The 287,126-nt window shown below is 49.0% G+C and overlaps 2 protein-coding genes across 4 annotated transcripts in view; both read right to left on the bottom strand.

Moving 5' to 3' along the window:
* Window positions 1-81,200: 81,200 nt before the first annotated feature.
* On the bottom strand, window positions 81,201-203,589 carry PLB1 (phospholipase B1). The gene is made up of 58 exons (XM_080814535.1): window positions 203,508-203,589; window positions 181,253-181,314; window positions 179,942-180,008; window positions 178,793-178,851; window positions 175,783-175,823; window positions 175,178-175,221; window positions 172,212-172,302; window positions 171,818-171,869; window positions 169,823-169,909; window positions 167,038-167,100; window positions 166,196-166,275; window positions 165,829-165,904; window positions 164,113-164,208; window positions 163,258-163,311; window positions 156,821-156,892; window positions 155,936-156,010; window positions 153,814-153,877; window positions 146,828-146,886; window positions 144,999-145,072; window positions 143,429-143,472; window positions 137,373-137,481; window positions 134,640-134,691; window positions 134,231-134,311; window positions 131,337-131,402; window positions 130,911-131,011; window positions 128,605-128,686; window positions 126,098-126,202; window positions 125,885-125,980; window positions 125,596-125,667; window positions 124,525-124,563; window positions 123,919-123,979; window positions 122,994-123,052; window positions 121,990-122,063; window positions 117,898-117,941; window positions 117,188-117,296; window positions 115,647-115,698; window positions 115,168-115,248; window positions 114,579-114,644; window positions 113,685-113,785; window positions 112,565-112,646; window positions 111,794-111,898; window positions 110,592-110,687; window positions 110,023-110,094; window positions 104,204-104,269; window positions 101,945-102,005; window positions 101,340-101,398; window positions 100,018-100,085; window positions 99,733-99,776; window positions 99,419-99,518; window positions 95,882-95,933; window positions 94,830-94,910; window positions 93,331-93,396; window positions 92,697-92,791; window positions 91,394-91,475; window positions 90,358-90,462; window positions 89,577-89,672; window positions 83,038-83,112; window positions 81,201-81,617 (listed from the first exon to the last, which is right to left on the bottom strand). The coding sequence occupies exons 1-58, from the start codon at window positions 203,560-203,562 to the stop codon at window positions 81,414-81,416; spliced, it is 4,374 nt and encodes a 1,457-aa protein (XP_080670661.1). The 5' UTR covers window positions 203,563-203,589; the 3' UTR covers window positions 81,201-81,413.
* Window positions 203,590-282,638: 79,049 nt separating this feature from the next.
* The window catches only part of FOSL2 (FOS like 2, AP-1 transcription factor subunit), a 19,814-nt gene continuing 15,326 nt past the window's right edge, over window positions 282,639-287,126 (bottom strand). For all 3 annotated transcript variants that reach the window (XM_080812741.1, XM_080812743.1, XM_080812742.1), the window contains exons 3-4: window positions 286,065-286,172; window positions 282,639-283,650 (exon numbers count right to left, since the gene is read on the bottom strand). In XM_080812741.1, coding sequence (XP_080668867.1) covers window positions 283,132-283,650; window positions 286,065-286,172 — 627 coding nt within the window. In that variant the 3' untranslated portion in view covers window positions 282,639-283,131. The remainder of the gene's footprint in view (window positions 283,651-286,064; window positions 286,173-287,126) is intronic.

Raw genomic sequence — 287,126 nt, forward strand, 5'->3', positions numbered from 1 at the left:
AGGCCAGGACTGCATTCCAGCTGGATGCAGCCTCAAGAACTACAAGTTCTCAGTGGAGGAGCCACAAGTACTCTAGTCCATGCGGTGACAAACTTCTGTAAAGGACCAGATAATGAACACATTAGGCTTTGCTCCTTGAGGAGACAGGTGTGCCCAGAAAAGGGAACACAGATTGGAGGGCCCCAACAAGACACGAGCTATTGCCTCCTAGAACACTTGGGAGAACTAGGGTTATCAGAGCTAAAGCTGGGGGTGGGGCAGGGCAAGATGAGGCTTTCTAGAGAACGCTGAAGAGAAAATACCCCCTGGCTGGGAATGAGATGAGCTCTGGTAGTTAATTGGTGGAAAGAACCAGATCCAAGGGGTCTCTGAAATGTCTTGTAAAGGTCTTCAAGCTGCATACTCACTCTTCCATGGATTTGTAACTGACTGGTTCTGTTAGGTTCTGTCAGTCCTCTACCATTTATCTGGGCAAAGGGGTCTTCCCCAAAAGCTTGGATAAAGCACCTAAACTGCAGCCCAATGAATGAACTGACATCATTTTGAAACAGGATCCTCCAGCTACAAATGACTATCTGTTTCCTTGAGGGGGGACCAAGACTTAATGAACCAGCTTTGCTGTTTGGGGTAAGTTTAGAGACAGTCTAAATATATTTTTTTCCATGATAGTTTTTTCATTATATGTTTTATTCTTTGGAATTTAAATCACTTTAAAAAAAATTCTCTATGCTGTACTTTTTATCCCTGTGACTTATTCATTCCATAACTGGAAGCCTGTACCTCCCACTCCCCTTCACCCATTTTGCCCATTTCCCTACCCACCTCCCCTCTGGAATCTATAAATAGATTCTGCATTTAGAACATGAAATGTGAGTAAGAAGAGGTAGGTAGATGATTGATCAAATTCAAAAATATGCAGATGAACATAAAAGTGTAATTGACCAGAGGGGAAATCAGGATCACAGAGCAGTTGGGGAGTTGGTGGCAGAAATGAAAATGGAACCTGGGTTCCGGGTTCTAATCTTCTCTTGTCACTCTGCTGCAGTGATTCTCAAATACTGCAATGGACAAGGATGGGTGGAATCAGCTTTTCAAGCTGTGTAGTTTGAAAAGCTCTTATCCCTCCTTACCCGCAGTTGACATTCACTTATCTACAATTCATCTTCTGTTGCTTTGGATCTTCTTGAAACCTCTTCAAATAAAATTTAAAAAGGCAAACCAAAACAAAACAAATATGAGTCTTATAACGCGAGCTAGAGAATGGTTCTCCTTATTTAGAAGCAGCCAACAGAAGAGCTATAAAGAACAGAATGATTCCTGAATCAGCAAACCCCACAAGTTTGGATGATGCAAAACCAAGAGACGGTGGCTGGGAGCAGTCTCATTCACTGGCAAGAAGCCGCCCAATAAATCACAAGATAGAACCATTTTAAGGCCTCTCTCTTCTAAAATAGAAGAGGGGAGTGTGTCAGACTTGTATTTATTCCGAAAGGAATAAAGACAAGTAACTTCTTTTAGAATTTCAATCTGTGGCAAGTAAGTAACTGGAGTAAAATGATGAAACCGTTCTCCACCAAATGAGGGTGAATCGAAGGTGTCCTGCACTTGGCAAAACCCACCTGTATTAACACCCCTCCCACCAAGCGTAAGAGGTAGCTGTTGGGCTTTAGGTAATGTTTCAGGAAAATATTAAGAGGAGCCTGGAATAGACAAGGGCTGATCCTGACATCAGCATTATAGAAGTATTGTGGCTACACCAGTCTAGCTATTAAGCATGTTACCTGAAATAATATGAAACTTAGAGTCATCAAGTAGAATCACGTACATTTTGAGTTTGAAAGGACCCTAGAGAAGTTATCTAGATGGAAAAACTGAGTCCCTCCTCTGAACTCAGAAGTCTTCCCCTTGAGTAGCCCCATTGTCTGAATGCTCTAGACTGGGCTCCTTGACCACAGGGACCGTATTTTTTATCTTTGAATTCCTAACACCTAGCTCCGTATCTAGCACTTCCCGAGCATCCAATAATGTTTGTCAAACCAATCAGAAGGAGCAAAAGTGTAAATCCTGGGGAAATAGGAAATAAAAATAAATTAAAATATAGGGGAAAAAATCCTTCTCTGATCTCCTGGGGCATGGCAGGGCAAAATCACCCCAAAAAGCAAAAGTAAGCTTGACCTCAGCATGTCTTTTTTTTTAGGTGAACACCCCAAGTCACATGAGCATTTGCTAGACTTCCCAGACCCATCACTTCTATCATTGCCACTAACAGAGCTTGCTTATTTTGTCTTATTTGAGTATCAGAATGAGTTCATTCACAATGAAGTGCCCTGCTTTAATTATAGCAGAAATAAAAATTGGGCAGACAAGTGATTCCCATTCAAGGATATCAGAAATGTTTCACTCTTGAAACCTGAGTTATTAAGGGAACATCAAAACAGCACTGTTGGAAGTTAAAAGTACAGGTTACTTCCTCATGGAAAAAAAGTCAATGTAATTCTATCCAATTTATAATTACAATCGTTTGTCAAATTTAGTAACTGTTGGGAAACAGTCATATCTTTTCTGTATCTAATTATTTGGTTCTTTTCTCTGAAAAGAGTGAAAATACTATGAGCCCTTAATTTCAATAGCGCAAAGAATTGTGCATTGCATATTTATAAGTTAACCACAGGACAAAGGGAAGCCATAAAGAATTAAACATCACATTCTCTTAAGAAATACTTTTTTTTTCAGGATTACATAAATATCTTTGCACTTTTCCATTTTCTTTTTGAAACCAAGTAACCCTATGACATTTCAAACTGAAATAACTACACATGCAATTTTTATATTGAGGCTAGGATGACTTTTTTTTAGAACCAAGTGTAATTAACCACACACGGCATATTATTCATTGTCCTATGACCTTTGTTATTTAATTTCATATTCTGAAAATGTTTGTTTCTAAATTTAGTCAGGAAAATGAAGAAATGTCATGGTTGCTTTGTCGGCTGTACATTACAGAGATTATACATAGAATTTTCAGATGTGGATGTTTAGAAAATATATATTGTTTGCCTGCTTTGACATGTGAAAGGTTTAATAAAGCCTGGTAATTTGGATTTATAGGGGAACTCCCCATCAAAGGTTCAAAAGAATTCTAAGTAACAGTAAAGGGAAGTGCCTGGTAAGGTCAAGGAGAGGAGGGGCAGGTCTATTGCCATAGGGACCAAGAGCCTGTGGCTGTTGTCCCCCCAAAGCCCCACTGCACCCCCTCACTCTCCCTCCTCTCCCATTGTCTCCAGAGACCATGATGGGGCAGGTCCAGATCTGGAGTTCAAAAAAAATTTTTTTTAAGCTGTACAATCCCATCTTTCAAACAAAAACAAAACCAAGAACATAGCCTACACTACACATCAGGAGACGGGGAGCTGCTGTGGCTGATGTGGGGTTTGGGGGTGGGTGTCCAATACACCACCAGAAGCCAGCTCACCTTCCCCACTCTATGCTGGCTGGCACTCCCCAGGCTGGAGCCATGAGAACAGTGGGACAGATCATGCCCTGTGCTTGGTGTCCAGACAAGGGGGCTCCTGAGGGCTACAATCCAGCCCTGGCTCCTCTTGCCATACCCAGCTCCTTGGTTCAGGGTGGCTTTGACAAGGAGGAGAAGGTACCTTTCATATTTCATTTGCCTGAAGAGGATATGGTTTTCTTCCTAGCACAGAAGTCTTAGGAGCTGGCAGGGCCCAGGCCCAAGGCTGTGGGTGTTTTTGTTTTTGTTTTTTTAAAGATTTTATTTATTTATTTGACAGAGAGATCACAAGTAGGCAGAGAGACAGACAGAGAGAGAGGAGGAAGCAGACTCCCCGCTGAGCAGAGAACCCGACGCAGGACTCGATCCAAGGACCCTGGGATCATGACCTGAGCCGAAGGCAGAGCCTTAACCCACTGAGCCACCCAGGCGCCAAGGCTGTGGGTGTTTTGGAGAGAACTTCTGACCCCACTCCTATCCTGGTATTTTTGGCCCGCCTCTCCTTGGGGTTGTGGTGCTCCCACTAGGGCGAGGAGTCCCCAGATCTGCACCAAAGAGCAGTATCTTCTTGGCTGTCAGGTCCTGAGTGGGAGGCTCTCAGCCCAGCAGCTTGGCCTCAGCGCTGCGCACCCCCAGCCTCACTGTGAAGTGGGATGGGAGGCTCTGAATAGGCCCTGCCACCAGCATTGGGAAGTCTGAGCGCCTGGAGTCCTTTTCTGCTTTGGGCTCATTCCTGCTTCTCCTCTCCCCCTTCTTCCCTTCTCTCCACATCTTCACCCCAAAGGAAAAGACTCTTATTATTTATTTTAAGTTTTTTTTTTTCCATTTATTAGACAGAGAGAGACACAGCAAGAAAGGGAACACAAGCAGGGGGAGTGGGAGGGGGCGTGGGAGGGGGAGTAGCAGGCTTCCCACCAAGCAGGGAGCCCTATGCGATGCTGGAGTCAATCCTAGGACCCTGGGATCAGGACCTCAGTCAAAGGCTTAACGACTGAGCCAACCAGGCGCCCCCAGGAAAAGACTCTTAAACCTTTCCCATCTCCAAGGGTGCGGGGGCATGGTTCATTTTCCCTTCAAGGTGAATTTTAAGTGTGCTCAGAGAATTATGACCACCCAAAGGAATTCCTGAAATTTTTATTTTTATTTTTGGAGAGAAAGACATAGATTTGGGCCATCCCTCAAATTCCCCAACACATCCATAATATTTGCCTGGATAACCTGGACCGCTCAGGAAGCAGTCCAGACAAGGGCACAGATGGAGGCCCACATACCCTATGTCTACACATTGACAATTTTAAAGAGAGCTAAAAGATGTTAGCTAAAATGTGTCATGTCCTTCTGTCTTGACAAATCAATGACGAAATCCCAAAAGCTTTACAAAACTATGGTCTTTATACGATGAAAGTTGGCAATATACCAAAGATGAGTACATTTAGTTATTTTGCACATGTTTGGATGAGCTAGAGACGTTTTGTATGAGTAACAAAAGACATAAATAATTCACAAATCATTTATTTATTCTACATCTATTTTATTTTCTTCATTTCAGCAAAACCACTAAATGTGTTGTTACATATTTCCATGTACTTTGTGTTCAACTGATAGTAATATAAGATTAAAGATAAAGTGTAATTGTTTTCAAAATGTTTAGAAATTGAGTGTATTTTTATCAAAATGTCAATAAAGGGAGTGGCCATTTTGAAATTATAATTACCTTGTGTATTTTCAAAAGTTTATTATTTGAAAATATTTATACTCTCTATTGACATTAAAAGGCAAAATAAAAAAAGAATACATGAATACACCAACGTCTTAAGTAAGAAATATTTAAATATGGCGGAACTTTTTTTTTTTTAACTTTTAAATTTAATTCTGTGAGGGGCACCTGGGTGGCTCAGTCAGTTAAGTGTCTGCCTTTGGCTCGGGTCATGATCCCAGGGTCCCGGGATCGAGCCCTGCATTGGGCTCCCTGCTCAGCGGGGAGCCTGCTTCTCCCTCGCCCTCTGCCTGCCGCTCTGCCTATTTGTGTTCTCTCTCTCTGTCAAATAGAGAAATAAAATCTTTAAAAAAATAAATTTAGGGGCGCCTGGGTGGCTCAGTGGTTTAAGCCGCTGCCTTCGGCTCAGGTCATGATCTCAGGGTCCTGGGATCAAGTCCCTCATCGGGCTCTCTGCTTGGCAGGGAGCCCGCTTCCCTCTCACTCTCTCTGCCTGCCTCTCTGCCTACTTGTGATCTCTCTCTGCCAAATAAATAAATAAAATCTTTTAAAAAAATAAAAAATAAATTTAACTCTGTGAATATTTGATGCAATCTTATTAAATACATTTAATATACAAATTAAATTATTGCTATCCTAGTGTTCAATATCCATCTGGTTTTCAATACAAAGAATCAGCCTTATGTTTCATGCATGCTACAGCTACATTTATATATTTAAATTTTAAGAGTAATAAGAATTGTTTGCTGTTGCAGAATATCCTCCATCACCTCTAACACCTGTTGCGAATACCATCTCATTGTCCAGTGCGTGCAGGAATGTGAGACAGGACACAAAAAGAAGCATGAACAGAGATACTCAGCACTCCCGGCTGATGCTACTGTGTTATGCAAGAGTGTATTACATTCACACTCTTTGAGAGAAAGGATTTGACAACTTAATTAATTTGTCTTCTCTTACCTAGGAGCTTCCCCTGCTCAAATCTTTCCAAAGCAGTTTTTATTTCTCATATCACCAGCAACAGAGCCCATGAACCTTCTCTTGTTTTGAAGGCATAGGGCAAGAGAGAGGTCCAGCGGTGTTTCTGTGAGTCCTGGTTGGTGTTATCTCAAGAAGACATGTTTAGGGTCCTGGGGAGCGCTGAGCCAACATGGCATGATGGGTCCCAAGGGCCAGAGGCACCCATGTGTCCCTCAATCCATCCAGTGCGGGGTGGTAAAATGCAGTGCAGAGCAGGGCTCTCTGTGGTCTGCTATCAGGGTGGTACTACCTGGAGGTTTGGGAGAAATCATCCTACAAAAATCCTCCAGGGTCAGCATTCAGAGGCAGATACGCTTGCACAGAGATCCTGCTCTCACAAGCAAATTGCAGGGGTCCCTGCATGGCTCAGTCAGTCAGACATTCAACTCTTGATTTTGGCTCAGGTCATGATCTCTGGGTCCTGAGATAGGGCTCCGGGCTGGGCATGGAGCCTGCTTAAAATCCTCTCTCTCCCTCTTCCTCTGCCCCTCCCCTCACCCCAATTGTGCACCTGCGTGCATGCACGCGTGCTCTATCTCTTTTGATTAAAAAAAAAGCAAATTACACGTAACAGTTATGCTAAAATTTTATTTCCCATTTTGCTGTGAGAGTAGTACTTTTTTTTTCTTTTTTCTTTCTTTTCTGTCTTTTCTTCCCTTCCTTTCCCTTTTGTTCTTTCCCTCTCTCTCCCCTCACCCCTTCCCCAACACATATTGCCAGCACAAATCTAAACTGCTCTGGGATCTACTAGTCAATTTGCTTTCTGACCTTGGTACCAGATTCCTTCCTTCCTCCCCTCCTCCCTCCCTCCCCTTCCTCCCTCCCTCCCACCTACCTGTCGGCTTGCCTGCCTTCCTTCCTTCCCTCATTCTTTCCTTTCTTTCTTTTTTCTTTTTGGTTAACAGTCTTATTAAGATATAATTCACATACCATGCACTTTATCTATTTCAAGTATACACATCATTTTTTTTGTATGTTCACCAAGTTGTACAACTGTCATCACAGTCAAGTTTACAACATTTTCATCATCCCAAAAGGATGATAGTCATAGTCATTCATAGACACTCTCTGTACCTCCCTGCTCTTTCCCTTCCCTTCCTTGACCCCAGACAATCACGAATCAAGTTTCTTCTCTATAAATTTGCCTATTATGGACATTTCATATGATTGGCGTCCTATAATATGTGGTCTTTTGTGACTTTTCCTTCACTTATAATGTTTTCAAGGTTCACCCATATTATAGCAGGTGTCAGGACTTCATTCCTTTTTGTTGCTGAATAATAATCCACTGTGTGGATAAACCACATTTTATTTATCCATTCTTCAGTTGATGGACCTCTGAATTGTTTCCACTTCTTGGCTGTTATGGATAATGCTACTATAAACATCCGTGTGCAAGTTTTGGGTGGACATATGTTTTCATTTCTCTTAGGTATATACCTAGGAGTAGAACTACTAGGTCATATGGTAACTCTATGGGTAACTTTTTTTTTTAAGATTTTATTTATTTGACAGACAGAGACCACAAGTAGGCAGAGAGGCAGGCAGAGAGAGAGAGAGATCACAAGTAGGCAGAGCAGCAGGCACAGGGAGGAGGAAGCAGGCTCCCCGCTGAGCAGAGACCCCAAGAGGGGCTGGATCCCAGGACCCTGAGATCACGACCTGAGCCGAAGGCAGAGGCTTTAACCCACTGAGCCACCCAGGCGCCCCATCTATGTGTAACTTTTGAGGACTGTTTTCTGGAGAGGTTGCACCATTTTATATTCCCACGGGCACTGCATGAAGGTTCCAATTTCTCTATATCCTTGCTAACACTTGTTGTCTGTCTTTTTTATTTTAGCCATCCTAGTCTGTGGAAAGTGGTATCTCACTGTGAGTTTGATTTATATTTCTCTAAGGGCTAATGACGTTGATAGTTCTTTTTAAGTGACTATTCCCGATGAGAAAGAACAAAAGTCTTTGTGAATGCCCTCACTCAGTGCCTTGCTTATGGTATTTAGAAATAAATCAGGGGTGCCTGAGTGGCTCAGTCATTAAGTGTCTGCCTTCAGCTCAGGTCCTGATCCCAGGGTCCTGGGATCGAGCCCCGCATTGGGCTCCCTGCTTGGCGGAAGCCAGCTTCTCCCTCTCCCACTCCCCCTTCTTGCATTCCCTCTCTCTCTGTCAAATAAATAAATAAAATCTTTAAAAAAAAAAAGGAAAAAATCAGCTCATAGGACAAACAACAGGGCAAGCTCCTGTTTACCACACAGCTCACCTGTGGTGCTGGGTGTCTGTTGCTTCCACTGTCAGAAAGTCCTGATCTTTAGTGAGAACTTTTTTTTTTTTAATCTAAAACATTTAGTCACTGGGTCTAGCTTTGCTGTCTCAATCCAGACAAGCTTTCTCTTCACCCTAGCATCCTTCTCCTTCACTTGACTCAATCCGTCCACATAGTTGTAAAGACCAGTGTTGGCCATCTACTAAGCTGTTCACTTTTCCTTTCCATTTGAGTTCCCGTAATGGGGCCGGAGGCTGGTACGCGGACCTGGCCTTGGCAACCTCCAGGCTGTGGCAACTCGGCAGGGCTTCTCAAGGGAAGTCCTGCAAGTCCGAGGGTACAGACCAAAGGGGAAGAAGGAGTGGAAGTAAGTTGAAGAAACATTCTGAAATCACCTTGCTTTGTTTCTCGTGACTAAACTGATTTTGAAATTCCCAAGAATTTGAAAAGAGGGTATGTGAATTTTATGTTTACTGGAAGGGAACCCATGTTAAGAAGGTGTTAGAATGCAGTCTATAAAAACAGAGGGTTGGCCATCCTGTTTCCTGCATTAAAAAAAGATGCAGTTAACTCATTTCCCTCAGCCTGCCACACTGAAAAGGTGGCTGCCGTGGCGGTGCTCGTGTGTGTGTGTGTGTGTGTGTGTGTGTGTGTGTGTGTGTGTGTGTGTGAGAGCCAGTTCACCCATCTCCCCCCACCCCCCGCCGCGCCTGCCCATGAACCCGATGTTCCCACTCCTCTTCCTGTACAGTTCTATGTTCTCCCTCCTCAGACCTCTGACGAGGATTCTCTCTCCTGCTTCTCCTCAAACTCTGAAACTCTGTGGGCAAAATGACCTAATTGCCCCTATTTCCCATTTCCGAATGTCCATACTTCCTTTGTTGAAGGCACTGTGTCCCATTCCCCCTGTCTTAGAGAGACCCCATCCTTCTTTTACTCTCTGCCACCACCTTCGGAGTCTGGACTGCTATATGGGCCTCTCTTCTCGTCTCCTCAAGTTCCAGTCTCTTTCTACCCTGTGCCATGGCTGCCATGTTGATTTTCTGGAACGACAGACCCTCCCTCCCTATGGAATTAGAAAGCTTTTAATATTCTGAACCTCTTACCTTTGGCGGGGGCACTTCTTGGCATGGTTCTAGCCCAGCAACCTAGTAGCTACAAGTGGCCTTTGTGTGTGGGTGACTAGACCCTAGGAATGGCTCACTGAATTCCTTCCTTTTCCCTGGAATGTACAGAGCCAGTGCTCCTCTCATAGCCTTTACCCTGGGTTGTTCCCTCTGGTTGGAGCACCCTTCCAGGTGTTTTCCTTGGGCTCACTCCTTGACTTCCATGACTCAGAGCTCAGATAGCATTCCTCTGAGCCCCTTCCCTGATGACCGTCAAATGTAGCTCAGGGATGGAGGGATTTCTGTCTGCTTTGCTCATTGTTATATTGTTAGCACCTAGAACAGGGCTGGTACATGGCAGGCACTTGAAAAATACCTGCGGAGTTATTAGAACAAAGCAGCTTCTACAAAAAGGACTGGGTTGCATAAGTTGTGGCATTCTGTGAGCAAGACAAGAACTGAGGAATGAACAAAGAAGGGAGGAGCAAAGAAGAGGAGAGAGGACACGAGCCCTTGCAGTGTGGAGGACAAACGTGGATAGCTGGAGACAAAACAGGGCACGGGGTTTGGGACCCTGTCTCCACCTTCTCCGATGTGGAAAATAATATGTGTTGTGATTAAAGCCAAATGCAGCTTTCACTCACAGACAAGGACATTCTTGAAGACATCAGAAAAGGAGACAATCTCTCCCCCATCCCTCCAGCCACTCTCCCTCAGTTTCCAGGTTTGATTACCAAAATAAAGAATGGGCAGATAAGTGTCGATTCTCCCTGCATTTTAGATGATCCCCTCGCTGAAACTATCAGCCAAAATAGGATCCAAATTCAAAGGACCCACATTAACTAAGTGGTCTGAAATTTTTAAAAGCAGCCTCTTCTAAAGTGCACATTATTTCCTAAGACTCTTGGGCTACTCACTAAAGTGCTTTTGTTCACGATGGAGCAAATTACCTGTCGTGGTAGAAACTGATCATTCATAAAGGACACTCCCAGCTCAGAACCCCATTGTGCAAACATGCTTGATCTTTTTTGCCAAACTGGATCTTCTGCTTCCTTTGCCAGCTAAAATCAAATGGATGCATTAGGTCACGGCATTAATATGAAAGTTTTCACGCTTGTTTTTCTTTCTCCTTTCTTACCCCCTTTGTATTACGTGGCACAAGTCAGATCCTAATTATGAAAGGGAGGAACTCCAGCAGCTTGTTAGCACACCGAGGCTGAGCAACATGGCCCATCTTGTTTCGGTCTCTCTCAGTGAGAGCCCAAGGGTGTTAGTCACATGACTGTTTAGGATGTGCAACCGTCTGAGGCTCAGATGACATCACCGGGGTGAATTACTCTGGGACTTTGGAAATCTACAATGTGGGATTTTCCAGAGAAAATGAAACCATCAGCTTTTTTTTTTTTTTTTTTTAAACTGCTCCCATCCTACTCCCCAGGAATGTAGTCTTCTTTTTCTAGTGGCTTTGCTTTTATGTCCAAGAGGAACTTGGTCTAATTTCTCTTTTTGGCATGTGAAAGTGTCACAGAAACTAAGGCTCGATAGATGGGCTATCATTACCCCTACTAATGTCTTAATTTTTGTTTCTCAGTATAGCTATCCAGCGCTTTAGATATCTGTACGTGCTATTTTCCCATATCTCTGGATTTTGGTGTATAATGTTTCCTCTGTCTGTCATGAGCTTCTCCTTGGCTTTCATTTCAAATGTCTCTTGCTACTTGAATTTTATTTATTCATTTATCTATTTATTTATTTAGATTTTATTTTTAAGTAATCTCTACAGCAAACGTGAGGCTTGAACTCACAACCCTGAGATCAAGAGTCCCATGCTCCACCAATTGAGCCCATCAGGTGCCCCTCCTCATAGGTGAATTTCATTTCATTTTATTTTTTATGTATTTATTTTTTAAAAGATTTTATTTATTTATTTGGGAGAGAGAGAGAGAGAGAGAGAGAGAGACATAGATAGGGAGAGAGAGCATGAGCAGGAGGGAGAGGGAGAAGCAGGTTCCCCACTGAGCAGGAAGCCCGATGAGGGGCTTGATCCCAGAACCCTGAGATCATGACCTGAGCCAAAGGCACATGCTTAATTGACTGAGGCACCCAGGCGCCCCTTCTATGTGAATTCTATTTTATTTATTTTTAAAGATTTTATTTATTTACTTGTCAGAGAGAGACCACAAGTAGGCAGAGAGGCAGGCAGAGAGAGAGAGAGAGGGAAGCAGGCTCCCTGTTGAGCAGAAAGCCTGATGTGGGACTCGATCCCAGGACCCTGAGATCATGACCTGAGCCGAAGGCAGGGGCTTAATTCACTGAGCCACCCAGGCGCCTGAATTTTAAATACATATGTTTAGAGTTCTTACATATCCCTGATGGGTTTAAACCATTATCAAAATGTAGTGACTCACTTTATTTCTAATAGTGCTTTTTTTGTCTTAAGCTCATTTGTTTGATATTAATAAGAGCCACATTAGGCTCTTGTTTTTTTGTTTTTGTTGTTGTTGTTTTGGTGTTTGCCAGCTCTGTCTTTTTGCATTACTTCTATTTTCTGTCCTTTTGCACCCTTAGAGTCCAACAAGTCTCTTATAAAAAGGATATCTGGATTTATAATGTTTTTCAATGTAATATTTTCTGTATTTTTAAGAGGTCAATTTTGTCCATTTACATTTATTGTGATTACTGATAATTGATTATTTGGATTTACTGCTATAATCTCATATCTTGTGTTTTCTATTTGTACTGCTTTTTCTCTGCTTCCTGCTGTCCCTCTTTTTCTAATGTTGTAATAACCTTCAATTTCACAATTCTTTCATTTTTGTAAACAAGCTGGACGTGCTACTCATATGGGAGGATTGAACTAGAAGGTTTCTGTCTTCTTGTTTCTTAGAATTTCTTCTTTTAAATAGACAGGTAAGAAAATTCTAGAGGATATGTATGACTACTCATTGTATTATCAAGAAAGAAGAATAGCTAAGAGAAGACCTGGAGAAAAACTGTTTCCTAACAATTCTCACTGGGTTCTAAAGAAGTTTAACAGCCAGGTAGCTGGTTCTCAAAATGATGAGTCAACATGTAGTGTAATGCTGGATACAGTAAGATGGAATCTATGTAATACGTCTGCTTCCAGTGTGAGGACAGTAGCTAAGGGCAATCCTTGAGAGTTTGCCATGCCTGTACTATCTGCTGTGTGACTGCATGAAGAAGCAATTCTCCCAAGATTTGTCTCTGTTGAATTTACTAAAAGACCTTCATTCATTCAACGTGCCATAATGGTATTTGGCCCTCTCTTGGCTAGAAATCTAACATAAACAAACAGAAAAGGGAGTCATTAAATTGTGTCAGGACTCAGTTATAATTGGACTGCTCAATGATCCAGGATATGCTTACATCCCTTTTTAAGATTATCATTTAAATACAAATACATATTTTTAACATATTTATTTTAAGCTTTCCTTTGTAGTATCTTTTCTTTTTAGATTTTTTTTCTGGAAAAAACAAGTATATTGTAACATTTTAATAGCCTAGAGTCTAGGGTTTGAATCCTGATTCTTCCACAGAGTACTGATGTGATCTAAGATAAGTGACTTGATCACACTGTCCTCATATTCTCTGTGAAGCTAATAAAAAATCTACACATAGGGGTGTTATGAGAATTTGATCAATTAAAACATAATAAATTATGAGGGTTTTGGCATAAAGTTAGTACTAAAAATAGTAGCTATTGTGATTTTTTTTTAAATAAATAAAGAATTTCTTGGAGTCACTCCTTCTTCAACCCCCTGCCCCCTAACATAGAATAATACATCCTGGGTTGGAGCTGGAACTAGGGAATAATTGATCTCTTTCCTTCAGAGATTTACTAGGCTGATATGGTAGAAATCCCTTTGAAGTTTAAGATACTCTAAAGGAGGTCAAAGTGTGATTTATGTGTGCTATCCTGAGCCAACAGATATCATGGATGTTGGTAAATTCTCTGTTTCAGCAAATGTGTCCTCCTTGATAAGGTTGTCATGACCTTATGCCCTCAGATCTTGATTTCCTCTCCAAACCCACTTAGAAAGCTATCAGGCACCATCTTGCCACTAACCTTCTCATTCTCAGGAATCTCTATTTCAAGGGCTAGAGGGAGTTCTGTCCTTGCATGCTGAGTTAGAATTGGGAAATCATTTTCCTATAGCATGTGACTATTTGCAGGTGATATGTACTATCAAACTCAGTGCTATTAAAAATGGGTAGAAAAAGACCTTTGGGACCTACCTGAGATTCTAACTTCTTTAAATAGCATGTTTCCCTATGGGAAATATGTTTTCAGTTCCAAATAACTGATTTACAAATAAAATATTGAAACATAAGCCATTAGGAAAGTGGGGCTGCAATCCTGCACCTCTCTCTCTTTTTAAAAGTTTTTTATTTATTTGGGAGAGAGAGAGCACAAGGGGAGGGAGGAGCAGAGGGAGAGGGAGAAGCAGACTCCTTTGCTGAGCAGGGAGCCCAATGTGGGGCTCCATCTCAGGACCCTGAGGTCATGACTTGAGCTGAAGGCAGATGCTTAACCCACTGAGCCACCCAGGTGCCCTAATCCTACACATCTTTTGTTCAATCACCTGAAGAGTATAAACAGTTGAGCACTCTGCATTTTTCTAAACTGGAATTTAGGGAGGACAGCAGATGAATGGTTTCTTGCCAAGAGCAACGCTGGCTCCTTAGTGGACACTGATGAGAGTTGAGTTAGGTTTGATCCCATAGCCAGTCCCGTGCTCTTCCATATCTGGATGCTGCATTATTCCTTGGAGAGTCTTCCTCAGAGGACAGAACACCCCTTCCCTCCCAAGCCTTTCTGGAAATTTCTGAGTATTGCCTAGAGAGGTCCTCTCTGTCTATACTCCTTTACCCAAAATTGCCTTGGCTCTAAGCAGCTCCTAAACTCTTTCCAAGATCATTCTTTGTCCTTCTGTCACTCTTATCTCTGATGTTTGACTGCCCTGGGCATGGATCTCTCACTGTTCTGTCAGTTAGCAGGTAGATGCCAAGAGTCCAATGTTGCTCAGAATTCCTCTAGGCTCTGTGGGAGTACAGAAAAGAAAAAGACAGGATCTCTGCTCTTAAGGAACTCACAAACTAATTCAGGAAGCAGAATATCCTAGATCTTAAAACACAGGATTCAAATTAGGCATCCCTGATCTGAGTCCCGGGTGCACCATTTCTTAGCTGTGTAATTAGGGTCTCAGTTTTTTCACCTGTACAATGAGGATGATAAAACTAGCTATCCCATAGTGTTGTCATGAGGATTGTGCTGTGAAATACAGCACTTAGCGACGCCTGCAGAGTAAGAATGCAATGAATGTCAGCTCTCATCATCGTTACCATTATTCAAAAATCTGAGATGGGGTATAGACTAGTCTGAGTTATGTAGGAACCTAATAACACTTTCCCCAGTGCCCTCTTTAGTCTTCCCAGACCTGGGGGAGGAAATGCTTCCTTGTGGTTCACAGAAGTGGACAGGGATAGATTAGTGGGAGAGGGCCCTTGGGGGCACAGTGAAGAATTGCTCTTGACTTCCTGGCGAAGGCAGTCTTCCTGTCTCGGCTCAGTTCTGCACCCAGCATCTTGTTGGGCTTGGAAACCAAACAGGTGACACTTCTTTTGAAGAACTTGCCAGCCAGGTGGGGATTCAAGATGTACATGCAAGATGCATATTTAACACAATAATGAAGGAGCATCTTAATTAACAAGATACGTTAACTCCGATAAATGTTTAAGCAAGAAATGCTTATTGGTGAGTCTAAACTCTGGACTTCTTGGTAAAAATTTCAGAATGAGTTAATAGCACCCATACCTCTGTGGCAAGCACCACAGAGACACCCTTTTTTCCCCCTATCCTCCCCCCACCAGAACCTTGCCTCTTGGTCCTCTTTGTGTGTATTGGTGTTTCTCTCCCCAGACTATGGTCTGTACCAGCCATGAAACACAATTCTGAATCTTGCCCACAGCTTTGGTGATTTTGGATCAAAGGCTGGAGTGATCTGCTCGGGGACCCCCATGTCTGTTTTCATTTTGAAAGCAGGGACTGGCAGAGTGATGAACCATGAAAGCTCTCCCTTTCAAGGAGTCCGGTTGACTTTAGGTGACGGCTAACTCCGGCCTTTGCAGGAAAGAATGTTTACTTTGCAGGTTTAAGGACAAGGCTGGCTTTCTGGGAGTGTTGCAATGAAGAAATTCAGACAGAGACCTCCTCGGACCTCCTCCCTAGCAAAGCTGCTCCAGCCGGCACTGTGAAGGTAGTACCATGGAGTTTAGGATTTGGGTGTGAGACAGAGCTCTTGTCTGAAGGTTTTTCACCAAATGTCTGTGTGGTTTTGCCTTCTGGAGAAACAGGTGTGTTCAGCAGCAACTCTATCTCCTGGACTCATTCTCTTAGTTGTTTCTGAGATTGTGAGAAGAAAAGCAAAAACAAAATTAAAAACAGGGTCATGAGGGGCGCCTGGGTGGCTCAGTTGGTTAAGCAACTGCCTTCAGCTCAGGTCACAATCCTGGAGTCTCGGGATCGAGTCCCGCATCGGGCTCCCAGCTCTTAGGGGAGTCTGCTTCTCTCTCTGACCTTCTCACCTCTCATACTCTCTCTCACTGTCTCTCTCTCAAATAAATAAATAAAAATAAAATCTTTAAACAAAAAAAACAGGGTCATGATTCTATAGTCATTAAAAATGTCCTTATGGAATTTGAAGGCACCATAGGAATTATCAGCAGACAGGAAAAACTGAAGCCCAGAGAAGGCAAGTGTCTTCTTCAAAGTCACACAGCAAACGAGTCAGGCGCAAACCCTGAAGCCCAGGTTTTTCGGCCCCTGGTCCTCTTCTATCATTATTCTACTTCCGTTGACAACAATGTCTTCCTTTTGTTGGACTCTTCTTTCTTCCCAAACCCCTTCAAAGAGCTGAGATGATCCAGGAAATCCTAACTGACTTCCAAAGGCACTTTGTTGTCTGTTGTCCATGCTGTATGGCTCGCTGTCTCAATTAAGTTTTTTGACATTTCATAGGAAAGTATGCAAATTACCACTGACTCTAAATAAATCAGAGTTTATTCAGGGTTTATAAATACGGACAATCTCGCTTTCCTCTCATTCTCTCTTTTTCCTTGGCTTTCTTCCCTCCACTCGCCTCCATGAAGACACTTTCTTTTTTTAAGGCTTTACTTGGGATACATGTTTAATTCTCATCCTTTACATTTTACTTCCATCCTGTCTTTATATTACCATCATTAATAATGACCTGTGTTGTCACAATTTATATTTTGCAGAATTTTTTAGTATATTAATTTTGTGATGTAATTCTCAGCTTTTCTAATGAGGAGGAGGGTGCCGATAGGACTAGGTAGAGAGACTTTTGAAAATGTGGGCAGGGTGTTTATGAATGTCTGGGCAGTGGAATATTTTTGTGGCATGGTGGGTGTTTTGAACTCTCTGGAAACTGACAAGCAAGCTCCACACATACGCCTGATGGAAGTCCTCCAGGCTTTGGATAACACAGGGGCCTTTCAGAGGTCTGAACCGAGTCCAAGTCAAATTACAGCCCAGTGTGCTTGTGCGAATGGAGGCAGAGCAGATCAGAGGGAAGGACAACGATCCGGGACCCCCAGGAGCCGGGTGCTGGGTCTATCACGAGCACTCACTTCCCTGTCTATACAAAGGGATAATAATAGCTCTTACCTCATGGAGTTCCTTTAACCATAAAAATATAATAATGTCTATAAAGTGCTGAGCACAATGCCTGGCACGTAATAAACATTTGTTATTTGTAGGAGGCATTAATAGGCTTCTGGGGGAACTGAGAGTCAACCAGAGAAGGCCTCCATTTAGGCAGTGAGGCACCAGGGCTACGGCTGGCCGTAGATCTCAGCTCTAGCATTTTCCAGCTGTGTTATCCTGGACAAGTTACCTAACTTCTTTGGGCCTCACTACCCATCTCCTAGTGCTGTTGCATGGATTAGCGACACAGCCCATGTGCAGCCCTTGGCTTAGTGCCAAGGTAGTAGATGCTGGATAAATGGGGGTTATTGTTCCAGGTCCTTCGAGAAAGGGGCCATGAGGAACTGAAGGCATGAGGCAAATAAGACAGTTGTTAAACTGGGAGGGGGAGGAGTTAAAAGAAACTAGGAGAGCAAGATCAACCTCTTTGGGGGCCTATATTAGTCTCCTGTGGGTGCTGTAAAAGATTAGCACTAACTTGTGACTTAAAACAACAGAAGTATGTGCGGGGATGGGTGAGCCTGGTGGTGGGTATTAAGGAGGGCATGTATTGCATGGAGCCCTGGGTGTAGTGCATAAACAGTGGATTTTGGAACACTGGAAAGAAATAAAATAAAATAAAATGGAAAAAAAAAAGAAGTTTAGTTTCTGAACAGCTATTATGTGTATTGAGTACAACAGAATTGGCAGAATAATGGGTTATTTTATTAAAAAATAATTTTAATGAAAACTTAATTTTAATAAATTTAATAAACTGATAAAACAAACAAAAAAACCAACAGAACCGTGTTCTCTCCCAGCTCTGGAGGCCGGAAGTCTGAAACGTGTCTCCCTGGGCTGAAATCAAGGTGTTGGCTACAGAGGCTTTAGGGGAGAATCCTTTCTTGCTTTTTCCAGTTTCTGGTATCTCTTGACATTCCCTCCTTTGCCTCTGGCTTCACATGGCTCTCTCTCTCCTCTCTCTCTCTCTCTCTGTGAAATCTCCCCCTGCTTCTCTCTCACAGGGACACTACAGTGGCATTTAAGGCTCACCTGCCGAATCCAAGATAATCTCTCCATCACCAGATCCTTAATTTAATCACACCCGCAAAGACCCTTATTGTTTCTTAGAAGGCAGCATGAGGTTCTAGGGAGTGGGACCTGATCTCTCCAGGGAGCCATCATTCTGCCTCCCCGGGGGTCTAAAGCCCCCATGGCTGGGCGAGGATTCCAGCTCGCCTTCCCCTGGAGTGATGCAGCAGGGACTGGAGTGTGATGAGGAGGGGAGGAGAGCTGTCACCAGGGCAGAGGCAAGATGAAACAGGGCAGAGCAGGGACCCGGGAGAGGCTGGCAGGGATCACGTGGCCTCAGGCAGGCTGACGTCAGCGGAGCCATGGGGCAGAGTGGAGCTCAGCACCAGGATCTGGGCTGGGGCACGTTCCTGGCCTCCAGGAAAAGGCCTGAGTCACTTGGACGCCAGCCAAGGGAAGGAGGAGGCCAAGGTCTGCCCGACTGTACTGGTGGGTTCAGAGCCATGGTGGGGCCTCAGGCAGAGGGCCCTTGCCCAACCTCCCTCAACAGGGGGCCCAGCTGGGCCACACTGACCAGGATGCAGTCCCTGTCCTTGATGAGCTCACATCCTGGTGAGGGACGCAGGCACATTAAAAGTAACCTATTAGTACCGCACACATACCTATGTGGGTCCGAGGGAACATATATAAAAAGAAGAGCTATTCTACTTGGGGCCGAAGAGGGGTGGATCTATAAAGTTTCAAAGAGATGAGACGGTGGGTCTTAAGGTTCCAGAAGGAATCTTCTAGGCAGAGGTGGACATAGTCGGGTGGGGGGATAAGGAGGCACATGGTGGTTGGGGAAACCAGTCATGAATTTCCGTGTTTCTTGATTTCACCTTGCTATAAGACAAGTGGCTCCTTCCCCATGTCTAACCAGGCAATCAAGCACCACAGGGTTTTCAAATCACCGTGAAGCCACAATATAAAGCAGAACTCTGAAACTGGAGTGAGAAGACATAAGCTCAAATTGTGGTTTTGCCCTTGACTCATCCAGTGACCTTGGACAAACCACAAACACCCTCTGAGGCCCACTGCATTATCTGTAAGATGAGGGCAGTAACATCTTCCTCAGGGGATCATTTCGGGATTAAGTACCACAAGGGAAATAGTCTGAAAATCCAATTAATGTTGGTTTCCGTCCCTCCTGGGAAGGAAGGCAGTTAAGCCCAATAGACCATCACCAGGGCAAACGTTCTTCTTGCTTGGCCTGGGAAAATGGGGTTACTTAATACCTTTATGGGCATCGAAGGCATCCCACCTTACCATAAACTTGGGCTTGTTTTCTCAATGGTATTTTCTTCCCTGTTCTTGCCTTTACTCATGCTCACACAAAAACACTGGGGAGGATCCACTTGGTGCTTTCACACATGCATCCTTCTCAGTTTTGCTGATCTGGGACTGCTCACGCCTAAAAAGAAGGGGGTCTCTCAGTCATGGTGGCATTAATAAATAAACACACACACTCTTGACCTCAAGGATCAACCATCACACTCCATCATCCTGACTTTCTGGAAGCAGGGCCAGTGTCCTCCACCATGGGTCCCTTGACCACCTCCATCATGCTCCCGACAGCCCAGGTCCAAGAGCAGCACCATGAAAAGACCTGCAGAAGCTCCTCAGGGGATTAGTTAAGATTATGGATTTGGAGCAAGAGACAGCCTGGCTTTAAGTCTTGGCTCAGCCATTGGACCTCAAAGCCTCAGTGTCTTCTTCCGTGAAATGCAATATAGATACTCAGGAACACACACACAGGGATTTTTTAAGGAGTAAGCAAGATATTTCTAAATTGGGGCACTTGGGTGGCTTGGTTAGTTAAGTGTCTGATTCCTGATTTCAGCTCAGGTCATGATCTCAGGGTCAGGAGACTGAGCCCTGCATCGGGCTCCATACTGAGTGTAGAGCCTGCTTAAGATTCTCTCTCTCCCTCTACCCCTGCTCTACCCACCCCATCCCCTAGCTTGTGCTCCCACACATACTCTCTCATAAGTAAAATTAGATAAATAAATAAGTAAGTAAATAAATAAATAAAGCCCCCAAAAAGATACTTGTAAATTACTCAGCACTGTGTAGGGCTACTATCAACTGGGCTGGAAGGGAAGGGTTGGGAACAGAGAGAAGCAAACGTTATTCAGACAGCCAGGAGGAGATGGGATGGTGAAATCCTGCTTCCCACTCTGCCATGACTTCCTGTGACTGGAGCACAGGGGCAAATCCAGGGTGTCGTGATCTCCTGGGAAGGTGGCGGGTACCAGAGGCTTTTCCCAGAGTCCTCTTTGTCAGGGGCTCCAGTGGGACCTGATGGTCCAGCTCCTAGAAAGCCATTCTCTTGACAAAGGTAGTACATCTCCAGGAGTTCTCCGATAAGGCAGAGAGGTAACGGATGGAGTCATTGGCATTGCTGCTCCGAATATTTAACATCTCTCTGGAACCTGAAGGGATGAAGCAGAGGGCAGGTAACTTCGGACAGCGGAAGTGGAGTGGATGGATTGACGACCTCCAAAAATACGCCCACATCCGGAAGCTGTGAATATGATGTCTTGGGAAAAAAGAGTCCCTGCAAATGTAATCAGGTCAAGGATCCAAAGATGAGATCATCCTGGATTATTCGAGAGGGTCCTAAATCCAAGAAGTGTCCATGGAAGAGATACATATGGAAGAGGAGAGAGAAGATACAGAGGGAAGCCCTGTGAAGCTCTGTGAAAAGGGAGATGTGCCTGCGTCCCCCACCAGGATGTGAGCTCATCAAGGACAGGGACTGCATCCTGGTCAGTGTGGCCCAGCTGGGCCCCCTGTTGAGGGAGGTTGGGCAAGGGCCCTCTGCCTGAGGCCCCACCATGGCTCTGAACCCACCAGTACAGTCGGGCAGACCTTGGCCTCCTCCTTCCCTTGGCTGGCGTCCAAGTGACTCAGGCCTTTTCCTGGAGGCCAGGAACGTGCCCCAGCCCAGATCCTGGTGCTGAGCTCCACTCTGCCCCATGGCTCCGCTGACATCAGCCTGCCTGAGGCCACGTGATCCCTGCCAGCCTCTCCCGGGTCCCTGCTCTGCCCTGTTTCATCTTGCCTCTGCCCTGGTGACAGCTCTCCTCCCCTCCTCATCACACTCCAGTCCCTGCTGCATCACTCCAGGGGAAGGCGAGCTGGAATCCTCGCCCAGCCATGGGGGCTTTAGACCCCCGGGGAGGCAGAATGATGGCTCCCTGGAGAGATCAGGTCCCACTCCCTAGAACCTCATGCTGCCTTCTAAGAAACAATAAGGGTCTTTGCGGGTGTGATTAAATTAAGGATCTGGTGATGGAGAGATTATCTTGGATTCGGCAGGTGAGCCTTAAATGCCACTGTAGTGTCCCTGTGAGAGAGAAGCAGGGGGAGATTTCACAGAGAGAGAGAGAGAGAGGAGAGAGAGAGCCATGTGAAGCCAGAGGCAAAGGAGGGAATGTCAAGAGATACCAGAAACTGGAAAAAGCAAGAAAGGATTCTCCCCTAAAGCCTCTGTAGCCAACACCCTGATTTCAGCCCAGGGAGACTTGTTTCAGACTTCCGGCCTCCAGAGCCGGGAGAGAATGCATTTCAACTGTTTGGGGCCTCCAAATATGTCGAAATTCATCATGACAATGGCAGGAAACCAAGCGAGTACGTGGAAAACCCAGGGCAGTGCAGAGGGAAGGTGTGAGGCGTGTCCGGCTGCAGGTGTGAGCACCAGCACCTGGAGACGGAGAGAGGCTTCTGGATAAAGGTCCACTTTCAGTGGCTCTGGCCTCAGTGTACTCCACCTCTGGGCTTTCTCACCTCGTTCACTCAGGAGCTTCTGCCAGTTTTGGCAATGGCAAGGAAGACTAGTATTTATGTAGCTCTTACTGTGGGCCTGCCAAAGGCTCTGAGTGCCAGGCCGTGAGCCAGGCAGGCGGGACCCCGGCTCTTGCAGGGTTCCCAGTCTGGTGGAAGTGCATGGGCCCTGGACCTGAGTCCTGGCTTCTGTTCCTGCTGTGGCTCACGCCTGGATTTGGCAGTGGGGTTGTAGACGTGCAGTTCTGACCTTCACCTGTTGCTCTACGTGTTTTTAGCTTCTGCTGTTTCCTGGGCCCTGCCCCTCTTCCTTCGGGTCCTTTCCCTTTCCAGGGTTGGCCCTGGGCTCCGCTGTATGGCTGGCCCGGCCTGGCCCTTCCGGATCAGGTGATGCTGAGTGCTCTATCCAGCCAGCACCCCGTCATGGCCCCATCCCAGCTTGTGAGTCTATTTTCTGGCCTTGGCTCCTAACTTCCTGCTTCGCCTCCAAAATGTAGCCTCACCTTTGGTCTTTGGATTCAGTCACTGCTTGTGCTCTCCTGATTTCTGACCCTGAATCAAAAAGGGGTTTTAGTAATTTGGAGTCGTTGGCCTGCCCCACCTCCCTGGGTGTAGGTTGATGGAGCACCCAGAGTAGGTTAAAGAAGGTCAAAACCAACCAAACAAGATTTTTATGTTGTTGTGATCTTGAGATGAATGCCAACTGCACCAACGGACATTGACATTGTCACGGTGCTTCCCAAGTGAGGGACGCTTGGCTGTTTCTTCCTTATGCATTACAGCTTAGCTCAGGTTAAAATAGCCACACTTTGTAGACAGTAAATGATCTCTTTGTTCAAGGCGATCTGATAATTTTGGTGTGTCTAACACAATGACCAGCACATACTGGTCTCCCCAACTTTCTCCTCAGTTCTCTTAGTCTCTCTCTCTCTCTCTCTTTTAAAAAAAGTTTTATTTAGGGGCACCTCGTTGGGTCAGCCAGTTAAGTGTCTGCCTTTGGCTCAGGTCATGATCCCAGGGTCCTGAGATCAAGCCCCACATCGGACTCCTTGCTCAGCAGGAAGCCTGCGTCTCCCTCTCCCTCCGCCTGCTTCTCCCCTGCTTGTGCTCTCTCTCTCTCTCTCTCTCTATCGAATAAATAAATAAATAATCTTAAAAAAAAAAAAGATTTATTTGAGAGAGAAAGCAGGAGGGAGGGGCCGAGAAAGAGAAAGAGAATTCCAAGCAGACTTTCCATACTGAGCACGGAGCCCAGTTGGGGCTCGATCTCACCACCCTGAGATCATGACCTTGAGATCATGACCCGAGTCATAACCAACAGTCGGAGGCTTAACCAGCTGTGCCACCCAGGCGCTCCTCCTTCTCTTTCTTGCCAAAGGGCAAGAAAAGGTGAAGGTGAACATTTGAAATCTTTAAACAAAAGGAGTGTGTGTCTGATGTTTTTAATAATCAAACTGTACCTCTTTTTAGAACACATCATTCTGAATGTATCTTTCTGTTTATTGTCCTGCAGCCTATGTGGCAAGGGAATGGGACTGTGGGCGGGGGGGCTGACTTTTACCCCGTGCCTGTAAGTACCAGACACCTAGGCAGGTATTTTGCAGATATTATCTGACCCAAGGCTCACAACTATCTCCAGAGATAGGCTATTATCTCACTTTATAGAGAAGGGAATTGAGGCAGAAAGTTCATAAGACTTGCCGAAGGTCATGCAGTTGGTATTGGGAGCTTGAACTTGAACCCATAAAGGGACATAGGTGCCCTAACACAAAAGGAGTCATAATAACAAAACGCTTTTTAGAAATCACCTGGGAACATAATTCAAACTGTAGCCCAAAACATTCGGGGCCTGTTATCTCTTTGCTGGAAGGAGGGCTGACATGGGTTTTCGAAACCTTGAATTTCTTTCTTAATGGAGGCTTGTAGGTTTAAAAGGAACTGTGGTTGTAGCTGGAGGTTGCCGCCTGCAAGTCTGCTTTTTTAGACTGTGTCTTGCATTAATTAACATTCCCAGAGCTCTTTAAGATATAAAGATAAGAGATGTCATAGACATGACAAGTATGACTACAAGTATGGAAACATTCCAGAGACATTTCCAGGGCCCGGCTGATGTGTAGGTGGGTCCCAATGGCCTGCATGGGAGGGGAAGGCCCGGTGCTTGGAATCAGACCTCTTCTCTTTGGAGATGCATGAAAATAAAATTCTGCAGGGAGCATTTCAGTGCTTGGGCAGAGGGTTCTGACCATCCTTAAAGGATAAATGCTCTTTGGGAAGTATTAGTGCTTATCTGTAACTTTTACCTGAGTGGGCAGGAATTTCAGATCAGGTCCAGACATCAGGTTAGGTTAGAAGGAGAGAAGAGCTGAGGACCTCATGCCAGCGGCTGGGAGGAGGAAGGCGGCCCTAGGTTGATCAGACAAAAAAGAAGTCGAAGACCAGCTCCACTCGATCCTGCATTTTGCTTTGGGTTGGTCCTTGGAAGCAGGCAGTTAAGGGCCTGGGCATCAGCCCACATTTACGTCCTAACTGCACATAAAGATTAGAACCTCAGAAGTAGTTGGAAACTTTGAGAGAAAGAAGATAAAAGCACAAAGAGTGAGTCAAGGGCAGAAGGGTATTTCAGAAATTGGGTTGAAATGATTTCCCCAGGGCAGGGCTGAAGACAGGGACCCAGACGAAGAAACAACAGATCCGCATGTAGTGGGAAGAAGATTTAGAACCATCCAACATGCCTCGATTATCTTTGACAAGACACAGAAAATGTTCTTGTTGCTGTGTTTGCTGGAATAGCTTTACCCTCCTGACAACACCCCTCGGAGACAGTACTGTTATCTATTTTGGGGAAGCCGAGATCCAGAGAGGAGAAGTCACGTGTCCCAGGTCACCCAGTTAGCAGGTACGACCCTGGATCCTGGTGTTCTGTCTCCACAGCTGTCCTCTTCCCACTGCTTCCTGCAAAGGTCATTAACACGGATGAGAGGAACCCAGAGGCATGAATGGACATGGCAGAGAGAACCCGAGCTGTGGAATCAGCACATCTGAGTTTGCACCCGGCTCCAACCCCCACTTGTGGCATTGCCTTAGCAAGCATTCGACCTCTGCCTTATGTTCCCTAGTTATTGAACGGGCTGGGAGCTCCCGCCTCTTAGATTTTTAGTGCCCTATTCACCTCACACCCAAAATAAAATGCAGGTGATGATGAAAAGCATCGTAGTCCACATGCATTGAGTAATGACCATGTGCCGGCCCCTATTGTAAGCACAATCCGTATATTAACTGCTTGAACCCTTTCCACAACTCTATGAGATGGAAATTACCTTGGTCCCCATTTTGCAGGTGAGGACACCCACACACACAGAGGTTATGTTGCAGAAGGCCCCTTGGGAATAAGTGTAAAAGTTCACTAAGAAAGGCACAGATAAACCCCTGGGACCGGGGCTAGGGAGATGTGTGAGGACCGGGGCGGTGGCCTTGTGCCCACTCTGTGTCCCTCTCGGGCTTTGCTCAGGTGGGAGCTCAGCAGGTAATGTCCTCAGGGATCCGTTTCTTCTTCCAGGTGCTCCCTGCCCATGTCATTTCCCCCAGTGGTGACTCTATCTCCAGCCTATTCCTCCATGCTGTCTGGTAGCTGCAGACCTTGTGACTCAGTTTACCTCTCCTGTTAGGATTTGTTCTCCATCGGGTCTTGACTCCATCACCCTCACAATCCCCACCCCTCCAGGACTCCCTGTTTCCTGTCTTTTCCTCTAGTTCCAGGCCACCCATCACTTCCCCACCTTCGCTTCTCAGAGTCTAATCCTGGGATGCAGATCATACTGGCTTCAGCTCCCTAAGCATTTACCTCCAGGAGCACCACCTTCCCACCATCCCACCATCCCCTCCCCTTCCCACGCCCCCCCCCCCCCCCCCCCCCCCCGCTCTAGGGAGTCTGCATGCCATCGTGGAAGAGGGAGGCTGGATGTGATTGAGCTTTCAGAGCACTCTGCTTCCAGGCAACTATTATTGTAAAGTAGCCCGGGTCTGGCACGTGCTGATCCTGACCCAGGGAAGCAGAGTCCAAAGCAGAGTCCAGGGAAGCAGCCGCCTGGAGCTCCTGGTCACTGGCTGCCCCCAGACCCAATAAGGCATGTGGCTTCAAGGTTGAATTCCAGGGGCAAAGCCGTCCATCCAAGGCCTTGCAAAGTAAACCGAGCCCTCATGGCTGGCCTTCCTGTTCCAGCGCAGCTCTCCCCACTCCACCACTACCCCTGGTGTGTTAAGAAGCTACAGGTGGTGGTAGTCAAGTCACTGGATGATGCAGTTTAAAAAAAAAAAGTCACTTCGGTTACACGGGGCAAACCTGGAAGGGCAGAGATACGGAAAGCCCACAGGCCACGCCCTTAGGACCGGTGAAAGAGTGACTGGAGCTCCGGGCAGTGCACCACGAAACCGCGCGACCCTTCGCGGTCTCGGAGCGCGGGCCCAGGCGCCCTGCGCGCAGCCGCGCTGAGTAACGACAGGTGCACTCCCAGCTCCGGCTCAGAAGTGGCGGAGCCGGGAAGCTTCCCTTCCGGCTTCGCCGCTGTCCCTGGGACTCCCGGGGGACTTCCCGGAGGCGGAGCTGCGCGCCTCCCCGTCCCTCCCTGCAGCGGCCGGGGAGGGCGAGCAAGGCTCCGCTTTCTGGGCGGGAGGAGGGAACGACCTGCCTGATCACACCCACCTCCCCCAAAGCTCCTTTTAGCGCGGGCTGTTCCACTTTCTCTGTAGCTTAGCAACCTGAGCCCCTGACAACTGATTTACTGAAAAACAGCTTTACTTTCTTGGAGCAGGTTTTCTCTTTTCTTTTCTCTTTCTCTCTCCTCCCCTCTCCTCTCTTTTCCTCCCTCCCTCCCTCTTCCTTCCTTCCTTGGTTCTTTTTTTCAAATCATCAAAACCTTGACTATAACAAGGTCCTTGTGAATTCCTCTCAGAGATTCAGAGATGCTAATTTCACTTTTTTTTTTTTTTTTTTTTTTGCATGCATGGACTTCTGTACGGACACCAGCTTTCTCCCTGAACTTCAAACCTCGCATCTCACCCCAGTCCTTTCTCCACACTGCATCCACATTGACATTTCTAAAGCTCCATTCTGACAAGCTTCCTCTCTTACTTAAAAGCCTTGGATAGCTCCCAGGAGATATATTCTCCCCTGGCACTCCAGCAGCCGGCCCTATCTATCTGATGTCACCCCATCACCTCACTGTCACACCCTCTCTACCCCACCAGATTATAATTCTCTTTCTTGCCTCCATTTCTTTGCATATGCTGTTCCCTCTGCCTGGAAAGCCTTATGTGGGCTTACTTAGCTGTGAGATGTTCTTTAAGATTCTGCCTAAACATGGGCTCCTCTGTGAGCCTTTCCCAACCATCCTCCAAGCAGCACTGACTATCCCTTCCTCTACTTTAATGGGTTATATATACGGACCTGAACTGAAAATGACCTTTTTTTGGTGGAATCGTCACTAGGCTGTGAGCTCCTGGAAGGCTGGGAGTATTTTTCATCCTCCAACATGTCCCCAGCGCCCAGCACAGGGCCTGAGAGGTAGCCAGTTATCCATACGTGAATGAGTGAGTGAGGAAGGAAGGATGGAAGGAAGGAGGGAGGGTAGGACGGAGGGAGGAAGGACTATACGTTGGAAACAAATGACTGAGAGTCCAGAAGCACCATCCAAGGGGCAGAGGAATGAAGCCCAGGTGGCATCTGGCCCCTAGAATAAAGAAGCCACTACATGACTTCTCTTTGATTCACAGGCTCCAACCTTGTGGATCAAAGGCAAAGCAAAGTGGGCTTCTGGAGGCCTGGCTCAGGTACCTGGTAGGAGAAAATGAAAAGCCAAACCAGCCCGTTTGCTCCCGGACCTATTTCTTGCCTGTCTCTTGCTCTGCTCTGAATCACTGGGGGCCTGACCATGGAGGCTTCATGTCAGTGGCTTCTGGCTGGGCTTGCCCACTGGACATGTTGGGGGGAAACTGGAGGGTAAGAGGAAGGGAAGTGACAGTATCTCAGCTTCGTGGCATTTCTTGCAGTGACTTTTTGAGTCTCTGGGTCCTGCCAGATAGGCGTGCAGCTATCAAGCTCTGGACAGGTGACCCTGGCCCCTGGGCTCAGGTAACTCTGCCTCTCCCTCTTTTTGTCCTTCTGGTCTTCAGGGATGAGAGTGGCTTCCAGCTGCTGGAGGAGGCTTGGAGATCCTTCAGCAGAGCCTCAGCTCCTCTGTCATTCATGTAACTAACTCCCCGAATTACACCCCTTGTAAATATCCAGAGTGCTTTCTCTTGTGTGGGCCCTAATATCCCAGTTTTGTTTGGTGACCACTCTAGGGGGTAAGATCACCAGTATTGCATTGGAGAAGGTGGTGTATTTATTTTTGTCTTTTTCTAGTTGATTATGAGTGGTAAGGTAGTATGGTGTATATGTTTAAACCAGGTGGGGAGAGTTGAGTACAATTGTTTGGTCAGCCAGACCGCACTGCTGCTCAGTTTGAGCTCTGGAGGCTTCTGTGTAAGTTCAGTATCGCTAACAGGCCCTTGGACTTCAGTGATGGTGCGGGAGCCCCCTCCCCAGCCCCCTGCTCCTGGGGAGACATGGGAGTGGGGCCTCAGCTCCTGAGTTCCCTTTGGGAAAGTGTCATAAAGGGGGACGTCAGGGGAAGGAATAAGAAGTGTGGAGAAGACCGGAAAGGAAAGAGCGAGGTAGGGAAGAGAGAGTACAAAGGTCTATTTGCGTTTAACGCAGTGTTTTATGTAGTAGGGCTCAACTGGTGTTTGCTGAATGAATGAAAGAATAGGGGAAGCGGAAGAACAGGTGGAGAGTGTGTGGGTAGTGCTGGCAGAGATCTCTGGCCCTCCGGCTCCATTCCCACTGCTGTCACCTTGCTTCCGGGCTTCCAAGTAGCTCCTCTCTGACAACGGCCTCCCAACTGGTTTCCTGACCTGCAGTCTTCCTGACCACTGCTTCGGGGGACTTTTCTGAAATCACAATCTCAGTGGCTTGAGCCAAATGCATTAGTGGCTCTTGGACAAGTAGTGATGAGATTCTGTCGACTACTTACAAGCCTCTAGTACCTACTTTTGGTCTGGACTCTTCATACCATTCCACGCTCCTACAACATGTGAGGGGGATAGTTTACCTCTAAGGGATGGTCCTTACCCTCAGTCCTGTTCCCTAAAATGTGCTTCCTTGGTTTCTATTTTTGTCCTTTAAAAAAAAATCTATTTATCCATTATAGAGAGAGAGAGAGTGGGGGAGAGAGGAGCCCAATGTGGGGCTCAGTCTCATGAGCCATGAGACCATGACCTGAGCTGAAACCAACTGAGCCACCCAGGTGCCCCATTATCTTTGTCCTTTTAAGGCCTGGGAGCCAACTGTGATTTGAGACAGGGTTAGAGAAATGCAAGTTGGGTACCTGAGCTCAGATCTGGACCTTGACACCACTAGCTGCTCTTCTTCCTCCTATAAATTCCTTTTGGCTCTTGAAAAGTCTAGAATGGTAGCCCCAAGCCAGGAGCCTGGAGTTCACTCACAGGGGTTCCTACTCTGGGCTCCTGAGAGAGAGAGAACGAGGAATCAGGCTCTTAAGGCACAAAAGGGCCAAGCGCCCCCCTCTTGCCCCTTGCCCTGGACAGGCTTTGTTCATGTTCAGTCTCAGGATGCCTGCTGCCAAGCTGTGTGGCTCTGGGCAAGGGAGGAGGATGAATGAGTGAATTCCATGTGCTTCCCCACTCCCAGGTGGTATAGCTTGTGACTGGATGGGAAGCCATGCTGGGACTTGAAGATCCTTTTGCTGGCTTTGCTGGGAGAGCTAGAATATGCCTAATTCAACCATACTGCTCAAATTCAATGCAATTAATGTTTTCAAGTGCACATAGTGTGGCATGGGGGTTTTGCTTTGCAGAGACCTGGGTATGAATCTCTGCTCTCCTAATTAGCAGCTATGCAGACAAATTACTTAATTCCTCATTTTCTTCGTCTGTGAAATAGATGATACCTTATAGAGTTCCGAGTATTTTGCATCTAATAGGACTTCAGTAAAAGGACACTGTTATTATAACTGCTATTTATTAGTTTATTAATTATTTGGGACCTCTTGGGGCTAGACTCTGAACTTAGATCTCAAGGCCACAAGTAAAGGCTCAGGGATAAAGAGGATCTTGCCAGTACCTTAGGAAGCTGACAGTATAGAGCAGGGATGGGCAAACTGGCCTGTGGGTCAATTCTGGCCTAGTGTCTGTTTTTATAAATAAAGTTTTATTAGAACACAGTCATGTCCATTGAGTTGCATACTTTCTATGACGGCTCTCATGCTACAAGAGCAGAATCAAGTAGTTGCAACAGAAACCATATGACCCCAAAAGGCCAAGAGAGTTATTTTTTTTATACATTTATTTGAGAGAGAGAGGGAGAGAGTGCATGTGCGTGAGGCGGGGAGGGGCTGAGGGAAAGGGAGAGAGAGAATCCCCAGCTGACTTAGCACTGAACATGGAGCCCAATGCAGGGCTCGATGTCATGAAAAGAGAAGGAAATTGATCCTCAGAGCCTTGGAGTGGGGAGGAGTGGGAAAGCATGTCAAGTTGGAGCTCAGACATTTTACAGGAAGTTCATGCAGTAGAGGATGGAAGAGACTGGAGATTAAATGGTTAGCCCAAAGTCATCCAACGTTGGAGTCAGAACTTGAACCTGGTTCAGGGCCTTGTTGAGTTTACATTACCTTATATTTAGATAGCATTTCATAAAATACAAAACATTTACACATATTGTCTTATTAATTCTCATCCCATTGAGAGTAGGTATGACAGGTTGGATTTTACAGATGAGGGACACTTAAAGGGATTAGGAATCACTCAGGCAAGAGGTGACATTGCTTGGCCTTGAATCCGGGGGGGGGAGGGTCTGTGACTGCAGCAAGGGTAAAAAGCTCGTGCAGGTTGGAACTCTGTCACAGGACAATGTCCTGGTTAGCTGGTGTATGATGTAAATGACAGACCTAAAAATCCAGACATGGTAACCTTCATCCGGCACACCCTGTAGGTTATTCATAATTCAGTGTCTTTAGTAAAGACCTCTTGTGTACATGTACAGAGCTGGATGCTGGGAGAGAAATCCAGAGAGGTAGGAGACAGGACCATATTGGCCTCCAGGGATTGTGGGGTTAGTTGAGGACACACCCTCAAAGTGCCACAATATTATGAGACCGTGTATGTCAAGTGACCAGTGGTGCAAACAAGGGCACGGGAATTAGAGGCTATACCAAGAAGGGTCGATAAAGGGTGTGGGGCTGATTCCATGCCATGGGTTTATTCGGGCGGCCGTCTTCTCACATCACAGAGTCATAAAACCTTAGAACTTCAGAGCTGGAAGGGACCCTAGTTCTATCAGTTTACAGATGGGAAAACTGAGTCAAGAAAGGATTGAGTTGCCTGAATCAGTACTGGGATAGAATTTAAACCCGCGTTTCCCTTGGAAGTCCAGGGCTCCCTCTCAGCATTGCTTCTCCCTTTGCTTCTGAATTAACTCCACAGACTTTGAGCTTCCTTTTCAAATCTATACTGTAGATTTGAAAACCAAACCTCTGATGTGTATGTGATGTCCTTTTTTCTCTTCTCTGTCTGGTCATTTTTAATATCTCCATGCTACCGTCAGGATAAAGACCAAGTCTTATCATCCGGAGAGGCTGTTGAGGATAAAGAAAAAGGAGTGAGATCTGGTGTCAAACTGTCTGGGTTTGAACTCCTGCTGTACCACTTAATCACTGTGTGACCCTGGCAAGTAATACAAACATTCTGTGCCTTTGTTTCCCCATCTATATAATGGGTCTCCTCACAGAAATTACCTCAGAATGCTGTAAGGAATAAACGAGATAATTTATGAACAAAACAGAGATTAGGATCTAGTATCTAGTAAATGCTCAATAAAAGTTAGCTAAATTATTGTTATTAGCCTGGTATTTATCTGCCCCTGCAGTTGAACTCCAGCCCATCATCTCTCTGTCCTGGCCTCCCTAAACAGGTCTACTTACTATCTTTTATTAGCCTTGTGCCATTTTGCCTCCTGAACTCTCCTCTCTGTTCCCCTTCTCTTCTTTGCATTAACCTCACCCTCTTTCTACTTACCTGTTTTACTGGATACCTTTGAAGGCCCAGGCTCTGTTCACCTCTTCTTTCTTTGAAGTCATACAGCGCTCAGTCTGAACTCTCCTGTGGAGTCCCGCGGCTGTGACCCATCTTGTGGGCCCATAGTCAGCCATTCCAGGAGGACAGGTGTTGTGGGTCCACCTGGTAATTCACTCCCAACTTTGCACATGGAGGGGGGCCGGCAGTCTTCATTAATCGAGTACCTGTGATATGAGGAGACCTTTACTGAAGACTTGGGACACAGGATTGATGAGTGCCCTCTCCAGCCTCACAGTGTGGAGGGAGACAGAGACTCAGAGTCAAGTGCTCAGCCCTGGAACCAAAGTGGGACCACAGCCCAGGGGAGTCTGTGGAGAGAGGAAGTCATGATGGGATGGGTGTTTGAGGGTGATGAGGAACAAGCGTGGTAGAATTGAAGAGGGTGATGCCAGAGTTGTTATGCTAGAAGGGAGCGTGGATCTGGGCCCTAAAGGACAGGGAGGGGTTAGAGCTGGCTCTGGGCTTTCCAGCCTTGAACACTGATGATCTCTGTCTGAGATGTAGCCGAGCTTGGCCAGGGCCGCCGTGAGTAGGGAACAGTGTGAGGACCCAGGACCCGGCTGAAGGGAGGTCTGTTTGTCCATCTTCAGCCTGCAGACACACTTGGTAAGGAGGGAACTCACGGCTGAGGCTGGGGCACGGCAAGCAGACTGACGGCCAGGGAAGAGGAGCATCTGTCCACATGCTGGAGGAGTGGCCCGAAGAAGAGGGATGGGAGGCAGCAACCAGGCCAGAGGGGCCACAGGCTCCTAGAAGGGTGGCTCAGGAATGGGCTTTGAGCATGGCCACTTCTGAGAGCGCTCTGGGCACTTGAGGATGGGGTGGGCTTTTGATGGCCCTGCTCGCACTGGGCAGTTTTATTGGCAGAAACGGGGAAGTACAGGAGGAGGAGCGGGGGTTCACTTTTGATTTGGGGTGTTTGGGGGCAACAGCACCCTGAGTCTGAGACGCCATCTGCAGGTGCGATCACCGGTGCCCAGAAGACTGCTGGGAGATAGGAACTTTGAAGAGGTGGCCAACGCTGAGGGGGTGGGTCCGTCCTCTGAGGGAGGGACTGTCAGGGAGGGAAGAGGGCTGAGGACCAAAGGGACTTGGGGGTTGGAGGAAGAGGCTCCCAGGGAGAAGTTAGAGTGGTAGGATGAGAACCAAAGGAGGTGTCTCGGAAGAAAAGCCAGAGTTAGAGAAAGCTTCCTTGGCTTAGGAGTGGGCCTACTTCCTGCGGCAGTTCTGGGCAAAAGGTCCATATTGGAGGAATGACCACACGGGCTCCCTAGTCTACTCACTTGGTACCAAGCGATAAACCAAGCTGCTCAAGGTAAGGAGAGGTGGGAGGGGCCCGCGAGGACTTCAGAGCAATTTAATTCTATGCAAATGTCGGAGCTGACCAACAGCAACATCACGGAGGAAGAAGCTCCAGGGGTATCTTCCCGTGGCCCTAACCCCTTGCCTTGTGAGAGGGAGCCGATGCGGATGGTGGAGGGGGAACACAGACAGTGAGAGACTCCGAGGGAATAACAGCACTGTGAGCTCCCTTAATGTGTGGGGGTCTGGGGACAGGAGATAGAGATAGGCCTCAGGGAGCTTCCAAGAGAGAGAATGCAGTTCGTAAGGGAGGCCCAACCCCACATGGAGTGGGACAGGTGACACCGGACAGGTATAAAATATCGGGTCATTCCAGGAGGCAGGGTGGGGTGGGAGGCTGTGGGTGGGCCAGGGAAGCCCCCAAGAGGGCAGGATTTCAACAGGTGCAGCCAAGGGAGGGTGTTGAAGGTGGGGGACCAGCACGAGGAGGGGTGACACCGGGAAGGTAGACTGCAGTCAGATCATAAAGGGTCCTGGATATGGGGCTGAGGAATTCAAACTGGAGCTTGGCAGTGGGAAGTAGCCACTCAGGGTTTGGGGCAGGGGACATACTGACAAGGACGTGATTCAAACTGGCTTTTAGAGCTCAGAATGGAAGTCCTACCTCCTATGGATTGAGGTAGGAAGTGCCTGACACCAGGGAGCCCTTCCAGAAGGCTGTCACTATAGTCTAGTGATCATTTTCCTGAAAAGGACCTGGAGCCGCCTTGCCACCCTCCTCGCTGTGCTGACCCTCACTTGCTGTGGCCGACAGGGCTCCTGATAAGAAGGCCAGGTTACATAGGCTGGTCGGGCGGACGTGTCACAGATAAGCAGGGTCCTCTCTCGTGCCCTGACCTTATCCAGACACTTCTCCAGGGGCCGGGGTGGGGGTGGGTGTGTGTGGATCAAATAGCTGCCCCTGGCTTGTCCCTTTCCAGTCAGCTCTCTGTTTCAAAACTGGGGCTTTTTATGCATGTCTGATGGTCAAGGGGGTCACCTTCCTAGCAGGTGACTTGTTTCTTTTTTCTAAAGCCCATGCTGTTTACAAAGTGACTTGTTCCTTATTATTCACCAGTATTTATTTACTTTCTTGGGTGAGGAACTACCTGGAAGTCAAGAATTTTGTCTTTGCCACAACCTTCCACAACCTCACACCTTGCTTTGTGCATAGCAGGTACGCAACAGTCTTGCCAACTGCAAACCCAAGGAAACAAACTCTCCTTGACTCCCCCGATTCTTCGGTCCTGTGCCAAGTGCTCAGACAATTCCCTGGCCTGGGTGCTACAGGATCTCAGCAAGAGGAGAAGGGATACTTATCAAAGAAAAACATCCTTTTGGCAGCAGCATTTTCTGAGGGTAGTGGAGGAGTTGTTCTCCCTTAGGGTGTTCTGTAAAGGTATGCAAAGAGTTAATGAAACCTCTGTCCACGGGACCTGGCCTTATAAAGGCATTCCACCCAGAAGGAATGTGAGAGTCGTGCTGGGAAGCAGGTTTCACTCTAGGCTGGAGAGTGCTTGAGCCAAGGTTAATGTCTGGGCCGTGGGGCTGCAGACACAGGGGGACTTCCGGCTCTTGGGGCCACTGAAAGTGATGGAGTGTATCTGGATCCCTCTGCCTGGCCTCTGGCTAGAGCAGAAGTGCCCATGTGAGCCCAAACAGTGAGCAGCTCCTGAGTGGGGAAGCCTCAAGACAGGGGTAATCGTGAGAACAGCTGTTGTTTGCCGGGTGTTGCCTGTGAGCGGGCACGGAGTGGGCACGCTGCCTGGAGCTCTTCCTATGGGACCTCACGGGCTCCCCTCGCCCTGGGAGGACAGGTGGCCAGGGCATCCACCTGGAGTGCTGGCCCTCTCGGCCTGTCACATGTCCTGGGCCTGCTGCTCATCTTCTGTGTCATTGTTGTTCTCAGCTGAATCCCCCGGGACCAGGCACAGAGTAGGTCCTCAGGAATGACTAATGTTGGGCTCTTACCTTTGCTGCGATTTGCGCATGCAGGGCACAACCGCTCAACTTCTCTGGCTCTGTGAGGACTGCTATCCCTCGGCTTGCCAGGAAGAACCAGTCCTCTTTCTTCTCCTCTCTGTTGACAGAAACTTCATTGCTCTAAGACTGTCCGCAGACATTTATTCTGTGAAGTCTTCCTAAATTCACTCTCTCAGATCTCCTTCAATATGGTTTTTTTTTTTGGCACGACTCAAAGTTTTTTGTTTTTGTTTTTCCCCTCTCCAACTATTTCCCTCACCTGCTATAACCACCTCCCTCCCCCTGCCAAGCAGCCTGGCCTTTCTGAACCTGTCACCACAGGGGGCGATGTGGCAGGAAGAAACAAAGGCATCTTCTTGTTTTGGGGACACCATAAACTTTAGGATCCCTGAGGGGGACTCTGGGCACAGACAGGGGGTTTGGGGGAAACACCTGAGGAAGTGCAAGAGAACTGAGGGGGGGAGGGGGCAAGAGAGGGGAGGCCAGGCAGGTGGCAGGGCCTTCTAAGGGGATGACTTCAGGGTGAACCTTGGCCAATGAGGCCTTGAATGGCCTCACAGAACTTCCTAGGCCCAGTGCAGCACAGAATAATAGGGGAATTTGTCCCCTGCCCTACGCATGGAACGACAGGAACAGAGAACAGCTAGGGCAACCTGCGTGGGGCATGTCGGCTGAGGTCTAGATGTGTCAGTGAACCCCAGACCAACCTGTGGATGAGACGCCCCCTTGGCGCTTTGCAAGGCCCCCAGAACTTCTGGCCATCTCAGAGAAAGGCAAGAAGAATCACGAAGTGACAGAACTTAGGTTTCTGCTTCCCTCGGGAGGGAGACTTGGTGTAGAAATTAAGTTCTTACAGGGAAGAGAGTCGTAGTTAAGCACTGAGCCTCTGGAACCAGACTCTGTGGGTTCAAATCCCAGCTAGCTGGGTGACCTCGGGCAAGCCATTCCATGTCATTTCTCTGTGCCTCGATGTTTAGTTTTTATTTTTTAATCTCTCATATGGCTGGGTCTAAATGGTGATTCCTATAATTTGTGAGACGGACGTGTGTTCGCATCCTGACTCAGCCACTGACTAGCTTGTGGGACTCGGGGACAGTCACTTAAATACTTTGTGACCACGTTGCCTCATGTAACCCCTTTTGAACTCACAGGCTTGTCAGAGATCACACAAGATGCGTGATAGTCCTTTGCTGGTGCTCTATTGTGGAGTTAATGTCTAACTCAGGTGCATTTTATAAAAGCTAATTATTATGATGATTCTTGTGACTTGTAAGTGGATTATGAAAAATGTGAGGGCAATCTTGTTTTTCAGCTGTGCTAAGAAATGGATGGGCCACTCCTCCGTCCTGTCCTGCCCCAGCCTGGCGCAGGGCCCTATCACAGAGCGGTTCAGTAAATGTTGGTTATTAATGGGGATTCTTAAGAAATAAATGTCATTTTGTTTGCAAAGAAGCTGAACCCAAGATTTGGTTCTGAGGGTCCAAAGAGGGGATCTGGGCAGGGATTGCTTGGTGGGGGCCAGTAGAACTTACAATTTTGACTTTGCTCCATGCTGGGGCTTAGTTTTCTAAGTGGGTCTGACCCCAGGCAGTGGTCCCAGGAACCCGCCGGGGTTGTGGGCATCTCTCCCCTTTCTTAGCTTCCGTATCCTGAGTGGCGTCGGCCGAAGCACGTGGATTTTAGAGGCGTTCTAAATCTCAGCTCCACGCTGGACAAATGTTGTGGGCTTGCTGGGGCTGCCTATCAGCCCCTTCTGCCTCAGGGCCCTCATCTATGAACTGTCGCCAGCACCGCCCACTTGATGGGGTTCCTGTGGGCATGGAATCTGATCACGCCTGCCTGGCCCTCTGTCTGGTGCTGGGCACAGAGGGGGTGTTGCCAACATTCCTTTTCATCTCCTCCTCCCTGCTTGGGGAACTGGGTTAGCAGGAAAAACCCAAAAGCAGACAGTGGAGTTTTCATCCTGCCAAGGAAGCGTTGGCCCACAGGATGTTGGCCCCTGACGATTTACTAGATGTGTAGCCACTTAGAAGAAGCCTCCTCAGGAGTCAGAGAAGGTCAGGCTTCTGTTTGCGAAGGGGCGTATCGTGTTCCGAAGACATGATACACAGCGTTAATATTTGATGAGGCCTTGGAACCTGCCGTGCACTGCCGTGCAGCTGGCTGCTTGCTGTGTGACTTACAAGCTGTCCTGGGCCTGATGTGACAGGCCCCAAGACCTCTCTCCTATGGGGAGGAGCGGCCCAGCTGTCCCTTCAGGGAAGACAGCAGGGCTGATCTGGCTCCCCGTTGGTCACTCTCCTTTTCTTGCTCCCATTTGAGAGGAAAATAATGATAATACGTACCAACTGCTGACCGCTTAGGTCAGGCACTAACGGGTCTTCTTTCCTTTGGTCCTCAGAAGGGCTCATTTTACAGCTGAGAAAACCAAGGCCTGGACAAGTAAGAGACTTGCTCAAGGCCCAATAGGAAGCTGGGATCTGAGGAGGGTCAGCTAACCGAGGAGAAGTGCCATGTGGGTCAACACGCCCTCAAGAACAGGGGACTTCCGTAGGGCTGGGGCTGTGAGGCACTGGGGAAGCTGAGGGAAACAAAAAGAGCTGAGAAGCCTGTTCCCAGACGCCTGGGGGCCGGCCTCAGTCTGCCCACAAGGATCGTGGCGTCCACCTTTATGCCTCCTTCCATTTTAGCTTTCCCTTCCCCGCTACTGCTCTTGGCCTGCTCCAGATCTTTCCCTTCGGGAGCAAATACAACCCAGGAATTTTCAGTAGCTTTTTGTGGGCTTGGAATAATGTCCGAACTGCAGGCCTGAACAGCTCCTCCCCACCTGTAGCCTAGACTGGAGGCACCCATTGTCCCCTGGGTCTTTCACGTAGTGTCCACCGCTCTGCCCTGCACCCCAGGACTGCTGCTGCAGGTGGCCTGTGTGTCTCCTCAGATCGTGGGTGCTCCCTCCTGGGTGCCCATGCACTTAGCACTGCATCACGTTCAGTCTGGCTGTCTGTGGGCTCTCCAATGTGGGTACAGCACATGTCTGTGTGCAGTGAGGGAATGATGGTCTAAACAAGATCTGGGTGCAGAAGCACTCACCGCAGGGTCTGGCCTATGGTAGGGACTCCATCCGTGTAATTAAAACTCACTTTAAAGAATTTTTTTTTTAAGATTTTATTTATTTATTTATTTATTTGTCAGAGAGAGAGAGAGAGAGCACAAGCATGCAAAGTGGCAAGGCAGAGGCAGAGAGAGAAGCAGGCTCCCCGCTGAGCAAGGAACCTGATGTGGGACTCGATCCTAGGACCCTGGGATCATGACCTGAGCTGAAGGCAGTGGTTTAACCAACTGAGCCACCCAGGTATCCCTAGAACTCACTTTAGAAGGGAAGCATGGATTTTTGTTCTATAAAGGAGCTTAACACGTCTTGACTCAAACCCCACGCTTTCCAGATGAAGAAACTGGGCCCCAGAGGGTTGAAGCAGCCTGCCCAGAGTCATATGGGGAGTGACCTGGGTGAACACCTCGAGTTCCTGGATTAAGGCTTTACGTAACATAACAATAACACCTTCCTTTTTCAATGGGGGTATAATCGACATACATTATCTTAGTTTCAGGTGTATAACGTAATGATGAGTTCTTCGCATATATTCCTAACGATCACTGCGATAACTCTAGTTATATCATCTGTTGCCATATGTAATTACAGAATTTTTTTCCTTGTGATGAGAACTTTTAAGATTTATTCTCTTGGTAACTTTCAGATATGCAACGTAGTGTTATTTAGGAGAGCCCCCGCGCTGTACGTCCCATCCCCATGACTTATTTATTTTATGACTGGAAGTTTCTAACCTTCTGACTCCCTTCACCCTTTCTACCACCTTGCTCCCCAGCATCAGTCTGTTCTTTGTGTCCATGAGCTTGCTTGCATTGTTGTCTTTTTTTAGATCCCACATATCCGTGAGATCACAGGGTACTTGTCTTTCTCTGTCTGACTTATCTCACTTAGCATAACACCCTCAAGGTCCATGCATGTCACAAATGGCAAGATTTCCTTTATCATTGCTGAGTAATATCCCATTGTATGTATGCGTCACATTGTGTGTGACGCATCTTCTTTATCCTTTCCTCTGTTAATAGACACTGAAGTTGTTTCCATATCTTAGCTATTGTAAATAATGCTGCAATGAACATGGAAATGCAGGTATCTTTTTGAGCAAATGTTTTCACTTTCTTCAGAAACATACCCGGAAGTGGGAGGGCTGGATCATATGGTAGTTCTATTTTTATATACTTGAGAAAACTCCCTACTGTTTTCTGTAGTGGCTGCGCCAATTTACCTTCCCACCAAAAGTGCACAAGGGTTCTCTTTCCTCCACATTCTTGCCAATGCTTATTATTTCTTGTCTTCTTGTTAATAGCCATTCTGACAGTTGCAAGGTGATATCTCATTGTGGCTTTGATTTGCATTTTTCTTTTTTCTTTCTTTTTCTTTCTTTTTTAAAAGATTTTATTTATTTATTTGACAGAGAGCGAGCGCGCACACGTTGGCTTGTGCAGCAGCAGGCAGAGAGAGAGGGGGAAGCAGGCTCCCCACTGAGCAGAAAGCCCAATGCAGGGCTTGATTCCAGGACCCTGAGATCATGACCGAAACCGAAGGGAGAGGCTTAACCCACTGAGCCACCCAAGCGCCCCAGATTTGCATTTTTCTGATGATTAGTGATGCTTTCATGTCCCTGTTGGCCATTTGAATGTCTTCTTTGGAAAAAGATCTATTCAGATCCTCTGCCCATTTCTCGACTGGATTATTATTTTTTTTTTTTGCTTTTGCTTTCTTTATATATTTTGAATACTAACCCCTTGTCTGATATATAATTTACAAATATTCTCCCAGTTAGGAGGTTGCCTTTTCATTTTCTTGATGGTTTCTTTTGCTATGTGGAATCTTTTTAGTTTGATGTGGTCCCACTTTTTGATTTTTGCTTTTGTTGCCTTTGCTTTTGGTGTCAAATACAAAAAATCATCACCAGGACCAATTTCAAGGAGCTTACTGCCTATGTTTTCTTCTAGGAGCTTTATGGTTTCAGGTCTTACATTCAAGTCTTTAATCCATTCTGAGTTATTTTTTATGTCTGGTGTAAGAAAGTGGTCCAGGTTCATTCTTTTGCATGTAGCTGTCTAGTTTGCCCAACACCATTTATTGAAGAGACTGTCCTTTCCCCATTGTGTATTCTTGGCTCCTTTGTCATAAAATAATTGACCATATATGGCAGGTTTACTTCTGGCCTCTCTCTTCTGTTCCATTTCTCTATGTGTCTGTTTTTATGCCAATATTGTACTTTTTTTCTTTTTTGAGGGAGAGAGAGAGAAAGGGAGAGAGCATGATTGGGGTGGGGGCGGGGGGAACAGCCCAGGGAGAAGGAGAGAGAGAATCTTACACAGGAGCCTTACATAAGGCTTGATCTCATGACCCTGAGATCATGACCTGAGCCAAAATCAAGAGTCAGATGCTTAACCTACTGAATCACCCAGGTGCCCCAATACCATACTGTTTTAATTACTATAGCTTTGTAATATAGTTTGAAATAAGGGAGCATGGTATCTCCAGCTTTGTTTTCTCTCAAGATTGCTTTGGCTCTTTGTTTTTGTGTGTGTATGTGTGTGTTTCCATACAAATTTTAGAATCGATTTTTCTATTTCTGTGAAAAATGCCATTGGAATTTTGATAGAGATTGCACTGAATCTGTAGATTGCCATTGGTAGTATGGGTATTTTAACAGTGCAGTAATACCCTGAGATGCCCTCTCCTACCCTTGGCTCTGGAATTTAGAACCCCCCCCTTACAACCCTCCTCCAGCCATGCCTCTCTTTATGAGTAGGGAGTCCACAGGGCCAGGAAGTTGTGACTAACTAGAGTCCATGCCCCTCTTTGAGAACATTCTCTAGATACCTAGGGAAATTTTAGGGAACCTAGAATTCCCAGACGAAATGGCCCCAAACCTGCTTCTAGTCTTCTTCAGGCCTCTTTTCTAGATCCATCCTACCAAAGACAGAGAGCCCCCCTTAAAATTGAAGGAACCCAGTATGACCAGTCTGTGCTCCCCTAGGATCAGAGAGTGGTAAGCTAGATTGCTGTTGATAGGAAGTGTGGTTAGAGGTTGGACATGTAGTTTGGGACATGGGCAGGGGGGAATGGGGTTAGGAAGAGGAGTCCATGAGCCCAGGGATGAGAATTTGGGGGCAGTCTCTCTCTGTACAGCAGAATTCCAAGGAGGATAAGAGTTCAACATTTGCATGTGGACTTCTGAGTCACTATGAATATGCATTCGACAGGATAGGATGGTATAACGTATTTTATTTGCTTGTTAGCTTGGTCTACAAGTTTTAAATATTAGACGTATGTGTATGGGCCTCCATTTGAACTCTTGTGCTGTGCCCCACAAATGTTAGAGGTGGCCTGCATCATGGTGATCTATTCTGAGAGCCTCTGGCTTAAAAAGCCAGAGAATCCCTCAATGAGGTGACTGGGAGAACATGGGTTAGTGTTTCTTTTTCCTAGTACCTTGTGGATGTTCAAAATATCAAAAAGCACAGATAATAGTGTGAGAATGTGAACAGGCTGTAAGTAGGACTGGAAGAATCATCGGCACTGTTGTGTTAACATAATATCTCCTCTTGAAAAAAAAGAGCTCTTTGGTCTTCAGATCAATTTTGCTTTAAATTAAAACAATTTTTTTTTTTCATTTTAGAGAGAGAGAGAGAGAAAGCCCATGAGTGGGGTGAGAGAGGCAGAGAGAAAGACAGAGAGAGAAAATCCCAATCAGGCTCTATACTCAGTGGGGAATACAGGGCTCCATCTCACGACCCTGAGATCATGACCTGAGCCGAAATCAAGAGTCAGATGCTTAACTGACTGAGCCACCCACGTGCCCCAAGATCAATTTTGCCTTAAAATTGAAGGAACCTGTGAAAATGCTGTAAAGCTTTCACTTCTAGGTCTTATCCACACTAACAAGGTCTTTTATTATAATAAACAGGCTTTTATTCCCTATTCCTCAAAATCAGGGGTCCAGGGAGGGTGTGCAGTTTGCCCTGTGCCTGTCTCCTTCCTTTGCCTTCTCTCCATGGATAAGTTTCTCAGACTCAAAGGTGAGGGGATGGACACCCGAGGGCAACGTGAGGTTAGAACCTTCATTCAACCAAAAGAAAGCCCTTTCCTGTGTCCTGTCAGCTTGTCTAGAAAGCTGGAGAAGCTGCCTGCCTGCAGACTCACCTTCTTGCTGTGAGGTGAGTGTGCCCTTGGCTGTGACGCTGCCCTGCCAAGGTTGATAGGAAACTACGCCCTGGGCTACTGTGCAGCCGTCCCTGCAGGAAAACCTCCTTCCCTCCCCTGGTGGCATGTTCGCTGTCTCTGTTTATTGCCCAGCCTCTTGTTCCCAGAACTCCCTGGAGGATTCACAAGTCTCAGACAATGAGGTGTCTCATCTGGAGAGAAAGGAGGGGTGCGGAAGTCACCAGAGTCCGCATGGACACGTTGACCTTGGAGTGGCTGTAGCTGCTTATTCCTGTTGACTGAAACTACCCAGCAGGGCTCAGGGTCTGACTGTGCTGCCAAAATGGGGGGTGGGGGAGCAGGAAGTGCTCTAACAAGCCATTTGGGGGCAAGCTGAGGGCTCATCTCTGAGGTCAGAAGTGGAGCCCTGTGACCCCTCAGGTAATATAGCACTGAGTTATTCCCCCATAGCCTGGGCCAGAGGGACTGACCTTCAGCAAGAGTATGAGGTCAGGTAAGTTTGGTGTTGGTCCAGCTCGCTTTCATTGCCTCTTCCCCCTAGAACCCTCTAGAACGAATGCTTGCTGCTCTGGTCCCTCACCAGCGTTTACCTATGCCTCTCAGCTCCCAGGGTGAATGCTGGGCTTCCTGCCTGGGTGCCATCATGCTACCTCCCTCCTGGATGACAGTTTCTATCCTTGAGAGCTAAGGTTTGCACAGACACACAGACCAAGTTCCCTGGTTGGCATTTTCTCTTCCCAGAGCTCTAGTTACTAGCGGGAGGCAGGGCAGGAGTGACCCTCCTGTTCCAGGGAAGCATTGTTCCTTTAGTCCCAGATCTCTTATTTCCTAACAGCCAGGTGAGGTATGTGCTAGTCCATAGGGCAGGCTGCCTATGAGAATTCGAGAATACTGCAGGCAGGCACAGGCCCCGCTCGGTGGACTTGAAGTGGGATTCCAGCCTTCCTTGCCCTTTGCCTGGATACCTTGGTGCTCTGAGGTATCTCTTATCTGAATGTATCCCACAGGAGTGATTCTAATGGGAAGGATTCCAAGCCCGGGAGGAGAGGAGAGTTTCAGACACAGATGAGACCCTCTCATGAGGGTGTCTATTTCACTGACTCTGGTGCTGAAGGCCAGATGTGTCTCACTGGCTCAGTCTCTGCTAAGTATCCAACCCTGGCAGAAGCACGGACGCCTGCATGTGTGCCTTCACAGTGGGCCACATTTTTAGGAACGTGACCTTATTTGATCCAGTGACAACTTTGGGTGGTAGGAAGGGTAAGAACATTACACCTGGGGGCACCTGGGTGGCTCAGTGGGTTAAGGCCTCCACCTTCGGCTCAGGTCATGATCCCGGAGTCCTGGGATCGAGCCCCGCGTCGGGCTCTCTGCTCGCAGGGGGGAGCCTGCTCGCCCCCCCCGACCCGGGCCTGCTTCTCTGCCTACTTGTGATCTCTGTCTGTCAAATAAATAAATAAAATCTTAAAAAAAAAAAGAATATTACACCTGTTTTACAGATGAGAAAACTGAGACTGAAGTGATGTATACAGATTCACTTGGCTAGAAAAATGGCAAAGTTGGAACTGCGGTCCTCCAGCATTACCTGTTCAACAACCACTCCATGTTGTCTCTTACCAGACAGACTCACAAAGACCAGCTTTCTTCTTAATTTTCTAGAAGGGGGCGCCTGGGTGGCTCAGTGGGTTAAAGCCTCTGCCTTCGGCTCAGGTCATGATCCCAGGGTCCTGGGATCGAGCCCCGCATCGGGCTCTCCGCTCCGCGGGGAGCCTGCTTCCTCCTCTCTCTCTCTGCCTGCCTCTCTGCCTACTTGTGATCTCTCTCTCTCTCTCTCTCTCTCTCTCTCTGTCAAATAAAATAAAATCTTAATTTTCTAGAAGGTACAAATGTTTCAGAAGTCGTTCGTGTGTCTCCAGACTATGGCCCATTTACCCCCACACTTTCTCATGTCCTACGGGCCATTTTGACTAGGGTGTCCTAACAGCGTTAATGTTCTGAAGAGGCTTTTTCCCAACAGTCTCAGGAGGCGGGCAGGGCAGGTCCTCGGTGAGGTACAGATGAGCAAACGGAGATGCCATGCTCATACGCCTGGCTTGGCACCAACAACCAGGTCTTCTCATTTTCAAGCCCAGTGAGCTTCCGGCCTCGTCATGCTGCCTCTTCCAGAGGGCCAAGGAAGCATAAGCAACTGCCTACAGGAAATATGCTTCCCTTCCTCCACGGACACAGTGTTCCAGGAGAACCAGACTCCATGGAAACAGAACAGAGAGGGTGTGTACCGGGCATGTCTTCTAGGCCCACTCCACTTCTCCTCAGAAGCTGGTGAGCCGCCGCCTATATTCCCAGGGAGTCGGTCCTCCTTTGTAGCCTCCTTTCCAACAGACCAGAATCACTGACTCACAGAATATCAGACAAGAAAGAGAACCACCGAATCTTCTTTCTAGTCTACTGCCTTCCTTCTACAGAAAAGTAGGTTGTTTTGTAGTTTTGTTTTGTTTTCCGGCTTTCTTGGCAATATAAAATTTGTAAGGTATCTAAAGGTACAGTGTGATGATTTGGTATATGGATACACTGCGAAAGACTTTTCCCTGGTGAGTTAATGAACACGTTCTTCACCTCATGAATTTATTTATTTATTTTTGTGAGAACATCGAAGTTCTACTCTCGCAGATTTTGGTCGTACAGTATAGTGTTATCAACGGTAGTCACCGTGTCATGCCTTAGAGCCTCAGACTTCATTCATCTGATACCTGAAAATTCTTTTTTTTTTTTTTTTAAGATTTTATTTATTTATTTGACAGACAGAGATCACAAGTAGGCAGAGACAGGCAGAGAGAGAGGGGGAAGCAGGCTCTCTGCTGAGCAGAGAGGCCGATGCGGGGCTTGATCCCAGGACCCTGAGATCATGACCTGAGCCGAAGGCAGAGGGTTAACCCACTGAGCCACCCAGGCGTCCCTGATAGCTGAAAATTCTTACCCTTTTACCAACCTCTCCTTCTCTCTCCCACCTCCAATCTCTGCCAACTGTTTCTCTACCCTCCCTTTCTAGGAGTTCAACCTTTAAAAAAAACTTTTTTTTCAATCGCATGGGTAAGTGGTACCATGCTGTATTTGTCTTTCTTCGCTTTATTTCACTTAACGTGATTTTCTCTAGGTGCATCCATGTTGATGCAAATGACAGAATTTCTTTCTTTTTTTTTAAGGCAGAATAATATTCTAGTGTACATATAACCCATATTTTCTTGATCCATTTATCCACTGACAGACACGTAGGTTATTTCCATAACTTGACTATTGTGAATAATGCTGCAGTGAGCATAGGAGTGCAGACATCCCTTCAAGATAATAGTTTTATTTCCTTTAGATATCCACCCAGAAGTGGGAATCCTGTGGTAGTTCTATTTTTAATTTCTTGAGGAACTTCCATACTGTTTTCCGTAGTGGTTGTTCCCATGTACGTTCCCATCAACAGTGGTCAAGTGTTCCCTTTTCTTCACATCCCTGTTAGTATTTGTTATCTGTTTTTTTTTGTTTTGTTTTGTTTTTTGTTTTGTTTTTTTTTTTTTGAGACTAGCCATTCTGACTGGTGTGAAATGCTATCTCACTGTGGTTTTGGTTTATTTGCATTTCCTTTATGATGAATGATGTCAAGCACCTTTTCATACACCTGTTGGCTATTTTCATATCTTCTTTGGAGAACCGTCTATTCAGATCCTTCCCTCATTTTTAAATTGGGTTGGTTTTTTGCTTTTGAGTTGTGTGAGTTCTTTGTATACTTTGGATATGAACCTCTTACTGGATATATGGTTTGCAAATATTTTCCCCTATGCTACAGGTTGCCTTTTCATATTGTTGATGGTTTTCTTTAGATATCCTATGTTCATGGACAGGAAGAATTAATACTGTTAAAATGTCTATGTGACCCAAAGCAATCTACGGAGTCAATGCAATCTTTATCAACGTTCCGATGGCATTTTTCACAGAAATAGAAAAAAAAATCCTAAAATTTGTATGAAATCACAAAAGTTTCCGAATACCCAAAGCGATCTTGAGGAAGAAGAACAAAATTGGAGGCCTCACACTTCCGGATTTCAAACTACATTTCAAATCCATAATTATTTAAACCATGTGGAACAGGTATAAAAACAGGCATATAGGCCAGTGGAATAGAACAGAGCTCAGAAATAAACCTATGTATATATGATCAATTAATTTTCAACACAGAAGCCAAGAATATACAATGGGGAAAGGATAGTTTTTTCAGTAAATAGTATGGGAAACCTGGACAGCCACATGCAAAAGAATGAAATTTATTTATTTTATGCTAAACACAGAACCCAACTCAAAATGGATTAAAACTTGAATGTAAGACTGTAACACTCCGAAGAAAACATTGGGGGTAAGCTCCTTGACATCTGTCTTGGCAATGACTTTTGGGATTTGACACCAAAAACAAAGGCAACAAAGGCAAAAGTCAACAAGTGGAACTACATCCAACTAAGACGCTTTTGCCCGGTACAGATGAGGAAACAATGTGAGGCTCTGAGAGAGACAGGTTAAGTGACTTGCTCAAGGCCACCCCCCTAGCTGGGGTAGAGGAAATATTTTACAGTCTCGTGTTGAAGTTGTTAGCTTGGGTTCTGCCTACACATATCCGTAATCTGGAGATCAGTCCTGGGAACGGTGCATGACTGCTGTCCTCTAAAGGAGACCCAGGAGACACAGGGTGAGAAACGTGGAATAGAAGGTTGGCAGCTCATTGCTTGCTCTCAATCTGAGGTCCGGGCTCAGCTGGCTTGCCCCGACTCCCTTTCACCTGGAAGAAAAATATTTCTACTTTTGTCCTTACCCATGCCTTTTGTGTCCTACACCCGTTCCTTTAGCCCTTGCAGATTCCCATTTTTATTTCTGGGAAAAGTGGATTCCTCAACACACATTTACAGAGTACTTCTGTCATAAAAGGCCTTGTGCTAGAACAGGGGCTACCCAATAAGCAAGGCAAGCCTGGATCCAGTCCTCAGTCTAGCAGAAGCAGAAAGGCTGCTTAAAATGATTAATCCTAGAGTTAGTTCATTCTATAATTAATCCTGAGAATGTCTTGGATAATCAGCATTCACAACTTGGTCGGGCTCGTGTTAGGTGGCCCCACCCCCCCAACCCCCCCCCGTTCTGGATCCTGAGCTGCTTTTCCCAACCTCAGGATCTGTACTATTCCGTGCTGGTTTCCTGATGCCCACCTCGGGCCCCAGATAGTGATTTATGGGTATCTATGTGGATGACCCACACCACTGTGTTCTCCTGCTTTTATCCCTGTGCTAGTTGCTGGGGATGGGATGATGAACAAGTCAGACATGGCTCCTGTTTTTAGAAATGCCTGCTGGTTCCTGGCCTCTATTCTCTGGCCAGGGATATTAATGTTTTTCCTGTTCATTTGGAGCCGTTGAGCATTAGCTTTGGCTCTATTACACAGAATCTAGCTTACGTGTGTCTTCCCTTTGATCTCACATCCATCTCCACCCTAAACTTTGATGTTTGGGTTCACGGTAACTGTACATCTCCTTCCCTGATGACCAGACCCCCAGCCGTAGTCTCACGCAAGACAGCTTCCTGCCACCACGCCCACCAGCTTGGCCTACTTTCTTTTTTTTTTTTTTAACTTTTTTTTTTAAAGATTTTATTTATTTATTTGACAGAGAGACAGAGAGAGAGAGTGAGAGAAGGAATACAAGCAGGGGAGGCTGGAGAGGGAGAAGCAGGCTTCCCGTGGAGCAGGGAGCCCGATGTGGGGCTCGATCCCAGGACGCTGGGATCATGATCTGAGCCAAAGGCAGATGCTTAACAACTGAGCCACCCAGGTGCCCCTGCTTGGCCTACTTTCTAGTTCTGTCCCTTTTGGGCCACTTCATCTGAGGCAACCCTGGAGCTGACCCATCCTAATAGACCCTTGATATAAACTTATGAATTAAATCAACTCCAGAGTGGTTCAGAAATTTCAAGAGCCTCTAGAACAATCTAGAAGAGTTGGCTGTCGTCCGATAGTATGTTCTGTGTTGAGATTACCTCTTTTATTCCAGGGCTTCTCTGTGCTCCAGAAGTTTAAAAGAAAGGAAAGAGAGTCTTGTGGTGGGTGTGCATCAGGGGGAGATGAGAAACTCGTCATACAGAACTTGAGTCTCTAGAGAAAGTTGGAAGCCTCAAGCCCAGCCACCTGGGGGGCCTTGACACCTCCAAATATTGGTGGAACACAGGTGCTGCCTGTTACTGGCTGATCCGGGGGAGTATTTTGTTCCCTCCAGGCTTCCTCAGAACAGGTCTGCCCACACAGAAAGCAGAAACAAAGCTGACCTGTGAGCTGCTTTGTTTTCTTTGAATGCCTTTTTAGATTTTTGCATGGGCTGTTCCTCTGGATTACAAACTTTTGTTGGCGTTCATGAACTTCCTTCATACCCACACAAGGTAGATGCAGACAACCTCGTGGGCACCAAAGCTAAGGCCCTCTGAGGCAGATGACCAGACCCCTGCTGAGGGGCAGCCTTTGGGAATTTTTTCTGTTGTTTGTCTCGATTCAGCCACTGGCTTACTAACGAGCCTACTAACTAACTATTCTAGTCCCTGCTTAAAGTGAGCTTGGAACATTTCCCAAATTCTGGTTCTCTTTTATTGATTTCGCCCCCAGAGTGAAAGAAATATTTTCCCTTCTTTCTGGAACAGTGGTTGAGCCCTTATATCCTGATAGACAGCCTCCAAGATGACCTCCAATGATCCCCATCTCCTAATGGGCATACTCGTATGTAGTCCCCTCTCTTTGAATGAGGACCAGACTTACTGACCTGTTCAAAGAATCGGATTCTCCCCTCTTCATCTCTTCTGTCTTTTTTCTCCTCTGTCTCTCGAATCATTTACACTGGGGGCGGGGGAACTGCCTACTTATGAGCAACTCTACAGAAAAGCCCATGTGGTGTGGTGAAGACCTGAGACCCTCAGCCCAGCAGCCTGCCAGGAACTGCAGCCTGCCAGCTTCCCATGAATGAGCTCAGAAGTGGGTCCTTCAGCCCCAGCCAACGGCTTTACTGCAGCATTTGGAGAGACCCTGAGCCAGGATCACTCAGCTAAACTGCTCCTGGCTTCCCGATTCCCAGAATTATGAGCAAAGACATGTTTGTTGTTTTAAGCTGCTAAGTTTTGGAGTAATTTGTTATGCAGCAAGAGAGAAATAACATGCATCCATCCCTGCATAGGAGCTCCAAAGACATGGCTCTCAGTCCGTGTCCTTCACCAGCAACTTCTTCATAGCCTTCTTGCCGTCTGCCTCTGCCCCACCAAGGCTGCTGCTCACCCATCAGCCACCTTCATGCCACTTAAGAAGAGGGACCCATTCCTCAAAACGCTTTTCTCCCTTTGGCTGGAAAATTGTCATGAACTCGCACTCTGGGATGCCTGGGAAGGGAGCGGTGCCTGGCGGGTGGGCTGTCTTTGTGCATCCTTACCCGTGGTGACCCTGGCCCTACTCCTGCTGTGAATCCTCTTTCCAATGTCATCAGTGGCTTTCCGTTTTGCATATCTGATGACCTTTCCTGAGTTCTCCTCTTCTTTGATCTCCCCATTTTACCTGACATGGTGAGCCGTTCCCTCATCCTTGCAACTTGTTATGGAGGATTGGAGGAGACAGGACCGGACAGAATAAGGATACAAGTGGTTGATTACCAAAAGATTGACTGGCTACTACAATAAACCCAAGCCCCACCACGGATGTTCCTGGAGCCAGTCCTCTCTGATAATTCACCCCAGATGTTGCCTGGGGTCTTCCTGTTCCGGGAAGACCAGAACAGGGTCATCCTCAGGGTTACTTCAGGTTCCAACTTCCGGTCTCCGGTGAGTTCTCAAGTTGTCTGCTCCGGCTTTGGGCGTCTCCTTTTATGGCTACCCTGGTGTGCCAACATGGAATTCATCCTCTGTTCCTCACTTCTTACTCAAACCTCCCTACTTTAAGAGAGTTTGAGGAGGCAGAAGGCCTGTGTCTTCCTTAAAGAGTTGCAAACCATGGACTGGCAGAACCCCCTCTTCTTAGGAATTCTTGGGCGATTCTGCAGTCCTACTGGTCCTCCAGCTCTGTCCTCTCCCCGGGTACCAATGTAGTTCCACTTGGCATTCTCTTTTGTTCACTTGCTCCCCTACTAACCTGTGCCTCTAGTCATACCTGCCACCCGAAGTTTTATAAATGTACTTTCCTACAGAAAGTGGGTTCCCCCCCCACAAGCTGTGAGGAATTTTGTTCCCAGAAATAAAGCTAACCGTTTTTGTTTTGTTTTCTTCATGTGCACAGTGACCGCAGATGAATCAAGTGTTAAAGTTCACCTCCCCAGACTGACTCAAAATCGAGTGAGCAGCTTTGAGACAGTGAGTAGATCCAGAGAGCAGATCCTCTTCTAGAATTTTCTTCCCTCTGGGACCATTTAGCCCCTCTTCCTCGGCATTCCCCACCTCCACCCCCCAACATGCTGCAGGCATTTCTTACTCTGCAGTTCTGAGTTTTCACAGTAGCCCAGGAACTGCCTTCTGATTTGATGGATGGTCCATTGTACTTCACACAGACAGCCTTTTACTTCGAAAATAATTACATGGAATGGGGGTCTGGGGGTCTGGGTTCTTCACATAGGCTGGATCTTGCTGGACATCACACTTGCTTTGACTAGCTTTGAAATACCCAGTTTAGGTGGTTGACACCTGCGGCAGGCTTGTACTCAGAGACTCCTTTGTTATCAAAACAACTGGGCTAGAGTTTGTTGAACCATCTCTCTCTGGCATTGCCTCCCTCCAGAAGTCCCGATCCTGTTCTAAATTCTCTCCCACTTTCCCTTTTGTGACATTGTCTTTCCTTCTCTTCCTGCCTCTCAAGCCAACAGTCTCTCTTTTAAAAAAAAAATATATATATATATACACACACATATATATATTTATATATATATTTTTTCAGTGTTCCGAAATCATTGTTTATGCACCACACCCAGTGCTCCATGCAATACGTGCCCTCCTTAATACCCACCACCATGTACTCCCATCCCCCCATCCCCCTCCCCTCCAAAACCCTCAGTTTGTTTCTCAGAGTCCACAGCCTCTCATAGTTCGTCTCCCCCTCCAATTTCCCCCAACTCACTTCTCCTCTCCATCTCCCCACGTCCTCCATGTTCTTCCTTATGCTCCACAAGTAAGTGAACCCATATGATAATTGAGTCTCTCTGCTTGACTTTTTTTTTTTAAGTTTTTTTTTTAATTTCTTTATGTAACAGAGAGAGATCACAAGTAGGCAGAGAGGCAGAGAGAGAGGGGGAAGCAGGCTCCCTGCTGAGCAGAGAGCCCGATGTGGGGCTCGATCCCAGGACCCTGAGATTATCAAAGGCAGCGGCTTAACCCACTGAGCCACCCAGGCGCCCTCTGCTTGACTTTTTTTTATTTCACTCAGCATAATCTCTTCTAGTCCCATCCATGTTGATACGAAAGTTGGGTCTCTCTTTCTTCAGACCAGCTTCCTTCTTCTGTTCCTCAAAGGTAAGCTCTTCTGGCTCACTTTTTCCTCTTTCTCGGAAAACCTCACCTACTTTTGGGGTTTCAGCTGTTACTCTTAAAAGTTACCAGACATTTCCTTCCTCCCTGTCTCTATGTATTTGTTTCTTACCGTCCTGACCATCTGTACATGTATAGCTCAGTGGTGTTGAGCACATTCACGCTATTGTGCAACCATCCCCACCCCCCGTCTCTAGAACTCTTTTCCTCTTTTTTTTTTTTTTTTAAGATTTTATGTATTTATTTTAGCAAGAGAGAGAGAGAGAGAGAGAGAGAGCGAGAGCACGAGCTCAAGCATCAGGGCAGGGAGGGGCAGAAGGAGAAGCAGAATCCCAGGCCCGATGTGGGACTTGATTCCAGGACTCTGGGATCATAACCTGAGCAGAAGGTAGACACTTAACCAGCTGAGCCACCCAGGTGCCCCTCTTCTCCTCTTTTTAAAGCTGAAACTCTGGTCCCATTAATCCTGGGACCCCACCCTTCCCTCCCACAGCCCTGGCAGCCACTATTTTCCTTCCAGTTTCTAGGAAGCTGACTACTCTAGGTCCCTCATCTATGTGAAATCATTCCGTTTTTGTACTTTTGTGCCTGGCTTTTCTCACTTAGCAAAGGTCCTTGTTGGGGAACGCTATCAAGAACATGTGGCCGCCCATTGACCCGAGAGCAGGAGCCGGGCACTGGGGGGGGGGGGGTCCTCATCCCCTGCTCTGTCCTCGGAATGTGAGTTCCACTTGCCTTTCCCACTTCCAGAGGCTGCTCCGAGGACACAGCCCTGACATGCACAGTGATGGGGTGTTGAAAACACCTGCACGGTTGGTATATGTGACTGGGCCCCGTTAGGGCCTCTTTGTCGACTTTTTTTAAAAGTGGAGGGTAGGGGCACCTGGGTGGCTCAGTGGGTTAAAGCCTCTGCCTTTAGCTCAGGTCATGATCTCAGGGTCCTGAGATCGAGCCCCACATCTGGCTCTCTACTCAGCAGGGAGCCTGCTTCCTCCTCCTCTCTCTCTCTGCCTCTCTGCCTACTTGTGATCTCTGTCAAATAAATAAATAAAATCTTAAAAAAAAAAAAGTGGAGGGTGGGTGCGGGCATCCGTTCATCTCGCGGCTACCAAGGCAAGCCTCATGTGCAAGTTCCCTTTGCTGTTACTAAGATTGCCCCCTACCCACACGGAGTGGCCTCTTTCTTCGGTCTCTCCCTGCCCTCTGTATACAGGGGTCAGACTCAGATTACACCGGGAAGTTCCTGAGTGCTTTCTGAACCTACAGTCCCCAAGGTCCAACCACGTGGTGGCCTGTCAGCTATTACTTTTATGCGAGTGATTGCAAATCTATAGCTCCTGGCCTTACCTCTCTCTCAAAATTCGCTTCTCCCATTCCAGCTCCCTTTTGGACTTTTAAATCATCACAGTCACCTCGGAAGTCCACACATCTAAAACCATGCTCATCTGCCTTCTCTTCTAATCAGGGTTCCTCATGTCTTGTGATAGAAACAAACCTCAGTGGTCTCTCCTTAGTTCTTGGGTCATTTCTATTGCTTCTTCCTCTGTTTATCCACATCAGCTTGCTTCACAGTGAACTGTCTATAACTCCTTATTGCCCATATAATGAAGTCCAAAGTCCTCAGGCCACTTATGATCTGGCTTTGAATTAATGGAGATTAGGTTCTGTTGTATGTGTCAGAAAACCCAAGATAATAGTGGCATAAAAATGAAATAAAAAAGTTTACTTTCTCTCATGTGAATAAATTCTGGAGAGAGGCAGCCCAGGACTAGTATATAAAGCAGTCAGAGATCCAGACCCCATACAGTGCACTGCTCTGTCATCCCAAGAACATCCCTATCCTCGTGATTTAAGATGCAGCTGGGGCTCCAACTATCACATCTGCATCCCAGACCACAGGATGGAAGCAGGGGTAAGGGGATAGGGCACATGCCAATTGCTGTTTAAGGAGGTCTCCTAGAAGTATCCTCACACCATTCCCAATTACCTCTCATGGGCTAGAACTTAGTCACATGGTCACGTCTAGCTGCCCAGCGGGATGGAAAATATACATAGTCTTCATTCTGTGTTACATCAAACTAAAAATTGGGAGTTCTATTGTTGGGTCCATGGTCAAAGGAACGAGACTGATACAAAGCAAAGGTCAAGCAAAGCTTTATTTCGCGCCAAGCATTGAGAATCAAACCGACTGTCCAGGGCCGTCTCTTACAAAGAGGCGATCTTTCTCTGCCTTACAGACTAGCTTTTAAGGGCAAAGGCCATGTGGTTGGGCCTGGCCACGCACAGGTGGCCAATGAGATTGTAACACACAAAGAAAGCTACACAGTCATGCTAGGTCACACATAAGTGACCAATTGAATTACAATTTACCGTATAGTAGCTATGTGAACTAGCCTATCACCCTGGTCAGAATTGGGGCCCAAAAGGCACCCAAAGGGCAGGGCCCATACTCCTTGGTAGCGAGGGAGACAGTATGCGCCCCCACTGATTGGATACCTCCACCTTGCCTGACCCACCCTTGTGTTTGGCTATGTTACCTGGGACTGGTTTCCGGGACTTGCTTTTAAGTAAGTTCCCTGAGGGGAGGGGGGGCAGGACAGTTTAAGTTTTACTGTATAAACAAAATAATCACTGTTTAACGGGATGGAATCGCTCTGGCTAAATAGGCCCTTACACTATTACTAAGGAAGAAGGAAGACTATTGGGTAGAATCAGCCGCAGAACCATCTCTGCTTCTGAGGACCCTCTGCACACGCTTGTATCAACTCATCCTGCTGGGATGGAATTATTTGACACATACTATCACTCCCACTCAGCTGAGAGCTCTTAAAGCCAGAGTGTCTTGTCTGCTTCACTTTATTTTTAAAGATTTTATTTATTTATTTGACAGAGAGAGAGATCACAAGTAGGCAGAGAGGCAGGCAGAGAGAGAGGGGAAAGGAGGCTCCCTGCTGAGCGGAGAGCCCGATGTGGGGCTCGATCCCAGGACCCTGAGATCATGACCCAAGCCGACGGCAGAGGCTTAACCCACTGAGCCACCCAGGCGCCCCTTGTCTGCTTCACTGTTGCACTACAGTATTTGGTATAGTGTTTGGCAAGGAGAAAGGGCTCAACAAGGGGTTGATGACTGCAGCTGTCCGTGGAAAAAATATAGGAGGAAGGAGGGGTTCAAGAAAGTGTCTTGAACAGGGGGAAAGCTGCTTGTGGGTAAATAACCCTGTTTTAGAAAAAATAACAGTAAATGTTAATGAATACTGTCATAAATAAATAACATCATAATACATCATTGTGCCATTGGTGATAACCTTAAGAATTAGGACAGGGTCCCCCCCCCCCCCCCCCCCCCCCCCCCCCCCGCCTTAACAGAGGAAGCAACGGATTCAGGGATGAATGACTCGTATTCTTTCACTCCAAGCCCAGTATGTCCTCTACCCCCAGGGCATAAAGCTCCCTGGGCTTTTTGCTTTGTAGAAGAATGAAATACTGAAGGCCCACTTGAGGCAGAACTGCCGCTCTGGAGGGGGTCCGCAGAAGAACTTCAGAGAACGCCTTCTCCAGGTGGGGCTTCGCCCTGCCCTCCCCAAAGGTCTCCTCTGATTGTTGCTTGACCCAAAGCAGGACCTCAAGGACAAATTTGAGCCAGATCTTTGCTTGGGGGTGAACAGTGACTTGTACTGAACAAGGGCATAAAGCCGTTCATGTGTTTCCCTGTCCAGCTCCGACCTGGCCTCGGGAGCGGTCACTGGTGTGGGACGGTGCGAGCTGGCTGTGTCTAAGTGGATGGTTCCAGCCGGCTGTGTCTCGCACTTAGTCCAAGCAGTCCGGCCTCATCGGCACAGTGGTTCTCCGGAGGTGGTCTGGGGCTGGCAGCAGCAGCAGCATCACCTGGGAGCTTGTTAGAAAGGCAAATTCTTAGCCTGCCTCCAGCCTCACTAATTCAAGTGGATCCCAGCAATCCGTGACTTAACCAGCTCTCCAGGTGATTCCGGGAAGCACTGCTCTGGTGGGTGCCCAGGTGAGAGTTGAAAAGGGCAGCAAGCATGAGCTGGCCATGTCTCCGGGTTGCAGGGAGGCTGGGGAGGTGCGTCCTGGCCTGTCTGTGGTGTTGGCTTGGACAGGGGGCCAGGGGGGTCCATCTGCCGCACACTGATTCCTGGGAGCAGAAGGCCCTCCCCACGTGAAGGAGCTGGGGCCAGCCAGGGACAGCAGGTAAGGACACTGGCGGGGGCTCCCGAGGAGCAGGGCAGAGTGGTCAGTGAGGACAGGGAGGCCTGGTTAGACACGCCAAGACCCAAGGAACAGGCAAGGCCCGAGAAAATCAGGTCTCTTGGCCAGCTCGCACTTGTGCTCCTGAGTATGGGCCAGACATTCTAGGCTGCCCGGCTGCCCGTGTTACTGTTTCCTGCCCCGTTCCCTGGCCTCGTAGTTCAGAGCTGCCTTGCCCGGACCAACACTTCCAAGGAGCCATGCAAATTCTCCATGTTTCCCCATTATGCCTGCCACCTCTTCTATTTCTCATCACCAGTCTGGGGCGAAGCAGGCTCGCACCTTCCTTGGGGGATGCAGCTGGATGTCTGGTCACTGTCACTGTCTGCCTGATTGGTCTTTTGGGCTTTCATTTCCCAGCTCCGCCTCCCAGGGCTTTGTCGTTCTGGGGACAGGAGGATGAGTAGGCTGTCAGTAGGACATATGTTAGATGCGTCATGCTAAAATCAATAAATCGTTTTAGGACGGGTTATTGGTGAAAAACCATTGATTATCCCAGGGCTGTGATTAAATCCCGTAACTCTGTTTGCTGTTGGGCAGCGAAAGCTCTGTCCTGTGTGCTTTACATGTCAATGCTAAAGAAGGCCTCTGACCGGCCACAGAGTCACGACAGCACCGGTGTCTGCTACACCTGCCAGGGGTTCTGGCTTGGGTGCACTGGCCTGGGCGGCTTGCCGGGACCTCCGCGGAGGCTGCGGGCCCTGCAGAGGGGAGGGCGACCCACTTGTGGAGTTGGATTCTGAGAGAGGTGGTCAGAAACTTGCTGTGTCCGCAAAAGTAAGTGCACTTGACAACTGAAGAGGGTCCGCAGGACCCACGTGCACGCCACAGGAGGGGTGGGCAGGGAGCCAGCGGGAAGCCCACCTGGTTTGGAGCTGGGCGTGGCAGGACAGGGCGTTGCAGCTAGGATGGAGGAAAGGATGGGGCGGGGCGGGGGGGGGGTGCTGCTCCAGGCCTGCAAACGAGCTCGACCAGAACGAGGGTGGTGACTGGCTGGCTTAAAGAGGGCTGGTGAAAACGTGGATGTCTGCTGCAGCTGCCGCTGTGAGGCTCTGGGGCAGGTGGAGGGGCGGCTGCTTGCCCGCCAGGATTGGCCCGGGACTAGGAGAGGTGTCCAGGCCTGCAGGAGGCGGGACCGCCTGCACCTGAGCCCCGGGTTCCACTGCTTGGCAACGTGCGGTGAGTTATCAGTTCGGTTCCCAAGGACGTCATGGATTTTCCAAGCTTTAATTACAAGCCTACCTGCCACCAGTAGGGCCCCACCTCTGCCCTCCCTGGAGGAGGTTTCTGGAGTTTTGTTGGCTTCCCAAGCACAGCAAGTTGTAGAGGAAAGCGCTTCGGAGTCAGGCCAAGCAGGCTCCACATCTTGGTTTTGCTGGAGGAATGTGGGTGTTTCAAGGGAAATGCTCTTCATCTTCCTGAGCTCGTGTCTCCCCGTCTCTCCAAGGGGACCCATCATGCCTTTCCCCCAAGCATCCCTGCAGTCACGAGCACAAAGGAGGGCGAGCCTTGGAGCTTCTGAATCGACACAAACTCCCTCTCATTCTCCGCCCTGTTCCCCACCCCCAGTCTGCACACATCCCAGAGTTCTCAGGCTCCTCTGTTTTTGAAAACGCAAGTGCCTTGGATAAACACACATGAGCTCATTTACGTCAGCTTTGTTGTAAACAGGGACTTGGGGAGAAGAAGTTTGTCTCTATTTCTTCTACTTGGAAAGCCAGAGGCCATTTTCTTTTCCTTTTAGTAAGACCGACTCTATGCCAGATATCCTATCCCAGAGATCAGGTTCGGTTCTCTGGGGATGGAGTCACATAATACCACAATCCCAGGGAAGGCTGCGGTCTGGGCCTCCTCCATAACCTTGATCGTGGTTGGGGAGCCTAGCTCTGGCTGCATCCTGGGGAGAACTGGGGTGGGGTGTGGGCTCAGGCCCTTGGGCTGGCCATCTGTCCTGTGCCACTATTTTGGAACAACCCAAGGTTTTATTCTCTTCAGTAAGAATGAATTTCTAAAATTCCTGCCTCTCAGCCTGGATGTGAATTTGGATGATCTCCTTTCAAACAGCCTTGCTCCATCCATGTTCCCTCTGCGTACTGCAAGCCCCTCCCCAGCTGTGTTTGCTGCTATTACCAGAAAGGGGGAGGTCCCTTGGACCTCCAGCTGCAGGGCTGCCTGGCACGTCAGAGCATTACAGCTGGATTTAATCTTCGGGGAGTGAGGCCGCTGGAGGCGTCCCAGCGTCCTGGCGCCTGTGGGCGGGTGATCGGCTTGCCCCAACTATGCATCTGAGCTAAAGAGTCTTCAAAAGGAAGAATCATGTTACAAAGCTATACATGTTTCTAAGAGCTGTGTGTCAGGGGTATGCGATGCATGTTTGTCATCCTGGCTTAAACTCTTGAGAGCTGTTGGATCCCCAGTTTTCTGCTGCACAGACTGGTGTAATGTACATGGAGATTTTTGGAAGACCTAGGGAAAATCATATTAGGAAAGAAAGGAGGCCTCTTCAAGGTAGGAACATTCTAGAGGAAGTAGAAAAGGGGAGGAGAGGAAGAAACAGAGAAAATGGGGAGGCAGTTAGGCACAGCTGAACAATTCAGCTCTATGTGCATACAGTATGTTCCCACTGCATGCACATCACCGATTCTAGCCCCTGCAGTCATAACTGCCCTTGCTCTCCTGTCGATAGCAAGGGGAGGTGTCTACAGGGGAAGTAGCTCTGGTCATATCCCTGAATGCAGCCAGGGAAGCATCTGCCCTTGAAATTTGGCTATGACTTTGGCCTTGACTTCCATTTTTTGGAACACCTGCTATAAGCGCTTCAGGACCCGGACTGGGCCATGTCTTCTGCCCTATTTCCAGGGTCTAGTGCAATGTCTGGCCTGAGTTAGGTGCTTACTGAATATCTACTGAATGAGCAGGAACGAATAGTTAATACTGGGGGAAAAATCACGCCAGGGACCGAAAGATTGTAGGTCCAGACACGACTCACTGAACTCATGCTCTTCAATTTTTCTTGAATGTTCTGCGGCTGTCTTTGAAGGTAGAGCAAGGAGTCTGGAGCCCAGGAATTTAGGTGGCTTTTACAGATTGGAAAACACAAGGAAAGGGATTTCCCCCCTCCCCAGAGCCTCCAGAAGGAGTGTACCTCTGCTGACACCCCCAAATATGTTGTTCAAATACTGACTCTGATTCAGTAGGTCTGGGGTGGGGCCTGAGGCTGCATTTCAACCCAGGTGATGGTCCTTAGGCCATACTTGGAGCAGCAGAGCTCTTGGTCTTTCCTATAAGCTAGCCAGTGGTCCTTTGATCTGACCTGGCCTTCCTCTGAGGTTAGAAGGGATGCCTCCCACAAGGGCTTCCCTGGATGGTTGTTAAGAAAGGCTGAAGCTGGCTTCACCAGAGGTGGAAGGTCATAGCTTGGAACTCAAATAGGGTTTTGTTCCCAGCCTTGTCTGTAGCTGCTGAGCTCTGCCATCCAGTGACCCAGGACCACACAGAGAAAGCAGGCCTTTCGGCTCCTCCTGCAGACCCCCTGGGTTATCCCTGCCGCAGAGAGGTCTGTGCCCCGCTGTCTCCACTAAGCACCCTTCGTGACCAAAGCCTACTAGACTCCGACAAGGTGGTCACTAGGATTCCCATGGATATATGCGGTTAAGGGCCATTTCGTTTGGGATCTTTGCTGTGGTCTGGATCCTTTGACGTTCAAGGTTCTCTTTCTAGTTTGGACATGGGTCTGTTCACAATCCCCAGAAGCAGATTATTCTCTTCTGGAATCCAGTTCAGCTGTACACAACTTCCTTCACGTCTGCCTCCACCAACATTACCACCACTGTGTTCCCTGCCACTTCTGCTGTGGCCTCTCCCCCAGCAGCTCTATGACCACACCAATGGCTTGCACTCCTCATGCCACAGTGGCTTTGACAGTGCTCCCCCATCAACCTATGGGGCAGGTACTGTTCTCTCCAGCTAGAAGTATAAGGGCTAAGTTTTAGATCTGAGGTCCCCTATTAGGGGACAAAGCTGGGACTCCATGTCCTCTGATTCTGGAGCAACTGTCACCTGCTGTTACTGTCTCCTCCAAGGGGTCCCACATCCCTCTTCTACTTCATCAATAGACCTGTGGCTTTTATCCTGGCAGGGAGAAGTGTAGATTTGTCCTACTCTGGGCCCAGTGCTGCTGGAGAGGCAACTTCAATCTTCCTGGGTCCAGTGGCCATCCCACTGGGTTTATGGCTAGGCTCCTGTGCAAAGCAGCAGGTCAAATGGGTCACTTCTCTTAAGCTAATTCAGTGGGGTGGCTGGGGGACGTGGTCAGCAATGTCACTATCCGTTCATAACTTAAGTTTGTAAAGTTAACCTTTGGAAGACCTTTGTGTCTTAAAAACAACAACAACAACAACAACAAAAATCCCCTGAAAACAAAACAACCCCAAACTTTACCCCACCCCTGTCCTGAGCCTGTGATGTGGGCAGAAAGACTCTGAGTCATAAAGTACTGGTGATAAATGAGTTACGTTGTTAGGGCAATGAAAACTTTCAAAGAGCCCAGAATACTTTATTTTATCTCCATCCTCTTCATGCCTCCTTTTAAAGTAGACAGGGCAGGTATTATTCCCATTTTATAGATGGGAACTGAGGCTCAAAGAGGTTAAGGACTTCCTTAAGGTCACGGATGCAGGTCCTGTGCACAAATTGCTCCCAATTCTGGTGCTCTCTTGGTCATGTGCATGTGCTAGAGCGATCCCCCGACTTGGACACAGTGTCACCGTCCGGCAGAGACTTCGCATGGGACGTGCTGTCCACGCCCTAGCGGATTTATTACCGGCAACTGTCCTTCCTTATTTTATGACCCAAAAAGACAACGCTTCAGAAAAACACCTGAAACTTACCGACAGCGCACTCTGACTGCTGAGCTGGCTTCTGAGTGAGAACAGGACATGCCCTCAGGGGAGGGGCAGGAATACTTCTAGATGAAAGGGCACAGGTACTGGGAACCAGAAGGTCCAAGGTCATGCCCAGAGATAGCTGATGTGGGGAGCAACAGGCAAGGGTGTGCCACTTGGCAGGCCGGGCCCAGGTCTGCAGGAGCCAGGGGCACAAGACCGGTTAGGTCTCGTGTCTAGGTTTTAAGAACCCAGACCCAGAATTCTGGAGAAAGAACATCAAGGACACATGTCTGGCAACAGAGTCTGGATGAAAAAAAAAAAAAAGGTGCCTAGGCAAGAGACCAAGAATACCAAGAATAGAGCCTGACACTTACTAGGGTTGCATAAAGCAGAGGCTGTTTTTAGACTTCCTGTTCAAGATGGAACTAGGTTTAAGTGTTTAGGTTGGTCCGAATCCATGCAGGAAAGGCAAACAGGCTGGTGGACTGCACTGGGAGAACCAAGGAGGTGACCAGCAAGGACGTCCCAATAGACCATTTTGGTAGAGCGGTGTTTTCCACACTGACGTTCTACAGAATGCTATTCTATATGATGCTTTTCAGTGTGTGTCAAGAAGGAAGGGTCTATACCCAATAAAGACCGGAAATACTGGATCAAATGAAGTTAAACATGTTCCCCTTATTACAGGAGTTCTCAGCACCTTTCATATGCAAATACGCAGTGTAAATTTCTAGGTGAGAGCGTCGAAAGCAGTTGTCCAGACATTTTTGACCTCTTCCCCCGCCTTTTTTTTTTGACCTTGGCATACCTGTTACATCTCCTGGAACACAGTTTGGGGAAACTTAACTGGGCCAGTGGCCACACCTGCAACACTTTCTGCTTCCCACCCTGGGACCCTGGCCCTTTCCCTCTTCTTGAGTGTGCTGTAAGGAGTGGTTAGGATTAGGAACCTAATCCAAAAACAGCATTGGGATTTTTAAGATTAGCCCACCCTTTGGTCTCTAACTTGGCATGTTTTCTTCTGGGACCTTTCCCCCTCCTATACATTTTTAAAGCTTGGGGATTACAGTCTGCTACATTTTAGACTAGTGTTTGGTGTTTATACACTGGGGTTGGTCGCCAGTTCTGGCTAATGTGCTACACTATACGGAAATCAGAATAAAACATCAACAAAGTCCAGGGACCTCAACCTGTTTCTGATCACTGAGATATAAGCTGCCCATAGGATTCACCCCAATGAGCAGGAACCAGCGGGAAAGAGCAGAGTAGGGGGCAGCCAGGCCCTGTGGTTCCTTTGGATCAGTATTTGTCCTATGTGTGACCATAGCCATCTGGCCTGGACCCGGTAGTACTCCCTGATTTTTCTCTCTGGAAGCTGTTCCCTTCCTGGCTCTCCCACTCTGGGCTCAGCCCTTCTGTATTTGGAAGGTCCTTAATGGTCACTGGCCTGCTATGTTTTCTCCTTTTAAAAAAGGGGCTTTTAAAAACACACCTGGGGGTTCCTACCCGCAGGATTTCTGATTGAATAGGTCTGAGATGGAACGAGAGAATTGTCATTTTATTAAGTTCTCATGTGATTAAGTTCTCTACCTGATGCTGGGCTGTGGTGAGCCCATAGGCATCAGGCTGCATCTAATTTCAGGTAATTTTTGCATGAAGACCTCTTAATAGGGCTCTTAAAGTAGAACTTCAGACAAATTGGTTTTCAGAATTGAGACTAACTGAATAAATACAAAATGGGTATAATTAGGTCAACTAAATACTTGAACACCTAGTTTTTGTTTCCACTTCCACATAAAACTCCATGGTACAAATATTCTTTTTTAAAATGGGGAAACTGGACTCAATAAGATCAGATGTTTTATCCAAGAGTTAGGGGTTAATAAGTGGCAGAACTAGAATTTGAGGTCTGACTTTGAAACTTGTGCTTTTCAAATTAACACTAACAACAAGTGTTGGTGAGGATGTGGGGGGAAAAAAAGGAACCCTCCTACATGGCTGATGGGCGTACAAAATGGTACCACTACTTTGGAAAGCAGCTTGATAGTTTCTCCTAAAGTTCAACGTACACTTATCATGGGACCTAGCAATCTCATTCCTAAGTATTTATCCAACACAAGGGAAACGTATACAATAAGACGTAGACACAGTGTTGATAGCTGTTTTGTTCACTATGGTCCCAAACTGGAGACTACCGAAATGTCCAGTGGGTGAATGCGATACATCATGGTATATCCATATAATAAAATTCTGCTTAGCAATGAAAAAGAATCATAACCTGGATGGATATTAAAAACAACAACCCTAAAAAGCCAGCCAGACATCAAAGAGCAACAGTTCTATGACTCCATTTATATGACCTCTGGAAAAGGCAAAACAAATCTGTAATGGTACATGTGCAGGAGTTCGGGTATGAAACTATTTTTTCATCTCCGTTTTAGAGCTGAGAAAATGAGGCTCAGAAGGTAAAAGGATTAGACTGGATTGTTCAGGATTACAGAGTCAGGAAGTCACCCTTCTCTTCTCCATCCAGGCTGTCCTGCTTGACCTCGCTCGTCTTGCTGGCTCCCTCCTCTCCTTGGGAGAGGGTCCACAGTCCGTATAAGCCTGGGCTTACTGCATCCATCTGCAACCAGCTCCGTACCCTGTAAGGTTGGCCTCCCTGGACATTCCTGCCCTGCTCCTACATCTTTGTTCTCACTTTATTTTCTTTCTTTCTTTCTCCAACTTCCTAATGCTCCTGCTTGCTTGCCTCAAACCCTCTCTCCTGTGCTTCCTTCTATTTTCAATATTGCCTGTACCAACCTCTCACTGCTTGGGTGGGAACTTTGTCCTGTTTTCTTTGGTGAGAAAACTTAATTATTTGCCCCTCCCAATGTTGATGCATTTAGGATGACCAGATACCCAGTTGAATTTGAGTTTTAGATAGACAGTGATTTTTTAAAAATATAAGTATGTCCCAAATATTGCATAGGACATACTTACACTATAACATTTGTTGCTATTCTGAAATTCAGATGTAACGGAGTGTCTTGTAGGTGATCTGGCAACCCTAGCCCCTCCTGATGTTCCACCAATTTTTTTTAGGGAGGGACTATTTTGAGAGCACTTCTAAAAAGACTGTCTTCCTGGAATGCAAAAGAAGACTGACCTTCAGGGTTTCTCCACCCGTGTATTTACCACTCATGCTCCTCTTGCCTAAGCTTCTATCCCAAAGTGTCTCCTCTCGGTTCCCCTGGCTCTGCCCTATCTTTCATCTAGCTCTGGTCACTTTGCCTGTCTCCGGATTACATACTCACTCTTCTTGTCCTGTCGCTTGATGCAGCTTTTCCAGCCTTATCCCCGTGTCTCTGCTCAACTCCAACTTGCCTTTGCTCTGGGTACATCCCCTGCCCAATCTGGCCATGCCAGGGTAAAAGCCTCAAGACCTCAGTGCATTCCAGAGCCCTCCTGGGTCACAGCGGAAACAATGACTTGGAGTCTTCACTCCTCTATCCATCTCTACTCCCTTATGTGTGAGTTACACAAAGTAGATTCAAGCTCATTGCCAGCATTGACATGGGGTAGATATCTGAGCCACTGTGCTGTTTTTCAATCACTGCTAGATAAAAAAATTTGGAAATCTAGCCTCAGTTGACAAAGGGCAAAAAGGGCAAAAAACTACATTTAGTTTATGTTAATAATGTTCTGGTGATTGCTCCAGGAAAGAAAAAAGGAAATCTTATGTTAAGCTCCCTGGTGAGCTATTTTACAGTTCTCCCCTTCGAGATTTTGAAGGCACAACACATACACAGACCACTTGGTCTATACAAAACTAGATGAGAAGCTGTCTGTGGCAATGGTTGGTTTATAGTTACAGCATTCCCCCCCTCCCCCGATTTGTTGAGGTAATACCGACAAAATTGTAAAATATTTAAAGCCTACAATGGGATGATTTGCTATTCATATACATTGTGAAAGGATTCCCCCCATCAAGTTAACTAATACATCTATCACTTCACATATTTATCATTTTTGGTGAGAATGTTTAAGTCGTAATCTCTTAGCAAATTTCAATTACCCAGTATAGTGTTACCAACAGTCACTATGTTATGTATTTAATCCTCAGACCTTATTCATCTTCTGGCTGAAATGTTTTACCCTTTTACCAACTTCTCCATTTTTCCCACCTCCAGCCCCGGGCAATCACTTTTCTACTTTCAATGAATTTGACCTGTAAAAAAACCCCTTTTTCCTTTAAATTCTTCATAGAAGTGATACCCATGTGGTATTTGTTATTCTTTTGGCTTATTTCACATAGGATAATGCCATGTGGTTTCAACCATATTGTTGCAAATGACAGGATTTCCTTCCTTTTTAAGGCTGAATAATATTCAAGTGTGTGTGTGTATGTACATGTGTGTATCTCATTTTCTTGATCCATTAATCTGTCAATTAACTTAATTTTTTTTAGATTTTTTTTTTTTTTTTTTGGAGAGAGAACACAGGAGAGCATGAGTTGGGGGGAGCAGAGGGAGAAGCAGATTACCCCCTTGAGCAGGGAGCCCAGGGCAGGGCTTAATCCCAGCACTCTGGGTTCAGGACCTGAGCCCAGGGCAGACATTTAACTGACTGAGCCACCTAAGCCCCCTGGCCCTTAACTTTGTTTTCTTTATACCCAGTTTGAGGATTTTTATCATGAAAGGATGATGAATTTTGTTAAATTCTTTTTCCTTATCCATTGAGATGATCATAGGCTTTTTATCCTTCATTTTGTTAATGTGATCCTTAATTGATTTTCAGGAGTTGAAACATCCTTACATTTTGGAATGAATCCCACTTGTTCATGGTGTTGGATCCTTTTAATGTACTGTTGAGTTCAGTTTGCTAGTATTTGGTTAAGGATTTTTACATCGCATCAGAGATATTGACTTGTACTTTATTTTTCTCTTGTATTGTCCTTCAGCTTTGGTATCAGGGTGATGTTGGCTTTATAAAATGAGTTTGGAGGTATCCCTTCCCTTCTATTTTTTTTTTTTTTTTGGAAGAGTTTGAGAAGGTATACTTTAAATATTTGATAGATTTCAACAGCGAAGCCATCTGATTCTGGACTTTTCTTTGTTGAGAGGTTTTTGATCACTGATTCAGTCCCCTTACTAGTAATGGGTCTGTTCAGATTTTCTATTTCTTCATGATTCACTTGGCAGGAGGCTGGGGAGGGGGAAGGTAGTGGCAAAGTAGCTCATCCTTCTGAGGGGACTGCCCTTTCAGCCCAGTGTGAAGAAGTTTCCAGGGAACTCTGCCTTCCAGTTCTTTGGCACAGAAAACAAGGAACACAAAGACAGCACCTGATGGGTGGGTGGGTTGTATGTTCCTAGGAATTTATCTGTTTTTTGGGGTTTTTTCCCCCCTAGGTTGTCCAATTTGTTGGCACACCCAGGTATCTACCCCCACCCGCACACATACTTTTTTGAAAGTTTGTATTATGCCACTTAGCTTTTATGAGAGACCTACATTAGTACCTTTTTTGTTAAATGATAAAAATCGGAAGAGGATCTTCACTTTTACAATAAGAGGCAAAAAGCAAAAATAGCATTCAGTGTTTGTTTAGTAGCAAGCCATTGTAGAGACCGCATGTACCTCAAGAAGTGAGAGTGGCACTGCCAAGCTCCTTCCCTGGGAACTACACTCAGCATCACAGCATTAAGCTGTCATAGCCTTGGATTCTGTTTGTGAGCATCTGTGCTTCATTTTGATTGATTTTGTGCATCCAATAGCAAGATGTGTTCTAAGGTATGAGAAAAGCTTGAGATGTTATTTTTGGGGTCTGGGAATGCTCAGGTTTTTTTTCCTCCAAATAAATTAATGGTAATTTAATTTTTTCCATATCAATTAATGGTAATTCTTTGCTTTATACCATTTTGGCTTATGAAAGTTTTCATAGGAACACTCTGCTTTTGGATAGCAGAGGAAACCTGTCCTTGTTCATAATAGTATCTCATGATCCTTTGTATTTCTGTGGTATGGCTATAACATTTTAGAGGGGACCAACATGGGTATTTTGGGTATTTTTTCAGGGGTAAAGGTGGGATCCATCAGTCAGTCCATCATTATAGCACCATTGCCTTGTAAATACAGCAGTAAACACTAAAACAAAACAAAACTATCTTCTTGGAGACATTAGGGAAGACACGCAAAGCAATAGTGAATGAGACAATATCATATGCGGTATAATTAAGCTGTTCATCAGAAGTCAAGGAAATCAAGCAGATTCAGAGGTTGGGAAGGGAACAGTCTTCCTGTCAGAAGTCGGAGAAGGAGTCAACAAGGTGCTCCCTGAAGTTGCTTCTGGAGAGCTAAGAAAGTGTTGCATTTCAGAGAATGGAGGATATGCCCTCCTCCTGCCTTCCAGAGGTCCCTTCCCAGGTGGGGAGGTACTCAGAAGGAGGCTAGCGTAGGCAATAACTCTGCCATTGTTTTTTGGCTTGGGGGCTCCACTGGAAGGTTTCTTGGCAGGAGGCTGGGGATGGGGAAGGTAGTGGCTAAGTAGCTCATCCTTCCTCAGCGTGAAGAAGTTTTAGGGAACTCTCCCTTTCAGTTCCTTGGCACAGATAACAAGGAACACACAGGTAGCGCCTGATGGGTGGGGACTCAAGCTAAATGACATTTAGAGCCCAATAAAGGAATAACCTTGGGTGTGACCAAGTTTGCTTTGGGTGTGAGATTATTGGGGCAATGTGCTGTGTGGTCCCCTGGGTCTCCATTGTAGAAGCCACAACACACCACACCATTCCCTCAGCCTGTGGGTGGGTGTGTGATTCAGCGTAGAGTGAGAAAAGGAGAAGTAGTGTGGTCTAGAGAAACAGCACAAATTGGTTTTTTAAATCTACTATATGGAGGTATACCATATGAGATACAATGAATCCATTTTCAATGTATAATTTAATGAGTTTCGATAAATGTCACCCCACCATAATCAAGATATAGAACAACCCCATCACCCCAAAGTTCTTTTCCCTCGTGGTTTTTTGTACTCAGTACCCCTGCCCCAGCCCAGAGAACCTGCTGTCACTGTAGATGTGTTTTTACCTTTCCTTGAATTTCATATAATGGAATGACAGAGCATGTATTCTTTGATATTTTGCTTCTTTTTTTTTTTTTTTTAAGATTTGATTTGTCAGAAAGTGGGGAGAGAGAACACAAGCAGGGAGAGGAGTAGAGGAAAAAGCATGCTCCCCACTGAGGAAGGAGCCTGATGTGGGACTTGATCTCAGGATCCTGAGATCATGACCTGAGCCAAAGGCAGATGCTTAACCAACTGAGCCACTCAGGTATCACGATTCTTTTCTTTTCTTTTCTTTTCTTTTCTTTTTAAAGATTTTTTACTTACTCACTTGACAGAGAGATCACAAGTAGGCAGAGAGGCAGGCAGAGAGAGAGCGGGAAGCAGGCTCCCCGCTGAGCAGAGAGCCCAATGTGGGGCTCGATCCCAGGATCCGGAGATCATGACCTGAACTGAAGGCAGAGGCTTAACCCACTGAGCCACCCAGGTGCCCAGGTGTCCCGATTCTTTAATGTTTTTGAGATCCGTCCATGTTATTGTGAGGCTCAGTAGTTCGTTCTGCCTCATTGTGCAGTGGTATTCCGTTGTATGGATATACTGGCATTTTTATCCTATTCATCTGTTGTTGCGCAGTTTGGTAGTTTCCAGTGTTGGGCTATAATGGTCAGAATTGCTGCACAACTCTATGTAGATGTAGCTTTCCTTTTGTGGGGGCGAGTGCAGGAATATATTACTGGATCATACGATAAGGGTACACTTAACCTGAGGGAAAACGTCAGGCTGTTTGATGGGCTTCAGGTGCCCGTCAATATCGGATGGCAGTTCCAATTCTTCCACATCCTCGCCAACCCTGGTAACCACCAGGTTAGTCTCTCTAACTTCAAGAGCACAGGTTTTGAAGTCAAACAGATCTCAAATCCCAGTTCTGCTACTTGCTAACCCCATAATCTTGGATAGGACTTCTGATCTTCTACAGTCCAGCTTCAGGGTTATTTTTTTTAAAAAATGAGACGAATAAAACCACCTTCATGATGATACGAAGATCGAAATGTGAAAGATAAAGCACTTGGCTTTGACCACATGATGGAGGTAAAAGAAAGGGATCAAAGTTTGGTTGGGGGGCGCAAAAAATAGACAGTTTTAATAATAAGTTTAAAGTTGGAAACGGCTTGAGCATGGAGTTTCAAGTGGAAACTTAAGAGTTGAGATAACGGTCAGGAGTGCGAAGTTAGAAACCTCATAACTTGCTGATACATTCTGTCTGAAACCAATCACACAGTTATTTCATAAAACCAATAATGTACTTGTTCTTAATGTTTAATACGTGCCTGAATTATTTGGGGGTGGTGATGAGGCAGCAGGATGATGATACAGGAAAAAAAAAGTGTGGCTGGAGAGTCTGTCGAAATGTAAATTGCTGTCTGTATGCAGCCCTAGAAATTCTGATTCTGAAGAGGAGGGTGGGGCCCAATAATTTGCTTTTTTTTTTTTTTTTTTTAAACAAGCTTTCCAGGTGATTCTGATGTTCATGGAACTTAGACTGTATTTGAGCATATCCTCAAGTATGCTGTGGAAGGTGTCTAATCCCGCCTCATTTCTAGGTAAAAGCAATCCTTCCCTACCACCTGTAAGATACTGTCAGGTGCATCTTGGATGAAGTCCAACTTCTTAGCGTGGCTTCCAGGTTTCTTCACAATGTCCAGACTTGAGCTCTAAGACAGCTAACACTAGGAGACTCCGTTTCTTACCAAGGAAATAATTAAAAAATCTCCCATTCTCTTTCAAGAAAACACCGTACAATGTTAATGTTGGAGAGTATACTCCTAGTTCCATAAGGGAAACCAATTTCTCCTTCTGTTCCCCTTTTTTTGGGGGGGAGGGTGATGGAGAGCTTGAACTTACAACCCTGAGATCAAGACCTGGACTGAGATCAAGAGTCGGATGCTTAACCGACTGAGTGACCCAGGAGTGCCCACCTTCTGTTCCTTCTGATCAGTTCTGGATATCTCCGTGTTCCCCAAACATCTCACCATTATTCTGCAGTTCTGCCCCCATCACTTTCTCCCTCCCGCTGAAATTTCTCCCTTCTTTCCAAGCTTGCTCAAAGGTCCCATTGCCTCTGGTCTTCCTGAATGTCTCCTTATTTGGTCTGTTATGGGTCCTCGAGTGCCCTTTTCTTCCAGCATTCACTGCATTTGTGTCTGCTTTTCCATCTGCCCAGGAGTTCTCCTGGTTCATGACCGCTACACAAGACCGACAACAACCCTGACCCCATGGGACACTCTGTGGTCGTGTCCCATGAAGCAGGAATCCAGAGACCAGCTCTAACTTCAGACCATTGTCTCCTGCTTAGGAAAGCACATCAGATTGCAAGACTATTTGAGAAATGGATTGTAGTGATAACTGTGGTTCTCTGATAAATTGCTCCCTGGGACATAGTATATTTCATTTGAAGACTGTCCCCAAAATGAAATATGTAGGATGATCCATTAGGATGCAGGAGGAAAAAAAATTTAAAATTTCTACTTACATGCCTTTTACCATAAGAAGTGATCAGCCTTCCTAATATTTTACCTGTGGCTCGACCCCCGTGTTCTCAAGTGTCATACATCACATAGCGTATGAGCAGTGGCAGGTGGTGGCAAGGTGCACCAAACACAGAGGGGTTGAAAGTGCTGTGATGACTGTCCTCCCAGGTCAGAGAGTTAGCAAGTAATAGAATGAGCATTCAAATCTGACAACAAGCTGTCAGTCAAGGTAAAGCAACAAGAAAAATGTCAGAGCCGATAGCCCCTGACCGTAATGACTTTCCAGAGCTCGTCCTGAAATATGAATGATGATATCCTCAGACCCAACAAGAAGAAAAACAGTGAAATTATCAAGAGGTCTGTACTGAGTATGGATTTATATGCACCCTTCCCTAGTGATGCTAAGCCCATCCCTAAGTGAGTGTGGTGCATTCAGATATAGGCTGATGATGTGAGCCGTGTGCATTAACAAGACACTTAGAAAAGAGGCGTTTGGTACATGTCCACAAACCACTACACTCTTTTAAAGTGATGCTTGAAATCCTAGGCTTGGAATTCAAGGCCTCACAAAATTCCTGATACGCAATGAAAAATATCCAGAGGTATTTTTTTTTTTTCCTTTAGTTTTCTTACTAGCAAAGGCAGAGAACCACATGCCATAAGGACTAAAATAAAACCAGGGAAACCACACAGCACAAAAACGAATAGGTACTTGTCCGCATACGCTGTTGGAAGATGTAGAGAAAACACGGCCAAGTCTTAGAACAAATTATGAAGCTTTGGGCATCTGGATAAAATATGGCATCAAAAAATACCAACATGTCTTTTTTTTTTTTTTTTTTTTTAAGATTTTCTTTATTTGACAGAGATCACAAGTAGGCAGAGGCAGGCAGAGAGAGACGGCAGGGGAAGCAGGCTCCCTGCTGAGCAGAGAGCCCGATGCAGGGCTCGATCCCAGGACCCTGAGATCATGACCTGAGCCGAAGGCAGAGGCTTAACCCACTGAGCCACCCAGGCGCCCCCCAAAATACCAACATGTCTTAGACTATGATATTAGATTGTTATGAGTTATACGTAGAGTTGCTGTGTGTGTGTGTGACCTTGAAAAAAAATGTACTGTTCAAGATATATTCTCAATAGAAAACTGCTTCTTTAATAAAACAGTGCCTTGGGAAAAACCCTGGAAGCCTCCTTGGGAATGGTTACTGCTTTGACTAGAATGAAGACTCCCAGGTAAGAATACAAACACAGCACTGTAGATGAAATTCTTTTACCCTATCATCTGTGAGCTCGTGCAGCAAAGCCAGGATGGCCCAGGTAAGTCAGCATGTTAACACTGTAATAATTGTTACAAAAGCAAAACTTTAAAATGTAATGGAATCCTCACAATGTTTTTTAATGAGCTGGGAAGTCACATGAAAGTATTTTGGCAACATGGTCTTTTTAAAAGCCATCAAACTGGAAATATGCATTTTTTTTTTGAATAGGCAACTGTTTCAAACTTGTCGACCTTATGTGTGACAACTGCTTGTCAGTAACAGGTCACCTAACAAATGTTTTAGAAAACCTTTATGGAAAACGGGGAGGAAGTGATTGCTTTTTGGAAGTAACTTGCGGAATAAAGTGTGTTAAGGCGCTTTTTTAAAAACAAATTTGGAGGTGGGAGTTGGTTTTTGAAAACGGATGTGTGGAAATGTTACTGTTGTGTGGTTCTGTAGCTAATCGTGATGAGCATCTATAAAAACCCTATCTTTGTAAATCAAACAAAAACCAGGAATTAAATTTTTATACCTGTTTCTGAAATTTCGAAATGAGTATCTGTGTGGTTTTGAACCCATTTGTGAAAAATGGAACACCTTAGAAGTTGCTAAATAAAGATTGACCTCAGGGACAAAGGAGCTTTTATTAGTGACGTTTCAACAAAAATCTTTGTATAACTGAATGAGAATCATGTTTTAGTATAACAAACAAGGTCCGTCTTCATTTGGAGCTACTCATCTTTGCCAGAAATCTTTTCTTAGCTATGACAATCTTTGAAAGCAAGTTTAGTAATAAAATTCCAGACCTATGAATAGTTGCATCACAAAGATTTAAATCAAGATTTTAAAAAGTAGTGAGACCCTATTCCATCAAAATGCCCCCCCCCAATATGAGTATGTGCCCAAGAGCAAAATGGGTATTTCATTTTTATCTTTAAAATTTCCTATTTTTGTGAATGTTTTAAGATCGATAAAGGAGTACGGTTATATATTTAACTTTGAAATAAGTGTGTTGGTATTGGGGTCCACGTGCTATCATTTGAAGGTACCTAGAATGGCACTATAGCAACCTGTAAACACTTTGAAGGCAATCTCTGTCTTCCTCGTGGAGGTTTCCTCATGCCCTGCCCAGGACGCATGAGAATGAGGCTCCGTTCCACAGGCTGATTGGGTGGCTGACAGATTTAAATGAATGAAGACCCCTATTGGTAACGGTGTTTCTGTCCTAGAAATAACCTCATCATCAACTCATGGGGAAAAGGCTGGGATAAATAAGCATTTGGCAGAGCAAGGAAAGCCATCAAATGAAATATGAAAAAAGAGGAGCTTCATGTGAATAATAGCTAAATTTCTTGAGCATTCACTCTCCCTTGTGCTGCTCTGGGCTTGGCACCGGGCCCCCTCCCTGAACTCTCACAGCAGCTCGAGGAAAGGGAGCCTGCCCCAGGCTGGCGTCACAGGTGCCCCCATGGCCTTCTAGAAGGAGGAATCCCCTAGGGACAATTCAGGAAACTGCTTATATTCTTGTGACTCCCTAGGGGATTTCAGACCCAAAGAGATCCTGAGCATGTCCCCTGCTGTGTAAAATGAGTTACAGAAATAGAACCGGGAAAAAAAGGTCAAAATTGAGCCTCCACCTATAATGACGTTATCATCGATCTGCTGGTCACAGGAGATAGGCTCTGAGCTATTTTTCTACCAAGTGGAAAAAAACCAAGCTGCCCTGTAGGCCTCCCTTTGTGCAGGATCCCTCCTGGTCTGCCACAGGGCCCCGGGGCACCTTCCTTTCTGTGTGGTTGACACCCCTCGGCCACCTCACCCCCACACCCAACCCCCGCCTCGCAAACAGGCGACACGGGTGCGGTGATGGTTTGTCACTCTGGCTTTGGAAGCCCAAAGCACTACATGGACTAGGGGTGGGGACAGATTTGTGACCCGTGAGTCACAGAGGACCCCATTATCAGAAGGGCCCCATGCGGCTCTTCATGCTCTATCACAATCTTAAAATTCTTGATTTTTCAACAAGGGGCTCCATATTTTAATTTTGTCCTGGACACCATGAAAAACGTAGCCAGCGATGTGTCTAGGTCGGGATGGGGTAGTTCTGGGGAGGCCTGGCTTGGGGGACTTGTTCCAGCTGCTGCTGCCGTGGACCCCTGGCCCGTTTTTAACCTTTGCAGTAGAGGTTTGAAATAAACTTAATCTAAAACCGGACTTTGCCAGGGGACTCTGTAATAGGATGGAGTGGGCAGAGAAGACCCCTGGCCCTCAGGGGATTTGGGAACTGGTCATGAGAGCCTGCTCCCCTTTTACCTGGAGCCTGGGATCTTCCCCCAAGTTCAGGGCCAACCCAAGATGATAGCACTTAAGAGGAGTCTGTACTGTCGGCCTCTTTCATAGGCCTTTGGAATATCCGTTAAGACCGACAAGTTAAAATTGAATTTAATAATATTCAGAGAGGAGCCGTCCCAGGCCTGCCCTGTGGCGGCCTTGGTCCCCTTGGAGTGTGGGACCCAGGCTCTAGCCTCTGGTCTTTTACCAAGGGAGGGGCCTCCCCTTAGGGGCCAGCTGGAGCCCAAGCCTTTGCCTGGAGGCCAGGCCTTTTCTTCTAGGCCCAGGTGGAGACCGTACAGAGAACCAGAGTGGCCTGTGCACTGCCCAGGACGGGGGGACTCACGGGCAGGCCTCCCTCGGGGTAATCCCCGGACAGGAGAGGCATGACAACTCCCACGTCTCAAGCCCTCCTCCATCAGACCCTTTTCCCATAACATTTTCTCGTTTCCTCCACAAACGGCTTTTTAAAGTAGACATTCTCACTGTTCGATTACAGCTAAGAATGAGAGTCGTTCCTAACCATCCAGGATTAGGTCCCGTCTTGCTCTCGTCTGATCTCCAGCTCTCCTACTTGCCGCTTCGTGTGGACTCCTACGAGCCTGGCTGTGCTCGAGGCTGTCACTGGGTGTGGAGAATGAAATTCAAATGCCGGAAGCACCTTCCCTGAGGAACCTATTTAGGGGAAACCTGTGTTCTCTCCTTTCCTGTCCTCCTCGTCCCTTTCTTCCCCTCACCTGCCCACCTTCCCAACCATCACCCTGCGAGAGCCCTCTGATGGCAGCATGCTTGTCCGATTGTTGCTGGATGGTGCAGCTGGGACCTCATGGGAGTGGACTCGGGGCCTCTCTGGGAGGGCACACATGCCCTTGGCATGTGCCAGTGTGAGCTGCCAGAGTTGTGGGACAGGTTCCTAGCACAAGTCTCCTGGATGTCGCACAGAGGTCCAGGATGTGTGCCCTTGAGCTGCCGGCTGCCCTTTGCTGCAGCCGGGTGAGCTCTTGGTGTTGAGATGCTGTCCCAAAGCCACCTGCCCAGGGAGGCTGGCTCCATGGCCAGCTGGATCTGGGGTGTGCCTGGGGCGGGTCTTTTTTCTTAAGTCACCTTTGACTTATCCTTCCTTTGCTGCGGCCACTTTGTGATGAATACCCATCCAAGTTCTGTACATGACCCTTGGGAACAACCTTTGCATCTTGGCTCAGAAAGTGGGAGTTTTTGCTGGGCATATCGTTGGGCTTGAGAGCCTAAAACCGCTCCCTCCAACCGGTCACTGAAGGCATTAGGCAACTAAATTTAGCTCGGTTCTTGTATAAAACCTCTTCAATTTTTTTAACTTAAAAATATGAAATATATGTGTAGAAAAAGTTTGAAGTGCATGTAAATTCAATTTAAAGAATAGTTCTTAAGCAAGGTCATGTTAAGAAATCACAATTCTAGGGGCACCTGGGTGGCTCAGACGGTTAAGTATCTGCCTTCAGCTCAGGTCATGATCCCAGGACACTGGCCTAAAGCCCTGAGTTGGGCTCCCTGATCATCGGGAGCCTGTTTCTCCCTCTCCTTCTGCCTGTCACTCCCCTTGCTTGTGCTCTCTCTTGGATAAATAAAATCTTAAAATCACAATTCCAGTGTCCTTGAAGCCCTCCGTATATCTGTCCTCCTCATTCTCTCTTCCTTTCAAAGGTGACAATTTACTGGTTTTTATGATATTGTTACATTGATTTCCTTGACTACAGTCACTCCCTGTCTCCATATTTAAATAGAATCACGTTACATGGATTCTTTGTAAAACTTTCAGCATCATATGTAAGATTCACCCAGGTTGATGAATGTAGCTGTCATGATTCATTTCTCACTGATGCATAAATGCTCCAGTGTATTAACATACCAGAAGTTATTTTCCCAATCCGCTATCAACGGACACCGATCCCCGTGTTTCCAGTTTTGTTGTTTACGAAACACTGCCGTGAACATTCTTGCACATGTCTCTTTGGAGAGATGCGTTTGCAAATGTTTTCTTTGGGAACTGTCACCTAGAGATGGAATTACTGGCTTGTCCATTGCCACTTGTTCCTAGGTTTTTATAAGCTATCCTTAGGTTTTATATATTTTCTCATAATTAAAAATAATTTGTTTTATCTTATTTTGAAAGTCATTTTTTTTAATATTTAAAAAGTTAACAATGCAGTTTTCATACAAATATAGGATGAACACATATCAAAGACTTTAACACAATCGTTAATGAGGGAACCATTAGGATGGTTAAGTCTGGTTCAAGGGAGAATTTGAGAACTGGAGATTTACATTGCTGGTTACAGAAATGCTAAAATGATGTTGCTAATATACAAAACTGGTTAATGGGAGATAAAACTGTAACCTTGAGGTGAACTTTTTTTTAATCAGTCAGAAATCAACTGGTCACGGAACTTCATAGTGTATGGGCTCTAATCAAATAGTAAAGAGCAAAGTCAAACACAGATAACTAAATATTTCTTACATGAGTTTGTTAATTAACATTGACAGGTCACTCTTCTGTCTTCTTTCCAAGTCTGGGATAGTTTTCTTAACAATATCATACTTTGCTTCCCAGTTTTTGGATCAAAGGAGAATGTATTAAAGTGCTTTGTAAACTGTAAGGTGCCAAATATGTTTTCGTTATTTTGATGGTTTTACAGAGCCCCTTGAATAATCTGTTAGAATGAATGCTGCTATGGGAAGGTAGTTAATTATTCAGTACCTATTTTCTAAACTACTGGTTTTTGTTTAAGGATCATTATTTTTTTTTAATATTTTGCTTATTTATTTAACAGATAGAGAGCACAAGTAGGCAGAGTGGCAGGAAGAGGAAGCAGGCTCCCCACTGAGCAGGGAGCCGGATGCAGGGCTTGATCCCAGGACCCTGAGATCATGACCTGAGCCAAAGGCAGACGTTTAACCAACTGAGCCACCCAGGTGCCCCTTTTTAAAGATTATTTACTTGAGAGAGAGCATGAGCAAGCACGAGCAGGGAGGAGGGGTAGGGGGGAGAAGCAGACTCCCCACCGAACAGGGAGCCCGGTGTGGGCTCCGTCCTAAGACCCCGAGATCATGACCTGAGCCCAAGGCAGATGCTTAACCAATTGAGCCACCAGGTGCCCCTCAAACTATTGTTTTTAATCTCATTTCATTCTTACAAAAAAAAAAACTGTGAAAAAACACAGCATCTGCTTTAGTGATCTCTGTAAGACTGGGATAATATGTTGTGCCTACCTCATTGGGCTAACGTAAGAATTTTTGAGTAATACAGACTGACTGCTGAAAACAGTGCTGGTATGCAGTTGAAAGACAAGAAATGTTGGTTCACTGAGTGTCTGATCTGTTCTTTGAGCGCTTCTACTGAAGTTTCTTTTTCCTTCATACCAATATATTCCATTCCTAGAAATTCTATTGGTTCTTAGTTTCTCCCCCGCCTTTTTTTTTTTTTTTAAATAATACTTTATTCTGGTCTCATGTTTTAAATTCCTTTGCCTTTAATCTTCTAAACACGCTTATGGTTTTTCTTCAACACTACTATTGAATGTAAATTGTGTCTACAGCTTCTCATAGCCCTTGTTTGTTCATTTTTTTTCTAATTAAAAGATTTGCTTGCTGCTATAACCCCACATCCTCTAGCAAAATAAATCTTAGCCCGTACAGCCAGTTTTTAAAATCTTAGATTATTAACTGGAAACGGCTGACTTCTTCAGACCAGTTGGGAACAGAGAAACTCATGGTGTCCTTACGTAGCCTTGGGAAGATAATATCTTCCCTGTCTAGGTGTTTTCTTTTACAACACATTTATTTGCAACTTGGTCTACTTCACTTCTAGAATCACCGCTTTCATATTTCCAGGCTATTCCCCCATGCTGGACCCCAGTATTCATGTGAACGGATGTCCACTATGTAATGTGAGTATAATTCTGGGCCAGTTAGTGCTTCCCTGAGTCTGGCTTTTCTTCTCTGTGAAAAGAGGATAATAGGGATGTGCGGTTTAACTACTGTGGGCCATGGTGTCTTAGTATAAGCACCTTGTCGGCTTTTACTGGTATTATTTTTCTCTGTATTACTCTTTTGTAAATCCAAATGCAGCCTGATAGTGCAACCATTGTAACCATTGGGTCACTACGAACTCCTTGCCCTCTCCATAGGGTTTCCTAATTCAGCTGTGTCTGGCTCCGCCATCTTGTTTTTCTGGCTTTCTCGTTGTCCCCTGTGCCCACCATGCTCGTTTGCCTCTCCACATAGATGGAGTTTGCCTAGTCTCAACAAACCCGTTCTTGGCGGCTTCTGACCAAGTCCTCTTGCCATCCTTCAGAGCTCAAGCTTCCGTGTCCTTTATGAAGAAGGCTTTTGACCAAGTTTAATCCACACTGATCTCTTTTGAATTCAAAACCCTCTGTGGAGATCACCATGGAGCATAGCGTTCTCAGGATTTGGCATCTTCATTCATGGCGCGGCTCTGGGTGTCCCCCTAATTAGACTGACCCTTTTCCCATGGGGAAGAACACGGCACAGATCCAATGTAGATATATTACCACTGGCTACAAGTAATGACTCTCATATATTTTAAAAATTTTGGCTTTTTAGTATGTGTTTAGGGGGAATTCAGGGTCTGGCTTATGCTTGTGTCTCTTGGTTTCTGCCAAGGGTTTCTTTGGTCACCAGGCTGGGACCCCCCCTTTTTTTTTCCTTAATTTTTCAGACTGGGGCCTCCTGGATTACTCAGGAAGCATACAAAAATTCCAACCCAAGTGAGGATGAACTCCAGGATTCTTTGAGGTGGGAGCTGTTGGAGAAAAGAAAACTTGAGGAATAAGACAAAGGCACTGGCCTCTTGGAATTAGTGGGTTATCTTTGCTGTTAACTGTGGCTTACCAGGAGCCCAAGGTGGGATACGGTGGGTCTTTAGGACATGTGTGATTCAGTCACTATGTATTTTGGTCCATGGGAAGAATTGGGGGGCAGGTATGCTGTTCCTGGAGTCCAGAAACAGAACTTGAAGCCCAAAGGAACACTGGGTCTGGATCTGGTTCTCTGGGGACTCCGTTCTGCTTGCCAAAGAGGTAAGTTGATGAAAGGCAGGCAGGCAATCTTCATTGGTACATTCCTGCCCAATTCCCAAACCCATCTCCGGACCTTTGCACTTCCCTGACAACCTAGATCCTATCTCCACTCTTCACAGAGGAGAAACCAGTCCCCTTTTATGTGTACAGTATTTTAGAGTTGCTGAGCATTTTTGTAGATGTTTGTTTTCCAGCAGTGCTGTGAGGCATGCAAAATGAGTACTGTGATTCTAGTTTTATAGATGAGATATCTGAGAAACTGGGGCTCCGGCTGGTGATGGGGTTTGCTCTGAAGGCCACACCTTTCAAGGGGTATGTCTGGGTTTTCTAACTCCCGTTCTTTGTCATCCCAAGCTTTGGGATCAGAGAGGTAACTTGAATGCTGATGATAATGGGGATTCTCTTTTGTTTTTTATTGAGGCAAAATTCATAGGACCTACAATTCACCATTTTAGAGGGAACAATTTGGTGGCATTTAGTGCTTTCACAATGTTGCACAACTAAGGTGTCTGTTGTTCCTCACTCCTTTCCTGGGATTTTGCGCAAAATGAGAGAGAATCTGTGTAAGACATCCAGCTCTGGGCCTTGTGCCCTCGTTCAGCGAATGTAGCCTGTATTCCTGCACTCTCCCTAGCACACTCCAGATTCTGGTAGTTTAGAAAGAGGAATTCTTTCCTGAAGTTAGTGCTTTGAGAAAATCGGGTTGTGGATAAATGCAGTATTCATGTCCCAATCTTTTTTTTTTTTTTTTTTTTTTAGACATTTCAAAATTTCTCTCTTCCAGCTAGCTTTGCTCAAGGAACTCGTCCTATTCTCAGAGCGATCGGACACATTTACCTACCAATGCACTGGAACAGAATTGCTCTGTGTCATAGAGTTTCTTGTTTCTTTGGAGGAGTCTGTCTTCTCAGCCAGGCTGTGACACGCACAGCCTTGGAGGTCCCACGAACCTCCACATTGTCCTGGGTATAAAACAGTTGCAGGAAAGCTAGGTGCTGGATAGTGCCTGCATGGTGGTCAGCCAGCTCCCATACTCCAGCCACCACCTCGTGGCCACCATTTTCCCGAACTCTTAAATAGTGGGTTCAGTGACTGAGGATCTGCTCCTCGGGTGCCGGGCTAGAGCCTGACCGAGGCCACTCTGTGCTCTTGTTGGCCATCACTCGGGCAGCTCTGGCTAAGACGACACAAAAGCCTCCAGCTCCCACACCTGTGTCGCATCACCAATGAAAAGCAAGCACTTCAAGAAGGCTAACCCAAGAATAAAACGGCTTTGGCTTTTATTTAAATTTGGCAATTCCAGGAGCGTAGGCCCCAGGCCCCAAGGAGTTGTGACTGTCCCATTGGCTTCCAGTGTCACCGGATGTTGGAGCAAATGCTCTCTGTGGTGGCCAAGGTGGCTGAGGTAGAGGGCTGGTGAGGAGTGTGGCTGGGAATTTAAGATGAGCATCTGCATGTGGCGGGAGGCCTAGAAGCTCATCGTGTTCATACTTATTGGAGGATTTTCCTGCTGGCGACCTCTTACGGCTCTCCAGACCATCATGGTGCCAACCCCAAGGACGAGGCCGCCTCCGGCTGCCACGGGCACGGCCCAGGACAGTGCTCTGGGGCCTGCTTCAGACCGGTCTTGGAGGAGCTGACTGTTCCTCAGGGTGTGGAGGTAAGGGCTCTCCTGTGGAGGAGGAGGAGAGGGACAGGGGTTGAGGGCCTCACAAAACCATCCATTGGCTTACCTTAGGCTTGCGTGGTCCCTATCCTGGGGATGGTGCCCTAACACTGCACGTTTTCACAGTCCATCCCTGTTTGTCAGGCTTCTTCCTCTACACTGTGCCCAAACCTTCTGAACAAGGATAGGTCTCCAAAGTGGCCAATAGCCCGCTATCACCTCCTTCCAGTTTCTCACCAGCGTCCCCTCTCCCGTCAACCTGATTTTGAAAGACTGGGAATGGATAGGCAACCAAAGGAAGAGAGACCTCCTGGCGGTAGAGCCCCTGCCTCTGTCTTCTCTAGGCCACCACTGGACAGCTGTCCCCATCCCCCAACCTCAGGAGTGCCCAGCAGCAGGGACGACAGTGGGTGTGGAAGGACAGCTGGTCCTGTGGCGGGTTAGAGAACTGAGCGTGAGGAGGGCCCGGAGAGCACACGTTCGAGCTTGCCACCCTGGATTCTCCTGCCTCTGTGAACACGAGCGTGGAGCCCTGTGTGGGAGCTGAGAGTTGTGCCAAAGGATTAAGATGTGACTGCTCTCACTGTCGCCCCATAGGCCATGTTCAGAAACAATGGCATCGCAAAGGAGCCTGGCTCGTGTCTTTTGAGAGGTGTAAACAGAAAAGAGACCAACACAGGTGTGTTCGGAGGTGGCAGCAGTAGGGTGAGGGAAGGCAAGAGTAGCCTCAGGGTAGAGGGGCGCCCCTGAGCCTTGAAGGATGTGGCGATCTCTGGTAGGCAGAGATGGGGACGACCCTCCAGAAGGCACAGACCTGGCAACGGCAGGCCGTGTCTGGGGAGCCGACCCTGTCTCCAGGAGCACAGCATGTCTAAGGCCCTAGAGGAAGCTGGGCGTCCCCTCTGGACGCTCCAGGATGCAGCTGGGACCGGGGCAGGGTTTCCAGTGGCCTAGAGTGACTTTCCATGTAAGCTGCATGGTGCCTGGCAGCAGTGACAGGCTGGACAGGGAAGGGAGGGAAGAGCTGGGGGGCGTGTTGGCAGCGTGGTCAGCTGTCCAGTTTAGGGCAGTCGGGGAAGAGAGAATGTGCAGGAAAGGAGGAAGAGGCGCACAGGTCCCCAGAACAGGCATGGAGTCTAATTTCTCCCTGTACAGCCCAACCTGACCGCTGCCCCTGCATTCGCCTCCCCTGAGCTCCCCTGCAAGGGAACTGATGCTTCCTCCCTCCCATGCCCTGGGGAGCCGCCAAGTCTCAGGGACCAGGAGGAGTGGTGAGATTGGAGAATGGTGACAAGGAATGAGGGTGAGTGACAAGACAGCTCCCAGGGACCTCCTTGGTGTCTCCCGGTTTGAGGGACGACCCCAGCCCCCCAAGCATCTGTTTCACACCAGACAGGACAGGCAGGGTGTTAGGACATTGACTCACAGGAGAGGGGCACTTGAGTTTGGTTCGGCTGTGGGTAAAGTTGTTGGAGGTTGTCTTCTGGCCCACTGGCTCCAGCTGAAAAGAGAAAGGAAACCGTGATTTCCTCCATGGGGGGCCGAGACCTCCCCGTGGGAGGGGGATCTCCAACAGACTCCCTCCCTCTGCCAGCGTGGGTTAACACCAGCAATAAATTCAACATCCTCAGCAGACCCCCGCTGCCCTGGGCCAGAGCTGGACCCGACTTCTGACTCAGGAGGTGCAGGTCAGAGTCTATCAGGCAGGGCAGGACCCTGCGTCTGCCCCCAGGCTTGACCAAGGTGGACTGATGGGTCCCAGCACAGGGAGTGTGTTCGAGGGCCTGGCCCAGAATCTGCACTTCCTGCTTCCCTTCTGGGTGGCTGGAATCACACACACCCTGCATTTACAATTTTATAAAATGGTGATAATCCTATTTACCAACTTGAAGTGTATGGGGCTGGTCGGTTTCAGAGAAATTTTAAAAACATCTAGGTTATTGTCCTTGGTTTGTCAACCTCAAGAAATTGAAGTTTCTCACTTGAGCTACTTTGTATGTTTTTCACACAAATGTAGAGATTTACTTGGAGCATGCCACCAAGTGTTGTTCCGAGAGGTTCTGCTTAATTCTTTTAGTCCTGAGACCCTCTGAGAATGAGCTAGAAGCTGATGTACCCGCCTTCCCAGCATCTTTAGCCAACAGCCTGCTCCCTGACATGCCGCCAGCATGGAGAAGGGTGGGCCCCTGGCACTCTCACTTATTCGTAGATCCTGACTGTGTAGCCTCTGCCCTTAGCATCTGCTTCCCGGCCCGGTCCTGAGACCCTTGGCTCCTGACCCCCAGCTACTGCCTACAAGGGAGGTGAAAGGATGCTATGCCTGCTAATGACCCCACCTTGCCTGTGATCTTGCTTTCTGTTGTCCTACAGCTGCTCTGTCCCAAGAGAGACCCCCACAGTGCCTGGCAGAGCACCGCAGACACAGCCCTTGGGGTCCCGACTCTGGCTGCTGAGAGCTCTGTGGCATGAGGCAGGTTCCCGAGCTGCCCGGACCACCCACATTTGGCTGTTGTGAGGATCAGATGAGAAGATGACATAATGACAAGCAGGAGGTGAGTTACTTATGTGTCATTTCTACATACTTAGAGCTGAGGAAGCGCAAGCTTCTTGGAATGGAATGACCATCAAGCGACCGTATAGGTGCTCACGATCAGGTTGGATGATTCCCTGACATTCCAGGAACCCGGAAACTAACTGGCACAAAGGAAGGTAAGGATCCTGTGGGTTTGAGGACAGCATCAATCTCTCCCTTACTCCTGGCTCCTTGTCATCCATGCACAGTCTGTCCTCCCAGCATCCTCCCTGAGCCCACAACCCCTCCAGTTACCTTCACCACCCCTCCCCGTGCCTCTAGGAAGACTCACTTGTGGTCCCTGGCGATACTTCCTGACCTCCCGTTCCAAGGGCCACTCCTGTCTGATTTCAGTCTCCACCACTTGACTGATGTTCTGATCAAGGTCACCATGACCTCCATCTCACCAGACCCAATGCTCACTTTGTCGTCTTCATCTTGCTGGACTTTTCATCAACATTTGTCAGAGTTGATGCCTCCCTCTTGAAACACTTGTCCGTCTGGACTCCTGGAACAGGGCACTCATCTCTCCCACTCCCCCCTTCTCATCTGTCACTGGGGTCAGAAGTTGGAACGAAGGCCCTGGGGCTTGGTGGTTTGTCCCCGCTGTTTCCCACCTACTCTTCTCTAGGAACACCTAATCAACCCCATGGCCTCGAATACCCCTCCCATGAACGACCTCCACATTTTTTCCTAAATCTCCGTTCCTGACCCTGTCCCTGAGCTCCAGATTCCTAGATTCAACAGCTTTACTTTTTATGCCTCCAGGTGGATTTCCAGAAGGTGCTTCACACTTACCGTGGCCAGAAGAGAACTTTTGGGTTTTTTTTTTTTCTCCTCAAGCTTATTTCTCTCCAACACTTCAACCATCTACCCGATTTCCTTGACCCCAAATGGAGGAGTCCTCTTTTGTTTCTTTTGTCTGAATTTAAGTTCCAGTTAACATACAGAGGAATGTTAGTTTCAGGTGTACAGTGTAGTGATGCGACATTTCCATACAACACCAGGAGCTCATCGCAACAAGTGTTCTTTAATCCCTATCACCCGTTTCACCCAGCGCCCCACCCCCACTCACCTCCCTCTGGTCTTTGTTTCTTTTCTAACCTCCTCCACCTGCTAGTCCAAAACAGATCTCAGGTCTGATCCTTTCTCTCCTTCTCTACTGTCATCACCCTGGGCCCATCTACCTTCATTTCTCACCTGGGCTCTGGGTCTAATTCCCCTCTTCCTTCCCTCTAGGGCAGGGCTATCCTGCAGCGGAGGGCAAACCAGATCCTCTGGCTCCCCTGTTGGAAGCCATCCAAGGAGCTGGCCCTGCTCTCACTCACCTCTCTGACCTTGTTCACCTCCCTCAGGTTACACTGGCCCTTCTGCTGCTCAGACACTTCACACTCATTCCTGACTCCGGGCCCGCACAGGTCCTATTTCCTCTGCCTGGAACACCCTGGCCCTAGACCTCTGCTTGCCTGGCAGGCTCTTGACATTCAGCTCTCTGCTCACAGGTCACTCGTCGGAGACACCTGCCTCTCCCCCACCATTGCTCTGTCACATTACCTGGCTTTTCCTTCTCTTTCTTTCTTTTAAGCCCTGACTGTGGTCAGAAAGTGATTTGTTGGGTTTTGTCTGTCCTTTCCCCATGAGTGCAAGGATGTCCTTTTCCCCAGCGCCTGGGGCAGTCCCCATGGCGGAGTGATGGTCAATAAATAGTTGTTGAGGGAATGCGTGAATGAACCAGAGTCCCAGAATCCTGAGCGGCACAGCGCAGGCAAGAAGGCCTGGGGCTGGTCACAGGAAATGAAGTTGTTTTCCCCAGAACCCCCCTCTCCTAAGCCAGATCCCGCAGATACCAACGATGTGGTGAGTAACAGGGCTGGGGCAGCCTCTAGTCTGTTGTGGGGACTCAGGGAAGGCTTCCTGTAGGAGGTGGCACCTGAGTTTAGTGTTGTGGCAGCCACGAGTTACTCAGGAGAAGAAGGCTGGAAGGGCAGTCCCCAAAAAAGGGATGAGCAAGAGCCGACACACAGAGATGTGAGATACTGTGGGTGGCGCAGGAAACTGCAGTCCTTCCCAGACTGCCCAGCTGCCCATCAGCGGGGGGCGGGAGTGACTGCTGCAGAGGTTAACTGGGGCCAAGCTTCTGAAGGCCTCGTGTGCTGTGCTAAGGGGCCAGGCCTTTCCCTTCAGGGAGGGGCAGGCCTTGGGAGCTGGGTCAGATTTTCATTTACACAGATTCCTGTGGCTGCCCTGTGGCAAAGAGTTAAGGCCGTGGTTTGCAAGCCCTAGAAAATATCACCCGGGAGCCTCTGAAACCTTGTGACCCCAGGTGTTACCCCAGACTAATCCAGAATGTCTGGGGATGAGGTCCAGGCACTAGTGTTTTGTTTGAGTTATTGTTTTCAAGTATACGTATAGAAACAAGTAAAAATCACAGGTGAACAGCTGATAAATGGCGTAAATGAATGAACCCCTGTAACCAGCATGCGGATTGAGGTATAGAACATGACCAGCACTCAGGAGCTCCCCTCCCACTCTCTTCCAGGACTATACTTACCCCCTCCCACCCCCGCCCAAAGACTCTGCATTAATTTGCTCGTTTTTGAAATTCACAGACATGGCTGCCTGTGGCTGACGTTTGCGTCTTTGTGCTATGAGGCATCCGTGGTATGAACGTGCTACATTTTGATCATCTGTTCTATTGGTGCACACCTGGGGAGCTTCCTGCCCGGGGAATATGAATGGTGCTGCTGGGAAAATGCTTGCAGGCATCTTTTGGTGAGCCCACAGGTATGTTTCTGTTGGGGATACACATAGGGACGGGATCGCTGGGTCACAGGGAACCCAGATGTTCAGCCTCTGTGGGTAGGCCAAACCGGCTGCCAGTATTCCTAGTCCCCAGGTTATTCTAACCTCTGGCCAGAGCTGAGCAATGCTGTTCTACCGGTGGTGGTCAGCCCAGCGCCAGGGACACCAGGTGGGAGGCTCGTGTGGTGACCCAGCACGCGGGGAGATGCAAACGTTGGAGGACAGCAAGGTTTCTAGGGAAGGGGGAGCAGGCGGCCGTGGGGGAATAGTGTCAGAAGAAAAGAAGGAAAAACTGCAAGAAGGTGAAAGAAGGAAAAAGGAAGAGGAAAATGCTCCCTCGTGCTGCTGGTGCTCCTGGCTTGGCTTTGCCAAGGTCTCCGCAGGAGGCACGATCTGTTCAGTGGAGGGACAGGAGATAGAAGGGGCTGAAAGCGTGTCTGTTGCCGCAGAGGGGTAGCCTGTGAGCGTCGGCCAAAGGCTGCAGACGCTATGTCATCGGACTCGCAGAGTGAGACGTGAATTCACTGGTTACATATGTGCTGACCCGGTTGGGGGCAGGGAGGCCGGCTGGTGCCGTGGCCAGGACACTAGGAAGGATTTGACATGGGTTCTGGTCCCTGCTCGGCCGCGAACTGGCCGTATGCTCCCGGGTGAAGTGTTTCCTCTCCCTATATGCTAGTTACAGAGCCTTCTGGCCAGATGACCTGCCAGGTCTTCTCCAGTTCTAGAGGCCTATTATAGATGTCGCCCTAGGGGTCACCAGAAGGAGGTGATCTGAGAAGTTGGCATGATGTAATGGGTTTGTATCTGAGATGGTTTTGGATGAAAACACAACACTATATAATTAGTTCCCCAAATTATACAGCACAGGACAAGACACTCTTAGATGATTTCAGTGTAGTTTTGCTTTGTTTTTGAAACTTAGGGGCATGGCTAGGACAGCAGTGGCTGGGAGCCCTGGACAGACCCGTGGTGTCACCAAGAGGGCTCCATGGCAGCACTCACCTTTTTGCTTTCCTACCTAATCCCCTCCCACTTGCCTTTATGTACAACAAGCCTCTAGCCTGGGCCAGTGGGGAGAACCACTGAGCTGCTTTGGAAGAGGAGATCAGAACTGTGGTGGTAATCCCTGCAGGAAGAGACCAGCAAGCCTGATCGTGTTCAGGTCCTCGATCTGGCCATCGTGCCCCAGAGAGCTCCCAGAGCACCTGGGCGTTTTGTTATGCAGGCTGGCAGTGCCCCCAGGTAGGAAGACCTCCCATTCCCGGATGGACATGCTGGGAAGGAAAGGCGGAGCGGCGCTTCTCAGAATCTGTGGATCCCCCTGAGATCTCAGGGGGACAAATGGGACTGTGCACAGATACCCACTCTCTTTTGGGGGGGGGATTTAAAAGGAATGAAGTTATGGGACTCCCTCTGTAAAGGAAAACTGGACTTCAAAATCGCTCTCAGGAATTACATTGTGCAAACTTTGGTGAACAAGATTCCCGTGGAGATTGGGTGGGAGGGAACTCAACGGTGTTTTGACTGTGGTTCCGAGTCCTGGGCTGACAGAGTGCGACAAAACCTTTAGGAGTGGGCAGAATGTGGTGTCAACAGCAGGGAAACAAAGGGAGAAGGAAGGCTGAGTCTGTGATTAACGGGGCCAAGGATGGAACCTTCCGGCGTGCTGCTGGGGGAGGGGGGTGTGTGGCTAAGGGGAAGGCGGTGCTGGGCACGCTGGGTGAGGCGGCAGGTGTGGGAATATTCGCACAGGGGAATCCTGGCAGAGAGGCAGCCTGCCCGAAATTGCAGTAAAAGCCAGAGTGTGGATTTGTTTAGTCACCATGGGAGAAATGGGGGAATGCAGGTTGGGGTGGGGATTGAGTTACCCACTGAGCCAAGATCAAAAGAAGCCACTGGATTGGAAAGGCATTTCATTTTGCTCTGCGCAACGGGATATGGCTACTGGGGTTACTGGTCAAGCTCTGTGCCAGCAAACCAGGCTGCAGAGGAGTGGCTGGCCCTGAGAGCCAAGGCACAAGGCCAGGTGGCCCTGGGGCCCCTCAGCCATATGTGCATTTCCTGAGGTCCCCATCATCCCCTCAGAAAGGACTGGAATAGGTGACAGCCTGGGGATATACGCGGGTGGCTCTTTTCTTTTTGATGCTGAAATAATCATCGGGAAATGTGTTGAGATTAGAGTAATGGGGGCTGGCATTCTCTGAATGCTAATGATTGTGTTGGGTGCTGAGCATATGGTACCTTAATTTTCTGAAATCTGTGTCATTGTCATTGTTTTTTATGGATATTGATACAGAGGACCAAAGAGAGAGCACTTGCCCAGGGTCGCAGAGTAAGGGGTTGAAGCTGATTTCATCCTGTTTTTCTGATTACAAAATTATGTTTCTTCCCTCCCCCCGCAACCCCACCCCCCGGTACTGGGAAATTTCTCCAATAATCGAAACCGCCAGGACAAAGAAGTTGTGCCACCATTTTGAGCTTTGGGGAGAAAGGAGCTTTGTCCGCCAGTAGGTTTTTTATTTTGGGCACTGGTCAAAGCCCCTTGTGGGCCCCCTTTGGCACAGCCCATGGGACAGTCAGGAACTCACCATGTTGTTCCAGAGTGCGATGGCCATCTCAGCGTGACCACGTTCTGAGAAGTGGAAACAGTCCTCGGAGAAGAAGGTGAGGTCAGTGCCCCCTCTCTGGGACCAAAGGCAAAGGGATTATGTTCCTGGAGAGAAAGGTACCACCTCCCACCCCTGCAGGTGTCCTGAGCATCATTCCTTTCAATTCTGCTGCCACCTAGCTCAGAGACTGATGGAGAAACTCCCCAATTTTGGAACATTTAAAAAGAGCTGAATTGAGGTGCCTGGGTGGCTCAGAGAGTTAAATGTCTGCCTGCGGCTCAGGTCATGATCTCCAGGTCCTGGGACTGAGCTCCTGCTGAGCTGGGAGCCTGCTTGTCCCTCTCCCTCTGCCTTCTGCTCCCTCTGCTTGTGCTCTCTCTCTCAAATGAATAAATAAAATCTTAAAAAAAAGAGAGAGAGAGAAAGAGAGCTGAATTGTAGCCTCCACTGTCTATCCCTTTCCCTTCCACATCCTTGCCCTAATAGATGAAAAAAAAAAATTTAGGAAGCTTTCCATTCTACCCCAAACTAGAAAATAGCAGGGCCAGGTCTGGGGTCACTGATAATTTTCTCCTTTTCTTTCCAAGTATATCTAAGTTCCAATCATACTTTAAAAAAAAAAAAAAGGAAAAACAGAAAAAGCAAAATCTTAGGGGCCCTCTTGGAGGCATCTGGCCAGAAAAAGCTCAGGCGTAGAAGGAAGTCCATCACCGAAGAAGAGCCCCTCTACACGCGCCTCCCAGAAATGCCCGCCGCATACGCTGTTCAGGGGGACGAGAGTGTTTCGGAAGAAAGGCTGCACGACCACGGCGAAGTCCTCCCGCTGCAGGTACCGGGACCCGTAAGACAACCTGGAGATGCCGCTCTGTGGGAGGAGGGAGAGCTTCCTCAACCCTCCTGCCAGGGCTGGCCAGACGAGCTCTCGTCCTGCCGCCTCGGGTTGGCTGTGATGGGGGCCCCCTCCCCAGCCGGAGGTGACTTCGGGGGTTTCTCCTGTGCTCATGCCTCCTGTCACATCGCCTGCACCCAGACATGAGCACACCGCGGTCTGAAGTCTCTGTGAGGCCGGGTTGGGACCTCTGAACAGGCTACGAGGGCCAAAAGGGCTCCTCTCGTCTCACGGCATGAAGACTGAATGAGAACCTGGGGTTCTCAACACCAGCTCCCCGAAACACCTGTGCACTTGGGGGATGAAGGTCCATGTCCAAGGGTAAGATGTGCTTTTCCTCAAAGAGCTAACAATCCATCTTGAAACATGAGACTGGATGTAGAAAAACCATGAGAACCTTCTAGAGCTTTCAGGGTTCATGAAAGTAGATGGAAGCTGATACGGGGAGATACCTGAGGGTCGAGTTTCATCAGGGGAGGCTTCTCAGAAGAGGCAAGAAAGCCTGCCCCGTGTGTGAGGAGGAGCAGTGGTAGACGGGCTGAGGAGGGCACGTGAAGAGGGGACAGCGTGAGCAGAGGCGGACACTGAGTTGTCCGCTGAGCTGGGCTAAGCCTTATGTTCTGAGACTGGTGTGGGGGTGGGGTGGGAGGAGAGCCCAGCAGGGCCATAGACACTTCCCCTCCCTCCTCTGGGGGGAGGGATGGCACCTGGCACATGGGAACTAATCCATTTCCCCGGGCTGGGAGGCAGGGCTTCCTCCCTCCCCAGTGTGGTGTCCTTTTCCCCTGGAGAAATGTTTCAGGGGCTGCGATCTGCCTTCAGGGAGCAACCTTGCTCTCGGCAACCCCCTGCTCTCCCGGAGTGGAGGGGGTCCCGGCTGGGACGGGGTGGGGCGGGGCAGCTTCACCTGGAAGTTCCAGTTCACTTGCTTCAGTTCTTGCAGCTCCAGCGAATTGTCCTGGGAACGCCTGAGGCAGGTACAGTTGATCCTGTCGGAGAGGCGACTGGGGTGGCTGACTGCTGCCCCCCACCACACACAGGTGCCCCCCACCACAGTCTGGGTGACTCCCAGGCCCAGGTCACTGCCATTGTGCCCCTGAATTATGGTCTAGCAGGCGCTCGTTTAAAGAGAAGGTGGCAGAGTTGGCCCCTGACACCTGGGTCCCCTTGCCCCCGCTGGCTGCTCCGGCCCCAGCCCGGGCTTCTCCCGGGGAAGGGCTGGGGTTTCGGAACGACCCCTGTGGCGACCTTATCTTTCGTCTTCCCGTTCCTGAGACCTCCCAGCGCCACTTCCACTGGCTTAGGACTTGCCGCCAGGACTCCAGAGTGGGGAGTCTCTTGGGAAGCTGAAGAGGCTCGACCCGTTCGAGACACACGGACAGGGGAGAATGGGCGGCCTGAAGATTCTGGAGGAGCCCCTCGCAGCTCCCAGCTCTTCCACCCGGAGCCCAGCAAGAACGGGAAGCAGCTGCCACGCCGCCAACAGACCCGCGTGACCCCAGCTAGGACTCCGAGGCCCCCCGCGGAATCTCTTATCGCGGAGCAATGGTCACAGGAAGTCTGGGTGACCCTCTGGCCGCAGAGGATGGCAGCTTCCTGCCAGGGTCACGGCTGAGCTTTCATAAGTTCCAGCCCCCAACAGAAACCGGGCTCTTGTTCAACAGACCTTAGCTTTAAGCCTGGCTTTCAAGATGTTGTAAGAGCTACTCTTTACTGAGAGCCTGCCCCCCCGGGCCCAAGAGCATGACACGCATTTCTTCTAGACCTTACTACTTTGCAAGATTTTATAGATGAGACCTACAAGGCCCAGAGAGGGTATGTCGGTTGTGCATGGTCCCACGGCTCCTAAGGGGCAGAGCCAGATACGGATGGGTTGCTGTCTTGCAAGCTCCTTGCCTGGTGCTGCCTCTCAAACTCCGAGCAGTCACGAGTTTTAGAATCACAGACCATGCTGGGCATCTTAAGGATTCTTGGTCTGTGTTTCTTGCTTTACAGCCAAGCAAACTGGGGTCCAGAGAAATAAAGTGACTTGCATACAGTAGGCATTCAATACTGTAGCGGTGTTTCCAAATGATTTTTCAAGCCCCTGGCTGATTGCTGATGTCTGTGCTTGAGACAGGATCGTCTGGCTTAGCCTGCGCTAGTCTCCTCGGAGAGCATCTGTGAGTCCTGCCCTCCCCAGCGGCCCTTGCCCTGGACCGTGTACTTACTGAGCAGTCAGGGGTGGGTCACATTTCCCACTTTGGCCCTGATGTAGGCCAGCCAAGTCCATGACCTCCACCACGTTGATAAAAGCCCTTGGAAGCTGTGGGGGGGGGGGGGGCAGAGGGATGGGCTGTGTTAATTCCCAGCCTGGTGTTGGGGGGATGCTGGTTACTTCTAGAAGAACCTAGGGGCTCATCTACAATCTAATTTCCTCCTCCCCCGTTTTGCTAATAAACTGCAGCACAAAGAGGGGGATGTGGCTTGTATTCTCTCGATCTTCTTTAATAGCCCCCTTTATAGCTTGGGAAGCAGAGACAGAAGTCAGTTGTCCCAAGTCGCTTTGCTAGTAAGCCACCCTGCCTGACTCCCGACTAAGCCATTTGGCTCTGGAGGCTAACCCTTGGCCACCAGACAATACAGTCTGCTCCAGTTAGCATTTCCCTTGCAGAGGGAATTCTGGAGCCCCGCCCCCACCTCGGCCTCCCCTGCAGATGTCTTCCCCCCCCCCCCCGCCCCACCCCACCGTGGGACTCCGCCCAGCATGCATCTCACTGAACACCCTAGATGCACCCAGGGAGGGAGGAGAGCGGTTGCGGGCAGGGAATGGGGCCCAGAAACCTGGTGCTTGTTCTACCCCACCTCCTCATAGAAGATGTCCAGGGCCTGTTGGATATGCTGAATGTACTCCCCAGCTGAGTGGACCTCCTGTGGGGAGAAAAGGGGGCTCTTGTCAGCTCCTGGGTTCTACCCTGAGAGGAGGGCAGTGTTCTGGTGCCCAGCACCAGAGGGCCTGGGGTTGGTAAGAGGGACTGGAATGGTATGGGACAGACTGAGGAGACCAGCCCATGTTGCTGGGAGACACAAGTCTTCCTTTGACCCCTGCTAGACAGCAGGAACAATCCCCACCCCAATCCACAGTATCTTAAATGCAAGGGCAGACTGTGACCGAGTTGGTCCCCTTCACTGGTCCCATCTGTCACCAGCCTCAGGCTTCTGAACCATGTCTGTGCCCTAATGACCACACTCTCTTTCCTTTGGGCTGTGGCCCATGCTGGCCCCATTGCCTCCCCCTAACTTCTATCTTTTTGACTCGGTTCAAGAGTCTCTCCTCCTCTGACCCATTTCTCACCGGGAAGTGGATTTAGCCCCTTCCTCACACATGGCCTGAGTTCACCCTGGTGGGGGCCTCCAGGTCTCTTCCACAAAAAGAGGCTTTCGGGGGTATAAATCTGACTTTGCAAGATGGCAGGTCCTCTGGGGATAGGAGAGGCATTTTCCTGGACCAAGGGTCCACAGGCAGCTTTGGGGGGGGGGAGGTCTCTGGCCTCCTGGACCCTGTTAAGTTCAGGACACAGTGGCACTGAAGCCCCTGGGGTTGGGTCACTTCTCCCTCTGGAAGCAGGCAGCAAAGGGGAGGATGGAGGGGAGGAGGCTCCGAAGACCCGACCCCTCTTTGGGGGAGGGTAATTCCCGTCCAGCATTGGGTAGAGGGTCTGAGCCCTGAGGAATGGTACAAGCTTCCTCCCCGCCCCCCCCCGCCTGTGACTTCAAACATTCTACTGCGATGTCTGCGTTACGGCAGCTGTTCTTTTCTGGCCAAACAAAATCTGGGAACTCCCCAACATAGAACAAGACATATTCCCAAAGGGACAGCTCCCCAAAGACTTGACCTCTGCACCTATTTCCCCATAGAAATCACATCGGGAACAGGCTGAGCTCCCAGGCCGGCAGGCAGAGAGGTTGGTTCACTCACAAAGTCCTTGGGACAGCAAGCTATCCTATTGGGACTGGTTTAATTTTATCCAACTTTGTTGATGACATTGTTTCAACACCCCTCTGCCCGCACACATGTGCACACCCCCCCACAACAACCCCTGTAAACAAATGGGTAGGGATTCCAAGCACAGGTAGGGTGAGGCTTGCTGGTTACTCCTTCGATACCAAAGAACCGTATTTGCGGGCATGAGAGCAGGGCCTGAAAAGTGGGCGCATCTAGATCCTTCTGAAATCGGGGAACCAATGCAGCTGCTCTCCCAGGGGCCACTCAGCAGTGGGAAAGGCCCGGGTCTGCCTGGGCAGGCTGGGGTGTCTGGGAGAGCAGGCCAGCGTGACTCCCATGGGGTCGGGCAGGGGCTTACCGGACTCTCGCAGTAATGACATACGTCGTTGCTCCCAATGAACAGTGTGATCAGCTTCCAGTCACTCTCAAGGTCAATTTCCTGAAGGGACAGAAGGCTGAGTCTAAACTTTGGTGGGGGAAGTAAAGGGGGGAGCACACGCAGGGGATGCTCACCAGGCCAGACGGCAAACCCCCTACCCCCCCGCCCACTGCCTTTCACCCTCTCTGTACCCTGATGGAGAGAAGATGCCAAGGGGAGCCACACTGACCTTCACCTTGGTGCCTGGCAAGGAGCCCCAGAGAGTGGACTGTGTGTGAGCACGTGTGTGTGGGTCTGCTCACACAGGGGAGGAGGACTGTTTTTCCTGATAATGCTCATAAATCCTAAGAAAGCTGCAGGGCATCGCAGAGTGTATTAACACATCCGTGAAACGTGACCTAAAGGCCTTCAAAGGAGCCAAGGGCAAAAGATGCAAATAGAAGCAGAAACCCAGAGCTGCCTCTTGGGAGAGCTCTGCGGGTCTGGGTCCAGGGAGAAGGGACTGGTGGGGACTGGAGGAAGAGCCTGGCCTGGAGGAGAGGAGACGTGGGGGCTAGGGAGGCCCTGGAGGAGCCTGCCTTCGGCCCAGCCACCACCATAACAGGAGTCCTGCCAGGTGCTGAATTCTGAATTCCAAGACACAGAGCATTTCAAAAAGTGCCAGTGAGAAGTTTGAGAGGGGCTGGGTGAGCGGGAAGGAGGAGGGATTGGAATGAGAAGCCTATTTTTAGAACCCAGGGTTTACATAATAGGGCTCTGTGACGCCAGCTCTTGGGTAAGGTGGGAAAATGCCAGAGGCCAAGGCCAGCTCTGCTCCCTCCTGTGGTGGGCCCTGGGGCTGGGGGTGCCAGCGCCCAGATCAGGAAAGGGCAGTAGAGAGGGTGCCTCGGTGGTGGTAAGGCCCGCTTCTTGGGGCTCGTTTGGGCCCCTTTTAAAGACAAGCAGGGACTGAAACAGTGAGAAGCTTCCTGCCCGCTGCAGACAGCTGGAGGCCGCCCCACCTTCCAGGGTGGCCCGGGGCCTGCACTCACGGGCTGGTTTTTCATCCGCTCCAACAGGGCCCGGGCCTGGGTCGGCATGTCCCTAGAGGGGGAAGAGAAAAGAACCTGAGCGGTGGCTGACGAGCCAGGGCACACGCCACAGGATTTGGGCCTGGAGACACAGGGGCCTCGAGAAGAGAAATGTATATAAAGTTTTTTTCTTTCAGAATGTATCCAAAGGCTTTTTCCGTCTCAAGAAATCTCAACCCAGGAAAAGTCAAAGACCTGCCACGGACCTCGAAGCCACATGGATGCAGACCCCACTAGGGGCTAGCCTGCCTCCAGCCCCCTCCTTCTGCGTGGGTGGGTCCTCCGTGGCCACCAGGGGTGGGGGATGCGGGGGGTTGGGGCAGGTGCTGGGGATCCGGTCAGCTTTCCCCAGAGACGGTCCCTGACATTCCCCTCGGCCCTTTCACAGCAAGACCTGCCTGTTCAGATCTTAGTCTGGTGCCTGTTTTAAAAATAACCTTTTGTATATTTGAAAAAAGTCACAGCCTTAAATTATCCCTCTGCCTTCTTTCCAGGCGTCACGACTCCTTAACCTTCACTTCTAAATCCCACTCTCGGTTCCTTTAATCCTTTTTTTTTCTCTGTAGTTACTCTGGGCTTCTACAGTGTTCCCCATCTCCTAGCTTTTTCCCCCTGCTGGCACAGGAGGGGGGGTGGCGGGGGGGGGAATCCGAGCAGGATGCTGTGGGTAAGAGTGAAGCAGGTGGAGGGAACGGTGCCCAGCAGCGAGGACGAGCAAACTGCCCATCTGCACGACACACGGGTGCACCTCAAAACGACCTGCTGGGTGACAGACGTTAGACAAGAGCAGCCAGTGTAGGATTCCACATAACATTCCAGAAAAGGAAAACTGATCTCTAGAGATAGAAAGCAGGTCAGAGGCTGCCTGGGGCCCCAGGGGTGGGGTAGAGATGGGAGAAGCCGGAGGGGGAGAGAGGGGTTACAAAGGGCACAGGGACACCCAAAGGTGTGATGGGCGTTATCTGGATTCCAGTGACGTTTAACAGCTATGGACACACGCCAGGCTTATCAAATTGTATTCTTGAGATATGTGCAGTGAACCACATGGCAATTACACTTCAATAAAGCTGCTTTTTAAAAACAGAGAAGTATATGAAAAGCTGTGTGGGCAAAGGGACACAGCCAATGGAGGCTTCCAGGGAATAAGTCATAAGAGCAGTTAACTGGTACGGGATGGGTGTTGTAAATCTTTGCCTGTCTGTGATGAGCTGGGCACGTGGACAGGTCTCATTTATACGTCCGGGATCACAACCCAGCCATTATTGCTATCGAGACAATACATCGGAAAGCTAGAAAGCAAGCCTATCCTGGGCAAAGGGGACCCCAGAAGTGTCTACAACCTTCCAGTAGGCTCAACACATGAGCAGGGGAAATCGTGGGTGATGATAAGCCCTCATGAGCGTGAGGGGAAGTTAGAAGTGCTCACTCCCTCCCCTCTTCCCAGCCACGTTCTGCACACCCTTCAGGCGCAGAGCAAGTCCCACCACCCACCCTGTGAGCCTTCTCTCGGAGCACCTTTATCCACACATCTTCTGCTTCCTTTTCCAGTCCTGGCGTGAAGAGCCCTGTTCTGGGAGTTAGGGGTCCTGGGTTCTCCTCCAGCTCTGCGATTAACTTGTTGTGTGAGCTTGCCCAAGTTACTGAACACTGCAAGGGTCGAATTTCTTCATCTTTTAAAAGAGGGGGTCTGACGAGATGAGTCCTGGGGTCCCCTGCTCTGGGTCTGCACCTGTATGTGGGCTGCCCAGCTCCCACGTCACGCTGTTCTCTTTCGTACATCTCCAAAGTACAAAGTCATTGCAGTCTGCAATGTTGCCATATGCGACACTTTTTTTTTTCCTAGAAGTTATTTCCTGTTTGTTTAGCATCCTTAAACCAGACAGCAAGCTCATTGAATAGGCAAGGAATTCACCTTTTGATTGTTTTGAATCTTTTAGTAACTACCTTGGGGCTCAGTCCTTTGCAGGTTTCCCTTGACTTCTTGCTTGTTGGTAGATGCAAGGACAATTTAGAGGTTGAATAAAACTTTGGAAACTAAATATCCTAATAATGGTAAACGTCTTGCGGGGCGGCATACGTATTATATACTATACTCAGTGTTTTCCATGGTTTGTTAATCTCATTTAATTCTTATGCCACTGAGATGGTGGTACCATTATTATCCCAATTTATAGATGAAGAAACTAAGACTGAGACAGTGAGTGACTTGCCCAAGGTCACATGGCTAGCAAGTCTGGGAGATGGATCTGGACACGGGCGGTCTGACCTCAGGTCTCATTAGCCTAGTTGCCCTGCTATGGTATCTGTTTTTCTCTTGGGGTGCGCTCCTCCTTATCCCACACGGTACTAAATGACTCTGCAGATAAAGGAGAGTCACAGAGCAACTTTCCAAGCTTGCTTACTTAAGTCAATGGCTTACTCTCCTTTCCCTTATCACGGGACATCAGAGACGCTAACGAGGAGCTGCACATCTGGGCTACTTCCCCTGCCGCCGACTCCTGGGGCAGGCACCCAGCCGCAGTCAAAGGAGAAGGCGGTAAGAGAAGTAAGAGAAGGGGCTTGAATGTCAGCAGACTGAGGGATCAGCGGCTGGTGGATGCAGCCTGGGCGGGGCAAATAATAGGAAAATGATGCTGATGGTGGCGACAATGACAGCAACAGCCGCGACGAGATGTTGATTTTACAGCCCCATGAATCCGAGCTCTTTTGCAGAAAAATAAGTGCTTCCTGCTTGTGACGTGGAGGAACTGCCACGGCTTCCTGTGGCTCAGACTCAAACCGAGCGTGGGGCCCTCCTTACCATGTCGGAAAGGAACGCTCCGTGTAAACAGAATGACTCAAGCCAGAGTCGTTTCCCTGGTGATCCGAGCGCAGCAATCTTTCTACAAAGCAAATACCCAGCACACTCCGTGCAGAAAATCAATGAGCTCTGTCAGGCATTCCAGCTTTAATTATCTGGGTTGTTGTCAACAGCAGAGTTCGGAGCGAAAACAAACAGCTGCCATGCTGTTTTGGGGGCCTTCACCTTGAACTCCCTAGTGGCAAAAGACCACGGAGGTGAGGGTGGAGAGGGGGGTGGCGCGCTTGTGGGGCCATGCAGGGAGTTCTCGGCACTCAGCATATTTGCTCCAGGCCACCCCAAGGAAGGGAGGTTGGCTGGAGCCAGCAGGACAGGGCCGGGCCCCCCTCAAGGACCCCAGCTGCCCTGAGAGGTGGTGACAGCCCAGCGGGCCTGGCTGGACTCCAGATCCTCTGACAACCTTGGGCTATTCGGGAAGCTTTCTAAATCTCCGTGTCCTCATGCTGATACCCCCCTCGAAGGGTATGAGGGTTATGGGAGGGGATCCACATGGGGGGTCAGGCAAGCAGAAGGGCTCAGCCGCTTTCATCACCCACCTGGGGCCAGGCTCCCAGACACCACTCTCCCCTCCTCCTCCCATTCCCCACCTGCTCTCTCAGCCTTGCCCTACACTCCCTCCCAGACCCATGGCTACTCACTTTGCTCTGGCTCCCTCCGTGGCTACGTTCAGCCCTGCTGTCTCCTCCAGGGCGCCGGTGGAGAACCCGACGATGTGAGGGTTGAACTTCTTCAGAATGTCTTTTAAGAGGGCGAAGCAGACAGCACAGGTGAGAGGGGATGGGGGCCCCTCCTTGGGGCCCAGGTGTGGGGCAGGATGATGCTGGGTCTTTTCAGGGCTGCCTGACTTCCCTCCTTGCAGATAACCTTCTCTGCCCTTGCACTGGGAGAGGCCCCGGCCTCAGCCAGGGTCGTTAGGGCCGTAGTGATGGTACTTCTCTGTGCTGCTACTTACTGGGCAGTGTGGTGTGCATGTCCAAGATGCCATCCCCTCCAATGCTAGAGAAGAGAAAGCACACTTGTTATGATCACCCTGGCCTGCCGTTCCACCAGTCATCCTGTTTCGGAGTCAGAACCAGAGAGTCTCCCCCTGGCGCATGATTCCTACCACCCTTGGAACTGACATGAGCATCGGGGAGCCTCCTTAGATCTCAGGGCCAGAGCCTGGGAACACGGGCTCATCTCTGGAGAGGTGACAGGGGAGCGGCATCAGCAGAAAATGAGTGGAGAACACGCTCACCTCCAAGAGAGCCCCCGCCAGGACATGGGCAGGTCACTGGAGTTGCTTGGTTGGGCTCCCAGTGCTGTCTGTGAAAGGCAAAGAGAAGGCTCCAGAACCGTGCTGGGCCCGGGTGCAGGCTGATGGTGCTGGAAAGGGCCCCCAACGTTCTGAGGTCACCACAGTCTGGTTTCCACTTCCCTTCCCTTGTGCACCCCCTGCTTTCTGGTCCACACAAACCCTCAGGTGTAAGCAAATCGATTTGAAGCATGAAGACCTTGGACCAACCTGCCATCCCTTCTGGGAATGTGAACTCTCTCTGTTCCAACCCTTCAATCTCTGATGCTTTGTCTAAGCCCCTTCTCAGGTTCTATCTCCTCTATGTAGCTTTCTCTAAATGCCTTATCTTAAAAAAAAAAAAAAAAAAGGAGAAAGTCCTCTTTGAAATTTATAAAAGTAATACATATTCACTATAACTAGTGAAATGATACAAAGATTCTTTTAAAAATTCATAATCTCCCCCACCTTATTAATCGTGCCTCCTGCCACAGGTTCTATATCCCTTCCTTGCCCCTTACCCACATAGACACATCACCAGAACTAAGATGTATGTGTAACTAATATACCCGGGGCCTTTCCTTCCAGAACTTTCTCCATGTTTATATCAAAATCAACCACATTCACACACATATGGGGAAGTTGCTTTTCCCAGAAACGAGTACCTGATTTGCGTCACCTCCATGATTATGTACCTCCTTCTGTGTAAGTTGCTTATTTTCCCAGCTTGACAAGTTTCTTAAGGGTTATGACTACACCTCAGAATTGTTAGAAGGTTGTCTTGTGTCGAGCGATAGCTACATGGTTGGCTAATACAATTCATGTACAGAAACTACACTAAACGTAGGAATTGGGCTCCCTTTGCCCTAAAGAACTCCTCTTGAAATGGGGTGAGGGGTGCTGGGCAATGTGTGGGTAATCCCGCACACCCCACTCTTTGAGTCTGGGTAGTTGGAGATGAGTTCCCTGATAAAGACAGGCAGACTCAGATAAATCTGCCACCACATGCAGATCAAATGCTTGGGAACGGTGGGGAAGGGGGAATGGAGGGGCAGCCTCATGGAAGAGGTGGTGTTTGAGCAGGACTGTTGAAGGGCAGAGGGCAGAGTGTTCTAGATTGCCCAGCGAGGTCTCATGGCTGCCTGGCTGTGTTTCGGTGCCAGCCACAGGTAGGTTCTCAATCTTGTCAGCTAAATGCTGAACCCAGAGCCAATGTGGAGGAAGGGTGCATTCGGCACAGGGCCTGGCTTCTGGGGTGCCCAGGCACGTCCCAGCTCAGTACTCACAGTCAGCGAGTCACCCATGGCAGCCACGACTTTGATGTCTCCTGGCCGGAGCTCATGGACTAGGAGAGACAGGCAAAAAGACAGATGGTCAGGGGGAATCTTCCTTTTAAAGTATAAGCTTGACGAGGAGTCAGTTTCTGCTCCAGTCCCACAGGCCCCTGGTACACTTATTTCCAACCTAAGATTCAGCAAATTTGCCTCTTCTGCCCATTTGGAGCAACCAAGGCGCCGTCGATAATGGGCTTGATGGCTTTTATCCATCCTGAGAGGAGCCACATTCATGCTGGGGTAGTCCGGGAAAGTGCTGGCTGTGGGGGTCACGAGCAACGGCAGAGAGGGCCCTGTCCCTGACTGTACCTTCCCCGCAGGGTCGGGAGGCCTGAGGGGCTGCCACTGGGACTAATCGGAGATGAGAAGTGCGAGCTGCGGAGAGGCTGGTGGCCGTGGGCTGGCCTCTCATGGGCTGCCCACCACCCAGACTGCATTGCACGGGAGCCGGCAAGGTCTGCTCAGTGCTCCAAGGTGTGTGTGTGTGGGGTGTCCCACCAACCCGACACTTAGCCGAGTCCTTAACAGAAGGGGCTGATGAGGATGTTTGTACTCACCTGACGTGGGGACACTGTTGGAAGGATTCCACTCTGTGCACAGGAAGTCGCTGCCCCAGTTCTAAATCAACAGGAGGAGAGAGACAACGCCCGGCTCTCATTGTGCGGGAAGGTGAGCTTTAGTCCAACGAGAAGCAGCTGAGGAATGTTTGGTGGAGGCTAGAACTATGTCCCTGTAGGGGATCACGGGTGGGTGGGAACGGCTCGTTGTAGACAGCCCAAGAGGGAAGTGAGAGGGGAGAAACGGGGCTCCCCCCCCCACCATCCACAGAACACAGAATGCGTGGGCACCCATATGCTTACACAGACAGCTTTTTTCCATCTCAGTTTACCCGCACTTTCCCAGGGAGCCGGCAGTCACAGCAAAGTGGGGAGAAAACAGTGATCTCCCAAAGGCACGTAGATTTGCAGGTCTCATAAGAGACCACACGCGGGTTTTGCTGTGACTGTTTACCATTAAGCTAATGGACACTGACTATAATAATGGCCTTGCAGCAAGAACAAGGATGTTTTTAGGAAAATACCACAAAATGTTTACAATTGTAAAATTCCTGGTTTCTGCAGATCTTTCCTGGACGTGCCTCTCTGAGTTTGCATATGTAATGTCACAGCCAACCACTTCCTTGTGTGTGTATAAATTAATGCCTCTGTAACCTGGGGGCCTGGAGTCAAATTCCCTTGTCTCTGGAACACGGTGCACGTTTTCCAGGTGCTGGAGGGAGGGTTGGGGTAGGAAGCAGAAGTAAAGGTCCACGAGACTATAAGCTCTAAGAGGGTAGGCAGAGACCCGCTTTGCTCACCTCGGATACTGAGCACTCAGCACGGGGCCCGCTCCACTTGGGAACCCGAAAAATAAGTAAGTGGTAAAGAAAGAAAGGCCTGATTGACAAGACGCAGCTGACGTCTCAGTCATAGTAGATTTTGGCCCATGGTTTGTCTGGGACAAGTCTCCATGGGGCTAATTTGAGCTTAAGAGAATCCAGAGAAGCCGGACAGTGGTATTACCCAGCCGTGGAGATGTCATGGCTCACCCCCCAGAGCTCTGCATCTAACAGTCCTTCAATAATTTCATATAAGTTAGTCTCAGTACTTCGGCTGGCTTTTAAAAGGTCTTTCCTCAATTGTTCCTGCTGCTCTCAATCCATCTGCCACTCGGGTCAGGGAGATCTTTTAACCAGGTGAAGCCGATGGTGTCCCCCTCTCCCACAACCTCCGATGGCTTTCCACATCCCTCCATCTAAAGCCCCGTCTTCTTCCTCAGGGATTTGGATCCCATGTGACCTGGGCCCTGACAACCTTTCCGATCTCATCACCCCACACTCCACCTTATTCCCATGCCCACCAGTCACTCTGACCTTCTTTCTCTCCCCCGATACCTGAACTCAGCCCCACTTCCAAGCCTTTGCACTCGTGGTCCTGCCTGGGACTCCAGCTCTGCCTCCCCAGATGGCCAGAGTCTTCTCATCGTGCACATCCTCTCAGCTCGCCTCCTCAGAGCGGCCTGACCTGCGTAGCTCATGGGAACTTGCCATCCCTTCCTCGGCCCATCATGCTTCCTCACATCACTTTCCTCAGAGCTGTCGCCACAGCTGACAGGATCATGTTGACCTATTTACTGGATGCCTCTTCCAATAGACTCTAGGCTCCTTGAGAGGTAGGACCCATCTGTCTGGTCTCCTCCTCTGTCTCCTTTGGATACTGCCAGGCACATAGTAGATGCTCAGTGTGGAATGACCTCTAACTCCCCAACGAGAGGACTGAATTCCTCCCGGACCTTCCACAAGACTGCAAATACCAGAGGAGCTTGGCTGAAACTGGGGGTGGGGCGCCAGTCCTGGGGGCCCACCTGGGTATGTGTCCGCTTCCGGTTGGGTCCAGCCCCTGGAATGAAGGGTTCTTCCATCTCACCGGAAGTCTACAGCACATACTACCCACGGCCTCCCCCCACCCCCGTCTTGAAAAACTGAGCTGCCTAATCAGGAACGAGGTCTGTGCAAAGACTGAAAAAAACCCATCCACGGGTACTTCCTCTAGCTGGTTGCTGATGTCAGTCAGCACTTGAGAACATGTTCGGACAATCCTGGGATTTCATGGTTCAGGAACTTTTTTTTTTTTTTTTAACATTCCAATTTCTAGTATGTAAGAAAGGTACGCTTCTGCTTCAGCTCACACTCTGAAACCCGTGCCACACCCTGAGTCACCGGCAGGTAGAAATGCTTTGTCCCTGAGAGAGAGGCAGACGTGCGTGTCAGGAGTTACCTCAATGGCAGGCCTGGTGGGGGGAGTATAGTTACTGTTCCGGGGTGTTCTCAGGAAGGGCTCATGCTACAAGAGAACAGAAACCACAGGGAGGGGTTATCAGACATCGAAGGTTACTCAGGAAAGAGGACTACAAATCCTGCTCTCCAGAATGATTTAATGTGACTCTTCTGCATGTAAATAGTAAGAACCCTACAAACGCAATTTAATTCATTCTCTCGAGGGTTTTACATAACAGCTCTGGCACAGGGTGCACAGGGAAAGGCCTCAGAAGGGTTCTGTGTGTGCTCTACTCAGGGTCCGAGGGTTTGCTCTTTCCCCTTGCCGTGAAACATCCACCCAGTCCTCAAAATGATCTGTTTTCTTCCCTTTGTAATCTCTCCGGCGAAAGAGTCACATGACAGCATTTTTTTTCTTTTCCAGAAAGTACTGATTATCTATATATTTATTTTAATTTTCTTTGCCTCTTTCGAACTACGTGTCATACTCCCTTCACGTTGGCTTCACATATTTCGGCCACGAGTTTATCCTGAAACATCCTCCTCCTTCCCTACCCAGCTCCTTCCCCATCAGCCTGCTCACAAGCCCAGTTAAGATCCCAGTCTGTTTGTCACAGGTGAGGGTTAGGGAGGAGGAGGAAACAGGCAAAGGAGAAACAGGGGAAAAGCAAGGTAATGGGAACAGGTGAAAATGATAGGAAGCAAGGAGTTAATAAGACTGAGATCAGGAACTAACATGTGGCCCCGGGGCTGTGGGCACTTTCCCAAGATGTGCTCAGTGGAGTGGAAGGGCCTTGGTCTAAACGTTTGGGAAGAAAAAGGGAATAAGAAAGAAGAACCAGAGTGTTGGAGGAGGGGCCGCTGGGATCAGTTCCAGGGGGTTGCAAACTGCCTGTGGGCTAATTCTAGTCAGGAGACATTTGTTTTGCTCTGCCCTATTTGGGCCTGAATGGTGTTAAAAAAGAAGTGGGGGGGGGGAGGGGAGAAGAGTCTGAATGCTTTGAGAAGAGGTATAGGGTCTCCAGTTCTGGCCCTACCCCTTCCTCTTGTCCCATACATGGTCCCATTCACCCAGTCGTGCTCTACCTGCCATGGCACTAGAATTTGCAACCCCAGAAAGGCCCCATTTTACGGATGAAGAACTACAGAGATCCGGGATGGGGGAGGGACCCGGTTCAGGTAGAGAGCGATAGTGAGTGCCTGTCAGGTCAGGCCTTTCCGCTCTGGTCCTCACACTAGGGTCAGGCCAGGCAGAGAGGAAGAGGAAGAGAGGCGCTCAGCAGTAGCCTTGACCCTCCCAGACCCTGGCACAGACGCGGGGTCCCTGGGCCACGAAGCGTCTCTCCTTCCTCTGGAGTCTCGAGTCTTGGTGTTCTTAGCTGAAGCGTGGGCCTGAGGACTACTCAGGGTCGAGGGCAGAAGCGTGCAAGGCCAAGGAGGACTTACCACGCCATGTCACCGTGGCCAACCGGGCTTGTCCCAGCGGATGTTGCACAGCAGTCCCTGAGCATTCACCATCCGAGGAGGGCAATGTGGGAGCATTCTAGAACTAACTGGGCCATGGGTGGAAGCACCCCGTGTGTTCAGGGCCCCACTCCAGGTGCTAGGATGAGGGGAGGCTATAAAGCTTGTGCCAGTCAGGCAGAGAGCACGAGACCCCAGGACACAGTGAAGCCTCAGGGACCAGTGTGCCCAGTAAGCCCAGTAATTGCTGAGGAATGGCTGCAAGATCGGGCTGGAGGGGGTGTACGGACCTCGTAGAGGAGACGCTGTGCGTGGAGGGTCGCTAGTTATCATTCCCCCCTTGTCAAGGGAGCCCTGACCGGGAATAGGGGCTGGTGGCTGGAGCTAGTCGCAGAGTGGCCGGCACGGGAAGACCCAGAGAGCAAAGGCTCACCCTGCTCTCCTGGGAGCACTGAAAGTCAGGCTGGAAGGTCTATTTGGTCACATGACCCAAGGGTTGGGGGAGGGGCCAGAGAGGGGAGAGGGAGTCAAAGGGGTCAGAGGTCAGGGAGACAGTGGAATGCGGTGGGATGCAAAGCCAGAGCAGGAGGTGGGGTTGCCCGGGGCTTGCTTCACTGACCATTGACACCATAAGGCATGTATGAGTCAGAGCGGTTTAGGGGCCCAGAGTGGAGCAGATCATGTAAAAAGAGATTCGAGTTAGCCTGACTGCTCTCGTGGGCTGGATCTGGAGCACCGGTGGCAAGGAAGTGAAGCCCAATGATCGTAGCACAGGAGTGTTCTACAAAGACGGTGTGGCCTGCCTGGGTTGGGAAGCAGGGTGGGCAGTGCCAGGACAGCCTCCTGGTGTGCGTCAGCCAGGTGAGTCAGCGGCCTGCAGGGACGGTCAGGCCCCTCTTGGTCGTGTTACCGCGTGCGCAGGTCTGTGGTGAAGGAGTGGCGGTGTTCTGTGTGGCTCACACCGCCCTGGGGGGGCACAGTCAAGCCCCGTGCCAACCCCCAGCGGGCGTCCGTTCCAGGGGGACATGCGTACCATGCCAGGTTTGCAAGACTCCTCTGGCTGAGGGAAGGGACAGGAAGGCTCAGGGAAAGGGGGTGGCGGTGACAGGAAGGAGGCTATAACAGAAGGACAGGGAATGCCCTAGGATACATCTACCCGATCCCATGCCAGTCCCCGTGTGCTGGCTCAGGACCTGTGAGGCAGATTTCACAACCCGTCCATGGGCAGCCACATGGTAGTCGGAAAAGCACTGCCTGAGACTAAGGGAGCTTCAGTAGAGGCTGTGCTGGTGCCTCGGGAGGGGAGGGGAGGGGAGGGGAGAAACTCCTCTACCACAGGACCCCGTGCGTGGACGGGACTCTGAGGCCCTCCCTGCCGGGATCCTCGGGTTATAGAACTCTCTGTGGTTCTGATGGGAAGGGCCACATGACTGTTAGCACACACTGTGAGGAGGACGTGAACGGGGGTGGGAGGAAGGGGCCTGTGGGGGGCATGAGGGAGGGTCCCATCAGATAGGGCACCTCCCGTCCCACACCCGCTGGATTGTGTAAACCACAGTGATACAGACAGAAAGAGGGAAGTCCTGAGGATCAGAGAGGTGGGGGAGACAAACACTTCTTCCCTGTTTCGATGTTTCTGGCTCAAAAATTAGTTTTTGGATGGATATGTGTTGAGTTTGGGGTGATGGTGGGGTGAGGCAGGCTAGGAGACTTAGAAGTCCACAGCATTCAAAAGGTGATAGTGTCCCCCATGTGTATTTCAAAATACAAACCTTGCTAAATGGTAAAGTAAGTATAAGGGAGCACAACAGACCTCTGCTTTTTGTAAAGATGAAAGAGTGGGTGAGATAGCCCTTAAAATTTTTTCAGTTTCTCTCTTTCTCTGTGCCCCCCTCCCATCTCTCTCTGGGGCTCTGTTCTTGTTGGTCCCCTGATAATACATTTAAGTCACCTTCGGGGCAACCTTACACCACCCAGGGCATCCCAGGTGGGAAGCTCCCTTAAAGGTGAGAAGAACAGAACTGGAATTTGAGAAAGGAGAGGTGAAGACACAGGTGGTCCTGCGCACAGATATTTACCAGGAAACCGTGGAAACAGACAACCCTCAGAGCAAGGGGACGTGGAGAGAGGGAAAACAGAATAGAGGTGGCACATGGCAGTGGGAGATTGTCCCCATTTTCGAGACAAGAAGGGACAGCAGCTAGAAGAACGGCACCATCGGGGAGGCACTGCGGCTAGGAATGCCCTCGGAAATGGGTTTCACAGAGGCCATGGAGGCCATGGTTCACCCTGATGAGTGTTCAGAGTAGGTCAGAGGAATAAGAGCGGAGGGAGAAGACTGTGGGTCTTCAAAGCCCGAGGAGGAGCCACAGCCAGCTGCCCTGGGTTAGGGAAGGCAGTGAGAGCTGAAAGGGGACAATGGTCACAGTCCACGGGGGCGGCTGATCAGAAGTCTAACAGAAATCCAGGGAGTGAGGCTAAGGGCCGGGCCAGCCTGGCTGACAAGCTGCAGCAGGGGGAGGAGCCCGGAGGGGCAGGGAGGAGGCTCCATCCCGGCCCCCTCCTCTCCGCTGGGTCCTGTCTGTTGCCTCTATGTTTAGACACCCCGAGGACTAAAATATGTGCCGCCTGGCCCCTGTCAGCTCACACGGAGATGCTGGCGGACTTCTACAGAGCTCTAAGGCACAGGGGAGGGAGCGGGGCTGGCCAACAGATGGATCCTTTTGGAATGGGGTTGCCTGGCAACGGCTTCTCCCAGGCTGGGCTTCTATGGCTCGCTCCAAGAGGCTGGCTTTGCTCTCCTCCGCTTACCAATGGCTCAGTCAGGCTCTGTTCAGAAGGAGGAGCAGAGCCCGCTGTGGCTAGAGTCACACCCTTTTGGGGCTCCTTGCCTAGTCTGGGACAGCGAGTGGCTCAGGTGACCTCGAGGCCCCTGGTGACCGTGGTGGTGACCGGGTCCTCCCTGACCAGGTGCCGAGGCTCCAGCCTGGTACTTAATACATGTTTCTGGGGGAAGGGAGGGAACAGGACAGCTCCCTGGAACCGGTTGTTATTACTTTTACTCTTGAATGGCAGGAGAATCGACAGATTGGAGAGGATTTTCCGTGGCTGGTTTTCAGGATGGTCATATAGGTTGTTTAAACACTCAAATGCTTACCTCCAGTATGGTTTCCAGCCACTGTTCTGAGTCCCCAAATGCCCCCACTACCCAGGCTGCCTGGTCCTTCCCCCAAAACACTCCTGGACAGGCTCAGGATCTAGAAATTAAACCATTCACACCTGGCCCGGTAGGTCCCCTAGGATTGGGTCGGGCCCTCCAGCTGGAGGCATCTGCGTTACCTCATGTGACTACTCCTTCCCTCTGAGCTCTAGACCCAGGAACTGAGCCCTTCACTCCCCCGGCCTCACTTCCCCATCCTTTCCTCCCATAGCCCTTGCTCTCCTGTTGGGGACAGAGGCTGGGCTCTGGGCTCGGGGCGCGGGGGCATGGGTGCGGGCAGGGGTGCCCATCCTGTCTGGAGCCCTGGCAGACACAGGGGGGAGCTGCAGGCCCATTTGCTGCTCAGCTGGGAGGGGGAGAGAGGCTGAGGCAGCCTGACCCCAGGGGGGAAACCCAGCCTCCCAGACGGGGTCAGGTCCTTCTGCTTTTATAGCCACTGAGGGCCATCTGGCTTCAGCCTTATTTGGTTAAAAAACCATAAAGACAGGGCCTAGGAAAGGGAGCCGAAAGCAGTGGGAACACGAACCTGCCCCCACCCTAGGCCCGAAATCAAGTTGAACCACCACTTACATGTTCCTCCTTAAAAGGAGCCCTGAGCTGCCTCCTCGAGCCCAGTGGCAAGGCTGGTCTTCCCAGCCCCTCCTCCATGCAGCTCCCTGTGCTTGTGCTCTCGGCTGCTCTCTTCCTTGACCCTATCCCTGCCGGGAACTCACCCTCCAGGCTCTCAGTCCACCAACCACAACCTCAGAGCTGGCTGGCTTCTCACTACGGTTTCTGACCCTCGGGCAGACTCGCCCATGGGCCCCAAGGGCTGCTGCCAAAATGAGCCTTCCAGCCACACTTCTGGCTTCTTGGCGCCCCCGCTCCCGCCCCGCCAGGAACCCACGGCTCTTATCCTGGTCCTCTGCCTCTGCTGGGGCCCAGGCTTCCCTTCCCACCCGCTTCTCCCATTCTCAAAGAAGGGCTTCTACTCCATCTCCTCCTGTCCTCCGAACCCCTCCGATCCCCCCTCCCATCCTCCGAAGCTCTCCTGCCCGCCCACTCGCCCAGTCCAGGGGCTGTGCTGCCGAACCAGGGGAGGACGAGGTCTGAGCTGCGGGCTCTGGGGAGGGGCGGTGCACGTCCTCCCCCATTACCTGCGTGGGACAGGAGAGGGCTATATCTGCTGCCAGGTCCAGGCTCTCTGTTTTCTTTCCTAGTGGTTCAAGCTACAGGGGGGAGACAAGACAGGCCCGCTGAAGTGAGCATTCCCTTGGCAGCACCTTGCGGCGGAGATAGCTCCCAGCCTGATGTCAGGGGGGTTGGCTTCCTCATCTAGCTTGGCTGTGGGGCGCTGGGCAAGCCTCTCCCTTCCTCGCAAAGTCCTAGAGCTTGGCTGGCAGGGCTGCCGAGAGGCTTGGGGAACACATTTCACCCGGCCTCACCCAGCGCCTGGCACGTGGAGAATGTTGAATAAGGGGGAGGGGTCTTGCCTTCCTCGGAGAGCCCCCTCCTCCCAGGTCAAAGGGCAAAGGAGAGGGGGAAGTTGATCCTGGAAAACTAAGGACTGCATATTTTCAGTTCTACAGACTTCTAGAGACGTGCCAGCCGCTGCTCCTTTCTACCGTGCCTACAAAGGGAGGCCAGGAGCGAGCCTCGTTCTGTAGGGCTGCTGCTTTGCCAGACTAGAGCCCCAGAGACCCAGGGATGCCCCCACTGATTTTACCATATTGACCCAAAGGGCTCTGGAGAGCTGGGAGTGGAATTTCTGACTTGGGTGGAGACAGTCTGGAGCAAAGAAGGACATATCCAGGCGCCCATCCTGAAAGAGAAACGGATTTCTTCAAGATCCTATTGGTACAGAGGGTAGAGAGGGGGTTGCAGCTGGTCGGCCTGACCCCTGCGATTGACCACTCAGTGCCCCCCTCCCGCTGGAGAAGTTCCAGGCCACTGGCCTTTTACAGGACCGTGTCACCTTGAGAGGGAAAGAAGAACAATCCCATAGATTAACAGCCTTGGGTGACCCCAACCCCCACCCTCCTTTCTGGCCCCATAATTCCCCTTATTTAATATGTTTTAAAAGCATTATATTTATTTTTAGGCACAGTTGTGCAATGCCCTAGCCCATGCCATGGTCTAGGGAATGAGATTCTAGTCCCTGAGGAGCTCTTGGCCAGCCAGCCAGGAAAAGCTACTTCCCAGCCTTGGGCCAGCTGGTTCTAGTGGTTTTGGTGGGGAGAACAGGGCAGAGCTTGGGGACAGGCTGGGCAAAGTCAACATGGGGACACCTGCCACCCACATCTCTCTGGAGGTGATCAGGGGTGCCCAAGGCTTCTTCCAGCTTCCCTCCATCTAGGCATGGAGGCTCAGGAGGAGAGAACTGAGTCCCCACCCTGGTGAGCTCATAGAGCTCGTTTCCTCCAAGTGTCAGGGGGAGAGCATGGCCAGGGGTGCGGAGACCCCAGTCCCCAGCACCCTCCTTCAGTACTTCAGTGGTGGGTGGGTGACAGAAAGGGAATCATCTGAAGTTGGATATGTCCAACCCATGCCTCTCTGTCCCTTATTCCCTGTGTGACTTTAGGAAGGATTCTGCATACCTCTAAGCCTCTGTTACCTGGGGATGAAGAAACTCATGGCAAGGTCATTGTGAACGGTTTACCTAGGCAAACACAGGGCTTGGTGGGGGGAGGGGTGCTCCACAAAGTGGGGGCTGCTGTCCACAGTAATGAGCGCATCCCACATCAGGCTGCCTCGAGGAACACAGCTCAGGTGTTCCGGGAGGCTGTGCCACGAGACCAGACTCTGGAGAGCCACCTGTGTCTTTCCCATCGTTGTCACACGCTCGCTCGGGAAAGCCCTCGGCATCTCTGCCTTGAATTTCTTCCTCCTCCTTCCCAGGATCCCCAGCCGGCAGGGCAGGGAGCCTACCGCCAGGAGGGGAAGTCGGACGTCACGGAAGAAGGGCTGAAGCACCACAGAGAAGTCCTCTCGGGTGTCATAGCGGCCGGACTCCACCAGCTCCCGCATGCTGCTCTGCGGACACACGCAGGCTGCCCTCAGCACAGGCCCCGGGGCCGCCCGGGGGGAATTGCTGGGGGGAGGCCAGGGTGTGGTGGCTGATACCCCTGCCCCCATCTCCCTACCCAAGAGGGTGACTCAACCCTTCCCCTGAGAACACAGACACATGTGATGGCAAATCTCTTCAGAGAATTGGAAACAGGTTGGTTCACCTTTGGGTTTGCTGTTGAGTGAACCGCCAGCTCTGAAGGCCAAGGCAAGAAGTCCCACAGGGGCTAAGAAGCTGGGGAGAGTCTCCAGGGGGCCCCTGGGGGCTCAGGACCAGCTGCCTCCCTATTCGTGCCTGCGTGGACTGTCTCTTGAGGAGGGGAGGAAGGGAGTCCCCGGGGTTGCAGGGAAGGGGCAGGCCCACCCTCGGGGCACTCGGAGCCACTGACCTCTTTAGGCCAAGCATGGGGCTAAGCCACGAGGGCAGGTGGGCCTGGAGGTCTTTGCCACCTGGATTCCTCTGGGATGACTCTAACAGAGCAGCCTGAGACACTTCCGCCAGGTGGGGCAGAGGAAGGGGCCCAGAGGGTGACGTCCCTCCAACCCGGACTAGCTCTTCCCTTCCCTGAGTGCGGGTGTGTTGACCGAGTAGGGGGAGAGCGCTCCCCGTGGTGGCGCCCTTCTTGTTCTCACCTGGTAGGCTTGGCTGATGGCCTCCAACCTGGCCAGCTCTTGGGAGCTCTCCCGAGGGGTCAGAACGCAGTTACATAAAATGCTGCACAAAGAGGGGGAGATGGGAGGGCCCAGCTCCGTGGGGTGGTTCTTTTGAGCCCTGGCTTAGGAGCACAGGGGCCCTGGGGCTCTGATGCTCATTCTCAGGGGCAGGTTCGAGGCCTGACACAGGGACTGGACAAAGTCCCGAGGGCGGGCGAGCGAGCAGCCTCTCATAGCGATAGAACACAAACACCGGACGGCAGGCACTGGGCCTGCGGCAAAGTACACGGAACAAATGAACTTAGGCAATGAAAATCTGAGGTTTAATTTTTAAGAATAAAAGTAAAATGCATCCTGGGGCATCAGAGCTTGTATTTGGGGGTCTCTGAAGCTCCTGCCCTCACATGCCTCCTTAGCTCATCCTAGCATCCCCCTTCATCATGAACTGTGCATTCAGAACAAATCTGGGTGAATTCTATCATGAATTATTTCATGCTCATGCAATACACTTCATGTTAAAACTGGTATTGTCTCTCAAGCACTGAGAATAGTGCTGGGCGCACAGTAGTTTCTGTAAAACTATTTGTTAAAGAAACAAATGAAAGTATGAGGTAGGAAGACAAATAAAACACGTACCTACGTGCCGCTCACCCCACTTAAGAAACAGAACACTCCCATCTGAAGTCTCCCGGTTGTGCTCCTTCCCCATAAAGGTCACCGAATGATGTGCATCGTTTCCCTACTTTCTGTTTCAATCCGACCATGTATGTATACAACCACACGTTTCCCTTTTTTGCTGGCTGGGCCACGCTGTGTCTCAAACGCCAGCCTTGGTTCCAGCCCTGACCCTTTCCCTTGGGGCTCCCATGTCACAGGGCTCCCTTGTGGCATCCTGAGGTTGGGGAAGGGGGGAGCCCATCTCCAGCTTCTCAGAAGGGGGTGGTCCTGACACAAGACCCCCTTTGCAGACTTGGATCCATGGACACACCCAGTCACAGAGACCCCGAAGAGTCATCACTGTGAAAGCGAGACCAGGAGGACAGTGCTTCTCTGGCAGGGGTGGGGGGAAGGGGAGGGGGGGCGGCCAGCCCCTGCCTACCTGGCCTGCTCCACAGGGCACCTGTCTGGATTGCCCAGAAACACCTGCCGCAGGATGCTGGGGCTCAGGAAGTCCACAAGGTTGACCAGGGCTCTGGGCACCTATGGGCAAGGCCGCAGGTGAGAGAGGGGCCCTGGGGCCTTCTTCCTCAAGCTGCCTTAGGGCCCTGAGAAATGGCTCCCTACAGAACTCCAGCTCACGTGTCCCTGAGTGTGCTTTTTGGGGGGCATGGACACAGCATCACTGCTTAGGGCCCTGCTGGCTATGCCGCCCGCTGCGGGCTGCGGCAGGGGGGTGGGGGGAGCGGCACCTCCTGGCAGGGACAACATGGCGGACCAGAGTCTAAAGGCCGACAGCTCTGCTCCATTCGGCCATCAGCTAGTGAGCTTCTGACTGGCTGAGCCGGGTGCCCTATTTGCCATTTCCCTCCAGCCCAACATGGACCAGCTCTGCTGAGCAGGCCTGGGGACGCGGCCACCCCGAGAAGCACTGGATAGTAGGAGGGCTCCCCCTGGGCAGCTGGAACCCCTTGTCTGTGTCAGGGGGTGGAAAGGCAACAAGCTCTTGGGAGCAGGACCAGAGAGGGATTGCTCTAGATACAGCCTATGGCTCAGTGGGCAGCACGGGGGGCACTCTGCTGTGGCCACAAGGGAAGGTCTCAGGTGCTGGGGGGTTAGAGGAGGGCAGGCAGCGATGAGCTGCCTTTTCATCAAGCCTGAGATCCTTCTGTGATGATTCCAAGTGGAAGAGGTTTCCCCAAACTCTGGAGAGGGGAGGCGCCTGTGCCCTTGGCTGTCTCCTTCAGGGAGGGGATGTCTCACCTGCCTTCCCCCATCCTCCCTCCCCCCACCCACATGCTTGAGCTGCGTCCAGCTTGTCCAAGCCTCCACCCACCTCTCTATGCAGGATGTCCAAGGCGTTGCGGAGATGGTCAAAAAAGTTGGCTGCAGAATACAGATTCTGAGAAGACATAGGAGGGAGAGGAGGAGCTGGTTCGGGAGAGGGGGCAGCGGGGCAGCTGAAGACCCCCCGTGGGTTCCTCCCCCAGGACTTCTTCTTCCTCTGCCTTCTCCCTCTGACCAGCTCATCATGTCAGAATCTGAGCAGTTGGTTCCTCGTTATTATCAGGGATGGGACAGCCAGAAGCCTGGAACCTTCAGCCAGAGCTTCCGTTTAGGAGTGAACGTGCGGGTCCCCCCTTCCCACTGCCGGGGTTCACAGTTTCTCCACTTCCTGAGTTCTCAGGAATTGTAAGAGGGGACTAGAAGCCCCATTCCTGCCACCTGCTACCTCACAGTTGCTGGGACACGGAGGTGGGTGGAGGCAGAAACCCGAGGCTTACGGGATAAGAGGAGGATAATCATCACTGGACAATCCTAGGGTCGATTCAAGGGACTAGTCTCCAAGAGGACCTCCAAGGCCTCCCGGTCAATGTCAGGAACAATGAGTGGGCCTGCCTGCCCCTCGCCCCGACCCCCCATACCGAATCTGTGCAGTAGTCACATAAATCACTGCCTCCAATCAGCACAGTGATGATCTTCCAGTCCTTGTGGAAATTCACTCTCTACACGGGAGAAGGAAAATGCTCGGTGACTTCCAACAAACAAACAAAAATGCCACAGCCCTAGGAAATCCATTCAGCCCTCTAAGACTTCCTTGCCCACTCAAAATAATGGAATCAGAATCTCAGAGCTGAAAGAATTTTGGAAGCTTATTTATGGACCACAGAACCTTAGCATCAGGAGGGACGTTTTAGATCATTGTGATCAGGGGCAGCCCACTCCCCCACCCCCCACCGCCGTGGATGTAATGTCCTCCAGGGCCTTGGACACAGGCTGTCCTGCCATGGCTTAAACGCCTCTAGAGTGCCATGGCTCACTGTTTTCATGGTGGACCATTCCATTTGGGGACTTCAGTGGGTTAGAAAATTAGTGTTTAAAAATAACTGTAAATTCGACTCACATGGTCATCTCTCATCCTCTGGACCAGAGTCTGGACTTGGCTCATAAGTTCCCTGGGAAGGAGAGGAAAGCAGTCCTTTGGGGGAACTAGTGCCTGGGTTTTTCCTTCTACAGAGCCTGAACTGGAGGTTTCCATGGCCTTATCCCCATTGCCTGGCCTGCCAGAGACCCTTAGGTTCACGGACAAGGAGCCACTTGCCTGTTCTGGAAAGTTATTACAACAAATAACCCATTGAAAAGCCAATTATGGGTGCCAATTATCTGTTTGTCCTAAGCCACACAGTCTAGGGTACTGTCAACTCTATTTGTTACTTGTGGTCTCCTTTCTAGGACTCCATATGCGATGTGTCATTTAGGGTTCCATGTTGGGAAACCATTTGTCTCCTTTGCAGGACTAGTCTAGGTGATGAAAATAGATCTATGAAGATTTTAGCATTTTAGCATACTTCCTCTTTTCCCCCTGGCTGCCAGGAAGCTGAGAGTCTGATAGTCAGGCAGAAGAACTGCAGAAATGCTCCTCCTGACCCGGTTGCTTCTTCCCCATCCCCCTGCCACCAGTGGCTGTGACTTTTCTCACTTATGTCCCTGTTCCTTGTGTTATCTTTTTTCAGTAAACTTAGCCAGATACTTCTTTTAGAAAGAGGTGGGGGAGTAAGTATACACTGTATACATGCCAGGGTTTATAAATCATGGAAAGACTAGATCTTACACATCCCGAGCTCCCTACTAGTTCTGGCCCCCGTTATGGGTCTGGGTGAGACGGATCCATGGCACGGTGATTTCCTGGGAACTGCCACTGGGTCCATCTGTCCCCAGATGTTTTCATTGCCAAGAAGGGTCTTCCCAGGTTGGCAGGCAGTGCCCATCAGCTAGAAAGGCGTGGGCCCGAGCTGAGGTGGGGGGAGTGACAGTGTGTTGGGGGCCCAGATGGCCAGGCCAGAAGCAAGGAAACCCGGGCTGCGGGGGCCACTAAGAGCAAGGTGAGGGGCCTCCCAAGACCACCCTGGGGGGCTGAGCAGTCCTGCTTCAGCTGCCTCCAGCTTCTCAACTGCATTTCCTACTCACTCCAGAGGGCCCTAGGGATAGGCCATGGCGCGTTGCCCCAGGAGCCTCCAAGGCTGGAGATTCTGGCTTGCCTATTCATTTGTTGGCACTCCCGGATCTTTTCGGGGAACTGCCACTTGTGACTCTTGGGAGGAGCATATCTCTCTAGCACCATTATGTCGTGGTGAGAATCAGAACTTGGATGAGGTTAGTCGGTTAGTTGCATGATTAGAACATGCCGCCCAAGGAGCGAGGTCAGGAGTTCAGCGTCTAGGGCCCTGGCTCCTGTCCCATGGCAGCCTCTCTGGCCTCCCTGCTGCAGCCCTAGTCACAGAGGCAGCCAGGGAAGAGAGTGGCTGAAGACCTCCCAGATCATTGCTATAAATGGAGAAATGTCCCCTTTGCACGTGGAGGTCAGGCTCACCATCTCAAAGAGGACCACATACCTCCCCCTCATCGCCACCCCCCCCAACAGGCCCTCTTCCCCAAATGCCATACTCAGCCTTTGCTCCGGGAACAGCCTGATTAAGGAATGCATTTGTGTCATTGGCATTGCCCGTGCCCACTGCGTAGCCTGTGAGATTTCCGTTAAACTCCCGAAGGATGTCTGGAAGAGCAGGGGGTGAACAGGACACGGAGAATTTAAGAGGGAAGGGCAGGGTATCTTTTCTGCTCTGGGCTCCCCGGAGTGGGTTTTTTACCATCTTCATGCAGCTGGGGTGGTTGGGGGGTGGTGTGTGCCTGGCAGGGATTGGGGCTCTCTGAGCGGAAATGACCTGATGACACGGTGGGCCAAGGCAGGAAGGGCCTCTCAGCTTCCCTCCCCTCCCCTCCTCTCCCTTCTTCCCTCCCTCCCTCCATCCCTCTGTCCCTCCCTCCCATCCCTTCACAGTGCAGGGCATATTCACGATCTCATTGGATGGTCTCTGCACTCCCTGGACCATTGAAAGAACCTGAGGCTCAGAATGTTTGGAGACTCGCTCTAGGTCACTTGGCAAGTACAGAGAAGAGCCAGGACTTGAACCCAGGCCTCGGGGCTCCAAATAGAGTATTTAGGACACCCCTTTCAGCTACCTGTCCCTGGGCCTCTGCCCCTGCTCAATGGCAGTATGCAAGACGACTTCCTCCTTTCTTAGCTGGGACATTCTTAGGAAGCCGGGGCTCAGGGGGAACCAGTGAACAGACTCAAGCCCCTGGCAGTTACTTACTTGGTAAGGTAGTCACGGTCTCCAGACAGTTGTCCCCTCCTGAACTGTAGGGAGTGAACACACCAGGGAGAAAGAGTGAATCAATACTTGGGCTTTTGTGAAAGAGCACCCCATCTTTCTTAGTGCCCGAACCATCAGCCCCTGTAAGATGTGCCAGACCCATTGGTCTCTTTGTGTTGGAGAAACTCTTGAGAAAGTCTGCATTTCCCAAAGTGTTGGTTCCCCCCAACAAACAGGATTTGAAGGCAAAAAAGAGCTGTTTCTTTTTTCCACCAAATCAGGAAGGAAAGCACTTAGCTGAGCATGTACTATGTGCCCGCACGCCCTAGATTCTCTAAGTTAGATACCTGACACCTCCCAAAAAACAAGCTTCTGATACAGATGCAACTATTCCCATTTTACAGAAAAGGAAATTGAGGTGCATAGAGGTTAATGAACTTCTGAAAGGTAACTAAAAACCAGCTTGAGCTGCAAGTTTTTGGAAAATGGATTAACTCTTCTCTGCCCAGTGGGGAGGCCAATTCCACTGGGAGTTTCACCAGAAGGTCTCTCACTGCCTTCCAATGCCTAATCTGATTTTACCTACTTGGATGTAGTTTCATGCTGTTCAATCTAACCTCAAGACCCATTCAAGATTACATTTTCTTTCATGCATTTAAATTGAATACATGTGGGAGGCCCGGAGAGAAGTACTTCCATTTGAACAAAGTCCAATGTTCAAATGCACTGTATTTACTGTTTTGTTTTTTTCTCCCCACACTTCCTTCCTCAATGCCAGCATATTATTCCAGGCCAATGGATTTTGAGAACACCGTGTTTGCAGCCAGCCCACCAGCACGGACTTCCAAAGGACAGGCCATGAATCAAAGTCATGGCTCGTCTTCATTCAAGGAATTGCTTGGGATGAAGACAACTCTTTCAGATGAGGGCAGCCGAGTCTGGGGCACGGCAGCCCCAGGTGATGGAGAAAAAGAAGCCAGGTGAGCTCTGCCATCACCTGACTCAGGTGCATCTCTCTCCCATCTCCCATCTGATGTCGAACCCAACTTGGCCAGTGGTTGGACATTTGTTCAAGCTTCTGATTCTACTCCAACTGTGCCTGAAGCTAACTGCTTCAGCTACTACCTGGTCTTCCTTTCTTGCAACTAAAAGTGTTTACTCAGAACACTTTGTACTTGAAAGGGAATTAGAAATCCATATACCTCCTCCAGTCACTGTGTTCTCACTCTGCCTCCTTTTCTTCTTCACTAAACATATAAACACGAACATGGAGATAAACCTACACGCACACATCAAGTACTTCCTACTGTCATTTGTCTAAAAGTATCTTTGTTCTAAAACAAGTCCCGCAGCTGATCAAGACTAGCAGGCTCTAGAAATCTCTGAGTGAACATTTCTAGGAGAAAGAGAATTACACAAATAAAGATGGACGAACAGAAATATCTAAGCCCTCATTTCGTTGAGAACTATGTGACACATGAAAGAAAAGAGACCCATACGAAACAGCTAGTTAGTGTGAGAGCCTTCTGATTAATGCAATTTATATTAAACCATGAGCTCAAAGGCTGGGTTTTGTTCATCTGTTGTCACCCACAGTGCACAGAGAATTACAGAGTAGACACTTAATGACTTGTGGAAGGAGTTTCAGTAAGATTGAACACCAAATTAATTTTTTTAAGAAGCTTTTTTTTTTGTAAGCAAATTTTACTTTGGTCCTTTGATACCAAAGAAGCAAACTTATTTTAACAACAACAACAACAACAACAACAACAAAGGCAGCAATGCTCCAGAGATCTCTGGCCCTGGCACACAGTTAAGCTAGACAAAGCCGGCACCAGTCCCTGACGTATGGTTCTCTCAGGTCAAGGGCTTTGGAAATAGTCACCGCCAAGCCTTGTCCCACAGGTCCTGCCCACAGCAACACACCTGGGTCAAGAATTCTGGGTCATCTTCCCCTGTCTGACTCTATGAGGCCCCCTCTCTCCACTTTGTCTCCTACAGGAAGAGGCTCAAATTACAGTCTTCATTTACTTGGAACCATGCATTGCCTATTGTTTCCAAACCAGAAGCTTTAATGGCTTCAGAAAATTGCTTTTCTTAGGTCAACCTACTACATGGACATTGCCCAGGGGATGCTGACAGGTTTTGTGAACAAAGAAAGGATTCTGGGATTAAGAGAAACATAGGATTAAACAGATACAATTTAAACACATTCCTTCATTGCAGGGCTTCTCAGAGCCTTTAATGATAACATACATACATGTGAGTTCTCCACAAGGCAGCTATGGTGGGTAATGTTCCCTCCCCAGTGTAAATAATTTTGCCCTCTTTAGGAATGTGTTGGGGGCTGATGTTCTGTGGAATACTTTTTGGGAAACACCAGTCTATTCTACCCAAGTGTCAAACCCGTATCTCAGGCTCTGATCAAGTTTCCATCATAAACACATGTGGACCTTGGGGCAGGTATTTGAAACATTTAGAACAAGGGATTTTAAAGTATAGCAGCCATGGACTGGGCAAGGCTTTCGACTAGGAACAGAAGATTCAAACATCAGGCCACACCTGGCCTCCTTTACAGGGAGAAATAGAGCAACAGCAGAATGTTTTCATTGTTACAGAGAAACATTTAGCAGAAGATTGTCTGTTTGTATCTGAATGCCAGGAATCTGTCTGGTTGGACTGTGAGCCTCCCCACATCACCCCACCACGTGCGGTTCCCCACACTATGACCTAAAGCCACTGCCTTCTCGAGCCAAGACTGAGCGCATCTGTGCCCAGCTCAAGCCATTTCTGGATTGTATGTCATAAGCTCTGCTTGCTTTCTTCCCCTCTGGCTTTTCTTTTTCTCGCAGCCTTAGTAACATTTGGGGCACGGTGGTCAGGAGACAAGACTCTGTTCTGTTCTGTGCAGCCCACCAGAGGCCCTCTACCCAGCGGGGGGGGGGGGGGGGAATGGGGAAAAGTGGGGGCCCAGGGGAGCCGGGAGGCATTTACCAGAGCGGCTGATGTCCTCCTGCTCCCCATTCCTAGGGTCCTTTCTCCCTTCCTCCCACCCAGGCACACCTTCCCTTCTGGGGCTGTCCTCAGGGTTGGCCAGAGAACTGCCCTCATCTCAACTGTCCCCACCCTGTTCCCTCTCACTTTTCCAGAAGAAACTTTCCATCTGAATTCACTGGGCAGAAGAAGGGAGGAGGCAAGCACGTGAAGTGGCTGTAAAACGTCTTAGCACTCTGCCCTCTCCTGGCTGGCCTTGTTCTAGTTGTTTGGAATTCTGAGCTAATTGCCAATGACCGTGAAATACACATAAACACGAATTTCACTGGAAAAGAAAAAAACTGAAGAACACCCACCCACACCCAACCACTCACCCTACCCACTCTGAGCTTTTCTACCTCTGGTCTGGAAAGCTATTCTCATCTGATTGCTAATCTGTCAACCCCCACCTTCTCTGGGAGCTTTCCTATACTGACCTCTCTATCCCTGTGGCCCTCAGACATCTCACTTTCGAGCAGCACCTGCCCATGGAGCTCGAGCATTTGCGGGCGCTTCCCGTCCACCCCCTCGCCCACCCGGCTCAGTGCTAGGTCTGGTGCAGGCACCCAGGAGGGCTCAAGGCTGGTAAGTCCTCTCCTTCTGAAGTGGTGTGTTGCATTTCAGAGTTTTCTGGACAGACGTGAACATATATGTGAAGGCAGAGGTGTGAGCACAGAATGACATGAACAAATACATAGAGACAGCGAACAGACGGAGATCTCCACGTGCACACAGACATGTAAACAGTCAGGTGAAGACTCAGAGGTTTGGAGCTTTTCAGGTGCATTTCATGTTGGATTTGCTGACCCAGGAGTCTGACAAGAACCCTGGTTTTCTTCTTCTGTACAATTAAAGAAAAAAAAAAAGTTATCAACCATAAAATATCCTCTCTACTCACCCTATGGTCACATTTTGCAGAAATACATCAATTTTCGTTCCGAAACCCCTTCCAGATCCAGTCCTGGCTCCTCAGTATTTACACATTTACAAGAGACAATCCCCTCACCCAATTTCTGGGGGTGAGCCTGGGGCGGGAGGGGGGTGAAGGGTTAGCATTACCTATATGACAGTCCCCGATACTGCGTGGTGACGTCAGAAAGGTCATCCGGTTTGGAGCCAATTCCATTGCCAGCCTTTTGAAAACACACCAAAATCCATAGGAAAATGAGTAAGTCAGAGGAAAGGGAGGCGGGCAGTTCCCAACGCATTCATCATGCGGCGTGAGCAGACCCTGGGCCGGGAGCCCGAGAGCAGGCTTGCATTCTCCCATGTTCCTTTCCAGTCATTTGCCTTCCCTGCCTCTCAGCTGCCTCCTAGCTGACCTGAGGACATGACTTGCTGAGCTCTGGTCCCCACAGGATTGCTCTGATGATGAAATCCGATCATGGTGGCAAAAACAGCTTTGCAAACTCCAAAGCGCTTTGTATGTATGAGACATGGCCGTATTACTACTGCAAGCCCTACGCTCCGGACTTCTCTTAGAAGCATGAAGGAGCCTATCTGTAGATTGGAGTGGACCGCAGCGGGCAGGCTTCTCATAAACGTCACATTTCTCCTCTTTCCCTCTGGGACATTCTGTAAGGCAATCTTGTGGCCTCAAAAGTGCTGCCAGAAAGTGGTCATCTGGGAGGGTTGGAGCCCTATTTCTTGGAAATTCGCAGCAGAGCTCAAGCCACGGTTGTGGAGTCTCCTGCTTTGCACGCAGGTGCACGGACAGAATATATGTGAGGGTCTGAGCTACTCCTCAAGTGTAATCCAGAGGGGAAGGAGCACCCACACACGTGGGTTCAGAAGATTATTTTGAGTTGAAATGACATCTTTTTTGCAGTTGTTAAAAAAACCAATTGTGAGGTGTTTAAAACCTCCACTATCTGAGACAATTCAGTTCGCTCCTGAAAAAGATGTCCCCTTGCACACCTGATTGAGAAAGCGACTGCAAAACCAAACCACTGCCACCCTCTGGGGTGGATAGGGCCAGGCTAGGGGCAGAAGTCAGGGGCACAGGCCCTGGGATCAACAGGTGCAACTTCCCCACCCTCCACCTGGGGCCCAAGCACCCTTACAGTCAGGGAGTCACCTAGCGCAGCCACGACTTGGATGTCTGCCGGTCTCAGGGCGTGCACTGGAAAGACAAGCGGACACACTTGAGTTGGGGGGAAGGAACTGGTAGTCAGAGTCTAGGGCTTCTGACCTGAAGCAGGACCAGAGGCATGACCTGTTCGTGTGTTTGGGCCATGGAGACAGAGGTTATATGATGGGTTTCCTCAGAAAAGACCCAACAAACAAATCCTGGGCCTGTGGGGACAGCGGTGCAGAAACAGGGGTGGGGGGTGCTGGATGGACAGACAGTGGGGAGGGGAGATTGGAATTTACGCATGGTGGGGTGGGAGGCCAGCTGTGACCTTGAGGGCAGGGCCACCAGGGCTCTCGACCATGTGAGATGAGCTACAGGGTCTGCGGCTCAGCCCATTTAGAGCTGCGTTCTGAATTTCCTCCAAGAGTCTGAGAAAGAGTCATGTCAGGCCTTGCCCTGTCCCAGATCGCTTTTGAAGCCTCCATGGAACTTTCTGGCCCTCTTGCAGGGAGCAGTGATCAGAGAGCCTGGGGCCTCAGGGCACCCCCGCAGAGCTGACTCACTCCTGGGACTCCCTGGGCACCCCCGCCCCCAGCTCTCGGCCTCAGGGAGGTCACGCCACTAGGCTGGGCCATTAACGGGGAGCTCCTGGGGGTCCCTGACTAACAGGCTGAATTGAGAGGGCAGCAAACAGTTCTTCGCCTGGTCACCTTGGGTGCTGTGGGGTAAAGACATCGTTGCACAGCAGAGGGGGGACAAAGCAGGGACCTGTTCCAGGCAACCACCCAGGCAGGAAGCAAGCCCCAGCCCTAAAGCTGCCATTGAGTTACACATGCCAAGTCGTATTAGAGCGCTCGTTGGCCTCCGAGTGCTTGTGGAGCTGCCCTGGTTCTGATGTGTCATAAGGGGTTTACCTGAGGTGGGTGTCGAGGAAGAAGGGGCTCTGTCCCTACATGGCAGATGGCTCCCATGACCCTAAAGGCATAGAACAAATGGTAGAATCTCAGGGTTGAAAGGGATGGGAGAGGCTGGCTGGGCATCAGACTCACTTGGAGAGTGTCACCAAACACACCTGGATTCCTGAGTCCCACCCTGGGGAGGGATCTGGAAGGGCACTTTGAGAAGGCTCCCTAGGTGATCGTAGGCTGGGATCTGCTAACCTAGTTCAGATTGCCCACCATCCAGTACAAGAATCAGAGCATTGACACAACAATCCTATCCCACTCCCGCCATCTCTGATTCTACAGCCTTATGAGGACACAAACTCTCATCACCTAGGTCTCTGAAGCAGTCCGACTGGCTGGTCCCACCTGGGTTGTTAACCAGTGTGGCTTATCCTGCCCACTGCCTGGTCTGAAGATGTAGGTCAGTAGACCTTACAGAAGAGCATTAGTCTCCCTTGGCTGCCTACCAGGACCCTTACCCACATTGCCTCCCCCTGCACCTTGTGGGGCCAGTCCCAGCTTGCAGGCTGCCCACCCTGTTGGCTAGAGGGCCACAAGGAAGAAACAAGCTCGTACCTGCACTCTGTTCTTGTAGGTGCTCAGAAACGGCCAGACCTGTGAGAAGAGGGTGGTGAGCAACTCTAGCAAATTCGCTGGCTTCCTGCATGACACTTTCAGCCTCCTGTCCACATTCTCAAGCCCCTCCCCGCCAAGCTGACCACTGTGGGCTCCCTCCCAGGATGCACTGGGCCTTCTCTGCAACCTGAACTCTTAGGAACAGCTAGCATAAAGCCTGCAGTGGCTCCCAGGTGAGCAAGTCTGCTCTCCGCACCCTCTCAGCTGGCTGGGGTGGCTGCATCCCCTCCCCTTCCCGCCCCTGACCCTCCCACCCCAACCACTGCCTCGGTAAGTGCATTTTTGCCTACTCCCCAGACCCCTTGCCACCCCAGGCCACTCCCACCCTGCCCAGGCAAGAAAGTCATGTGCTTTGAGGTCCTGCTCCATGTAAGCCCTGGCTCAGATGTTCCCAGTGGAGGACATCGTAGAGGGGAGGGAGCAGCTGCAGAGGTCCAAGTATCCCTCTGGCCATTTGCGAGTGAACACGGCGGGGGGAGGGGGGGGTGTGCTGGGTCTGCTTTGCCTTCCCAGGTAATGTCTAATTTTCTAGCTCCAGCTTCCATTTGACCAGCTCCCACCCCCAATTTGACCAGCCCCTCCCCCATTGCCCTAGCAGATACTCCAGGTCTCAGTTCCTCCATCTTTCTATCCAGCCACAGAGACAGTGGCTACATGGAGACAGGGTATCCTTTCTGCCCCATCCTGGTCTTAACGTTCTCCACTGCCCCCTAGTCTCCAAAATGAGAGCTGGAAGGTGCTATCATGTTCCCCTTCCTGGGTGTGTGTAGCCCAGACTCGTGCTGGGGCTCCCTGGGACATGGAGAGACAAAGGGACACTAGGAACCCTTGGCCACAGGGGGCTATCGCCCCCTTACGGTCCAGCTAGATGGGGCTCTGCGGATGATCACCTGGAGTCTGGGAGTGGGAACTGGGGTTGAAATGAGCTGAGAAACCTGAGAGATGCTCTAATCCTGGAAAAGGTGCCTCAGGTAAACAGACCCGTTTACAAGGACGCGGTTCGCATGCTACCTGGTTCGGACAGGTGATATTGATCTTGTATTCAAAGTTGTGCTGTGTTGTCTTCTGGCCAACAGGTTCCAGCTAAAGCAAGAAGTGGAAAGAGGTGGCAAGAAGGGAGAGGTCAGGCTGCAATTCAGGGCTAGGGAAGGGAGGGACGGACACAGGCAATGGGGTCTGTCATCGCTATGGGGCGGGGGATCATACAGCCTGAGCCATGGGCCTCTGAACTCCTTCAAAAGCTCACCTGAGTCTTTCTCCTACAGAGAGAGAATGGGATTCCCTACCTCGGTCATCTTACCATGTTGTTCCAGAGGGCGCTGGCCGCGTGTGCGTGAGCTTTGCTGCTGAAGTGGAAACAGTCAGGAGCAAAGAAAGAGCTGTCCGGCAACCCGTCCTGCTCACAGGGCGTAAAGGAGGGTCCGTGTTGGAGGACGTCCGGGACACAAATGACACTCAGAACTGACCGGGCTCTGTGGGGCTCCCCTACATCCACTAGGCTTGCTTTCCTTACCGGCGTCTTTGGCATGTCCACTTTCTCAAAGAACGGCTGCACGACCACCGTGAAGTCCTCTCTTGTGTCGTACCGACCGTTCTCAACCAGCCGGTGAGCCCCCTCCTGCAGGAGGCAAAGGGGGCAGGGGTCAGGGGGGCTCCCCACCTCTGCTCAGGGTCTGTGCCACCTCTTTCGCTGCCATAGAATTGAACAGAGTCCGCCCCTGGAGTGAAATCAATCTGTAACAAAATCTCAACTGATCAGGAGCCAGCTAGTTACTTTTTTAGATCAGACTTCCCCCTCAACCCCAACCTCCGCTCGCAACGGTGTGTATCTGACCTAGGCGGTGGGGAGAGAAAAGGAAAGGAAGGAAAAACCCAAGACCGTCTGCTTGATCTCCTCTGGAAGCTTCTGATTAAAGGCTGGGACAGGGGGTGGGGGAGGGCATGAATTCGATGTAATGACTTTTTTTGGATAATCATTACATTTAATTTATATCTGTCCTATATTTGTTCAGAAACTCAAAGGTGAATCAGCCATGACATTTAATGCCCATTTATATCACCTGTGCATGGTGTGTGTTTGGGGGGGCAGGCATGCTCCCGTGCAGACACCCTTCTTTGAGACCCTCAGGTCTGTCCAGGAAGGGAACAGAGCTGTTACTCTCATAGCTCCCCCTTGGGCTCGGTTCCAGGAAGACAAGTTAGCCCCGTTCTGGCTCCAGGTTCTGCCAGCCTCTGCCATTTTCACTGCTTACAGGATTCCTACCATTTGGGGCCAGGACCCTGGCTGGAACAGGCAGTCAGGAACATCAGTGGGGTCATTACCGGAGGTGACACATGTACTTTTCCCCTGGGGGGCAGCCAGAAAGAGAGTGCAATGCCACTAAGTAGCCGTGTGACTTTCAGCAAGATGCTTTCCCTCTCTGGACCTCTCTTGCCTCATCTGTAAGTGGAGGATGTTTGGCCAGGCCTGGACCATCCCTTAGATCCCTTCCAGTGCTACTGGTTACTCTGTGAATAGTCACAGTGGCCCACAGTGGAACCAGGCCCCTCTTGGGAAATGAAAGAAATAGTGTCTAGAATGCCTGGCACGTGGTGGTCATGGATAGCAATGATCATCTCCATGCAGAGAGATGGGAGCCATAGCTTTTGCAGAAAGTAGGGAGAGGATTCTGCCAGTGGGCGTGATGGCCTCCTGTGGCTAACCGTGAACTTCTCCTGGATCTCAGTGGTAACCAACATTAGACCTGGGAACGGCATCTGAACCCACTTCCTATGTTTGGAAAAACTCCACTATATTAAGAGCAGCCTGTCTTCCACTGTACAAAATGAGGAAGACAAATGCGGGCTTTCCTAGTGACCCCCACACTCGGGCTTAGGCACACGCCCAGGGGTCCTCCAAAGCTAGTGCCAGAAAGAGGGACAGCACAGAATCCATTCTGCTAAGGGTGGCAGCTGTGGTCGGTTCCTAGAAGCAGCAGTGACAGTAGTGTCCACAGTGTCTCCACTGAACGAGTTCCTTGGTCTGATTTTGATCCTTATGACTTGGCCCCTAAAATTTCATGCCATGATTTCTGGTGCCCCCGCCTCTGATCATAGCTTTTTAACTCTTCCAGACCATCTACTTAAATAATCCAACTGTTTAAATTAACCCGCATCATATACATTTTTGTTGCTTGCCTCCAAGAACCTGTTCTACCTGGAACAGGTTTGCTCTCATGGCTGTAACCTTGGCTGCTTTCCTTCTTCTAGTACAGGCCATGGACTTCTGCCTGCCCGCAGCAGAAGGAAGTACAGCTGGGGAGTCACCCAGAGGGTGACAGATGGAGGCTCGTTCCCCCGAGCCCTGATACCCCTGATGGGAAGTGGTTCTGTTCCAAGGAGTCCATGAGTTTGAAGGATGGATCCATCTTGGTAACTCTAGAAGAACCGGAAAGCTACCATTGTCCTCTTGAGTGACTGGATGATTATTTTTGGGGAAACTCAAGGTCGTCAATGCAGCCAGCTGCTCTGGCCAAAGACTGGATGGGAAAAGGCCCCAAATGAATAACCCACGGATGTCTGGAGATCATCGGCTGACTCTCTCCCTGTGCTCCCCCAGAGTACCTGCTTCCCTGGGAGAGGACGGCAAAGGACGTGCAAGTCATCTCAGTGAATCCTCTAGACTCTCTTAGGGGGAAAGGGCTCCCCAGCCATGAGTCAGAAACTCATACCCACTCTCATAGACAAATGGAAATAGTGTGTGTGTGTGTGTGTGTGTGTGTGTGTGTGTGTGTGTGTGTAAGGCCAGGAACTGAGATTTGGTGAAGCGTGTTCAGTGACTTGGCTCTACAAATAAACCAAATCACAGTCCCTGTGGTCTTTCAAGGTGTCTTCAAGTCTGCAATCGGCTCACTGGTCACCTCACACCCTCACACTGGGCAGCGGGGGTCATGCTAATGTAAGCATGACCTCATTTTCTCACCAGAGCAATGAGACCACACGGCATTTCCAGTGTGGTCTCAGAACCCGTTCTCGGCTTACCTGGTATTGCTTATTCACGTCGATGAGGGCAGCAAGTTCTGTTGAGTTATCCTCAACCTTCAGGACACAGGGGCACAGGTTCCTGTGGACCGAACCAAAGAGATGCCTCACCCCACCAAGCTCACTGTCCAAATGCATGATATTGACTTGAGATTCACAATCTATTTGACCTAGAGTTGTTAGAAGTCAGTGCTAATGGAGGCCCCGCCAGATGAAGCTGGAGAAAGTTTCCCAGAGCTGCATTTTCTCATGAAAATGAGCCAGTTACTTCTGACCTCTGCAGGAATGACTTCTGGAGCTGGCTACCTTATGACTATGTGAGGACAGACCAGGCAAAAGAGGTAAAGCACACCTACTTTTAAATAATAACAGTGGCAACAACACTCAGAATAAGGGCTCACACGTCCTGATGCTCACCATGCCAAGAGCTTTATGGGTATTAAACCATTTGATTCTCCTCTCAGTGATTCAAGAAGTTGTATTATTATCCCCATTTTCTAGAGGAGAAAACTGAGGCTCCATGTGGTTAAGTACTTGCTCAAGGTCACATGGAGACTACGTGTGGGAGCCAGGACTAGAACTCTAGTCTGTCTGGTCTGAACCTGAGCTCTTTTTTTTTTTTTAATTTAATTTATTTATTTGAGAGAGAATGAGTGAGAGAGAGCATGAGAGAGGAGAAGATCAGAAGGAGAAGCAGACTCCCCAAAGAGCCGGGAGCCCAATGCGGGACTCGATCCTAGAAGTCCGGGATCATGACCTGAGCCAAAGGCAGCCGCCCAACCAACTGAGCCACCCAGGTGCCCTGAACCTGAACTCCTAATCCCTAGTTAAACTGCTTCTGTCCAGTCTGTACCTCTGCTCTGGCTGGCCACCTTTTGCCCATCTGGGCTTTTGGTCTGGGGATGGGGGCGGCGCACAGGGTGAGGGGATCAGAGTGTGCATGGCTCAGAATAGACTCGTGCCTCCAAGGAAAGGACCACCACGGAGACAGAGCAGTGGAGAGGCGGCAGGACAAGGTGACCCCGAGTCTGCCTCACCTGGCAGTCAGTGACTTGGCCATTACAGGGCTGAGAAGGGACCTGGCAGATGGGTTCTTCTGAACCGTTAGCTTTAATTGTCTAAAAACCCTGCAGTGATGGGCAGCAAGAGACTTTTGGGTAAGCTGCACTGAGACGAATCCACTGAACCCCTGGGTGGCCCAGTGACTGGAGAAAGTGGGAGCCAGGGGATGAGTCAGCCGCTGACAATACAGCACGCCCGACACCGGCTGCCTTCATAGGCACAGGTCACGCGGCAGCCGTCCTCCGGCTCACAGGCTCCTCAGGCCTTCCCCAGCTGGGGGGAGACCTGTGCAGTCTGGGCCCCCAGCTGAGGTCTGGCACGCATCCTCAGGGGAGTAGCCAAGGTGCCGCTTCATTTGCAAGAGCAAATCTGGCCCTTGTGAATTATTCATTCACTCCCTCAGCAAACAGGCGCTCTGCTGTGTGAGCCGTGACTCATGTTGGGCGCGGGGTGGCGGGGGGAGTGGGGGTGCGGGCAAGGCTGCGGGGAGAGGCGCATGAATCATCACCACGTGCTGTGCTCGGGGCTGTCGTGGGGGCCTGTCAAGGGCTACAGAGCCTCGGAGGACGCTGGGGTGGGGCACAGCCCGCAGGACCTGGGCTCAGGGTCCAGGCGAGGCCATGCAGGAAGGAATGCTGGCAGAAATGACCATGCTCAGGTTAGAAGGACATCTTAATCCAGAAGGTCAAGGAGAGGTATCATGTCAGAGAGGGAGCTGCCTTTGGCTGTGGAGACGGGGGATGAAAAAAGCCTTTCCAAGGCCTTCCCAGGGCCAGGGCTCTCTGTGCTCAGAAAAGATTGTTCCCTGATTCTAATGTGACACCCTCTCCTCCAGCAAGTGACTGTAGCCCCACAGTTGTGAGTGCCCAGCCTAGGACACCCTCACCAGAGAGAGGTTCCCTCTGTCCCGGAGATGGGGCTCGATGAGGGGACGTTCTGGCTACACCGACTGGTGACCTGTTACCTGGCCCACACAGGCCCACTCCATTCCTCATGCTTTCCTCTTCCCTCCCAGGAGAACTGAAGGGTGTCCTGAGCTCCCAGGACAGCCAGGAGGATGGTCGGGTGGTTAGCTGAGGTCCACATTGGGCTCACAAAAACCCACGAGGCCTCGTCAGGTTAGAAAATGGGGTGGTCTTAGCCCTCCTCACACATCTGCCCTTGGACTTTCTAATGAATCAGAGTTGCTTTCTGCTAAGGATCCCCTGGCGCTTTAGGGAGTGGGGGAGAAGCTTCCTTCTCACCTGAGGATAAGCCTTGGGCAGCTGACGTTCGTCTCCTGGTACAGCTCCCTCAGACTGATGATCTCCAGAACCTTCACCAGGTTCACAAATGCACGAGGAACCTGAACAAAGGCAAGCCCAGTCCCCAGGAGGATAGAGGCTGGCGGCTCTAGTCCCTCATCTAGGTCTGGGCCGGCCTCTCCTGCTGGATACCCGTCTGCGGTCTTCCATGCCCCATCCACCTCCTTCATCCCTCCTGCCCCATCTCCCTCCCCCCTGCTTTTGACACCTATGTGTTCAGGCTTCTGGGACCATGACAGCGGCACTGTCAGTGCTGGCTTCCAGGGAAAGCCGGGCAGGACGTCAGAGCTCCTCCAGGCCAGGTCTGAGGCCCAAGAAAGACCATTGGTTGAGCTGCGCAGAGGCCACACAGTCCAGCCTACACACCTCAGCATGGAGGATGTCCAGAGCCTTCCCGATGTTGTCCGTGAAGTTCTGAGGAGAATAGCGGGCCTGCGGGAAAAGGGAAGGTCTAACACCATCCACCACCTAATTTCTCTGTGGACCAGGCTCATTCATGTCTTGGGTCCCCTCCTTCTTGTATGTTAGCCAGAATGGGCGACATTGAAATATAAGGTTGGTCTGGGGGGCCCCCAGCCTTCAGACCAAACCCACCATCCTTAGGTTGGTCATGGCTGTGACCTCCCCAGAAACCTTGTTGTTTTTTGCATAAAGTTATGGAAAGCTCTGGATCCACTTTGCATTAATTAGATGCAAGGACTTAGCTAAAGCATCTCACATCTCTGGGCCCCTCTAGAATAGGGTTTTGGAGCATGGGACTTCTCAGGTCTCCTGCAGTTTGAATGTTCTCTGGTCCTATGGCCCGAGCTCTTCTGCCTTCTAGCCTCAAAGTGCCTGGGGACCTGCTGCCCTATCAGATCACTTAAAGACATGCTCATAGGGGAAGGGGGTCCTGTGAATCCCCTCCCCCAAGCATAAACACATTTTATGTTATTTCTTCCGACCTCCATATTTGGTGATTTTTAATTTTTTTTTTTTTAAGCGGAACCCTTTCTGTGGCTAAAATCTAACCAATACCTTTTCCATCAAATGACTCAGAAGTGGAGCAGAGGCCACGGTCCAACTTCCTTACCTGCTTCACTGATAGCCGCACGCCCACAGTGAGCCCGTCACATCCCAGAAAACCCTGGTGACTTTGAGGCTGTGACAGGTCTGGGGACCAGGGTTGCCCCTCAGGACAGAAGCTCCCCAGGCTCAGCAGGACGCCCCACTTCCCAACTTTGCTCTGCTGAATGTCATTTTCCAGCCCTAGTTGGAACGTCTCCTGCTCCGTGTACTCCCCTGATTCCCCCCACCACCCTACAAAACACAAATTCCCATGGCAATTCTTACTTTGGGGCCACCATGTTGTCCTTACCGTGTTATGGTGCATTTTCTGTACCTCCCTCCCTGACTGTGAGTTCCTTGAGGACAGAGCTGCGAGGCTCAGCACCTAGTACGGTGCCTGGCCTATAATACATGCCCAGGAAATGATACCAGACATTAAAGACATTCTGTTTATCGGAAAACACTATAAACAAAATTAAATGGAAATCGACAAACAGGCAGCATATTTGATAAAGGGTTAGTATGCTTAATATGAGGGGTTTTTAGAGATCTGTAAGAGAATGATAAATACCTAAACAGAAAGTAGCCAATGGCCTTCATATAGAATTTATCAGGAGGAATTCAAATGAGCATGAAACAAGGGACATAAAGGCTTCTTCCTCCCTATTCATCAAATAAATGCAAATTTTGAAGATACGATATTTTCATTTATTAGATTAGCAGCTATTAAAACAAATAACATACATTGACAGATGGAACGTGAGGAAGGAGGCATAATTGATGCCAACATTCTGGAAGCAGTTTGGCTATCTGGATCCAAGGCACTGAAAATGTGCAGCGTCCCCCCAGAGTGAGATGGAGAGATAGATACGTGCTAAGTTAATATGGCAACATGGTAACAACTGTAAAACCTAGGCGGTGGGTAGTTGGGCATTTGCTACATAATTCTCTGCGTTTCTCAGTATGTTTGGAAATTTCTGTGATAAAACAGTAGGGGAAATGTACATACCTTCTTGCCTAAAAGTCTTACTACTCAAGAGCATGTATCAAGAAACTATTATGGGTGCCCATCGAAATGGATGTTTCTCCTGGTGTTATTTATAACAGGCATAATTAGAAGCAATATAAGCTAAATACACAGAAATGGTGACAGTTAAGTAAAGTATGGCCAATACGGGTTATGGGCTAGTTAGATGGTCATTAAGAATTATTTTATGGAAGACTACTGAAATAGGATCATCTTCCCAATGGATTGCTACTGGGAAAAAAAAGCGGATCACCAAACAATATCTCCAGAAGGAAGCTATTTTTAGCAAATAATAAAGTAACTTCTCCCTTTTCTGAGAAAAATGCCAGAGAGACATTTAACAAAATGTTAGCGATGGCATTTCTGGGTGTTGTAATTACAGAAAATATGTTTTTTCCTTTGTGCTTTGATGAGATTCCAGTGTGCATTGCTTATAAAATTTAAAAAAAAATTTAAAAACCTATTATTTTTAAAGTCAACTGAATTGAATGTAGAAGAGGTACACGCACGCCTAGCATAGGCAGAAAAGGTGGAAGTTACAAGAAGGCCAATTGACACAAACACTACCAAAAAAATGGTACTTGCTTATAGTACTAACGAGAGCAAGTTAAAAAGCTGCCCATCGCTGGGAATATTCAACAGCTAGGTTCTCTGGAAGGCATTCCTGCGGCAGGTGGGAGAGCAGTCAACAGGATTTGTGGGGTTTGTCCAGCTCAGAGATTCTGGGGTTCCAGGAAGAAGCACCACACCCACAGGGCAGCAGCCTGGCTCTTGGGGTTCCCATCAGCTCGGAATGACTTGGCTCTGAACCATGCCTAAATGTTTGCATTAGGAAATCATTTTTTTTTCCATTCAAAACAGAGACAGTAAGGCAGTTCGATGCTGGAAAAAGGAACTGACCTTTAATGATCTATATGAAGATATGCCTGATTTTTCTAGATCCTTGGAACGTGACCTTGGTTTCTAGAATGATATGATCAGGCTCCCTTGTTACAAAACCTAATCAAGATCAGTTTCATAACCAGTTCTATTGAGTCTTTGCCTGGAGGTGAATGCACTCTTGGTCTCAGGGTTAAATTAATTCCAGGCTATAAGCCCCAAGTGCCAAGCCTGCTGCCTCACTCTAGCCACCTGGTGTGGAAATCCCTCCCTGGGGGAGTCTTGAGTTAAGGGCCTAGAGGCTCACCGGGTCGCTGCAGAAATCACAGAGATCATTGCCTCCTATGAACACGGTTATTATCTTCCAATCTTCCTGAAAATTTATCTTCTGAAATGAAGAGGAAACAAACAAGTAAGTGCCTTGCTCCGGAGCTGAGTCAAGAAGACAGAGTACCAAACCCTGGCAGGGATGGGTCCTCATCTCCCGGAGGGTTTAATGGACATCACTATTTTCTATTCTGTGGTTTTGGGGTCCTGAGGTCATAGGTCACCAGACGGAGGGGTTAGATCACTTGTGGTTTTTAAAGGTGGGTTCTTTGGACTTCCATGTGGTCCCCGATCCTGACCCTCTCTGTCTCCATGGATTTCTCTGGCTCACTCCCTCTTCCGGGGAACGCTAGCTCAAGCGGGCCTAGGAGACTGGGACTATGAATTACCGTGTCATTCTTCATCAGGTCCACTAGCCTCCTGGCCTGAACAGGTAAATCCCTGTGGACACAGACGGACAGAAGTCAGGTGACGAGCGGAGACCATGAAGCTGGGGCAGGAAGGGGACTTGGCGGAGACAGCAGCAATCAAACAGGCAGCAGGAGAGTTGCACGGAAGGCCACCCTCCCGTCCCAGAGCACATTCCCCATCCAGCCTCCTCTGGAGGTGGAGGGCTTTGGGGGGTGGGGCACTGTGACCGTGCTTCAGGACAGGCAGAGCCCTCCACACGTGAACAGGGGACTTAGCGGCATGTTTCTTTTCCAGGCCAGGCTCCCTCAGGGCAGACAGAAGGCTGCATGTGCATTTCATGGCACGCATGGCTTGGTATGAGCCTGCTTATGTGGGTGCCGTGAGCTTTGCCTGCACGGCACCTGCACCCTCAAGGTCAAGTCAGACATACCCAGGTTTGACATTTAATCACTTCCTGCTAACTGTGGGAATGTAACCTAAGTGTGCCGTCCCCAAAGACTGCAAACATGGAGATAAACCCCTGTATCTTCAAGGGTCCTGAGGAGCAGCCCATGAGACAAGCAAAGCAGCCTCATGGACTAAGACCCCCCTTTTGGAGCCAGGCAGCACGGGGCTGAATCCTGGGCCCAGCCCCAACCAGCCGGGAGAGCTTGACAAAGTGCTTAACCTTGCAAACCCTTTGTTTGGTCCTGTGTAAGACGTGCATGGGAAGCACGCCTTCTCCACTGAGTTGTCGGATGCATTAAATAGACAATTTAGAACAGCATGTGGTAAGCCTCCATATTAGCAATGATCCACTGAATCCCATCTCCTATCACCACCGCCGTCCCCGGTCTCTGGCACCACCCCGGCAGGAAACAGTGGTTGTCATGTCTTCACTATTAGCCCAGCCGGTCTGGTCCTCGTCACAGGGGACTAGGCAGGTATCAGATCTCCTGGGCGGGGATCTCCTTGCGTCTTGGTTCCCTCATCACTGGAAGCCATCAGGACGCCTGCTCTGAGGACCAGAGCTGGATGATTACTTGACCTCTCTGAGCCTCAATATCACCGTTAAGAAAACCTGGGTGTGTGACCTGCACAGAACACGGGGCTAGTAAACGTGAGGGTGCCTGCTAGGTTGGGGACGGCGGGTGTGTATGACGGGTTATTGCCAGACCTGGGCTAGGGCCTGCCGGGCACAAGGACTACAGGCCACGTGGTCGAGGTGACGCATTTGTTCAGGCCACTTTGCCTCTTGTGCTACAGTTTCTTCATCTGTAATATCGTCACTAACCCCTCCCTATGACTCAGGAAGTGCTCGGACAGATGGATTATTTACACAAAAGGGCCCCACAGCCTTGAGGAAAGCAGGGGAGAGATCCACGGTCATATGAATCATGAACTTTATGTGTCCACCAAGGACTCCTTCTTGGACGCCTCCCTGACCTAATCAAGCTTACAAACGCCTCTCTGGATACCACTAGCTGACATATGCTTAGAAATAACCCAAAATCATGGTAATATTAATGCCAAAATTTTGGGGCAGTCAATTGTATAGCCTTTCACCCTTCTCCCACCAAAAGGAAGACGAAGCCACAGAATTTATTATGAAACGGATTAGGTTTTGAAAAAATCTCTGATTTGGATGACTCCCATCCTGAATAAATGGGAGTTACTCAGGTGAACTGTAGTTTCGGGATGGTGTTGAGAGCTGGTTAAATGATGTCAGGGAATCTGGGAACCAAACACAGAATCCCAAGGAACTACGTGGCAAAGAGGTTTGCGATTATTCTGGAAGAAAAATAGGGTTAAGAAAGAGAGAGGATCTTTCCATATTTTTCCTAGATTGGGTGCGGTATTCGCTTTTGTCTGACCAGGTGACAAATCCGGAAAAGCACCCTAGGCTTGGGGATCAGGGAGAGAAATGGAGGTGCAGGACCCAGGAAAGCTGGCCCTGCTCTCCTGCTCTCAGGAACCTGCCATTCAGGGTGCACGGACCACGATAATGGTCCTCTTGCTCCCCAAAAGTTTCCCCAGGCAGGTCCCAGAGCCCCGCGGCATCGTTACTAGCATGACTATGCTGACCCAGTGTGTGTGTGTGTGTGTGTGTGTGTGACTTATACCCCCCAGAACTTTCAGCTTCAACATGGCATGGAGCCTCATAACCACCCCATGGGAGAGATTCACCGCCAGTCCCATCTCGGAGGCTAAGGCTTCAGAAGGCTGGGGCAGGGGTGGGACGTGCGTGCCAGGACTCAGACACATGGCTTCCCTCCTGGGAGGGCTCTCTCAATGACCCAGCAAAGATGCAAAGTGTAGAGCCTGCAAAGACTGCCTGGAAACCATGTCCCCCTGCCCACCCTGCCCCGGGAAGGGAGGGACAGGATAGATGGAGCATTAACAGAGTCATAAAAACTGGAACTCAGAGTCGGCCCTCTTACACCGCCATCTTCTGTGGACAGGAGTAAAGTAATTTGCTCCAAGCATATGCCTGGTATCAGAGTAAACTGTGACTAGTTCCTGGGGTGGTATTGGGGGTGGGCTAATAGGTTTCTGTGTCCCACAGTAAGGGACACTCCAGGAGAGCCCACCCAGTCCAGTCTTTGACCCCTAGAACTCTCCCGTGGACCAAGGCCCCCTCCCTAGCCTTCAGCCATACACCCCAGTCCAGGCAAAGCCTCTGACTAGGTCCCCAGAGGATCTGTGTGGTCCCCCCAGGCTCCCCTGCTCACTCAGCTCGGTCTCCTGCCACGGCCTGATTTAGGAAGGCTCCAGGGCTGTTTTCTTTCCCGGTGCCAACAGAGAAGCCCCTCAGGGAAGGGTTGAATTCCCGGAGGATGTCTGGAAACACAAAGAAGAGACACATTTAGTAACTATCCCCAAACAGTCTTCAGATTCCTTCGATAAGTGCCAGTGCATGTCAGGGACAAGGGACCCTCACCCTTAAAGCCCTTAACCTTACTGTTCTCTCAGCTTGGAAAGAAAGTGTCCAGTAGGCTGATGCTTAATCAGGGCTTAACAAATTATTAGCAATAATCGCGCCTCGGATAAACCCCACTGGCTACGATACTGCCACTGCGCAAAGCTCAGGGCTTAACAAATTATTGCTGAATAAACGTGAGTCTGGGATTGGTGCTTCTCTCATGCATTTTTCTTTTTCTTTTCTTCTTCTTCTTAAAAAATAAATATTTAATTTATTTATTTGAGAAAGAGAGAGAAACAGCGAGCAAGCGAACATGAGCAGGGAGAGAGGGAGAAGCAGGCTCCCCACTTAGCACAGAACCTGATTCGGGGCTCAATCCCAGGACCCCGAGATCATGACCTGAGCTGAAGACAGACGCTCAACCGACTGAGCCACCCAGGGGCCCCTCTTTTTGTTTTCTATGTATACAATAGTTTTTGGAGATAGAATTCCCATACCATAAAATCCACAAATTAAAGTGCATTTCAATGGCTCTTGGTATGTTCAGAGTTGTGCAAGCTTCACCATAACCAACTTTAGGACATTTTCATCACTCCAAAAAGAAACCCTGTGGCCAGGAGCGGTCCCTCCCCCTCCCTTCCAACCCTGTGGTGATCACTAATTTACCGTGTCTCTCTACAGTCTTGCTTATTCTAGACATTTCACATAAATGGGATCACACGACATGTCTTTTGGGGTCAGCTTCTTTCATTTCGTGTTCTCAGTGTTCTTCCAAATTATAGCAGAGATCTGCGCTGCATGCCTTTCTTTGCCTAATAACATCCCATCGCACGGATCTACCACATTTACCCATTCATCAGTTGAAGGATTTGGACTGTTCCCACTTTTTTGGATTATTATGAACAGTGCTGCTGTGAACACTTTTGTACCCGATTTTGTGTGAATTTCTCTTGGATATATATCTAGGAGTGGAAATGTTGCATCACCTGGCAACTCTGTTTAACCTTCTGAAAAACTTTCAGACCTTTTTTCCAAGGGAGCTGTGCCAATTTACCTTCCCATCAAGAGCGTATGAGGGTTTTAATGCCTGGATATCCTCACCGACCTTTATCTTTTTAAAAAAAATAACCATTCTAGTGGATGTGAGAGAGTATCTCATTATGGTTTGGTTTGCATTGATGGTTATTCCTGTCAGGCATCTTTTCATGTGCCTGGTGGTCATTTGTGTATCTTCTTTGGAGAAATGTTTATTCAGATTCTTTGGCCATTTTTAATTGGTCCAAATCGAATTGTCTTATTATTGAGTTATAAGAATTCTTTGTATATTCTAGATACAAGTTTCTTATCAGATATGATTTGCAAACATTTTCTTTCAGTCTGGGTTTTCTTTTTACTTTTTTTTTTTTTAAAGATTTTATTTATTTATTTGACAGACAGAGATCACAAGTAGGCAGAGAGGCAGGCGGGGTGGGGGAAGCAGGCTCCCTGCTGAGCAGAGAGTCCAATGCGGGGCTCCATCCCAAGACCCCAAGATCATGACCTGAGCCGAAGGCAGAGGCTTTAACCCACTGAGCCGCCCAGGAACCCTTCTTTTTACTTTCTTGATGGTATCCTTTGAAGTTCAGAAGTATTTCATTTTGTCCAATCTATTTTTAGTTTTGTCACTTGTCCTTTTGGTGTTATATCTAAGAAGGCTTTGTTTAGCCCAAGGTCATGAAGATTTGCTTCTATATTTTCTTCTAAGGGTAACTTTAGCTCTTAAGCCTATGATCCATTTTGAGTTAATTTTGTATATGGTATGAGGTAGGAGTCCAACTTCATCTCCTGCATATGGCTGTAGAAGTATCCCAGCACCATTAATTGAAAAGACTATTCTTTCCCCATTAGTCTTGGTACTCATGTTGAAAATAAGGTAACCATATGTATGAAGGTTTATTTATGGACTCTTGATTCTATTCCATTAATGTATACGGCTATCCTTACGCTAGTACCACACTGTCTTGATTATTGGAGTTTTATTAAGTTTTGAGATCGGGGACTGTGAGTCCACTGAATTTGGACTCACAATTTTGCAACATTATCTTTCCTATTCTGGGTCTCTTGAATTTCCACATGAATTTTAGAGTCAGCTTGTCAATTTCCGCAAAGAGGCCAGCTAGAATTTTGATAAGGATTATATTGAATCTGCAGATTAATTTGGGGGATGCTGCCATCTTGTCAATATTAAATCTTATGATGCATGAACATAGGATGCCTTTCCATTTATTTAGGTCTGATTAAACTTTTTTCAGCAATGTTTTGAAATTTTAAAAGTATAAACATGAACTTTGTCAAATTTATTCTTGTGTATTTTTTGATGCTATTGTAAATGGAATGTTATCTTTTAATTTCATTTTGAGGTTGTTAATTGCTAGTGTACGGAAATACAATTAATTTTTGCATATTGATGTTGTACCCTGCAATCTTGCTGAACCCATTTATTAGTTCTAATAATTTTTAGTGGATTCCTTCAGGTCCTATATATAAGGCTGTATCACCTGCAAATGCAGATAGCTTTACTCCATTTCTAATCTTGATGCTTTTTCTTGCATTTTCTTGTTTAACGTTCCTGACTAGAATCTCCAGCATAATGTTGGATAAAAGTGGTAAGGGTATATACATCTTGATCTCAGAAGGAAAGCATCTTGCCTTTCCTCATCAAGTATGATATTAACCGTGGGCTTTTGTAGATGCCCATTATCAGATTGAAAAAATTTCCTTCTATTTTTAGCATGTAGAATATTTTTATGAGAGGATATTAGTTTTTATAAAATACTTTTTCTTATCTATGGAAATAATCATGTAGTTTTTGTCCTTTATGCTTTCGATATAATGTATTATATTAATTGATTTTTTATTTGAAACTAATTTTGCATTCCCATTTAGTCATGGGGTGTAATCCTTTTTATATGTTGTTGTACTTTGCTTGCTAGTATTTTGTTGAGGATTTCTGCACGTACATTCGAAAGAGATATTGGTCTGTAGTTCTCTTTCCCTGTAATAGCTTGGTCTTATTTTTGTTATTAAGATAATAATGTTAATAAGATAAGATATTAAGATAAAAAATACTTAGGAATATGTAATATCTTTGTCTTATTCTTGTTTTTAAGATAATAATTTTTATTATTAAGATAATAATATCTTTGTCTTATTTTGTTATTAAGTCTCATAGAATGAACTGGGCAGTATTTCTTCCCTTTCCATTTTTGGGAGGAGTTCGTGAAGAATTGATGTAAATTCTTCTTTCAGTGTTTGATAGAATTCAGTAGTGAAACCAAAAAAGCCTGGGCTTTCTTTGGTGGGAAGTTTCAAAATTCAATCACTTTGTTATGTATCTATTCAGATTTTCTATTTTTGTCTTGAATCGGTTTCAGTAATTTGTGTCTTTCTAGGAATTTTACCATTTTCTCTAAGTTATCTCATTTATGGGCATACAATTATTCAAAATACTCTCATAATCCTTTTTATTTCCACAGTAATGTCTCCTCTTCCGTTCCCAATTCTGAGGCTCTCCTCCTCTCAACCCCCTTGATCAGTCTGGTTAAAGACTTGTCATTTGAGTGCATGATCTGTTCAATCTCATGCACTCTAATGTCTTTACCGCACTGGATCTGCACTTGATTGTCACTTTTCCATCTCCCCAGCTTGGCTGAGAACTCCTGAGAGCAGGCTCCAAATACACCCCGGACTCTCACATACGCTCAGCAAAGGCCTGTGGACTGAATGAAGGATGACGCAAAGCTGACGAAGCCTGGGAGGTGTGCTACAAGTCATGGGGTTACTGAGAAAGAATTCCAGGCCAGAACTCTACTCTCTCAGCTCCAATACGGGGCATTTTGCCCTGGTCTCGCAATCAGCTCGGATATGGGAAAGGAATGGGCAAGACACCAGCCATTCAGGCATCAGGCCAGGCGGCAGAGTCTTCTCCAGGACCAAGTCCTGCAATAGGACCTACACAACACAGAGGCACTGGACTCCTTCCTTGTGGCTTTGGGGACATTGTGCCCAATGGATAGAAATTACTCTGATTTCTACTCAGTAGAAGGAAGAGCTGTGAAGTCACTAAAGCCACCTGGAAATAGAAAGGATTGTCCTCGGTTCCCTGTTACTGGAGGAAACCAGTACTGGCCAGGTAGCTACCTATCAGGAAAACCATAGAAAGGCACTCCACATTGTTTAGAGTGAGAACTTGCTGGTTTATGTGGTTATCTATGCCAAGAATGTTCCATTACCTTTCCTTTCTTGACGAATTCTAGTTCTTAAAACTGCTTTCCAGAAGGCAGCTTTAACCGCCTTCCTATTTATTTTCCCTTAAACATGTACGTAGCTCTAATTGTTGGTACATGGGCCTGTCTTTAGGGAGATGCACCCCAAAGAAACTGTGATGATGGCATGAGGGCAGGGACCTTGGTTCATGCTCCTACTTCCCAAGCAGCCAGAACCGGAGTCTTTGTTGGGTTAAACTGAAGAGGGAGTCAAACTGAGCTTCTATTCTGACCCTATGTTCTCAGAATTTTTCTAACCCAATTTCGTGCAGTTATCTCCATGGGGATTATCCGGCCCCTACAGTCAAACTGTCCTCAAAGCTCTAGTAAGGAAGAATCTGAACAGGCAATGATCCATTGCTGGGCCAAGTGCATCAGGGGGGTCCACCTGGGGGATGGGGGGGAGAACTGTCTCGGTCCTTCTTGAATCACTGTAGCGAGAGGTCTTGAGCCATTAGCCATTTCTAGTTATTTTCCCCACGATAATAGAGTGGGAATAGAGTGGGATATTGGGTGGGAATTGGCGGGCCCATGCTGGGCCAGCTCCCGCCCAGTCGATCACAGTCACAAAAGCAGCCCAGACCACCTTCCCTTGCAAGAGCAAAACCAATAACACTACATGAGGCCCGATCAGTTCCCCCCCCACCCGCCGCCATGTGGAGATTAAGCCATATCTACCATCAAAGTCTCAGAGTCTTAAACCTCAGATAACTTCTCAGTTATATTACAAACCGAGATCTATTCCAGACTCTCACATATTGCAAAGGGGCAATTACAAGAAAAGTCAATGAGATCGGGACCAGTTAAGTTTCTTAGGCAAGATTATTAGGTAGAAGATGTGAAAGGAAAGTAATGTAACGATAACATTTCGTGCACGCATGCTTTAGGAACACACACTGTGATGTGTGTGCGCTAAGGAGAAGAAAAGGACGCCTAAGAAGACCATTCAGAGAATGTGGCTCAGGCTTAAAAAAAAAAAAAAAAAAAAAAAAAAAAAAAAAAAAAAAAATTCCTAGCAGGCCGTTGCTGAAGTGACTCAAGGGAAATTTTTCGGGCCCCGAACCCCAGTGTGTTTGCATAGCCTGCACAAGGTCACTTCAGCCCTCACGGTAGCAATAGAGGCGTTTCCTAGAGCCACACACAGGAATTCAGCATCTTTGCATGCAGTGGTGCTCCATGCTGCCCGGAACCACGTCAACGCCTCCCACAAAGGTACTCTGCTCAGAATGACAGGCAAAGCGGGCGCCCTTTCCCGCTTTCTAGATTCGTTTCCTGATAATGACTTGCACTAAGATTTGGCCTGAACTCTCTTCTCCTCTCTGACTCTCTTCCTTCCTTGGACGAATAGTATTTCTTGCAAAGCACGTCTCTGCGAGGCTTTCCCGACGCTCACCAAGCAGAGCAGGGTCCCCTGCCTCGGGGACGCAGCGCCCCCTGGCGAACGCGGCCCAGTGGCACCGCCCGGCCCCCTGCCGAGCCCACGGCCGCCACCAGGAGGCGCTGCAGAGCCGCGCAGGCGAGCCCGCCTGCCAGCCCCCAGCCCCGCGCAGCGCGTACTCACTTGGCAGGGTGGTGACGCTTCTGAGGTTGTGATCGCCTCCTCCACTGTGGTGGGGGGAACAGAAAAGAAAAGGGAGTCTGAGAATGCCGGCGACGCCAGAACAGCTCAGACGCTGCCAAGACAGGCCTTTCTCCTTCTGGGAGACACCCGGGGGCTTGGGCTTGTCGTTTCCTTATTATTGCGGTGGAAAACCAAACCAGGACACAGCAACTCCTCTGCCTTGTCCCCACAAACCGGATCATCCAGCCAAGAAATGGATTTACAAGGCACGACAGACTTTGTTGGTTTTTAACTCTGAGTGTTGACATTGGGGTTGGGGAACCAAGTGGGCCTCTTCACCCCTTTTTAAAGGCAAAGTGACCCTTCCCTGGACACCGAGCCCAGTCGTGTCCCACCAGCCCCTGCCCCTGGGCATGGCTGTTACCACTGACAACAGAGTGGAGAGGTTTGCCCTCTCATCCCTCTCTTCCCATTTGGCTTGGGAAAACCTGCTTGTAAAAGGGTGTCTTCTAGGGTGCAACCCATCTTCCAAGCTGCTTATAAAATTCCAAGGAAATCAGAGTTGGATGGGTTTCTAGGCATGAAAATATGGAACATTCCAGAGCTTATTGGATTCCCTGCTTTTCCATATCCCCTCATTCTCTGCCAAGTATGACTGGGAACATTTAAAAGGGTCTCAAAATGTTTGGGGTTTATTTCTGTGCAACGTCACAAGGGAGGATGCCAGGGATTCAATACTCTGGTTCAGTCTGGGGCCAGAGATGCCAGATTCCAGGCTGAGGAAACAGCAAACCTGCCCTCTCACGCTTGGCAGGAGCCGGGTGTTCAAAGCACGAGTCCAGCTCCCTGCAGCCAGTGGCAGCCTGGACTTGATTACAGCCAAAGCAGGAGAAGCCGGCATGGGGCAGTCATGATGGGGGAATGTGCCAGATTAGGGGTCAGGAACCATCTGCTCTACTTTCTGTTCTTTTGCCATCTAGCTGTGTGACTGCAGACAGGTTACTTGCCCTCTCTGAGCCTCGCTTTCTCATCTGGAAAATGAAGCCCCTTTAATAATGATGCCTGCTACCATTTCGATCTACTTTGTGTCAGGCACCATGCTGGAGGCTTAAACTCTAACCCTCATGACAGTGCTCAGGCAGTATTAGCATCCCAGCACCGACGGTAAGGAGACATGCTCAGAGAGGTTAAGTAACTTGCCCAGGGTTGCACAGAGCTGGGCAGCTAGGATTCAGGCACAACTCTGGTTTCAAAGGCCACTGCCCCTACTGAGCTTATGCCCCAGAGGGAGAAATGAAAGCTAGGGAAGATTTTCAACCCAAACATTTGTGCAGTTTCTCCCCCAAACTCCTCCTGCTCGGGTCTCAGTTCCTGTCCTGGGAAATGTAGTGGTTTGGGGAAGCTTTGCTTTCCTTCCTCCAAGTAAACCAGAAGTGTCTCATTGAAAATCACTGATCAGGTCGTTCATGTGCCCGCTAGAGGAATGGTTTTCTGGGATGCTCCGGGGTCCCCCCTCCCCCCGAGGCTGCAATGAAGGGGTCATTCAGGGTCTTCTCACATTCTTACTCACCTCCAGGACAGGCCTCGGTACTGAGTCAAGACATCTAAGATGTCCCCAGGCTTGGATCCGGCCCCATTACCTGCCTGACAGGGAACATCGAAGGGTGAGTTTCCTTGCCTTCTGGCCAGAAACTCCCCATTCTGGGTCTGGCTGGGAACGCCTGGGCACCCCCTAGAATCCAGAGTCGAGACAGGCTCCAGTCCTCATGTGCCTCCTGCCTCACACAAGTGAGCGATTCCCGCTGGGAATCCTGGCGCCGTCCACAGAGTGGCCGCACCCTAAGAAACCCTGCCCAGACCCAGATCAGGCGACTCCAGGCTAGCAGAACTGCTCTGGAAATTAGACAACGGTGTCTGTTTTTCCAAAGGACACATTTCAGGGTCCCATTTGCCTCATTCTTCAAAGTTATGAAACAAAAGCCCATCACAGTCCTTTTACATCAATATAGCTCATGTACACACAATTTAAAAAATAGAAGAAAATAAAATGCCATGTCCCTACCGCTCAGTTGAAGAGAGAGCCTGGTCTTTTGAAACCTCAACCTGGACACACTCTGCAGGTGCGTGTCCCTGGCCTAAAGCGTGTTACTTCTAAGCAGGGCCATGGCAAAGGTCATGCTGAAGACTCGTCCCTCGGACAGCACGGGGAGAGGCTGGCCTCCATGAGAGGACCTCCCCCACCACATGGGGGTACTTCTGCTCTCTGGGGCCCCATTCCTCGGCCACGTGCCATGTACGTTACCCTCCAAATGGTGCCTCCCAGGAAGTCCCAAAGAACTGTGCTGGATTCTTGATGAGTCCTTATCCTGAGAGAACTTGGAGGGGACCAGGGGTTGGAGGGTAGCAATACCAGGCCACGCCCAGCAGGAAGTGGTTGGGATAAGCCATGCTAAGGAGCAGCCTGCCTGTCCTTCCAGAAAGTTACGAGCAGCAGGGGGGTTGGGGTGAAGCGTTGCCGAGGGGTCGTGGGGGACACAGCCGCAGTACAGGGAGCGGATTCCGGACTTGGAGTCGGGCTGGTGCGAGTCCAGCATCTGGGAGCTATGCGGCTGTGGGCACTCGGTTCACCTGCCCGGCTTTACCTCCCTTATGGGTTAAGTTTAAGGAGAGTCGCATTTCACAGGATTGTGTGGGTGAGATGAAATGAGACAGGTCAAAGCCTGGGCGGCCACAGATCTGAACAGTGCCTGCTGGCCTTTCGGGAAGATTCCGCTGGAGGCCCTGAACTCTACTGACCCAGAGAGCAGCGGCTGGAAACGTCTGTAATGAGTCACTACTGAGCAGAAGCGCGTGTCTGGGAGCCTCTGGGAGCCTCTGGGACCCTCCACCCAGTCTCTCTAGGGCCTGATTTTGCTTTTCCTGGATAGCACTTTGCAGGCCTGAAGGGTCCCCTTGGAGTGGCTGCAGGAGTAGGCGGGGACCATTTTCCGTACCTCCCTCTCTTCCACTCCTCCCTCCCCTGCCCCACCAGCACCCGCTCCTGTCTCCTCCTCTCTTCTCCCTCCTTTAACTTCCTCCATGACAAGTGCCAGGGCTTTGAAGGAGCCTCGCACCACAGGGGAGACCTAGTCCGATCTGCCCACCCCTGCCAGGCTGTGAGATCTGTCCCAGCTGCTCCCTCTGAGGTCCCCCACTTCCTGCTCGCTCCTTCATTCCAGCGTTGGGGGAGGAATACGAGGTTAGGCTGGACATGGGGGAACGTGACCGGCGTGACCGGCGAGGAATGCTGGGTCCAGGGCAGGTGGGCTGGAGAGGGGCTGGAGACGGCCGCAGTGGAGAGTTCCTCTCTCCGGGGTCTCCTAGGAGTCAAGACCGTCTTCCACAGTGGGGGTAACTCACCGTGAGAGAGTCACCCAGGGCGCCAATGACCTTGATGTCAGCCGGCTTCAGCCTGTGAACTGAGAACACACACCCGTGAATGGCAGAGAGAAAATGAATGAATGAAAATGAATGAAGACCTACCAGGAAGACTGAGAGAAAGTCCAACTGTAATAGCAACTCAGCTTAGACAGAGATTCTAAGAGCCCATCCTTGTCATAAGACTCCACGGTAGCAGCCGCAGGGTCCGCCTGCCCTCTCCGCCTGAGGACGCCCGCGGAGGCTCCAGAGCTGGACGGCGGACCCATCTTTGGGCTGGGGGCGGGGGTCGGGGCGTGGTGTCCAGGGCCTTTGGCGAGAGCTGATGCCACCAGGTGAGCAGATCCCGCTGGGGCCTGAAGCCGCCCGTGGCTGCGCGGTCTGAGGATGAGGCAGGAATTGTGGCAGAGCCGCAACCAACCCTTCATCTATTCTAGGATCTACTGATAATTGGGATCAAATTTTATATCATCCATATATTGATGAACAAAATCAGCTCGGTTTTTCTAAAGTGAAAAGGAACATGCTTTTTACCAGTGACTGATTTTTTTCAAAAAATCAAGGTGAAGTTCATATAAAGATAAAATTAACCATTTTAAAATCAACGATTCAGGGGCAGTTAGCCCACCTGCAAAGGGTATACGACCATGATCTCCGTCTGGCTCCAAAACACTTTCATTTCACCCCAAAGGAGACCTGTACTTATTAAGCCCTCACTCCCCACGCCCCCAAGAACCACGAATTGGTGCTCTGTGGATTTTCCTATTCTCAGTATTTCATATAAATGGAATTACACACCATCTGACCCCTCTCGTCCTGGCTTCTTCCCCTTTCTATAATGATTCTGAGGTCCGTCTGTGTTACAGCACGTGCCAGGATTTCATTCCTTTTTTTGGCTGAATAATATTCTATTGTACGGATATAACCACATTTTGTTTATACATTCACCTGCTGATGGACATTTGGGTCATTCCCATCTTTTGGGTCTTGTGGTAGTTGTTGTTATGAACATTCACATTGTAAGCAAATGCGAACATTTATTTATAAATGCCTGTCTCCAATTATTTAGGGTATATACCGAGGAGTGGAATTGGTGATCCTAAGAATAAGCCTGGGCTTAGCTTCGTGAGGAACCACCAAACGGTTTTCGGCAGCCCGACTCTATTTTGTTCATCTTTGGAGTTTGAGCACGTACTGTAATGTAGCCCAGAGGCCATTTACTCATCTGACAAACATGCTGACCACTGCTCAGTGGCCGGGTTCTCTGGAGACGACAGAGGGATCAGAAATGGGGAGAGCCCTCCAGGAACTCACAGGCCAAGGAAGACGTAAGAACCGTCCAGTTATAGTTATCTATAAGCTGACAAACCCTGTGGGAGACAGAGAGTGACATGAAGTTCTGGACTTGCAAGAATGATTTACCCTCGTGGCGGGGGGTGTAGGTCGGGGGTGTTTCAGAACAGGCTTCATGGAGAAGGTGGTGTTTGAACTCATGACGTGACGAGATAAGGATGGGGGAGAGGGAGGTTGGGGATTGGAGGGAGAAGCATCAGGAGTGCCTGTGGTATGGTAAAGTGAGAGATGTCTGTAAGGAACAGACAGTCGTACAGTTTGGCTTAAGTGGAGGGTCTGTAAAGGAGCCTAGCACAAGATAACATTGGAAAGGTAGGTTAGGGCCACGGGCCTTTTATGCCCAGCTAAAGGCCCAGTAACAGGACTATGGCTGCATGTATAATTACTTGCATATATACTCTTGTACTGTATCTATCTACCCCTTGACCTAATACACAGATGAACATGAACCCAAATGCATGTTGAGGGCCATACCTTAAATTCCTACACTCTCTGTAAGGCATCCAATGCTTAGAGCCTGATGCTTTTGACACAGAGCACCAGATGCTTTTGACCCACTGCTTTTGACCCACGGGACTACACAGAGCCCGCTTCACCCATCAATATCCAGATCATGGTTGTAGAATTCTATCTGCACCAGAAGCTGTATTAACAGTCAGTGGAAACAATGTTCAAAGGGATCTCCAAGTCTTATCTCCTTCCCGAGAGACATCTTTTCTACCTGACTTCTATACCGTCTGTGGATGGGGAGCTGTTGCTCCCATGGAGGATACGCTCACTGGAAAAGTAAACGTCCCTGCCTCTTCCTATGACAGCATGCAAACTGACACACATGTAATTGTGAATGTGTGTGTGCAAAATATATAGAGCAGTGGTCTCAAATTTGGGCATGCATCAGAATCATCTGGAGAGGTTGTTCAAACACAGATGGTCTTCTTACCCCCAGAGTTCTGCTTTAGTAGGTCGTGGGAGGGGGTGGGCTAAGGATATGTGGTTAGAAGAACAATATCAAATCACAAAGCCAGCTGCACACATTAGCGCACATCCACGGGGTTGAGCCTGAGAACTTGAAAATGACCTCTTCTCAGAGAAATTGGGCTATGGGTAAAAAAGGCAACAAAACAGAAAATAAGACCTCCTTCCCTCAACCCCGGAGGGCTTATTTTAGTTTCTGATGATGACAGTCAATCACTCTGTTCTTGTTGCCATAACGTGTGACATACACAGTGAATACTGTGAGCACTTGTTAGTGGGCAAAGGCTCGGGGAACTCTTTGAAGCTGGTAAAATGCGGAGGAGATGGACAGATTTGCTTCAAAAGCACATTACGGTTTGCTAGAGAGGCAGCTGAAACCGGTCATCCCATCACCTAAATTTGTAGCAGACAAAGGAAACATACACACACACATGCATGCATGTGTGTCCACCTCTATGTGTGTGTGTGTATGTGTAGATCAATTGATGGGGGTGGGGGGGGGGTCCTCCTGTTGGTCGTGAAGGATTTCCTTTGAGAGATAATAAACCAAATGAGCCAAGCCTACATGGGAGGAGTCTGACTTATCTGGGATATTATTAAGACAGAGCCCCACATGTTTCATTTGTTTACTATCCTGTAGACCTTGATTTGAGCTTTGCTAGTATCATCATGTATGACAAAGACACAGCCTGCAAACCCAGAAAAGTGCTTTAGCAATTGCTCTCCTTGGACCAAGAACTACTTAGAGATAAGATTAAATTTATATGGTCTGATCAGCTAAACGTTATCTGGTACAAACTGTCCACCACCCTGAAAGGAGCTGATAAAAACATCAATAACTCATCAAGATTTCTACAGAAGGGGCCTCTTATCAGAAGGCCATCCAAGCTATGATGGAATGTCCTGCATAGCGAGGAAATGGCAGACGATAGAATGGGGAAAAGACCGGACACTTTGGAGTTTTGTCTTGGACAACCCAACAGTTTAAAGCACCTGGGCCATCATCTGAAAAACCAGCCTTCTCCTAATTTTTAGCTACGGGCTGCCTAACCCATAGGTCTCTGATATTAGGGACCTACATGAAGACTCCTGCAATGGTGGTAAACTGCTGGCACAAGATTAGAACCTTGCTTCTGCCTTGGAAGTGCTTCACTGTGGACTTATCTGAAGAAATACGCGCATCGCACACAGGAGCTCAAGAAATGCGCTCAGTTGAGTTACAAGCTTAATTAGTGGCTCTGTGTCAGAGACTTTGCAGCTTCGAAGCTTTAAATGATGGAGACTACAGGGAGAGGAAATACTTATTCATCCAAGTGTCTTCGGCTGATTTTGGATTTGCTCAGCCGACGGGTCCCGCTGGGGGGCAAGCAGCTCTTGATCCCTGCGGGGCGTCGTTTCTTCCTTCCTAGTCCCAGGTTAAGCCCCAAGACCCATGAGCAGGTGGTGATGAGAGAAACATTTCCAGGGCCTACGCTGCGTGTTACACGGTCGGCTCACAGCAAAGCAAAACCCTTAGCGCTCAGCCGGTGCTGTAACTTGGGCATTTTTCCTACCAGCTTTTGAATCGCTGGTTTTAGTCAAATGGGTACAATGAATGACGTCAAGGACTTAGAAAGGAATCGATGTCTTCAATGAATGTAAATGAACTGTTCTGACTTTGTACTGTTGGTGACAGTGGCATCTCTATTTGTGGATCTCTATTTTCAAATCCTATGAAGTTTTCCCTCTGCGTGGAATTAGCCCCTTGACTTCAAGATGGCCAACTTCAGCAGTGAGCCAAGAGCCACTGTCCTCCAGGCTCCTGATTGCAACTCTTTTGTTTGCAAAAGGCTAGTCTTTTTCTCCCTGGGAAAGCCTCAGGTCAGCTGCAAGGCGCAACATGTTTTTCTTTGTCATCCCAACTACGCTAGGGGCAGGCCATGGGGTAATAGCAAATGAGGCAAGGGGTGCCTGGGTGGCTCAGTGGGTTAAAGCCTCTGCCTTCGGCTCAGGTCATGATCCCAGGGTCCTGGGCATCAGGCTCTCTGCTCAGCAGGGTGCCTGTTTCCCTTCCTCTCTCTCTGACTGCCTCTGTGCCTACTTGTGATCTCTGTCTGTCAAATAAATAAATAAAATCATTTTTAAAAAATCAAATGACGCAAGGATGTACAAAGTTAGAAAGCCCACAGGAGCTAGACCTCCACAAAATGCACATATGCACCGACTGGGAGGAAAAATGGATGGCTTTTATTGATTCCTCTAGCTGCCGAATACCAACTGTTCATAAAAAATTACATCAACTTTATATATCTCATCCCAAAGCCTCATTGATTGGTGTAAGGGGTTCATCCCCTGTCGGTCCCACAGGGAATGAGTAAGGCCCCCCAGGTTGCTGGGACTGTGGCCTGTTGATGAAGGCAGTCCCCAATGTTGAGACATCACTTTTGGTTAGCTCGGGGTATCTGTGGGTGGTTGGAGAGAAACACTAGGGAAGGAGGTGACAAGGGAGGCTTTTGAAAAGAACTCTGAAACACAACGGTTATTTTATATAGAATCTTAGTGAAAAACTGCCTTAATGGAAGGCACTTAGATCTGGTCGGTTGGAAAGATCTTTTTCAACTCAGAACTGTAGATTTGCTGAATTAAAAATACTCATTTAGATTAATTCCGTGAACATCTGCTGGGCTCCCATATGTGCTGAGTCATTGGAGGTGTAAAGATGAGATGGCCTGGTCTCGTAAGTACGCACCAGAGGCTACCATCTCAATTAGAGATTGCGAACATGATCTCCAGGGCAGTGAACGATCTTACCAGAAATATGACAATTATCAAGGAAAACTAATGATGTGGCCCCATGCGAAGTCTTTTTAACTACCCCAGCAATCCCAAGGATGGCTAAAATGTCTAATCAGAGATCACGTGCAGTGATGAAACGTGTTTTTCATTATTGTTCAGTTAGCTGCGGCCATTTTCTTAAATGACAGCTTTCAGGCAGGACTCAGAAGGGCAGGCCCTGCTCTCATTCAGGAGGGCCGCTCCCCAGCTGGAGCGAGCCAGCGTTTTGGTTCCATGCCCACTTGCTTAGGTCAAGGAGACCGAAATCTATCCATCTGCTTATTCAGATGGTCCCTATCACCAGAATATCTTCACTCTCAAGGTCTTAAGATTTCTTGTGCTTATATCTTCAAGTGCCAATGAACACAATAATCTCCGGGGTCAGGGAATAAAGAAGAGGTTCACATTTTTATTTGGGTTTTGATGTTGAGATATGTTCTACGGGATGGGTTGGTTATCATCGACATGACAGGAACATAATCTAGGCAGATTGCAAAATGCTTTATAGCTCATCCTTTCAGAATGATAAGATTAAAAAGGAGATGGAGATCATTTCTCTATAAAGACTATAGTGATTGCAACATTCAAATTCTGCCTTCCTATCCCTGCCTACGTCCCTACGTACATATATACGTACGTCTTTGGGGTTTTGCTGTGGGATGGTCTATGTTGGAAGCTAATAATTTGTCTCTGCTGCTAAAGTTCTGCTAGCAAACTAGCCAATAGGGAAGAGTCGTCACCAGGTAAGAAGGAGGGGAAATTCTAAAGACTAAATGGATGTGTGCACGAGCACCTTCTCACCTATTCCAACCTCTGCAACTTAGAACAAGAGCTGGCTATACACTGAAGATTTGGTACAAGCATTTTGAACTAGCTTGCTAGTCCTATGACTTAACTTGTGCGTGGAGAGCTCAGACACCCAGGAAGGGGCAGGCTGACAGCTCATTGTTCTAGTGCTCAGCAAAAGGGAACAGACTACAAAGATCTATGTCCCTGAAAGAATCCTGCTAGGCACAGTGACATCCCCAAATCTGATTTCCTATCTTGGAAGGCAGCTAGGAGGCATTCAATAATCATCAAATAAATGAATGAACACGTGAACAAGTCAGTGAACAGATGAGTCACCTTCTGGGACCAAGCAAGCACAGGAACCTATTGCACTGTTGCGGGAACGTTCCCGGGCTGATGTTTTGAGTCCTACAGGCCAACACACAGCCTCCCCTCACATCCCCATGACCACCATGGTCACGTGCACACAGCCATCACTCTCAGGCTGCCTCACCTGGAGAGAAATAGTTAGCTCTAAAACAGCTCCTTTTGGGGAGGGTGTCTGCCTGGAACATTCCATGAGTCTCATTTTCCGGGCCCAGAAGCAATGAGAACAGCATGTTTATAAGACGGCGTGCTTTCCTGTTCTGTGCAATGTTTGAGTGCATCCTGCATACGGCTCTGACACGCAGGGTGGATTGGTTATTTTTGCTTCCCGTTTAATGATAGTTTTGCTCTTTGGAGAACAGATTCACTTCATCGAGGCTTAAAGGCCGGGACAATGATAGCAGCTCACCCAGCTCACACTGGGCTCTCTGCAGAGTAAGACCTAGCCCCCAGTTAATGCTTAATAAAGGCTTTCTGATAATGGTGTTCTCTTCTTTTAGTTAAAGAGGAATCAAACACAAGCTTGAACTTACAAATGTACTGCCAGAGCTCTCTCTACTGCCCTTGGGGAAAACCTCTCAGGCGAGCCTCAGCCCCAGTTAAGGTTGTCCTTCCGTCAATGATTTCAGGCCTCCACGGAGGTTAAAAACCACTTGACTGGAGCCACGTACCTGAGGTGGGAATTGTGTTGGAGGGGTCCTTGTCTGGGCAGGTGATTTCCATCCCGTCTCTCACCTGCAGTGAGATGCACAGAGAAGGAGAAATGGATCTTGCGACATAGAAAACCAGATGAGAAGCAAGGCCTTTATTTGGAAAACACTAGTCCACGGAGAAGCCTAGGTACGGCCTAAGATCCTCCCTCTCCTTCAACACGCCTCTCCGAGTGCCCCTGACACCCTTTCCTAAATGCTCCCCAACCTGTCCCCTCTCCTCTAGTCCCTCCACCCAGGCCTGTGCCCAGGCCTGTGTGACTTCTTCCCGGAATACTGCAGGACCCGCAGCCTTTGGTCCCGTGGGCGTCCTCCCCAGCCCCTGAGCCCAGACAGATGGCTGCTCTCTCTCTCCCAACATAACAAAACTCTGTCACCCCCCTGCCCACATTCTCAGTGAGAGCAGGGATTTTTGTCTGTTTCATGTACTGTATCCTTACAGCCCCAAACAGGGTAGAGTAGATGCTCGAAGAATATGTGTTGGTTGAAAAAACTACATTTCTGTTGCACTGACATCAGCATGAAGTCCGTCCTCCTTAGCACATCCCAAGAGGACTTGACATTCTAAACCATCATCTCTTGGTTCAGTTCTCATGCTCTCCGTGCCTCTGCCCAAGTCTACCTCCCTCCCCCCCCTTACCTTTCCCTCCCTCTGGGCTCCCACACTGCCATCCACCTGGTCACCACCCTCGGTCATCCCTCAAGGCTGGAATCATTTGTACTCTTTGGGAAGCCTTGCCAACCCTCTCTGGTTGGTTGCTTCCTCTGTGTTCCAGAATACCCATGGAAACTTTAATTATAGGACTCACTCCACCATGCTACAATTGCTGGTTGGTTCCACTGGGCTGAGTTCCTTGCGACGTGTGATGTATTTTATTCGTGGTTTTCTCTCTTATACCTGCTATTCCCCCATCCACCCGCCCATTTTATCATTTGACAACTAGTGACTGGGCACCTGCTCTGAGGCCCCGCATTCTAGGGGTACACAGAAGGTATTCAATAAATGTATCCTGAGAGAATGTGTTGCTCCCCCTTATCAGATGACGATAATAGCAACACTTATATAGAACTCAGGGCTTACCAGATACTAGCAGATGGGCTTTATACTTACTAACGTATTATAATTGATTAACAACTCTATGAGATCGGGCTGCGACTATCATTTCACGGATTTAAAAAACACCAAGGCACAGAGATGGTAAGTGCCTTGCCCAATGACACACAGCCAGTAAGTAGAAGAGTCTGGATTTGAACCCACAGCCGGTCCTCTCACCTCGCGGTACCACGCTGCCTCCCGGATGTTTCCTCAGGGCTGAGGTTTTTGTTAGAAAGTGTGGGACATGTTGCTAAATCAAGGATCTTTCTCACTCCATCTCTCAGGCTCTGTGGTGGGTCAGCTCTGCCTGTGCCGCCTAGAGTAGGTCTCACCCTCTTCTACACAACAGGGAGACGGGGACGGCACGAGTACTAAACTGGTCTCAGCACATATTGGCCCCCAGTCCTCTGAGAATGAGTCAGCCTTCAAGTGTTTCCCGGCTCCTCAGAGGCACGCGGGCTGCCCTATTGAATCTTGACGGGAAATATCAGAGAGACTCCTGAGAGAGGCACCCCGTGAGAGGAGTAAGTGTGAGGTGACCCCCGCAGGTGTGCGCCAACTTCGCAGGCCTTTGGGTCTCCGTGCCATCTGGTTTCAGACTTTACCACACTTCTCCGCTTTTTTCGTAACTTTCTCCTCAGATTCAGGGCTCAGATGAGTCTAAAAGGACTTGCTGTCAGAGATTTGGGGGGTAGGGGAAGGCCTGAGGATAATTGTTTCAGATCAGAATAGAGAGGCAGGAAGCAGGCGGTGCCGAGCGCCCCAAGGCCTCCCTGAAGCCTCAGGGAGGGCTTCCTGTGGACCCCACAGACCAGCTTCAGCCACCGAGTGCGGGGAGTGGCTACACGCTTGGCCCTTCACCCTTTCCAGCCTGTTCACGGGGTTTCAGAACCTAGAGGACCACAGGAAAGGCTCCAAAGACGCAGCAAGGGGTCTCGCCCCTGATTCAGCTACATGTTTGTCGGTCACAGAAAAAACTCAGCCTACCTCATGCTTCTCTTGAGATTTTGGCAGCCTGGGCAGGTAGTTGCTGTTCTTGTAGGTGAACAGATAGGGATTCTCCTGCAGAGGAAGGGGATACATTATAACCATGACCTGGAAATTAGTCTGGTTCCTTCATCACGCTGTGTCATCTAGCCATGCCTTTAGCCAATTTGGAAATTTCATACCCCCCCTTGAAATGATGCCAAAACCATTCTCTGGCTTTTCTTCTCCGCTCATTAGTTCTCTGAAGGAGCTTATTAATACTTTGAAGTTTCCAGTTTCCAAATGTCAGCATCTCTTGCTACCCAAGTTTCACGCTACCAAAGTACACGTATTTCCACAAAAAGAGAACTTAATTGTAAGCTTCCTGGCAGCCAAAGCAAAGAGGGAAATGGGTGAATTATATAGCTCTTATAGCCTAGCAATAAAAACTAATGCAGCAAGCAAGCCAAACACTTAACTAGCATCAAATGATAAAAAGGAATTCTCCTGATTTGTGCTCAGTTTTTTTTTCTTTTCTCACTCATTTATTTAGTAGCATTCATTCTATACCTGCTACATTTTAGGCATGTTATTTAAGACACCCATCCTCACATTCGCGACCGGATAAGCTGTGGTTTTGGTCCTATGCCCTCCACAGGTGTGGGCCTCAGCTCTGGCATCATGACTCCCTGACCCACAGGTGTAAACTTTAGTTGTGTTTGGTACGCAAAGCTGTGCCCAGCCTAGAAGAGCCAAGCCAAAACTCTAATGGGGCTCATGTCTCAGTCGGGGAAGACCCTTTGTCACAGAAAAGCCCACTTCTTCGTGACCCCATCTCTCTCCGCAACTCAACCATGGATTTCCGCGCCCCGCCCCCCAACCCCCCCCCCTCCAGTTCTGACCTACCTGAGCGGGACAGGTCACGGGCCTTCTCTCTCTCGCACCGAATGGCTCATCTTTCTGTCCCACGGGCTTCATCTGGAAAAGGAGGTGATCTTTAGAACAGAGAAGTCTTGCGTAGGGGGCCGCCTCCTGGGGTAGCACTGACAGGCTCACTTGCCCAGCACTTCTCTGAGCGTGACCTGGGCCCCGCAGGCAGCACTGGCATCACCTAGGGACACATTAGAAATGCAAATCTCCTGCCCCATCCCAGACCTACAGAAGTCAGAAACTTTGGGGTACAGTTCGGCTCTGTGCATTTTAACAAGCCCTCCAGGAGATCCCAGTGCACGCTCCCGCTGAAGCGCCCGGAGGGGAGGAGTCAGTGATTCCTAGCCCACCCCTCCTGATGTTCCAGAAGGAGACACAGAATGCCAGAGACTGTGAGCTGGGACGGGGACACCATCATTGATGGAACTTCCCTCAGAGAGGAGAGCAGGCAGGGGAAGGAAGGCCAAAAATTGGCTTATGTGTAAGGCATGCAACCTCTCCCCAGGGCTCCCCTTCCCTTTGTGTTCATGAACCCCCACGTCCAGTAGGGAAGGAAAGCCTCTGCTACCTGAAGACGGCTTTCGTGGCTGTGAGTGAGGCCACCTATGGGCTCTGCCTCAAGTCTCATGTCTTTAAACGGGACCCAGAGACACAGACATGAGGCACAGCACGGCCCCCTACTCCCAAACAACTTGAATGTCTAGAGGTTCTGGAATGAGTGATGGTGGGCTCAGGGCTGATCTAGGCAACTGCTTGATTACGGAAGCCCATGGAACACAGACCGATGTGCCTGGGGCGCCAGCAGGGGGCGCAGCACGTGATACACTCAGGTTCAAGCACTGAGAGGCAGACAGGGAAAGGAAGGCCGCGGACGGATTCAGTGGGGAGATGACTCGGCCATCAGAAAGGATGAATACTCAACGTTTGCATCAGCTTGGATGGGACTGGAGGAGATTATGCTGAGTGAAATAAGCCAAACAGAGAAAGTCAATTATCATATGGTTTCACTTATATGTGAAACTTAAGGCATAGCATGGGAGGACATGAGGAGAAGGAAGGGAAAAATGAAGGTGTGGGGGGGAATCAGAGGGGAAGACAAACCATGAGACTATGGACTCTGATAAACAAACTGAGGGTTTTCGAGAGGAGGAGGGCGGGGGGATGGGTGACCCTGGTGATGGGTATTAAGGAGGGCACGTATTTCATGGAGCACTGGGTGTTATATGTGAACAATGAATCATGGAACACTACATCAAAAAAAAATTTTTTTTAAGAATTCAGTGGGGGGGCACCTGGGTGGCTCAGTGGGTTAAAGCCTCTGCCTTCTGCTTGGATCGTCTCAGGGTCTTGGGATCGAGCCCCGCGTCGGGCTCTCTGCTCAGTAGGGAGCCTGCTTCTCCCTCTCTCTGCCTGCCTCTCTGCCTACTTGTGATCTCTGTCTGTCAAATAAATAAATAAATAAATCTTAAAAAAAAAAAAAAGAATTCAGTGGGGACAGTGGAGAGAGGGCTTGTTTTTTGAAAAAGAGAGGGGAAGAGAGAGAGAGGGAGAAAAAGAGGGGGAGAGAGGGAGGGGGAGGGGTAGAGAGAAAGAGAGAGAGAGAGTCTCTAGCAGACTCTGAAGAGCACAGAGTCTGACACGGGTCTTGATCCCACGACCCTGAGGTCATGACCTGAGCCAAAATACAGAGTCGGATATTTAACTGACTGAGTCACCCAGGTGCCCCATGGTTTTTTTTTTTAAGATTTTATTTATTTATTTGACAGACAGAGATCACAAGTAGGCAGAGAGGCAGGCAGAGAGAGAGAGAGGGAGGAAGCAGGCTCCATGCTGAGCAGAGATCCTGATGCGGGGCTCGATCCCAAGACCCTGAGACCATGATCCGAGCGGAAGACAGAGGCTTTAACCCCCTGAGCCATCCAGGTGTCCCAGGGTTTTGTTTCTTTTTTTTAAGTTCCTTTTTTATTTTACTTTTTATTAAAGATTTATTTTAGAGAGAGAGAGAGAGAGCATGCACTGGCAGGGAGAAAGGGAGAGGGAGAGAGATCCTTAAGCAGACCCCCACTGAGCTTGGAGCCCAATGCAGGGCTTGATCCCAGAACCCTGAGATCATGACCCGAGTTGAAATCGAGAGTCAGCCACTCAACCAACCGAGCCACCCGGGCACCCCTAAAGTTCCTTTTGTTCTCTTTAAATGGTCGTTACACACATACGTGAACACTTGAAGGAGGAGGTAGGTTTGAGAGAACACAGATTTCCTCTTGTACTGGCTATTCTGCCATTTGGGAAACTCATGTTCGCTGTCAGCCCTTCTGCCCACAGGTACTGGGCTCTTTGTCCCTCATCTCCCTTCCAATGACTTGACAAAGGACACAAAAGGCCAGGGGCTACCAGATGGAGTGCCCCGTCTGGCTCAGGCATGGGCTCTGCCATCCTCCATGAAGATTTTAGATTCTTCAGCAATATCTTATCCTGGCATCTGTGCCCCATAAACAAGAAGCAAGGAGAGACCTTTACTCTTCTTGGGATTAGCTCTTTACCCAAATGGACAAAGTCAGATAAGAGAGGGTAATTAGTTTAACCTTTTGGAAAAGGAGTGGCAACCCTTTAGCTCAAAGGCTGGAGAAGGAACTGGGGTTCCCATCTTCTTTCAGTTTTATTCTGAAGGTGGACACACCTAGAAATAGGAGGTCCTACCTGGAATGTTCAAGGCTGCGCTCTGCAAGGGAGCGTTCCGTGACCTGCCTTCTTCTCGCCTCCCATCTTCCAAGAATTTAATCACATCTTACTAATTCTGGTGGAATGGACATAGCAGAGCCTCCCCCCCCCCACCTTTTTTTTAGGATCCTTCAAAAGGGAGATTCAGAGGATTCAATATTTTCCTTTAAGAGTCTTTCCCCAAAATCTCTTGATTAGTCTCCTACATCCTTCCCGCTCCTCTAATGCCCTTCCCGTGCCTCAGACCCTCTACCCTCCTCAGTGCTAAGAGATCATGGAGAATGACATGGCCCGTCCAAAAGTCCCCTCCCACTGTCCTTCTTCCTCCCACTACTCTGTGCTCCGCAAAAGTGCATGTCCGCCCCAGGGACCGGCAGGAGGCTGCTCTCTGTGCCCTCACTCTGCGTCGCAGTCCCAGAATCACCCACCTTTCCTCCCCATGGCCTCCCTGCCACACAGGAATTAACTGGAATGTGGGAGGGATGACCTTAGACACTCTCTCCCAGGAGAATTCCTGAGGGTTCTCACCCGGCCCCATAGCTCCAATGCCTCGCATGGGGCTTGGTGTACAGTGTGTGTGTTGGGGGTGGGGGGGGGATGTCTGATTACTGGGAGGATCTGGGAATCGAGTTCCCCAAGTGTGGGTTTCTTCAGAACTAGCATTGCATAAGAATTATCAGAAATTATTGAGGCGGTGGTAGGAAGAGCCAAGGGAATGGATGACGTCTCCCACACAGAATCTGGCAGCTTTGTGCCAGGACCCCAGCATCCGTCTGTGGGTGTGTCAGGCTGGGGCAGTTCCAGGGGTGTTTCAGGGGCAGACCCGTGCACCCCCTCTCCTGCAGGCGTGTGGTCCTTTCCTTTGCCGGCCCGCAGAGCTTACATGTCTGCTGGGGCTCGGCTGGGGGGAGCAGATACGGGTCTAGCCCGCACAACTCTCCCCTCCGTGGTGTCCTGGGGACTTGAGCCCCTGTGGTCACAGTGACTGTGTTGGCCCCCTTGTGCTCCCCACAGAGGGGGTGGCCCTCATTCAGGGCTGTCTGTGAACGTGAACATGGGCTTGGATGGATGTAGCTCGCTTTCATCTCAGTGGTCTCAGTGGAGCCCAACCCAGCAGAGACTCAGGAAGGTAGAGGCAGAGATGCTCCTTGCCCTCCTCGTGTCCCTAGAAAGACACAGCAGGGAACCCAAGGGGGAACCACTCATGTATTTTGCCACGGCCCTCTGAGGCTGCCTGAGGGACATTACACCCCCTTGGCCCAGCAGGGAAAATGGAGGCCCAGAAAGACCACACAGCTCACCTCAAGCAATAGCCCAAAACATGGCTGGAACCAGAACTCAGGTTTGCTGGCTCTTTACTCAGAACCCTTTGTGCTCACCATTTCTTACGGACTAAGCCATGCTTGCAGGAGCGGCCCATGCACTCTAGCTGCTGTGTCCTCTCTGGGAGCCCTGGATGGTCTGCCTTTCCCCCACAAGGAACCCAGTGGACGGACACACCGGGGAAGTCCTCCGTCTCCCAGGGCCCGGCGGCGGGGATCTCGTGAGCTCTCACTGGGAAATGACTGGAGGTTGGTTGGATGGGTCTGGAGACTGTGGGGATAACAGCCCACCCAGGAAAGCTGCCTCCTCCTCCTCCTCCTCTGAGCCCTAGTGACACCTACTGTGTCCTAGCCCTTTGGCCTTGAGTGTGAACCTTTCCATTCCCATCTGTGTGCCTGCTCAGGCCATCCTTGTTCTCACGCTCCAGTGGGCCATAGGGCACCATGGTGCTGCGTGCCCATGTGAATGTGAAGGTCAGAGCTCGCCCTCTGTCACGGCGGTTTATTATATCACTGAGGCCATGGTCACCCTTGACCATCGACAGCAAGATGGAGGGCTAGAGGGGAGAGGGGAGGGGAAAGGGATGGGAGGAGGGAGAAGGAGGGAGGGGGAGGGAGGGAGGGAGAGGAGGGGGAGGAGCCTTTTCCCTGGATCTGCTCTCTCTGGCATTTGAGGGTCTTCATTTGTCCCCAGGGCTCTTGATCCCCATGTTTCCTCTCTCAGCAGACCCCCCTCCTACCGCCTCTCGCTAATGCATTAGCTCCTTCTTTTCTTTCTTTCTTTCTTTTTTTTTTTTTTAAAGATTTTATTTATTTATTCGACAGACAAGGATCACAAGTAGGCAGAGAGGCAGGCAGAGAGAGGAGGAAGCAGAGTTCCCTGCTGAGCGGAGAGCCCGATGCGGGGCTCGATCCCAGGACCCCGAGATCATGACCTGAAGCTCCTTCTTTTCTCCATGCTCTTTGTTCCTGAAAGTCCTCGTGCCTGGGAACACCCACCCTGACCTCATCCAACACATCCTACAAAGCCAATTGGAATCCCATCCCTGTGAGGCTCTCTCGCCCACAGCATTTTTGGGTGCATTGTCTAGCACATCACTGTCCGCTGAGTTCAGTTTTACTCTTGTCCTTCTGGGTTGCCTGACCCTCCAGCCACACCCTGGGTTCAACGAGGGCAGAGGCCACTTGGCTTGTCTTCTGTTATCCTCCTCGGACCCAGCACAGGGCAGGGCACGTTGTAGGGGCCTTTCCATTGCTTGGAAGAAAGAGGACATAGAAGGAGGAGGAGAGAGGTTTGGCTGAACTGGAATAAGTCCTTCTCTCCCCCCCACTCAGGAGAGAGGGCAGAGGGAGGGCAGCCCCTGTAGGAAGGGCCACATTCCTTTTCTCTGATCATCCCAGCAGCAGAGTGGTTTTCTGAGGAAATAGCCAACCCAAGGGTCAGACCCACGAGAGAATCCTAGTTCAAAGAAATCAAAAAACGAAAGCCCTGTCTTCTCCAAGGGATGGTGTGAACCCATTGCCATGGGCCATCTGGGGTCCCTGCCTGTGCCCCTTGTTCCTGACTAATGCGTGCTGACTGCTGCTGCTCATGGTTCTCAGCCCAGAGTGTTAGCTGAGGAGATTAAATTTTTTGAACCAAGGAGGAAGAAAACCAAGTTTCTATCACTGGAATTCTAAAAATAGGGCAACCTGAATGGGGGGGAGGGGGAATGACAAAATCAGGTCTCTGTCCAGTGCCCTGGAAATGTTCAGTTTTGATGTTCTGTCCCATTCACAGACTGATCCCAGCTGGCCCTGGGGACCCCCATAGTCTGGGGAAAGCCTGTCATAGGTACAGTAAGAAGTGCCCACACGTGGGGAGTACTCACTGAGGGCCGGGTCAGGGGTCATGATCAGGAGTTTGCAGAAGGGATGCTGAGAACTTACATTCACATAGCTAATGAGGAGGGGAATTAGTACTTGAACCCAGGTCTCCGTCATTCCAAGTCTGTGCTCATCATGGGCACCGCCCTGGGCCTCTGAGCCACACAATCGTGGAAATGTTAAGTGAACCTGATCCCCAGTGCCTCACTCCAACTGACATCACCGCAGAGACTCGGAGGAGACACCCCGCCTCTGGGAAGAACAGGGATGCAGTGGCCCAGAGCTGAGATAAGGTGAACTCTCCCAGGAGATCAGAGCTGGGCTGTCACTGGTATGGGAAGGGCCCCTGGTGGCCCAGAATCATCGTCCTGGGGTCCTGCAGGCCTCCTGCAGCCCCTCCATCATAGCAGTGGGCACAGTGGATGTGGCGGTGGAGGCCCCGCCTCTCTTCGTGTGTGCCAACCCCCCAGCTGGCACAGTGGCCCCCCGGGACCCCCAGTCACTCACCATGGTGTTCCAGAGGTTCAAGGCGAGTGTGCTGGGGTCCTGGCGTGGTCTCTCCCCCTGAAAGAGAACCAGATGAGAACCCCTGTGCTCCCCTAAGGATGGGGTGACCTGACGTGCACTTTGAAGCTCTTCTGGGCAGAGACGGGGTGGCCCTCACCTGCCCGGACTCTCTTTCAGCCCCAACCCCACCAATAGTGGCCCTGTCTGGGGACAGGACTCAGAGCTGGGGGCCCGCAGGGGGAGGTCAGATGTCTGGCTGTCTTTTGTTGTTGGAAGTCTGTACATACTGAGCGAAACAGAAGGAGAGGGTGACGGGGAAGGGGCTCAGGGCTGGTCTGAGTGGGGGGTGGGGAGGATAGGAGCTAATATTCCTCTTCCTCCTTTTAAACCACTATCGGAACATCCTCGGGGTCCTAGAGGGGACACCAGGACTCCAACAGGTAGGATCGGAGCCTGGAGGGAGGGGCTGTCCCTGATGCCCAGTGCTACATCCTCTGAGAGAACTTGGGGAGCATATGTGAACCCACCATAGTGCTCGTGGTCTGGGCAGCCCTGGTGGGGCAAGAGGCATTCGCCCAGTGACTAGAGGGTGAATGGGGGCAACTCCAAGCACCATCTCTCCCAGGGAGAGAGAGGCTCTACATTGGGGCTGCTGTGTGTCTAGGAGCCCGGCTCCTGGGGCTACCCAAGCCTGTGGGGGACATTGTCAAGAAAGTATAAGAGGGTAGCACAGCCCTTCTCCCCCAACACTGCATATGCTGGGCTTGGGGAAGCCCTGCCGGGCTGGGGCTCCTGTGGAGGGGATGGTGACGGGGGGAGGCTTGGTCCCCGCTCCTCGCGGCAGCCCTCACTCACCGAAGGTGGGGTCTCGTAGAAGGCAGGCTGGAAAACCACCACGAAGGACTCCTGCTCGTTGTACTTGCTGGTGGCCAGGAGACGGTCCCAGCTCTCCTGAAGAAGGGAGTGGGGAGGTGGGCACCCAGAGCCCGAGCAAGACCCAGTCCGCCCTGTCCTCTGACCAGGGAGCTCTGAGCAACCCGAGGCCCAGATCACCCATCTGCGCTGTTTGGAATTAAACGCTATTCGGGCGCTCCCCCTCATCTCACATATTGGGACCCTTTGATCAACTAACGAGGTTTTCATTTTCCTCTGAAGTCCCAGCAACAGGCAATACATGAGATGGACCTGAAATATATTCTTTGGGAGCTCGAGAAGCACACACCAGGCCAGCTCATGCTAGGCTCCGTGCTCTCCTCCAGGGCTGGGTTCTGTCAAGGGGGGTGCTAGTTGCCACTCCAAATACGTCATTTCCAGATAAAGAAGATGGGGTATATATACACAATGGAATACTATGCAGCCATCAAAAACCCCCTGAAATCTTGCCATTTGGCAAGATCATGGGACCTCTCTGATATGAGGAATTTGAGAGGCAGGGCAGGGGTGGGGGTGCTCATGGAGGGAAGGGAGGGAAAAAATGAAACAAGATGAGACCAGTGAGGGAGACAAACCATAAGAGACTCTTAATCTCAGAAAACAAACTGAAGGTTGCTGGGGGGAGGGGGCGAAGGGGAGGATGGTTGGGTTATGGACATTGGGGAGGGTATGTGATATGGTGAGTGTTGTGAAGTGTGTAAGCCTGACGATTCACAGACCTGTACCCCTGGGGCAAATAATATGTTATATGTTAATTTTTTTTTCAATTTTTTTTAAAAGATTTTATTTATTTATTTGACAGACAGAGACCACAAGTAGGCAGAGAGGCAGGCAGAGAGAGAGGAGGAAGCAGGCTCCCCACTGAGCAGAGAGCCTGATGTGGGGCTCGATCCCAGGACCCTGGGACCATGACCCGGGCCAAAGGCAGAGGCTTTAACCCACTGAGCCACCCAGGCGCCCCTATATGTTAATTTTTTAAAAAAGAAAGTGCAAATAGGTATATGTTCATGTATAAAAACAAACAAACAAACAAACACCAAACATGCCATTTCCCAAGTGAGAAGAGCCATATGCAGCTTCGTGTTGGACTTGCTTCTTAAATAAAAACCATCATGGTAACCCAGGTCAGGAAGGAACCTGTGGTTTGAGCTATTTGCCAACAGGGATGATGGTGTCCACTGAGCCCTCCACGCTCCCTTGAATCCTTTCTCTAAGCTAGAATGGCTCACCTTCCAGAATCCTGACTCAGTCGGGGCTGCGGTCTGGGAAGCAAGCCCCGCCTGGGCAAACCAGATCCCCAGCCACCCGCTGCATGATACAGGCGGTGAGAATGACCACAGGCGGTGAGAATGACCAAAAGCATTTCAGAATGAATCTGCAGAGTTCTTGATCTTTGACTTCAGGTACCACCACCGACCCCCACCCCCACCAGTCCCCACTTCACACAAGGGAACACCAGAGCATCGCTAGGAAGAGAACGCAGAGCAGCTCTCTTTGGTCCCTGACTCTTAGCGCTGGGTTCAGTGGAAGAAGTCGGACATGAAAAAGCTTGCTCCCTCCTTGTTCCTGCCATCCCTGTTCTCCTCCAGGACCACCTGCCCCTGGGGAACCACAGCCAGCCTCCCAGGGAGGGCTCACCTGATAGGACCATTGTGTCACCATCTTGGAAAGCTTCGAGGTCTCCCCAGAGTCTCTGCAGGGCTCTGCGGCGGGACTGCCGGTGAAAGCGAACGAGAAATGAAAGCGTGGGTGCCGTGTCGGCCATTCAGGCTGCCTGTAGGGGAAGGACGGGGCAGGGGGCAGGGGGGCACATCCTGGGAGTTGCTTAAGGAGTGTGGAAGGAGAAGTTGGAAGTCTTAGAGGTGCCAGAGAAGGAAAGAGGCACATGTTGGGGGAGAATAAAGGGTAGGGTCACCCTCCCAGGATGGATGCCTGCGTCCCACACTGCGGCGGATACACGGCAGTCAATGAACAGATGCTGGTTTCATTTCACCTCCCTTTTTACCTGAGCTGAGTCCCTTGGTCCCAGTGAGAGACCACCAGAGTCTCAGAGAGATCCACCAGGTTCACAAATGCTTTGGGGACCTAGGAGGGGACAAGGGAAATGATGGCACTGGCAAGGTTACCACGGCTGCCCAGGGGCTTCTCTGGAACCCTGCGTCGGAGACTTTCTGGTGTCTGGTCAAATACGATGGGGGGCCGTTCCCTGGTTAAAAACATCCTTTGGGAGGCATTTGGTTGGGGTCTGTCCAAAGCTGCAGGCACAGCCAGCTCTGCCATTCAAGAAACGCGTCATTCGCCATCCATCCCGGGAGCACACCCAGCATCAACAGGGGAGCGAGATGTTGGTGGCGGTGGGACTAATGGAAAAACTGCCTCCCCAGGGAGCAAAGGGTGGGGTGGGAGGTCCCTTTGTTCTCAGAACTGCAGAGCTTATAAAGGTCAGTCTAGAAAGGGAACGGTCTTAGGCTGTCCCTGCCCTAGACTTAGAGGCCTCAGGAAAGGGGAGGGTCACTGAGACCCCAGGAAGCAACTGTGCTCTGTCCCTTCTTCTCCCCAGAAGTCTGACTCAGAAGTATTCTTTGATTATCAAGAGCTCGATACGCGACCCGGTTTTCCTCAAAAGGTGAGAAGATCGGCTCCTCTACAGCCTCTGCTTTTCCCCTGGGTCTTGGCGTCCCTCCCGAGTCCATTTTCCCCCTCTCAGCGGAGGCCACTTGGGAATAAAGTGGCACCTGGCCCATCAACCCTTGGAAGGGTAGTTTCCTCCTCCCGGCCCAAGGTGTCCACGGGCAACGGCAGCTCAGGGCCTGCGGCCGCCGGGCCCAGGCAGGCTGCACGTCTCACGTCCTGGTGCAGGTAGTCCAGAGCCGCAGCTAGAGTGTCCAGGCGCCCCGCCGCATGCCTCTGCTGGGGGAGGAGAAACGTGCTGAGCACAGGGGGGGACGGGCATGTGGGGCCAAGGATGAGCAGGCTCCTGCCGGCCTGACCTTTCTCTCCCCACCCCCCATCCTATCAGAGTCCTTAAATCCAGGAGTTCCGGAGGGTTCCCCCTTTGGACCTGATTTTCTTCAGAGAAAAGTGATTCCATTAGGCTTTGGGAGTAAGTCTGGTCCCAGATTTTTGTCCATTCTCTGACTTCCCCAACCCATCATTCACGAAGGAAAAACCAGACTCTCCCAATGGGAAGTTCCATGCCAGGGAAGGGCAAACCAAGGTCAGGGCCATTCTAAAACTCACTAGGAGGGAGCGGGCCCCAGACTACTCCCAAAGGCTGATGGAATCCCTTTTCTCTGAAGAAAATCAGGGCCGAAGAAGGAACAAATTTACCCCTGGACTTAAGGACCCAGCTGGTTCTCAAAACTTCTACATGGTACCCTTTTATCACAGCACCCCCCCCTCCTGCTGCCACATGGGCCCCCAGGGAGAAAAGGGCTCAGGGAAAGAATCCTAGCCAGCCCCTGTTCCTGAGTATTTAAAGACACCTCCTACCCCTCCAATACTTTGTTGGTCATGAAAATAAATAAACTAAGGAGTGGACTTCAAAAACCACCCTGCTTTACCTTTTCAGGGTTAAAAAAAGAAAAAAAAAGAAAGACACTAATAATAAATTAATAAATTCTACAACAAGGCGAACTCCTAAGCAGCCTGCAAACCAGCTGTCCCCTGAGGCGACTTGGCTCAGACAGGAAGACACGGGAGGCCGAGTTCCCTCTCTGTCTCCTGGGGGGACGCAGGCAGGCACTCTGGAGACAGCTGTCAGTCACTAGGGCTGGAGGAGCCCTGAAGGGCAGCTCCCACCCCCGCCTCCCTGCTTTGATGCAAAGGTGTCCTGTCAAGGCCCTTCAGCCTGCTCTGTTGCCACAGCCAGCAAGCTTTTGTCTGTTCCCTGCAGTCTAAGTGAGCGTCTCCCTGAACAGAACGTGCCGCAGCACACTTTCCCTTCCGAGGAGTCTTGGGGACGCTGCCTAGAAAGGTCCTTGCTGCCCATCTTTTCCACACTCAGGGCCTCCGTCTTTCCTAGGGAACCTGAAGGGTTCCCCGCCTGGTTTGACCCTGACAGCAAGGCCTGCTGTAGAAACTCCTCAGTGGACGGGGTGGCGAAAGGATATTTTAGCTTGGACTTGAATGTTTCAGTTTTTTTAAAGGCAGAAGAATTTGTGCAGTGTTTGTCCAACTAAAAATAAAAGTGAAGAGTGCGTAACGGACGCGTACACACGGAAGTGCGCGGTGCAGGCAAGAATGCTTAAAGGCACACACACATGAAAGAACTCCAGAATCTGTATCATAGGAAGGCTTGAGTGCAAGTAATGTGTGTTTATCTTTAAGGAGTCATGAGTGAGTGGAAGCACCAATGAATGCATTCAAACATTAAAAACAAATCAAACAAATGCTAGCATAAACAAACTCAGTATAAATACCACAGCATGCATGTAGGAAGAGAGGAAGGATCTGTGCATGACTAGGGGACGGACGGATGGACGGACGGACGGATGAGTGGATATGCAGAGGAATGCAGCAATGACTAGATGCTCATTGGAGCACTTCAATGTGTGGATGTGTAAATTCATGAATAAATATTGGTGTATATAACGACCAGAGCAGAGAATAAACAGGGCATGGGAATTGCACTTGGTGCTGGAGAAAACAGGGAGTAAAGCAGAAAAATAAGGCTTCAAGATCTATATGCTACAAACCCAGGAGATCTGCAGGACTACTGTTCCACCAAAGCTGGTCAGGGAAGGTGGGCCTCCATCAGCATCCTCCCAGGGCCCAACATCAGTAATGGAAGGGGTTAATGGTGGGCCAGGACTCAGAGGGAGCAAGGGGAATTTGGAGGAAGGCAAGAGCAGGTATTGTGGGACAGGGGCTGCAGGAAGGAGGACAGCAACTCAAGAAACCCCACCCATGCCTGGGCCATGGCCCGGTGGCGACTCTGGGTGGTGGCTCATTGCACAGTGGACAGGGAGTTGGTCTGCCGCAAGGGCCGTATGTGCCTAAGGCTTCAGTTCCTGAGGAGGAGTCTGTGTGCCATTTATGTCACCAGAGCCTGGGTATCTAAGCCACCCCTTATACTTTCAACTGATCCTAATTGGGACTAATCTCCAGTAAAGACTTAAGTCATAGATAGTCACCGACATAAATATAAAGCACAGTCACACATTTCATGTCCTGTTCCCAGGTATGCCAAAGAGCCTGGAAGTTACAGTCGACCTACATAAACACCAGCTCTCCCTTATCACCAGAGGCCATGGGCCAACAGGCCATAAGAGCACACATATTCTGTTTTATTTCGCAAATTTAGTGCTAACATACAGTCAGAGCCACAAGAAGCAAATGATTTTTAACTAGGATGCTGATTTGCCTTAGTCACAGACTGAACATTGACTCAAGCCACTCTACACCTCAATTTCCTTTTCCTGATACGAAGGGCAGTACGTTAAAAACACTCCTCCTGTATATGGCTCCTTGGGCCCTTAGATACCAACACCCACTCATTATCTATTTGCCCATGTTCTGAAATAGCTACCATCAGGCCCAGCCTGACAGGTGGAGACCAGGTGGGCTTTGGGTCAGTCCACTGTCTTCATGCTTACACCGGCCACCCTCTGCCTCCCACCCTGCGGTTCACCTGTTGGGTGGATGGACAGAGGTGATCCTGGCTTGAGTTACTGAAAAACACGTTGATGAGCTTCCAGTCATTTTGAAAGTCAAGTTGCTGAAAAATAAGGGCAAAAGCATCAAGAGAGAGAGTGATGAGACCTGGCATCAGAAGAACTGTTTTCTTTTCAAGTTGTTCGATTTTATGACCCACACCCATACAATCATATTTATGATTTTTTTTTTTCAAAAGAAGTACATGATAGGAATCTAAAGTTGTGTAACTTCCCTAGAAGGCAGTTTGGCAAAATGTATCAAAAACTATTTTTTAAGGGCATACCCCTCGATCTAATAATTCCATTTCCTGACATGTTTTTTAAGGAAACAAGGATACAGGGAGAGATTTAGTTGCAATGATGAAGCCTTGTTTCTAAGCGTGAAAAATTGTAAACAACATAAATGTCTAAATTAGGGGATTGCTGTGTAAATTGTGGAAAATTTGTAAGATGTAGCTGTTAAAAAGATGCTAGAGGGGCACCTGGGTGGCTCAGTGGGTTAAGCCTCTGCCTTTTGCCCAGGTCATGATCTCAGGGTCCTGGGATCAAGCCCCGCATTGGGCTCTCTGCTCAGTGGGGAGCCTGCTTCCTCCTCCTTCTGCCTGCCTCTCTGCTTACTTGTGATCTCTCTTTCTCTGTCAAATAAATAAATAAAATCTTAAAAAAAAAAAAAGGATGCTAGAAAATGTATTTATTGTCATGGGAAATGTTACACAGAGAAAAAGCAGGTTATAAAAAGTATCTACATCTAGTAACATGCCTGTTTAATAAAACATATACAAATATACGCAGATATACGTGCTTAGAAAAAACATGGAAGGGAATACACACCAATTTGTTACCAGTTACGATCTCTGAGTATCAGGTTGAAGGATGGCTTTAATATTCCGTTTGTTTATATGTGTTTTCTGATTTTTCTCTAATGAACATGTATTATTTGCAGAACAAACAAATAAACCTTCATTTTGTTTTTTAAGAGGCAACACAGTGAACTCGAGGAACCTTGGAGTGTGGCTCAGGCACTTTAGATTTTAGCTCTAACTAGCTGTGCAGACTTGGGCAGGTCCCAGGACTTCTTGGGACTTCAGTCTCTTCATCTGTAAAATTATGGGATTGGGTTTAGGATCGCCTAGCCATTCTCCAGAAGGTTATGACTATTCTGGAAATTCTGGAATTCTCCCAGTAGGAGGATGCATATCTCCTGCACCTGTCACTGTTCCTGTAGCTTTAATCCCCGAACTCTGTGATAAATGCACAGCTGGCTGAGATGGCATCTTCCCCTGGTTCTAGGGGTCTAGGCTCAGGGCCCAGTGACAGCCAGCTGGATAGCTAAGGCTTGCCTTGATTTGGTCCTTGCCCATAAGGAGGGCACAAAAGATCAGAGGGCGCTTATTACAAACTCTAGTCTGAACTGCTAGGAGAACAGGTACCAAGACCCCAGCCTGTCCGTTACATGACTTCCACCCAAGAACTAAAACGAATATGGTAATAACAGCAATCATCACCCCAATGACTTTGACAATAACAGGCTTTCACTGAGCAATGCGTCTGTGCCGGGCATATCTGACACCCCACTGAATCTTCCCTAAGCTTGTGCTGCAGGCTCTGTAATTATGCCCATTTCATAAACGGGGAAACTGAGGCTTGGAGGGGTTAAGGGCCTCACCCAACATCACACAGCTAACATATTGAGACTTAGGATTCACACTCAAACTGTCCCCCCCGGCACCCAAGCTCTCAACTATCTCCCAAGTGCAAAGTCACTTTTATCTGCTGACATTGGGCAGCACTAAGCTGTGAACATAAGAAGTGGCCCTGGGTGTAAATGGACCCCAGAGACTTGCCACAGGAAGGGTACCTTTGGGGGGGGTCCCCAGCTGCACTGCTTGCTGGGTTCAGCAGGGCCACCCCCCTGCTCTCCACCTCGAGCAGACATGGGCAGCCCCTACCTCAGTGAGACGGGTCCTCACCTCGTCCTCCTTCATGCTCCTCACCAGTTCCTCTGCCTGCGCCCGCCAGTCTCTGCACAGAGGGAGGGGGCAGAGAAAAATCAGGTGGCTAGAATGTCTCTGAGGGCCGGAAGCTTGCTCTGGGCCCGTGCAGGTGCGGGTCTCAGAACCTGAGGCCACATGGCTCCGCCCCCCCACCCCGCCCCCTTCTGCAGGGCAGACATTGACCTGATTTTTAAAACGAGGCCCATCAGGCATGATGGATCAGATATCCATGCTGGAGACACATTTGGACTTTGATTTAATGCAGACCTTTCTTTCTCTTTGACTTTGCCCACAGCTGCCCCGCTACCCTCCCAGGTACCTGAGACAGGCAGGAGAACATGGCCCGGAAAAAGCCAGAAATGGGACTTACTTGACACCAATATGGGGTACTGCTTTCTTTCCAGGGGTGCACAGAGGCCTCAGAACGGAGGGGTTGAAATATCTGATGATGTCTGAAAGGACTGAAGAGAGAGCTGCTTTGAGGCTGTGGCCTGGCCAGCTGGAGGGGACCCATAAAGGCGGATTCCTGTGGGCTGAGCCACAAGGGTGGCTGCCACTATTCCAAAGCACGCCCTTCACAGCCACCATCGGCTGCGGGGTCAGCCTCCGAGTGCGCCCCTGGAAGTGAATGGAACTAAAACTAGCATCAGTGCTAAGGGCCTTCCATGTATGAAGGGGAAACTAAGTCTGGGAGAAGCCAAGAAAGCTACTCAAGGTCTCATAGTAAACAGAAGCTGCTGGGATTGGAACCAGAGCTTTCAATCATCAAGCTTTTCGCTGTCGTTAGGGAAAGTGTGCTGGGACAGGGACCCGGGGAAGCTTAACTCCCAGCCCCCCCTTCCTTCCCCTGTGAGTGACAGCAGGGCGGGAAAGCTCCAGGGAACACACGTCCCAGAGCTGACAGCCAGAGGACCGCTAAAAATAGCACTGTCAGGAGCAGTTAAGTCGTGCCTTGCTCCCGAGAGAGGAGAGGGCAGAGCCGGGAGAGTGTCATGGGACGGAGACGCATCCCCGCACCCTGGTCCTCCTTCCCTGTTGCCCCCATGCAGATGCGCCTGGGCTTTGTGGGGGTGGAATGGGGCTGGCCCTGTGCCGGCAGCAGATGGCGCAGTGGTGGCAGAGGCGGGCAGGGAGTCAGGAGACCAGTCTCTTGGCTTGGTCCGCCTGGGTGGCCACCTAGGTCATGGGTGACTCAGGCTTCATCCTCAACCCCAGCTCATGAACTTCCTTCTCTAAGTCCCGGCGACTTGAAGGAGGAGCCCCTTCCCACACGCGGGGAGAAAACAGGAAGCTCGGAGGCCAGCTGCAGACAACAGGGCCAGCGTGTGTCCCTGAGGGTGAGGGGACGCCTGGGGATGGAGGACGCCTTCCCTCCCTCCCCGCAGGAGAGTCTGAACGGCCAAACATGACACCTGGTGCTAGGTGTTTGAAAGAGCCTTCCAGAGGAGAAGCACTGGCCTTGCTTGTATTGCTGCTTTGTGATCAGATGGGACCGTGGAGCTTTTCACACAAATCCTTCTGTCATTTTGCTTTAAGTCTGCTGTGAGCCTTGTCTGTCCTTGCTACCTCTTACTTTCCAGTGGGGTCAGAACAAAAGGCCCAGGCTGTAGGCACCTGCATTCAAAGGGACTCTGCCACATACTGATCCTATAACCCTGGGAATGTCTGTGTATCCCCCCCCGAGACTCAGTTTCCCCATCTGCAAAATGGCCATGGTGGGAGAGGACATGGCTGGATTTCAAGATCTTGGAGGTTTGGGGATTAAAGGACAGGTGGGCTGAATCAGATGTAGCTGGGGCCGAGCCCAGCATACCACTGCACTGGCCTGGGTGTCTCTGGAGCTCCTTCCCCTCGGCGGACCCGCTGCTCCTCGGCTGGCTTGGCTGCCCCACTGAGCTCCCGGGTCTGGCACTCTGCTCCTCCCCACTTTCCCTGTGCAGTAGGGGGGCTGGATCCACCAGTAGCTATAGGAGAGTTCTGCTTCTGGGGACATTCACTTGCAAAATCTGCCCTTGCCGCCCTGCCTTCCACGGCAGCTCTGGCCAGTGGGACTCCTGGGCACTCTGTGCCCAATGAAGGGCAGTAGGGACTTGTTACCACATGGGGGAGGGACCAAACAGTGGTGACAAGTTGAGAAATCAGGCAAAGCAGCAGCTGTATTTATGCTTCAGAGTCGAACCTACATCCCGTCTTCCCAAACCCCCCAAATACACCAGTATATCTTTTTTATTTTTTATTTTTTTGGCCATTTAAAGGTAAACATGGCCAAACTGAGGCAGAGCTGTGACAATCACTAAGTCAGCGGAGGACTCCTCTTTTGGAATGCTTTGACCTTCTGCAAGGGGACCCACTTGCCATTTTGGTCTCCACTATCCCCTCACCTGTCAATCTGATCCTGGAGGATACCTGGCCTCAACCTTCCCTGCTGGAGGGTGGCAGCTGAAAGGATGGGTAGTATCTTATGCCTCCCTGTCCTTTGCAGAGAACTTAATAATTCCCAGGCTCTTGGAGAAAGTCGCTGGCTGGATTGACAGGGCCCTATCTACCTTACTTGTCATTGTGCCTGCTGGGGTATCAACTCCAGAGGCTTCCCGCTCTAATTAGGAAGTGAAAGGTGCTTTCCTCATTCTTGCCTGGTGAGCAGCAAGCAGAGGTGACTAACATCCCGTGAGGATAATTCAGCTGGCATGAGGGACTTGGGGGCTTCCGAATGACTTAATAAAGTCGTAAGGGGTCTTAGAGAATAAATGCAAACAACCAGGCCACCAATTGCTATTCATAAGCACATGCACATGTAAAAAGGCCAATATGTTAACAAGGATCATCTCTGGGTAGCGGGATTGCAGTTAATTTTTATTTTCTTCTTTTCATTTTTCTGAATCTGATTGATGTGTTTATTCTACAAATAAGAGAGTTATTGTGAAATGAAATGGACTGAGCATGAGACCTGGGTCTTCTTGGTACGGGGAGAGGGGAGTGAGAATGGTGGACTGTTTCCCTCGAGGACGTGCTACCAGCCCAGCCCTGCGGTCCTGGGGGAGAAGGAGCTTTAGGACTCTGCTGCCCCTGATGTCCCCCCTGTCCCTTACCCTAATGCCTCCTGGCTTCTTGTCACTCAGAGACCCTCGGACACATTTCCTATACCCCCCACCTTTTAGGGCACGTGACTTGTCCCACCCTGGCTCCTTATCGATCTTCTCAAAATGCCTCCCTACTTCTCCTCAGGCTCCATGCGGAAGTGGCCGCTAGGGTACTCTCTCTTCACTAACCAAAATGTGGCTGTGTTGGCAGGGGTAGGGGCAATCTGGAAACTGGCCTGGAAGCCACAGGACTCACCCGTCACCACTTCCATGCACACCTGCGGTGGCCTTTGGTCAGTCCTGCAGGTAGAAGCAGACACACAAGCAACAGACTGTGTTCGTCAACCTTTTCCCTCGATTGGTGCAGTCTCGTTCATAACAAGCTGCAGCTCAGCCTTGCTCTGGTTCTGGATTTATCCTTCCCAGAGCTAGACACACTGCAGATGGCTATGCAGCCCCCCAAATAGGAGGGGGACAGATTTGTTGGATCTTCCTCTAGTCTGGTCCAAAGCTGGAAGGGGGTGCAGCCCCCGGTGTAGAAGGAGACAGACCTGGCCCACCCGTGCCTGCTTCCCCCTGAGCAGAGCAAGGAGACAGGGGGTGGGAAGCAAGAACTAAGTAGTCAGCCCTTCCCACGTTTCCTCCCTGGTCACCCAGAGGACCCAGGGGGATCTGTGGGCAGAAGAGTGTTGGACGGGGAGGCAGGAGGCTGGATTCTTGTCCTCGTGCAGCCACCTGCTCTGGAGGGCACCTGGGGCAAACACCTGACCCTTGGGTTTCCCCATCAGTGAAGCCAAGAGCTGAGAGCAGATCCTGTGCGAGGCCCCTCTCGACTCGAGAGTGAGGTGCCAGGGCAATTACCATTTCTGCTTGTCCAGGTCGACGGTTCCTGAGTCTGGAAGCTGGAAAAGCTGGAAAAGATGAGAGGCGTGAGCGAGGAAGGTGGCTGAGCAGGTGGGAATGTTTTCTTCAGGACGGAAGACAGGGACAGGAGAGCTTGGATTGAAATGCGGCCACGTAGACCGTTGACCTCTCCATGGACACACGAGGGACTGTTCTGTTGTGTGACCATTCTAACCTGAAATTTCATTTCTTGTTTGTCTCCCCGACTCAGATGTAAGTGCCACGAGGCAGGAGTTTGTGTCTGTTTTGTTCTGGACTGTATTCCTTGGACTGAGGACAGCGCCTGACACATTCTGAGTATTCAATAAATATTTGTTGGTTAAATATTATTTGAATGAACAAAGTAAGTTTCTGATTCTCCTCCCAGTAAAATGCCGGACAACACACGACACGGTCTGCCTAAGAGATTCCCTGTCTGGAGGACTGAGGCGGGACCCTGGTAAGTCACCTGGGAACTGTGTCCTCTGCAGGGTCCTCTGGAATTTCGGAATTGTGCCCAGCGTGTAGAAAGTACTCGGTAAATATTAGCTATCGGCAGTCGTAGTAGTTTCCCGAGTTCTAACACAAATTTTCTCTTCAAAATTCCTCGAAGACAGTGTCTCCAGGTGTGGTGGTGACAGGTGACAATTGTACCCACACTGCCTACACGCAGTCCGCTGCTACTTCTCTTTAAAGGGTCTGTCTGTCCTTCACTTCCCAGCTCGAATGACAACCAGTCTATAGAACTGCGTCACCCCTCTGGAGCCCTCTTGGGAGGGTAGGCTGACCACAACCTTCCTCCAAGTGGGATGGAGACTTTTATTCCTCAATAAGGAGTTTGAAAGGCAAAATTTCCAAGGAAAGGCAGCAAGTTAAACAAAAATCACACTACAGTGTTAGTCAGGACCCATAAACCAGGAGGGCAGGCAGGGGAAGTCATATTCTCCCTTGGCTGAATGCATGACGGCGCTAGAGATACAACCCTAATTAAGATACAAACCCTGTCTTCAAGGAGGTTGATGCAGTGGATTGTAACATCCCTGGCATGGAAAATGCCTGAACTCTTAGCTAAGCAAACAAAAAACAAGTCACAGATAGTATATTGCCGTATAACCCTATTTTGGTTACTCTCCCTCTGTCTCACTGTATATACAGGGGCATGTGCATGTGTGTGTGTGTGTGGAAGCAGAATAGGTAATCAAATTAAATCTTCAACTTTTTATTCTATGTACGTATGCTTTGATTTTTTCTTATACCGAACACATACCTTGTATGTTAGTTTGCAAATAATTTTTACAAGCATTTGCAAATCTGATCTTTGATATTCGGTGAGGAAAAGTTGTCTGGAGCAATTCAACAAACACATGCTACAGGCGCAGGTAAGGAAGATTGTGCCTTGGTGACAGAAAGCTCCAGGAACTTAGCGGGGAAAAAAAGGGCACCAGAATTATGAACTTTTTTCTTTCTAAAAAAGTTCACTGTTTTCCTGGATTTTTCCCCGGCCTGATACTTTCTATAGACCAGGGTTAGTTCACTGTCGCAGGCTCTCGGCACACAGGAAAACTGCCTCCAGGGAACCACACTCTCAGGTTTTACCCCGGAGGCTGGGGTGCCCATTGTGTGAGGGTAACGACCTGGGATGGGGTGCCAGGCCAGTGCACGGGAGGAGAAAGGGGAGCAGAGTCATAGGCAGGAGCTCTGGTGTCTGCGTAATTCATGAGCGAGAGAGCTCTTGTGAGCTGCCACCAAGGAGGGGAAGTCACCAAGGGTAGACAGCTGGAACTCTAGAAGCCTGATGCGCTCCCTTCAGTGAATTCCCGACCCAGAAGAGAACGTGCTCCAGACCTCCAGCCAGCGTCACCTACATCCTGGGCACAGGGACCCAACAAGCGCCAGGTGCTTCTCTGTGACACGAAGCCTCTTTTCTCCTCTACCTCCCCTTCCACCTCTCTCCTGCCAGTGGACCTCGCCTTCATGCCCATCCACACGCCGTGACAGTCACACCCAGCACCGAGAAGGAGGACGAGGGTGGGAGACCCTCCTGCCAGGTTCCACTGGCCCCTGGTCTGTTTGCTAATGTCAAGCCTGGTTCTTTCTGGAGGAGTGGCACGGTGCCTGGGGAGGGGGTCGGGGCTTGCAGCGAGGTGGCCGAGGTGGCTGGTGGGGGCCCAGGGGAAGGGGTTGACGTTGCAGGGAGGACAGCCTGCAACAGGGACAGGGGAGGGCCACTGGGAAAGAGCCTGGCAGCTGAGGGAGGGAGGAAGACACGGAAGAGGATGGCGGGCGGGGGAGTGGGGTGGGGAGATCTCTGGTCTGGTGCAGGGGTGCAGCTGCGGGGCTGTGAGGCAGAGCGAACGCCGGCCTGATGGGTGTTCTGTTCAGCCAGGGCTGATGGCCCTGGGGGCAGCAGGGATCTGGACCCTTCCTGTGACCAGTCCAGGCAGGGCTATGGGAGGCCAGCACGGACTAGGGAATCACGCTGGCATACCACATTGCTCTCAACCAACCCCCTCCATATCCTCTCTTTCTGCTTATCCCTCTCTTCTCATTCTTTCCATCTCTCTCCTTGCTTTCCTTCTCCTTTACCTGACCATATAAAATAGACCACTTAAAATCTATTAGCAAAGCTGGGTCGATCTTTAAAAAATTTACCAAGCAGGTGAGGACATTTTTTTCTTTATCTCATAAATAAAGCTCAGGAAACAATTTTTAAAATTCTGTGTGATCCTTGACTTAATTTATCAATCGATTTAATTCATTAATGAGAACTTCTGAAAGTTTCCTCATCCTAATGGAAACGGGAGGCATTCATTTGATTAAAAAAAAAAAAAAAAAGGACACAGAACCTCTAGATTTTAGAATATCCTCAACTCAGAGAATGTTCCCCTCTCCCAAAATGAAACATCCTGCCTGGCCACCAGGAGTTCATTCTGAGACTCCCCCCCGGCCCAAACCCTGACTCCCACCTTTGTCTCCTTGAAATACTCACAGTTTCCACATTGCTGATGGCGGCCACAAATTTAATATCAGAAGGTCTCACCGAGTGGACTGCAAAGACAAGAGCCCATTGAAGAAGGTCAGATCTACCTTCCCAAAGACATGAGCCAAAGATGCCAATTGGGAGGGACAGACCCACATCCCCCAGCCTGAGCTGGAAGGCAGAAGACCAGGAGGTCACTGTGACCCATAGGAACCCCGGTGGAAAGAGGCTCACTGTTTTCTGCAAGCCGCAGGTGTCCCAGGGCAGGTTGCTCATGGCCCTCTTTTTCCCTCCTGCCTGGACTTCCTTCTGCCCCTTGCTTCCCTCTTTCCCTTGGCTCTGCATTTCTGAGCCCCGATTAATAAGTAAAGAGTAACAAGTTCAAATGAAAACTACCTGGGTTAGCTTAAAGAGAGCCAGAGTACATCACTCAAAGTCTGGGAACACCCATAAGCATCAGATGCAAACTGTATGTAAACTGTACACCAGGAAGCCTCCGTGACCGCCCTCCCCCGCCCCCTCCTGGGCCACCAACTCTTTTTTAGGATTAAGTCTTTCTAGAAACCACAGACCTCCTGATCACGTTACAGGGCTTTAAAAAGTAAACCTCCTAAAGAAACCGTTTCCTAAGAGGTATATCGATTTCTTTTTCTAGCTACATTCCTTATATAATGCAAGAGTAAGAACAGCATGCTCACTGGAAACACAAACATAAGCAAAGCCATGAAACACGGGCTGTCACGCGGCCATTGGACAGGATAAAGCCAGAGGAGACAGCTGGGTCCAGAGCCACACTCATATCATCCAGGGGTCAGGCAAATCTAGCCCATCATAGGAGAAAAATGTCCACGGCAGCCACTGCAGCTTACATCCGGGAGGGCAGCTGAAGGACGAAGCTCCAACCCACAGCTCCCAAGGCACCGTCTGCAGCCCTGGAGGTGAGCTCCCGGGGGCCCCGCCTCACCTGTGCCACCATGTTGGTGAGATCTCTGGTGGCCCTCTACAGAAACGGCTGAGGGGAGAGGGGGTGTGAAGGATGGGGGCTGGAGAAGAGGCCTGAATGGCCGAAAGATGCAAGAGGAGGAGGGCCGGAGCCTCTGCTGGCCACGCCAGGGAGAAGATGCCAGCCTTCCAAGCTTATGGCTCAGGGCCCCATACCTGACTTGGGTGGCACGCTGGATCCTGATGTCTCTGAGTTGCATGGGAATAAAAAACTCTTCCGGGTCTGCAGATGAAACCAAATGTCAGAAACATCAACTGCCTTGTACAGAAATATTTCAGGTCCCAAAAGCTCGGTGTACTTTCACTGCGTACTTTCCCCTCCAGGCTCAAAATCCAGAAGCCACCACGATTCTCCATAGTCAAGTCCATCTGACTCCACATCGCATTCACAGTAAAAGGGGATGTGTGTCTATCGACAATGATCTTAGCAAGTGGCAGGCGAGGATGTCTCAGAACGGTTGGGGTGAGGTGGGGGCAGGGAGAAAAGATTAAAAAAAAGGAATAAAAATCAATTTGGGGGCTGATGAAAAAGATCTGGAGACAGTGACGATGGTTGCCCAGCAATGGGATTGTCTTAATGCCACTGAATTGTACGCTCAGAAATGGTAAAAATGGTAAATTTTATGTTATGTGTATTTACCCACAATAAAAAACATAATTAAGTGACCCAGGTACATAGACTAAATAGTTAAACAAATTCATTCTTCGCTATCATATATTTTTAATGTTTTCTACTTTCCCTCTTTTAATTTGATGATATACACAAAAGCAGGTACAGGAGGTATTATGCTTATTTGCTGCTGAAAATGGTAAATTGGAAAATGGGAACCCTCGAGTGCCCACCAGGCTGGTGTGTCCTAAGCCCAGAGGAGCTGCTGAGAGCCAAGGAGGGACTGGGTGACATGCATGCCCAGAGCGGCCTCTGCTTCTGTGAATCCCAAGGAAGGCTTTGGGAAGGGAGATCATGTTTTCTCCCCAGAATCAAGAGAAGAAAGGGGAAATATTCCAACAGGGAAAAATGCGCAGTAAATAAGGTGCTTGACCACATCTCGCTGTCACAAGACACAAGCTAATTTCTCTTGAATTACTAATTTCCGTAAGAGATAAAGAATTTTTTCTCAACCCTTATCTTGTGGATGTTCTGGGAAGTCGTCGCCCAGATGCCTTCAGATAATTTACAGCATCTGCTTCAAAGTTCATAGAGATAACAAGCCCACTTATAACTCTTTCTGGACATTTCTGGGAACCACCAGCTTAGTCTGCAGTTGAGCCCCAAATTCCAGGAGATACGGTTGTGCCCCCTCTGCTGTGCCAGGCCACCCAACCGTCCCTGGGGGAAGCTGCTCCTCCAGCCCATTGCCTCCAGGCTTCAGGGAGGGACCTGCCAGTTTGTATCAAGAATGGGATTTACCCACTAGAAAGGAAAACCACTCCCCCCAACTTCTTCCATCAGGACAAAGCCCTCACCTCTGGCAATCCTTGCTCTTCCAATGTGTCCTCTCCAGGAGAGGTATGGGCCCTGGTGGGTCCTAGAAGAAAGCAAATATAGCTCAGACTATTTAGCTAGAATTAATACCCACCCAGATTTGTAGCTTTCCTGCCCTTCTGCTTAGCCCTACCTATGTGCCCAGCTCAGTAAAGTCCCTTGTGTTCAGAAAGTCCAACATTCATCCATTTCAATGCATTCCTCCAACTATAACCTCCTTTGTCTGGGACACATGCTTCTACTAATGCAGCCTATGAAGGGAGAACCCCCAGGATGAAAAGCAAAAGTGCTATCTGGGAGGGGTCAGCAATAACCCTGTATCACGTTATTATCTAGCATGTTATCACAGATACCTTTACTGGTTCCTTAGCAAAGGGCAGAACTCTTGAGGAAGATAATGTTGCACAAACACCTGCTGTTGTTTGGGAATCCGGGACAAAGCAGGGAAGGCAAACGACCTTCTGGATTGTCTGAAGGGTTTTGTGAATTGAAGAGCTAATTGTGGGGTTCGCAGGGGCTGTGACTGTACACCATGGCTGGCTAGGGGCTACCTGGAGTGGTCTTGTTGAGGGTGAGGTGAAGGGGTGAAAAGGCAGATAGAGAAACAGCACAGATGCTATCCTCATCCCAGCTTACTTTGGGAATATTTTAAAAATATTTTTAGGGACGCCTGGGTGGCTCAGTTGGTTAAGCCGCTGCCTTCGGCTCAGGTCATGATCCCAGGGTCCTGGGATCGAGTCCCGCATCGGGCTCCTTGCTCAGCAGGGAGCCTGCTTCTCTCGCTGCCTCTGCCTGCCTCTCTGCCTGCTTGTGTGTACTCTCTCTCTCTGTCTGGCAAATAAATAAAATTTTAAAAAAATATATATTTTTAAAATATTTACATTTTCTTTACCTTTTAAAGATACAATTTATGTATGATTAAAGACTCATCTTAAGCATCTAAGCCAATAAGTTTTCCCATCAAACATCTTAAATACACACAAAAAAACAGTGTAGTACAATTAACAGCACTCTAAGTAAAGGAAAACCAATTCACCCACAGGGCTACTACCCCAATAACCAAAAGGGATTTGTTCACACTCTCAGGTCTGTCATCAGGCTCCAGAACGGGCACACTGTCCATTTAGTTGTAATCAATGTGGATGCAATCTTGTATCCAGCAAGCTCCCCTTAATATTATATCCTGAGCATTTTTCACGTTGCTAGGTCATCTTGATTGTTTAACCACTTCGTGATACATTTATGATACTGATATGTAATCAGACATCCCGGTCCCTGGTGACCTCGGACTTCTCCCTGTCCAGTTCTCTGCCAGGGCGCACACTCTTGGTCAGGGTATACCTCGTGAGAACTCCCAAACGGCATTAGTGCCCAAAGGGGGGATAGGGGGCTGACCTGGGGGGAGAGGGCTTGATTTCTTTTCTACCTCAACCTTCTTCTGCAGCTTTCCTTTTTTTTTTTCTTTTTTTTATTAACATACAATATATTATTAGCCCCAGGAGTACAGGTCTGTGAATGGCCAGGTTTACACACTTCACAGCACTCACCATAGCACATACCCTCCCCAATGTCCATAAGCCAACCACCCTCTCCCGACCCCCTCCCCCTGCCTTCCCCCGGCCTGGACAACCCTCAGTTTGTTTTGTGAGATTAAGAGTCTCTTATGCTTTGTCTCCCTCCCGATCCCATCTTGTTTCATTTATTCTTTTCCTACCCCCCACACCCCCCACGTTGCATCTCCACTTCCTCATATCAGGGAGATCATATGATAGTTGTCTTTCTCCGACTGACTTATTTCGCTAAGCATGATACCCTCTAGTTCCAACCACATCGTCGCAAATGGCAAGATTTCATTTCTTTTGATGTGCAGCTTTCCTTTTTGACCCTCAAAAGAATTTATCTGGAGTTTCACAAGCAGTAAGAGTATATTTTATTGCCTGCCCGCTGTGAGATCAGGCGCTGATTTCCATGTTGGAGCTCCTAGCGGGAAGGATGGCTATAACTTGCCCCCAGATCTCAGCGGCAAATTTTTAATTCCCAGAAGAAAGCTTTCTGGGCAGAAAGAGCCACGTGATGGGAAGGCACAGAACTGCGGATAAGCTCGGAGTGCTAGCAAAGCCTGGAGCAGGTTTGTAACAGGAGGGAAGGGAAGTGGAGGCAGGGAGAGGAGGTTAGAGGAGGGCAGCTGGGCTGTGGAGCTGCAAATACCAGGCTTCTCTATGAGCAACAGGGAGTCAGGCTGCTCCCTAAAAAGATGAGTGTTAACACGTATTTTAAGATGATCATTGCTCTGGGAGTAGTGAAGTTAATGAATTCTCAGGGCAGAGAGGTAAGATTATGGTTGTAATATATTTTTTGAAGCTAGGCTAAACATGTATATGACAGCTAACACTAATATATAGCCTCTATGTGCCAGGCCTTCTAAATCCTTACATGAAATAATTCATTTCATCCCTACCACGGCTCTAGGAGATAAACGCCATTATCTCCACTTTGTAGACAAAACAGGCTCAGAAAGATTAAGTGACACTTTAAAGGTGACACAGTTAATAATGGCAATAGCAGGATTTGAAAATGGGCAGCCTGGCTCTGTAGGCTGTGGTCACGGCCAGCAAGCTAAGTCTAAGTCACAACCTAAAATCCAGATCAGGGATCGGCCACATGGTCTGTATTTTAGGTTTACAGACCATACTGTCTGTCGCTGCTCAGCTCTGGAGGAGTGCAAAAGCAGCCACAGACAAGATATAAACAAATTAACTTTATGGAGACTGAAATTTGAATTTCATATAATTTTCGTATATCATGAAATACCCTTCTATTTTTCCCAATCATTTACATTTTTAAAAACCTTTGCAGGTATCAATGAATTAATTTTTTTAAAGATTTTATTCATTTATTTGTCAGAGAGAGAAAATGTGAAGTCAAGCCGGGGAAATGGCAGGCAGAGGGAAAGGCAGGTTCCCCGCTGAGCAGGGAGCCCGATGTGGGTGGGACTCGATCCCAGGAGTCTGGGATCATGACATGAGCTGAAGGCGGATGCTTAACTGACTGAGCCACTCAGGTGTCCCTCAATGGACTCATTTTAAAGTTTATATGAAAAGGCAAAAAAGACCCAGAATAGCCAACAGAATATCAAAGGAGAAAAAAGTCAGAGAACTGACACAATCCAACCTCAACATCTACTATAAAGCTACAATGTGATATTGGCAGAAGAGCAGACAAATAAATCCATGGGCCAGAATAGAGAGTCCAGAAATAGACCCACGTAAATAAAGCGAACTGATCTTTGACAAAGAAGCAAAGGCAGTACAATGGAGAAAAGATAGTCTTTTCAATAAACGGTGTCGGAATAACTGGACATCCACATTAAACCAAAAAAAAAGAATCTAAAAATGTAAAATCCATGTTTAGCTCACAGGTCATACAAAAACAGGCATAAGGCTGGATTCAGCCCATTGGCTGTTATTTGCCAACCAATGCCTGATCTGTTCTGCTTACTGTAAAGAGATCACCAAGGTTAAACAGGAAAATGGCATCTCTGGTGATCGGCAAAAGCCTGTAGCCCCAAGAACTCCAGGTGGGAGCCTGGGACTTACCTGCAGATTGCCAGGTAAAGGAGAGCTGGTGCCGGAGCCAAGTATCCTCCAGTCTTTGAGAAACATCCTATTCTGCGCATCTTCCAGTCCTCCAGGCACCAAGCCTGAGACACACAAAAATCTCTCCCTAAAGAAAACCTTCAGTTCCCTGCCATAAAAAGTAGTTTCCTTTAAAAAAGACTTTTTTATAAAAATAAATAAATAAATGAGATTTTTATGACTGTGAATACACTCAGCACTCTATAATTCCTAAAAAAACCAAAAAACAAAAAACAAACCTTTAAATCAAATAATAGAAGCAGAAAAATCTAGCCCAGTGCCTGCACAAATACACACGGAAAAATGTTCATTTTGATAAAAAGTGCTTTTTGTTATCAAACCAGTCCAGAGAGAAATATGTCATTCTTAGCATCATTTTATAGTAGCAAAAGTTAAATTTCTTCTTTCAAGAAGTAGGACTGGATTGCGAGCTTCCATCTGCTAATTCTAGATCTAATAGGGTTTAAAGATTTTTATTTATTTATTTGACAGACAGAGATCACAAGTAGGCAGAGAGACAGGCAGAGAGATGAGGAAGCAGGCTCCCCGCTGAGCAGAGAGCCCAATGCGGGGCTCAATCCCAGGACTCTGGGATCATGACCTGAGCCAAAGGCAGAGGCTTTAACCCACTGAGCCACCCAGGCGCCCCTAGATCTAATAGGGTTTAAAGGGCTCAGAGGAGCCTGTTTTTGCAGATAATAGATGAACCCCTACATCTTTTCCTGCAACCACTGTAGAATCTTCTGGGCATTAATTTTGAATCTTTGTGTTCCTTCCCCAACCTACACAGACCCATAAACAGAGCCTTACAAACCCCAGGTGTCCAAGCATGACTTGTGTCTGAGTTACTGACTGATCACTCAAGTGTGCAGACCCAGGGCTGGCTACTAGGATGCCAGGTTAAAGAGATAAAAATAAGAAATATACAAAAGTTGGGTATTCATCCTTTCTGATGGAGGCATAATACTCCATAGTATATATGGACCATATCTTCTTTATCCAATATCCAACTTTTGTATCAACATGGATGGGACTGGAGGAGATTATGCTGAGTGAAATAAGTCAAGCAGAGAAAGTCAATTATCACATGGTTTCACGTACTTGTGGAGCATAAGGAATAACACGGAGGACATTGGGAGATGGAGAGGAGAAGTGAGTTGGGGAAAATCAGAGGGGGAGACAAACCATGAGAAACTGTGGACTCTGAGAAATAAACTGAGGGTTTGGGAGGGGAGGGGGGTGGGGGCTTGGGTGAGCCTGGTGGTGGGTATTAAGGAGGGCACTTATTGCATGGAACACTGGGTATGGTGCATAAATAATGAATTTTGGAACCCACAAAAAAAATTAAATTGAATTAAATTTAAAAAAATAAAAATAAAAACATAAGAAATATAAACCTGATCAAAACATCAGTGGCTACACACCATGAAGGAGACCCATTCCAAAGTTTAAGTCTAGGCAAGTTTCTAAAAACACAACAACTTTAGAAAAATCAAACGAATCCAGACTTTTGACATTATATTAAATATGTCTAATTTGCAACCAAAAATTACTAGACATGCTGTGAAACTGAAAAGTGAGTCTTGTACAGGGGAAAAAAAAGTAGTCAATGAAAATCAGTTCTGAGTAGGCCCAGATGTTAGATTTTGCAGGCAAAGTTTTCAAAGCAACTATTATATCAATGTTCAAGGAATTAAAGAAAAAATAAAGACTAAAGATTCAACAAATAGAAATTATCAAAATAAAGGAAATCCAGAGTTGAAAAATACAAGGCTGAAAGATTTACTGGACTGGCTTAGCCCCAGACTTAAGAAGGTAGGAAAAAAGAATTTGTAAACTTCAAGACAGATCAATAGATCAATAGAAGGTACATTTCTGAAAAGTACAGAAAAACAGATTGAAGAAAAATAAACAGAGCCTCAGAGATCTGTGGCTACTGCCAAACACATAAACACATAGGTAATGAGTCCCAGAAGCAGCAGAGAAAGAGGCAGAAAGGGATCTGAAGAGATTATGGCTAAAAACTTCTCACATTTGAAGAAAAATTTTGAGCCACAGATCAAAGAAGCTGAAAACAACAACAACAACAACAACAACAAAACCCTCTGGGTAGGAAAAACACAATGAGAATTCTATCTAGATCCTTTAACTGTAAAAACTGCTGTGTCTAGGTGTAGTTCCAAAGCCAAGGAAAAAATTTCAAGAATAGCAGAAGAAAATCACATATGGGAAACCAACGTCATATGGCTCACAGTCAACTTATAAGAAACAATGGAGGCCAGAAGATGGTGGAATGACACATTCCAAATGTTACAAGGAAAATGATCCCACACAGAAGCATAGCGATGTACGAAGGAATGAAGTACAGAGAGAGTGAATATGTAGGTAAATCCAAAATAATATCGACCGTATGAAATGGAAGCCAGCAAACTATGGCCCATGGGTCAAATCGGCCCACAGCGTGTTCTTGTATGGCTCTCTAGAGAAGAACAGCTTCTACATTTTTAAAAGTTAAAAAAACAAAGAAGAGTATGTGGTAGAGACCACGCATGAGCCACAAGCCCTAAACGATTTACCACTTGGCCATTTATAGAAAAAATTTGCTACCCCCCAATAAAAATAACGTCGTGTGGAGTTTAAAACATATGTAACATCTTGCTGTGTGGGCAGATTTGGACAGAGTAAACGGAGTCACACTGACAAGGTTTTCCTTCATCTGGGAAATGATGAAAGTACCCAATTAAATAGATTTGAATAAGTCAAGGATGCATGTTGAGATCGTAAGTGCCACAATAACAATAAAAACATGTATAATCAGCAAGCTCATGGGGGGGGGTGCAGACCATCAAATTACATAATCCAAAGAAGGTAAGAAAGGAGAAAAGATCATAAAAGGACACAGGACACATCGGAACCTAAATAGTTAGATAACCTATTTATTTTTACTATATGTATATATTTTTTATTTATTTTTTAAAGATTTTATTTATTTGACAGAGAGAGACACAGCAAGAGAAGGAACACAAGCAGGGGGAGTGGGAGAGGGAGAAGCAGGCTTCCCGCTGAGGAAGGAGCCTGATGCGGGGCTTGATCCCAGGACCCTGGGATCATGACCTGAGCTGAAGGCAGATGCTTAACCACTGAGCCATCCAGGTGCCCCTAGATATCCTATTTAAACACACTTGGGAAGACCAGAGAGGAAAAGCTGAACGGGGGTGTAGGAGACCTTCCTTCAGCTTCGAAAGGGGGGCTGGCCTTGTTCCACGTGACCTCCCAGGCCGGAGTGGACCCATGGAGATAGGTCATCTTTGGTAGAAAAGCCTGAGCTTCTGGAACAAGAATGGGCCCCTTGGGACACTGGTCCAAGCAGAGGTGAGGGATCAGGGCAGGCAGGGGGCACACACACCGGGCAGACATTAGGAGCTTGGTCACTCCGTGTCTGGTCAGTCTCTCTGTGCCTCTGTTTCCTCACCTAAAGATGAGGTTTGATACTACCTGCCTCGTGGGACTGCTGGAAGGATTAAATGCATGCAAACATAAAACACGGTATCTGAGGCTGGTAAACGTCCAGTAAGTGGTAGTTGTCAGTATTATCATTTCTATATCAGAGAGATGGTTAGCACAAACCATTTTTCCAGAACTTTGCAACCTCAACATTCTCGCATTTCCTCATAGAACTACAGAGGTCATGTTTTAACTTGCTGATCAGAATCAATCGTCTATGGTAACTGCAGGGGGTAACTGTCTAGAAATTAAACACTAGGTGTTCAGATCACAAGACCCAGGGGGAACCTCAGAACCCCTGGGGTGCTATACCCACAGACCCTGGAGTGACTTGGCCCTCACTCCAGTCCTCTGCTTCCCACCAGCTAAATGGGGAGAACAATTCTTGCCTATTCCCACAGCACCCGGAGGTATTGTGGAAGAAATGATCAAAGCTCTTGTGGCATGACTGAAGCCCATGGTTTTTTCCTCATTTGGAAGGTTGTCTTAGTCTCATGCTTATGGTTCTACAAAGGGCTTTGAGCTCCCTGAAAAACTCCCATCTCAATAAAGTCAGGAAGGGAAAAAACCATGTACTTTTCCACCCTGATGGGAATGAAGGAGAAAGACATCTGTGCACACTGGGAGAAACAGGTTTGGCTGAAATTAGTCATCCAAGTAGGAAGAGCCGCGACCACTAGAGTTCTGGAAGCAACAAGGAGCCATTGGAACGTCAGGCCTGGCTAGGAAAGGTCGAAATTGAGTCTCCTGAGGGAAGCACCTTTTGAAACAGATGTTCTCCACCCAGCACCTGCTGCCTAGTCCCCCATGCCCACCTCAAGACAGACGCTCAGGTTTGATGGGCCTGGGGTGGAGCCTGGGTATCCTGGGCATCAGCAGTTTTTAAAGGTCATTTGAGTATGTGCCTTCGAGATTGAGAGCCCCAACTCTTCAGGGAAACCCAAAGTGTGTTAGCCCAACAGCTGGCCAGGGGTAAGCAGGGTGATGTCAAAAACAAAAGTGAAAACAGCTTATGCTCTCCTTATTAATACTGTTCCTTTATGTTTTTCCACTCACATTGTGTCTGGAGCACCATTTCCACCTCCATCCCTGCCTAGAGGAAAGTCAGTCATTTTGTGACCTCAACAAAGAATTAATCTCTCTGGGGGCGCCTGGGTGGCTCAGTGGGTTAAAGCCTCTGCCTTCGGCTCAGGTCATGATCTCACGGTCCTGGAATCGAGCCCTGCGCTGGGCTCTCTGCTCAGCGGGGAGCCTGCTTCCCCCTCTCTCTCCTGCCTCTCTGCCTACTTGTTGTGATCTCTGTCTGCCAAATAAATAAATAAAATCTTAAAAAAAAAAAAAAAGAATCTCTCTGAAACTCAACTTCCTCACCTATAAAATGGGGATATAGCTAGTTTCCTGGCCTTCTTCTTGAGCTTGTCTTAAGGATCAAAGAACAGAAACCGCCGTGTGAATGGGAGAGGGCTGTACCCAAGCTGGGGGCGACGTGTCTCCCTGGATGAAAGGAAGGTGCTTGCCCTGGGCAACTGGGGAGGACTTTCAAGGCCAATACTTATGGAATTAAGGCCATTCTTTAGTGTACATGACATTCTCGAGCCCTTTGAAAAGTGTAATGTCCTCACAGCACCCCTAAAGGGTAAGTAGTGGCAGGATTTATAACCCTGTTAACATGTTTACAGGCTCAGAGAAGCTACGTGACTTCTACCAGCTCGCAGAGACCACACTGGCAAAGCGGGGCACACAGGCCTCAGGCCAGCACTGCCCTCCCACGCACGGAGCAGTGAGTTGTCCCGGTGACCCACGTGAGCCAGTATTCGCCACCCCCATACTGTGTGGACTGTAAGCAGCTCTTCTGGGTCACGTCTGTCACCGCACGCAGCACCTCATTCCCACTCACACCATAGGGCCCATGGAATGGTGTGGTCTCCTGTCCGCCAGCGCCCCACATGACCACCTGGGGGTCCTGGGTTCAAAACCACAAGCCATGCTTGGCTTGCTCTGAGGGTCACAGGATGTCAGCGTCCTTCCCTCGGTGTGGAGCTTTGGTGGTCCCATGCCATAATCTGTGGAAGGTGATGTGGAAGACCAGAGAAGCTTTCTAGGGTAGCTAGACTGACCTCCGAATATTTGTCTTAGAAGGGCCAAGGTGGCCAGATCTCTGATACCATCACGTTTAATGTCTCAGGAAACTAAGACCCAGAGAGGTTAGCAAACTTGGCCAAGATCACTCAGCAAGTTACTAAAAAGGCCATGGTGTGGCATGACTTTTCCCTAACCTGGCCTGATATACTTTCCTTGGGACCAAAGTCTTTTTGAAAGAAGGTTCTAAAAAAGGCTTATTGTGTGTGTTGTTCTGTAGCCTGAGTTCCCGGTATATGGAAATTGTATTCTTCTGTCCTGTCTTTAAGACCAGTTTTTTCAGCTGCCCTAACTCATCAGTCAATCTCAGTTTATCATGCGGGTGCCAAAGAATGGTATAGGATTAACGCTGTTATAACTTCTGTGTAGACACATCCTCTAGTCTGATGATTGTTACAAAACACATTAGAGATGATCTGGAAAGTCCCAAACCAGCATTCTCTAAATACTCCCTGTCCTGAGCTGATGACTCCAGGGAGACACCACCACCCAGGACAGAGTCCATCCCAGGCAGAGGCCAATGCACTCTCCTGTCTCCCATCTCCCAAGGCCCACCCAGTATCCAACAACATCACACACCCTGCGCCACAGGAGAGGGAAGAAGGTTCTAGGGAGCAGTTCTAAACAGGAGAGAGCGTATTCACAGCTGACTTGAGGTTTTGTGCCTGGCTTATTTTATGACCTCTCCGATGAGGAATGTTTGGCTGGTAGGCTGTTTTTCCTGGCTTCCTCGGGGTAACCGTTGAGGCAGGCCCAGAGCCAGAAGGGACAACCCAAAGAAGAGAGTCCCATAGTGAAGGTGAACAAATGGTCACTGGGGAGCCCGAGCCCGGACTCCTGCTCCCACACTAATCTCCTCCATGATCACTCCCAGCTCCAGCAACCCCAGCTAGAGCTTTAAAGGGGACCAGGGACCCTCAAAGCTAGATACTGGGGTAGCAGTCATTAGTGAGCTCCAACAGGAAGGGAATTTCTGGGAGCTGAGTGGGGGGCCCCATGGTCCCCACCCCACCCCACCCCCATTCAGGAAGGTTTTCTCCCAGAGACAACTCGGAGGTCCTGGTGCAAAGAAGACAGCGTGGCCTGTGGAACACTGTTCTCACTGAAGAGCAAGAACACAGAAGGAGATGGTTCACTAAGGCAAGAGAAAAGCACTTGGCCTTCGCAGAGCCAAGCAAACTCCCTCGTGGGCCTCTTTCTTGGAGCCAGGCACACAAATTCACCAAGGTGCCGCCTCTTACCATACATGGCCTTTTATGTCTGAAGCTGGTAGACTCATCTTGCCCAAAACACCACTTGCATTAGGCTACTCCCAGCTGAAGAAACTTTAATAGCTCCCCACTTCCCACCATAGCGAATCCAAATTCCAGGTTTGCTGTGTGACCTTGGGCAGGTCACTTAACCTGGCCCAAGTGTTCGGTTTTTGTTAAAAAATAAATAAATAAATAAAAGATTGGTTATAATCCTTTTAGAAATCTCTTTAAGCCAAAACAGGCTAGGAGAACCTTGATCATTCTCGGATTTCAAAGTCCTCCCCCAACACCTACCCTGCCCTGCCCTCAGGGGACCTGCTCTCTGCTCCTGGCACTAGGCATGCTGAGGCCGGACTCCCCCTGTGAGCAAGCTGCTCTCAGACTTGCCTGCCCCCCACCCCCGCCCCTGCCTGTGTTTATCTTGATCCCACGCAGCCCCCAGAACAGCACCGAGTTTCCCTCCCGCCCACGTGAAAACTTCCCCAGCCCACGTTCACCTCTCCATTTTCTGAAGCCTGTTGCTTTTAGTACAGCTACTTCACCTATTTCGGTGCTTAATTCTTCTCCAGTGATTTTATGCAAATCAGTTCTGTCTGTCTCCAGAGGGTTCCTTCCTTTGGTTTTTCATCTACCAGCCCGGCTTAGCTCAGCTCAGGTTCCTGGAAGGCTGCTCAGGCACCTCGCTGACAGTAGCAAGAATGCAACTTGATGAAAAGGATGATTGACAATAAAGTCCTAAAAATCTACAAGGTACAGGTGACATCCTGGGAAAGTAGGACTCCTGAGATGCCCCCTGCCCCCAGAAAACGCCCAAGCTGGGCATGCTGCTCAGAGCAGGAATTTAGAGGAAGGTGAGTGGGTTTGGCGCGGGGGATAGGGATGGGGATTGAAGCATCTGCTGTAGGAGGGAGTCTGACACCTGAGTTCCGGGGATGGCTGGGCCACCACCTCAATAAGGGACTCTAGCGAGTCTCCATCCCTCTCTCCTCAATAACCAAAGAATTGGCTACCAGAAATTTCTCCAGCGCTGCTTTCTACTCTTATTTGGAGAGAGTATTTCTAGAAGGCTGGACTGACAACCTCCAGGAAGGACTCCAGGCCCCTGTAAGACAAATGTTGACTAGCTTTACCTGTTCTAATAAGGGAAGAGGTGTTCCTTTCCTCACATGATGGGTTCACCCAGCTCCCACCTTTGGCTTGACAGCAACAGGCCTGGCGTGGGTGCATACCAAGGCAGTGAGTTTTCATTCCCCAGCCTGACAGTCTCCCTGGGAACTGCTGACCCATTCCAGGAAAATGAAATTCTAGCAAAAATCATGCTTTATTAGCTACAGTGATTTCTTGCCAACTACAGTCTTGAGATAATGCTGTTTCAGTTTTATACACCCGAACTTTCAGAACAGGAACCTGTTTCCATGTGTGTTGTTGGTCTAGCCCTTTCAAAGCTTAAATAAAAGCCACATTATGATTCTTCCCTCCCTTGGGCTGGCCTGTAATGCAGGGTGGTAGGGAGAAGCCTTAGCTTAGGATTCGAGCTCAGGACTGAATTCCCGCTCCTGTACTTAGAGTTAGATGACCTTGGGGAAGTTAGTTAATTTCTGAGTCACAGTTGTCTCATCTGTAAAATGAGAACCATAGTCTATCCCTCTTATAGGAAAGCTGTTATATATGGACAGTGGTTAGAGTGGGGCTTGACTGGCTCTTCTAGGGAAACTCACATTGGGAGTTTAGTTTGAACGGATCCTCAAAAGTCAATGTCTCCAGTGCCCACCAGAATGACATTTACATAGTTTCTGGAGATAGGCGTCTTGTCTTCATCTGAGGCCCCAGAGAGTCTCACAAATAACTTTTGGAGGAGTCTGAGCAGCACACAATAAAAAAATAACTAAACACAGAAAGAAACAAGGTATTCAGGAGCAAGATTTAGCAGAAGGAAAAAAAAAGAGCAGAAACAGATCCAAAACTTTGGATAGTGAAATTATCAGACCAAAATTATAAAACTACTATTTAAAAAAAAAGAAAACTTGATATTTATGGGAATACAAAATTATTTTTTTAAAGTAACACTGTAAATTTGGTACAGAACTAAATGTAAATTAAATTTGAAAAATAAAATCAGTTTTCAAAATCTTCGATGATTGGGCTTAACGGCAAATTGGACACAACTGAGTGAATGAATTAATTAGGGCATGTGTCAGAACAAATTCTTTAGAATGCAGCACAGAAAGAAAAAAAGATGGTACAGTTGGACAAGGGGCTAAGAGACATGGCATATACAGAAAACCAAACATTTAATTGACATTACAGAAGACAGAAATAATGGTGTAGAAACAATATTTCAAGAGATACCAGCTGAGAATTTTTTAAATTTATAAAAGATATCAAGCCATAGACTCAAAATATATTATAAATGCCAGCCAAGATTAATTCACAGAAATTAATGACATAGGAAACATACAGTCTAGACTGTGGTCTATTTTTCCAAAGATGGCCGTGACATTTCCTCCCATCCTGCATGCCCCTTGGCAATTTGACTTTCACCATTCCTCCCAAGAGGTGAAGTCTATTTCCTTCCCCTTGTATCTAGGCTGACCCTGAAACCTGACTGACCAATAGAATCAGCAGCAATGACTCTAGGGCCTAGGCATGAAGAGGTCCTGTGGCTTCTCTTTTTGCTCATCTGAGGCCCTGAGTCATCAGGTATAGAAGCCCAGCTGTCCTTATAGGAGGGCCATGTGGGGGAGCACAAGAACATTCCAGTACCAAGTCCTCAGACATGTCATTTTAGACCCTCCATGTCAGTCCCACACAATACCATATGAAACAGGGATAAGACACCCCAGCTGAGGTCTTCCCAAATTGTAGATCCACTGAACTGTGAGCAAATAAAATGGTTGCCATTTGTCAATAAGATTTGTAATTTGCTCCATAGCACTGGACAGCTATGACATAGAAGATCAACAAAGCCAAAAATTAGTTCTTTGAAAAAACGAATAAAGCAGACAAGCCTATGACAAGACGAATCAAAGAAAAAGGAAGAAGTCACAAACAGCCAGTATTGGAAACAAAAAGGGGGCATGATGACAGAAGCTACAGGTATCAAAGAGGTAACAACAGAAATCCTCCATCCATTCATGCAAAAAACTTGAAAATGTACTTGAAATGGACACAGTCTTAGAAAATCAAAACTTTCCAAAACATATTTATAAGAAATAAAAGATATGAATTCTATAACCATTTAAAAATTGAGTCAGGAGTCAAAAATCGAGCAAAAAATAATATTTCAGGCCCAGATGGCCTTATTGGTGAGTTCTACTGCCAAGGAAAAAAAAATTCCTATGGAATAAATTTTTTAAGTAAACTCTACCCTCAACATGGGGATCAGGAGTCACATGATCTCCCAACTGAGGCACCCAGGTGCCCCTCATTCCATTCATATTAAAATCTATTCAAGACGGAAAAATAGGAACACTCCCAAAGTATTTTATGAGAATGTACAACACTGGTACCAAAATCAACAAAGGAAGAGGGAGAAAAGAAATGACGCTTCAATTTCACTCATGAACATGTAAGAAAAAAAAAAAAAACTACACAAATGTTAGCTCGTTAAATCCAACATTATAGTTGACCTGTGTGCAATGTGGGGGTTGGGAAAAGGACCCGCCACACAGACAGAAATCCATGTATAATTTTTGACACCCCCCCCAAATTTACTACTAATCGCCTACTATTGACCAGAAGTCCTACCAAAAATATAGTCAACTAACATATTTTATATGTATTCTATACTGTATTTTTGTAATAAAGTAAGCTTGAGAAAAGCAAATGTTAAGGGGCGCCTGCGTGGCTCAGTTGGTTAAGTGTCCACCTTTGGCTCAGGTCATGATCCGAGGATCCTGGGATCAAGTCCTGCATCGGGCTCCCTGCTCAGTGAGGAGGCTGTTTCTCCCTCGCCCTTTCCCCCTACCCCCTGCTTGTGCTTTCTCTCTCTCTCTGTCAAATAAAAATAAAATCTTAAAAAAAATAATTTAAAAAAGCAAATGTTAAAATAAGGAAGGGAAAATAAGTTTAAAGAACTGTGCGGTGTTTATCAATACCGTAAGTTGACATCATCTGTTTACAAGATGAATCATCTGGCAGTACCTTCATCAATATTGGCTTAGAGGATACGAAACACTGCAGATGGTGTAGGTCTTACAAATAACAGACATCAAGAATGAAAAGATAATGTATGGTCTATAAGTTTTGATAATTTTTAACTTTTTTAATAGATTTATATATATTTTAATGGTAGTAAGTGATAAAATAGACTAGTATCTACATATAATTCATGCATTCATGACATTCTGAACTTGTTCCTAATGTCTTTGATATTTCTAGGCTGTGCGGTATGTCTGTTTTTTCAAATTGTTGCAAATCTCCAAAAATTTTTCCAAAACTGTATCTAAAGAAATTTTAATAAGTGGACCCATATAGTTCAAATTCATGTTATTCTAGGGTCAATGGTACATAAAAACAAAATACACCATGACAAACTTGATTTTATTCCAGGAAAGCACGAATGGCTCAATATTAGCAAATCTAGTAACATAATTCAAAATAATAATAAATCTAAGGGAGGAAATATGATTATTTCCATAAATGTTGAAAAGACTTTCAACAAACTTTAACATTCTTCCCTTTCCTGACATAAATAAATACTCAAGGAAATTTATGGATACTTCGTTAATGTGAACACACACAAACACATATACATGTCTATGTCTTTATGTATGTATGTATGTTTCCCAAAGGCCACCATCCAACTGAATAGGGAAACATTTGCCTCCTACTAAGGTCAGGAACAAGGTGAGAATCCCCCCATCACCATTGCTACTTAACACTGTATTGAAATATAAGCCAGTGCAACCAGGAAAAAATAAATAAAGGCAGAAGAATTGGAAGAGAAGGAAAACTATCTCTACTGTTGATGATATGGGTGTATACTTGCTCCAGAGAATTAATGATAAAACTAATTCAACACTATAATAATTTAGCAAGATAGAAAGTATAAAATTAATATACAAAAAGTAAAAGCCTTTGTATATATCAACATATGAGCTGGCCCGGTTAGAATTATAGTGGAAGAGAAAAAAATAATAATGAAAAAATTAACTACTTCTGAATAAGCTTAGTTCCACTTTACAAATTTAAGGCAATTTCAATAAAAATAACAATGGATTTTTTTTTTCTAAAGTTAGGCAAACTGAATCTAGAGTTCACTTGGAAAAATAACATGCAAAAATAGCTATTAAAAACCCTGAAGAAAAGAACAATGAAGGTAAGTGAACTAGATTGCCAAAATTCCTCCTACTGAATGCATGTCACATTGCAATGTAACCTTGCTGCTGTTTCCAACAAGAGGAAAAGTCTGTTTCTCCCCAACTTAAATCTGGGATTGGCACATGAATCACTTTGGTCAATGCAACATTATCAAATAGTGCTTTATTTTATTTATATATTGTATTTAAGTAATTAATTTATTGAGGGAGAACACGAGCATGCATGCGTGCAAGCAAGCAGGAGTGGAATGGGGCAGAGACAGAAGGAGGGAGAGAGAATCTTAAGCAGGTTCCACACTCATCACAGAGCCATAGACCAGGCTCAGTCCCAGGATCTTGAGCTCATGACCTGAGCTGAAATCAAGACTGGGAATGTTAACTGAGTGAGCCACCCAAGCGCCTCATAATGGGACATTATCAAATACATTGCAAGCAGAGTCTTGAAAAGTGTTAGCTCACTGGGACTTACCCTTTTTCATTGTTTTTTTGTTTGTTTTTTAACCTGAAACCACGTGATCTTTAAAAATATGAAAAGAGGGACGCTTGGGTGCCTCAGTCAGTTAAGCATCTGCCTTCAGCTCAGGTCTGATCCCAGGGTCGTGGGATTGAGCCCTGCATTGGGGAAGGGGGTGTCCTTGCTCAGTGGGGAGTCTGCTTCTCCCTCTGCCCTCTCTCCCCCTGCTTGTGCTCTCTCTTTCTGACAAATAAATAAATAAAATCTTTTAAACAAATAAAAATACAAAAAGATATTCAACTTAATTTGTTAACAGAGAAATTTAAATTAAAATATCATTTTTACCTGTAACCTTAGCAAAAATTCTAAAGCTTGGCTATATACTTTATTGTCAAACTATTGGGGAAGAAGGCATTTTCACATATATTGCTGATGTGAATGTAAAAATGGTACAATCCTTATGGAGAGAAAATTGATGATATCCAACAAAACTATGTGTATTTACTCTTTGACCCAGAAATTCCAGTTCTAGGAACTTAAACTAAACTATACCGCCAACAACATGAAAAAGACATGCACACGATTGTTCATGACAACACTACTTATAATAACACAATATTAGAAACAACTTTATGCCTACATTAGGAGGCTCATTGAACATATGGTAATAATGGAATAGTCTACACTTGGAAAAAAATGAAAAATATCTGAATGAATATGATAGAATTTCAGAATATATTAAGTGAAGAAAATTAAGATGCAAGAAAGTGTATAATAGGTGATCATTTGTGCAAGAAGGAAGAAAAAATTAAGTTTATTTGCAAAAAGAAATATAGAAAGAATATGAAAATAATGAAATTGCTTACTTACAAGAATAGATGGAAATGAGATAGAGGGAAGGGCTAGAGAAGAGGATGGGACTTCAAATGTATTTTTTTACATTAACATGGTTCAAAAGTCAGAACCATGTTTTATATATTCAAAAAAATAAAGTAAAAATCAATAAAAATGGGAGAAACCCTGCAACTGAATATAAACAAGGACAAACTTAACTATATGTCAAAGAGATAGCATAACCATACAGAGAAAACAAAAGAAAAAGAATTAATCCAAGTGATTTTGAGCAAGTATTGTGATTATACACCTTGAATGGGATATACTCAAAGGACAAAAGAATGGTAAAGAAATTGTGGTGGTGTTATTGTTAGAGCAATTCTTTTTTTTTTTTTTTTTTTTTTGTCCTTAAAGTAGGCTCCATGCCCAATGTGGAGCCCAGTGTGGGGCTTTGAACTCATGATCCTGAGATTAACATCTGGGCTGAAATCAAGAGTTGGACACCCAATTGACTGAGCCACCCAGGTGCCCCTATTGCTAGAGTGATTCATATGTTATGCTGTATGTAGCCTAGGACTCAGTAAATGAATAGATTTATTGATGTTTTCGTAGCCTTGGTTTGCACTATGGGAGAAGGACAAAACCAATCTGAAATGGGGGAAGGAGATGAAAGTCCAACTCTAACTGAAGTTAGAGATAATCTATAAACATTTATTTATTTTTCCTTTCTTAAAAGTTTAAATTCAATTAATTAACATATAATGTATTATTGGTTTCAGAGGTCAATGATTCCTCAGTCTTACATAATACCCAATGCCCATTATATCACATGACCTTCTTAATGTCTATCAACTAGTTATCCCATCCCCCACCCCCTCCCCTCTCACAACCCTCAGTTTGTTTCCTATGATTAAGAGTCTCTTATGGTTTGTCTCCCTCTCTGGTTTCACCTTGTTGTATTTTTTTCCTCTCTTCCCCTAAGATCCCCTGTTTTGTTTCTTAAATTCCACATACCAGTGAGATCATATGATAATTATCTTTCTCTGATTGACTTATTTCACTTAGCATAATACCCTCTAGTTCTAATCACGTCATTGCAAATGCAAGATTTCATTTTTTGATGGCTGAGTAGTACTCCATTGTGTGTGTGTGTGTGTGTGTGTGTGTGTGTATCTTTATGTGTAGATGTATATATGTGTATATATATATACATATACACATATAGTTATATATACACCACATCTCCTTTATCCATTCATCTGTCAATGGACATCTGGGCTCTTTCCATAGTTTGGCTATTGTGGACATTGCTGCTATAAACATTGGGGTGCAGGCCCCCCTTTGGATCACTACCTTTGTATCTTTGGTGTATACATATTTTAAAAAGAAAACTGTACTTCCTAGCTGTGTTCACTGAATGAGCTTGGACAAAATGACATGCCAGCAGCAATGAACACCCCTACCACCTAGATCTAGGTTTCTAAATGAAATCCCCCAACAACCAGAACCTTGAAGAAATGGCTAATTGCATGGCTGAGAAAGGAAAAATATAAGATTCATTGGACTAGTTTGTTTCATAAAGCTAAAACGTGCTTAAAAAAATGGATGGGGAACAGGAGGCCATGTGAAGGGGACTTGCTGGCCAAATCCATAATTACTTGAGCATCAAAATGAATAATGACTTGAATGGATTATAGTACTCTGATTAATAAGGGAATCCATAAATGCATTTTATATTAAAAGGATAACATTTAATCTTCTATTTTAAAAAGAATAAAAGAGTGGGATAGAGAAGAGAATTTTTTTTTTTTTAAATCGGGGAATGCCAACTAACAATATTAGGGGGAATGAGAGATATTTGCAAATCACCATTCTACAGTCACCCTGGCAGTAATCAATTCAGGCAAGAATCATCAGTGGATGGGAAAACCATGGAATATAAGAACAGTCACAGAGTATCACAGTATCTCCTTACAAATAACTTATAAATCACATGGAGGAAGGCACCTTTACAAGACAAAAATGAGGAAAACACACTTGAACCAAATTACCAAACTTAATGTCACCCACATAGGGTGTTTAACAATATCACATGTATCTCCCAATGGTATCAAGGACACAACATGACTTATTTTGTATTTCAGCCCAAAGAGTTTAATCCAATCCCAGCAATAAAGAAATAACTTGGATAAATCCAAATGGAAATGCACATACACAAAAAGCCAGCCTAAAGTTTTCAGTGACACAAAAGAACAAACCAACCAAAGACTAAAGAACTATTCTAGATTAAAAGAGGTAGAAAAGGCAGGACAAGTAAATAAATGCAATGTGTGGTCTTCACAGTGAATCTCATAAGTAATGACAGAAAACATGAACAAAATAATAAAAAGTCAATTAACTTATAACATTAACAAGTTTAAAGGAGTCAATCACATAATCACCTCAGAAAAAGTGCAGAAAAAGTATTAAATTCAATACCCACTCATGATTTTTTTAAAAACCTCTTAACAAATTAGTAATAAAATAGATCTTCTTAATCTCATAAAGAGTATCTACAGAAAAGCCGATAGCAGACATTTACACATACTGACAAAACATTAAACACTTTCATTTTGAACTTGGGAATTAGCATCACTTCCATGAAAAGTTGTAGTGGAGGCAGTACAGGAAGGAAAGAAAAAGTTACATAGATAGAAAAGAGAACAACAAAACTGTCATTCCTGGCAGGACTGACTATAGAGAAAATCCAAAAGAATATACAGATAAATTGTTAAAATTTATAAAAATTTAATTGGGTTCAAAATTAATACATAAAAAATCACTTCCATATGCCAATAATAGACATTTGCAAAATAAAAATTTACAAATCTACCTATCACACAACAAAATATCATATGCCTAAGAATAAATTAAACCAAATGAATACAAGACCTCACCAAAGAAACTACAAAACTTTGAGTTGCAATAAAGAAGATTGATCTAAACATGTTCTTGGTTTGGCAGGCTCAGTCGCATAAAGATGTTTGCTTTCCCCAACCTGATTCATGGAATGCAAAGCAATTTCGATCAAAAGCCCAATGGTTTTTTTGGGGGTAAAAAGTGACAGATAGTAAAATTTATGTGGAAGTTCAAAGTCATTTCTAAGAAGAAAAAACTAGAAAGACCTGTTTTCCCAAATAACAGAACTACTATAAAGCTGTAGAATTAAGACAACCTGCTATTGGCACAGGGATGGACAAATGGACAGATAAAGCCAAGTTTTGATACAGATGCAAGCAAATCCAAGCCCCTTGTATAGAAACAGAGGGGGCTCCTCACAGCAGTAAGGAAACAATGGACTTCTCCATAAATGGCCCTGGGACAACTACATACTTTCATGGGAAGAAAACTGTAAAATTGGGTTCCTCTCTTCTACTAGTCACAAAAACCAACCCCAGATGTACTAAAGACCCAAACGAGAAAAACAAATTTATGAAGTTTTAGAAGGAAATAGAGGATAATATCGTCAGAACTGCAAGGAAGGAGTTCTTAAATAAGACAAAAAGGGTACAAACCATGAAGGAATAGAGGAAAAGCTTTTAGTAAAATGTGAAAGATTTATGGATCTGAAGTGAAACCAGAGCAGAAGATTAAAAACTTTAGAAACAGAGAGATTGAATACCGAGCAGACCAGCAGCCATCGCTGTAGCCAGCAGCCTTGCACAGTGACCCCAGTTTCCCTCCTTTTTGTCCCTGCTTCCAACTCAGGAACAGAGAAAGCCAAATACGTTTCCCAAATCAATCACATAAGATGCCTGGCTTCTCATCCTACCTCCAGCTTCCCCAGGGCCACAGCTTCTAATCAGAACACACCCGAGGTCTTCCCTTTTTCACTATAAGCTTTCCCACTCCCCTGCCTGCCTTAAAGTCTCCACCAGACTCGAGTGATGGTGGCCGACTCCCCTGCTTCAGCAACCTCTGAATCCTCTCCATTTGTTCTCATTTGGGTCATCATCATTAACCTCCCCCAAATTCAGAATTTTGCTCATCTAAAGTCTCCATAAGGAGAGCAGAAAGACAAGTTTCAGAATATGTTTACTGTACGCATCGCCCTCAAAGAGCAAGTGCACAACCTGGATGAAAAACCCAAAAAAATCAATGGGAAGAAAGAAAAACCCATAGGAAAATAGGAAACACGCCTGAGCAGGCACTTCACAAAAGAGGAATTTAAATGATCAAAAAAAGCTCGGCCTCATTTAGCAACCAGGAAAATACAATCAGCCTGTTCATTGAGCATAGCAGGCCTTATCATTCTCCCCACCAAGCCCCCCCCACCCACCGACCCAGCCTGGCACTCCACACCCCTGCACGTCATTCACTGACCTTTATACACCCCTCCCACCTCACCTCACCTCACCCCCAATCAGAGAGGGTGTGTGGACCCCAGCCAGGCTTCTGGGGGCGTGAAAGCAAGTGCTCTCCCACTCTGGGTCCAGATGTCTCATTTGGAGGTGGTGAAAAATCATCTTTATGGCTTTCCAAACAAAGAAGGATGAGCTAGGTAGGGGTCGGGAGAAGAGAGGCAGAGAGGAATGTGACAGAGGCAGACTCTTCCCTGAATCATTAGCGCAGGAGGAACCCAGAGCCCTGACTGGGAGCCCACTCATTCAATCAGGGTCAGGAACACTAAAGAATGTGGGCCATCCTTTGGAGTTCATCATCCTGAAACCCGCCTTTTAACGAAAACAACGCAAAGCCCATAAATAGTCATGTCCCCTTTTTAAGGATGAGATGAAATCAAGGTCCAGGGAGCTAGAGCTTGGCCAAGGCCACACAGCATGGAGAACGAGAACCCAGGTCTCTGTGGCTCCCTGCACCTACGGCTTTTTTCTGCACCATGGAGCTCTAGGCCATCAGCACTCCTCCTCTAGCCCCAGACATGCCTCTTGCCCCACAGCCGTGGGCACTTGAACCTCAGCATTCCAGCCTGCCCGCTTCTAAACTGTGTTTTGTGCTCATGAAAAAGATCTACTCCTCTCTCAAGCTCCGTGCCCAAGCAACACGGGACACCAGCAGGCTGACCCACCGGTTGCCCTCTGAGCAAAAGGCAGACTTACCTTGGCCCAGAAGCAATAGCAGCCCCAGGAGGAAGATGCGTGGCTGCAGCCCCATGCCAGGATCCTCCCTGTGTCCCAGCCTTGGATGGGTCACTTGCGCAGATGGAGACTGCCACTCGTCCCCGTGTTTTATGCTCCTCTGTGGTCTGATAGCGTGCCTGTCATAAATTTTACTGTGTTCACCTTTGAAAGGGGGCAGTGGCCGGCTGTAAATGATAAATATTAACATTTAGGCAGAAGATTTCTCAAAGTAGATAGGTCAAGGATGGGTAGCATGTCCTAGACAAAGGCACCAAAAGGCTAGGACCCCATAGCTTCCCATAGGACCTTTGAATGGCCTCCCGGGATTGTAGATGTCCAAAACTTTCCAGGGTTGGGGCTCTGGCCTGCTGGGAGGAGCTTGGGATTGGAAATACAGGGCTGGAATCCCAGATTGACAGTAGCTTGAGTGAGTCCCTTAATGGGGGCTTTAGCTTCTCAGCTATAAGCTAGGGAAATAAAAGCCATAAATGGAGCAAAAGTACTTTGTAACAACTGTAAACCATAAAGTCCCTTCCAAATGTGACATCTCTTGGTGTGAAATGTGTTCCTGCAGTGCCTGAGGAGCACAGCTGGGTTCCCTGGTCTGCATGATCCAGAGGTTTCTGGCCCCACCTCCGAAGCCGTGGGTGGTGGGAGTGTTGGACGGATGTGCATGTCACACATCCATTGTCTGCACATTGAATGGAGAGATGCAAGCCAGAGAGGTGAGCCACTGGACCTCATCTGACAGTATTAGCATTTTGCTTCAGGCAATCGAATTTGAAATGCCGGGCAGGGTCTAAACCAGGCAGACAGAGTTGGAATTTAGAGCCTGGGTGCCAAAATACCTCGGGGGTGAAATTCAAATATTTTCCACAAATATCAAGTAACATTTGCCTTTGGATAATATGGACAAATGTATTAAAATCATCCTTGCGTTTTGGCCACTGTTAATGGCAGCAAGGCCGAGAGCCAGACTTCTGAGCTCCAGCTAGGAGTCTGGAGCTGGTTTCTATTGTTCAACCTCGGGTCTCGATCTGCTGACATTTTTTCAGTATGTTTCAAATCAGTTAGAGGTTGGTTGTGTTGAGTACAAAGTGAAATCTAAGTGGGCGGCCCTTCGTTCCTGGCTCTGTGACATTAAGATGTTGCCTTCCTTTGTCATCTGCTCAATAAAATGTGACTTGTGGGTAACCGCTGATTGGGCCATGCCAAAGCCTCAGCCTCAGAGCCGCGTGGAGGGCTTGGGTCACACCAGACGTGTGTGGGCACTGCCTCGATGGGCCCGGCTGGCTATGGGCTGGGTCCAGAGCCTGGAAGAGAGCAATACATGCAGAGAAGGAAGAGGGAGATACACCCACGGAGGGGCTTGCAAGGGCCATTTGGGCATGAGCTCCTGAACATAGGACACTCGTTATCTTCACCAACTGCTCACCAGCTCAACAAGAGACCCAAAGCTCAAAGCTACTCTCCCACTACTAAGGATGGCAGGAGTCCCTCCATGCCACCAGCAGCATTGAGGAATATCCCTGAACCTACATGGATTGAATGAAAGGTCAATGTTCCCCACTCAGCTTGGGCCAGTTAGAGGTAGGGTGGGACACATCATGGGAATTGGGCAGAATTCGGCTGTCTTGGGGCACCCAGGTGGCTCAGATGGTTAAGCATCTGCATTGGGCTCAGGTCATGATCCCAGGGTCCTGGGATCGAGCCCCACATCGGGCTGCCTGCTCTATGGGGAGCCTGCTTCTCTCGCTGCCTGCTGCTCCCCCTGCTTGTGCTCTCTCTCTCTGTCAAATAAATAAATAAGCCCTTTTAAAAAAAGAAAAGAAAAGAAAAATAGCCCGGCTTTACAATGCATACATCTGCTTCCACCTCTTAATGCTTCTCTGCACAACCACCATGGCCCAGCTGTGTTGGCAAACACACCAACCTTTAACCTCTTCTACATTTAGAAACATTGAGACGTGACTTAAAACACTTTCAGCCTTTGTGAGGCATTTGGTATAGGCCAGACTTAGGTAAAAGAAATGTTGGAATCCTGTCAACACATTGAGTCCTCATCAGTTGTGAGGCAGAGGGGGAATAACGTATCTCGGGCATCCTTACCAGGCACTGTGGGTGCCCTTCACCTGCATCAGCTTAATAAGCACGGAGTATCTGTGTGATCTATTAGCAGCTGTGAAAACTCCAGGACCAGTACTCATCATAGGCACAGGCCCATGGATTCAAATCTTCCAGCCTCCCTCAGGAGGCATCTTGGTGACAGAGCTGAGCACTTGCTGTTATTCAGAAATCCACAAGGGGGTGCTAGACTAAGCCCTGGCCACAGGGCCCATGGGGATTAAAGCGGCCCTGGCTGCTGAAGTGTTCCTCTTCCAAGCTGGGTACAACCTATTATTATCCCATGATTTTAATTTGGTGGACTGATCAGTCCATTTAAAAAGTTAAACAGAACATGAAATATCTAAGGGCATTGTCTATAGTAAGGGTAATTGATGTTTTTGGGAAACTTGTTGTACTCATAGGTGGGGATAGGAAATGTGTTTCTTAATATGGGTCAGTAAAAAAGAAATTGAATATCACTCCCTCAGACAGCAGTAGATCAGTTCCACAAAGAAATCCCTAGGCTTCAAGAAAAAGAAAACAGTTTTGTTCTTCTCTCTGATTAAAGATGCAACCACACCAAATTCCCTGTGCTGGCAGCTAAAAACAGTGCCTGTGATTGACACTGTGACTTGGGAAGAAAGCACAAGTCAAACTTTTTAGCAGTTGTGAGAAGAGACTAAGTGAAACTGTCCTTTTTTCAATAAGGAAACCTAGCCCCTAACTCCAGGGTGAACTCTGCCGATGTGATGGAAGTATGTGTCAGCAGCCTATCATCTAGGAAAGCACCGGTTCCCATTGATGCCTGTTTTACGGAAGACCTGAAGGTTGAAGGGGAAGGTACACATCAGAATTGTGGGAGGGGTGGGACAATCTGTCTCGAATAATCTGCACTGGTCCAGTAATGCCCTGAGAATTGTCTGCCCCGAATGATGGCTTTGCTGAAGTACCTCCTTGCCCTCACCATGATAGCCTTGTATCACTCACGCCTTCTGTGTGGAAAGAGTCCTATATACCTGGTGGGCTTCCTGAGGGAGAAGCTGGGCCTTTTCCTTCTTGCCATTCAGGCACTTCCAGAACCCTTCCTGCTAGAGCGTCTAGCTCAATGCCCTATGCATAAGAGGCCCTCACCAAATCTTCATTCGTTGGTTGAATAGTGTTCAGAGGTAAGAAGACAACTAGTTTGACCAAGCCTGTGTTCTCCAAGACCCTTCCCAGTCACAGAAGTTCAAGGTGCCTTGGCTTAGGAATCTCTAAACACAAACGTCATCCAGAAGCCAGTGTTCGTGTGTTTACACAACACAAGACCTGTGTGTACACACACATGTAAAACATTGTCCCGTGCAAGTAACTGAGCTTATCTGGCTTCCTTTGGGCAGAGGCTTTGCTTATAATCAAACAAGAAGTTTAATTAAGGAGTAAAAATAACAGACAAAATGGAGAAGGCACTAGTAACATATGTCTACCCAAAAATACCATTTTCAAATATCCCAGCCATATTAATAAAAAGAGAAAGAACAACAGGGCAAATCTCAGGAGAACATACACTCCATGAGACCTGGCCTCCTTGTTCTTTGCTATATCGCAGGAGCTAGTACCGTGCCTGAAGTAGCAGGCATTCACTAGATGTTGGATGAATAAATAAATGAAGAGCGGAATAAAAGGGAAGACACCAAGACTCCTATAAAAAGATCAGCTCAATGGAACAAAATAGAAAAGATGAAAGGGGTAAACATCATGGCTTAGGATAGAAAATTGAGGAAAAAGAGAGGCCTGTGGCCCCAATCCCATGAAGCGTGATGGGAAAACAAAAGAGAAGCAACATGGAGGCTCCCAGCTCATGGCTCTTCCCCCAAGGTCACACGGTTATTCTCCTGCACAGTGGTTCTCCATTCTGGCTGCAGATTGGAATCACCTGGGAAGATTTTAGGACAAATACCCCTGCCTGTGCTTCCCCTACAGACATTCTGAATTAATTGGTCTAGGGTAGGACTTGGTCATGGGTCATTTTTAAAATTCCCTGATGGATCCCAATGTGTAGCCAGGGCTGAGGGCTCGGACTCAGTGGAGCCAGGGCTGCCTGGTGCCCAGCACTGAAGGATGGAGAGGGTTCCATCTCTCCTGCTGCAGACAAGCCAGAGGTCCACATGACAATGCCTCGAAAGTCTACTGAGAGCTAACAAAGTCGGACTGACTGGTGGCCTGTCTAGAGAGGGGCCCCATAGAAATATGGGGGAGAGGAGTGTTGGGACTTATGTCTCAGAGGTCAGGGAGTAAATGGAGAAACGGCCAGACTCTGGGGCCTGGAGAGGCTCAGTCCCCAAGCACCAGGATATGTGGGTCAAAGTCCCGGATCAACAATATGACCCATTATTATCTACAGCCATTTGCTCTTCCTCATGTGTTAGTTTCCTGATCTGGGAGGTTGACACAGAAATTCCATTCACTGATGTGCAGTGTGAAGAACAGGGCCATGGAGAGTGGGGAAAGGGTAAGAGGAGCTGTCTACCACAAGCATATGGGGTACTCCCCTTCTTGCACCAGCTATTACTATAGAAATGGTACCACCCCGGCTGACCACCATTCACAGCTTGAGCCCTGACATCCTCTAAGTCACACGGTTATACTGCATTGCTCCCTCTCTCTCCTCTCCCTTCTGCCATCTTCAGACTCAGCCCCCCAGTGCTTCCCAACCTTTCTGTCTCCCAACACATGGATGATGGTGATGTTCACGCAGCACACAGGGTGAGCAGACAGGGCAGTTTGTGGCCTGAGATGATCAGCTGGGAGTCTGGGACAGCCCCAAGCTCTGCTCCTGGTGGGCCTCTAGGGGGATCAATGTCTTTGCCCATCTCTACCCCTTAGTGCACTTACCTCTAGGTGAAGACTTAAATAGCATTTGGTGAGCACCTACTAGGTGCTTGCTACTTGAACTCATAACGTTATCTTATTTAATACTAGCCACATTCCTCAGGGGGTTAAAAGTCTCAGCTAAGGTCACTCAACTAGTAGGTTGTAAAAAGGAGTTTCTGATCCAAGTCTTCTCCCGCTATACCTGTTAGTTTCTCTCTACATGACTGAGAGATGCTCCTGGTGAAATGGCCTTAAGGGCCCCTCCAGAGAGAAACCCAGGTAAGGCTCTGCATTCTGCATTGGTGGAGGGCAGCCTGTGACTCATGCACTCAGTTGGGCAGGGGAGTCTAGTGGTGTGACTATTCCCTCCTGGGAGAGAAGTATGAGTGGACCACTCAGCCGGACCACCACCCAGCCAGGGCCTGCACTAACCTGCAGAGGAAATGTGGTTTCTCTTGGTGGAGGCACCAGAGGCATTGTCCTCTTGGTCCCACCTCAAGAAGACCAGAGAACCAAACAGGGATGTTCTGCTCCATCTCAGCTGGTGAATCTCAGGCCTGCTGTGACCTCCTCTCCCTTCGTGGGAAGAATCCCACCCAGAGGCAGGAAAACAATAGGGATGAGGTCAGAACTAGTCAGAGGGCACCTGGACCTTAACAGCCACACCGTCAGTCCTTTCCCACCCCCAATGCACAGAAGAGGAAACTGAGACAAAGAAAGAGGCAGGGCCAGTCTCTGACGGGAGCCTGAGATAGTGCTGGATTTCCTGATTCATTCCCACTCATCATGCAGCACTGAATCACGCTGACTTTTAGCAATGGAATTTTTAGTTCAGTTTCACAGGTAAGAGACTAAAAACCCAGAGAGGATTAGTAACTTGCCCAAGGTTGCTCAACTGCTGAGGGAAGTTTGCCCTCCCCATCACAGCCCAGCAGTGGCTAAGTTCAAGCCAGAGGAACTCAGCACAGACCTCACCCTAGCAGATACCACATAAAGCCCAGGGTCTGCATCTCCATTCTGGGAAGGAAGGTTCCATGGAGATGGGCTGGCCATCATGGCGTAGACACTGGCATGCAGGAGAAGCTCTTCCCTGGATCTTCTAGAGCTAAGACCCCATGTGGCAGAGCTGGTGGAGTCCTCTCAGGGGGATCCAGGAGGATCCCAAGGATCCCAAGGAACTTCTGCTATGGCTAATCTTTGCCTTACTCAATTCCCTTTGTATCCCGTCCATGAGAGTGGTGACCAGTTCTCCAAATCCAAAGGGAACGACTAAAGTCTCCCAGAATTCCCAGGAATCTCGCATGTTTCAGACCCTGATGGGAGGCTCCTGGTTCCTGCAGCCCCAACCACCATGCACTGACCCCACATGCCTCCCTGGCCTGTGTTCGGGGCAGAGTACCTGCTTGGGAAGACTTCTCCTGGACTGGGGGTCCAAAGAAGGAAGACAGCCTCTCTACTACCTGCCAGGGCAACTTACCAGCTGGGGATGTCCCTCCAACCACACTGCCACTCCAGAATGGGGCCCTCTGGGCCTTTGGCTGTGGGCAGGGGACTGCTGAGGCATGGCGTCACCTGCTTGCTACCACGCTGGGCTTTCAGCCCTGACACCCACGCTGCACCTGGTGTTAATAGGTTCAGTAATGATGGTGATGCACAGTGTGCCTGCTGTGCCAGCTCCCTGGACAGGCCCACTGCTTACCTTTGATGGCACCACCTGGGGAGAGGACCTCAGTAGGGGAGAAAGGAAGACTGGCCTTCCCTCCCAGGACCCTCTCGCAGTTGAGCTGGCTGGGCTGGGCTGGATTAAACGTGGAATCCCTGCAGTGCTCCAGCTGTCAGGACAGCCAGGCTGGTTCAGTAGGTTCTGTTTCCCAACTCCTCCATCCTGAGGGAAAACCTTTGTGCCTCTGCCTCTGGGCCCTGCTGGCTGAGGCGGGCCAGCCTATTGTTCCAAGGGTTCCTTCTCCGGGTTCAGGAAGGGTCTTCGAGGGTCAGCACCCAAAAGAGAAAACATGAGGAGAAGGCATTTTCACATTCCATAGGTCTTATAATCTACAGAAATGTTTAGAAACTTGCCCCAGGTCACACAGAGAGCAAGCAGCAAGCCAGATTTTTAATACCAGTGTTTCCGTTCCAAAGGCCAGTTCGCTTAACCTGAGACGCTTCTTCACCTTTGTTCATTTCAGTTTGTTCCCCCATTGACCTGAGAGGCCTCCTAGGGGCAGTATGACCAGGAACATGCGGGGATGTAGGCCTTGATTGCAGGCTCTCCAATGGGTAGCTGGAATCTTGGCGTGGTCTCTGTGGGAATCCCAGATGGCTCTTTCCACCTCCCATTCCCTTTCTTCTTTGCTTCTGGGAGCTTCCTCGAGCCAAGTTTCCAAGTGTTCCTCTCTGTTGACGTTGGGAGCCATGTTTCCTGAATCTGAATGAGGTTCCACACTCTTGAAATTTAACATCGCTTCCGGGACCAATCCCTGGAGGCTGGCCACCCCAATCCGCCACCCATCCCATCCCTGAGGTGACCCTTCAAACACCTTCCACTGTCTGGTCTCCATCCCCCACTTCAGTGTGGCTTCTCTTCCCACCACTTTGCCAGAAATATTCTCCAGTCAACAATTTGTTCAATCCCATGGATAGCAAGATCCTCATATTTCACCTTACTTGACATCTCAGAGACATTTGACAGCTGACCTCTGCCCCCGTTCTCAGAAAACTTCCCTTGATCTCTATGTGTCTGTTTCCTGGTTTCTTCCTTCCAGCTGTGCCTTCTCAGCTTCCTTTGCCAGCATCTCCTCTGCTGCTGGAGCTCCTCAGAACTCTGTCCTGGATCCTCCTCTCTCCATCTCTCAAGGTAATCTCACACACATATACCCCATGGCTTCATTTAAAATTTATGTGCCCATAATTCCTACATTTCAGTTTCCAGCCATCCCTCTTTTCTAACCTTCAAACCCTGCAAACTCATTCACTGACTCAACATCTTCACTTTGATGTCTCATATGCACCTCAAACTCTGCCCATCTGCATTCCTACAGGAAAGGGCAGCAGTGGTCATAGATAGACCCTTGAAGAATCCTTGAAAACTCCCTCTCCTTAGCCCCAACAGATCATCAGTTGCTGAGTCCTGTCAATTCTATATCCTAAACCACCTTGTGAGCCCATTCACAATTCTCCACCTTCACTGCCCCATCCTGGGCCCATCTCTGCCCCCCAAGTGGCCACAAGAGCTGTTCCCAAGTCTACTCTTTTTTCCCCACACAGCAGCCTGATGATCTTTTCAAAGTGCGGGCCCAATTGTCACAACCTTGCATAAATCCCTTCAACAGCATCCCACAGCCCTTTGGACAAATTCCAACCATCTTGGAATGTTTTAGAAGGCCCTGAATTCCTCCTCCTCTCTAGCCTCAAGCCCACTCCCCACTTCCTTTCTGACCCCAGACCCACTGGGCTCCTTTCACCTCTTTGAACATGGCCTCTTTTGCCACCTCAAAGCCTTAACACAGGCTGGTCCCTCTGCCTGGAAGTCAGTTCACGTCAATGTCCTCCCCATCTCTTGGCTTCCCTGCTTCCCCTTTCAGGCTCAGTGTAAATATTTCTTCCTAAACGTCTTTCTCAAGTCTAGTCCATGTAAGGTCCTGTCTCATGCTCCCCTGGCCTCCTGTGCTGCTCCTCCAACTCTGAACAAGCAATTACAAGTGTCCTGAGTCTATTCTGTCTGAGCATGAGCTCCCTGGGAGGGCAAGGACCAAATGGTTTCCTGCAGTGTCCCCAGCCCTTAGCACAGGACCTGACAGCAGCAGGCACTCAACAGTTGCTGCATGCACGAAGATGCCCAGTCTCGCTCCAGTCACTCCTCTGGGGCCCCCAAGGAACAGAATCGAGTCCTACCTCACAGTAGATGAACCACTCCTGCCCTCTCTGTAGCTCCATCATACCACTGACTTCGTCTTGTCCAGTATCCAAAAACCGACCAGTGGGAGCTGTCTCTTTTGCTAGAAAGGGACGACCCATGCTTCATTTTTTTTGTTACACCTGCATGGTCCCTAACATAGTGGCTTTGCACACAGTAGGAAACTGTCCCAAGATATCAATGCATTGCTATAAAGGAAGGGGGCCCTACTTGGCCTCTGCCTGGCCCAGATATCCTTCTATGCCCCCCAGAGTTAAGAAATCTCTTAAAATAGTCCTCCTAAAAAACAAAACAAAACAAAAACAGGAAAACCTGAAAATTTCCCAAGTCTTGTAAATTACAGATAGCAAACCAATCAAGGACTGCCAAATGTACTTGAAGGTCAATTAGAGTCCCCCTGTTTCCAAACGTCCCCTCCCACACATCAGTAAAATGCTTGCTTGCCAATCAGAGACTGTCCATATTTCCTCTTTTTGTCCTCCTTTCATACACCTTTGAACCCCTGCTGAAATGTAAGTGGTTGCAGATGGTTTCCTTGTGGCTGCGAGTTTATAAATAAACAGCCGTGGCTAATTTTGTCTCTGGTCTTGTTGGATTTGGGGCTGTAATCTTGGTGCTGTGGCTCACATGCAGCCTGACCTGCTTGTTGCTGTGGACCTTGGCTCTTGTCCAGATATGGTGCCCACCAAGGTCTCTCTGGCCTCACTGTGCCCATGGAACACCGTCCACATCAGCGAGTAGGTCTCCACTGCACTTCCACTCCGTCCACTCTCTTTATGCTGAGTTCCTTGGTTATTTCATGAACTTGCCAAATCCTGGGCATACATGTTTAATTAATATTTCCTTCGAGGTTTGTGTCCTTGGTGATTTGCTTCCACCTGTCCCTTTGTTTTGTCCTGTGTCCTTAAGTGATGCTTTGTCACGAGGAGGAGAATCACATAGTGGCTGGCATACAAACATCATTCCTATAAACTGGCTGTTGAAGCTGACCTCATACACTGCAGAGTTGGCAGTTCTCCCCAGACCAGCACCCTCTGAGGACAAACTTGGCTGTGGGTCGCCAATAAAACCAGATGAGACTGTCCTCTCATCCTGGCCATTTGTTCTGAGAGTCTGGTTTTGATTCAGAAGGGACATTCTCTCTCTCTCTCTCTCTCTCTGATATCTCCCACCTGCTGGGGGACTCAGGTTGTTGGTGTTCAGAGGTGGCTGGCCATTAGGTCAGGTCCCAAGACACAAGGTTGTATGAAGAGTTTCAGCTGGCTAACTTTCAACTGACAGTGACCAAGAGCACCCCCCCCCCTTTATCATGCCCTCTCCTCCACTTCCACATGGATCTAACCTCAATCCCTCTAACCCCTCCACCTCTTTCTTCCCCTTGCCTGGATCCCTTGCCTTTCCTTAACAAGTCCCCCGTGACACTCCAGAACATCAGTTTCCTTTAAAAAAAAAAAAAATCCTGATTGAGAATCACAGATGCCTTTAACCATAGAGTTTAAACCCTGGTCTCAACAGAACTAAGAGCTATTATCTGAGATTTTCCCAAACCTTGATTAAGATAGATACCTCTTTAATGATGAATTCAGAATCTCCCAGGGGCCTATAATCCAATCTCTGCCAACTAACTGGCATGTTAGTAGGAAGACCAAATGCTAGATTATCAATGAGAAAAGCTGGATAGACCAATCCAGGGTCAGGCTTAAGGGATCCCACATGCATATAAAACCAGCAGCATTCAGGAGGACCCAGAAAACAGGTCAGAGTTTATTAAAAGCAACTTCTGGGACTTCTCTGTAAAAACTGATTGGAATCAAGAGCATGAGAAGACAAGCCACAGACAGGGAGAAAATATTTACGAAAGACATCTCTGCTAGAGGACCATCATCCAAAATATACAAAGAACCCTTAAAACTCAGCAGTAAGTAAATGAACAACCTGATTTAAAAATGCGCAAAGAGGGACACCTGGGTGGCTCAGTTGGTTAGGCCGCTGCCTTCGGCTCAGGTCATAATCCCAGGGTCCTGGGATCGAGTCCTGCGTCGGGCTCCTTGCTCGGCAGGGAGCCTGCTTCTCTCGCTGCTTCTGCCTGCCTCTCTGCCTGCTTGTGTGTACTCACTCTCTCTCTCTCTCTCTCCCCCTCTGGCAAATAAATAAAAATCTTAAAAAAAAAAAAAAAGGGCAAAGAACTGAACAGTTACCACACCAAAGAAACACAAATAATGGCAAATAAGCAGATGAAAAGATGCTCACCATCATGTTATTAGGGAAATGAAAACTAAGACAATAGTAAGATATCACTACACACGTATTAGAACGGCCAAAATCCAAGACACTGACAACACCAGATGCTGGACAGGCTGTGAAGCCCAGGAACTCTCAGTCATTGCTGGTCGAATGCAACATGGCCCAGCCACTTTGGAAGACAGTTTCTTACAAAACTAAACATGTTCTTACCATTCATTCCTGCAATCACCCTCTTTAGTATTTACGTAAAAGAGGTGAAAACTTATATCCACACAATACCTGCACATGGATGTTTACAGCAGCTTTATTCATAATTACCCAAATTTGGAAGCAACCGAGATGTCCTTCTGTAGGTGGATGGAGATCTAAATCGTGGTCCATCCAGACAATGGAATATTATTCTGCATTAAAAATAAAGAAGCTGTGAAAAGACACAGAGGAAACTTAAATGGGTATTACTAAGTGAAAGAAGCCTATCTGAAAAGGCCATGCACTGTATGATTCCAGCTTTATGACATTCTGGAAAAGGCAAAATGATGGGCACAGTAAAAAAAAAAAAAAAAAAAAAAGAAAGAAAAAAAAATCAGTGGTTGCCAGGGGGAGGGGGAAGGGAGGGACGAATAGGCAGAGCACAGGTGTTTAGGGTAGTGCTACTATAATGGTGGGTACGTGTCATTATCCACCTGTCAAAACCCACAGAAGGTACACCAAGAGTGAATCCTAATGAAAGCTGTGGATGCAGGGGTGATCATGATGTGTCAATGCAGGTGTGTGGACTGGAACACATGTGTCACTCTGGTGGGGGGTTTGATGGTGGGGGAGGCTGTGCACGGGGGAGCCAGGGAGGGGATGGAAGCTTTCTGTATTTTCCTCTCAATTTTGCTGTAAACCCAAAAACACTCTAAAAAATAAAGCCTATTAAAAAATAACATAAAAGGGGCACCTGGGTGGCTCAGTGGGTTAGAGCCTCTGCCATCGGCTCAGGTCATGATCTCGGGGTCCTGGGATCGAGTCCCACATCGGGCTCTCTGCTCAGCGGGGAGCCTGCTTCCCCCTCTCTCTCTGCCTGCCTCTCTGCCTACTTGTGATCTCTGTCTGTCAAATAAATAAATAAAATTAAAAAAAATAACATAAAAATGATCGGATCTTGATTCAGTCTTGTAAGCAGAGAAAAGATGAATCAAGAGGAGATTTTGGAGACAAGAAATGACCTTCCAACAAGGCTCAGCAGTCTGCTGCAGGGCTGATGCAAAAGCAAGCCTCTCATCTCATTTTTTAAACAGGTTAAACCTGAAATCAGAGCTCTGGTGTGCAAGCAGAAAGCAGAATGGGGGGAGAGCCCCACCATCTAAATGAAAACATCCAGCTGAATACTTGGAAAGGACTTCAGAACAGAAACAACATAAAACATACAAAAAAAATGCATGATTTTGCAGATAAAACAATTAGGTGGTCTTAATTCTAATTGACACCCTCCTCCCCCGCCCCGCCCCGTGATCAAGATGGCTGTAAATATTGTAAACAGCAGGGACACTGGTTTAAAAAAAAAAAGACTGAGCTTATCTATACAGTGTTGTTAGGGGAAATCCTCTTCCTGGTATTAATTCAGTTGCCTAGATTCAGGTGTCCTCCCAGGTGAGAGCTTCCTGCCCTAAATTCCTTGTAGTTTGGCTCACACCTGGAACAGGTCTGGAGGCAGAGTTGGAACTTCGGCCTCTTGTTGGAAGCCCTTGGGCCAACTGTTGCCGAAATTGTGGCTGAGACAGGCGCCCCTGCTCTGGAACTGGACCTCACAAGCCCTGCCAGCCCTCTGCCTGCTGTCTTCTGGGGTCTATACACTGTCAGCTGGGGCCAACCCCCTGGGCCTTCCTAGCTGCCCTGCCTGGCCCTGGGGCACCAAACTGCTTTGCCCCTGAGTTCTCAGGCACCCTCTAGTTGGCTGAAGGTCAGTATGGAATTAGGGTGGTGAGAAAGGACATTAGAATTTGAAGAGACCAGGAAGGATCCAGTGCTCATGATACAGACCAGGAGTACTGGAGTCATCTGGGAGCTTGTTCGAAAGGCAGAATCTCAGGCTTGCCCAGACCGTCTGAATCAGTTTTGTATGCACAGTGGAGTTTGAGAAGCCCTGGTCTGGAACACTGGTTCCCAACCTGTGTTACATACTCAGAATTAAAAAAAAAAAAAAAAAAAAGGACAGATGGAAGAGCCCAACCCAGACCAAAGGAATCAGGAGCTGCAGGAGTGGGGCCCAGGTGTGTTTGTGTTGTTAGGGTTTATCTTTTGTTTGTTTTATTGAGAGTTCCCCAGGTGATTCAGATGAGCAGCCAGGGTTGAGAACCATACTGGCATCCCCTTCCTCTTAGAGAAGTGGAAACAAACTTAGAGGAGGGAAGTGGGCTTGCCCTCAGAGAGCACATCTGCAGTCAGACCCAGGGCTCCTGACGGCCAAGGCTCAGCCTTCTCCAGCCCTCGGGCTTATCTCTTCTCATCACCAAGTAAGCCCCTCTTGAGTACGGACACCTGCCAACAGGGATCCTGCCGCATTGCCGTCTTTTAAACAACTATCCCTTGTTAAAATACTGGAGATGTTTAAATGGCCCCTCAGTAGGGGTTGAATGAGCAGTGGGACATCCACACAATAGAATATTGGAAAGAAACGGCTGAGCCACACCTACCAACAAAGCTTTTCAGGGCATGATGTTGAGGGAAGAAACGAAGAAGAAGCCCAAAGCTATGCACTGTAAGAGATCTTTCTTGTAAAAAGAATAACAAAAACCCAACCAATAAAAATAGTATATTTTTCCTATGGAAAACTACATGTGTGTATGTATGCGAGTGTGTCTGTGTGTTACATATAGAGAAAAAGGCCTATAAGGCTATTTTAAAAGTCATACCATGTGATCACAGTAGTGATACTTGAGGCGTGGTGGTCCCAGGGGTCTTTATCAGTAGTTTTATTTACCTTTTTAACATGAATAACATATTCCAGTATTACTTGTGTAACTAGAAATTGTTCTTAAGGGGGAAAGAGAACAACTGGGACCTTCTAGGAGATATATTGGCTTAGACACCCAAATTCTGCTACTTACACCATGAGTCAGCTGTCTTCAGGGAATGGCAATTTTCCCACCTCATCTGTAAAATGGGATCATCTTCCCCGAGGGTTGGTAGAACACTTTACGAGGGGACACAAGGCAGGAGCAGTCGGTTAGGTTGTACGTGTTAGGTTAAGGTCTTCATGGCTTCCATCCATGCCTTCTCCCTCCCCAACCTCTGCTTGTACCTCTCATGCTTTGGGCTCTCTGTACTCTCCTTAGCTCCTGCCTCCACTTTTTGACACATTCTTGCCTTTTATGATGTTCATGAAATAGGAGGGTACTGATGACCCTTCCTTTTGTCTTTACATTTGGGCAGAGTACCCAGTAGCCAAGAACAACTCAGCAGAATCCAAGCATGCCACTTCCTAGCCTGGGGCACTGGACTACCTCTGCTATTGGAGAAAGAGGCTGGAATCAATCAGGCCACTCTCAGCCCACACCCCACCTCCAGGTCCTCCAGAGACTGATGGGACGTGTCGCCAGGCTTTCCCCAATGGGAAGTTATCTCTGTGTTGGGCATCACCCCAGCTCCCAGAACCTCAGAGTGAGCAGGAGTGACTGAGAGAAGGGAGCGCTGGCTTAGAAGGGTGTGAGCTTCCAAAGTATTGGAAAACCTCACCTCTCCGTGTCTCCTTTACTGTCAATGTGACTTTCCCACACTACCAAAACCAGATGTGGGGCAGGGGCAATTCCATGACACCGGATAGGTGTCCCACAGTCCAACTCAGTTCCCACACTATCTGCCTGGAGATGGCATCAGATTCCGCAGGTTAAGGTCTCCGTCCTACAGGGCTGCCTCCTTACATGTAGAAGACCCGCTTCACGTGCCAGAAAGTACAGAGTGTCACCTGTGTTTCTGACCCCATCAACTATAGATTACAGGTTCCAACAACTCCCTCCCTGGGTTCAATTAATTTTCTAGTGGCTCACAGGACCCAGAGAAACATTTTACCTACTAGATTACCAGCTATAAAAAGATAGAACTCAGGGACAGCCAGAGGGAGAAGACGTGAAGGGCAAGGTTTGGGGAAAGGGTACGGAGCTTCTGTGCTCTCTCTGGACGCACCACTTTCCCCAAATTTCCAGGTGTTCACCAACCTGGAAGCTCACCACACCCCATCCTTTTGGCTTTTTTCTGGAGGCTTCGTGATACAGGCAAGGTTGATGAGATCATTGGTCATTGGTGACGGAACTCAGTCTCCAGCCCCGCTCATCTCCCAGCAGGGGGTGAGGGTGGGGAGGGAGAGTTCCACCCTTCTGATCACATGGTTGGTTCCCCAGGCAGCCAGCCCCAGCCAGAGGTGACCTAGGGGACTTTCCGGACATCCCTCATTAACATAACAAAAGATAACGAGTCTGGCTCTCAACATAGGAAATTCCAAGGGGTTTAGGAGCCCTGTGCCAGGAACAGAGCTGAGCTGAATGCTAACTCTGTATTTTTTTTTTCATTAAAAATTTTGATAAGAATTTAAACATAGCAAACCCTTGTTTTTATTCCATAATTTCCTGATGGTAAAGCAAAGGTATATGCCTGAAATAGGCAATATCCTCTGATTACAATTCACAGGAATGAACCTGAAGCACACTAATCTTATAAACACTGTGTCCTGATTTCAAATATTCAAATAGATTCCACTTATTACTTCTGGTTCTTCTTCATGTTCTTGAGTCATCAAAATGCAAGGCTCTTGACAATTTAAAAGTTAATTGTTTTGTGGTAGACAAGTTGACCGTCACTTTTGGTCTATAACTGCAAAAGATTTTCACATTTAGGTCTATAAATATCAAATTAAATGACCAATAGGTGTATTTTAAAATTTCTAATCAGGTTTTTTTCTTTTTCTTATAACCATTTTTCAATTAACTTTTTATATACATCTGTGTTAGTGAAGGTTTGATTCTTTCTATATAAGATATATAAATTACATAAAATAAAAATTTATATGCATATATAAATCATATATAGTTTTATATCTACATATTTACAATATATAAGTCTATGTATTTATATGTATAAGAAATCATATATCATATATGCATGCATACATGCATAAGAGAGAGATAGAAATTTATTTTAAGAAATGTGTTTACACAACTATAGGACCTGGCTTGGCAAGTCTAAAATTTGTAGGACCGGCTGTCAGGAAAGGCAGTCTGGAAAGGCTAGTCTGGCAGAATCTGAGACTGTGATGATTTCTTGCTATAGAAACTTCAGTTTTGCTTTTAAACCCATTCAACTAATTTGAAGTGGCCAACCAGATTACTGAAGATAATCTCTTTTATTTAAAGTCAAGTAATGGTGGACGTTAACTGCATCTACAAAACACCTTCACAGCAATACACAGATTAATGTTTGATTGAATAACTCCACGGTGAAATTGATACATAAAATTAATCATCACACTTGTCTTCAGCATTTGTCCCCTTAAAAATCTTATTAGGTAAATTTCAATGCATGAGCAACATAAAAATCAAATAGTACATTGACACATTATAATACAGATTCATGTCACAAAATACTTTGTGATAAAATCCTTACTGTTGAATAACTAACCGGATGAGAGTGTCATATATCTCTTTCATTTTTAGAAATATGTTGTTCACTCATTGTTTCTTGATTTTGTAACTCTGTATTTCTTATGAATCACAGTATCAAACAGGGCTTGGTGGAGCAAGGATGGGTGTGGGGAGCAGATCGGACCCTGCAGAAGAGGGCCACGAAGGGATAAGACCAGGACTGGTGGAGCCAGAGAGATGGGGGCGGGCGGGGGGGTGCAGGGGAGACCATAGAAAGAGCCAAAAGAGCCGAAAGTGCTGTGCAGTTGGGGCCGGATCTTCGGCGCTAAAAAGGCACACAGCTGTGAAACATCAGGCTGGCCCTTCCCTGCACCCCCTCCCTTCCCCCAGGAACAGTCTCCCCCTCAGAGAAGGGGGGTGGGAGGGTGGCGTAGGGGCTGGGGGGCAAAACCGGAGAACTAGACTGTCTCTGTGCCTGCCATTTCCCCTGCCAGGCTTGCTGAGGGAGAAGCTTTCAACAGAACGGAGCCTGGAGTTGTGATAACCCCAGGCAAGGGATTAATCACCAGAGAATGACCAGAACAGCGCGGGAGGCTGCCTGAGTTTTCCCTGCAGGAAGAGTGGACCCAGGGAAGGGCTTGCAGGGGCTGGCTTGAGAGAATGAAGGTACTTTCCGCTGGAGCCTTGAGTCTGGCTCATTCAGCAAAGCAGGCTCCCGGGGGCGGGTTTCACCGACTCACTGGCCTTACTTAGCAGCCTGCGTTCTACACAGGTGAACAGAGCCTCCTCCCGGCGTCAGACCTGGGCCTTATCTGTGCCTCTCGTGGTTTCATGCTGCAGCCCAGTTGGCGTGATCGGAACATGTTCCCTGTCCCTTTGAGGATTTTAAAACGCCGGTATCAGGAAAGGGCTTCCCCAGTTCCCCAAACCTTCCAGGTACCAGACCCCCGTGTGCTGCAGCCGCCCACGAGCCCGGGCCGCCTCTGGGATAACAACACCCGCGGGCCTTTCCCTTCCCTGCCCGGGCCGTGCTGAGCCTTCATTCCTTGAGCCCCTCTCGGCCTCTTTCACCAGGGAGACCCCACCTGCCGAAAGGCTCGGAGGGTCCCCGTGGTTGTCCTAGCAGGCCGGTGTCTTAAAAGAAGGTGCGACTGATGTGTGGCAATGATTTAGAGGGCACATAAGGGCTACCCACCTTGTGACAGGCTCAAAGAAGACTCCCTCTCTTCCTTTCTCATTTTGCCAGGAAATAATTCTTTCCTCAATTCAAGGCCAAGTCCCTAGACCATCACCTTCTTTCTCTGGGACCATCAGCTTCCCGGGAGCCTTGGGCTCCAGGCCCTCTCGCTCCCCCTGCTTTGCCCCGGATGCTGGGTCCCGGTGCGCACACCTTGCCCATCACAGGAACAACACGCACCTGTCCTGCGTAGCTTGCTGACGGGAACCCAGGAGTGTAGTCCCTGAGAAAGGCCCAAGGCTCAGCACATATGTCCTGAGCTCCTTTCCAGGTGAGGCCCCTGACTTCTAGGAGCTTATATTCTAAAGGCAGGCAGGGGGAGAAACATTAGTTTCACAAATGCATATGAAATGCCAGCATGGAAAGTGCGCCCAGGCGCCCTCTGTGCTCAGGTCAAGGCTCAGGTCAGGGCTCCGGCTGGCGGGATCTCAGGGAATTCCAGCAAGGGTAAGGCCCGGTGGCCGAAATGCACAGTGAAGACAGGTGTAGGCGGGAGAGGTAGGCCTTGGTAACATCCGGGCCTTTATCCTAAGAGAAACCAGAAGCCAATAAAGGATTTTAATGGATGGGGGAGAAAGGTGTGTGGGATCTGCTTGATGTTTTAAAAAGGTGCCTGGTGCTGTGTGGAGAGTGGACGCGAGGGAGAAATGGACGTAGCCGGGGGCCCAGCCAGGAGGCAGATTCCCCCCAGCAGGAGGCCGAGGGGACTCGGAGCAGGCTGGTGGCAGTGGAGGTGCGGGGGTAAAGAGGTGCTCAGGGAGTAAAACTGATGGTTGGTGCAGGAAGGGAGGAAAGATGATGCTGGATTTCCAGCCCGGGACAGCGGTTTGCGGCGATCACTGCGCTGGGACGGGGTCTGGGGAGGAATGCGGAGTGGAAGGTGCGGGTTTGGACATCCTCAGTGTGAGGTGCCCAAGAGGCAGAAAGAGGGATGGATGGGAGACCCAGAAGGGAACCCTGAGCCAGAGCTCCGCAGGCGTCGAACGCGGCCCTGCATCTGCTGAGGACGGAGGAGAGAGGGCGACCACGAAAAATCCAGTGACTGCATCCCGAGGAACTTTGATATAAAACAGTTGGATAGAGAAGAAAAACACCTGCAAAGGAGACAAGGAAAAACTGGCCAGAGAAGTAGGTTTGCATCTCGGAGAGCGGCCTTTCTAAAATGGGGGACGCTAGGGGCACCTGGCAGGCTCCGTCGGTTAAGCATCTGCCTTCAGCTCAGGTCATGATCCCAGGGTCCTGGGATTGAGCCCCGCGTCGGGCTCCCTGCTCAGAGGGGAGCCTGCTTCTCTCTCTCCCCCTTGCCATTCCCTCTGCTTGTGCTCGCGCTCACGCTCTCTTTCTGTCAAATAAATAAATAAAATCTTTAAAAAGAAAATAATAAAATGGGGGATGCTGTTACATTTCAGGGTCTGAGGCCCGGGAAACGGAGTTGTAGCAAAGCAGGTCATCGCTGATCCTAGTGCTGTTTCTCAGAGCCCCCGGGCACGTGTGCCCCACCTGGGACTGCTGTCTGCCCACCCGTGGGGCCAAGGGGTTGGATCAGCACCACAATCCCCCAGCCGAGCCTTGTTCCAGAGAAGTATCAGGGCGGTTCACGCTTCAGCATCTCCCAGGCCCGACTCCTGCCTCATCTCAGCATGTCCTCCCGGTAGGTTTACGGGTCACCCCCCAAGAGCCACAGGGCTTGTGTGCAGGTGGAAGGGAATTCCCATTTTTCCACAAGTGTTGGGCCTTCTGTGAACCCATTTTAGTTGTTACGTGAGAGGCAGGAAAACCTAAGATGTGATCCCTGTCCCCAAAGACCTCGTCATCTCTTTGGGGAAGTAAGATGAACATGACATGAAAAATAAAATCTAGAAACTTCAACTGAGAGGAAAGAATATATAGATGCACACAAAGCCACCAAGGAAAAAGGAGGCAGCAGACCCATGAGGGAAAGCCGCTTGGAGCAGGCAGACCTTGAGCCGGGTCTGGAAAAAGCCATGTTTGCCGACTGGAGGAGGGTGAGCACAGGCATGGAGGTCAGCCACCAGTGGACAGATAAGAGGTTGGCCTGGCAGGTGCGACTGGGTGGGATGGGGATTCCCAGAGATGGTAGTGCGGGCATGGCTACTTCCATGGGGGTCCAGGGCTCTGGCCCGGTGCAGCCCCAACACCGCAGGACCCATGCCACTCGGGACAAGCAACAGCAGATCTCCTTCTGTAGGAACCTGTTTCCCCAGCGTCACTTCTGCTCTGACCAAGAAACGCAGACTCACAGACGCATCCCTAGGCAGGACTGGGTCTGAGGGAAATATTGAGTATCAATAGAATGGTTCTTCCCAGACCCCGTCCTTTCGTCATCCCTCCAACCAAACACACAGAAAATCATTTCTCACCTTGACCACCAATAGACCCTTCTTCCTCTTCTCCTCTGCCTCACGTTGGGCCTCTCACTCTCCTCGCCAAGGTAGTGGGTGCTGCGGGCTCCTCCCTGAGGTCAGCCTGCTGCACCTTCCGGCCAGGACAAGCTTCTCCGGGAGGCTCTCAGAGACTCCACTGCCCACAGGAGGGGGCAGCTCCTCCCCTTTCCTCCTGACTCCAGCCCACATCTCCAGAATGCTCTCCTTCCTCTCGTCTTGGTTTGCTTCTTTCCTTCTCTGCCCTCACTTCCTCTTTTCATCATCAGGCCCGTTCCCTCCACCTGTTCCTGTGGCCTCTGGAAAGAGCGCAAGCCCCTGGCCCAGGCCCTCAAGGCCCTCCACAGTGATCCTAGACCTTCCCTCTGGCCTGATCCGCAAGGACGCCCTTTGAGCCACACCACATGTTTCTGGTACCGCACCGGCCTCTGCATCTTTCCCCAGGCTGCACCTTCCTCCTGTCCTCATCTGACAAGTTCCTTCCAACCCTCCAGATTCATTGCAAACCCATCTGTCTCTTGTGGCAGCCAAGCAAAATGCATAAGGAAAATATGCACTTTGGAGTCAGAGATATCTGACCTTAATCTCTGTTGGGCCGTTTTCCAGCCCCGTACCCCTGGGCAAGTCACTTCATGTCTTCTGAGCCTGTTTCCCAATCTATAAAAGGAGGAGAACGATCTGTTCCCTAGGGAGGTGAGGATAAAATGAAATCCTGTACGTGAGGCGCTCAGCACGGCACCTGGCTCCTGGCAGGGACTCAGAAATGCTTACTATCGGAGCTGGTTTCCAGTCCCCTCCCACCAGCTATGATCTCACTCTCCTTTGAAGCTCTAGAACATTGTGGGTCCCTCCGTCAGCACCCAACTGGCGGCAAATTCCTCTAAAGCCAGAGCTCCTTTTTCAAGTCTTACACAGAAGATATTTGTTGAATGGAAATGGAAATTGTTGACGGACCTGTAATGATTTGTCCCGGGAAGAGCAAATACTTCCCTGTGGTGAAAGATGCCCAGAAAACAAAGGCCAGCACCTGCCCTCCGATCCCAGGACCAGCTCACCAACTTATCCCACAGCTTATCTCAGAGCATCGGACCACTTCAGCCACTTCCTGGTTCCAACTGTCTGTCCAGTGCAATGACCTTGGGCAGGAATGTGCCTGGCTGAGCAGAGATGACCTCCAACAATGTCCAAAGAACAAACTGTGTCCTGGTAGATCCTGAGGATCGATGGCCTGGTTCTCCCCAGACCCTATCCCTTTGTCATCCCTCCAATGACACCGACCAAAGGTCACTTCTCACCTTGATTGTGGACAGGCTTGACTGTTCACCAGCTTGACCACTCAACATGGCCTCATCTTTTTACACTCTGCAAACAGAATGCCGTGCTCCAAGAGTTTCCTTCCCAAGACCCCTGACATTCTTTTCTACCAGCTGACCTCTCACCGAGCCACCTCTATCCTCTAGAGCTGTTAGCATTGATAATCCCCGACAAGCAGGGGGCAGGCTCTGAAGGCAGCACAGGGTCGCTGCCCACTGCCCACCTCCTCCCAGCAGCCTTCAAGCTCTGCCTACAAATGAAGGTGTGAGAAGGATGGACCCACCCCATCCGGTCACATCCTTTTTCACTCTAGGACAATGGGTGTCTACTTACAGACGTTCATACAACTCAAAGCAAAGAGTCTATTCGGGGTGGAGACACAGAGTCTCTCCTCATTCAGCCCCCTTCCTCTGAGATAAGAGACCATAATAACCAGACTGATCATGGGTGTCATTCACACAGAGGCAAGGGTGAGCCCTTGTCCAAGGGAACGGGATTTTAATAGAAAGTTGAGTCGGGGATGAGGCCAGCAACCTCCCCCGCCTAGACAATTCCCTAGAACCCCGAGATAAATTTCAGTCTAGGTCCCTATAAAACCATCCTGTCATTCCCCCGACCTTCTTTGGTGTCCCAGGGTGGCACGCTGTGTCTTCCCCTGTGACAGCACTTAGCGCCAGTCCTTGGCTGGCACAGGTCTGTCTCAGCATGGAGGCAGAGCTCCTTGACAGATTTGCCTCTCAACAGGCCTGTACATACCTGCACACACAGCAGCCACTCAATAAAAATGTGTTGGAATGAATGAAGCCATGGATTAGAATGTAGAATGAGACTTAGAATTTAAACTTCTCCCATTGGTGCAAGGAAGAAGTAAAATGAAGTCTCCTTTCCCTGACATCCAAAACTCTGTCTTTCATTCTCCCTGTATTCCAAACCCCAGATCTCCACCAGCATCCCCAGGCGCCCCACCAGCATCACATTTTTATATAACGATATACCTTTATGTCCAAAGGTAGGAAGAAAATGCAACTTTGTATGTCTCTGTGTGTGTGTGTCTTTCTGTTTTTGTCAGAGGAAATCATTCCCAAAGGTCTCCAGCCAACACTTTGTCACTAAGTCTCACCAGAGAACTGGGTCACATTATCACCACTCCTCAACTAATCATTGGCAAGGGATTATCATCACTGGCCTAGACCTATCATGACTCACCTCCAAGGGCTGATACCACCTTCCTTGGGCATATGGTTGATCAATATCTAAACAAGACCGAGATTCTGCTCACAAGGTAGGAAGGAGGAACACCTGTGGGGAAGACAGCCAGTCTCCCACATCACCATGAGCTCTCATGCCAGATCAGGCTTCGTCATGGGGAGAACAATGAAACCTGTTCAGTGGAGTTTTAGGCAGTTCACTGTATGTAAAAGATACATTTTGAAAACCTGTACATTTTAAAACTCAGTGTAAATTGAAACCAATCCTGACAACATATGGTAGTAGTTTCTGTTTACTGGCTAAAGTTGTATCAACCGTGTGACAATAGCAGACACAGCTGACAATTTCCTTGGCCCTCCAGAGGTTTCAAATTACCCAATTTGTGATGAATTTTCAAAACTTTTGGGGACTCACATTATTTCATGCATTGCTTAGAAATGGAGGCTTCGGGGCGCCTTTGTGGCTCAGTGGGTTAAAGCCTCTGCCTTCGGCTCAGGTCATGATCCCAGCATCCTGGGATCGAGCCCCACATCGGGTTCTCTGCACAGCGGGGAGCCTGCTTCCCCCTCTCTCTCTGCCTGCCTCTCTGCCTACTTGTGATCTCTCTCTCTCTCTGTCAAATAAATAAATAAAATCTTTATTTAAAAAAAAGAAATGGAGGCTTCGTTAATACTTTCACTGCTATTTTGAAATAAAATCTTAAAATTTTCATTAATAGTTTATGCGACATCTCCACGGTGCACGAAATGCGATACTGTCTCTGAAGTGAGTTGATCAGGCGTACGCAAGTGTGCGAGTGGGTGGGTTGGGGTGAGGGGCTGTTGTGGTTCATTTTCCCAAGGCACTGGGAGGATTATCTGAAATGGAGAAACCAGTGAACCAACAGCAAGACTCCAGGTGAATTACTCTGCCTCAGTGTCCCTGATTTGGCCAGCTAGCTGGGTGAAAGCTTCCTTCTTATTCTAGAATTCTGATTCTATGGATCTCATAAGGAGTCTAAATCTTATAAGCAGCCACATTTTACCATGTCCTCACACGTTTTACATCTGAAAACACACAAAGCATTTATAGGTTCACTACTTTGCAAAGAGATAAGCAGAGTCTTTGGGAAGGAGACTATGAAGTCACCCAGGAAGCCAGAGACCAAGAAGGGCCTGATTTCTTCCTTTTCCCAACAAGCTGCTATACTTTACCAGTGGTAATGTTCCTGCCCCGTAGTGGGTGGCGGAGCGGATTCCACTTAAAGCTTTCTTCCACATGGCATTGTAGGTTCGATTGCTCCTTCCACCTGCCCAGAAAACACTAGGCGTGAGACACAGGCAGGCTCGCTCTGGCCGCTCAGGTAACGTAGCTGTCTTCCTGAATGTGGCCTCTGGCTGGCCCAGTGACTTGAGAAATGTCTGGAAAGAATGGAGTAAAAGCTGCATTGGGCCAGTCACCAGGCTCTACCTGGCCCCTGCCCCCCAGCTCTGCAGGTAGAGAACAGGGGTTCAAAAGGAGAACTGAGAGTCCCAGTGGCTCTGCTTAGCCTGGACACTGATGCCTCACACAATATTTTGGAAAAAATTTTAATTAGTTGACATTTTAAAATGGCATGATTCTATATGTTATTTATTTAAATATTGTATTTATTTATTTGACAGAGAGAGAGGGAGGGAGAGAGGGAGAGAGAGAGCACAAGCAGGGGGAGCAGCAGGCAGAGGGAGAAGCAGGCTCCCTGTTGAGCAGGGAGCCCGACATGGGGCTCGATTCCAGGACCCTGGGATCATGACCTGAGCCAAAGGCAGATGCTTAACCAAGTGAGCCACCCAGGTGCCCCGATGAATCTATATTTAAAACTTCACAATTCTGGCTCCTCTTTTTGGAAAATGTAGATGATCTCAAAGCATTCAGGGGCCCACATTCCTGTGTGGCAACAACTGGCTTGAGCAGAGTAAATGCTTCCTGCCTTAGCTGGAACATGGGCCGCCCAGGGTCATCAGAGTCGCTTTACTTCCTCTCATCACCCCGTAGCTGCTTGAGTCTGAGATAACCTGGTGCAGCCATCGGATAGCCGGCTCTTCCTGGAGGGCTGTCCACATTCCTGCAGGCCTGAGTCCTCCCGGGATGCCAGTTAATTTCCTGTAAGGGATGCGCTCTGAAGGGAGGGACGCCACGCCTCCCTCTCCCCAATTACTTGTGCTTACAGGTTTCTCTCATTCTGCTCTGATGTGGACTGTTAATAATCTTGGGCAGCATTATTAGCCTCCAAGCACTCAGGTCACGAGAGGCAAGAGCCTCCCTTCTCTGTCCTGATGCCCTGCATGAGAAGTCTCCTATCTAATTCTGAGGGCTGGTGTTTTCAGAGAAGTGTCAAACCTGTTAGACACCTGCCTGAATCTGGAGGGGGGACCCTGAGCTACGTGGGAAGCGCCAGGAAACCACACTACAACAGGATGGAATTCAGGATGTTTAGAAGATGAAAAGGAGTCCCAAGAGATAGGATTCTTTCTTTTAAACATGAAGGGCTGTCATATGAGAAAAGAGTGATACTAGTTACCACAGTTAATGGCACTAATGTGACCATCACTAATAATACTAGTGAGAAATCTTTCGTGTCTCCTATGTGTCAGGCATTGTTCCAGGTATACACGATGAATAATTTTGACGTAAAAACTAAGAAATGGAAGCCATAGGAAGAAAAATTTTAGTTGTTGTCCAAAGTTGAAAGGGATTGTCACAGTAAGTAGTGAGCTCTCTGTCTCTGGAGGAATGCAAGCAGATTCGACAGACTGAAAGTCATCACAGGGGTGGTTGTATTAAATTAATTATTAAATTATTGTATTGTATAAATTATTAAATTATTAAATAATGGTATTAAATTAATTAAGATTCTTAAGGTCTTTCCCCCTGCCATTCTTTGTTCCAAATATGTTAACTTCAGGGACCCTCCCCCTCCCCCAGGGACCAACTGGCGAAGTTGGAATGCCGGGTTCTAACGGACAGAGAACCAAGAGAATGAAGAAGTGAGCTCAGCCTCGTGGCCGTCAGTGGGCAGAAGAGTGCATGTGTTTGAGGTCAGCTCCAGGAGGACGAAGTACACATTTATACAGACACACTCTGAAGTTTGGATATGCAGACCTATGGGAATGGACAGGTAGGCTGAGATAGTCAATGGTGAGTGATGCTTCTTGGGACCCTTACATGGCTCACCACCATGTGAGAATCAGACCAAAGTTAACTAGCTTATACGGTTGAAGTGGTGTTTTCCAAATTGCTGGTTAGAACTCCTTGGTGAATTATGCAATCAGTTTGGTTGGTTGTAACTAGCATTAGCATACATACACACACACACACACACACACACACACACACACTAGAAAAATATCCACGTTCATCACAAGTAATCGGTACAAACTTCCATTAAAGTTTGGTTTCAATGATGGGTGAGTATAAATATCAGAGGTGTGTGGGCACTGATGTAAAACTGGTGAAAAAAAAGTGTGAAAGCTACTATATTAGAAACAGAGTGGGAGCACCCCTGTTCTGGGGGCCAAATCCTATCTCAGATTAATTTCATAGGGCCAAGCTCAGAGCAAGATGGCCACCAAGGGCAGTCCTGACTGGAGCAAGGTGACAGTCAGGTCCAGGACCAGCCTCTGATGGGTTATGTTCCCAATTGAGGAGGCAGTGGCAGACACAGGGGGAAGATCCCTGACTTCCCTCAGGAAGAAGCTGCCGATCTTCTCGAATGAGATCATTTTCCTGAGAGTCTTGCCAACTGGTAGACATACGGTGTCATGACAGCTACCATCTTGGTGCTTTCATATTGACCACACTCCTTGCCTCATCCCAGGATTAAACCAGAAGCTTCTATGGCCATTGTGCCTACAGAGTCTGCCCCATAACCAGATCTGTGTCATTCACCCTTCCATCTCAACCCCTTGATGCCCAAAACTGCCTAAATACCCGAGTTATGTCAATGAATTAGCTGCATAACTCATACTCCTCCCTCCAGCTTGTAGAATTACTTAACCTGTTGAATAGGCTTATTTTTTTTCTATTATCTGCAGACTGAACAAACTGACCAAAAAAAAAAAAAAAAAAGAACAATGGTGTGATCTGTGGCAGAGCTGTGCTGAGCTGTTCTCCCTGCTGTAACGGTCTTACCAGGAGTAGCTGCTCCACGGAGACCCTTCTGGAAGACACCCTGACCATCAATATTTGTATGGCAGCAGTACCCTGTTGTGGTTCACCTAAGTGCCGGAACAGGTGGTTTAAGTTCCGTTTTAGAAACACTGGAGATGGCCAAAGCCTTTTGTCCTTCACTTTGGAATTTGTTCTGTCAAAAGCCCATTTCTACCCACTCTGCTTTGTAGCGCGTTCCTGAATGGGCATTAAATGAAGGATGCTGTATAGCTCATGTAGCTTGACCCTAGGATGGGCTTGTCTTATAGTCAAATGCCAATAATGAATCAGCAAATGCTTCAAAAACTTTTAAATTTTTCTATAATTTTTTGGAATAGGTAATATATGGACACATGACAAAATTCAGACAAAAGGATGGAGACCTTCTCACTGCAAGTGAAATGCCCAAGTCTCGCTCCTTCCCCTTTCTCACCCAACCGAGCCCTTGACTACTACTACAACCCCTTGATGAGGTACTTTTGTGAACTTTTCCCCTTTGAATCTTGTTGGGTAGAATATGAGTTACTAATGTCTACAGATGAGGAAACTGAGGTTCAAATGTGTTTCTCATCTAGGGTTCCATGGCCAATGAACAGAAGAACTGAAACTAAGCCTGTATGTTTCTGACCCTAGTCTAATTTTCATTCCATACTTCTAGATGTTATAGTTTCTTCAGAAGAATGCAAAGTTTTGGGGGAAATTGGCAGTCCAAATGCCTGCTGTGGTTTTAATTTAGTTAAAGATGCAGACTCACTGTGGAAAGTCAGGGAAGTGAGGCCCTTCCATGGTTCTCTTCGCTCACATACGGTTGAGTGATTATCAGTGTCTTCACTGAGACTTTGACATATAGCCTCAAAGAAGAAAATTTAACTTCTTGCACATCAGAAATGAGGTTTACATTGATTATTTTCCTTGACAACAGTAATATGGTTTCTACTGAAAATATTCTACAAGGTTAAACAATCAGGCTTACCAAGAGGAATCTAAGAGGTGACTTTTTATTCCAAAGGATGCATGCTGTTTTCTCTTCTATGCTTGGGCTATGGAGTACGTTGGACTTTCTAAAGTACATTGGAGTACTTTAGATTTTCATCTAAAATGGGTATTTGCTAGACTCAACTCCAGCTAGTTTTGTCTGTATCAAACAGCAAATCCACCAACAAAAGACCATGATTTCTTGTCTTTGAGGGTATTCAAAACATGTAACTCAGATTTTAGAAAGAATTCAAAGCAAAACTGTCCAAAAATATTTTGATTTGTGGCAATATTCTTTGGAAGAGTTCCCCAGAACTAACTGAAAGAATGGCAGATACCCATTCAGACTCAGATTTTCTGGTCTATTAGAATTAAGGTTCATTACTTTGTAGTCATTTCTTATAAATAATAGCACTCTGTTCTATGACAAATCATTTTTGGAACATGTATAAAATCCACATTTATCATTTAGGAAGATTTTGGTTCTAAGCCACACAAAATCCAGTACAAACTGGCTTAAGAAATAAAGGAGGGGCGTCTGGGTGGCTCAGGTGGTTAAGGATCCGACTCTAGATTTTGGCTCAGGCCTTTGAGATCAAGAGATCAAGCCCAGCATTGGGTTCTGTGCTGGGCACAGAGCCTGCTTAAGATTCCCTCCCCAACCCTCGGCTCCTCCCTCTTCTCCCTCCATCCCCGTCCCCCTAACCCCACCCCATACATGCACTCTCTCTCAAAAAAAGAAAAGAAATGAAAAAGATTTCTTTTTGGCCTGTCGTTTCTTTCGAGTGCCCCCTAGGTTAGTCCCCTCATGGTCCCCTCCTCACCCTCATCACATTCAGTGTGCAACAGCATCTCTACGTGCTTTCATAATTCTATCTAAAGACAGCTCTCCAGTTCTGTACAGGTTCCTGTTTCCTCTCTCTTGCCACACACCAGTTATTCCCTCTCAACTATGTTCTATTTTAGCTACCAACATGGTATGATTTTTCCCAGTCTCCAAGATTAAAACAAAATTTCCCTTGACTTCATAGCCCCCTCCAGCTTCAATCCCATTTTTCTCCTCTCTTTGATGGTAAAATTCCTTGAAAGAACTCTCCATGCTCCTGGACTCCCAACTCTTCACTTCATTTCAGTGAGTTCTCACTCTACCATTTGAACAAAACAACTACTCTCAGGTTTACCAGTGACCTTCATATTGCTAAATCCAGGAGTCAGTTTTCAATCTTTATCTTAACCTATTAGCAGCTTTAATACAGTTGACTACTTTGCCTTTTTTTGAAGTACTTTCTTCAGTTGGGCTTCAAGACAACACTCTCTTGGCAGTTTTGACCCTCGCTCACTGTCTGCTCTTTCTTGATCTGCTTTGCTAATTCTTCCTCATCATGCACCCTGGAATGCATCTGGCTTGGTTCTGGGCTTGTTTCTCTTCTACATGTATATACATATCTTGATTGGTTTTATCTATTTCCACGACTATACTCCACTATATCCTGCCAAATGTTAAATTATTTCTCCCTGGAACTCCAGGTACATATCCAACTGGCTAGTAAACATTTCTACTTGGATGTCTAATGGAAATCTCAAACTTGATATGTCCAAAACAAAAATACTGATAGTTCTCATTCCAGGGTAGCTCAGTAAGCTCCTAGTTGACAAACTCCTGCAAGTAAAAATGATGAACTCTGAACAAAATACACAAAAATAACTACCTGAAGACTCTGGAGAGTGAACAAAAACATGAAGTTTCTGGAGAGGAGTCAAAACTTGGAAAATTGAATGCATGGGATGACTTTCCATTTTTTTTTTTTTTTTATGGCTATTAACCTAAAGGCAGGCCACAGTAGATTCACATAGGACAGATAAAATGACAGAAAACCTGCAGTACTTCTGACCTGAAGAATCAAAGGATAGAGTTTGAGGCAACCACAGCCTTTGGAAAGTGAGGGGAGGAATCTAGGAAAAGAGAGCCAGAAAGGAAGAACCATTCTGTATATAAACTCGGTACAGATCTCTGGCCAATTTCTGAACCATGCATGCATGAGTCAGGTTTAAGTGGCCCAGATAAAAATAAAAGTACTGAATTGAGATTTGAACTGTGGCCCAAGAGACAATTTACAGTTTGATCCAACCAAGTTAGTTGTCTACTCAACCCCCAAGTCAACATTTGAGAGGAAAACTACGTAAGAGAATCCAGAGTCTCTACAACTTAACAATCACAATGTCAAGAATACCCCAAACTACTCAACATATGAAGAAAATGGAATTTGTGACCCATTCTCAAGGAAAAAGACAATCAAGAGTGATTGACCTTGAGATGACTCAGATGTTAGAATTAGCAGATCATAATTTTAAAGTAGCTGTTATAACTATGCTTCATAAGGTAAGGGATTACATGTTTATAACAAATGAAATGACAGAGAACCTCAGTAGAGAAATAAACTCTATTAAAAAAAAAACTATGTGAAAATTCTAGAATAACAACAACAAAAAACCAATATTTGAAATAAAAAATTCAGAGAGAGTCAAAGCCTCTGAAGTTAGATCAGTAGGAAGTATCCAGTCTGAAGAAGGAGGAAAAAAGCTTGGGGGAAAAAATGAGCCCAGACTCAGAAACAACCCCAAAATGTCTAATACATGTAACTGAATCCTCTGGAAAGGGAAAGGCTAACAAACAGAAAATATTTTTTGAAGAAATAATAGCCCAAATTTGGTGAAAGGCATGCATGCATTTACAGATCCCAGAAGACCAGTATATCTCAAGTAGGATAAATACAAAGAAAACTTCCTTTAAGCACACTAGTCAAATTGCTGAAAACCAAAGATAAAGGGAAAATCTTGAAGGTACCCAGAAAAAAATTACATTTCCTATGGGGACAGGGGGAACAACTCAAATGATCCCAACTTCTCATCAAACAATGGAGACCAATATCTGATAAAAGTAATACTCAAACTACACAAGAAATTCCTACAACTCAATAGCAGAAAAACAACCCAATTTTAAAAATGGGTGAAGTACCTAAATAGACATTTTTCCAAAAAAGACATACAAATAGCCAATAGGTACATGGAAAGGTATTCAACAAAACTGATCATCAAGGAAATGCAAATCAAGACCACAATGAAATATCACCTCATACTTGTTAGAGTGGCTATTGTCTAAAAGACAAGAGAAAAATGCTAGTGAGGATATAGAGAAAAGGGAATGCTCATACACCACTAGTGGAAATGTAAACTGGGAAAACCACTATGGAGAAAAATATGATGCTTTCTCAAGAAACTTAAAATAGAACTACCATATGATCTGTCAATCCCACTTCTGGGTGTATATCCAAAGAAAGTGAAACCATTATCTATAATGATATCTATACCCCCATGTTTGTTGTAGCACTATTCACAATAGCCAAGGCATGGAAACAACCTAAATGTTTGACAACAGATGAATCAAGAAAATGTGATATATTTATACAATGAGATATCATTCAGTCTTAAAATGGAAATCCTGTTACTTGCAACAACATGGATGAAACTGGAGGGCATTATGCTGAGTGAAGTAAACCAGACAGAGAAAGACAAATATTGTATGGTATCATTTATATGTGGAATCTCAAAAAAAAAAAAAATCAAACTCATAGAAACAGAGAAGAAAAGTGGTTGCCAGGGGGCTGGAGGATAGGGGAAATAGGTTGGCAAAAGACTACAAGCTTCAGCTGTGAGATGATTAAGATCTCAGGATCTTAGCATGGTTACTCTAGTCACAGTGGATAACACTGTACTGTATAATTGAACTTATCTAGGAGAATAGAATTTAAATGGTCTCACCACCACGCTCCCAAAAAGGTAAAGAGGTGAGGTGATGGATGTGTTAATTATAAACTCCCGGGGGGAATCCTTTCACAAGGTATATAGATATCAAATCAACATGTTGTATACTTCAAATATCTTAAAATTTTGTCAATTATATCTCAATAAAGCTGAAAAAAAAAATAACATTTGAGGCCAGAAACTGTGGACCACCATCTCTAAAGAACTGAAAGTAAAAACTTTCAAACCAGATTTCTATATCCAGCGAAAATATCCTTCAAAAATGAAGGTAAAATAAAGATATTTCCAGATAAAGGGAAACTAAAAAAAAATTCACCATTTGCAAATATGCACACAGAAGATGCTAAAGAAAATTCTCCGGCTGAAGGCAAATAATATAGGAGGGAAATTTGGATCATTAGAAACAAATGAAGAGCATAGGAAATGGTAACAACGAGGTGAATACAAAACCAAATTTCTCAGCCCTACTTTGTCCCACCCAAGCCTGCTTTTCCAGTAGATTTGCTTATCACAGTGATAGAAATCCATTTTCACAGTTCCCCGGGCAAAAAAACAAACAAACAAACAAAAAACAACCCTTGGCATTAGCTCTTTCTCTCACACCCAGCAAGTACTCTTGGCTCTACATTCAAATCAATATATATTCAGAATTCTACCATTCCTTCTACCTCTATTTGCCTTCCTGGTCCAAGCCACTATCTCTCACCCAGGGTAATGTAATAGGGCTGCCAATCAGTCTTCTCTATTTTAACCCTCGCTACCATGTAGTCAATAGCAACACTACACAGCAGCCAAGAGACCCTCGACAACCTATGTCCGTTCTTTCACTCTGCTGGTCAACACTCTCCATTGGCTTCCCTCACCCGAAACAAAGAAGAGTCTTTGTCACAGTCCACAAAGGTACTGTGTGGTGTGGCTCCTGCTACTTCTCTGCCCTTCCTCCCTCCCTCTGTTGCTCACTCTGATCCGGATACCTTAGCTTCCTTGTTGTTTCCCAAACATATCAGCATGCTCCTACCCCAGGGACTTACCTCTCACCCCAATACTCTGATATCCACAGGGTTCACTTGCTCAGTTCTCTCTCTACAGATTGCCTTAGCTGTGAAGTCTTTCCTAACCATCCTAAATAAACTAACAGCACAATACACATTGTCTTCCTCCTTCGTATTTAAATGTTTGTTGAATGAATGAATGAATGAATGAATGATACAAATACCTATAATACAGGGCTGGAAGCTCAGATAAAGGTCTATGAGAGCTCAAAGAAGGAAACTAGTATTTACTGAGCATCAACTATTTCTAGCGCTGTTGGCTATGCTATATCATTTAATCCTTGTGACCATTCTCTTAAATAATTTGCTGCCATTAATTTACAGAGAGATGTTGAGGCTCAGAGAGGTTTAGTGATTGTCAAGTTTACGTGCATAGCAAATGATGGCAGATTTCAAACCTGGGTCATTATAATTTCATTTGTATATTCATTTCATCACACAGATTCTCAAACTCCATCTGGCTCAGGTGAAGGAAGAGGGAGGGAGTACCTGGAAAGGCTTTCTGGAGTATGTGGCACCTTGGTTTCTGTAAAATAATAAAAAATGTACATATTAGTCTCTACCCTTGGTTCCTGGGACAGAACTCTTAAAACGCTTATAATTGGCTAAGTGATAAGAGCTCTAGGAGCATCTTTTTTCTAATATTTGGTCTTCTACCCTGGTTCCTGACACAGGGCTCCTAAATCCCTTGGAATTTCCTGGGTGACAGCTGTGTCTTTTGTTCTGTTGAAGTGACTCTTGGTGGGCTCCTGGATGGGGGCTAGTCACTAGAAAGACCAAGCCACAATAGAGAAGCTTGGAATTTTCAACCCTACACCCCATTCTCCAGAGAGGGGAGAAAGGCTGGAAATGGCATTAATAACTGATTACACCCACATGATGAAGCCTCCATAAAATCCCAAGAGTATTGGGTTTGGAGAACTTCCAGGTTGGTGAACACATAGAGATGCTGGGAGAGTGGAGTGCTCAGAGAGGGCATGGAAGCTCCTCACCCTTTCCCACATGTCTTGCCCTATGCATCTCTTCCATCTGGATGTTCATCTGTATCTGTTATCATATCCTTTTAAAACAAACCAGCATGGGTGCCTGGGTGGCTCAGTTGGTTGGGTGACTGCCTTCAGCTCAGGTCATGATCCCGGAGTCCTGGGATCGAGTCCTGCATTGGGCTCTCAGCCCCTCGGGGAGTCTGCTTCTCCCTCTGACCTTCTCCTTGCTCATGCTCTCTCTCACTGTCTCTCTCTCTCTCAAATAAATAAAATCTTTTAAAAAAATAATAAAACAAACCAGCAAATAGTAAGTAAACTGTTCTCCTGAGCTCTGTGGTCTGCTCTAGCAAATTAATCAAACCTGAAGAGATGGTTGTGGGAACCTCCAAATTACAGCTAATCAGTAAGAAGCATGGAGGACAACCTGGACTTTCTATTGGCATCTGAAGTGAGGGGGTGGGGCAGCCTTGTAGGACTGAGCCCTTAACCTATGGGACCTGATGCTACCTCCAGGTAGACAATGCCAGAATTGTGTTAAATTAGAGGACACCCCACTGGTGTCGTAGAATTGCTTTGTGTGTGGGGAAAACCACACAGCCAGCATCAGAAGTGTTTCAAGTGTGATAGCAGCATGAATAAAGGAGACATTTAGTTCCAAGAGATAAGATAAGGGCCGGAGGTTAGCACTGCTCACGATTATAAGGGGTTGGATGCAGTATGAAGTTGCTAAAAGGAAAGGAACATTCTAAGACATGTTATGTAAGAGCTGAAGTGATACCAAGAGCAACCTTTTCTGTTTCACAATTCTGCCTGAACTTCCCAACCATTAGAGTTGTCCCCAGCTGGAGACAATGACCTGGACTGTGAACTGAGTCAAGGGCACCTCATTAAAAATGGAGTTGGGAGGCCAGAAGGGGGAGCTCTCAGGCTGGACTACACATACTGCTTTGCAGACTCAACAAGAAGAGATGGACCTTAAATTCTGAACCAGAAGAGGCCTACTTGACCATTGAGGGAAGAGGATGGGAGATTTTCTCTTTGACCAGCAATAGCCAGCCATTGAGAGACTCACAACTCGGCCAATGAAAAGGCATTACATTTCAAACTCCCGGTTTACTCCAGTGGACCTTTCATTTATAACAAGCCCCTCCCAACTTCCCCCTTTTACTCAATACAAGAGGGTTCCTCTCCTTTGTTCTCCCACTTGCCTAGGGCTTTTGCTGTAGCTTGCCTGTCTCGAATTGCAATTCCTCTTTGATTTCTGAATAAACTCATTTTGCTGGGAAGAAAACCTGGCGGTTGTAAGGTCAACAGGATGATGACCTAATGATCTTTTATTGTATGGAGGGGTTTAGAGTTTACAAAGTACTTTCACATATATGACCTCACGGATCCTGAACAGTTCTAACTAGGATGGGACAAGTATTATTCCTCATATTTACATATGAGGAAGAAAAGACTCAGTTATTAGACACCAATACAGGACTTTCCACTTGCGGGTCAGTGCTCTTTCAAGGTAGTGAGATGTCCAGCCTTGAAGCGTTTGATGGCAAACACAGGACTCCGTGTGTGTGTGTGTGTGTGTGTGTGTGTCTGTACGCGCGTGTGCGTGTGTGTGAACAATGGTGAGAGAACAAGATAAATTCTGTGGACTTTGTAATCTTGGTTTAATCAGCTTTACAAAAAAGTTTTTTTTATGATCAAATATATATAGACAGTCCCAGACTTATGATAATTTGATTTATGATTTTCCTATTGTATGAGGGTGTGAAAGTGATACACAGTAGAAATCATACTTCAGATTTTGAATATTGGTCTTTCCTCAGGTCAGTGATACACAGATACCCTCTCGTGATGCTGAGCACTGGCAGCGAGCCTTATCTCCCAGTCAGCCACACCATCATGAGCGCCAGCAATCAACGCACTCACAACCCTCTGTAACCATATGCATGTTCTGAGTTGTTTTTTTTTTTCACTTTCACTACAGTGTTCAATAAATTACATAAGATACTCAAGACTTTATTATGAAATAGGCTTTTCCTCCAGTGATTAACCCAACCGTAGGCTGACGTAAGTGTTCTGAACACATTTAAGTTCAGCTACGCTAAGCTATGATGTTCAGCATTTTCTATTTAGGATATTTTCTCCCCCACCCCAGATTTGTTTATTCATTTGAGAGCGAGAGTGAGAGCGCATGAGGTTGGGGAGGGACGGGAAGAGAATCTCAAGCAGACTCCATGCTGAGCATGAAGCCTGACAAGGGTCTCAATTTCGCAACCCAGAGACCAGGATCTGAGCCAAAACCAAGAGTCAGAGGCTCAACCAACTGAGCCGCACAGGTGCCCCTTGACTTCAGGCATTCTCAATTTATGATGAGTTTATCAGGACATAATCCCATCATATATGGAGGAAGATCTGTATAACATGACATTTAACATTTTAATCATTTTTAAATGTACAATTCAGTGGCATGATATGCATTCACAACACTGTACAACCATTACTACTGTCTATTTTCCAAAAACTTGTTTGTCATCCCGAACTAAAACTCTGTGCCCATTAAACAATAACTCCCCATTCTCCATTCCAAGTCCCTGAAAACCACCATGCTACTTTCTGTCTCCTTGAATTTAACTACTCCAGATACATCATGAATGGAATCACACAATATTTGTCCTTTTGTGTCTGGATTATTTCACTTGGCAACATGTTTTCGAGGTTCATTCACACTGTAACATTTAACAGAATTTTACTCCTTTTTAAGGCTGAATAATATTCAGTGTGTGTGTGTGTGTGTGTATACACACACACACACTACATTCTATGTATCTATTCATTGTTGCCATGGTTCAATCTTGCTGACAAAAGACACCAGCCTCCTTCATCAGAAATATTTTTCCTTTTAGGCTGCCAGCCCCAAGATTAAAATACACCAGCATACTTTCTCCTTACCCCAGGGAGCCCCCCCCCCCGCCACCCCCACCCCAAATACCCTGTACAAACAGGGCTGTCTTCGCAGAGAACTACCTACTTGGGATCGGATCCCATTATCAGGACCAGACTTTCTAGAAGTTTCTAGTCTTCTAGAAGACAGAACTGTGTGAGGGCCAGGCACTAGAATTTCTCTTTCCTTGAAGAACAGAAATGGTAAAATGTTCCAGGTCCTCTTCCTTCCCCAAACTCAGAAGTGTAGCTCAGCTGTTCCCAGCTGCCTGGCAGGGGAGTGAGACAGAGGTGGCCCGTGGGGAGCAGCCAGTTTCTCCCTCATTCCCTCACACAGTCTCCCAAGAATCCCGTGTCCTGCGTAGTCATTGGCAGCTCAAAGCCAAAACAGGGTGGTGTGGCCACCTGTTGGGCACTGGGGGTGGTGCAGCCTTGGGGGCAAAGAAAAGGGCTTGCTGAGATCACTTCAGGAGAAGTTAGACAGAAGCCCCCCCCCCCCCCCCCGCCCCAAACCAAACCAAACCAAAAGCAGCCCCTACATCCGGGCGATGGAATTTTATTCAGGGCTTCAAAGAGATGTGCGATCAAGCTGTAAAAATTCACGGAGGAACCTTAAATGCAAATTCGCAAGTGAAAGCCGCCAATCTAAAGAGGCTCCCTACTGTAGGATTCCAGGGATAAGACCTTCTGGAGAAAGATTAATTGTTGGCAGGGATGGGGGGCGGGCAGGGACAGAAAAGGGTGCATAGGGTGAGCACAGGGCAGTTTCAGAGCAGTGAGACGACTCTATAGATGTTGTCAGACATCTGTCAGAAGCCATGGAACGCACAGCCCAAGGAGTGAACCGTAATGAAACCCGTGGATGCAGGGTGATCACAATGAGTCACACCAGGTTCCTGCACTGGGACAGATGTGCCACTCTGGTGGGGGTGGGGTGGAGGTGTTGATGGTGGGGGAGGCTGTGCTTGAGGGGGAAGTGGGGTATAGGTGGGACCAGAGGGTACATGGGAACTCCACACTTGCTGTTCAATTTTGCTGTGAACCTAAAAACACTCCAAAATAAAAAGTCTACTAAAAAAAAAAAAACAAACAAACAAAAACAAAACAGAACAAAATAAGAGCACCCCCAGATTTGCCCGCTGGCTCACACCATCTATGCAGTTCCCAGGCTCAGAAAGCCCGGCTCTCCCCCAGGAGAGCTCCCAGCCCCTTTTTCTCTTCTGATGCTTCTTTTTCTCCCGAGGGCAGGAACAACAGGCATTCCTTTGCCTTTGGGTAAAGTAGAGAGAAGCTCTCTGGAGTCCTACAAGTCCTCCCCTCCCCTCCAGCTTAAATGTCACCTCCCAGTGAGGTCTTCCCTGACCACCCTAACCCCCAGCCTCTGCCCCACCCATCATCCCCTCTGGCTTTCTGCCCGGCACTCCTCACTACCTGAAGGTAGCTCCTTGCCTGCATCATTTCGTTTACACTGCCGCCCAGTGGAATGTAAGCCCCACCAAGGTGGAGACCGTCCCTGGCGCTCACAACCCTGGGTGGCCCAGGGCAGGAGCTGAGCAAATGCTTGTTGACCGACTGAGTAATCTCATTCCTGGCCAGCTGCTGAACCTGGGGCAAGGCAGTTCAACGTCTCTGGACCCCAGTTTCCCCATCTGTAAAATGGGCGATTAGACTTCATGATGGAACTCTCTTCTTGCGGCAGGACTCTGAATGTCCCAGCAAGCATCAGAAGGACCTTGATAGTTCACTCGAGCGCTTCTGTCCAGGCCACTGGGTGGCTGCGAGGCACTCAGGAAGAGAACTCCTAGTGACCCCACATTGCTTGACCTTCTCAGCTGGGTTTGTGGGTGTGGGCAAGAGGTCCCAACATGTGCTGGGTAGATTGAGGTGTGGGGGGATCCCTCCCCTAGAAAGCAAACTCCAAGACAGCAAGGATCTTGGGTTTTATTTGTTTGTATATCCCACATGCTGAGAACAGTGCCCGGCGCACAGTAGGCTTCATAGTTACTGAGGGAGTGAAGCGAACACACTCAGCGCCCGTGTTTCCCTTCTCGGGTGAGTGTTGCTTGGGTCACGAGTGGAATGGACACAGCAATAATCATCCCTTCCATCCGCGAAGTGTTTGCACATGCGTCATCTCATGTGCTCCTCATGACAACCCCATGAGATAAGTCCCATTAAATGTTATTATCCCCCATTTACAGATGAGCTAACTGAGGCTCAAGGCATTTGACCTGCTCAAGGCCACATAGCTGGGAGAGGGCGGAAGCTGACCTCTTTCATTCCACCCTGTGCTTGTGTGTGTTGACGGTCATGCAAATTCTGAGTGTGAGCAGGAGAAGGAAACCTTGTGTAAGAGTCAGGCCCTGAGGAGAGAAAGGGGGCAAAAGAGAGGAGCGCTGTCTGCACTGGGGGCTGCCTGGGGCTGAGCCCGTGCCTGCTGGCTGAGGGTGCGGGCTACGTGAGCAGCAGGGGGATGGGGCAGAGAAGCCCCTCCACTCCAACAGTGGCGGGGGACCCTGCGCAGAGAGCTCCTGGGGAGACGGCTAACCTCACGTAGGCACCGCTGCCCCACAGGCCCAGACACGCAGGGCTCCAGACGGGTCTTTCATGGGGCACAGAAGCCAAGGATGTGGGCAAACTGGTTTCAGGAACACAAAAGCCAACTCAAGGCTTCTTCCCTTTCCCGCACAAGGCGCGTACCTGCCCCTCACCCCTACGCCAAGGAGAGATCTTCCAAATGACATCTTCCCAGCTCCAAATCTCACGGACTTGAACAAAGTCACTTACATGTCACCCCGAATCATACCTACACATGCATGCACACACACACACACACACACCAGAGTGCCCCCCAGATTCCTCCCCATGGGAGCCCCCAAGCGGAGCCCTGTCCTGCCCTCACCCACCTCCACCTGTGGAAATCTTTCGTCACCCTGCAGAATCTTTTCCTCTTTCTGGGCCTAAGGTGCCTTCCCTCTCCCACACTCCAGAGCCCGCTGCAGGCCCTCTGTCCCGGCTCTGACCACTGCAGCTTTCCACCCTGTTTGTGCATATGTGACTGCTTCCCCCGCAGCTGCCAACTCCCTGGGGCTAAGCTCAAGCCCGGTGCTGGGCCCGACCCGGTGCAGGGGTCACAGAAGCTGCCAGCTTGCATCAGCCCACGCCCACTGCAGGGAGCTCTGGTGGTGGGGGGGGGACCATCACAACTCCCCGAGGCCTTCCCCCAGAAGCCACGAGGCAGCGATGAGGACATAAGGCAGGAAGGTGGGGTCGAGGCGGGGACAAGTGGCGGCCCACACACTTGCCTGCGTTAGTCACCGAGAGCGCCCAGCGGAGCAGAAGTCATCTCTAGGGCCGGTGCAAGCGGGACAGGTGGGAAGAGGGAGGGCCCATCTGCAAAACCAGTGGGAAGAAGCACTGGGTCAGGATGTCCTTCTCTTGCTGGAGGGGCGGTTTTCCTTCCGGACTCCCCAGCAAGACCGGAAATAGCGAGAGGAGGGCGGTCTTGATCACGCACGGGCTGACCTTCTGGGTTTGCTCCATCCATCGAGGCACGCTGAGCCCCACGACCTGCCCTCCTGCTCTGTGCCAGACTCTAGAACTTAGAATCTACCTTCCTGCTTCAGAAGGAGCTTGGGATGCAGCTTTCCCCGTCTACCCCGCTGGAAATGGGCCCCAGAGCCCAACCAAACAGATGGTTACCACCAAGTGGAGCTCATTGTTATTTATCGATCACATGCGCGTTGATTGCCTCCTCTCCCAGGCCCTGGGCTCGGGACTTCAGGACTGATCTCATTTACTCCACGGGCTGGCTCCCAGAGATCATTCTGGAGGCTACTGTGGGGAGGGGGCGATTCTGACCCAGTGCCCTGACTTGCCCCGGGCAGTCCCATTATGTGTCTGCAGAGCCCCCTCTCACTCTCCGAAGTGACCTGGCATGGAAGATGAAGGTCGGGTCCGGGGGATTCTCCCCAGCCTGGCACAGGGGAGTGGGGTGCGCTGCGCCCTGCTCCCCAGAGGGGCACCTGGGCCTTGAGAGGCAGACACTAGAGGGCGCCAGTCAGTTGTGCTTCGCCTCCGAGTCTCCAGAGTGCCTGGCAGCCCTGGGCAAAGCCAGTCTGGGGGAGCAGAGGCGGCAGGTTGGAGGAGGGGGAGGTCCGGTGAGGGGATGGAGTGCCCGACAGAGCCCTGGCTGAGGCCTTTCCTGGCCTAGACCCAGCCTGGCCCACCTCCTCTCGTGCCCCCACCCCCCACCTCCTCTCGTGCCCCCACCCCCCACCTCCCAGAGCTCCTAGGCAGGCAGAGCCCTCCAGGGACCTGGAAATCCTATCAGGGAAGAGGGGTCCTGACACTGTTCCCTTCTCCTCCCTTTTGGCCTGGCCAGGCCGCTGCCAGTCTCTCCCCCAGGATCTCGAGCCCAGTGTCGTTCACCTCGGGCTGGACACCTCTCAGACCACGGGGCCTGCTGTCCCGGGGGTGGGGCTGGGCTGTATGTAGGTGGCTGTTCTGGAAGAAGCGATCAGGCCAGGTGTGAAGGAAACTCCACTGCCCAATAAGAGCCCAGTGTGAGAATGGGGAGGGTAGGAGGAAGCCGGTGGAAGGGCTGATGAGCACTCGGCCAGGGGTAGGGATCTGCCTTGTCCTTGACCCGCCCACCTTGGCCTTGAGAACTCAGGCACAGCACTCTGACCAGAAGGCCGCGTCCCACAAAGAGCCCACTTCTCACCATCCTGGCCCGGCCACTGTCCCCACCAGCACTCTGCCCTGCGATCACAGTTGGACACAGGATGGCCTCCGGGGCGGCAGGGAGGGGGGCACACTGTTCCCATTCAGACAGAACCCTGCTCCTGGCCCCAATGGCTCCAGCCGTGGACCTGAGATGAGTGGGGTGCCAAGGCACAGAGCAGGGGCGTGCAGGCCTGCTTCCTGAAACAGGACGCCCCAGACGTCTGTCTTCAGGCCTCTTGAAGGCTGTACCGAGGGCAGGACTAGGAAGTATTCTAAGTGCTCAGGCGTCCAACAGACTTGGGCCCGGTTGCCGCTCTGGCATCGGTAGCTGTGTGACATGGGGCCCATCATTTAACTTCTCTAAGCCTCAGGTGACTCACCTACAAAAGGTAATAAGAGTATCCATTTCGTAAGGCCGGTGTGACGATTCCAGGCAATAAAGAACAGAAAGCGCCCAGCTCAGGGCCCGGTGCCCAGGCGAGCTGTGGAGGAGGCTCAGAGAGGCACCAGCCCGGGCCTTCTGCCCCAGCTCAGCTCCCCCCATCGCAGGAGTTCTTACCTGCAGGAGAAAGACAGAGACGGGCTTGAAAATGCAACGTGGTCCACACAGTGGAATCTTCTATCAGATAGTAACACCGATAGACGTAGGCAGCCGTGGTGCCAACAGCTTCTACCTTTTATTTTTTATTTATTTATTTTTTTCTTTTCTTTTAAAGATTTTATTTATTTGAGAGAGAGAGAGAGCATGAAAGGGGCGAGGGGCAGAGAGAGAAGCCGGCTCCCCGATGAGCAGAGGGCCTGATGTGGGACTTGATCCCGGGACTCCAGGATCATGACCTGAGCCAAAGGCAGTTGCTTAACCAACTGAGCCACCCAGGTGCCCCACAGCTTCTACCTTTTAAAGAATCATTCATTCATTCATTCATTCATCCCAAATCACAGCTGTTGTCCTGACGTCATTATTAATCGCCTCCTTTCACTCTTGAAGTGTCCCAGTTTGGGTGATGGATTATACAGTCACCCTACTTACTGCGCCAGGTCCTGTGCCAGGCGCTGGGGACCGGGAGAGGGGTGATGCGCACAGCCCCTGCCCTCCGGGGCTCCCCTCCAAGGCGGCACAGGAATGCAGAGTGACAAGGTGTGACCAACTAGTGTCCCCCTGCCCCTTAAGGACCTAGCAAGAAATGGGGCACCTGGATGGCTCTGTCGGTTGAGCGTCTGACTCTTGGTTTCAGCTCAGGTCACGATCTCAGGGTCGTGGGATTGAGCCCCACATTGGGCTCTATGCTCAGCGGGGAGCCTGCTTGAGATTCTTTGTTTGTCCCTCTGCCCCTCCCCCCACTTGTGCGTGCACCTCTCTTTCAATAAATAAATAAGTAAACAAATAAATAAATACAATCTTAAAAAAAAAAAAAAGAACCTACAAAGAACCATCCTTTGATTTATCTACCTTTCTTGGGTTTAGGTAGTTTTACTTATTTACAAACCAACCTTTTGGGGTCAATTCTTGCCACTGGATACATGAAGTCGCAGTCTTTTTATTTGTCATAATATTCCTTTTCTCCAGTCTCAGAAGCTGCTTTCTATTTAAATACTTGCGGTATTTCAAAAAAAAAAAAAACAGTTACAAATATCCCATCTTCTCTATGATCCCATAAACCTCAATTTTCCAGAAATTTTCCTGATTTATTTTTTCATTCTCCTGGAAAAGTGCATGACTAGGAAACGGCAGTGATCTAGAGGCATGCTCTGAATGGCCAGCCCCTCATTACTTATGCTAAAACACAACCCAGCAGTTCATGAAATGGAGGGGAGTCTTGGGGAAAAGGAAAGGAGGGGCAAACGGAGACAAAAGGAAATGAAAGAGGCAGTGATGTCCCTGGGGTTGGCTGGGGCTCATGGCTGGAGCAGTCACCTTCGGGCTCCTGGGGGACAGAGATTGCCCTCCCCGAGGGATGGTAGGCAGCCAGGCGTGAGCGTGTGGGCGAGGGCGGTGCCCCCTCCACACCCATGCCAGGACCAGAGATGCCTTGGAATGTGGCTGAAACCTTCTGCCAGGTTCCGCACCCCATGCCACACATCCTCCTCCTTCCCCCACCTGTGTCCTCCCAGGTCCCCCTCCGTTAGCTGGAGAGCAGGACAGTCCCACATCGACAACGGTCCCTGTGTCTGTCCAATCCTAGGTGTCCCACAGGAATCACATCCGTCCACCCCCCCCCCCCCCGGGGACAGATCTCATGGTTCTGTATCACCATTACCCAGGAGTCATAACTGGGTGAAAATCATGACAATACCCGTGTCCTGGGGGAGTGTTGCCTTATTTAGATGTGCCAGCCCCAGAGAAGGACGAAAAGGAAGAAGGGGGAGGGGCTGCGAAGCAGACAGGAGCGAAAGGAGAAGAAAAAGGCATGGGTGATTCTGAGAATTGAGGGTAGCTAGCGATGTCATCATGGGGAGTGTTTCACGCAGGTCAGTGGGTGGGAGCAAAGCATGGTGACTGGGGCCCTGTGACTCAGTGACGAGCCTGGCCCCTGTAACCAGAAGTCATTCATTTAGTAAGTCACTAATTCCGTCAACACGTGTTTATTGAGCTGTTATTATGTTTCAGACCCTGGACTAGGCAGCAGGGAGGGAGAGAGAGCGGCAGGGTGTAGGTGTGCAGGGGACTGGGGGAGGGAGGCAAGGCTCCTTTCAGAGGGAGGTGCCAGGAAAGATGCCCCGAGAGGGAAGGGGAAGGTGGGGAAGGGATGTCTGGGATAAGTCCCCGGGGGAGGAGTAGGCCGGAGCCAGACAGAGGGAGGGGAAGGGGGGTGGGAGGGAGTTTCAGGCCGAGGAAGGAGATCGTGCTTGAAGGCACGGAGGGTGGGAGGGGAGGTTTGGGGAACTGTAAGTAGTTCCTGAGAGGGTGAAGGGAGAGGCAGGGGAGAAAAGAGCTTGAGGGGGTAAAGGAGGCAGGTCCTAAAGGAGTTCAAAGGCTGTTTCCAGGCAGTGAGGCCCCCTGAAGGGGAAAGCCCTGGAGAGTGTGGTCAGAACCCCCCACCCAGCCCCCCACCCCAGGTGAGGAGAGTCTCCTGTGGTTAAGCAAGGGGCTGACAGACAGATGCCAGGTTTGCTCAGGACACCGGATGGGACGGGTTTCAGCGACGGCGCTCCAGAGGGGTCCGACCTGTGCTGAAAGCGCTGCCACACATCCCCCACGCCACCCTCCAGTGACCCGCAGAAGACCAGCGGACAGATGGAAAGGCAGGGGCAGGAGGCAATGGAGGGTGCCCCCGGCCGGCTTCTCAGCCAACACGTGGCGGAGCCAGAATCAGAAGCCGGGGCTGTCCGAGCTCCCAAAGCCCGCTGGTACCCAGGCTCCTGAGGGCCTCCTGCTTGAACTCCCCTTCCACGGGACTTAGCAGCCCCTCTCCGCCGGACCCAGTGGCACAGGGTGCCCTTAAACACAGCCAGGCTTCACTGTGCAGCGTGGCCCTCTCGGCCATGCCCTCTCTGATCCCACTGCTGGTCCAGGAGCCCCGCTCCCTGAGCCAAGGGCTGCGCAGCTCCTAGCTGGGTGCCATCTCCCTGCCTCCAACCCCCACAACCTGGGTGATGCTACCAGGGCTCCTCCTGAGGGAATTGAAGTCAGGTCCTCCTGTAGGCCACAGCCGCCCAAGACGATGAGGGCTCCCAGGAAGGACCCTCCCCTCCCGGAATTCTCTTTTACAAATAGGAGACCCAGGTGAGACCCGTGAGGATGGACCCCTGGAAACCAGGAGACGGCTTCTGCGTGAGCAAAGGCAGTGTCCCCCTCGTTTGGGCCCTCGGCGGTTCCTGCCCCCAAAGAGGGGAGGAAAGACCATTTCCACCTGGCCTCAGGTGCCAACATTGCCAATATTTCCTCGCCAGCAATAAATCCCCAAATGTATTTTTGCTTCTCCCTCTAACGTTTAACCTTGGGTCCATTTCAAAGGAAATGCCACTCTGCCTGCTTCTGATTCATACCCGCTGAGCTCATCAAAACCAGAATTATTTGGTAATAGCTGTTGGGTTTACTGGATGTCCTCTGGGATCTGTAAAAATCTCTGTTCCTCAGAAACAGGAAGTTTCAACAGGGGGACGGAGGCTGGTTATAAAAATCAAAATCTGAATTCTCTCTGCCTGTCGGAGAGGCTCGGCGTTCCTGGTATTTCCTTCCTTCAGCCCATTGACCCACATGGATTTGGTGCCTACTGTATCCAGCAGCTAGGAACACAACTGGGATTCTTAAAAGGGGCTCCAAATTCATTTGAAGGGCTTCCGTAACAGGCCGGATGGCTTAAACGTGGATATTTATTCTCTCACAGTCCTGGAGAGAGATGTCCAGAATCAAGGGGTCCGCAGGGTTGCGTTTGTTGGTTGGTTGGTTTTTGAAGGCTTCCAGGTGGCTGCCTTCTCCCTGTGTCTTGCTATGGTCTTCCCTATGTGTCTGTGTCCTCCTCTCCTCTTCTTACAAGGACATCAGTCCCATTGGACTGGGGCCCCCATGACTTTGTTCTAACTTAATGACTGCTTTAAAGACCCTATCTCCAAATTCAGGCCCATTAGGACTTCAGCATATTTGGGGGAGGGGCACACCATTCACCTGATAAGAGGCTCTGATCTCAAAAAGTCATTCTCCCATGACAATGTCCCTTTGATCTCTATCTGAGGTTGGCATCTGAGAGAGGAGGTTTAGGATGTAATCCCGGATGCTGGAGGCTTACTGAAGGCAGGTTGATTCCGAGGACTGAGCGCTGAGCCGTCCCATCTGGATTAAAGTTTGCCTCCTTGAGTCACAAGTTGGGTGATGTTGCCCACGTTATAAGGCCTCTGAGGTCTCAGTCTCCTTGTCTGTGTAGTGAAGATAATACTGCCTGCCTCACGGGGAATTTTTGTGAAGAGCTGCAAAGCTCATTCGTGTCAGACAGAGCACGATGTCCGGGAGCACAGTAGGTGCTCCCAAAATAGAAGTTTCTTCTCCAGGTGTGTTCTCTGCAGGGCTTCTTCTTTCAGGGAAGGAAGGCTGTATCACAACCGTTCTCTGGCAGGGGGAGTGCGCCCGGAGATGGATGACACTCCTACCCAGGGCGCCTTCCCCTCCACCGTCAGTCCCTTGGAATTCATCTCCCCCCATCCCCAAAGGCAGCCAAGCCTCAGAGCTGGAGGAGGGAATCATGGTCTGGGACCTCCCGGGAGCTACCACTGCTGGGACCTCTGTGAGAGTGTGCTGTGAGAAAGCTGGGAGGCAGCTGTCTGGGCCAGGCCAACCCCAGCTGTGGAAAGTGGATCTTGCAGAAAAAAACAAGTTCAAAGACTGGCAAAGCCATCTGGTCACAGAAAGCCCTCCCGGTCCAGAGATGCAGGTTCCGGACCAGCCAAGGCACCTGGGTTCTACTCTCATCCCTGCTATTTCCCAGGGCTGGGACATTAGCATTCGCTTGACCTCTCTGCCCTTCAAGCCCCTCAGAGGGACACACGAAACTTGTCAGACACATGTGAGTTCATAGATTACTAATAAGTCTCAGAGCCACCGTACCAGTATCCCTCGTCTGGGCTACCACACTTTCTCAGCTGCCTGGGGCTGAAGGGGGAAGTCCCTGACACTCTGGCTTCCAGTTTCCTTAAACCTCCCGCATTTACACACACACAGTCCACACACGAAAGCAGACTAAGGATGCATCCCTTCTCCAAAGGAGGAGACTTTCCAGCTTTGCAGCAAGAGGGATGAGGGCTCATCGGGGGCCCCATCGCCTCTTCAACATCTCCTGCCCCAACCTGGGAGCCCTCGCCCTCCCCCACCCTCCCTGAATTACTCACACTCCTGGAAACATGACTGATGACTCCAGGATGAGTAAGAGGTCTGGCACGTCATGGCCCAACTGTTGGCAGGGTGAGGGGGTTCAGTGCTCCCTGGAGCTGGGCTGCTGCGACGTGTGCTGGGAGTGAGCTCTGGGGGAAGGGGCCGTGGGACCCTAGAGAGGAGCTAGGCTTTATTTAGCAATGAGCTAGAAGTCCTCCGACCATTCCCCGATTTTCCAACCCCAGAGTGGCGATGGCCTTCTCAGCTCAGGGTGACCGCCCCAGGGCCTCTCTGGGAGGCCTGGACAGTGGGGGCAGGGGCTGTCACGGAGCTCCAGGACGCTGTGTTTCTCTGACCTGAGCACCCCTGGCCTCACCCCAGCTCAGCATGGCCCAGGGCAACCCTGAACTTGGCAGCCTAGCCTCAATGGCCTTGAAAGGGCCCCACTCCAGGGCCCGACCTGCAGGGTGCGTGTGTGTGGAAGGTGTGTGTGTTTACCCTCCCCTGTACACCCTAACCCGTGGTGCCAGTTGAGCAAATATTTTTGGTTTGTCTTCCATTTCCCATGTGTCCCATTTCTGAGCGTTCGGCGGAAATGGGATCGCAGCAAAGGCGTGTATGAATTCAATGCGTTTCGGAATGCCTATTTTTATGTTCTTGGAGTTAAGGTACAGGCTGAACATGCTATTAGAAGAGACCGTCCTGGCTCTTAATAAACAGGGCTGAAGCATCGGTTTCCACATACCTAACACGGGTGTGGTCGGGACACGGACAGCACGGAGAGTAACACCAGGACTCTGGAGCCCCAGGCGACTCCACCTCGGTGTCCTCTGTCCTCGATCTGAGCCTCAGATCCCCAGACAATCACTCCTGTATGGGGGACAGGCCTTACCCCCGAGCTGGGCTCCAGGAGGATACTGAGGTGTTGCTGGGGACCCACCGTGGCGTCCTTCTAAATGCTCAAGACAAGAGCCATGCCTTACATGTGAGGACTTCATTAAGGTGCTTTAGGACGGAGGAACCAGAACTCCAAAGAACATACGGTGAGGATGACTTGTTTAGTGAAGTCTGAGGTCCTGAAGGCAGGGGCTGGAACACAAGCAAGACAGACAGCCTGACTGGCCATGGCCCACCCCAGCCCTCCTGGGGCGGGGGCAGTCTTCTCCATTAGAAAGGATGGGTCCTCTACCCATCCCCCCCACTCTTTTTTAACATTACACTTAGTCCTTTATTTTTTTAAAAGATTTTATTTATTTATGTACTTGAGAGGGGGGCTGGAGGGGCAGAGGGGGAGGGGGGAGAGAATCTCAAGCAGACTCTACACTACAGAGATTGAACCCTGCCTGGGGCTCGATCTCACAACCCCGAGATCATGACCTGAGCCGAAATTAAGAGTCTGGACGCTTCACCGGCTGAGCCACCCAGGCACCCCCAACCTTAGACTTAGTCATTTAAATGTAGTTTGTTAGAAGATCCATATGAAGGCAAAATATGTGTTAAGCAGTTAACTCGGAGATGTTTAAGGGAGATTTCTTTCTTCTCCCGTAACTCCGCTGAGACACCTTTGCCGCCAGAGTGGCAGAGCGTTAATCACGGTTGATTCATGACCCCTCCTCCTTAGCATTGTGACTGATTTTCTGAAGCCAAGACACTGGGGTGACTTTCCTCAAGGCCACCTGGCCAAGCCTCTGCTGGGACAGCCATCGTTTGGCTGCAGCGTCAGGATTCAGCTCTCTCTCCAGGCCACTGGGAGTGCCCAGCATTCGCTCTGCTGCTCCCGGGCCATCGGAGACAGGGGGGCTCGGCAAGCTGCCCCATGCCTCCCTGAGGTCTCCGTGGCTCCCGAGGTCCTGACCCCAGAGTTAGGGGTGCCTAATTGCTCTAATTCCTTCTACACTGCCTAGGGGATTTTTCTCTAGTTTTAGAAGTGCTGTTAACTGGAAGTAGAGGGCGGCAAGGGGTGGGGGTGTTCTCTAGCATGCTATTTCCCCCAAACTTTATGTCTCCATTCCCCTAAAAACTTAGGTTTTCAAAACCAAAGCCAGAAAGGCCCCCCTTTCTTTTCTGCCCTGCATCTTGGGATTGTGCTCACGTCCCTTCCCAATCAGCAAATGATTGCTTGAGTGCTGGTGTTAAGGGCAAAGGATAAATACTGGAGGGAATGGGTTGGTATTTAAAATAGTTGCTACCCCGTGGAAGATTTTCACTGCTTGATTTTGGGCTTGCAGGAAAGCTACAGTAATCAAGATCATTCTGGGGGGCACCTGGGGGGGCTCAGTGGGTGAAAGCCTCTGCCTTCGGCTCAGGTCATGATCCCAGGGTCCTGGGATTGAGCCCCACATCGGGCTCTCTGCTCAGCAGGGGACCTGTTTCCCCTTTCCCCCTCTGCCTGCCTCTCTACCTACTTGTGATCTCTCTGTCAATAAATAAATAAAATCTTAAAAAAAAAAAAAAGATCATTCTGTATTGGTGTAAGAATGGACAATGCAATCAGGGAAGAGTCCAGAAGTAGATCCACACGCATGTGGTCAACTGATTGTCAACAAAGACCCCAAGGTCATTTGGTAGGGAAAGGAAAGGCTTCTTTAATTTTACATGGTGCTGAAACAACTAGATATTCATATATTAAAAAATGAGCACTGCCTCTTATCCCTCATCATACTCAAAAGTTATTCTGAAGTGGATTACAGATCTAAACACACAACCTAAAACTATGTAACTTCTAACAGGGAACAGAGAAGAAATTTTTCATGACCTCGAAGAAGGCAAAGTTTTCTTGAACTGGTCACAAAATTACAGACTATTAAAAAATGGATACACTGGATTTCATAAAATTTTTTTTTAAATCAAAGACACTGTTACAAAAAAAAAAAAAAAAAACAAAAACGGACAAGCCAGTCCACAAACAAATATTTGCAAAATATGTATCTGACAAAGTTCTGGTATCTAGAATATATAAAGAATACGAACAAATCAATAACAAAAGACAATAAATAAATAAATAAATAAACAAATAAATAAATGCAAGCAAGCAGAAGACTTGACCAGGCATGTCACAAAAGATTACAAGTGGCCAGTAACCAAATGAAAATTGCTCAACATCTTTGTGTTAGGAATTGTGCAATAACATTTCACACCCACTGGAAGGTTAAAGTTAAAAAGAGCAACAATACCAAATGCTGGTGAGGATGTGGAGCAACTGGAACTCATACTTTGTTGGTGGAAGCTTAAAATGGTACAGCCATATTGGAAAACTGTTTAGCAGTTTCTTATAAAGCGAAATATACCCTACCTTGCGATATACCAACTCCATTCCTAAGTACTTATCTAAGAATCATGAAAACACGTATCCACAAGAATAATCATCCAAAAATCCAATCATCACAGCAGTTTTATTGATAATAGCAAGAAAACTAGAAACAACCCAAATGTCCATCTGTAGGCGAGTACAAGAAAACTAGAAACAACCCAAATGTCCATCTGTAGGCGGGTACATAAAAAACTATGTTATCGGGGAGCCTGGGTGGCTCAGTTGGTTGAGCGACTGCCTTCGACTCAGGTCATGATCCCGGGGTCTTGGGATCAAGCCCCATCTCAGGCTCTTTGCTCAGCAGGGAGCCTGATTCTCCCTCTCCCTCTGCCTGCTACACCGCCAGCTTGTGATCTCTCTCTCTCTCTCTCTCTGTCAAGTAACTAAATAAAATTTAAAAAAAAACCTCTGTTATCTTCATATAATGGAATACTACTCAGCAATGGAAATCAATATACTATTAATAGATGCTACATGGCTAAATTTCAGTATCATGTTGAAAGAAAGAGAAGCAGGAAGGGAGTACCAATGGGATAATTCTATTTTTATGAAGATCTAGAACAGTCAAAACCAATCCATGATAATAGAAATCAGGACATTGGTTGCCTTGGGATGGGGAGGCAGGCAGAAAAGTTCTGGGGATCTAATATTCTGGAAATCATCATCACATGGTGACTATGATTCTAGTTAAGACGAAAAATTTAAAAAAGGGAAATACAGCAACTTCGTTGGGGATGGGAAGGTGTTGTATCTTGATCAGAGATACACTTACACAGGTGTATGTGTCTGTCAAAATTTGTCAGATTTTACCCTTAAGATCTATGCATCTCTCTGTATATAGAATATTCCTCAATTAAAAGAAAAACAAAAACAAAAACAAAAAAAGTAGCCATGGGCTGGGTAGAGGGGGAAATGGGGAGTTGTGTTGAATGGGTATGGAGTTTCAGTTTTGTAAAATGAAAAAATATGGAGATCGATCATATAGCAATGTGGATATACTTAACACTGCTGAACTGCACATTTAAAGTGGTTAATAAGGTTAATTTTACGTAATGCGTATTTTACAATCAAACAATATATGCTACCACAAACAACCTAACAAACCTTATTCATGAAGATTCGAACACAAACAGCCTAATTTCTTAATGTAATATTTATGTAGTCTCTTGAAACAGAAGAGACAAGGTAAATTGTAGGTTATATTTGGCCCCGATATAGTATGACAGGAAATAAAATAAAAACATGCAAGTACTGCCATGATCCCACTCTTGGGGCCCCCACTCCCTGGCTGGCTGAGTGTTGGCAGTTAGTGTCTCTCTGCAGTGTGCTGGCTTTCAGACTGCACCATGATGGGTTTTGAAGGGAAGTTTTCAGATGCTGATACAGCTTGTACTACTAGGGGAGAGAAGTTCCAGAAGGACTTCCTGATGAATTTCACCCTAAAGACCCTGGTTTCTTGTGTCTCTGTATTGGGTCTTTTCCACCCTTGCTTTCCCCCACTCCCACCCCACTCCCACCTCACACCCTAGGCCCAGACACCACCTCCCACAGTCAAGGAGTGTTGGTGAAGGTGACTGGACTCCTCCAACATTCCACCTTCTGGGCCCTGTAGACCGGCTCAGAGATGCGGCTGGCTTGTGGGCACCCTGACCCCTAAAGCCCTGGGATACATGCTTGCCATGGGGCATACTTGCCATCATCCCCGACAAGGATGCTGAGTCCAGCCCATCCTCCCCTCTGCCCCAGGAGAATGTGCAGTTGGGGGTGGGGGTCTCGAATTTTCCGGAGACTGTGGCCTTGCTCTCTACTTCCATCGCGGCTATAGCTGTGCACTCGGTGTGCATCTTCTCCTCCCGCCCCAGCCCGGGGTCATGGTGGCAGGCGTGGGAGGTGGCCCCGGTGGAGTGGAGAAGGGAGGGAGCGCCACTGGGGCCACAAAGGCTCTCTGTAGGGCGGCCTGGCTCTGGGGCTGAGGAACACCGTGGACTCTTTTCATTTCAGTCTCTGCCCACCTCTCAGACAGAGAGAGAGAGGGAGCTGGAAGGTTCAGGAAGCCTCTCCCATGAACCCATTTTCTGAGAACAGGGCCCTGCAAGCCTAGTCAGTACCCTAGAGGTTTGCTCAGACCAAGAGAAGGCCCTACCTCCGCTGTGTGTCTGCTGTGGAGGGGCCCACGGAAGGAAGAAGGTGAGGGGACATGATGAGCCCCTGCCCTGGGGAGGCCTCAGCCTGCTAGCCTGGACTCCACAGACAATACCCTACATGGTCTATGCCAAGTCTATCATCTGTTTAAAAAAAAAAAAATAAGTGTGTGGTGCAGAAACTAGCTCAGAGCTTTCTACACTGAGTTCCTCAGCACTGGCTGGGACTCCCCCCTGGCCCTGCCTGTTTGGGAACCAGTCTGGGGCAGAGCTGAGGGCCCAGGGGACTGAGAAGAGCCGATCCCCCATGCATGGCCAATGTCCAGGCCCACCGTGTGGCTGAGGACTGATGCAGTTGGTGGAATGGGGGTGGGAGGCAAACAGCTAGGGCACCCTTGAGAAGCAGTGGTCACAAATCGTGCTGTTCATTAACTCGAGCTAATTAGGAGGCGAGCATGAGGGCCACTGCGCTGGGCAGTTTGCTTAACCCCCATTTCACTACCAGCTCTGCTGATGGTGCCCCTACCTCCTCCTCAGTCCTGACTGCCCTGGGGTGAGCACATGCTTTGGGGGCACCTGGAGGGGACATCTGTCCTGTGGAAGAGGGAAAGAGAGCTGGCATGTATGAAACATCTCCCATGTGCCAGGTCTGTGTTAAAGCTCTCGCAATGGTTGGATCATTCGGTCCTCAATACCCTGGGAGGGGAGATTCATCATTCCCATTTTGGAGTTGGGAAAATTGAGGCTCAGAACGGGGAGTGGACTTGCCCAAGTTCTCCTACTAAATTAGGCATAGCCTCTGCCCCCCTCACCGCACTGAAGGCAGTTTTACAAGTAAGACCGAAGATAGATACTTCTAGATTTTCTATTCTGACCCCTCCAATGACGGCTGTCGCCTGCCCTAGCAATTAACCTCTAGGTCCTTCTGACAACCCCCTTCCCTTGCTGGAGATGGAAACTCCCTCCACCGAGACAGATTTCCAGGGCTTGGCTGAAGACTGCTCCCCAGAAGAGGGAAGATGGGATTTTCATCTTTCTGAAATAATGAGAAAAAGAGAAGTAAGAACAGCAACTATAGTGCATTGCAGAGACGGATGGAAGGCTGAGCTTAGAATGCTCTAGAGTCTGGGCAGGGTGGGGGTGCATTATGTCTGGAGTATAGAGACCAAGGAAGAGGGTGGTGGGGGACAGGGAAGAGGCATTTTCAGCTGGGGTGATGGTGTCCAGCCACTGCCCTGTGTCAGGGGAACAGCTCAGCAGGGTCTAGGGCTCCGAAGAGAGATCTGGGCTGGAGCTAGATACAAGTCGTTCTGACAAGAGCTCCCCCAAGGAAGGTTGGGTCTCAGCACCACAGAGCCCACCACAGCGAGCTGCAAAGCTGTTTGATGAAGGAAAGTTTAGCAGATGCGCTCACTGGGGTCTGGGCGCTTGTGATATGGGGAAGAGAGTCCAGAGGAACAATCTCTCTTCTGGGCCCCGCCCAGTGCCACACAGAAGCCTGGGGGTTCCGGAGTCTCACCCTGGGCTGCTGGACCCGGCAGCATCCCCCTGAGATTCCGGAGCTCGTGCTGACCACCGCAGCTCCTCAGGCTGGCCTGCCCTTGTCTTCCCCGCAGCCCTCCCATCGAGAACTCTGATTCCCCGAGCCCATTTCTAAACTGGAGGCCTCCCAGTGCACAGCAGGACCCGGAAGGCAAGACTGCAGGTGCACACGGAGGTAGCTCAGCCGCAGTTCTCCGCGGACCTGCTCCCACACGCTCACCAAACTGGCCTGTGTTGAAAGGCCCAGGGTATGAGTGGCTTGGAAACAGCCAAGTGTCCCCTGAAGACGCTCGATGGCAAATGGACAGCTCCTTGAGTCCACCTGGCCGTTCCTTGGAGGACTGATTTGGTGCAGAAGTCCATGGGCTCCCTGCCTGGCAGAAGCCTGTTTCTCCCTCTCCTGCTCTCCCTGCTTGTGTTCCCTCTCTGGCTGTGTCTCTCTCTGTCAAATAAATAAATAAAATACTAAAAAGAAGAAGTCCATGGGCTGCCAGAGAGCTTAGGTGACAGCCCTGTGCGGGGAAACCAGGCAGCCCTGAGCAGCCCTCGAGGGCTCCTGCCACCGGGGCTCAATCCCTGAGCAGACGGAGGGTGGGTGGGTGCTGAGATGCAGTCGCGTTTGCACACAGAGAACCTGGGGTATGGGGAATGGCCAAGGCGTGAGGCCCGCCTGCCCACGACTCCCCGGGGACTGCAGAAGCCCCTTGCTTTTGAAAATCCCGGGGAAGGGGTTAGCTGGGGGGAAGACAAGGAGCCCGTTATGGTTTGGGCCTTTTCTACCCCCTCTATCATGGGCTGGAAACCCTACAGACTTGCATCACCTTTCCTAATACAATAGATTTGGGGGTTAAAAAGTGTGAGCGCGATGTCTTTTAGGTATTTAGAAATATTCCCTACCCCTGCCCCCAAAGATGAATGTTTGTTTTTTAAAAATAAACACTTGGCGAAGATGTCATGAGGGGCCCCTGACACAGGTGACTGTTGTGCAAGCCGGCCCGCCCACTGGCCGTGGGTGGGGACCTGCCTACGGCTGTCACCCAGCTCCTAACAACTCCTCGGGGCACACCCTGCTCGTTAGGCCCCAGCCACGCCCAGCCACCCAGACTCCTGGTTGAGCCGGAATGCCAGGAACGGGCGGGGGCTCCTTGAACCCCGAACAATGGACTGTGAGGAGTTAATCTGGGCCCACCACCCGAGAGCTGGGTGCTGGAGCTCAGGGGCTCCCTTGGTTATGCCCGGGACGGGCCCGTGAGGCCTCCCCACTGGCCAGGCTCCCATCTCCTTGGGGACCAGGGAGCAAGCAGCAGGGGCCCCTCGGAGGAAGCCAGGCAGAGCTCTAGGCAGTGAAAATAGACGTGTGTGTTGAGGCTGCCTCCCTCAGTGGAGGGCCGAGCCTGCAGACATTATCTCACTCCTGCTCAATGTCCCCCCAGGCGGGTAAGGGATGGGACTTGTTCCTGCTTTATAGGTGGGGAGCCCAAGCAGAGAGGATGGGCAGGCAGAGAGAGGCGCCCTCCCCGGCACAGCCCAGCCCACCCGCCCCAGAATGCGGCCCCCGCCGGACAAATGTCCCTGTTGGCCCAACTTCCTGCCCTTGAGATAGGTGCTGCCCTCTAGGGGTAGGGATGGGCCCCTGAAACAGGCTGACTAACCCCCCAGCCCCACCTCAGCTGGCCCCGCTCAGATAACCCAGATCTGGCTCCCCTTCCTCCAGGGTCCACACCCCCACACGCCTTGTTGGCAGCCCGGCCGCCCTCAGGGCACAGCGAGGCATGAGGAAGGACGGGGCTGCCCAGCCCGGCCCCGCCTGGGAAGTACATCTCACGGGTGCTTCTGCTAACTCAGGCTAAACCGGATTGGGGTTAGGCAGGTGGCAACATGCTGCTATTTGTGGAGGCTCCTGGCCTTTATGCTCCCATGACACCGGGAGGGTGAGGGCAGCAGCCATCTCTGCCCAGTCAGACTCCTGCTGGCAGGGGAGCCCAGATGGAGTCACTCACAGGCCACAAGCTGGAGACACAGAGTCAGCACGGAGACACCGAAGGTGCCAGGAGAGAGCCCTGGCCTGGGACACAGGAAACCCCAACACAACAAATGCAGAAAACCCAACCCAGCCACTACCCGCCCGGGTCAGCCTTCCCCTCCTGGGGCCTCATCTGTCCAATGAGGGGGTTGGAGTAAATGCGATCCTCTCACTTCGTAACCCCTCCACTGTCATTAGGCTGTGTTCCCTGACTCTCAGTCCCTCCACTGCATCTCTCAATAAAACCCATTCAGGTTGGGAAATTAGAATTAACCTCTGTCTAAATTAAAGGCCAGGCAGGGAGTGATGGCAGAGGCTGGGCAGGTGCAGCCCTGGGCAGGCAGCCCTGGGGCTTCCTGAGAAGAGTGGAGAGCCGACTGCGAGCCAAGGAACGCTGCCTTACACTTCCTGCCCAGTCCCGGCCCCAAACCTTGACTTTGTGAGGCTTGCCCACTCTCCCCAGGTCTCTAAAGCCTGAGCTAAGGCAGTTGGGCCAGAGTCCCTCCCCCACCGCCCCCCGCCCGTGGAGATGTGAGCACAGAGGCTTCGCAGGGTTCATGCAGGATCGGGGCCAGGAGCCCTCAGTAGAGAGCCCCTCGAGGTGCCAAGAACCAGCCACAGGGCTTGAGAAGGAATCAGAAGTTCTCTTAAAACCAACTCTGCTCCTGAAAGTCTTCCACGAGGAAGGCCCAGACCAAAGAACCTCCAGGTTCTGGAACCCCTTTACCTACCACTTGAATTGGCTAATCCTTAGTAGACTGTATTTTGGTTGACACAGCATTTTCCTATATGTGATGTCACTTGATGCTCGGAGCAACACGTTGAGGTATTTTCCTATTTTATAGAAGGCAAAACAAAAGCTCAGAGTTTAAGCAACTTGCTTAAAGGATCCCAGCCAGGAAGTGGAAGAACCAGGACTGGGAAGCAGTGGTCAGGAACTGCATGAACAGTGCTTTTTCTAGGACACCATGTCCTTGTCTCCAGGCCCTAGGGACCCCGAAAGATTCCACTGGAACTCAGACAATAGGCTGGGGATCTCCCAGCTAGCAAGGCTATGTGTCTGCTATGTGTCTGTAGTCCAAAGGGCTTAGAGAACCACCCTACTATTGCTCTGGGCCCATGCCCGGGTCCATCATGAAGGACATTAATGCAGTTTCTCTGTAGCAGATATGAAACTCAGGGCAAGCCTTCCCCCGGGCTTGAAAGGATTGGATTTTCCTCCTGCTAAACCCCATAATGTTCTTTCTTAGAGGAAGTGACCCAGTATCTGCCTTCAAATCTCTGAAAAGCCATGAGGGACAGGGGATGGCCATCTTCCGTGGGGACTGTGGACAGAAGGATCAGGAAACAGATGGAACACAGGGTAAGGAAGGACGGCATAGAGATGAACTCTCAGGCCATGAGAAGTGTCTGGGGATGTAACTGGCCGCTTTGTAAGGTGGTAAGGTCCCCGTCACTGGAGGAGTTCACACAGACTAAGTAACCATTCTGCCCTGAAAATGTCCTATAGGAAACTCAAGCCCTAGAATGCTAAGTGGGAAGAATGAACTACATGATATTGACACTTCTTCATACCAAGAGCCTATGACAAAATGGGAATTATTTCAGCTTCTATTTGCACCTCAGACTCCCCACTATGCACACCATATTGGATCAAGACAAAGCTTCTGCTGAGTGTCTCTATTGCCTGCTGTGACAGACTGGGATGGAATGGAGGGAAGGGGTCAAGAAGCAGGGATGGGGATGAGTATGGTAGCCCCCAATCCATAGCAAAGTCTGACATGGGAAGGTTCTTCTGGAGCTCCATGCTCTGCGGGCAGAGTGTGTTAAGGCCACCATTATTTGCCCTTCCTAGAGGTGACTGGGGTATTCCCATTGATTTGGGCAGGAAGCCACAGATCTGCCTAAGCCCATAACAGCTGTCCCCTTTGCCACAGTGACCAAAATGAGTTATCAGACCAGGTCAAGACAAGCCCCGCCTTGGCCATGAGCATTGGCCAGCTACCTATGTCCAGGAGATAGCTGACTGAGTCATCAGCCATCTCTTTGCAGCTGGCCTGGATCTTTCACACTGAGGAAGAGCTTGGACACTTGTGCACCTGGAATCCAGAATGTGGAATTTCAGGTGGAAAGATCCGGCACTAGCAGCCCAGGAACATCCAGGGGATACCCCAAGCTACAAAACTGTCTGCCACAGTTCCCTGAGGGTTAAGATACCAGACCATCCCCCTCCTCCAGAAAGTCTCCCAGGATTGTATTCAGTTGATGAATAGAAGGCGGTATACCTCCCCACCCCCACCATCCTCTGTGGACACTCACCTCCTGCCTGGTTTTTGTTTTTTTCCCTGGAGACGTGTATTGCCGACCTGGAGAGGTTAAGGATGGGGGCACCCAGACTTGGCCCAGCCTGGCCTATGTTCTTCTAGGAGTTCTGGATTCATTCCTTCAATCAATCAGTGCTTACTGAAAACCCATGCACCTACAAACCAAAGAGAACAATCACCTCATAGAAAAATGGGCAAAGTATGTGAACAGGCAATTCCCAGGCCTGGCCTTGCACCTGATTTGCTGGGTCAGTTTGGGCAAGTAACTTAACCATTCTGTGACTGTTCCCTTATCTGTAAAATTAGGATTTAAATGATTCTAATTCACTGGGTTACTGTGGCTAGTGAATGAGATCAGCCACCCATTATGGGTGGAATTTTGTCCTTCACAAACTCGTATGTTGGAGCCTAACCCCCAGTCCCTCAGAATGAATTTATTTGGAGGTAGAGCCTTTACATGGGTGAGTAAGTTAAAATGAGGCCTTTAAGGTAGGACCCTAATCCAATCTGACTGGTAACCTTAGAAAAGGAGGAAGACACAAAAGGACAGGCACACTGAGAGAAGACAGTGTGAGGTGGTAACAAGAAGATGGCCATCTGCCGGCTAAGGAGAGAGGCTTCAGGAGAAAGTTACACTGTGGGCACCTTGATCTTGGACCCTCAGCCTCCGAACTGTGAGAAAATCCATTTCTGTCGGTGAAGCCCCCACAGCAGCCCTCGCCGACTAATACAGTGCCTCAAGCACTAGATCCGCGTCCGGCAGATAGTCCACACTCAATAAGTACTAATTACTCCCATAAATATTATTGTTTATCTCAGCTGTATGCACACCACATTAATTTCCTGTTGCTGCTGTAAGAAATTACTATTGGTTCAGGATAGCACACGTGTATATCGTATAGTTTTGTGGGGCCAAAATCCCACTGGGCCAAAATCAAGGGTTCTGCAGAGCTGTGTTCCTTCTGGAGGCTCCAGAGAAGAATCCATTTCCTTGCCTTCTCCAGCTTCTAGAAGACACCTGCCTTCCTTGTCTTGGTGCTTTTCCTCCACTTCAACGCCAACAGTGGAGCATCTTCAAATCTATCTTTCTCTGATCCTCCTTCCTCCCTCTTATAAAGACCCTTATAATCACATGAGGACCACCCAGCTGGTCCAGGATAACCTTCTAGTCTCAAGGTCCTTAACTTAATCACATCAGCAAAGTCCCTTTTACCATAGAAGTTCATATACTCGCAGATTTGGAGGATCTGAACATGTACCTCTTTCGGGGAAGAGGCATTATCCCGCCTACCACACATACAATCAATTATCAAGTGACAAAGGAAGCCACAGAACAATGCATAAGAGGTTAATCTCATTTATGTGAGAAGATACCAAATCAATGTATGCAGAGAGAAACTCAAACTATTAACTGTGAGATTTTCTAGGGAAGGACTTGAGGCTTCTGCCTTTTGGGTATTGTTTTCTTTCTTTCTTTCTTTCTTTTTTTTTTTTTTACAATATGCACATATTCATGAATTACTCGTGGAATTTTTGAAATTTTAAATAATCCACAGAAGAAAAGGAAGGGATGTGCACTCATGCTTGCGGAGGTGGGTCTAGAGACATCAGACAAATCAACAGCATAAAACCTCTCGGTAAGTGTTCTGAGAAGCAGGAGCAGAGCACGATGGCAGCTGGGGAGGGGGCCCCATCTCTGCCTGAAGTGACACCTTCGCTGAGTTCTGAAGAAAGAGAAGGAGTTTCCCGGGCAGAGAGGAGGGAGAGGAGTGTCACCCATGACAAGGGGCCTAAAGGTGCTTGTCTCGGCTGCATGGCTGAGGCCAGGCCCATGGACAGGCGATGGGTAGAAAGCAAGGAAGCTTGCACCTGCTGAGTCTCTGGCTGCTGGGTCCTATGCTCGGTGGTGCTGTGGGCATGTCCTCCTTGGATGGAGGGGAACCAAGGCTGTGCATGTTGATGGAAGAGTGGGTTTGCCCTGGATGGAAAAGGCACGGGAGAAGGGGGCAGGAGGCTGGGCAGGGTCTGCTCCTGGAGCGGCTGATGCAGACAAGGAGGAGTAAAGAAGGGGCCAGGGGGGCCAGTGCTGGAGGCAATACCTTTCCTCGCCCCACATCCCACTTCCGGTGCCGCATTCACATCCTCAGCCCCCAGGCAGGTACAGTTGCGGGTCATGATCTCAGGCAGCCTCTCTAAGGGGCTGAGGTTGCCTCCAGGCCTGACCCCAGACCTGCTGCTTCAGGGCTGACTCTAGGTCCCCTCGAGGCAGCTGGCCTCAGACCTGGCCCAGGTCATCCCGGCAGTAAGGTGACCTACCGCACTAGACCATTTCTCATAGTCCTTTGGGGCTGCTCTTACAGAGTTATCCCAGGTAGGTGGCTTATGAACAGCAGAATTTCTTTCTCAGATTTCTAGAGGCTGGAAGTCTAAGATCTGGGTGCCAGCATGCTTGGGTGACGGTCCCTCTCGGGGTTGCAGACTGCTGGCTTCTTATTGTGTCTTCACGTGGTGGGAGGGGGGTGACAGGGATCTCTGGGGCCCCTTTAATAAAGGCACAAATCCCATTCATGACCTAGTCACTCTCAACAGCTTCACTTCATAATACCACACCTCGGGGCTTAGACCTCAGCATATGAGTTGGCGGGGCACCAACATTCAGATCACGGCTCCCCTGCAGGGTTCCCAGGTGGGGATGAGGCTGGGTCTGCGGGCAGAGGGGCCTCGACCTATGGCCTTCTGCCTCGTGTGCTTATCCTGATTTGCAGAGGGAACACAGCTGTGTCCTGAGGATGTCACTGTGGACGTGACAGAAGGCACCCACCCGTGGCAGAGGGAGGAGGTGATGGGGTGCGAGAGATCGGATGAGGCAGTGCCCAGGGGCACACTGGCCCAGATGATGGGCTCAAAACTCTGCTCTGCCAGTTTCAAGCTGTGTGACTTGAACAAGTTACTTAACCTTTCTGGGTCTCAATCTCCCCATCTCTACAGTGGGGCAATGATAGTAACTGCCTCCTAGATGACTGTCTGGTAAGTGTTTGGAAGAGTGGGAGCCTAGGGAGGCCTGCTGCTTAGTGCTGGTGGTCATTCCTGTGGACTCCCCATGATGTCCAGCTGGGCCTAGCAGGCAAAGGGCCCTTTCGGGTTACGCTACCAGATCCTGCCCTCCACCAGCCACTGGCTCACACCTGCTCCTGGGGCCCATGGGGAGGTCCTGGGAAGGGAAAGGAGTGCTGGTTCTGGGGGTGGGGATGACAGTAGCCATGGGCCCTGGGAGTGGGGGCAGGGGAAGGAGGGAGCTGGGATTCCCAAGTAGTGGAGACCCCAGTGGGGAGGTTTGCCCTGGGGCAAAGACTGTTGGTCAGCCAATGGCTGGCTCTGGGGTGTCAGGGACAGCTTTACGGGAGCCAGAGGTGTCTGTCACTATCTCTGGGGGCTGTTGTCAACATTTCCAAATAGAATTATTTTTAAGCCCCTTTAACCGGACCGAAGATCTGTATGCCAGGCAGCGCTTTTGAGAAGGCGGGGATAGGTGTCACCAGGTCAGGGGAATGCTGAGGAGTCTGGGTCCCCTCGGGAGAGGCTGGGTGGGAAGTCTCTGGCTTTGGAGTATTAAAATCACTCAAGGAGAGGAGAGGCATGTTGATGCCCCAGAGCTCAACGATCTACCCGGGGAGGCCCATCTCACACGAAGCCGGGTAAAGCCTCAGTACAGAGGAGCTCAGCAAAACCAGATCTGGGAAACAGTGGCAGGCTGTGGTTTTCTAATTCCATTGCCCAATGTTGTTCAGGTGTGAAGGGCAGGCTATCAGTTCACCCATGGGTCAGGGATTCTCAGAAAAGGCTTGACTGAGGCAGGGGTGGAAATGAGTGCAGAGGAAGCTCGGGCCTGCCTCAGACTAGCTGCGTGGCCTCGACTGACTTGCTCCTCTCTGGGCTCCCCCTCCCTCGTGCAGGAAGGACGGCTGCGGAATGAGAGCATTACTCATGACGCGGGCGCACTACGGCTGGGCGACCTTCTGCACGCTATCTCACATAAGCCTTCCAACAACCCTGGGCAGGAGGTATCCGAATCCTCCTTTCGCAGATGCAAAGGTTATGTAACTTGTCCAAGGCCATTCAGCTAATGAGAGACCTGATGCGGGCTGAGAGCCTTCAACGGCCGCTAACACCACACTGCACCCCTGCAGGTCAGCTCTGCACTCCATCCTCTGCCTGAAAAATCAGGGAAGCCACCTGGATGTCATTGAGCTCCACCTCAGAGCGGGCCGCAGAAGCCACAAGAGGCAGGCTCTGCGCCAGGAGGGCAGGGACCAGGTGGGGATGGCCCTGGCCCCCCCACCAGGCCTCCAGAACACGAGGGGCAGAGGCGAGAGCCCCCACACTTTCACAACAGGCACACTTTGCTCTGTCCTCACTGGCCTGAGAAAGGGGACTGCCTTGAGTTTACCCTGAGCTCCTCTCTCCAAAAGCTCACACGTATCCTTTACACAGCGGCTTCTCACTCTTCCACTTAAGACCATAATAACTTCCATAGAAACCTCTCCAAAGGACCTTTCCAGTCAGGGCTCGGGACCGTCTCATCCAGCGGATGACATCACCATTATCATCATTGTCATAGTCCACTGAGGCGGACAAGTGGCCAAGAGCAGGGTCTGTAGTGTCACTGCTCTGCAAAGATCAGCTGGGTGGCCTTGGACAAGTCACCCATCTGTCCGCCTGAGCTTCCCCACCTATAGCCTGGGATGCTTAGAAGGACAAAACGCAGAGTGGTTGGGCAGAGCAAAGACTCAACAATGAGAGCCTCCCCACCCCATAGGTTTTTTTTTTCCCCCCCTAACAACAAAGAAGAAACCATTTTATTTTTTTTTTAAAGATTTTATTTATTTATTTGACAGACAGAGTTCACAAGTGGGCAGAGAAGCAGGCAGAGAGAGGAGGAAGCAGGCTCCCGGCTGAACAGACAGCCCGATGTGGGGCTTGATCCCAGGACCCTGGGATCATGACCTGAGCCAAAGGCAGAGGCTTTAACCCACTGAGCCACCCAGGCACCCCTAGGTCCTTTTTTTTAAATAAGCTTTTTTTTTTTTTTTTTTTAGAGCAGCTTTAGGCTCACAATGAAACTCAGAGGAATATGCAGAGATTTCCCATCTAGCTCACAACCCCACACATGCACAGCCTCCTCGACCGTCCACACCCCTGACAAGAGCAGCACAACTGACACGAACCTGCGTCAGTCACATCAGCCCACGAATGACACGTCATTGTCACCCAAAGCCCGTAGTTTACATCAGGGTGCACTCTTGGTGGGGTATGTTCTGTGGGTTTGCGTGAAGGTATGATGCCATCTCTCCATCATGACGGCATCACACAGAGTAGCTGGATTGCCTAGAAAGCCTCTGTGCTCCGCCTAGCCAGCCCTCCCTCCCCTCTAACCCTGGGCAACTGCTGATCTTTCTACTGACTCCATAGTTTTGCCTTTTCCAGAAAGTTATTAGTGGGAATCACACAGTATCATAGCTGTGATTTTCAGTTTGGCTTTCTTCACATAGTAAGAGGCATTTAAGTTTCCTCCAAGTCTCTTCATGGCTTGGTGGCTCATTTCCTTAGCGCTGAATGATATTCCATTGTCTGGATGAACCACAGTTTATTTTTCCATCCATCAACCGAAGGATATCTTGGTTGGCAATTACGAACAAAGCGTCTACAAACATTTGTGTTTAGGGTTTTCAACTCGTTTGGGTAAAAATACCTAGGAGCACCATTGTGGGTTCATAAAGGTTATGTTTAGTTTTGTGAGAGACTGTCAAACTGTCTTCCAAAGTGGCCGTGCCGTTTTGCATTCCCACCACCAATGACTGTGGCTTTTATTTTTATTCAGAAATAAAAAGTGGCTTGCTTGAGATTACACAGCCATTAGCTGGCAGAACAGGGACCAAAAAGCAATCCTTCTGGTTCCACACTGTGGGCGGTTTCTCTTTGACCACGTTGCCCGACAGCTAGACAGGCCCATCTCCTGTCCTCACAAACACATTCACGCTTACTCACTGTTGCTTTTGAAACCCGAATCTTGGTGTGGATGTAACCCAAAGGATTCCTCTTCTGCCCCATCCAGGGAAGCCCACTGTCTGTCTGGTCCCTGTACCTGAGACACCTGTGAGGCTCCTGCACCGTGTCCAGGGCATACAGAGGCCAGCGTCCAGGTGTGCCAAGCTTATCTGTACCTGGAGGAGAAGCAGGCGGCTCTGGGAAGCGCCTCCTCCTTTCAGAGCCGACCCAGCCAGTCCCAGAGTCCTAGGAGTCACCGTGCCCTTATCAGGGACCCGCAGAGGAAAAGAAATGGCCCCCACACCCATCCCTCAGTCCAACTCCAAGTCTGCCTGTTCTTCCTTCCTGAGGTGAAATTCACATAATGAAAGTGATCATTTTGGGGTGCGTGGGTGGCTCAGTGGGTTAAGCCTCTGTCTTCGGCTCAGGTCTCAGGGTCCTGGGATCGAGCTCTGCATCAGGCTCTCTGCTCAGCAGGGAGCCTGCTTCCTCCTCTCTCTCTCTGCCTGCTTCCTCCTCTCTCTCTCCGCCTGCCTCTCTGCCTACTTGTGATCTCTGTCAAATAAATAAAGTTTAAAAAATTTTTTTTAAAAAAAGAAAGTGATCATTTTAAAAGCATACAGTTCAGCAGCATTCAGAATATTCACGATGCTGTGCAACCACCACCTGTACTCAGTTTTGAAACATTTTCATCACACCCTCCAAAGAAAACCCCACACCCATAAGTCGTCACTCCCCCTTCTTCCTTCTCCCCAGCCCCTGGCAACCACCAGCCATTTGCCTCTTTGGGTTTACCTATTCTAGTCACGGAACAAACAGAATCTGTGTCCGGCTCCACACACACTTCTCAGAGCACACTTTCTGTAACTTCCTGGGGAAGGAGGAGAAGCAGAGACCTCCCTTGCTGCCTTTGCCTCGGACACTGCCCCTCCCTGCCCACCTTGTCTGTGATCCAGTTCGTCCATTCTACTGTTTCTTTTGTTTGTCGTGAGCAAAGGACTTTGACGGTTCCTAAATGCAATCAACGAACCATTCACGAGTTAGCAAGGGAGACGGGAGACAGTCATTAACACGGTGTGATCGGGCAGTGCTACGGATTTTTCGGAGAGGCAGGGAAGCCAGTACGTTACCCATCCTCAGAGTGAGGGTGGTCAGTGAAGGGAACACTGCCCCTTCCTGTCTTGTTCACCTGTTTCCTCGTGACTCAGTATAGTTCCTGGCGCATAGAACAGGATGAGCGGAAGAGTCAATTAACCAATTAATGCAGCTCTCAACTAAGAGCTGCAGGATAAATAGAAATCTGCTTGGAATATCTGAAATCTCATAGGCGAAGGTTTCCGTGCTCTAGTGCACTGAAAGACATATTGGTCTAGATGAATATGGAAGGGAGGAGGGAGGCAGGTGGGGGGTGAGGCCAGAGCACGCAGAGCCTTGGAAACTACATGAAGGAGCTTGACTTTCACCTGATTGTGAAGAGAAAGGGTTTTTCGCAGATTTGCATTCTAGAAACGCATCTTTCTAATCCGGATTAGAGATTATAATGATCCGATGCTGGGCCAGGTGGACAGAACAGGCATCCTTCTTGTCCTCCACCGGCTGATGTTTCGATGGGAAACAGATGTACTTAATATATTAAATATATTTTAATATTTTACTTAATATTATAATATACTTAATATTAGTATATATTAAGGTATATTATACTTTAATATTAATTAAAATAATTAATTCCATAGTCACAAGAGCACGAGGTGTTCTGAGGGATGCCCTGAAGACAGTAACTTTTAGATGGAAATCTGAGAAATGAACCAGATTTGGTCAATTAAAGAGAGACAAAGAGATTTCCAGACTGCACAAAAGCTTTCAGGAAGGTCCAGAGCAAAACATGTTAAAGGAACTGAGAAAAGTCTGGTGTGACTGTTATGCACAGTGTGAGGCTGGGAGTTTGATCAGATGGGGCTAGGAGATACGTGGGGCTCAGACCCCAAAGAACATTCTTACACATTTTGGACTTACCCTAAGTCAAATAGGAAGTCTTGAATGACATAAGCAGGATCTGATTTTGAAGAATGGGATAAATGCATTCCTCTTTTGTGTGGCTGTGCATGTGACTTTCTTCCTGGTCACCACAACCATATGCTTGCTCCGGAGGTGAAGTTAGGATTAGCAAAGAAAAAAAAAATGTGAAGGAGATATGTACTATTTAGCTTCAGACAACCAAAATAGAATTTTTTTAGCCAGACAGTACTCTTGAAAGACAGTCGTTGGTTAAGAAATAGGGGGTTCTGGATGTCTTTAACTTCCTCTTTAAGATATCAAGAAGCAAGCCCGGCAGAACTGATGGTAGAGCTTTACTTCGGGAAGCAAACAGAGGAGAGAGCGCTGCTCTCAGGTCTGGAGGGTACTGGGGAGGAGGTGAGAGAGGAAGCAAGGGTGAAAGAAAGTCAGGTGTGTGTCCTAATCACCCATCTTCCACTTGAAGTCCCAAGAAGATATGTGTTCGATGGGGGGGGCAAGGGGAGGAGATTTCTGTACGTATCTATCTAGAGGTCTTCACATCGAAGTAAACTTCCTTGTGGTTAGGCACAGGGAAGGTTTGAATTCAACCTTATCTGTTGTGGTTGTGCGTTCAAGCCCCACTTAGGGTGAATTTAACCTTCTCGAGCCACCCTGGGCTCCCATGTTACAATGATGGCTACACTAGATCTTTAGCTGTGGGTTTTGTATAAGAAACTAACCAGAAGCAGATAGTTAGAAAGCCTAAGCTTTAAAAAAAAAAAAATGCATCAAACAAGTACTGACTATGGCTGGTCATTTAACAGCTGGTTCTAGTACAATCCCTGGGCCCCAGAACCTATGGCAACAGCAAGTAGACTGGGAACTCTCTGAAGCTCCCAATGTCCATTTGAATCAAGCATAGCTGTGGGGGGATGATGGTCCAGGAAGAACCTTCCGGAAGGAAAAGCCCAGAGACACAGACAATGGACAGGAGAATTCTTCCCAGAGAACAGAACAGGGGCTGCCAGGGGGGCGAACCAAGCATTTCACTTCACTGCCCAGGAGGGAGGACTTCACTCCTCCAGCCTTTTAGCACTGGATGATTTTAATGAACCAGTGCCTGACATGCTCCCTTTCCTGGATGGGGGTCTTCATCACAAATACCACATTTCCAGTCCACCTGGTACAGCTACACCTGAAGCCCATGGAGAGGACTGCACATTGCCTGATAATCCTGGCCTTGATCTGCATGAGGTTTTGGGGTTTGCCCCCCGGAGAGGGAAGGGGCTAACTCAATACATGGGAAGAGGGGAGCATATGAATGTCCGGGTGACCAAAGGGCCAACTATGGCAGAAACTTCTGGTTGCTTCCTCCAGGATCCATTCTGCCCTTCTTCCTTATGAACATAACCCCCAGTTTTATTACTATGATTATATTTAAAATTGTACATCTCAGACTCCGTTGCAGTGAGCTCTGGCCTTAGGAGTAAGTTCTAGCTAATAAAATATAAACAGAAGTGTCATAAGATTTCTCAGGGAAGGAGTCAAAATAAAAGTGGGGGTGGGGGGCAGTACCTGGGTGGCTCAGTCAATTAAGCATCCGACTCTTGATTTTGTTCAGGTCATGATCTTAGCTGGGCATGGAGCCTTCTGGGGATTTTCTCTCTCCCTCTCCCTCTGGCCCCCCACCCCTGCTTGTGCCATCTCTCTCTCCCAAAAAAGGGAGGGAGAGAAAATAAAGGAGGTAGGGGGTGCCCCTCTCCCATTCCTCTATACTGCATCGTGGAAAACAAATACAATGGCCAGAGTTTGCTGGAAATTGGGTCATGGGAATTAGGGTCCCACCGTGGGAATAAACAAGAAAGAACAGCTGGAGGACCTTGGCCTCCGATGACCTCATGAAACCCTCAGCCCAGTCCTTCACCTCTGGCTCCAGACTATTGTAGGAGAGAATAAAACCCTTCGTGTTCCAGGTTCTGTTCATCTGGGTTTTCATTCCCAGGCAGCTGAAAGGAATCCTAACTGATAGATCTCTAGGCTAGGCTTTGAGCCGGAGGCTTGCGTAATCAGCTGGGTGATAGGGTCCCCAGATCCCGCAGCAGCAGGAAACAGAGTAGGAACACACGAAATCAGTTTGGGCAGTTTGGGCAGGACGTGGCTGTAGGTGTCCAGGGGAAGAAGGGTGGGCCGTGGACGAAGATGGCGACAGCGGGACTGGCTAGAACATTCAGATTTGAAACCTGCCTAGCAGATGAGGAGGACGGGGCAGTGTGCTGCCCTAAAATGGGCAGTGAGGAAGAGTCCAGGGTCATGGGCAGGAAGAGGGAGGCAGAGAAAATGGCAGACCCAAGAAGGAGTGGGGAGCAGGACTGTGGCTGTCTCGGGGTCAAGGGCATGTGGGTTGCACTGGCTGCGATTTGGACACAGGCGCGCAGTGTCAGGGCCGTGGGGGTGGCGGCCAACTGCTGGGGGGCAAGGGCAGAGGAGGTAGGAAGCGACCCATCGAGGAAAGAGAACTCCACCAAGGCCCCCATCGGCTGGGAAGCTGCTCTGAGAGGAGGGGTCCAGGGAGGTTCTTGGCATTTTTAGGATGGTTGAGACTTCACCTTGTTTCACGCTGGTGGGAAAGCAAGGGACCTGGGAGAGGCATAAGTCCATGACGGGGTGGGAAGAGGACACAGGTTCCCGAGGCTCCCTGAGAACAAGGACCCCATGGTACCCAGAGCTGGACGGTGGGGCAAGCCTGGGGGAGCAGGAGGGAGCTTCTCTCTTAAAGCAGCAGAAGGAAAGAAGGCAGCAGACAAGCTGATAGTGTTGTAGATTTAGCGATGACAGGATGAGGAGATCCCCTTCCGATGGCCTCTGTTTTCTGCGAAGTGGCCGTGATGTCATCTGTGGTAAGTGAGGGGGTTGGAGAAGATCTGCAAGAGAGAGGAGGCAGTTTGAGCACACCTTTCTGAGGAACACAAGAGAGAACTGGCCAGGGAAGCAGAAAGGGTGAGACTCAGGGCGGGCTGGAAGCGTGCGCGGGTGACAGCGCCTGTCTGCAAGGCTGTGTGGTTTTCTCCAGAAGGAAATTCCTCGTCTGGGACTCCTGGCCCACCTGGGCTCCAAGCAGCAGGCCCACCTTTGTGCTCAGCAGAATGTGTGCATCTGCAGATCCTGTCACCCCTCGAATTCACGTGCCTCCCCACCCCCACCCAGCTCCTCCTCTTGTCCTCTTGCTCCTCTGCGTTTGATTCCTGGAACCAGATTATCTTGGACTCCCCAGGAACACCTCCTTTCCATTCGGACCCTACTGCTAGCTCCAGCTGTCTCCTGGGCTGTAGGCAGAGCCTCCTCCCTGGTCGTCCTGGCCTCCTTCCTTCCTCTCACCACCCACCCGTCTCCTGCACATCTGGTGTCTTCAGCTCCCTCGAATGAGACTGTCACTGTGTCACTCCACATTCAAAAAAAAAAAAACCCACAAAAAAAACAAAAACAAAAACCTTTCCTTTCTGTTTACTTTCAGGATCTTGGTTTATTTTTTTAATTTTTTTATTTTTAAAGATTTTATTTATTTATTTGACAGAGATCACAAGTAGGCAGAGAAACAGGCAGAGAGAGAGGAGGCAGCAGGCTTCCCGCTGAGCAGAGACCCCAGTGCGGGGCTGATCCCAGGAACCTGGGATCATGACCTGAGCCGAAGGCAGAGGCTTTAACCCACTGAGCCACCCAGGCACCCCAGGATCTTGGTTTAAATGCCACCAGTTCTGGGCAGCTTCCCGAGGTTAGGGGAAGTCCCAGTGGGACCTGTATCCGTGACAGGTCTTCCCTGAGACTCTCGGTAATTACTCGATCCCCCGTCATTAACAAGGGCAGGGAGTGTGTGTGTGTGTGTGCTCGCACACGCGCACGCCCAGCCACATGCTTCCTTATCACGCCCATCTCCCCAGCATGAGGACGTTGCCTGCCTGACCAACTAATGACAAGCCTGTCAGGCCCTCTGGATCTCAGGTTAAATTTCCATCACCCCCTAAATCAGCCCATGCTTCAGATCCTGGGGACTCCTTCTCCAGCCCCAAAGCTGTCCTCAACTCTCCTGTTGCACCAGGGTCTTGGCTCCAATGGCTCCCTTGCTCATGTCCCTGTGCTCCAGTCCCTCTCCTGCAGACGTGCACCTCCCCCTTCTAGCCCAGGGCCCTTCTGCTGCCGACTCTTCTCGGAAACCTCCACCTGCCACATACCAAACCCCAGAGCATCTGCTTCCAGGACACCTGCCTTCCCCCATCCTTTCAGTCCCATCAGACTAGAACCTCAAGGGAAACTTCTGGTTTGTAGTTAACTGATACATCAAATGAAAATGTTTGACCTTGGAGCAAAGAACGACCTTTTGGAACACTTGTAGAAATGGCGCCCGATACAATTGTGTCCCCAGTGGTGACTTTCATGGTGTCACGCACTTAGTAGGGACACAAAAATATTTTTCAACCAGTAAGCTATTTTCTCTCTCGTATCCATAGGAAAATGGTGACGACAGTCTCTGTCTACACATCAGTTTTGGAAATTAATTTAGAGGCTGTTGTCCTGTGTTTACAAGATGAAAAAGACATCTGTTCAGCCCAGTGAACAGAGTCTGTCTTTTCAGGTTTATTCCATCTTTACTTGAGGAACAAATGCATGCCTTATGCAGCCCATCAAGGTAGGGACTGTATTTGCCAGTGTACCAGACACGCCACTGCGTAAGGGAAAAGGAATTTCTCCTGCAGCTGATAATTTCCAACATGCTCAGTAACATTTGTCTCTCGGGCTTTTGAACAAGACCATGAACGTGAAGCCACCTGAAACCTATGAAACACTTCAACGAGGGGGTGACTATATTGCTATTCATACTAATTAGTTTATTTTCCATGCTGATGTTTCCCGATTGTTTTCTAGTCCAGAAAATAGAGTCACTGGGATTCTGAAAGAATACTGCCTAACTATAAATCCATGGAGACAGAAAGCACATCGGTGGTTGCCAGGAATGGGGGGGGGGCGGGAAGAAATGGGGAGCATTTGCTTAATGGGTCGGGGTTCCCTTTGGGGTGAGGAAACGTTTTTGGAAGTAGGCAGGAGCATGTGCCAAACGACACTGTGGAGGTACTAAATCTCACAGAATTGTTCCCTCGGAAAGGGTTGTTTTTAGGTTATGTGAACTTCACCTTGATTTAAAATGTCACATATGATAAATAACAGTACTTTTCTGAATGTCCTACAAGACAAGGCAGTGCTGTGTTCTGGGACAGCCCTAGATCGAAGGCCCCACAGCCCCCTGCACTTCACCTTTGGATGAGGAACAAGATCCCCCCCACCCCGCCCATGTCAAAGCAGGGCCATGTCCTCCAAGCGTCCTTGGAGACACTGAGCCCCATCACAAACCAAGCACCACGCTGCTGAGCGTTTCTGTTTTCCTTCTGACACCAGGACGTGGTAAGGTGTGTTTAGTCTGATTAAGGACTTTCCTAGTTTCAGAGGTAGAGCCTGTGGTGGATTTCATTTTTTCCTTTAAATGAGTGGAATTTTCCAGGGACAACAACCCACAGACTGTGGATGGAACCCCCGGGACACTTCACTGGGCCAGTGGTCCCCGAGGGCCCCTTGCAGAGGAAGCAGGAGGAGCCTGCCCCCAGGGCAGAGGTCTGGGCTAACCGTTTGTTGCCACTTGCGGCAGCTTCTACAAAGGCAAGGGCTGACTGTAGAAAGGGTGGCTGGACTTGTCCTAACAGCTCACAGCTTCTCAGGAAACAGTCCTTCGTTGTCTTGTCCAGGGAGGAACAGACTCTCTGTCGGGATGCAAGCCCGGCATCGTGGATCAGGAGTGAGGCTGACCGGGAAGGGAGGTCATCCGCCCTCCTCCTTGCTGGGGCCTGGCGGGGAGCCTGGGGCCAGCCGAGGCTGGGCTGCTCGTGAACAGACAGACCCTCCAGCCTTTAAACATGTGGGGTCCAAAGGGAACTCGCACCTTCCTCTTCAAAGATGACGCTGGAGCCCGGGGCCCAGGGGCTGTCACAAGCAGGGTGCATCAGTCAGCTTTCTAACCAAGGTCTGTGGGTTTTAACCTCCTGATTTTAGCCCCTCACATGCCTTTATACATGTGGCACCATTCAGTAGCCCAAGACACAAATGCTGCTCAACATCTTGGAAAATACTGGCTCCAGGATTTCTTTTCCTTCACGTGGTGGCAGTGCCGTGAACAGAGAAAGCCTGGTGACAAAGTTCTGTGCACCTGGGGCCTCTCGGTCCTGCAGCAGAGGAGGGTCCCAAGAATCTGTCACCAACACATCTTTCCCAGGGGAGAGGACTCTACCTAATCCTGGAAACTCCAACTTTGCTGGACATGTCAACAACACAGTTTACCGTCCACCCGGGCCACTCAATGGGGTTCGGACCAGGACAGCCTGGATTTAGCAGTGGCTGCAAAATTCCCTGACAGACCCTGGTAGGTCTAGGGACCCAATGGTGGTGGACCCTTACTGGTTTTCTCAAAAAACGGGGGAGGGGGACACCTGGGTGGCAGTCAGTTAAGCATTTGACTCTTGGTTTCCGCTCATGTCGTGAATCTCAGGGTCGTGAGATCGAGCCCCGTATCCATGGAATCTGCTTGAGACTCCCCCTCTCCCTCTGCCCCTCCTCTTGCCCTTTCTCTTTCTCTCTCCAATAAATAAAGAAAATCTTTAAAAAATAAAATAAAAAGACTGAAAATCTTCCCCTATGTTTAAGGCATTTACAGCTGCCCAAAGAGGCTTCTGACTCTGCCTCCTAAGTGCCTGTCTATCCTCGAGCTCTCTAATTGTTGTGTGGACAAAGAGGTGGAAATTTAAACAAAGTAGATTTCGAAGTGTTAGTGGAAGATGAAAGCTGTTCTAGAAGGGCCTAGGCATGAGAGGCACGCAGAGACACGTGAGCACAGGCCTGTCTCCGGGCAGCATAGTCCCCGAAGCCAACAGAAGTCCACACGAACTTTCCCAGCAAGCCTTGGCACTTAACACAACAAGGGGACACATCCAGCACCCAGGAAATCAGACATCTCTTCTGTGGTGTCTGCTAAGAGGCTCCTAGGAGACCCGGCACAGAGACTTCTGAGTGCTCCGTCCCCAAAGGCTCCAAACCCTCTTAGAAAGGAAAGGAGGAGCTCCCCTAATCCTCCTGGGGTGGGTGCTCTCATGGTACCGCCGCCGTTACCCTCCCCCTTTCCAAAGGAGGAAGGCTCGGAGCAGTTAAATGGCTTTCTCCCGGAGCTCGATAGCCACTGAGCAGTGGGGGCAGGCGGGGGATTTAGGGCCCTTCTGATTCAGTCCAGCGCTCTTGGGTCCTCCAGAGAATGAGGCCTGCACACCATACTGTTCTGATGCAGATCTGCGGCGACCGGTGCAATTTCAGGGGCTAATTTTCAGCCAGCTACCAATCACATCAAGCACGCACTCAGGACGGCTTTGTCCCCCTACCATTTACGCTGTAAAGGAAGAGCTGCCCCAGACAGATGTGCCCCCTTTACCCAGGGCCATGGGGTCTGGGCTGACACCTCTCAGTTCCACACATAACAACCTGTGTCTTTTCAGAAAGAAAATCTGAAGACATGATCGTCCACGGAGGCCTTTCCCACCCGTGATCTCATTTGCTCACCTGGACAACCTTAGCAACACATTTAATTGGTTCTTTGAAGATTCCCGGGTTTCCAGAGCCAACCTGTTCAAACAAAATAGCCCCAGGAAGGGACAGGACCTTGAACTTGTATTGGCTCACACCTTGGCAGTAGTTGGCAGCTAGTTGAGAGTCAGGCCCTGAGAAGAGGGAACAGGACTGGGGGGAGTTGAGAGAGGGGCAGGAGTACAAGCAGGAGAAAGGAGGGGAAGGAAATGGGACAGCTCTACACCCCAGCCAGCAGCCCACTGCACCGTTCTGCAGAAAGAGGCCATTCCCTGCTTTGCCCACCCACCAGAGAGACCAACCCCACCCCCAAGGCTAAAGGTAGAAAAGTCTAGAAGAAAAAGAGAAGGGACAGGAGAGGTGGGAAGAAAAGGATGGAATAAACCAACCATCAGAGCCTCTTCAATCTTCATTCATTTTATTCTACAAAAACTACTCAATTGAAAGTGGAAAAGCTAACCAAAAAAAAAAAAAAAAAAAAAAAAGTTTTAATATGTTCTTTCTTCCATAGCAGCAAGCTTTTTCTAACAAGCTTTCTTTAGTGCAAATACTGTAGGCTTATTTTACAGTAAATTAACAAAACAATGGAAAACACCACCAGAAATGCTTCAGAGCAGAGCTACTCCTCAATTTTCAAAGCTATACAAAGATTTTTGAGCTCGTGGGTCCTGCCAGGAGAGGTCTATTTAGTAGCCTTTCCAACGGGACCATTTCACCAATACTTACAAAAAAGAGAGAGAGAGAGAGAGAAAAGAAAAAGAAGATTCTCAGAAAGGTAGTTCGATTCCCCCGTAGAGCTATAATTGCCTCCAGGATCTTATAGCAGACTTTACTCCACATCATTGACATATCTCAAATACAGATGCACAAAGCCTGGGCTTTTCCACTATATACCAAAATACGATATATACATCTCTCACTGCAGAAAAGACACCCTGATACCTATTCTTTATACAAAGGCGAGTATTTTTTCCTCGACATCAAGTAACCACAAACTAAAATAAATGGAATAAACTTTTAATCATACAGAGAAAATGATTTTTGAGGAACAGGGCAGGATCTTTTCGTTGTATTTTCTTACAATGTAGAACTTTCTTGGTGACCACTGTCCCCAGAGGAATGACCATCCGTCTTTAAAAACAGAACCTTTTTTATACAGTTTATACAACACATGTCACAAATCATTTTAGAAACAAAAAAAGCATCATTAGCCTAAATTTCAAAAAAAAAAAATGAAGAAAGAGAGGGAGAGAGGAACTGAGTATTTTAATGCTGTTTCTCGTCAGGCTTGGTACAACACAAAGATGTAAACATTTTAAATAAATAATAAAATAAATGTCGATTTCTTCTCCCCCTCCCCATCCATCCCCCGCTCAAAATTTGACCCAAGTCTTTCCTGAACACATCAGCTTTGGAAAATGAAATCCCTCTGTTGATGTATGGCCAAAGCACTAGAACCGTGAGAAGATGTCAAATTAGTAGTGGGACAACTGAGTTTCCTTTTTAAAAGCTACAAGAGGCACACTTGGAAATGTATACACACACACACACACACACGCACACACACATACCCCCAACCTGTCAATAAATAGTGAGATGCTGGCTTTTTAAATGAATGCCAAGAGGACTCAACAAGCAGAAAGTAGCAAGACCCCTTTACTTAAGTTTTAAAAAGAAAGTTACACACATCACCTATCCTATTGGTCCACAAATTCTATAAGGACTCAGGTTACCCCTCCAACCGTCTGAGGAGTGCAAAGGAGCACATCACGAGGGAGAGGGAAAAGAGGTTTGGAGGTGGGAGGATACTGCGGCCGATGGGTCTTTTCGAACAAACCTTGGACTGAAGGCAATCTTGCCTCAGATCCTTGAAGAAACACTTTCTCACCTCCAAGTGTTTTTGTTTGTCCATTACAAGGGGGCCTCGAATAGGGGATACCCTCATCCCTTAGTCTCATCGTAAAGAGGGTATATTTCTAAAAGTGCCTAACACAGTGCCTGGCACATAGTAGGTGCTTATGCCTTTCCTTCTCAAAGGGGCTGTGTGATATCTGAGCGGGAAGGAGACCAACTGGAAAGGTAAACGGTCAGATTACAGGAGCACTGTCGGTCCTTCAAGGGAAGGGGAGAAAAGTTCCGATACCTGTACCACTGAGCCCTCCCTTAGACGCAGAGCCAGCGGGAGTGGAGAGAAGACTCTTTTCCTCAACGCCTGAGAAAAGGAAGCAGTAGCCTCTGAGGGCTCTTGGCTGAGAGGCTTGTGCGACGGGCCTCAGTGGACACACCTGGCCTTTCTCACTGGCGGAACAATGATTTCTTTCTGAAAACTTCCCCCGTGAATTCTCCGCTTACAGCTGGCTCTGGCCATTGCCCAAGCAAGCTTCACCTGGGATCTCCTCTCCTTCCTGCGTCCGCAGCTGTTCCCGTCCACTCAGCCGGGAAGGAGGACTGGTCCCGGAGAGGCCAGCCAGGTGGCCGAGAGGACGGTGTGGTTCACACTAGCCTGTCAAGGAGGGCCTGCCCTATGCCGTCCCAGAGCTGCCTGCAGCCCAGCTGGAATCCGCGCCAGCTGCCTCACGGCTGGGGACACAGGGGAGGCCCAGCGGTTCCCAGCCCAGGCACGAAAGCACCCCCAGCCGCAGCTGTTCCTGGAGTGGGAGCTGTGGAGGAGAGAGCAGCGGGCCTGGTGGCTGGTAACTCTGGAACAAGGGTGTGTGTGCGTGAACTCGGAGAACAAGCCGGAAGTCAGGAGGACATGCTCCTGAGTCAGGGGTGCGTATTCGGCCTTCCCCAAATAACCTCTGGCTTTGGACGAAGCCAGACCTCGACCTAGAACACAGCCAGAGGGGCCTGAAGGGGACAGCTTAGAAGCCACTAGAGTCCTGCGGGGTGGTGGAGTTCCCGCCCTCCGCTGGTCCCAAAGCCAGCGCAGCCTGAAACCTGAACCAGAGCCAAGCTCCGTCTCAGGAATGTCCAGCCTGGCCCCGAGTCACAGACTGTGGCCTGCCCTGGTTGGGATCAGTGTTGAGGAAAGTGGGGCACAGAAGGACTTTTAGAAATAAAACACCAAAGCAGCTTCATTTAAGAAATATATATATATATGCAAAAGCAGCAAATAGCTCCCAATTGGCCACAAATACCGCTTGAGATGATTAAGCCTTTCAGAGCTGAGGGCACCCCCCAGGTTTCCTTGCCCACCTCCTGCTGTTCCTGGCTGACTTCTGTTTCTTCGATTAATCTGAAGCCAGAAACTCAATTGCCCAGTCTGCTAAGGAGTGCCCCTCCCAGAAGCTCTGGGAAACCGGGAGGGCAGCCTCATAGCCAAGGAATGTGGGAAATAACATTTTTAAAGTATTTTTGGACAAAATCCATTTTCTTTTAATCTTCTCTCTCTGCATGGCCTAGCCTTTCACACGTCACTCGCAGTCGGAGCGGGCTGGGTATTTTAAGCACCGGGCCGCTCCATTCGGCGCACGGAGGGGGGATGGGCAGTCAATAAGGACCAGCACTCGAGGCCTGGGTGTGTGAGGGGGGCAAGTGAGCCAACGTGTCACAACCTGCTCTCTCGCGTGCTCTCTCTCCCTCCAGAGTCTAAAAGTTTAACCCCCACTGGGTTTGATTTAAATAATATCTATAGAATTTTAAATTATCATACAATGATCTCTAGAGCGGAATCACAACAGCAGGGTCTCCCCCAGAGCACTAGCCCAGCAGAGACCCATCCCAGATCAGCCAAAGAGCTAAGCCCTAGGGAGAGAAAAGCTCAGAGGGGTGGGAGGCAGGGAGCAGGAGGCCGGGAGGACTCCCTCCCCACTCCCAGCCCCACAGGAGGGGGGCGCCTCCTCTGCAGTGGGAAGCAACACATCTTATCTCTGATTTCAGCAGCCCCCTGCCCCGCCCCAGGAATGGCAGCTAAGCCCCAAGCCTTAGCGACAGCTCCGGGCCAGCGGTTCACAGCTGGCTGGCTGGACCTGAGGAGCACTCCAGGAGTATGTAAAAGAGAAAGCACTCCATCAGGTAGCCGGTGACCAGAGAAGGGCAGAAAAGGCCGGGCAGCTCACCGAGAGGCGAATCCCACTCTGCCTCCCTCCTTCCTCCCCTGCCTTTCCATCCACAGCAAAAGTGCCTTGGAGGCCTGGGGAGGGGCCAGGCCCACGCTCATTAAATCTCCGTGGGTGGCGTCACCCCGAGAGCCAGACTGGGGGAGGGCAGAGCCAGTAGGGACTTTGGAGTGATGTGTGGTTCCTAGGGAGGGACGCCTCCCTGGTCTAGAGAGAAGGGTCCAGGGGCAGGATGGCGAGGCAGTAATTATAGGAGACGTCCTGCTCGAGACACCAGGTAAAGGGAAGCTAGCTAGGACACCTGTGTGGCTTGTTGGCACTATTCCTGGCCTGGTAATTAGGCATTTGGCAAACCCAACCTGTGCTCCGTCTGTCTCACTCACACCCTGTCTTCTGGCCAAGCCGCTCCTCCAAAGAGTTGTGTCCGAGGATGGGGAGGACGCGTCCTCCGAGCCTCCCAGTGATGGCAGCATCTCCTTGAGAGCTCAGGGAGCCCTGCTGGTGGTCCTGGAGGTGGCGGTGGACCGGGGAGTGTCAAGGGAGGGAAGGTTCTGTATTGCACATCGACTGTCCCCTTCCGGACAAGTCAGCCCCAGCAGAAGAGTCAGTCACCTGCTGCCCATCTCCAGAAACGAAGAGCTTTAATATTCAGACCACCCAGATGAAATGTCATGGCAAATTTGATAAAAACCAAGAGGAAGTGAAATTGACCCTGGGGGGAGGAAGAGGTGGATAGAGGGAAGGTGAAACCAAATGGCACTGAGCATGCTGGGCGGGGCGGGGGAGGACACCGGCACTCCAGAGACGGAGCGTAACAAAGGGACAGGAACGGTCCACACCAGCCGCAGGCTCTTCAGGAGCCGGAGAGATGCCTGAGTCCACCAAACCGAGTTTTCCAAGGCTTTTCAAGAAACAGGATTTGCTTTGCAAGATGAACAAGGGAGGAGGTCCCATGACTTCTAAGAGATCGCTGAAGTCCTCCAGCAACATCCCACCTAGGTGTCCCCAGAGCCGGGCAGCTCTCTGGCAGGGTCCCCCTCTTGCCCTCACGGCCCTGGAGCACTTGAAGGTGCTGGTCCCTGGGAAGGAGGCAGTGACGAGGACCCCCCGGGAGCTGGGTTACAGAGCCAGCAGGGTGGGGGAGTTCAAGGAGTCTGATGACTGGTCCCCGCTGCTACTGCTTCTGCGGTGAGCCTTGGAGCAAGACTCGGAGGGTGACGCAGGCGACTCCTGCTCCAGGACGGTGGGGTAGGTGAAGACGAGGTTCGACGTGCCTGGAGTGATGGCCGGCGTGGAGGTCACCACGATAGGTGTGTGCAGGGGCTCCTCCCCGTAGAAGCCCCCCGCAATGCTGATGGGCTTGATGACAGAGCGCTGGGCCTTGTCTAGCCCGGCCGATGAGGAGGAGGGGCTGTCCTCTTCCAGGGGCTCCTGTTTCACCACCACGGCGCCCATTCCCCCGCCCCCACTGCGCAGGGACGGCAGCCCGGAGGCGGGGGGCGATCGGCGCTCCTCGGGGCTGATCTTGCACACAGGCCCGTGGGCCACCAGCATGAACTCCAGCTTTTCCTTCTCCTTCTGCAGCTCGGCTATCTCTTTCTGCAGGCCTGACTTCTCCTCCTCCAGCTCCTCTGTCTCCTGCAGAGGGAAGAGAAGTGAGTGAGGGGCAGGAACCTGCCAGGGACCTGCTGGGGGGTGGGGGGTGGGGGTAGGAGGTTTGAAGCCAGGTGAAAAAGGGAAACCCAGAGCTGTGAAAGCAGCCAGCTCAGGCCCCCCAGCCACAGACCCCATCACTTCTCAAACATCTGGGGGCCTTTTAGGTCTCAAGCTCCGGACTGAGAAAGCAGGAAAGTAGGCTTGGAGGAAGGATGAAATGATAATTAGCTGCCACGGATGGAGGGCGCGAGAGCCTCCAGAAGCTTCCTGAAGCAGGTGTTTTCAATCAACTTATTTTGCAGATAAGGAAACAGGTTCAGAGAGGTCTGTTAATTTGCCCAACGTCACAGAGCAAGCAGGTAGGGTAGACCAGACTTGACCCCAATGTATCCGACTCCAGGGTCCCTATGCTACCATGCCCGGCCGCCTCAGTACCAGGACTGCCCCCAGTTCCCCGTGGTGGGGGGGGGGTCACAGTGAGGTCTGGAGGGGACAGGAGCACAGTGTGCAGGCCCAGCCCTCTCTCCTCCTCATACTCCCTCAACCTGGTCCAACCTGCCTGCGGCGGCGTCCACACCAGCCTCTCAGCTGCACACACCAGCTGAGGACGGCACCCGGCAGGCAGGAAGTTCTCCAGCAGTCCCGGCTAAATCAGCACTGCCCCGCTTCCCTTTTTTGCTCTAATTTCTGAAGCATGTGATTCAGGACTCACAGAACCCTTGGAGAACATTCCGTTCGGTCCCCGCGCTTTAACAGATGAGGAAGCCAGCAGCGGAGCAGGCTGAGGCTGGCAGGGTCCCATGGCAAGGGGCTCAGGCCCCTCCCCTGACACAAAGCCAGAGAGAAGCCACAAAAGCCCACGGGGGTGGGGGGGGGCGGGGAGCAGGTGCGAAAGACGAAAAGGTGTGTGTCACGGGCCTCCTCCCCACTTTTCCCCTAACAGAGTCCTGTTCCAGAATGAGATGGTACGGGCCAGAGCCTCACGGAGCAGAGAACAGCATATTCCACGGTGAAAAAAAGTTTCCATCTGTCTCAAGGGTCTGACGAACGTCATGAGCTTATGAGAGGTTTCCTGTGGAGGATGTGGCTCAGGGGCCTGGGTGGCTGGGGCGGGTGGGGTGGCGGGGGAGTAGGGTGTGAGGCTTCTGGGGGAGGGAGGGGAGGAAAGCAGCGGGCCCCGGAGGAAGGGCTATTCTGGGGCTAGTGGTCGGGAGCACCCAGGGTAGACACAGAGGACCTGCCCCCTTAGAAGGCAAGTGGTGGGGAGGACTCCCTCGGGGGAGTCTACCCGGGGAGCACTGCTCACTAAGGGATCTTTTCACCTAGTGGGGGAGAGCTCCCACTTGTCCTCCCCATGCTCGCACACACCCCTCCACCGGACATCCCTGCCGTCTACGGGGAATTCACATGAACACATTCCGTTCCCAAGAGCGAGGGCTCCAGGATGGATGAAGGGAAGCTGGCGCAGGGGGATGGTACCCGGAGCATTAAGTCAAGTCACAGGATGGGCAAGGTGATTGATTTCCAAAGCCGCTCCCTGGCTGGTCACGGTAAAAACCGCCAACAGTCTCTCGTCTGCTCACTTTGAAAACATTCCACCAGGGACAGTCCGTCCTGGCTTTAGGCTTCCTCTCCATGCCATTCGGCCCATCCTGTATGGCTAGGCTCTGGAGGGCGTTACGTGATGCTGGTCAGGTCAGGCTTTTGAGAGGGAAGGGCAGGGCCACAGCCCCCAGGTGTGGGCAATTAGGCAGCAGGGGAGAGTGACTCACAAGGGCAGAGTGAGCTACCAAGGCGACAGCTTCCGGCTCATGGCAGAGGTGGGGAACCCTTCTGCCGTGAAGGGTATGAGAAAACCCCAGGAGAGTACAACTCAGCTAGCACGTGACCGTGTCCATGAGACCCCGAGAGCTTCAAAACCCCTGCTGAGCCGAAAGGGGCAGGTTTCCCCCTGCCCAAACCAGCTCCCTCAAGCTAGCCGGGGCCACTCTGGCTGGTGGTGGGCACGGGGGCGGCCGGAACCTTGGGAAACAGCCCTGGAGGGGGCAGGTCTGGGCCTGCGCTGGCTCCCTCTGCCATCCCTCACCCAGGGGCCCCAGAAGGTTCAAGAGCAGGGAATGCTCAGAAGCTGAATGAGAGAGGGTGCGAGGCCCCCAGCAGGCTGTTCGGGTCCCTCCTGGGGCCCAGCCTGGTGTCGAAGGCCAGCTCCCTCCCTCCCTCTCTCTTCTTCCATCAGGGCAATGCTAAACCTGTGTGCTCAAAGGAAGGACCGTTTCTATCTGCACCGGCTCATCCCTAGGCCACCAGAGGACGAGGAGAGGATGGGAGGCCAGGAGCCCCGAGGCCCTTGCTCTTGCCCTCCTGGAAGTGCTCCCGCCCCATGCAGAGCTCCTCACCGCCTGCAGCTTCTCCGTCAGCTCCCGGCGGCGGTTTCGGCACTTGGCTGCGGCCAGCTTGTTCCTCTCCCTCCGGATTCGGCGTTTCTCCTCCTCTTCAGGCGACAGCTAGAGGCCAAGGTCAAGGGCTGTGATTAGGTTTGCGTACATGATTCAGCAGCTTTGTTTTCTCGCTGTATTTTAAAAAACGCTTCTGAGGGGCACCTGGATGCCACATTGGTTGAGTGTCTGACTCTCGGGTTTGGCTCAGGTCATGATCTCGGGGTCATGAGATCGAGCCCTACATCAGGCTCCACGCTTAGCACTGAGTCCACGTGGCATTCTCTCTCCCTCTCCCACTCCTGTTAGCACACGCTCTCTCTCTCTCTCTCTCTCTCAAATAAATAAATAAATCTTTAAAGAAAGAAGGAAAGAAGCCCTTCTGGGACTGTGTGTGCAAGGAGGGAGACAGGCGAGAGGAGTGTGGCTGAGCTCGGCAGTCCCAGAATCGGCAGCTCACTGCTGTGACCCTCAGGGAGGGCCCTGAGAGCTGGACCCAGTCTGGAAGGTGACATCCCATGTCTGAGGGGAGACCAAGGCACCAACTTGTCAGGGACTCATCAGCCTAGGCAAGATGATAGCTTTTGTCACGTCAGCCCTGATTCCGGGCCAAGGCCAGAGAGAAGCAGCAGCTGGGGCCACGTCCCCAGAGTCCCCTCATGCCAGCCAGGCCTGACCCCACCCACTTAAACAGCTTCTTCCAAACCCTGGCTAATTACTCCTCCCCACCACTCTGCCAGCTCGGCAAGCCTCATTATCCCCATTTGGTTAAGTAGCTAGGCCCAGAGTAAGAACCACCCTGGGGAGAATGTACTATGACCAGAGGGTAGGCCAAGGATGCCTCTCCCAATGTCCTCTCCCCGCCCCAGAGGGCCAGCTGCCCACCGTTCAACCCAGAGGACTCACTAGTGCACCTGGCACAAGGCTAGGCTGGACAGGACAGGCAAAAGGAAAAGGAACCCTCAGGCACATTCGGTCCTGCTACCCACCATGTCCATTCATTCAACCAACGAGAGACTTCTT

The sequence above is a fragment of the Martes martes genome (assembly GCF_963455335.1).
Source record: "Martes martes genome assembly, chromosome: 9".
In the NCBI taxonomy this organism is placed as follows: Eukaryota; Metazoa; Chordata; class Mammalia; order Carnivora; family Mustelidae; genus Martes; species Martes martes.

What these genes read in the sequence shown, in the direction of transcription:
- PLB1 (XM_080814535.1), bottom strand. Translation starts at nt 203,562, where the DNA reads ATGGGGCTGCAGCCACGCATCTTCCTCCTGGGGCTGCTATTGCTTCTG. An exon ending in ACGTGAATAAGCAATACCAG is followed by an intron (nt 126,203 to 128,604) that starts GTAAGCCGAGAA and finishes TGCCTCCTGCAG; the next exon opens with GAGGGGGCTCACCGGCTGGT. An exon ending in TATCGGGGACTGTCATATAG is followed by an intron (nt 117,942 to 121,989) that starts GTAATGCTAACC and finishes CACTCCCTACAG; the next exon opens with TTCAGGAGGGGACAACTGTC.